The sequence below is a fragment of the Pinus tabuliformis genome, chromosome 3_1 (genome assembly GCF_031772625.1).
Source record: "Pinus tabuliformis cultivar Carrire ecotype Pingquan chromosome 3_1, CPIR1, whole genome shotgun sequence".
Lineage (NCBI taxonomy): Eukaryota > Viridiplantae > Streptophyta > Pinopsida > Pinales > Pinaceae > Pinus > Pinus tabuliformis.
Genome location: NC_142301.1, coordinates 170,394,607 through 170,682,964, shown reverse-complemented (window position 1 = coordinate 170,682,964; position 288,358 = coordinate 170,394,607). Strand labels below are relative to the sequence as shown.

The 288,358-nt window shown below is 38.8% G+C and overlaps 1 protein-coding gene across 1 annotated transcript; it reads right to left on the bottom strand.

The window, feature by feature from the left end:
* Nucleotides 1-94,118: 94,118 nt before the first annotated feature.
* PAI1 (phosphoribosylanthranilate isomerase 1) lies at nucleotides 94,119-244,625 on the bottom strand. Its single transcript, XM_089410969.1, has 4 exons — nucleotides 244,318-244,625; nucleotides 212,365-212,753; nucleotides 94,657-94,823; nucleotides 94,119-94,546 (listed from the first exon to the last, which is right to left on the bottom strand). The coding sequence occupies exons 1-4, from the start codon at nucleotides 244,517-244,519 to the stop codon at nucleotides 94,324-94,326; spliced, it is 981 nt and encodes a 326-aa protein (XP_089267095.1). The 5' UTR covers nucleotides 244,520-244,625; the 3' UTR covers nucleotides 94,119-94,323.
* Between the last annotated feature and the right edge of the window lie 43,733 nt (nucleotides 244,626-288,358).

The following is a 288,358-nucleotide window of genomic DNA, read 5'->3' as shown; positions in this document are numbered from 1 at the left end:
AGACATATAGGCCTGAAGTCTTCAAAAGAGGAAGGGTCAATATATTTTGGGATCAAAGTGATGAAATTTGTATTGAACATGGGGAGAATGTGGCCCTCTTGTCTAGATTTGTTAATCACCTACAAATATCCCCTCTGAGAAGGTCAAAGAGCTCCAAAAAAAAAAAATCAAATTTTTAGCCATCTCGGTAAGGACTCTTATCTTTCTAGAAGCTAGAGAGCGGATTTTAGTTCTTCTTCTGAAACTTTTTCCATAAGATTTTTAATTTCCTCTTCTTCTACAAACTTGGTGAAGTAGTTTGCAACTCTAAGGGTTTCTACAATTGAAGTTCCTCTCGGGGCAGAAAATAATCTTTGGAAATGTTCCCTACCCATAGTAGCCAAACCTTCAAAATCTGAGACCTCCCTTCCAAAAGGATATTTCATTCTCCAAATTGTATTCCTCATCTTCCGACTCTTGGCATAGGCTTGGAAGAATTTTGTGTTTTCATCACCTTTCTCAAGCCAAATGGCCCTACTTTTAAGTCTCCATTCAACTTCCTTAGTAGCCAGTAACTCTTTCCTCCTTGCCTAAAGCTTCCCTGGAGAGTTGATCATAGAATCCCTCATCTCTTGTTTCAGTTAATAGGGATAATTGATTTTCAATGGAAAACAACTCCTCCCCCTCCTTGATTTTATTTTGAGCAACCCAATTCTTGTTCAAAATTTTTATGAATTTGAGGTTTGTAGCAAACTGTTGTGCAACTAAGGAATTTTCATTCTCATCAAAAGGTCTCCCATCTTTTTTACTAGGGATAGGAAGGATTTATCCTTGAGTCATTCAACATTAATTTTGAAAGGGATAGCCAGCTTTGGGGAGTTCCCTTTTAGTTCAAGGAGAATAGGAGAGTGGTCAAATTATACCCCCACCCCAACCCATTACTAAAGGAGAATAAGTTGATGCACTAGGTCTTCTGCAATTAGAAATATATCAATACGCTTAGCCACCCTATCTTGTCGACCCTTTGGTTCCTCGAAGTAGGCTTCATTTTGGTGGGTTGAAAATCAATCATATTAGATGAAGCTAAATGATGTAAGAAAAAAATAAACAGAGAGTCTGGCCTAGCTCACTTTCTCCAAGATTCTGCAACACCAAGGTAGAAATTAAGATCCCCTCCCGAAATTAGATTATCTCTCTTGATTATCAATTTACTTAGCAAATCAATCCAGAACCTCACCTCCTCTTCCTGAAGGCCATATATGTTTAGGAAAGTAAAGCTCTTCCCCAGATCCACTAAAAAAACTTCCATCTCGAGTCCATAGGAGATACTCCATATGCTTTCAGCCCAAATTTTTCTTGTGTCCCACCACAGGGCCATCCCCCCTGAGCGACCCTTGACATCTGAGCCTATAAATATCCAGAATGGGAGGGATTTTTCTATAAATTCAGTAATGTGACCCCCTTCCCCTAATGTTTCCTACAAAAGGATAACCTTTGGACACTCCACCTAAACCAATCTTCTAAAAGCAAGATTTTTATGGTGGCTTGCTAACCCTCGACAGTTGAATAAGAGGATAGTCATTGGATCATATCACACTGGGACTTCAAAGCTCTAAGGGCCATATCCATGGAAGATTGTTTTCCAGAGGCTAGATCCTCCTTAGTTCTGTCCTAGGCAAGATAAATATTTGATTATTGTCCCCTTCCTTTCGTTGGGTGAGGAAGTCCATGATTAGAACCAAATCCTCTAGCAAATACTCCTGAGTGGAAACCAATTTTCTTCGACCTTAGGTTATATCGAATGAATTTAACACCGATCCCTTCTGAGGATTCATAATTTGTGGATAATATTGGAGAGGAGAAACCCCTAACGTCTTGCATAATATCACAGGAAGCTTTGTGTAGAGATAATGGAGGTATCAAGTTTTGGAGATATCTCATATTTAAATCACTGTGGACTTTGTCCAAATTCAATTCCATTATATAAAATGGACATGAATAAAAGTAGTTAGAGATATAAGGTTGAGGAATACCGTGTGATCCAACCATCTATGCCTAATGAGGAACCATGTCCACCACTACTACAAGATCAAAGTTTAATCCTGCTCTATACTCTGAGATGGGAACCAAAAAAAAGAGGCCCCTTCAGATTGATCCCTGAAAGCCAATCTTCCCCTACTCCCCTCAGATATTAGGAGTTGTTGTTGCCCTGTTACATGTATATCCTACCTTGGTACTAAAGGAGTATTTCCATGCCCTTTCATTCCCAAGGACTTCCCCTCCTCCTTTTGGATGCCCACACTGGTTTTCACCATATAAAGCAAGTGCAATAATCATCTACCGAAAATGGCAACAATCACATGAGAAATAGTTAATGCCATGCTATTACTTCAGAGAAGATTTAAAGGAATATATACAATGAATAAGAGCGTATATGTTTGTCCATGTGTTATTATCCAAATGCACCAAAATGCTTCAAGGAGAAGCCCTATAATTATCAAGAGCCCCTACTCGATCACAATGTTATGTGCCGAGAATATGGGCATATGATGTAGTGCCAACGAACCAGAAATGATGCACTTGTAATTAATGATAGTATCATATCCGCATCTTCTCAACACATAACATATAATCGCCAAAATGAAAAATTTGATCAACGAAGAGTACGCCAATGAGAGAGATGATGATATCACGGTCATTAACAAACTCACAATAATAACACACTGTCAAAGCACTCGCATAACTCGAAACACTACGAAAAAAACTCCACATTTCATTTTGCAATGCTCAAATGTAAATAAGTTTTCGTAAGTAATCTGCTTATAGAAATATACATTTTATTTACCTAAAGAAAATAAGTTTTTAAATAATTCCTATTGAAGATAGAAACTTTTTTTATTATACGAAGTCTTTCCTTGTGTGAAACCCATCTTAAAGCTTATATTTTAAGTCATAGAAGTTACAGTAATCAATTGTAAATAAGTATTTGTAAACCATTGAAAAGACATAATTACAAAATTGCATTATGCACCACCCGTTCACCCGCACAAATACATAGTAAAAATCCCGCACAATGAAAATTAACAATTTTAATCATTATGTTCTCCTGCAAATACCTTGTCCTCTACAAAGATTCATAGTTCTAAAATCAAAGCTCTACACAATTAACCACCCCCCCCCCCCTTCGTACTTTGCACAGTAAAATCTCCATACAACGAAACATAATAATATTCCCCTCTCTCCTACACATACCCCTTCATACAATATATGATCAGGAAATGTGTAAAAGTATTATATTTGTTCGTAAAATCGATAGTTTATATTGTATGTCATAAAATTTACAGTAGTCAATCATAAATGAGAATTTGTAAAGCATTACTGAGTACAGAACTAGCTAAGTGTAAGTGATATTGCATTACTACATATGGAAAAGAATCATAATTACAAAATTGTGTTATGCACAACCCATTCTATTGCACAAAACCAGAGTAAAAACACCGCACAATGAAAATTAACAAATTTAATCATTATGTTCTCCCGCAAACACCCTGTCCTCTGCAAAGATTCATAGTTCTAAAATCGAAGCTCTACGCATTTTTCTCTCATACATACTTTGTACTCCGCACAGTAAAAGCTTTGCATAACGAATGTAATAAAATTCCCCGTTCTTTCACAAATACTGCCTTTCATAAACATTCATATGATATATGATCTGAAATTTTTTGTAAAAGTATTAGATATGTTTGAGAAATCGACAAGAATACACCATATTTGCACGCTAAAATCTCCACACAGCGGAACATAATAATATTCCCCATTCTCCTGCACATAACTTCATATGATAGATAATCATAGTTCTCTTGAAAACACCCCGTCCTAATTTCATTTTTGCCATAAAAGCTCCACACAATGAAATCTCCTACACATACCCTATCCTCCACAAAGATTCAATCCTAACACTAATTCTAAAAACAATATTGAATTAATTGATTAACACTAGTCTCCACATAGCTTCCTCCACACACGCTTCTTCCATACACACCACCTCCAAACAACCACATGATTCCTTCACACATCCACCATTGTACAAGCTTGACCTATTAACTTTTAGCCAAACCGAACTAGAAAGAGGTCAACAAACATTGTCTTATGCTCATCCTATAATGTAGATCAAGGCTGCATAGCCTGGAAAAATATGAACATTTAAATTAACAATATTAATCATTCTGCAAAAATACATAACTCTAGAATCAAAAGTTCTATGCAACTTCTCTCCCGCAAAAACTTCATAATCGACACAGTAAAAGCTTTACACAACGAAACATGAGAATATTTCTCATTCTCTCGCACATAACTCGTCCTCCGTAAACATTCATACGATATATGATCTGGAAATTTGTAAACGTATCTTTGCAAAATGACTTGTGTAGCCTGCCACCACCAATGTTCAATCGACCACGACTTTTGTTCCTCGAGAAGAGAAACTTGTCTTTCTACTCCTCACAAAAAGATGACAATTGAATTGAAAGAAAGTAGTCGGCGTTATTTCCTAATCACAGTTTAATCATCTTCTGCGTTATCTAGATACATTGTTATCAATGCAATATCAACAACGTACAATGAGGAGTGACAGTGATTAATTTAACGCAATCCATATCTGAATAAGAATAAATTACCATAACTACTATAATAATAATAATAATAATAATAATAATGACAATTTAATTGAAATAAAGCATCCAACGTTATTTCCTAATCATAGTTTAATCATCCTCATCGTTAACTAGATACACACCTTCAATGCAATATTGATGACGAAAAGTCAACGAAAATGATGGTAAGAAATCTCACGAAATATGAAACAATTACCATAATTGCTATAATAATCACAATTGAATTGAAATAAAACAATCGTCATTATTCCCGAATCGATTGCTATAAATTTGAGAAATGCCACATGTAATTTATCATTTTCGAACTGAACTAAAAATATTTCACGTACTTTTCACACATAAGTGTATCAATCTCGATCTACAAGTACTAATGATAAAGCAAGTGCAATAATCGTCTACCAAAAATGGCAATTCTTGTAATCGCACTAGCAATAGATAATGCCATGTTAATAATTTGAACAAGAGCTAAAGCAATATCTAGAACGAATGAAAGCGTATATTGTTTGTCGGTATGCTATGATCCAAATACACCAAAATGCTCTGAAGAGAAGTCCTACGATTATCAAGAGCCCCTAATTGATCACAATTGTATGTGCTAAGAATAATGGCATATGATGTAGTGCCAACGAACTAGGAATGATGCACTTTTCATTAATTGTAATATCATATCCCCATATCCTCATCACATAACATTATAATTGACAAATATGCTCAGCACATATCAACACATTACATTATCCTCAGCACCATGTAATAATCGTATACCGAAAATAACAAGTCTAGTGAATCTGCTACAACTATAAAACTACAACAAATAGAATGAACCCAACAAAAGAACTGAGTAATGCAACAATCACACCAGCAATAAATAATACCATTTTATTATTTCAGAGAAGAGTTAGAGGAATATCTACAATGAACACGAGCTTATATTGTTTGTTGATGTGTTATGATCCAAATGCACCAAAACTCTTTGAAGAGAAGCCCTACAATTATCAGGAGCCCCAACTCGATCACAAAGTTATGTGATGAGAATATGGACATATGATGTAGTGTCAACGAACTAGAAATGATGTACTTGTCATTAATGCTAGTATCATATTCCTATCTTCTCAACACATAACATTATAATCAACAAAATGAAAATTTTGATCAACGAAGAGGACACCAATGACAAAGATGGTGATATCATGGCCATTGACCAGCGTTCGCAGTAATAACACACTGTCAAGGCACTTGCGTAATTCAAAACACTATGAAAAAACTCCATATTTTGTTTTGTAATTCTTAAGTGTAAACCAGTTTCCATAAGTAATTTGTTTATAGACATATACCGTTTGTTTACTTAATACAAATAAGTATTTAAATAATTCTTACTGAAGATAGAAACCTATTTTTTTATACGAAGTTTTTCCTTGTGCGAAACTGATATTAAAGCTTATTTTGTAAGTCATAGAAGTTACAATAGTGAATTGTAAATGAGTATTTGTAAATCATTGAAAAGAGACATAATTACAAAATTGTGTTTTTCACCACATGTTCACTCGCACAAACATAGTAATAACCCCGCCCAATAAAAAGTAAAAATTTTAATCATTAAGTTCTCCTTCAAATACCCTTCCCTCTGCAAAGACACATACTTTGTACTTCGCACGGTAAAATCTTCGTACAATGAAACAATATAATATTCCCCGCTCTCCTACACATACCTTGTCCTCCATAAACATTAATATGATATACAATTAGGAAATGTGTAAAAGTATTATATTTTTTCAGAAAATCGATAGCTTATATTGTAAGCCATAAAAGTTACAGCATTCAATTGTAAATGAGTATTTGTAAAACATTACTAAGTACGGGACTAGCTAAGCACAAGTGATTGTGCATTACTACATATGGAAAAGAATAATAATTACAAAATTGTGTTATGCACCACCTGTTCTCCCGCACAAACCCATAGTAGAAACACCCCACAAAGAAAATTATCAACTTTAATTATTATATTCTCCCGCAAACACCCCGTCCTCTGCAAAGATTCATAGTTCTAAAAGAAAATATCTATGTTATTTCTCCCCCACACAGACTTCATACTTAGCACAACAAAATCTTCGTACAACGAAGCATAATAATATTCCTCACTCTCCTACACATATCTCATCCTCTGTAAACATTTATACAATATACCATCGGGAAATGTGTAAACATATGAGATTTGTTCATAAAATCAACAAACATACCCCCATCTTCATTAATTTCCACATGCACCCCTAATTTTCTCGGAAATACCCAGTCCTAATAAAATCTCTGCACAATGAAATTTATCGCACAAACTGAAGGAATTATTGTTGTTTGATGGAAAAAGACTATGAAAAGCAAGGTATGCAGCAGCAGGTGCAAGGATCAAAGGAGAAGCATAGGAAAAGGAGTTGATTGATTAATGTCCATGAATGTTGTTGCAAAGGTTGAAAGTGATGTGAAGTGCAAAGGCCATCATAATAAATATGAAGGTTGAACATTTTTAAAATGGTACATTACAAAAGATGAAATATATATGTTTCATTGAACAGAAAATGTAGATAAAACAAATCTGATTTGTCTCTTGTAATCATTACTAGTTGAATTATTTTATTTCAGCTCTATTTTATATTACAAATTTTCTTTCAGAACTGAAAATGAAGAGACAAGTTTATGAGCATTTTTTGAAGTCCAAGAAACAATGCTTCATTTCATATTCCTAAAAATAACACAAACATCCCATATGGCTTGCTTATAAAACATACAATGTGGAATGGAAACAAAACTTTTTGAAGTGAAGAAGTCAGCATAAGAAGATTGATGAGTAGTAGCAGAAGAGGTACAAAGTTGTAAAGGAGAAGCAGTGTAGTAGTAGACTTGACAGCAGAATTGTATATAAGGTAACTATCATTTGTGACTTGATGTTGTGATTGAGATATTTTTGTCCCTTTCTATGTTGTAGCCTATTGAGGTAGGAGCCCCATGGGTTGTAGCCTATAGAAAATTTGTAGGAGTAGGAGCTTCCTTTGAGGTATGAGGCTCTTGTAGGTTGGAGCCTACAAAAATATGATGTAATAAGGAGTAGTAGCTTGCCTTCACATCACTTTTAGCCTAAAATTTGTAGTTTTCTCTCTTTAGGGTTTCCACTTATATCTGTTGTATTTATGTGGTTGTTCTTGAATGTTGTGTTAAAGTCCTTGAATTCTTTATAAATATATATACAAATTTATCTCTCTAACACATGGAAAATAAATTCAATAATAATAGAGCACATACATAAACCATTAGCTACAAAAGAATAAAATTTAAGTCGAATAAAAGTATAGATTTTAAATTACTATTTCACCCCTCCACCCGCCCCAGTAATTTCCAATCATAGATATAAAATTGGTATCAGAGAAAGGTTCCTTCAGTAGCAGTCTAACAACTGGAAGGAGGTCTTAAGTCAATAAAATGGATAGTGAAGAAGGATGCTCAACAAATAAAGCCCCTCTATTTACTAGTATAAACTATGCCTTCTGGAAATTGAGAATGAAGACACATTTAATGTCTCTAAAAGTATAAGTTTGGGTTGTTGTGATGGTAGGGTATGAAGAACCAAAGGAAACAACTAGTGACAAAGATGTCAAACTGAATTTTATAGCTAATGCAAAAGCTATGAATGCACTTCTGAGTGGTCTATGTGAGTTTGAATTTATCAAAGTAATGCATTGTGAGACAGCCAAAGATATATGGGTTAAATTAGAAAATATTCATGAAGGAGATAAAAAGGTAAAAATGGCCAAATTACAAGTGTATAAAATGTAGTTTGAGACCTTAAAAATGAATGAAGATGAAGATATAGATATAGATAAATTATTTTTAATATTTGATGAAGTCGTAAATATCATGATGGGGCTAGGAGAAACAATCAAAGAAAGTGTAATAGTTTAGAAAATGTCGAGGTCATTACCTTCTAAATTCAATCCTAAGGTTTCAACTATAGAAGAGACAACAAACTTTGAGACTTTGAACATGGATCAACTACTTGGCTCTTTGACAGCATATGAGATGAGAATTCCAAAAGGGAAGGCAATCACTAGAGAGGAAGCTTTCAAGGCAGACAAGTCCATAGAAGAAAAGGAATGTTCATGCTCAGGCTTTGATGAAGAAGAAGACAAATTTGTGAAAAATTTGAAGAAAGGCACAAGTAAGTACAAAGGAAAACTTCCATTTAAGTGTTTTAATTGTGGAAGAGTGGAGCATTATGCTTCAAAATGTCCTTATAATAAGGAAGAAAAAAATCCTAAAGGAAAAGAGAATAACAAGTTTAATAAAATGCAGAAAGAGAGAAAATTTAAAAGAAAAAGTTTCTATGCTCAATAAGACATCAGTGTATCTGAAAATACCAATGAATCCTCTAGTGAAGATGGAACCAGTGAATTCATGTTGATGGCCTTGGAATAACTTGAAAAATATTGAAAGAAATGTGAAGAAGAAGAGGAAAGTGAGGTAGGCCTTGAGGGGAGTTGATCAGTACCCTAGTTGAAATAGAAAGGATTAAACTAAAGAATACAAAGAAGAAAGAGATCATATTAAAATATGTAAAAGAAGAATAAAATTCAGAAGACATTATCACGTTGAAAGTTGAACTTGAATAATCAAAGAAGGTGGAAGACATTTTGATTCAGCAAATAAAAGAGAAAATTCGAGCATGTGAAAGACTAGAAGAAGAGGTGGTGAGTCTAAAGAAGAAGCTAGAGAAGGCTCAAACTGAACTAAACATGCATATTCAAAAGATAAAAGGGTCTGAAAAACTGGATGCGATATTAAATGCTCAGAGGTATCCGCTCATAAAGATTGGGTTAGGTTATGAAGGAGAATCCAGTAAATCCAAGGAAGAGGATAAAAGGACAATCACCTTTTTAAATTTTGCTATGAGGGAGAATGGAAGCTCACATCAATCTGAGAATAAAAATTTGAGCAACACTTCAACATCAAATGAACAGTTGAAAAGAAACATTGCCAGAAAAGTAAAGAAGGCAAAAGGAATGGACAGTCAAACAACAATCTATCAGAAACCATACTTCTTCAGGAGAGAGGATTATCAAATGTCAAGATGGTTATATTCTCAAAGAGCATCCACTACTAGGTACAGATATTTTTTTTATGGATATTGTTACTGCTGTGAAATTTTTGGACATAAAGCCATAGATTGTAGAGCTTCTGTCAGAAGAATTCATTTGGGAAATTCTAAGAGAAGAAAGAATCGATCCACAAACATTAAAACAAACATGAATCTAGACAAAAATGCATTTGCTCCTCTCCTTGACATCACTGAATGTTTCTATTGTCACAGCTTTGGGCACACGTCATATGAATGTTAGCTTAAATACAATAGATTAACAACTCAAAATAATTATAGAACAAATGGATGCATCCAATGGAGAAAGAAGAAGGAAGAAAAGAAACATGATAAGTGTGACTTAGCTCTGTATGCTCAAGATCAAAACAATAAATGGTACATGGAAATTAAATATGAAGGTTGAACATTGTTAAAATGGGACATTACAAAAGCTGAAATATATATGTTTCATTGAACAAAAAATGTAGATAATACAAATTTAATTTGTCTCTTGTAATCATTACTAGTTGAGCTGTTTTATTTCAGCTCTATTATATATTACAAATTTTCTTTCAAAACTAAAAAAGAAGGGACAAGTTTATGAGCAATTTTTGGAAGTCCAAGAGACAATGCTTCATTTCATATTCCTGCAAAGAATGGAAACAACCCATATGGTTTTCTTATCAAACATACAATATGGAATGGAAACAAAACTTTTTGAAGTGAAGAAGTCTGCATAAGAAGATTGATGAGCAGCAGCAAAAGAGGCACAAGGTTGTAAAGGAGAAGCAGTGCAACAATAGACTTGAGAGCAGAATTGTATATAAGGTAACCAGCATTTGTGACTTGATGTTGTGATTGAGATATTTTTGTCCCTTTCTATGTTGTATCATGATAAATAATAGGTTGTAGCTTGTTAAGGTAGGAGCCACCTATGGGTTGTAGCTTGTAGAAAATTTGTGGGAGTAGGAGCTTCCTTTGAGGTAGGAGCCTCTTGTAAGTTGGAGCCTATAAAAATTTGATGTAATAAGGAGTAGTAGCTTTCCTTCACATCACTTTCAGCCTAAAATTCATTGCTTTATCCCTTCGGGGTTTCCACTTATACCTAGTGTCTTCATGTGTTGGTTCTTGAATGTTGTGTGAATGTTCTTGAATTTTTGATAAATATATCTGCAAATTTATCTCTCTAACTCCTGCAAAAGGAATTGAATAATAATAGATCACATACATAAACCATTAGTTGCATAAGAAGAAAATTAAGTTGAGCAAAAGTAAAGATTTTAAATCATTGATTCACCCCACCCCCTCTCAGTAATTTCCAATCATAAATATCACAAAATTCATACCTCGTCCTAATTAAATATCTACGCAATTACACATACTTCTTACTCCACACAGTAAAAGCTTTGTATAACAAAACCTTATATTCCTCGTTCTCTCGAACATACTTTGTCTTTCGTATATATTCATATAGTATACAATTTGAAAATTGTAAAAGTATTAGATTTGTTCGAGAAATCAACAAGCATATGCCATCTCCACACAGTAAAATCTTCGCACGGTAGAACATAATAATATTCATCATTCTCTTGAACATACCTTCATACAATACATAATCATAGTTCTCCCGAAAATACCTCGTCCTAATTTCATCTTTGCCATAAAATCTCAACACAATAATATCTTTAAAGATATGAGCGATTAATAAACATGGTTATTAAAGATATTTAAAAAAAAATGGTTATTAAAAATTATAAACATGGTTATTAAAGATATTTAAAAGAAAATGGTTATTAAAAATTATAATTTATTAATCTATCATTGGGAGAAGTTCTGATATTAAGACATTAAGTTTGGTAAATGAGAGTGGTTATTATTAGACCAAGTTGAAAGAGAAATATAAAAAAATTATAAAAATTATTTAAATATATATTATTTGAATATTAATTATATTAGTTAATATTTATTCTTTTTATATTAAATTGGTGAAATTATGAAACTTCAGAGCAGTGAGATCACAAAATTTTAAAATGAATTTTATAAAAATAATAATAATATAGCTTCTATTCATAATCAAGTTACATAAATTAGTTATTGATATATAAAAGACGGGGTGTTATAATTGCCAAAAATTATGAGTTTTATTTTTCAATATTTTTATTATTTTATCGTTAACAATTAAGATTAATTATTTTGGGTTTTTTATAAAAATAAATTTTAATTATTAATTAAAATTAAATGTTAACATTGATCATCAAAATATTTAAATTGACTCTGTGATTACGGTATTATAAAATATTATAATTGATAATCGCGATATTATAAAATATTTTATAAACTATAAGATTTAAACTACAAATTTTATATATATTATAGTTATCTGGAATATTATATTGGAAGTAACTAAAGTAATAATAAAATAAAAATATGTAAGAGTGGGTCGTTACCATTGATCATGAAGTAAATTGTAACAATAACAATATAAAAATATGTAAGAGTGGGTTGTTAACATTGACCATGAAGCATCCGAAGCAATAACAATATATGTAATAGTGGGTCCTTAGCATTGAGCATATTACACATTGATTTCTATTGAAAATTTTATATCTAATAAACATAGATTCATAGAATTGGTAAGTTTTGTACAAAGTAGTTTTATTATTATTATTATTATTATTGTGAAATAAAATATTGAATAATATTAGATAGGGGCATGGTTGCTAAATGTGTTGAGAACTATTTGAAGAATTTTCTAAAATAATTAAGAAAGAGCTTATATTAGACCATGATTAGGAATGTCTTCCAAAGCAGCCTCACTATATTCATTCACCCACCCGATAAGTGGTGGAATCTATAGATGACATCTTTGAAAATATTCATTGTAACCGACTAGCATGGAGTGGGATAAATAAACGAATATGTTTCACTTTTCATTAGGAGCATAAGCCATGCACAAGATCCAAAATTGTTGAAATGTGAAATAGAGAACTTGTTTCCCAACCATTTCTTATATAATGTGTTACTTTTAATAGTTACAAGTAAATATGTTACTTTTAATAGTTACAAGTAAAGGTGGAATTGATGGTTTGGGTTTCCTAAACCATTTCCTCCCCCATAAAGAAGATAAAGAAGATACATATAGTGATCATTTCTATGGTAGCCTTATTTTTCCATGTAGCTACTCCATTAATTAGAAATGTTTTATGTGAAGTGAGAAATGACTAGAAATATTTTTCAATATATTCATCTTCTCGATCAACATCGATACACTTAATCTCCCCCATATTCTTTTTATTTTGATTTTCCATTAAATTTTTGAATTCATTGAACTTCCCAAACACTTTATCCTTGTATTAAATGGTGTAGACTGAAACATATTATGAAAAGTCATAAGTAAATATGAGGAAGTACTTGTCTCACCAAAGAGAATTGGTGACCATGGGTCCATAGATATCACTATGAAGCAATGCAAGATGCTAACAAGCTCGTCTCACTTAATACTAGTAGCTCAATGATAACATAGCCCAATAGAATACTAATGGTTAAGTTTGACTCCTTCAACACTCAATTAGAGTTACAATATTGACACTGCTAGAGTCTTCTTCATCATGATCACGTGGTTAACCCATTTTCCATGAATAATGGGGGATGATGTGGCATCCTCTCGAATTATGATGGTCAAAACAAGAAAATCAATTTCTCAATGGTATAATTTTGCATATGGACTCCGATTGAGATGATTCTTGCTCTTTGGAATGGTATTTGTGTGTAGAATAGCACAAAAAGGTGCCACACTTAAGAAAAAATGCACAACCCCATCCTTCCACCCAAAAAATTATATTGTTTGATGTCTAAAATTGTTCCCATGATGTTTCAGAGCTCAATTTGCCAAACTGGGTGCCACTAATAAAAATGGTCATGTGAGTTTATTCCTCCACTTTTTCCACTCTGAAAGCATCAAGATGGATGAAAAACAATATAATGATCCTATTTGAATAAATGAAGGTTCACTTGGTCAGTTTTAGCGAAGGGACTAATGGATCTATTAGCAAATTTTTCTCGGTTTAATTTTTCCATAATAAAACTCATATGTTTTGAGTGGTTGTTGATATTATTACTTTCTCTCACTTTGTCTTTATTTTTAACAACAATATCTCGGATTCTTTGGAGATGAGAAGGGAAGGACTCAAAGAGATATCCTTCCTTATGAAACAAAATTAACAACTTGACAAGATCCCTCCAATTTTCTTGTTTCTTTAGAGGTTGTATTAGTGGTTGGTTTTACTCTTATTTCAAAAAGTAGTGATATTAGCAGCACATTTGTTATTTTCTGATGTTAAAATTAAATTGTATGCCTTCACAACTAGTATTGTTGTGAACAAAATCCTTAAAATTGAACCCCAAATTGAAAAGTTGTGGTTTTAAACCTTGGGCTCGAAAACCTATACCATTGCGAACAAAATCCTTACAATTGACTCCCAAATTGAAAATTAGTGCTAGTCCCTTCTTTTCATGGTAAAAATTACAACTTACTTGAAACCACGACCTTGACAACTATCATTGTTATAGATAGAAACTTTAAAATTGATTCCCTATTTAAAAAATAATTAACTAACAATATATATATATATCTGTCTCATACCCTTTCTCATGCTTTTTATGGTGCTTCTTACAACATGTCTTATGTTCCCCCCTTTTATAAGGCTACCATCAACTTCAGGAGAAATTGTTGTTGTGATCAGATTTTCTTTGGGGACTTTGTTATCAATCTTTAACCTATTTTTGCTAATTGTCTTATCCATATTTGTGCAATCCTCGGTTTGAAGGTGAAGCTTCAATGTGACTTCAGCTGATCTGTCATGTGTGGTTCTAATGAGCTTTATCCTGAGTATATATTCGAGGACAAAATATCTCTGATCTTCGTAGAAAATGATCTCATCTTCTACCTTGTACCTATCATCATAGATGAGTTTGTCCATCAATTTACAGGAAACTTATTTTTGGAGTACTCTACTAAGAGAAAGGCTCTCCAATCTCTCAAGAATGTGCATGTGTCGTGTTCAATGTCCTTTTTGCATTCCATCTCATAATATTGTAAGCTACTACTTGACGATCTAGGGGTTGCACTCCTACAAGCTTCCATCAAATTACTTCGTCCTACTTAGGTATGACCTCCATTTTTTTGGTTGTTACAACTTGGAGGCCACCATTGGTCATGCCTCTTAGCATTTTATTGCTACCATTTAGGTCTCGAAAATCCATTTCCATCGCTTATTAGTTCATTATGAATCTTCCTTGCGAGTACAACAATTATACTCCCAACACCACATTAGTATATGCCAATTCTATGAAAAAAGCCATTAGTAAGTGTATACTTACCTAATGTGATGATCAAATGTGTAACTACCTCTATGCATGTCATATTATACCCATTACCTTACTTCAAAACCTTCAAATTCTTGGGTAGGGATTCCTCTCCTTGCCACCATGACTGCATCAATGAAGTTGTATGTTGCTTCACCTATTGAAGGAAATGTAACTAGGTTCAGTCTTCATAAATGTACTTTCAATATTTGTACTTATTCAAGAAAATAAATATTATTTTTATAATATATGTCAATGAGTTTCTTGCTCATTGAAATAGGTCTAGCACATGTTAAGTGCTATAGGTGAGTCAAGGAGTCAAAAGAAAATGATTGAAGACCTTAAGTGCATGTTACTCAATGTATATGTTTGTATAGGAGTCAAAGAAAAACCCTCCAAGCAAAGTCAAGCATCCTCTAAAGAAAAGACACCTCCAAAGCAACAATTTGAGCTATATATGTCAAGTTGGCCCAAGGACAGCAAGTCAGCCTCAAGTCGGCCTAAAGGAGGGATGATCCTCTATATATAGAGGTTGTCCACTCCCTCTCAACATCAATCTATCATCTCTGAAATTAGCGAAGGTAGGAAGCCAAGTAAGGGGTAATAAGAAGACAAGAAAAGTGTTGAAAATAACAACAAGAAATATTAAAAATAGAATCAAGAATATTCCAATTTTAATTTGTCCTTGAATTAAATTTGAATTTAGTCTCACCAGCTGCTTGAAAAATAATTAATTAATTCATCTTGAGTTAATTAATTGGATAAATTCAAGTTATAAGTCTTTCTGAAGTCATGCAATAGTTATCCCTTAAATTAAGGATATTATCCCTTAATTAAGGGGATGAGATTGAGTTATATTTGAGTTGTAATTAGTTAGCTTAGTTTACTAAGTTAAGTCCAGTTAAATTAGTTCCAAACTGTTTGAGGAACTAATTGTGAGTTCAGTCAGTTAATGCATGCATGCATCCAACTAGTGTACTCCAGATAACTGAAGGTTCTCCCATCAGTAACTCATGCATGTTTATTCTGAGAAAGACCCAGTTGAGATTAAAGACAAGTACAATGTACTATCAGTGGCATGTTTTCTACTATAAAGGAAACTCATCCATGCAAAAGGAAAAAGGTTCCTTGAGGATTGCACAGTTTTACAGGGTGTGAGATCAGTGTGAGTGATCAATGTTACACTTGGTAACAATAGGATCACCCAAGAGAAACAACGTAAGGAAATAGGAGGCTTGGAGGGAAGAGGAGAAGGTTTGTGAGAGGCCTTGTTTTCCTATGAGCATCCAGGGGGATTGTACTGAGAGATGGCTAGCTGTGAGAGCTAAGGCTTTGTGTAATTCTAATGTATTTCCACCTTCTATGATAATACAGATAGTGGGGCTTTTAGCTGAGGCTTTCCCCTGAGTATTTTCTGTGTTTCATGTGTATTGATTCTTCTTCTTTTGGTTATATGTGTTCAGCTTGATCTTGCTCAAATCTATTAAGCTTCTGCAAGTTTGATTGTAGAAGTAGACTATAGTATTTTTCTTTGGTATATTGCATTATTGGGTTAATCTATAGTCAGATTTTCTACATGATCTTAGAGGTAGATTTGTAGATAATTTGCAGAATTTCTACATGGTATCAGAGCTAGCTGATCTATAGAGAAATTTTTACATGGTATCGAAGCCAAGTTTATCATAGCTGTGAACAGTATATGGAGAAGAGAATTTGAAGGTTGAAGTTCAGGGTTGCAAGTGCAAATCGAATTCATATCATACAGTTAGAAAAAAAAAATAAAAAAAATGAGATGGGTCATTATGTGACTAATTGCCCATCGAAGAAGTCCAAGAAGGGATCCTCGGAAGGATCAGAAGGTGAGGCATTAGCCTCTCAGTTCAAAATGGACTTCACCCTCATCGCATGAATGGTGTCATCAATGATGGGTTGTGGTTGGTTTATTGACAATGGAGCCTCATTCCACATGACCGGCGATAAAATTTTATTCAGTACCATGGAGGAAAAAGACCTCAAGAGGCACTTAGAGATGGGTGACAATGGAAAGTACAGTGTTTCAGGAGTGAGCACAGTTACTTTTCAGAGGGAGCATGGAGCTCCTATCACCTTGACAGATGTGAAGTATGTGCTTGGACTGAAGAAGAACTTGGTATCGGTCATGATGTTGTTTTTAGTAAGGGAAAGGTTTTCCTTAGACACATCACCACGAGACAGGTGAAACAGATTGGTTCACGAGTCAAGAACCTGTATGCTCTTGAGGTTCAAGATGCATGTAAAGCCTTGAGGAGCAAGGAAAATGTTAGAGACTTGGTGGTTGAGAGGGAGAGTAAATTACCTCTCAACATGCAGCCCCAGAAGAAGTCTCAGACAATTGTGGAGGAGCCACAATTAGAGATGCTGAGAGGAGACCGATTGGAGGCATCCACTCATGCAGAGACCTCCAGTAGGGGGGAATTTCGAGCCAAGTGGGCAGAGGGATCACATGCAGCCATACCTCCAAGTGTGAGGTGGGGTGATGTGAAGTGATAGTCTTAAGAAGGCTGAAATTGGGTAGGGTCCATTAAGAGGTTTTATCTCATGGATCGTACCTTGCTACGGGAGCCCAAAGTACATAGTAGCGGGAGGAATCAATGGGATTGATGCAGTCAGAGATCAAATTGACATAGGCTAGAGCAGTCAGATACGGAAGAGCACAGAGAAGGATTAACAACAGTGCAAAAATGCTGAGTCAGTAGAACCACAGAGTTTTCAGTCGACAGAGGCAATAGCAGTCAGAGACTTTGATGACAGAGGCATCATTCTAATTCAGGTTGGATGTTTTTTTGTTTCTGGAGATTACTGGAGAAACAACACTAGAGAGAAGTGTTGCATGCAGAACATTCCAAAGGTTCAGGATCGGGATCGAGTTGAATTCCTTTCTTGTTGAGAGGGAGTGTTGAAAATAACAACAAGAAATGTTAAAAATAGAATCCAGAATATTCCAATTTTAATTTGTCCTTGAATTAAAATTGTGAATTAAATTCGAATTTAGTCTCACCAGCTGCTTGAAAAATAATTAATTAATTCATCTTGAGTTAATTAGTTGGAGAAATTCAAGTTAGAAGTCTTTTTGAAGTCATGCAACAGTTATCCCTTAAATTAAGGAGATTATCCCTTAATTAAGGAGATAAGATTGAGTTATATTTGAGTTGTAATTAGTTAGCTCATTTTACTGAGTTAAGTCCAGTTAAATTAGTTCCAAACTGTTTGAGGAACTAATTGTGAGTTCAGTCAGTTAATGCATGCATGCATCCAACTAGTGTACTCCAGATAACTGAAGATTCTCTCATCAGTAACTCATGCATGTATATTCTGAGAAAGACCCAGTTGAGATTAAATACAGGGATAATGTACTATCAGTTGCATGTTTTCTCCTATAAAGCAAACTCATCCATGCAGAAGGAACAAAGGTTCCTTGAGGATTGCGCAGTTTTACAAAGTGTGAGATCAGTGTGAGTGATCGGTGTTACACTTGGTAACAGTAGGATCACCCAGGAGAAACAACCCAAGGAAATAGGAGGCTTGAAGAGTAGAGGAGAAGGTTTATGAGAGGTCTTGTTTTCCTGTGAGCATCCAAGAGGATTGTACTGAGAGCTGGCTAGCTGTGAGAGCTAAAGCTTTGTGTAATTCTGATGTATTTCCACCTTGTATGATAATACAGATAGTGGGGATTTTAGCTGAGGCTTTCCACTGAGTATTTTTTGTGTTTCATGTGTATTGATTCTTCTTCTTCTGGTTATATTTGTTCAACTTGATCTTGCTCAAATCTATGAAGCTTCTGCAAGTTTGATTGTAGAAGTAGATTATAGTATTTTTCTTTGGTATATTGCATTATTGGGTTAATCTATAGCCAAATTTTCTCCATGATCTTAGAGGTAGATTTGTAGAGAATTTACAGAATATCTACAAAAGGGTCTCCAAGTCAACAAAGAAAGAAGGAAGCAAACCAAAGTTTTATAGGGCCATTTACAGCCACACGTGCGAGGAAAGAAGAGTTGTCTCTGTGCTATAAAAGTAGTAACCTACAGTCAAATTGTATCTCATTGATTAGATTTGAAACTAGGCCTACAAGTCCTCTCAATCAAGCGTGGAAGAAGGCTATACAAGCGAAGGGAGAAGGAGAATTTTGACATAGTTTTTGTGAGGATATTCCCTCATGCGTGCGAGGAACTAGGGTTGCATTATTGTTGTTCCAAGTATGCAATATTTGTAAAAGAGAAGAAGGCTCGGTTGGGAGATAACAAGTTCATCTCCTTAAGTTAGAAATGATCCATCATAAGAGAAGGAAGAAAAGGTCAAGGAACATTCTAGAGTGTACAATAGAAGATCTCTACAGTTGTAGGAAGAAGTGCCGAAGAAAGAAATAAAAAGTGATGGAATATGGAGGACGAAGTGCTGCAAGAAGAAGTAATCTTGAAAGGGCTTGACTTGTTCTTAGCGGATATTCTTGTCAAGGCTCTAGGGTTTGGAATTGATCAACAAGAAGATTCAATAATAGAAACTTACTAAAGAGTTTTCCTCTCAAGAGAAGAGAGGTTTTGACCCTGGCAGAGAGCCAACATTATGACCAACCTCGTTAGGCGATAACATTAGGCGAGACCTCGTGTAGGCTTGGATTTAGTCAATACTATCTTCCTTAATTATGAGATCTTACGCGCTTGTTTGGGTGGAGGTGGGAGAGCAAACACATAGTCTCATGAACGTAGTATGGGCCATCGCATCTACTCCGACACAGAGAGCGTTCAGGAGAAACATAGTTGGGAGTGTTTTACACTCCTTGTGCCTTTCATGTTGGGAGTGCCTTATAAATCTTTTTGATCCTAGAATTCTCAGTACGTTGCTTTTACAAAGATATAATCATCATAATTTAGAACTAATTATTTACTAACTATTATAAATATTAGTAGTAACATGGCGATTAGTATGGTTTAGAATGGTTATAGATTGATTCCACCAGAACTTTGAAACGATTACTGGCAGTATGGTGGGTGGTTTTTTCTTATGTTTTTGGTAGCAGTTTGATGAAGTACACACACGTGAATTAATAATAAGAAGAAGAAGATTAAGCTAAAAAGAAAAACACTCCACAAATTGTTATCAAGCAATGAAGAATCACACTACAACTAATTTCCCTAGATTCTTCAACATGGTTTCAGAGCTAAGGTGACACATCAAGGAAAGGGCAACTCAAGAACACTCATCAAGGAAGGACATCTACAAGGTTGAAGCATCAAGCCAAGAAGTCTCAATCAATTCAAGGACAATAAGTTCTACAATCCATCATTCATCAAGGAAGTTTACAAAGCTATAAGAATAGCCTTATATAAAGGCACCTACAAAGAAGAGCAGATTAAAGAGGAACCTACGTCAAGCCACAAATCATCAAGAAGGTCTCATCAAGCAAGACCACTTGGAGAAAACATCTTGAGGAACATCAAGATCCAAGGAAGGCAAGCCATCAAGACTTCAAGGAGAAAAATAATTCAACTACATCTCAAAATCCATCAAGTAAGTATATGTCCCCTTTTGAATATACATCAATGTATTTTTGTAAGAAAAGCAACAAATTGGTAGGTACCAATAACTTTATTACATGGAGAAGAGGACTAATCTACTTCTCAAGGAGAATGAACTTCTAGAACATGTCAATGGGAATATCACCATCCCTACTAAGGAAAAAACCCAAGCCTAATCCAAGTACAATAAGGATGAGACAAGATCTCAAAGGATTTTGATAGAATCTATCAAAGACTCTTTCATTCCTTATGCCTCCAAATTTGAGACATCAAAAGAAATTTGTGATAAGCTAGTACATCTATTCTCTGTATCCACAGTTGGATAAGTGATGTCTCTAAGAAATGAATTGTACAAAATGAATATATCAAAGGAAGGAATAGCTCCCTACTTCATGAAGATCTCTGAGATGAGGGATCAACTTCAAGAGCTTGGGGAAGTCATGTTTGACAGAGAAATTACAATTGTAGTACTCAACTCTCTACCTGAGGATTGGAGCAACTTCACATCAAGCATGAAATTTTCAATCATCACTTGCATCCTCTTTTGCATCATTTTTTAAGTCATTTTTTGCATCCATTTTTACATCATTTTTTGCATCCCCTTTGCGTCAAGATTTGCATCAGGTTTTGTGTCTCATATTGCATGTACTTTTGCATCGAATTTTGTTGCATCAACTTTTGCATCATATTTTTCATCCATTGTTACGCCCATGTTTATGTCCACTTTTCCATCCCTTTTTGAATCTTATTTTCCATCTTCATTTGCTTCTTTGTTTTCATCTATCATTACATCCACTTTTGTTATGACATTGTTTGTACCATGTTTTGTACTTACTGTTGTACCCACGTTTGCTTCCAATTTTGCATCCATCTTCGCATCCACTTTTGCATCAAAATATTGCATCTATTTTTGCATCCACTTTTGTGTTGGGTTTTGCATCTCATTTTGTGTCTTCTTTTGCATCTACTTCCATTGCATCCATATTTTTCATCCAATTTTGTTTCTGCTATTGCACCCATGTTTGCATCCACTTTTGCATCCCTTATTGCATCTTGTCTTGCATCCAAGTTTGCATCTTTTTTTGTGTTTTTATTACATCCACTTTTGTTGTGCCATATCTTGTGCCTATCATTGAAGCCCACATTTTCTTCCAATTTTGCATCCACATTTGCATCCTCTTTTGTGTCCAAGTTTGCATCAAATAATTTTGATTTTTTTGCATCTACTTTTACATCCACTTCTGATGCGTCCAATTTTTGAATCTAATTTTGTGTCCACTATTGCACCCATGTTTGTTCCATGTTTACATCCATTTTTTAATCCAATTTTGCCTCCTTTTTGCATCCAAGTTTGTGTCTTTTTTTCGTTCATTGTTGTATCCACATTTATTTCACAACAATTCATGCTAAGTTTTATGCCTACTATTACACCCATGTTTTCTTCCACTTTTTCGTCCATGTTTGCATCCTATTTTGTGTCCAAGTTTGCATCAACTATTGCATCTAATTTTTCATCCACTTTTGTGTCAATTTTTCTGTCTTGTTTTGCATCTACTTATGTTGTGTCCACTCTTCATCCAATTTTACGTCTATTGTTGCCCCCATTTTTTTTTACTTTTGCATCCATTTTCCAACACTCATATATTTTTTTCATTGATGATATTTCTTATGACCTTAACAATTATGAACAACTGATGACAATGTCAATAATTATGATGATGATGATAATGAAGATGATGACAATGACATGAATTGTGATTATTATGATAATCAGAATGATGATAAAGATGATGGGGGTTATAATGACAATGATGATGGAGATGATAATGACCTTGGACAATCTTCCCAATTTTTAAATGTTGTCATGGTCATAATCATAATCATTATCTTTAGAGTCATCTTCCAAGTCATCATCATTTGATCATCATTATCATTATTTTAATCTTGGTCATCATCAACAACAATAACAACATGAATGATGATTATGATGTTCATGACGAATTTGACAACAATGATGTTAGAAATTACATTAATTATGATGATGGGGATGATGAAAATTATAATGACGATGATAATGGTAGTGATGATGATAATAATCGATCATCTCTAAAAAATAAAGTTGTCATTTCTCTTGCATATATCAAGTGTCCTAATAACCCTTTTTGAGCACTCGTAATATTTTTTGGGTTGATGATATTTCTTACGACACCTATAATTATGAACAATTGACGACAATGCCCATAATGATGGTGATGATGATGATGATGACGACATGAATGGTGATTATGATGATAATGCAATGATGATATTGATGGTGGTGATGATGATGATAATGAAGATGATGACACTCCCTCTAAACTAGGGAGATACTCATAATGAGACAAAAAAGTACTCTCAAGTTGAAATATTCATATAAGAAGGGATCTGGATTGATAAGCATCAATGATGATTTACATCATCATAGCCAACATTGTCAAAATAGAAAGGCCTTGACTAACAAGTTATATCTCTCCATTAGATCATAGCATAATGTTGGGAGGCATAAATTTGGACACCACTCCCTCTTTAGGCACTTACTGCACTAGGATGTTCATTAGTCATGTCCTCACATGATCATTTCCTAATCCATTGTCATAATATTTGACACCAGGAAATGTCGATCCTCATGACTATTCTTATCTTGGATTAATGTACTTGACTTATGGTGGTTAGTCCTAGTCAAAGCACAAATTCTCAAAGAATATTGGTCCCAGATGTTTATCTAATCCACCATTCTCCCTACTGGTGTCTTTAGTAGGCTTACGACTGTTAGTCTCGGCCATAGTACATGACAAATGGATAATATGGTGTCAGTGCTCACTCCCTCTTAACCAAGGAGGAGACATCCACAAGCATAAGTGTTTCTCAAGAATACCCATCATTTTCATAGGGAATAACATCATTAATTTGTTTTCATCGCATGACGCCTTTATGATTAAGCATTCATAGATTTGTGGCAAAATATTTCCCCTTTTGTCATTTGTGATGAAATAAAATCAAAAAGTGAAAGCCAAAATCATTAAAGATACATTATAATGATTTATCTAAGTCTAAACTCTAAGGTTAAAGCAAAAATTTATGTAAATATTATATCTATGAGTTGTTCAAAACTTATGAAAACCTTATTCCATAAGTCCTATATATAAGAGAAATCAGAAGAAAGAAAAATGAGGCCCAATGAATGGTAACTCATGTATTGACACCCTCTTTGGAAAACATATGAATATATACACTCCTAGCCACACTTGATCACATGTTTGTGATGGTTTAATCATGAAGTCCTCTTTTCCCCTTTCATTTTCACTTCATCATTTAAGCACCTATTTGAGGATCTAGGGAATTTTTCTTGCCTAAGGGTTTCATGTCTACTCTTGGTTTACTTATGTCACACTACGGTCAATCATGTGACGGAGTGAAATACTTAAGTTTGTGGAGTTATTAGAACAGTGTATTAAGTTAGTCACCGCACATACATGTATTACATTTCATTGATCCACATGTGTGGGTTGAAGACTCATTGCTTGAGAACTTTAATGGATACTACTTTAGGGCCTTGATGGTATATCTTACAAAATCTCTTGGTAAACATTGTGATTCATCCTTTCTTTTCCTCGAGACACTTGATAATATTGAAGTCACTCCCAATAATCCACGGAGATGGGGAGTATAAATTACTTGTGCTGGAAATAGAATTGAGAAATAGAGGTTTTCCATTTGCGATATTGGAGTCATAGAAATTGGATACATGGTAGTAGTCCTCGATGTCAATTAACTAAAATTATATTGTCATAATGAGAAAAGAGGTAAACATATTCGTAACCTTGATGTCTTGATCATTCCAAATAATAACCATTCCACCCAAGTATATCTAATAAGTATATCTAATCATCAATCGCTACTACTTGGAAATTCCTCCCCCATTTTCTAATTATATGAGGTAGAACCTCACTTAATATTTTTATTTCTTATATCAACATTATTGATGGGTGCTTTGCGTACCATTTTTCTTTTAGCAGTGTTTGTTTTCCTTTACTATTAAGGTCCCTCATGTTCCATGAGACTATTTTCATGGATAATTTACACAGAAAGGAAGTATAATCTGACTAAAAAAAACATGTTCCAAGATTTAAGTTATTGGACAATGCTACTTCATGACTCCTATATTTCCTTAGCCTGGGACTGAATGGTGAACTTGATAGCTTTAAGGGAAATTAAGCAATGAAAATCTCAAAAAGAGGTGAATTTTGACTTTATCACATACAAGTTAATATACTAAAAAAATATCCATAAAAATTTCATCAATCAATGAATCTTTAAAAAAAATATCCAAAACAATTTCATCAAGCAATGAAGCATTACATTATAAATTACAATCTATAAACCTTTTGGGAACTTTTTGCTAAACCATGTTCAAAACCAACATATTTAATATTAATATTTAACAATAATATGGAAAATAACACATTTTCATAAATTAAATAACATGTTATCAATCATAAGAAATGTCACTAACATAAAACTAAAAAGCATGCAACTAATGGGAGTGACCACTCAAGGCCACCATAAGACAATTAATCTATTAAGACAAGGATTAATGGGGAAAGAAATCTACAAAGGACAAAGGCAAACCTATTTTAACTTTATTGTTTTATTAGGTGGAAGTTGAACATCTCAAGATATAATGAAGAAAAGAATTAATTTTATTGCATTAAGCACATTCTATAAGTTAGCAAGGAAGAGATGTATAATACCCATCTCAACGACACAACGCATGGCATTAAGTTACTTTTTTATATATAATTTAAACTTATATCATAAAATCACAAATTTAGCATGAATGGATGTTTAAAATCCATTTTTATAAAAAGAATATAATTTTTGTTATAAAAAAAAACCAGAAACTAAATATATTTTTTTAGAAAATAAAAAAATACTAAACTGAATATATATTAAAAAAAAACTAAACTTAAGCAAATAATTTTTATTTTTTATTTAAAATATTTTTTAGAATTTTTTTAAACACTTCCCTCCATTCTAAGAAGCAAAAATAATAATAGAAATAAGGATGGACCAAAAATATTCCTTTCCTTGGTAAGTGTTTCCCACCATTCATTCCACTCACTCGAGTTATTTCATAAAACAGAGATAAGTGTTATTTCACACTCTTTTGGCAAAGCCTATTGAGCTTCTCTTATGATATATATATTCCTTGATGGAGTCCTTGATATATTGATCAAGTTTTGATTCCTTGGAGATTAATTAGAGCAAAGAAAACATGAGTACTCTTAATTCCAAGTTCAATGCCTCTAATGGTGGACAGAAGGCAAGGGAGGGGTTGCTATCGTGGTCATAACTCCAAGTTCATTATCTCTGATGGTGGGCGAGGCAAGGGAGGGGGTTGCGGTCATGGTCATGGTCGTGGAGTTTTCTCTTTTACATTATATTTAGGGAGTTCAAAGCAATTTGAATGGAATCATTGTCGTCACTAGGTATAATGGATTAAGTGTGATAATGGATAAAATGAAGTAATTATTTGTGAGCATTTTTTCTTGAATGAACATTAGGATCCATCTTATTATAGAGAAAATTACATGAGTTAAAAATAGCTCAATATTTCATGTGACATTCATATTGTATGCGACTTATTTTTCATTAAAAACAATTTACTTTTTCATGTGACATTATTTTTTTGTTAAAATTTCTTCTATTTCTAATTTGAATTACAATTGTAATTTGAAATAAAGCTTCCAGTAAATATTAATTTACCAATTCTGCATGGAAATCATAAGAAACATTCACAATATAATATGAAGAACAAATGGGTACCTACTTCATATGGATTAAAAATGCTTCTACTACTTAATGCGAATTAAAAGTGTAATCTTAGTTGGATCTCCAATATATCTTAAGCCACATTTTCATTTTATTTTTAGTACTATTAAATGTTATTATGTCCTACCTCATTTTATTGTTAGCATTGTAATAAAAATATGCATTTTGCTATAAAAATAGTACTAACATGTAATATTGATTTTTTTTCCAGAACACTATAGGTAATGACCACGAAGATGATGATATAGACTATGTTTATATTACATCATATATATCAGAGATGATCATAATGAGGATGGTGATGGCATTGGTGATGATTATGTGGATGATATTATTAGGATGGTCGGGATGATGATCATGGAAATGATCATGAGGATGAGCTTGACTATGATTTTCGTGGTGCTGGCTAGCCATGCGTTATTTTTATATTTAGTTTGATGTCTTAATATGGTAGTCATACATTTGAATTTTAGTTTATTTGAATAATGATGATGATACTATCAGTACTATCTTGTTACCTTATGAATATGTTGAAAATTGTTTACAATTTTTTTATGAAGAATTATTGTGTATGATGAGATTCCTGTCTTTTTATGGATGTTGTGAATTTTCCTTAGCATAATGATATCTATGAAACATTTTTATTTGGTAATATTACATTGAATTTTAGTTGATTTGATTAAATATGATGATGATATTATCATTTTTATCTTGTTATTTTATGTATATATTGAAAATTATCAACATTATTTTGATGGAGAATTATTATGTATGATTATATTACTATCTTTTGATGGATGTTGTGAATTTACCTTAGAATAATGGTGTTCATGAAATATTTTGATATGATAATCACACATTTCAATCTTAGTTGATTTTATTAAAGATGATGAGGATATTATTAGTATTATCTTGTTACTCTATATATGTTTTGAAACCTGTCAATGCTTTTTTATGGAGAATGATTATGTATGATGATATTACTATTTTTGGATGTAATGTTGTGAATTTACCTTGGAATAATGATATCTACGATAAATGTTCATTTAGTAGTAATATATGTATATTGAAAATTGTCAATGTTTTTTTGATGGAGAATTGTTATATATGAGGATACTGCTATATTTTTTATGAATGTTGTCAATTACCCTTAAATTTGCTTACAAATACTAAGTTATGAATTTGAATTGTGATATATTCTTAAATGTATTATACATGAAAATACCTCCTCATCATCTTGGAGGAGAATACTATGTTGTTCGTTGAAATACCCATTTCTCCTAAACTATATAAGCCTATGATACAAGTTATGTACCATGAGGACCACGATATCCTAGTCTATAACAAGTTGTCCCCTTCATCTAACTTTTGTTACCAAAATTCTCACATTAGAGGAATTTTCAACTCAAAAAATAACCACCTAAGAAAAAATTAAGAAACTAATAAAATAATGCCATGTAGACATTTTTTTAATATATCATTTTTATTATTCTTTTACCAAAATTACCCAAATAAATGTCACATTTATCAAAATAATTGTATATGTATTTTTATATTTAAATTAATATATTAGCACAAGATTTAATAAAATTTAAATTAAAAAAGGAAATTCAAAATTTAAAGGAAATTTAAATTTAAATTTAAATTACCCAAATAAACGTCACTTTTATAAAAAATAACCGTCTACATGTATTTTATATTGAAATTAATTTATTAACACAAGACTTAAGAAAATTTAAATTTAAAATATAAATTTAAGTTACTCAAATAAATGCACTTTTATCAAAATAACCATATATTTATATTTTATATTTAAATTAATTTATCCATACAAAATTTAATAAAATTTAAATTAAAAAAGTAACTTTAAAATTTAAATTAAATTTAGAATTTAGGATTTTATATTTAAATTTATTTATTTAACACACCATGATTTACCCTTCATTAAAAATCATCTCGATATTCTAACTTTTATAGATTAAGATATTAATTTAATTTTTAATATTTAATATAGTTTTGGGTCACTTAGGCACCATTCACAGTTAAATTAGGTAAGTTATATTATTAAAAAAAATCCACTGCCTAGTCATACCTGTATGTCTTTTAAATTTTAAATGATTTTGATTGGCTTACACATTATGACATGGAAATTCAATGTTAACATTTTAAAATGAAAATTCCTCAAAAAGCTCGAGTTAACTAGAATTTGACACTCTTGTTCACTTTCGGAAACTCATATAGTAGAATGTGATCTCTTTATCCTCATCTTTAGATTTTTCCTAAAAAATAAAAGCATACAAAAATGGAAAAGAGCCATAAAGCATGGGGAAGCTTTTTCCTAAGCACAAAAGCATCTAAAAAGTGGAAAATGCCATTTTTATATGAGGAAACATTATTCACCCAAAAGATTTTGCCAAAATTGAACTAATGAGGAATTTGGGAAATCTTCATAGCCTTCACTTTCCTGTATATTGGAGGCCTGGCCATTGAGGAAATGATGGGAATTCGTGTATTGTCATGCTGCTGAGATCTATCTTGAGAGGGAGAGTTTTGGAGCTAGAAGTTGGGGGAGGTGTTGTTGCAACTGCATCTCATGGTTGTAACTTTCCTCCAACTCCTTTATTAATATAGATTAGTTGTTATTCCTTCCATATGCTACTATTCATTCTTTAATTATCCTATTTAACTAATGAATGTATGGGATTTGGGTTAATATTTATTTATTCAGTAATATTTATATGTTTATGATAGTTTCAATTATCAAGATATTATGTTGTGAAGTTTTCTATGTTCTCTCTCTTGTGTGTAGGACCAAGATTTGGATCTATCTAGGAGCGCTTCCCAGCTACACTAAGAACTCCAACAAGACCTGCATGCGAGGACTCACATGAATCCATTCTTATTTTCTTAATCTATACTCTATATCTTGATCTACTAAGAATCCTGAGCCTTAGAACAACCTTTCTCTTAATCAGTCTATCTTAGGTTTTTGGGATAAACTGAGAGGGTTTTATGTTCATCTAACTGTGCATTAAATCCTACAACAAAATGATATTTAGAAACTGTAATATATTTCACTATGTAATAAAATTAGTAAAATGGAAGTAAAAGTAAAAATCTAAACAAGAAGCCAAAAGTGGATGTAACCATCGATGCAAAATTGGGAGTAGAATTGGATGTTAAACTAGCCATCGAAACAATATGCAAACAATGAGACAAAAAGGATTTTAAAGTAGAATTAAAAAAGGGTGCAAAACTAGACACAAAGAAGGGAACAAAATAGGGCATACAAAAAGATACCAAATTGGGCGCAAATAAGGATGCAAAAATGGAGACCAAAATGAGAATGCAAAGAATGGTGTAAAATTAGGATGAAAACTTGGGTGCAGAAAGGATGTAAGAAAAGACACAAAACAAAAAGCAAAATGAGACTAAAAAAGGGTGAACTAAGGATGCCAAAAAAGATGCATAACTAGATGAAAATTCAAATTGAAATCTAGGTGCAAAATGAGATGCAAATGTGGACACAAAATGTGGCAGAAAAAAGGATGCAAATTTGGATGTCAAAAATGATGCAAAATTAGACACCAAAAAGGATGCAAAATTGGACATAAAAAATGGTGCAAAAATGGGCATAAAAATGGCTCAAATTTTGATGCAACATTGGATGCAAAATGAGGTTCAAAAAATGATTCAAAACTTTGTGCAAAAACAAATGCAAAAGTAGACCAAAAAAATGGCTCAAAATTGAACGTAACATTAGACACAAAATGGGATTCAAAGGTGGATGCAACACATGGTCCAACATAAGGTGAAAATTTAGATGCTCAAAAGGATAAAAATTTTGTTGGAAATAATACTGAGAGGGGGGGTGAATCAGTATTATCAAGTCAAATATTTTCTTTTTCAAACCCAGATCATATACGCTACTTCAGTTAGATAAAACTGCGTATATACGCAACTATAGAGAAGGAAACCTGCGTATGCAATGTAAACTTATAATTTAGTTTATCTTATTAATGTTGATCATTAATCTGTGTATTAGGATCAAATAAACAGTAACCAGAAACAGTAAAACAGATCTGAAGACAATCACACACACAAGAACACAAGATATAAGGTGGAAACCCAATGTGGGTGAAAACCACCTGTTGTAATTCGTCTCTATCTTCTTTTAATTAGAAACTTCTTTTTACAATGTACTAGTGCAGTCCTTTACCAGTACGCAGGCTGCAACCTGCGGAGAGCTACAACCCTCACTCGTTCTCCAGCTTCTCCTGGAAGGGAGCTACAACCCCCTTAGCTCTTGCACTAGCCAAGATACTTGTACATAGGTGTTGGCCTATAGAAGGCTACAACCTTCTCTTTCTTCCAGGGACCACGTTTCATAAATTTTCAGACTGGATCCACATCAATCAAATATCACCTTTTCACCAATCAAAACTGAATCAAAATAAACACTTCTTTGACAGTTGTACCCAAAACACAGTAACTATAACCACACACCAATTCTGAACCCAGACCACTACAGCAATAAACAGAAGCAGCTAGAACATAAATTAAGAGATGTACGCTACTTCATTGTTCATAAACCTGCATGTATACACTTTTGTGTCAAAGCCAACCTGCGTATACGCTTCTTTCCCTTACCAAAACAGCGTGTGTACGCGCCTTCGCTTCACTGAACCTGCGTATAGATCTATAAAGGATAATTCACTCTATCAAAAATTCAGACACTGATTAGCCCAGAGTATCAGATTTATAGATCAAGCATGCGCCACATATAACAGATCAAAATCATACAAAGGTACTATCATTCAAGCCTTAAGATTATGACCCATCAATAGAACTTATCCTTCTCTTTGCGCTAAGGTTCCTCCTTCATTCAGATCCAGATCTGCACCATAACCCCAATCAATATTTCAGATCTAGCACTTATTAGATATTCAATTAATTCAGATGATCCTTTGCCAAATGATCTCCTTCCTCTTTTATAGTCTTAGGCATTTCACAATACCACGGTCCAAAACCATAATAAAACAATACCATGGACCCAATACTTGGGATCAACACTTCTGACGAGATACCATGGTCCAAAACCATAGGTTCAAATACCAAGGACTAATTACCACAGTCCAAAAGCAAGTTCTCCAAAATATACGCGCTTTTCCTTGCGTGAAAGTGTGTGTATACGCATACGCGCCTTTGTAACGTCTAACCCGCGTGTATATGCGCCTTAGTCTAGGTGAACCTGCGTATATGTCTTTTCCTTCATTCTAAAAGCCTGAACTGAGATCTGTCACCAGAGAGAGTTGCCATCAAGGACAACACCTGTGCCATAGCTCCAAACTTGTGCCATAATGCCAACAATATCCCCCTTTGGACTTGATGGCAACCCCAAGATTCTCAAAGTCATTCTCTCCCCTTTGTCATCAAGGGCAAAGGGTTGTGCTCCCCCTAAGTACATGTTGAAATCTCTGTGCTGTTGTGCTGACCATGCTCCCCCTGATTGTAGGCAAGATCTGAAAAAAGATGTTCTTAAAGAAGAACCATGACTTATACATCATAAAAAAAAAAAAAAAAAAAAAAAAAAAAACCTTCTTATCACCAAGAGACTCAATACATACACCCATCACCCAACCAAGTGGGGATACAACAGAAATTTACATATGACAACCAAGTACATTACATCTTCATCCCAGGCATAGTGGGGAAACCAAACTAGGCCGTTACATGACCTTGACACCATAAAAGAGATACATGGCATAGAGACGAAAGAACAAGACTTATGAAATTCATCAATAGCAGCATCTGTCAATCACCATTCAGATCAACCATGTTTTCTTCTGATCTTCTGTTGCATTTGTTCCACCTGAAATCAACAACAGCTGTGAACTAGAACCAAAAGCTTCTAAGATAATGCCAACAATGCATCATTAGAAATTTATCTACTCCCTTTGAACCTGTGTTGGATGGTCTCTGTCAGACCCATATCAGAATATCTTCAACCAGAGTCTGTCCCTACTAATATCCATCAAACCTCCATATACGCGACTGTCTCTACACAAACCGACGTATGTACGCGGATCCTCCTAAGGCAACTCGCGTACACCCATTTTTCTATGAAACAAACAAGATTTAACATCAAGATGACGCATCAACTACTCCCAGCTTCTGTCTGAGGTATTCAAAAGTTTCCCTGGGCAATGGTTTAGTGAGAATATCAGCAACTTGTTCCTTAGAAGGAACATACTCCAATTTGAACTTTTGTTCCAACACTTGTTCCCGTAGAAAGTGATACTTGATCGGTATGTGCTTGGTCTTTGAATGCATGACTGGGTTCTTTGAAATGCTGATTGCACTTGTATTGTCACATAAGATGGAGATAGGTGGTGTAAAAGTGATTTGAAAGTCCTGCAAGGTCTGCATCATCCAAAGGAGTTGAGTGCAGCAAGATGCAGTAGCCACATATTCTGCTTTAGCTATAGATAAAGCAATCGAACTCTGTTTCTTGCTGAACCAAGATACTAATCTGGAACCCGTGAAGAATGCACCACCACTTGTGCTCTTCCTGTCATCCATGCTTCCGGCCCAATCTGCATCTGTATATGCATGAAGTGTGAGATCTGTATCTCTAGGATACCATAAGCCATAGTTTTGAGTTCCTTGATGTTAGCCTCTCTCATAAAACAATAATAAATCCAAAAATAAATAAATTAATGAAATATTCCAAGTTAGGAATTTGTGCCTAACTCTTGGGTTGTTCCTCTAAGATAGGAGTTAGTTTAGGTAACTCCTATATTGGTGTGTGTCTGGTGAGAAATTATCTCAACCAAAGGAGAAATTATCTCAACCAAAAGTTTCTAAGATAGCACGCACTATCTTGAGAACACTGTCTCTCATCTATTTATTTGTAACACTATATTCAATTTTTTTAATGTATGAATGAGAGATAATACATGAGGAAGCATGAAGCTTCAGCCTTTTTCCGCCCATATTTTGTGTTTGATTTTTATATGTGTTTTTATGTAATTTGTTTGAGTTAGTTTCATTTTCAAAGTTGTGGTATCGAAGCTTAGACGATTACTACCTGTGCGTGAGATTTGGTTTCAATTCACGGTGGGAGCATTGGTGTCCACTGGTGTGAGCTCATGAAGAAATTGGTTGCTACTGCGACTTGCCAAATAACCGTGTGTCAAGATCTCAGTTTTGCAGTTTCTGCAAGAGGAGCCATGGTGATATTTGTGAGCTCCACGACATTTGACTTGACTTGCTGTGTGTGGCGTTGACAACATCGACTATTTGTTCCCTTGATGGCTGCAAGCTTCCTAGGCCGGCCCAGCTTCTTCGGAGTAATCAGAGGTTCTGGAATTCTTTGTTGAATTTTGTGACAGAACGTTTTTGTTTAGAGCCCAATCTTCTATATTATTTTTAAGAAGTGTTCTAAATCATTCAATTGTGTGTGAGAATAAACTAAGTCGCCGAGTTTTCTCCATTTGAGGCTATTGGATCGTGGAGGAGGTACATAAGTAGGTCAAATTAGTTCAAAGGTATCTGAGGCTGGCAAAATTCATCGCAGATCCATATGAGCGGTGGCTTTACAAAGACATTCTTGCAGTCTTGGATGAATATGAGGGAAAACCGACACCAAACTATGTAAAATTGATCACATTTTTGCAATTTCCTGAGCTGAAAAATGTGAGGGACTATCCAAAGTAGGATTAGGGAGAAGATCCGCGTAAATAACCTCGGAGAAGAAAATCACATATAGATACCTGTATTTTATTCCAAGAAGATAACCTACGGGTGGAGTGAGCTACGTGGACAAAGCGTGGAGTTCAAAGCTCAAAAACGATCGCGCTCAATATAATTTTTGATTATTTGCTGTCTCCTCAAAAGTCAATGATAATGCTGAGAGATTCAATAAACTGGGTGATGTCCATGGCTGCAATACGATCTTGATCCTATAACTCACAAAGCTGCCAATTATTCGATTTGGAGCACTGCCTTGGGTTTCTTATTCATAGCCGCTGGCACTGGAAAGAACCAAAGACAAGGCTTAGATTGAATGAAGATACACGCAGCACAGTGGCTCATTTTCCAGCTGAAGGATTGCAATCAAATTTCGGCACATTGTTTTCTTGTTCCAAGCCACTGACTTCTTTCATATCACAAGTTGCTTCTATTGCATGGCAAACTACGAGTCCCTGAAGATCTTGAAAGGTGAAGAGTGTGGACCCTGTAAATCGCACCTCGGGACCTTGGCTTGCTACTTCGAATTCATCTCTATCTTCCCACTTTTCTTTTTCTAATAATTCAATTGCAATTTCCGATACCATCGTGAACATGAATGGCATATTAGTCGGGGTCACCATTGTAGAAAAAGAAAGAAGCACGGACCAACGTTGAGGGAGAAGCTTGCGTGGAAGGATCATTGAGGAGCTATGTTGAACGAAAACCACCCAAGGCGGATCTCCACCGAACCACCAATGATTTGCATACAACCTGTCTGCAAAATATAGATTTGGTCGCTGGAAAAGAAGGCAACATCCACCCGAAAAGGAAGAGTCGACTTTGTAAAGCGGCGGAGGAGCCAGCAAAATCGTCTTTCCACTCACTGGTCAACGAAATGATTAATTCCTTTTAATTACTTTTCAAATCGCTTAAATGAAATTTTCAGGTTACTTTTTATAAATCACTTTTGTAAAGTGATTTGAAAGTTTTATTAAATTGTTTTGTTAAGGTTTTTAAATGTGGGCATAAAGTTAATAAAAGGATAATGTATGTAGTATATACTTTTTGGGAGTGATAAGTGAGTGGGGGTAATTAGTGATTTTTTTTTTGGGGGAGAAATAAGGTATTTTTTAATTAAATCAGTAACTTTTAGGAGAGATAAGGAGTGGAATATGGTTGAGTGATATTTCAACATGTGATAAATTATTTTTTATTTTTGGGAGTAATAAGTGTGAAGTGGGGATTTTTACATTGGAAATCACATAGGTGTGATAATGAAGCTTTTGTAATGGAGGGATAAGGTAAATTTATTTTTGTATTTGGAGTGATAAGTGGATTTCTTTGAGAGAAATTCTTTTTTGTAATCCAAAGTAATATTTTACTTTGAGAGAGGATTTGAGAGTGATTGAGTGAGTGCAGGTATTTTTTTGAAGACATTTTTCTTTCAAAAAGTTCTAGAACTTTGATTCCATAAAGATGTTGTGAAGCTGAACGATTATGTACTCTAAAGTTTAATAAAGATATCATTTTTGTGGTGATTGTGTCCTAGATCCGCCCAAAATTGAATAAGGGGATCTTAGGTACACGAAGAGTGTGTTGATGATGGTGCATACTTCATGTTGTTGCTTTTTTATTTGTGTCTAGTTTTGACACATAAATGATCTCATTTAACACACATAAAGTTCAATGCAAGCAAGCACAACACTTGTAATGAAATAGCTGCAAGGAAGGATAATTAAAATCAACACATGCATTTGCGTCACTACAACAAATAATCAATGTTTTCAACATCGGCATTCTACCTCAACAAACAATTTCACTCAATACAATCAAGTTCATGAATCTGCAAACTCCAGCGTTTCAAAGCAAAGTCTACATCACTACATTCAAGTTAATGAATCTGTAAACTTGAACGTTTCAAAGCACAATCTACATCAACATTATTGAACTTGTAATCAAACTCAAATTACATTGAATTGTAAGGGTGCATTCTCGGTTGAAACCGACACCCAAGTCTTGAATTGAGTCAAATTGAATTCATTGTAGTGAGTCATTAAAATCATTAAGCGTTTTTTGGGTGCATTTTCGACAGTGTTCGACAATCTTCCTTTAAGCAGAATCTAGTGAATGCATGAATTTTAATTCTAAAGCAAACAAGAAACAAGTTCACATCTCTTGCAAGCGAGCGTGAGTATTCATTCAAGCAATTTGTGTCAAAACTGTACAAGGTTAAAACCTTCAAGTGAGCCAGAGTGAAGATCATTGCAACAACCATCAAAGCAACCAAACAAGTTGAGATTGACATCAAGCGAGCGTAGATATTCCTTCAAGTGAGCGTAAAGTCATCAAGTAAGGCAAGTGAGCATTCATGCAAATACGATCATCATCAAGCGAGCGTGTATTCCAGAGTTTAAGCAAGAAAGTTCTACAACTCTAGCAAGTGTTCACAGCAAGTGCAATAAGCAACAAATCAAGCGAGCGTGCCATACAAGTCCCATAGCAAGCGAGCCTGTCATGCAAGTAACAAAATCAAGTGAAACAATTCAAAGCAAAACATCTACGACAAGAGAGTCTGATTTCAAGTGAGCAAGTTCAGATGGCGCAACATATTCAGTGGTTACACATTCTTCACAGTTTGATCATCTCTAGTGATGAAGACATGGTGCACATCAGCAAAGAAACTCTTGCTGATCTTTCACGGCATCTACAACAAACACATGAAACCATTGAGTTTCTTCAACTAGAGTCGCAACTACAAAGAGATGAGCTGCAACAAAAGAGTGCTTCTTCCAAGTCATTCAACCATACAGATGAAGATAAAGATGTTGATTCCAAATCACTCATCCAAACAACTTCAAGTGTCGAAGTTTTTCATGGTCAAATTCAAGTTTCTTCCAAACCCATCATCAAGCCATGGGAGGAAATTCAAAATAACAAGAATCGTCGAGGCTTAGGATATGTCACTGATGACACCAACTTACATATCCCAGATTATTCCAAGCCAATTAAGTTTGTGAGTGCAGGATTTCTTGAACAACTCACCTCAGTAGGTTCTGAGAAAATTGCAGACAAACAGAATTGCACGCAACCTGAAGTTAATGTCCAACCGAAATGTTCTCATTGTCAAAGAACCGGTCATATGGAAGATCAATGTTTTGATCTCCATCCTTGTTGCCATTGTGGCAAGCACAATCATTCCTCAGAAAAATGTAGCAACCAACAAAAATCAACCAGATTGAAGATACATTATGAATGGATCGACCCTTGGGAATGGTCATCCACAGTCAAAAGATTGTCTCAGTTCTACAACCGACTACAATCACACATAGCGCAGCCAGCAGTGAACCAATGATGGTACTCTCATGCAGTTGAACGAGAGAGTACAACAGTGAAACTCTCCTACACCTGAAGGGGGGGAGTTCAAATATATTTTGGAGAAGATTATCTCTCCTTTCAGCTGACAAAGGGGGGAAAATTTCAATGAAATTGACAAGTGGTTGTCAGACTGAAAGTCTCGTCAACATCAGCGAAGTATCCAGTGGGAATCTTCATCAGCCAGTGGGCATTTGTCATCAGCAGTGAGAATCAGGAAATTCGCCAGTGGGCGATCGACAGCCAAAGCAGCAGTGAGCAGCTTTCATCATAGCAAAAGCAACATTGAGTTGTTTTTCGACATCTTCAGCCAATGGGCGATCATCATTAGCAAATACGCCAGTGGGCGTTCATCAAATTGTGTCAGTGGACACCGGATGCTGTTTTCAAGCAAAGGATAGTTGGATCCTTTTGAGGCTTGGCACATGATGGAGTTTTCAAGCGTCCTTCTGAGATGAATCAGTCATGCAACTGACTCAGTCTCTTCATATTGCAGTTTCTTCAGCATCCAGATTTGGTGGTTTTTTCCAGGCAATGTTTTTGAAGATCAACATGAGAACTTGGAAGATGGTTCCTTGTTCTTATTTTGGATTTATCATTGAAGGGGGGAATGTTAGCCTCTCTCATAAAACAATAATAAATCCAAAAATAAATAAATTAATGAAATATTCCAAGTTAGGAATTTGTGCCTAACTCTTGGGTTGTTCCTCTAAGATAGGAGTTAGTTTAGGTAACTCCTATATTGGTGTGTGTCTGGTGAGAAATTATCTCAACCAAAGGAGAAATTATCTCAACCAAAAGTTTCTAAGATAGAACGCACTATCTTGAGAACACTGTCTCTCATCTATTTATTTGTAACACTATATTCAATTTTTTTAATGTATGAATGAGAGATAATACACGAGGAAGCATGAAGCTTCAGCCTTTTTCCGCCCATATTTTGTGTTTTATTTTTATATGTGTTTTTCTGTAATTTGTTTGAGTTAGTTTCATTTTCAAAGTCTTGAAGGTACTTGAAGATTCTCTTAACTGCCTGAAGATGAGTTTCCTTAGGATTGGCTTGAAATCTTCCAACTATTCCCACTGCATGCATGATGTCTGTTCGGGTACCTGTCAAATAAAGTAGACTTCCAATCATAGATCTATAGGTTGGTTGATGCACTACTGTTGATTCATCATTTGCACTGAGGCTGCATCCTGTAACCATGGGGGTACATACTGGTTTTGCATATTCCATGCCATATTTCTTCAAGATCTGTTTGAGATACTTGGTTTGAGACAAAAAGATACCGCCTTCATTTTGTTGGATTTGTAATCCAAGAAAATATGTCAGTTCTCCAAGCAAAGACATTTCGAATTCTTTCTGCATCACCAAGGCAAAGCTTTGACTCATAGCTTCTTCATTGCTGCCAAAGATAATATCATCTACATACACAACAAGTATTAGCAATTTGTCATTTTCAATTTTTATATAAAGATTGCTATCTGCTGATCCTTTTGAAAAACCTTGTTGATGAAGATATTTGTCCAAACGGTAGTACCAAGTCCTTGGAGCTTGTTTAAGACCATAGAGAGCCTTTTTTAGTCTGCATACAAGATTTTGATCATTCCCAAGAATGAACCCATCTGGTTGCTCAATGTACACTTCTTCTTCTAAGTCTCCATTCAGAAAGGTTGATTTCACGTCCATTTGAAATACTTTGAACTTCTGAAAGCTAGATAGAGCAAGGAACATTCTGATGGCCTCAAGTCTATTCCTTCTTGTTGAGCATACCCTTTACAGACAAGTCTGGCCTTGTTTCTAATCACTTCCCCATTTTCATTCAACTTATTTTTGAAGATCCATTTTGTCCCTATGACATTCTTATCTTTTGGTCTAGGAACCAACTCCCAAGTGTTATTCTTTTCGATCTGCTCAAGTTCTTCAGCCATTGCCTTGACCCAACATTCATCCTTGCATGCTTCTTTTACATTTTGTGGTTCAGTGGAGGAGAGCAAGGCCAAATAGCTTGAGGCTTCTGCAATTGTTCTTCTTGTTTGTATACCTACCTCTTTCTGCCCCAAAATTTGAGATTCTGGATGATTCTTCTGAATGTACCTAGATGGATTCTTCTCTTCTATCCTTATCTGTTCCTCTAGTGCCTCTTGAGGTTCTTCTTCATCATCAGTCTGATTTGAAGGATGGTCTTCATCCTCTTCGATATTTTCATAATTTACTTTCCTAGGAATGTTTCCTTCTTCATCAACCACTACATCAATGTTGTCAACAATTCTTCCAAGTCTTTTATTATAACAGTTATATGCTTTGTTGTGAGGAGAATAACCAAGGAGAATGCCTTCATCTACTCTAGGTTCAAACTTGCCAAGATGTTCATCATTATTCTTAATATAGCATTTGCTTCCAAAGATTTTGAAATGTTTTACCGAAGGAGTCTCACCATACCAGAGCTCATGAGGAGTTTGAGTGTTGTTCACCCGGACATTTGTTTTGTTGAGATTAACAACCACAGCAAATGCAGCTTCACCCCAGAAGGTTGTGGGATTTCTAGACTCATCAAGCATAGCATGAGCCATTTGTTGAACCGTTCTGTTCATCCTTTCCACTACTCCATTTTGATGAGGAGTCCTAGCTGTAGAGAATTCCCTTCTTATTCCATGTTCTTCACAAAAATCGAAAAATTCATTCGAGGTAAACTCCCCACCTCTATCAGACCTGAGGTATTTAATTTTGTGATCTGATTCGTTTTCAACCAAGGCTTTGAAAGATTTGAATTTTTCAAGGGCTTCGTCTTTGTGCTTCATAAGTCCTATCCAAACCATTCTGGAGAAGTCGTCAATGAATAATATAAAGTATTCTTCTCCTCGAAGTGACCTTTTCCTAGATGGACCACATACATCTGTATGGACTAGTTCAAGAGGCCTGCTAGCTGATCCTTCCTTCTCAGGGAAGTTAGTTCTGGTTTTCTTACCAAACTGACATGATTTGCATATTGTATTGTCTGGAATTCTGATGTCTGGAAGACCACGAAATGCCTAGTACTTGCATGCTTTCCTTATCTGTGAAAAGCTTAGATGCCCCAACCTTCGGTGCCATAACCAGTGTTCATCATTTTTGCTCAAATAGCATTGTTGTTTTCCTTCTTCAAATATGTATAAATTATTTGGAGTTCTTATGCCTTTGATCACTGTTTTTCCTGTATCAAGATCACAAACACTACATCCATTTGTTCGAAATATTACCTCTGTTCCTTGATCGCACATCTGACTAACACTCAGTAGATTATGCTTCAAGCCATCAACATACAAAACATTTCCAGCTTTGAAATTTTCTTTCAACTGAACAGTTCCTTTTCCTTTTATGACTGCAGGGGTATCATTTCCAAAAGAAACTTTCTTTCCTTTTTCTAAAGCACTATATGATTGAAGTTTTTCTTTATCACCTGTCATATGCTTCGAACATCTAATGTCGATGTACCATTGATTTTCCTGTCCTTCTGCATATAAATCTATCTCACATCTTTCTGGTTGCGGTTCCTTCATTCTCCATGTTCTGGCACTTGAGGTTTGTTCCTTCTGAGTTGTCTTCTGAAATCTGCTCCTGCATTCAGAATCTTCATGACCAAAGTTATTACAAATAGAACATTCAATTTCCTTTTCAAGGGCGGAAAATTTGTTATAGGTCCTTTTTGTGATTCCAATCATACTTCTTTGTTTTTGAGCTTCTCTAGTCATGATTTTCTTATAGGCAACACATTGAGCTGCTTTGTGGCCAAAGTTATGGCAAGAGAAACATTGGCCATTGAAGAAACTCCTGCGATTATCAAATCTATCAACCAACCGATTGTAGTTTCTACTGACATCCATTCTTGAGGCAAATTGGGAAGATTTTACCTGTGGCTAGTTGTGGCTTTTGTTTGTCCTTAAAGTAGATTGCCCCTGATTTTCTTGATAGTCTTTTTTCATCCTTGAGGTAAATTGTCCCTGATTTACCTAATGATTTCTATTAGGCCTTTGCTCGCTCCTCCTTGCTGCATCAAGATAACTTTTAGAGATGCTTGAGATGCTTCTCCATTATATCCCAGACCTGTCTTGATTAGTGGAGAACACTGCACATTGATAATCTCATCCAGAGTTTCAGATCCTTTAACAAATTTAAGATTAAGAGCTTTTGTTTTCTTAATCTCTTTTCTAAGATCAACAATTTCACATTCCAATTTTTCTTGATGTTTTTCCCTTTCAGCCAGTTGACAATGTAGAGAATCAATAATCACATTTTTCTCTTCTAAACAAATTTTGAGTTTAGAAATCTTTTCATAAAGACCTTCTTCATCTATAGCATCCATGTAATCATCATCTTCAAAAGCCATTAAAAGTTTATAATTATTACCTCGTTCATCTTCATCACTATTTGAGAGTCCATCACTGTCTTCATGAGTGTAATAGCTTTTCTTATTTACATATTGTTTCTTGTTCCATCTAACAGGTTCCTTCCCCTTATCAATCTTATTCTTATGAGGACATTTGGAAGCATAGTGACCGACTCTTCCACAAGAAAAGCATTTGAAAGGTAACTTACCTCGGAAACGTCCAGCACCCCGTTGAAGGTTTTTGACAAACTTTGATTCTTCTTCTTCTTCTGACACGTGTCCTGACTCATAGTAATCTCCTTTGCCTGAAGCCTTGAAGGCAGCTTCTCTCCTGTCTGATGGTCCTCCTTTCCTCATTTCATAAGCAGTCAGAATTCCGTGCAGCTGTGACAATGTAAGGTTGCGTAGATTCTCTTTTTCTTCTATTGCAGAAACTTTAGATTCAAACCTAGGGGAAAAAGATCTTAGAACCTTTTCAACCACAACAACCTCTTTTATTTCTTCACCCAAATTTTTCACACAATTAACAATCTCATCTACACGAAGGAAATAGTTAGCCACACTTTCATCATTGTGCATTCTAAGATTTTCATACTGAATTCTGAGGGTTTGAAGTTTTGCTCGTTTTACCTGTTCATATCCTTCATAGCTTAGAACAATCTTGTCCCATATTTCTTTTGCGGATTTATACTGCATAAACTTCACGAATTCTGATTGAGATAGACATCCTAATAGAGTATTGACAGCCTTTGCATTTGTTTCATATTTCTTCTTCTCAGCCAGATCTGTAGGAGTTGCTGATGGAAAAGTGTACCCTGTATCTATGATATCCCAGAATTCTGTACCAAGAGATTGCAGATAGGCTGTGACTCTTACCTTCCAATAGACAAAGTTGGTCCCATCAAAAATTGGTGGCCTGATTGATGCTTCTCTCTCGTAGTTGCTCATGATGACGGATCTTCCTTCAAGCGATCAAGCTTCTTCAGAAGGACCTACTCTGATACCAATTGTTGGAAATAATACTGAGGGGGGGGTGAATCAGTATTATCAAGTCAAATATTTTCTTTTTCAAACCCAGATCATATATGCTACTTCAGTTAGATAAAACTGCTTATATACACAACTACAGAGAAGGAAACCCGCGTATGCAATGTAAACTTATAATTTAGTTTATCTTACTGATGTTGATCATTAATCTGTGTATTAGGATCAAATAAACAGTAACCAGAAACAGTAAAACAGATCTGAAGACAATCACACACACAAGAACACAAGATATAAGGTGGAAACCGAATGTGGGTGAAAACCACCTACTGCAATTCGTCTCTATCTTCTTTTAATTAGAAACTTCTTTTTACAATGTACTGGTGCAGTCCTTTACCAGTACGCAGGCTGCAACCTGCGGAGAGCTACAACCCTCACTCGTTCTCCAGCTTCTCCTGGAAGGGAGCTACAACCCCCTTAGCTCTTGCACTAGCTAAGATACTAGTACGTAGGTGCTGGCCTACAGAAGGCTACAACCTTCTCTTTCTTCCAGGGACCACGTTTCATAAATTTTCAGACTGGATCCACATCAATCAAATATCACCTTTTCACCAATCAAAACTGAATCAAAATAAACACTTCTTTGATAGCTGTACCCAGAACACAGTAACTGTAACCACACACCAATTCTGAACCCAGACCACTACAGCAATAAACAGAAGCAGCTAGAACATAAATTAAGAGATGTACGCTACTTCACTGTTCAGAAACCTGCATGTATACGCTTCTGTGTCAAAGCCAACCTGCGTATACGCTTCTTTCCCTTACCAAAACCGCGTGTGTACGCGCCTTCGCTTCACTGAACCTGCGTATAGATCTATAAAGGATAATTCACTCTATCAAAAATTCAGACACTGATTAGCCCAAAGTATCAGATTTATAGATCAAGCATGCGCCACATATAACAGATCAAAATCATACAAAGATACTATCATTCAAGCCTTAAGATTATGACCCATCAATAGAACTTATCCTTCTCTTTACACTAAGGTTCCTCCTTCATTCAGATCCAGATCTGCACCATAACCCCAATCAATATTTCAGATCTATCACTTATTAAATATTCAATTAATTCAGATGATCCTTTGCCAAATGATCTCCTTCCTCTTTTATATTCTTAGGCCTTTCACAATACCACGGTCCAAAACCATAATAAAACAATACCATGGACCCAATACTTGGGATCAACACTTCTGACGAGATACCATGGTCCAAAACCATAGGTTCAAATACCAAGGACTAACTACCATGGTCCAAAAGCAAGTTCTCCAAAATATACGCGCTTTTCCTTGCGTGAAAGTGCATGTATATGCATACGCGCCTTTGTAACGTCTAACCCGCGTGTATACGCGCCTTAGTCTAGGTGAACCTGCGTATATGTCTTTTCCTTCATTCTGAAAGCCTGAACTGAGATCTGTCACCAGAGTGAGTTGCCATCAAGGACAACACCTGTGCCATAATGCCAACAAAATTGGATGCACGAAATGTTGTTAAAAATGATGCTAAATTGGATGCAACAAATGATGCAAAATATTATGCAAAAAAGGGAGACAAATGAAATGAAAAAGTGGATGAAAAAAATGGTGCAAAAATGGATGAAAATTTTGGCACTAATCAGATTCAACATATGGTGTAAAATTAGATGCAAAAAATGGTGTAAATAAAGGTTGAAAAATTGGTGCAAAAATAGATGTAAAAATAAGTACAAAATTAGAAGCAAAAAATGGCATAAGACTAGATGCAAAAAATGGCACAAACTCGATGCAAAAAAAGGCACTAAATCAGATGAAAAATATGGTGTAAAACTCGATGCAAATTACGACACAAAAATAAAAGCAAAGAATGGCACAAAACAGGGAAGCAAAAAATGATGCAAAAAATGGCACAAAACTAGAAGCAAAACCTGTTGTAAAACCAAATGCAAATCTTGGTGCAAAATATGCTGCAAAAAATGATGCAAAATTTGGCGTAAAGAAAAGATGCAAAATTTGGCGCAAAAAAGACGCTTTAAAAATTGTACAATAGAGCCAGATTTAGAGCTAGGCTGCTCATCCCAATGGAGAGAAAAATACACTAAAATCTGGTGCTAAATTTGGCGTAAATTGCCTGTTTTGTTGTAGTGAATATCAAGATGAAGTCATGATGGGCTACTTGTTCGAAGCATGTAAACAAGAAAGTACAACAAAGCATCCATGAGAAGAGTATTCTGAAGCATGGACAAATGACAAATGAGTATCCAGATGACAAGAAAACCTGATGTATGGAAAGAAAATCCACTTTCCACGAAGGAAGTAATGACATGACAAACCAGGAATAAAAGTGATCAATAGATGGTACCCTACCTATAAGAAGTTCGAACAAAGACTTCATGACATCAAAGAAAGGAAAGAGATCAAGCAGTTGAAGGACCCACGAAGAACAAGTTTTTGATGAATGAAAGAGTCCCTAGTTAATAGGGAGCTTTGACAGGTCCCTGATTAAGAGGGAGTTTTTGATCACCCCTGATTAAAAAGGAGTGACAATTGTGTTTTTCCATTTCATGGGTCATTCACTAGACCAATACTAACAACCGTAAGTCTAGAAGAAGGCCATGAATGGAAATGTAGACACAAGATAGACACAACATTCTTGTATTCACTTGGGAAGAAAGAATGGGAGGATTGGGTAATCATCTGGCATTCGATACTCTTTGAGGATGTGTAGGGAATCCAAGACAAGAGTAGGAAAGAGGACCGATATTATTTGAGGGATGGGAACCCAAGACAAAAATAGTCCTAGAAGGTCATACTCAGAGAATACCCGAGTGGGTATGTACCTTGAGAGACAATGATGAAGGTGTCTATAAATCATTGGTCTCGCTAGCATTGTAGCTCATGATCTCATGAAGAGATGGAGTTGTTAGTCAAGGCCTTGTACTATGACAATGCTGATTATTATGATGCTATAACAAATGGGTTGCAAATCCGGTTTCTCTTATGTGAATTCTTCAAGATTGAAACATAGCCAAACACCTTATAATGTTGTATGAATACCTCCCTAGTTAAGAGGGAGTGTTGAAAGAAATGTAACTACGTTTGGTCTTCATAAATTTACTTTTGATATTTATACTTATTCAAGAAAAGAAATATATTTTTATAATATATATCAATGAGTTTCTTGCTCATTGAAAGAGGTCTAGCACATGTTAAGTGTTATAGGTGAGTCAAGGAGTCAAAATAAAATGATTGAAGACCTTAAGGGCATCTTACTCCATGTATATGTTTGTATAAGAGTCAAATTATAATAACCCTCCAAAAAAAGTCAAGCCTCCTCCAAATAAAAGACACCTCCAAAGAAGCAATCTGAGCTATATATATGTCAAGTCGGCCGAAGGACAGCAAGTCGGACTCAAGTCGGCCTAAAGGAGGGACAATCCTCTATATTTAGAGGTTGTCCACTCCCTCTCAACGTCAATTTATCATCTATGAAATTAGAGAAGGTAGGAAGCCAAGTAAGGGGTAATAAGAAGACAAGAAAAGGGTCTCCAAGTCAGCGAAGAAAGAAGGAAGCAAACCGAAGTGTTAAAGGGCCATTTACAGCCACACGTGTGAAGAAAGAAGAGTTGTCTTTGTGACTATAATAGCAGTAACCTATTGTCAACCGTATCTCATCGATTATGGTTGAAACTAGGCCTACAAGGCCTCCCACTCAAGTGTGGAAGAATGCTATACAAGCAAAGGGAGAAGGAGAAGTTTGACATAGTTTTTGTGAGGAGATTCCCTCACACGCGCAAGGAACTAGGGTTGCATTACTGGTGCTCCAAGTATGCAATATTTGTTAAAGAGAGGAAGGCTCGGTTGGGATACAACGAGGTCATCTCCTTAAGTTAGAAAGGTTCCATCACAAGCAAAGGAAGAAAAGGTCAAGGAACATTTTAGAGTGTACAATAGAAGATCTGTACAGTTGCTGGAAGAAGTGATGAAGCAAGAAAGACAAAGTGTTGGAAGAAGGAGGAAAAAGTGTTGCAAGAAGAAGTAATCTTGAAAAGGCTTGACTTGTGCTTGGAGGATATTATTTTCAAGTCTCTAAGGTTTGGCATTGATCAATAAGAAGCTTCAATAAGAGAAACTTACTAAAGGGTTTTCCTCTCAAGAGAAGAGAGGTTTTGGCCCTGGCAGAGAACCAACATATTGTGTTCTTCTTCTTATGTTTTTGGTATCAATTTGATGAAGTACACACACATGCATTAATAATAAGAAGAAGAATATTAAGCTAACAAGAAAAAGTAAAAATACTCCACAAATTGTTATCAAGCAACGAAGAATCACACTACAACTAATTGCCCTAGATTCTTCAACATCACCATCAATTAATGCTATGATTCGTTGTCCTCATATGACATCCTTGATTTTGACAGTGTGATATATAGGGACTCCTAAGAAGGTGTTGATAGTACCTCCTTAAATTTTGGACGTGTCTTCTTGTCTCCCTTAACCTTTTACAGGGATGGTGCTTCTTCGGAAATGCTAGGCCCCTTCCTTGGTGCCTGTGTTGTATCATTTTCATTGTCGTTATCGTATACTACTTCGATGTAGTGAATATTTCCCTTTCCCAAAAATCAATGACCATGTTCCCATGGATCTTTGCAAGTGAAACAAAGCTTATTTCTTCTAAGCTATTTTTGTGTTTCCTCATCCAAGCGATCCTTCTTGGTTTCATCCTTCTTAGATGTCTTCTTGTCCTTGTAATTTAGAGGGATTTTTGGTATGGGTGGAGTCTCAATTTTGGTGTTTCACCTCCCATATCTCGAGTCTTAGTGATGGCCTCCTATAGGGTAGTGGGCCAGAAAGCCTTGACCCGGCCATGTAGGGGTTCATCTAACCCTTTCGTGAAAAGAAAAATTAACCTTTGTTCAAATATGTCCATCACCATGATTGTTATCTGTATGAATTATGTGATGTAAGCCTTTGGTGTTATGGTTTGTTTGAGTTGTGACGACTCTCTAAAATGTATATGAGGATCCTTTTAATCAAAATGTTCTATCAACCTTTCAGTGAAATCCACATAATAGGTTATGTTGGAATGCCCCAAGGTGACTAATCCACGGTACCACCATTCATGTGTCTCCCCTTCCAATTCTAATGTGGAAAATTGAATAGTGCTTGCTTCTTGCATGGGATAAATTCGAAAATTGGTGTCCAGCTTTCGTACCCAATCCCTTGTTGAGCATTTAGATGATCCATCGAAGGAGGGAATAGACAACTTCCCCATCTTGCGTATTAGATCATGATTCCTTTTTTCCTTGGGCATGTTACCATACTTATTTTGTATTCATTGAATGTCATGTTTGCTTGAACATCTTATCCTAGTGTTGCATATTCTCATAAATATCCTATAAAACCATTTTGTTCTTCGATTCCTTGGTTTGTTGTCTCTTGATTGTCCAAAAACTAACGTAGTAAGGGCCTATGGTTCCTACTACTAGTTCCCCCATTGTTTTCTTATGCAAAAGTGTTGAAAGGGCTAGGATTATGGTTGTTGCTCCATTCAAAACCAATCCTATTACCAACATTCAAACCATTGTTACCTAGATTGTTTATGGCCTGGAAAATGACCTGCGCCATATACTGCTAACCTTACCTGTTATTTCCCTTGTATTAGCATATTGGACATTTGTTGTATTTGATGGATTAGTTCATGAAAGAGATCATTAATATCTTGTTCTCCTTGTGCTCTCTTGTCTCCCATAGTTGAACAGTGGATGATCCTCTTTATTCTTACTATAATGTTTCTTGTATCTTTTGGAAACATACAAGGCTCATTCACTCACAAGTTGGTAGGATACACAACACTAATACCATTGTAATATCATAAGGGAATATTTTTTCCCTTAGGGTTCTATTGTTCTAGGATTTTCGAACAAACCAGTAACAATAGTGCATATTCATAAACAGTAGGTTCCCTTATATGTATACACAAATATAAATATGCAACAACAATACAATTCTTCAATGAAATCACACTAACTTAGGGTTGACTTCCCAATGAAACAAAGAATGTATCCAACCAATAATTCACTAGATTGTTCAGTCAATATTCAACAGTTTGATTGTAGACCACACTATTTTCAATTTTGTGCTACCATATTAATTAACAACTATGTAATTAGCTACAAAATATCTTTGCCACTATCACTTAACTCTACTAGTATTGACCAGTCTAATCCAATATTTAAAACCTTGAGTGTGGTATGAAGAGGGTCTCTGATTGATTGTTGTGAATCCCTAACTACTGTTCCACAGATGTCTTCACTCAACCACATATCCTCATTAAGTTTCCTCTTAAACCCTTCATTAAAATATGTATGTTAACCACATAAATAGCTAAGACAATTACTGCAGGAAGCTTACATAGAAGACGTCGTCCAGCCATAAGGAACTTGATTAAACTCAGATTGTCACAAGAAACCCTTGGTTAGAGAGATATTGTCCCAACTTCGCTTTAACATATACCTTTATCCAAATTAACCTTCACCGCCAAGCTTGGCTACAGTGTTGCCACAAAAACAAGTATGAAAAAATTCAGTGCCACTACTTGAGTTAGATTCTTTCATCTAAGATATGACCATACCAACCCTAAGGGGTCTTCATTGCTAAAAATACTACCACATTATCCTAGAATCACCGTGGTTCCTTAAGATAATTCTCCACAACTCCAGTCTCTTTGAATCTCCAAGGCCAACAAACCTCAGAAGTGACCTTCATTGTACTCAAACAACACTTGTCTTGACCAAACAAATTACCATGCAACAAACCACATCCCTAGGTGCCAGATCAAACCAGAGTTGTCCAAGTATATTAAGTTGTAGAAGACAGACAAAAGAGAGTGTCCCATTAGGGTGGTATCACCTCCACCAAAATGAGAAAGAGTATTAGCTAGGGTGGGATCACCTCCTCGGAAACTAATTAAGAAGGGATCTTAAAACCCTCGTAGTCTTAGCTCAAGAAAACAGAGATATTCAATCCAAATCAATAATGACAAATGATTCCAACTTTCCTTTATTTATGGATTTCATCATGGAATTTTTTCCTCCCTAATGTAATGTGAGGGGTTCATGTGCAACTCCCAATTTGGGATTTTTTCTCTAGCTAACCCAAAATTTAGCCAATGTTGCCCCAAAACATTGAGTAATGGATTTCTTTGTTTATCAAATATTATATCCTATGAGGTTGGATAGACTACTTCATCCTCCCTTGGGAAATTAATCCACAAGGGACATTACATAGTTTGTAAAGATAAATGCAAAGCTTCTACATCTAGAAACTTATTGGTGGTTGTGGGTGGCATATTTGTTGCATGAATATAATCACCATCATGATCACCCAAAATTTTAGCCTCCAAGCACTCTAAAATTGTGGCTCCACCTCCAAATTATCCTCCTTTGGATTATTTTCCAAGTCGTGTATGTTCTATCATTCTTCATGACCTCACAATAATGGGGCAACGACCTCAAGTTGTAACGTAGATAAACCAAGTTTTTTTTTGGGTCAACATTTAGGTTATTTTTCTTCACATTGTGGATGAACTTGTAGGTACTCCAAAACCTCTACACAAAAACAATGTTAACAACCTATGAAACCACCCTAACTTCCAATTTATGCAAATGTATGATAGAGGAGCATCATTTAATATGATTAAACCTATCTCAATATTTATTTGAATGCAAGTTAGCAAAGACTCCATGTCATTGATATGCTTGTTATATTCACTTTATAATTAAACATTGTCCTCTCAATTAGGGACCAACTTGTCTAATTCAAACATATACTCATTCTATACCTCTGGATCTAACCACCCCCACATGAATATGGGCATACAAGATCATATCTCTAGTTTCAATAACGTTTTTGTTTTAACCTAGCATGTTTTCCATCTACTCATACACCTTCACAATCATTGGTTGACTTGCATCACAAAAAAATTAATATTATAAATGGGTTTGTTGAATCACATAACATACCTAACATGTGCCCAAAGCTAACCATCAGAAACAATGTCCTCAACTTATTGAAATTCATGTCTATGAGATGTGCATGCAGCCTTGCCTTTCAAATCTTACCATGAATCACTTGAGACCATACTAGCCAATGCCTCTCTTTCCTTCAAAAGAAACGTGATGCTGAGGTAACAGCTAGCAAATATGTCCTTTGCAATATTAGTAGCTACAACTTATAGTGATTTTAGAAAATTTAGTGGCCATGGCTATGATTAGTGAAAAAATGTATCATTCTCTTCTCTCTTGTACAAGTAACCAATCCATTTATAATCATGGTAATTCATCTTAATATCATGCATCAAGAGGTTCAATCTGTGTACCAAACACCATAAATGAAATACGTTACGGAACATATTCTCAATGTTTGCTCCTAGTCTTATAATTAGCAACATTATTAGTGATTACTTGAATAATATTATGTGGCCCAATATTTTGAATGGTTTTAACTAAGAGTTTTGTAATATGTATACTAGTCATGTAACAATCTAATAATCATGGGCTAAAAAGAAGGTCACTCCTCTAATAGGAACCCCAAGAATATTTATCAATGCACTGCTTTTAACACTTATATAACTATCAAATGCAATGGATAATCCATGTTCAATTTAATCATTTGTAAATTTTCCTAGAGCATCATGGATTTTCATTGTTTCCATGTCAAGTCCCATGGTTATGGCTTTCTCATTCCCAGGACTCTTGTACCCTTTAACGTCACTATTTATGGTTTGTACCCTTCCATGGCAATTGGGTGAGAAAAGAACATTGAATGGTATGCCACATGCATAGAAACCTTGAAAATGTTGATAAATGTTTGGCAATTACTGAGACCCGGGGGGGTGAATTAGTGATTGTAAATTTTCAATTATTTAGCTCAACTTAATTTCTTTTTTCAAATATCTTCTTATGCAGCTAATGGCTTATGTATACGTTCAATTATTATTAATTTTTTTTTTGCAGTTAAAAAAGAGAGACATTTGCATATGTACATATTCAAAATTCAAAAGCATTCACATAAGTGGGACATTCAACAAGAAACACATGAAGACACCAGATATAAGTGGAAACCCATAAAGGGAGAAAACCACAATTTTTTTTGGTTCAAAGTGATGTGAAGGCAAGCTCCTACTCTCTTATTACATCAAATTTTTTGTAGGCTCCAACCTACAAGAGGTTTCTACCTCAAGGAAGCTCCAACTCCCACAAATTTTCTGCAGGCTACAACCCACAAGAGGCCCTACCTCAACAGGCTACAACATATTATTTATCGAGCTACAAACTGAAATGAAACAACAATCCCCCAATCATATTACAAATTATATTTTTAGGTTACCTAGTCCGTCTTTGTTTTGAAATAGATTTATGTCCTCTTTTTTATTGCTTAACCTCTCCACTTCTCTTCTTCCAATATGCTTCTTTTATGCTACTCTTTCCCTTTTCTCCTTACCAAGTTGTTCACAAACTCTTTCGTACAAAAAATAGTCATAAAAACCTTTTTTCATTCAAAATGGCACCTTCTATTTACAAAGAGTTGTTGATTGTTTGTATTCCATGCAGGAATTCGAATTGAAGAGTTATCACTTGGTCTTCTAAGGTTGTTCACAATCTACCTCTTCATTTCCAAATTTGAAATTTAGTTCAAGAATTTTGTAATATAAAGAAAGGCTGAAATAATATAAGCCAACAACAATGATTGCAAAAGACAATTCTTGAAATTTTTTCAGATTTGTGTTAGCTACATTTTAAATCTTTTTCAGATTTGTACTAGCCACATTTTAATGGCTTCAAACATTTTTGTGTAATATCTTCAGCAAACATTTTGTACAAATGATTCTAGTTAATGCAAGCATCAAATCTTTAGTTAATGTCTCAAAATTCCATGTGCCATATTTTTATTTTGATTGTGGTCTAAAATTCAAGACAATTTAGCAGAATAAATAACAAATAGTATCTAGCAATGGTCAGTGTTTTCACATCACATCGCTTTGATCAACCTTTGCACATCAGCCTTCAACAATTAGCAATAAACAGTCATTTTCAAGTCTTAACACTCAATGATGATTTTTAATAACTCAACCTTAAAATCAACATAATATGTGTGAATAGGAATCTTTCCAATGCTTTTGAATAAGTGAACAAGAATCTTTAGACTTTAGTTGTCTGCTCCAACTATCTAGCATAACATTTGACATTAATCAACATGAATCATAACCATTTGAAATCAATGCCATCATTTCCAACAAATGTTTGCATCCATGTCATCCCTGCAAGATTCAACTAGGAAATCTAATATTTCTCTACACCTCAAATGGATGAACATGAATTCACTAACACAGGGGAGGTGGAGATCAACCATTAAACAACCTATGTGAACTTGAGATATTTGATTCAACCCTTGATTTTGTGGATTTTTTTTATGCGGTCTCCTCTTCCTTATACTTGTTTCTATTCTTTCATTGGCACTTAATCACAGGTTATAACTCCTGTAGTCTTATTTTCATCACATTGCATAATCCCACAAATATACTTTCTCACATTGGTCTATGAGCATGTGTAAATTGATTTATAGTGGGAGTAGTTAAATTTTGTGGTTCCACCCCCTTCTCCTTCCTCAATCTTTTTCACATACTTCCAAAAGGGCGTTGAACTCTCTTTGTGTTTATTTCCATAATCATTGTGAGTTTCATGGTCATTATTGATCCGAGTTGACTCAACTCCCGGATTTAACCGAGATCTTTTACTTTTGTGATGTGATTAGAATTGAATTTAAAATAGCATAATTGAACACATGTGCATGTTCTAAATAAGAAGAACATGACAAGAATCAACAACATAAAACATGAGACGTTGATAACGGAGTTTGCCCAGGAGGGACTACGTCTCTAGGCCCCAGTGTCAAGATGGTGTAGGTCGCTGCATTAAGTGTTGTCAATAGTGAGGATGTACATAAGAGGTAATGTCACTATCATACAAGGAAAATTCCCTGACGCAAGAGTGGCTCCCAGAGATGTTTCGCTACAAGAACTCTTCGTCAAAAAGGACTCCTATTAGTATGACATAAACTCATGCATGACGATAATCAACATTCCGCCAACATGGCATAAAAGGGATCTCAATGCAAACATACAATGCAACACATGAGTATCCCATCAACATAATGACAAAGGGATCTCAACAAAACACGATGAATCATGACAACAAGTACATCCCACAAATGATTCTACATCACATCAATCAGGAATCATGAGACACGTAAGAAACAATATCCCACATCAAACATCAAGCAGAGATCTGTACAACACAATGCATAGCAAAGAGAAGTACATGAACACACCACATATACCTCACATCTTGAGGCCATCTGAAGAAAAGTATGTCAAACTGTTGAAGCTGGCCATACCATCAATCTCGTAGAGTTGAATCTCATGGAATGACTGCTTGCACGTTGAATGCTAACACCTACACTCCACTTTGAAAAGTGACCAAAAAATTAAATGATCAAATGGAAAATATGAACACCCCATCAGATTTGTGGCGTCGAATAGTGCAAAATCGACTGTCAAAATTATGAATTATGAGAAAATGAAAATTTGGGGCTTAAGGAATCTTTTAGATTTCCCCTAGATTCCTTAAAGATTCCCTCCTCTGGGTCCTCTGAAAATATGTTGCTCAGATTAGGAAATTGATTGCACCGTTAGGTTCGTGTCACTGAGAGGTGTAAGATCGACATAAAATTTGTCCAATTTGGACACTGCAAAAATTTCACCCTCCTGAGAATTTCGCGTAATCATGGTTCCCCCTACCTCTTCTCTGGGCTCATGGTTCCATCTGCAATAAATTAATTAAAAAAACTATCTATATTTCTATGCCATACATTTGGCCTCCGTGCACTAAGCAAATGATGGGTTTATATAAATTTTTGGTGGGTGAATATTTCAATGAGGTTAGTTGGGTAGATTGGTAAGGATCCTGAATTATAAGGAGGAGGTCGGGTGATCAAACCCCGACCCCTCCATGTTAAAACCTTTCTTGTTTAAAAAAACCGCACACATATTTATCTGTTGGGAGTCGGGACTGCATTGGGCGGCCCACCCCATAACTTCCGCAGATACGTATTATTCATTATGGAAATGACACGTTTGAAGTTTGAATTAGCGCGGAGGTTTGAGTTAAATGGGGGGATGATTAGCGCATGTACTATTGGGTCGTTGGTACATGGAGGTGTGTTGTGTGTGACGGTGCCTGGGAGGCGGTCCGGCCACACTGGTCAGGCAGTTTGAAGCCCCGCTACCCTCGGTTCATACATGGGATATGGAGGTTGGGTGTGGGTCGGGTCCTCCGAAGGTGGCCAGCCGATAACCCTTTAACGTTTATACATAGAGTCTGGTGGATGGTTGGAGGGTCCGGCGGGGTCAGGGTCGTCAACCCATTAATATTTTGACTTTTTTTTTATGTGGGTTGGGGTCGGCAGGGGTCACGGCTTGTCGGCCCAATTTTTAAATAATTTTTGTTATGTAGTTTGGGGGTGGTGGGGGTGGTGGCCTGCCACCACATTTATAATTTTTTTTTATAAAAAATATTTTTAAAATTTGTCTAATATAGGGGATATTAGACAAATTAACGATCCAACAAATTCACCCGCTTTCAGGGGCTAGGTTTCATCCCCCGGGGTCGGTCATGTAGGACACTTAAACTTAGCCCATAGCCTAACTTTGACCAAAACTTTGACTGGCTCATTCTCCCTCATACGAGCTCGAGTTGACGAACCGTTCACACCACTTCGATTAGGACGATAAGATCTACATTTTGGTCTTGGTTCGAAAGCATTCCGATCGCTTTGATTTTCGAGCTTCCATAAGCCCTCTTTGTCCTGTGTGTGTCCCCGGAGCCACCTGGATCAATCATCCCCTTCCATTTCTTCCTCCTCTACATAAGATGTGCCACCTCCTACTTCTAGTTCTCCCCCTTGAACTAGTATTTTGGTTTGTCAACACCATCATCATAATTGAATATGTAACCAAAATGATAAACCACATACCTATCATTCTTCATGAGAATAATTTACTACCTATAATACACCGATGGAGAAGGAGAAATGGCTAAGGAGTCAAGGGAGAGGACATTCAAGTATTCAACATAAAAAATATACTAGTTTACAATGCAAAAAAAGATAAAATAAAAACAAGAATGGGTCTTAGATCCTACTTGTTCAACTCTCAAATGGTATTTAAACGTAATGATGGTAGCCTTCAATCTCCCATCTGAGCTCTCACAAATTTGCTCCTCAATAACTAGCAAGAAGCCTAATCAAAACCCAAGCAAAAATGAGGGAAATATAATGAGAGAAAATTGAGAGAATTAATGTTTTGATCCATAAAAGGAACCCTAGACATGCATTAAGAAAACTTTTTAAGCTTGCCTCAATTCTCACAAGAAAGCAAAATAACCCATTTCTCTTGGGTTGTGGGATTATTTATTGGGCTCTTTTCAGCTTTCAGGAGCATTTCGCAAGCACCACTTCCTGAGAACTCCCTAAATTCTCCCCATAGAGACAAGGAGCATGCTCCCTAAATTCTCTCCTAAAACAGAGCATGTTTTGGGAGCAAAGCATTGGCGGGGCTGGTGGGGGGGGTTGGGAGTGCTACATTATAACCTTGATGCAACAACCATCTCAACTATTCACCCTTATTACCTCCCATACATGCACTTGAAGATATTCAAGTCCTTGAAAAAGTGTAAATCTTAGAGGCACTTAGGAACATTTTTTCCCATTGTCACCACAACAACTCTTTCTTTCACTTAAGGTTAACTATCCTCGAACAAAAGGAGGGATTCCCTAGAAAGGAATGTGGATTTCCAAAACCTGTGCCTTTCCAATAGGTAATGGAGTATCAACGATCAAAGAGAGTGTAACAATGTAGAATAAGGTGCAAATAGGTTGCTACAAACATGCTCACGCTAACCACATGGATTTATTTCCATAGGGAGAAAATTAAAGGAGGGCTCTTCCAAAGATGCTCCTCATAGCAAATACAAAATTAGTGATGTAATAATGTGTACTATGAATGATTAAAGTACAACCACATATGAATGGCATAGAATGAAGAGCCAATAATACACCAATCTTCAAGTTTGGTTTCACCCAATATCGTGAAATTCTAAAAGTGACATAATTAACCTTGAAACTTAGCTAGCACAACCCTAAAAATAGAGTGGACAACTGTAAGTAAGATATAGGAATAGAAAAATCCTTCAATAAACATGATGATTACAGCAATATGAAGAGAGGATTTCACCTCAACCCTAGCATCTTATTTTGGGAAAAAATATGCTTCTACAAAAACACTTTCAATAGATTTGTACAAGTAATTTCTAGTGATCAAATTAACCCAAGAAAGAGAACAGAAATATGAAAAACCTCACATTAGAATACCCTTTAGCTTCTTCCTCTCAAAATATTTTCAACCATATCTATCAAATCATAGATTCCTTCCCTTTATAGGGCTCTACCTCCAACAAACTCAATAAAAATATATTTAGAAAATACTAGAAGCCTCAATAGTATAATGAAAACTCTAGAAGCATCTAGGAAAAAGTGCTCCTCTAGAAACTTCCACTAAGATATTACTTAGAAACCCCAAGATATTCCTACTCTCAGTATTTTCCCTTCATTTCTTAGAAGTATATAGAACCCTTCATAAAATATAATTTAAAATCCATAAGAGCCTTCTCTCACTATATTGCTCAAAATCCACTGTGAATCTTCCTTGAATCGTGCATACATGCCATTCGTCACCTCCTACACCAAGGTGCTCATCCAAGAAGCTTCTTTGTCTTAATGTAAGCCATCCTTCTAGAAGCTTCTCTCTTTTCTTCTAAGCATGTCGAAGGTCCATTAGTGAATCATGCCCCTAAATATGTAATTTTGCCTCATGGAAGGTGAAATTCCTCAAAAGGTGATCCTCAATGAAAGAATATGCAGCAAAATTTGTTGAAAGAACCATGTATATCACCATTTGCATGATATCATGGTCTTATAGCCTCCTTAGGCACTAAGAACCCTCACTCAATAATCAACTTATTTTTCCTATGTAATGTTGAAACATTCCTTAGTGAAAATTCACAAATATAATCATTAATTTAGCTTATGATTATACAATTATTATTAATTTATTAATTAATTAATATAATTCTAAATATTCCTTAATTATATTTATTACATGTTGAGTATGTTGGACACTTAATCCGATAGGGTTAGTGAGGAGGAATTCCAACAAGCATTGAAGTCCAAGAGACCTACTCGAAGATGAAAACCAAGGGTCAATAAACTTGTATTAATATGTACATTATATTACTGAAATGTATCTCACAAGTTATGTACATTTTTCCTACCAATTGTGTGTGTGTTTAACATGGTATCAGAGCAAGCGTATACTTGCCCTGCCCAATTCTAAGCCACTAGTTTTGTGGCATTAACCAAGTGTTGTCAAGTTTACAATAACCCTCTTTTGTTTTATACATAAGAAAAATGAATAAAAACAAAAGACCCTAAACAAAAATTTTGTTTATCCAAAACATTAAAAAAAAATTGAAGTTGGAAGTCGGAGGTTGGTTTCATAAAGGTTTTTGTAAATAAAATTAAAAATTCCCGACTACCTGACCACCCGACTAGCAAGTTGGTTTGACTACCAAAATTTTTGTAAATAATACATCGGTACCCCCCACCACCCGACCACCTAACTGCCCGACTACCCAACTATCCGACCTGAAGACGAAACCCGACTATGGTATAGTCAGGGTCGAGATGAAATTAATTGATGATAAAATGAAAAAACATGGCCAATACCAAGCCACCCAACTATATGACCATCTTAATAATAAAATTATTTTTCTTGATTTGCATGCAGTCCGCTTATTAATATAGATTTTCAAATTATTTCATTTTGCATTCAATTGATTGTTTGTTAAATCAATAATAAATTCTCCAATGCTTTCTTGATTCATGAAAAGAAAATAGTGGCCTTTCTTATGGGAAATTAATGAACACATTTATTCATGATTTTCTCGTATTTCTAAACAAACTTCATAATATTTTAGAGTGTTATGTCTGCATGTTTTTTTATTAAGCCTCGTTCAAAGAAAGATTGAATTAAGGGAATACAGTACCAGTTTCAAAAAAATTGTCTAAGCATGATGTTATTATACAAATTCCTAAGTTTGATTTCAAATTTTAAATAATTAAAACCTATATATGCTATGTTTTTGTCCACACGTCATAAAATGGGAAAAGAGGGAAAATCTCCAGCAACAAATGGAGCAAATTAGGGAACAAATTAAGGAGATGGGTGATCCGCTACTAGAGAAAGTACGCTTTCACTCGTTACTCATCTCAAACTCAACTTACAAAACATAAAAAGCAGGTACAATGAGCTGGGAGGAGATATTTGATTTCTTTGAGGAAAGAGAATGGTTAAAAAACACAAGAGCTTCTCAAACAAAGAACAATTAGTTTGAAGCAATCAAAGCAACAAAGTTACATAAAGTAGCAACTAGGGCCAAAATTTTTCCTTATTATGACATGGTTTCATGGATTTTCTCTCATGCTAATATTAAAACCCGAACAATATTAGACCATCAAAAAATTGTCATAGCCTCATGGAAAACTGAAGTCCTATCGACCATATACAAGCTCAGTCCCCCGGAAATCCACCTTAATGTTGAATTCCTTAATAAGTTTTGAAGTATTGTCTTGAATAAATGTGGAGAGAATTATGATATAGTAATTGAAGACTAGTTGAGGGAAGAAGAGCAAGGTTTCAAGCTCAAAGAAAAAAAGGAATATCTGATAGTTATTTTTAAGAAATCAGCTAGATTTTTTATTAAAATGTTAACCAAATTATATGGGGGACAAGTTCCCGAGCATTGCAAAATTAAATGAATCACAATAATCCATAGCATTTTAAATGAGGGGAAACGCCTAAACTGGGTTGAGATCTTGTCATAGAATATCACGGATTCATTAAAGCTATGATTATCATCTCCTCTCGTATTCAAACATATTTTCTATATGTTTTCCTATTGGATAGACGTTGTTATTACCTCAACGTCATTCTCATGCATGAAATGGAACTACCCGTCTAATCAGCAGCTACCCATTCAAAATTATGCTCCTATCCTATGGGAGTCTAATTTTAAATACCATTTTTATGATATTTTCCATTATGTTTTGATTCCTTTCCATGAAATCTTGTTTGGAATAATACCTCCCAGAATTAGTCAAAGTTTGAGAGAAGGCTTAGAATCAATCAGTCACTGGTTTTTGGAGGAATTATTTACCTACATCAGAGCTTTTGGAAGTGAGGTTGGTCCCCACATTTTTCCTTGATATATCCCAAAAAGGCTTGCGCTGAGAGAAGTGGCTAATCAATCCATTTTGAATGGCCAAGCCAAAAAGTTGAGTAAGCTGCAAAAAAAAATCTTGTCTAATTTTCCAATCAAGTTTGGTGACATAAGTATCTGAGACAGAGGGCACGAATTCAAAGAAGTTGAAGAGCTTCAAGAAGTTTGGTTATTTTCTTTGCCTCATTATGACTATGATCCTAGTGGAATTATTAGCAGTCATTATATATATATAAATATATATATATATATATATATATATATATATATATATATATATATATATATATATATATATATATATATATATATATATAATATTCATCAGAAACCCCCTTTTGATGAGATTTTTATAGACATTGATGACTTTCAGTAGGTTGTTGAAAGAGGCAAACTCTTAAATAGTGAAACAAGAGAACAATTGCAAGAGTTTAGGGAAAATTTGTTGGAAATTTTCCTAAAAGAAAAGGGTCTCCATCTCAACATTTCATTTGAACAGTTAAAGACTTCTGAATTTTTTCAGTTTAATTTCAACCAAATCACTTCATATCCTTCTGTTGTTTCTCAAAAGGAACAAGGGGTTGAAATTGAAAAAGTAGAAGATTTTGTTTTCATAGGTAAAGAAGTGAGATCACAATAATGAAAAGTCTGAAGGAGAAGCAGGAAAGTGCAGGAACAAAAAAGACTCTAGAAAAAGAAAAAACAACTGAACATGAAATTATTCTGATTAATTATCCCGAGGAAACAGAGAAAAAGAAAACCAGAAACTACAGTAGTCGAAGAAATGGAGGTAAATGAGGAGAAAGAAAAACAAGTATCTAGTGAAACCACCACCAAGGAAAATGAGGAAAAAATGGAATCACATCAAAAAATGGATACTATATCTACTACATCTCAAAATCAGTGACACCCATTTCTACCAAGATTCCTTGGGAATAATTTTTGTTTAAACCAGTTTCTGAGTTAGAGGCAGTTCCAGATACAATCCCTTCTTTGAAAAATTATTATTTTAATACTCAAACAAAATCAGTTGTCAGGAGAACAAAGAAAAGGAAACATGATGCTTTGGAGACTGTTTCTGAATTCAGTTGGCAGGCTCAGGGAGATGTAAAAGAAAAAGCTCAAGAATCCTCTCAGGCTTTAGGAGATTTTCTTAATTACAATCAATATCATTTGAATGAACTTGCAGCTTCATATGATAATGGTTTGCAAAAGATTAAATTTTTACATAAAAAAATGGAGAAAAGTGAATTGTTCAATGAATAAAATTGGTAGAAGTATTTTGCAACTCTAGTTCAAGGATTCGTTGTAGAAATGGAAAATCTACAGAAGAATTTTCAATAATAATAATAATAATAATAATAATAAATAAATAAATAAATAAATAATAATAATAATAATAATAAATGAATAAAACATAAAAAATAAAAAAATAAAAAGTAAGAATTGAAAGAGGCAAATGCAAAACATGAACAACAAATTCAAGAATTGAGAAAATTACAAGAAGAGAAAACCATCTAGAAGGAAGAAGCAGAAAACAAATCTGAGATTATGCTCATAGCCTTGAAAGATTAAATTGAATCTCTTCATAATCAACTCAATCAGAATCAAGAAGAAACACTGAGTCTAGGAGTTTTTAAGGAGAACACTTTACAAATTTGTCCAATTTTAAGGAAAAAGAAATCAACATTCTATAGAAAGATGGATATAAGCTCAAGATTTTATCAAGAAATTACAAACTTAAATGAAATGATCGATTCACTAGTAGAAGAAGACAAAACAATTAAAAGCAAATTTATGTCTATTATTGGCTGGGAAAAGGAATTGCAATCTGATGAAATTCCAAAACTTTCTAACACAGATAAAAGATTGATGCTTGCATCTTTGAGTCACAGGGAAGAAGAGACCAAATAAGTCAGAGCATGGATACAAACATCACATGGGAAATGTTTAACAATTTGGGGAAAGGAACATACTTTATAGAAGAATTTGACCTATCAGGATCCAAACCATTAAAGGAAGTTGTTTTGGGAGAATTAAAACAATCTGTAGAAGATCTTTTTGCCAAGGACCAAGTAGAAACCAAAAGGATTAAAGTTTGGAAACAACAAACTTTCCAAAAATTATTGCAACTGCCTTTTGAACAAATCAAACTTATTGCCAAATTTGAATTCAAATATCATAAAAAAAAAAAAAGGTCCAAGGATTGATTACTAGTTGCCAAATCAACGTCAATCAGTTTCCTTCCATTCATTTATCTGTAGTTTCCCTGATATATTCACAATTTGAAAATCATATCGAAGTTCATGCACCTCAACTACTACTCAATCTCAATTACGAAGATTCTAAAGAAGAGGAAAGGATGCCTACTTCTCTGCCAAATATAAATTGAACGAAGATAAAAAAATTATTTTTAGAATTAAGCATTTACTTTCAGAAAATCTGCTGATTTTCTTGTTTCAAGACTTATCTTATTATTTTTTAGTATTTATAGACCCTTATGTGTTGGTGCAAAGGGTCAAGAATCAGTGAAGACTACAGACTTGTATTTTTTAATCAGTTTTGAAGTACCAACTTTTTTTAAGACCATTTTCAGTTTTAATGTGTGATGAGCTATGATGTTTATGTCAGTACATCATTTTAATTAATTAATGGATTTCTCTGGTAATACTCTATGACTTATGTTATTTGATTATGAATGATTATTTGGTAATTTTGTTAATTTTTGTAACTAGGGTGAAATTCTGCATTGGACAACTCAGATGATCAAGATAATATGTGCATTAAATTCCTCTTTTCGAGAGGACCAAAAACGACCTAAAGAACACCTAATTCAGTTAAAAAAAATTAAGTTTTGAATTATTTTATTCATGCATACATAATTATGGAATGGATCGGCCCTAACCACATGAGTAACTGCTTAGGCCAATATAAAACCCAAGGAAAACTTATAAAAGGAAGCGACCTCAAGCTCATTTGATCACATTATCATCATCTTTCTATTCTTCTATTTTGTTTTGGCTCGCATAGGCTCATCGGTAGAAGCTCGCATTGGGTCCAAAATTATAGGAGAAAGGTTCACTTTGGGTTAGGGTTTTTTGGATCTCGGTCACTGGCACAAATCTAAAGTTTTTCATCCTCGGTCACAGCCATAGAGTAGGCCATGGAGCGACTTTGGCTCTTTGGTTGCTTGGAGATAGTTCAATGAGAGCAACTATGGGTTTAGAGTCAGATCGGAAGATCGGTCCCTAGTCACTCACATTAGGTAGACCTGAGAGCAAATTTGTCATCACAGTCGCTTGCACAGCTCAGCAATGGTGCGACTCTAGCTCTCTAGTCGCTCACACAACTCGATAAGGGAGTGAATTTGGGTCTTTGGAGTTCGGTGCCATAGTCGCATGCATAGAGACCTCATGAGTGTGACTCTGCAGTTATAGTCGCTCACACACTATATTCGTGAGAGCGACCCTATAGCATCAGTCGCTCGCAAATAGTGTAGATGAGAGTGACCTAGTTCAGATGTAAGGTTTTGACATCTTGAATTCAAATGGCTTTAGTGATATGGTAGATCTGGGTTTCTCTACTGTTATAACAGACCTGTAGATCTGGTTCATTGTTATCCATTGCAAATCAAATATATTGAGCTCATTGTACTCTTTGCTAAAATATTTTTATGACGATCTGCTAAAGAAGAAGATTTGAAATGGTTTCCCCCTAGTGGGGTTTTTCCCTGGTATTGGATTAATCTATTGTCTCTTATGGTTGTGTTGTCGTCTTCTCTATCACTACATATATTTTTCTTTCTTCAGTTAAGTTTATGATTGATTATACTACTAACAAATTGGATGCATTGTTAATGAAAAGATAAATTGGGCTAAAGTAACTGATACAACATTGAACAATCTGAAATTTAACATGGAATTAGAGTTAAGGTGAAATTCAATCCCAAGAGAAGACAAGCTCTGATAGCAGATCACCTATTCAAAGAGAAGATGTCTTCCTCTACCTTCAAGGAGCATGAAAAGTTGGGTGATGCATCAAACTTCGCTGCATGGAAAGTCATATTAGAGATCATAGCTAACGACAATGATGTGCTGGAATACATCCAAGGAAGAATGTCTGAGCCTCTAGAAAATGCTTCTGTTTCTCTCAAGAACATGTACAAGAAATGTGAGTCTAAAGAAAATAACATTACATCATTATATTTTTCATTCAAAACTAAGACTTAAGGCATTTCCTATAAAATGAAGCAGTTATCGCAATCGCATATCGGCGTTCGCAAAGGACGCAACTCGCAAACCATGTCGTAACATGCGAGATGCGATATTGCGATAGAATGAGTCAACCTTATCGCATCGCGTCAATTTACTTAAAATTCCAATCTTATGAAATGCGCAAGCTTGCGAAGTGCGATAAAATCCGGACCCCATAGAAGCAAATGTTATAAATTGTAAGTTAAGTCCGGCACGTAGTAAAAATCACTTTATGAAATAATTACTCATTTGGGAAAACTACACTCTAAACAATAAATAATATGCCACTTATCTCGCATCTCACATCCCGCAAAATATTAAAAAACTCTAGGAAAGCGCACAACCAAAATTGTGATAGTGCGATTTGCGATATTGCGATAATCTTATCGCAATCGCAAAATCGGCGTTCTCACAGTTCAAACTCGCCACCTTAAAGTTTTTCCTTCCTGTTTGCGATGTGGTAGTTTAATGAGTAATAAAGGCAATGATAAGAAGCCTTAGTGGCTATTTAATAAGTTTAATGGAATTTATGTTAAAGAGCGGCTTGACATGATACGATATCTTTTCATCTGCATTTTGAATAAAAGCTCCTATCTTGTCACCTTTTTTAGGTTAATTGTACCATTTATTCTCACTATAATTCTCGCTTATGTTTATCCGATAAGTTTTTCTCCATTTCAGGAAAACTTCACAGAGAACATCATTAGAAACAATGGGGAAGAAGGGAAAGGCAACTACATCTGAGAAATCAGAAATGGTGTCGCTTTTCTCTGATACCACATGCAGCAAGGACGGAGGAACTTCGACATGGGAGGCCATGTATAACTTGTTAGAAGAAGAGCAGCCCAGGCCACTGGTAACAAAGGCCATAGCAGATGCTCAGGAGTCATCTGACGCCTCCTATTTTGAAATAGAATGTTCATTCCTACACCGAATAGTTGCGAGACCAAAAATAATACCATACACAGATATGGTCAAATGGATAATTGACGAGGTAGACATCATAGATAGAACCTTCAAGAATCATAGGCAAGAGGTCATGGGGTCTTTCTCAGTAGATAACCTACGACTAATGTACCAGTTACCAGAGCTGCAAAAGCTCTACAACAAACAGTTCCTTGAGAAATTCGCCAAAGAAAATGAGGACCCGTCAAACGTCACGCAAACTTGGAAATCAAGTGAAGGCAAGCTCAAACGGGATAAAACTAGTATGTACTCAACGACATCCATTTCTCCCCCTCATAGTTTCGCAGCAGCAATGATATGTAGGTTATTCGGTAGACCCGATAGCACCAAGTTTTCCATGGAATGGCTCCCATTAATAGATGCAGTAGTGAATGCAACAATTATGAACTGGGCTCAAATTTTATCAGACAATTTGGCAAAGGCCATTATAGAATATAGAAGGAAAAGAAGTTCTTTAAGGATTTTTCCCCCTTTCTTCATGAGTGCTTTTGTTATGGATGCAATCTGTTTTTGTTCTCAATTTCCCAATATGGGATGGAAGTGGACTGTACAGAACCCGCTGTGGGAATCTCAATTCCACCCCCATTTTTAGAAAATATGTCAAGGGGTTATGCTACCCATTCATAGAGCAGTGTACGACGGAACCACCCCTAGGTTTTCTAAAGAGACCAAAGTAGATATCTTGCCAATAGCCAGATGGTTTGGGGAAGAGGCATTCACCTATAGCAAAGTTTTTGGGAGCATTGCTTCACCACATTTCCTCCCATATTATGTCACCGACAAGCTAATGGCTAGAGAAATAGCCTACCAAACAACAAGGGAAGGCGGATAAAGTAGAGGACTGAAAGAGCAGAAGAATGCCATTTGGCCTACATTCCCTTTACAATTGGTGATTTTGCACTACACAATTATGGACATGCAGGTCTCCCAACTACTATATTTATATGTGTCCTTAGGGTGATTGAACAACCCACCAAATGGAACCTCTAACTCCAATCCGACCTAAACTTGTTCACAAAATCACCCACTTGAACATATAAAAATTAATTTCTTGCATTGTAGACCTCTAATCTTGGTGCTTGAAGTTGCCTCTTTCTTCTCTAAGAGTCTTCTTCCATCTCCAAGAATCAAACCAATAAAAATAATCAAGGCTTTGGCCCCACACCTTTGGGGCACGAAACCCCAAGCTTGGGTTCTAAGTCCACAAAGCACATTTGTGTTGCTCGTTCCTCCAAACCTCAAACCCTAGGGCTTGGAGTACCTTACAAGATACAAATATCAACACACTCACACCCTCTCCAAATCCACACAAGTTTATATGGGTTGGCTCGATCCTTTCGCAGAAGTAGCAAGATTAGATTTGATCATGAGACAACAATGTATCATTGAAGTAGGAAAACATATACCCGACCGACTAAAGTTATTTAACCGCAAAGTTTTTTCGTGTCTCCCCTTGCTTGAAATTCCAAATGTGTTTTTTGTGTTACATCAATCGATAATTGGTAAATGGCTTGTGATTTGATAAAGCATGAGAAGAAATTTCTCCTGTAGGTTGTTTTAGCGACTCCATTGCCTACTGCTCAATGTAACTCCTATGTTGTGTGCACTCTGAGTCCTGACTCTGCAAGTCCAAAAATGTTACAATCTCTCTTGTCATGTCTAGTGTACAGAATATGCCTATTCTCTGCCTTTAATACCTGTGATATATTGGGAGTTTAATTTTTTTTTGTCAATCTCCATTCTTTGTCTCACTCATTCCTCTGACGGGCCCAAACTATTTTTATTTTGGCATCATATGGTCTTCCATTGATGCATACCCGAATTTTTGGTATGTCTATTCAATGGTAGACAATTGAGTTGATTATTCCTCTATTATATCAAACAGGAAATGAAACGTTCGACGATATGAGACTGCATCACTACAACACGCGCTTTTTTTTTGAGTTGTAGGGATTGTAGCAAGAATCATTTCTGTTCTATGTTCAAAATTTCCATATTGCTGAGAGAATCTTTGTGAAGAAATTTACCCATGTTGTTTGTGTCACAAACCCAACAAGGGAAGCTAGTCGGCCCTCACCGAGCTGCTAGTGTTGGGAACCTTGAACTTGTTGAAGCTAACAATCCATTAATATTCCCCCAAACAGACAAATGCTTGGTTGTCCATAGTGCAAATGGAAAGAATTCCCACCATAATGAAACTACTAGACATAGTGTTACATAGTATTTTGTCACATTCCCATATTTGTACCTGACATGTCATCCTTTATGCCATTGTCATCACAAATATCGTAAAGAAACAAAATTTGTGTAAACCCATTCACCATGAATTATATGCTCAATACATCCCTGAAGAGATGGAGAACTTATGTCTTGAAGCAATTCTAGAAAAATTTGTGAAAAACCCTAATTTGCAAGACCAACGCTACTTTTAGTAGGCAAATCTGTGCTCGTAACATTTTGTCTAACTAGTGACTAGTGCTAGCAACGCGACTTTTGATAGGATAATCCACGATAGTCCTCTTCAGGCAGTTTCTCCAAAAATGGAGCAGAAGCTTCTCTTACTAGAAGCCTCTAGAACAGCGAGCTGGTAGTTGTTGAATGAAGATATGGTCAAGTACTCCCATTTAGAGCCCTTGATCCTACCTTTAGAGATCTTACCTTTGGGATAAGGACCTTCTTCCCCCTTTGGTGGATCTCTAACTTCCTCTCCCTCACTATAAATCCATTCTTCACTTTCCTCAATGGGTGGTTCATTGCTAGTTTCCATTTTTCTACTCAATTGTGCTTAGATGTTTCCATTTTGGTGAGAGAGGAAATGAGAACTTGTTAAGTTTGGCTTGGAGTTAGAACCATCCTGAAGGAGGCCTTCAACATCAAGACACCAGTTGTATGCTTCCCTCTTTGATTTAATCATTAATACAAAGCATGTTTTACTTCCCATAAACTTATCTATGATAGTTTGCTTAGTACAATACTCCTTGATCTGTTGTATAACTTACATTGGAATGCATATGCTATGAGCTCCCTTGTTGTTTTCTTTTGATCTCTCTTACAGGTATTCAGATGCAAGGAATAGCGGGAGCGAGCCTGGGAGATAAGGGGTCGAGAGCATCATCAAAGGTCGAGCGCATAGGAGAGAGTTAGGCCATCTCCCTTTCTCATTTGTCATTCTGATCTAGGTTAGGGAAGTTTGTTTCTTTTGTCATGGTTGTTACTAGACCCACACATTGGGCTAGAGGGATTGCTTCTATTCATAGAAGGGATTGTTTGGTTAACAAATTGGCGACTCCACGACGGAAGCCTACACCCTTTTCAGCCTCCTTTCGTTTTTTTCCTTCTCGTTAAGTTTTTCCAACCATCAAAAGACCATGTCTTTGGATTGATTTTCAATCAGTACTCTGAATTGTTGGTGTCTTAGGGTATCAGGTCTAGAGTTTCTTCCTGAGTCTTTCTTTTTTTTCCTAAAATTTCCTCACTCAACGTGTGTTTTATCAGTGCCAATCGCACCAACAACGCCTATTTTCCTTCATACAGTCACGTTGAAAACCATATCTTCTATTGTTTACCCGCGCTGAAGACCAGCATGGGTTTTTTTATGAAAAGTAGTGCTTCCACCACAATTTTTTCTATGAAAATTAGCGTTGATGACCTTGTCAGCACAATTTTTGCCATATAAATTAGCGTTGGTCCTTGAATGTGAGAACTTTTAGGGTCTCTACTGAAAAATCTAGTGTGCCTTGGTCTCTGAGGTCTCTTCTCTGCTTTATTTGCATCAGTCTCTATCTGTATGCTTCTAATTTCTTTGTGGAATGTAAAAGATTGTCTCTTGCTTGAAGTGGTAAAAAATCAGATTTTGATTGAGTTTTTTCAAGTTTTGAGTTGATTGAGATCTTTGTTTACTACTTGTGTGCTTGAGAATTATTGATTGTTCTATTAATTAAACAGTGATTTCTCTTTTGCATTGATTAAAGGAATCGATTTTGCATTGAATTAGTTTTCATTTCGAAAAATTTACTTTTCGTTAAAATTGCATTAGATCACTTGCATGAAAAGTTATTTTTTGGAATTAATTATTGGAAATAGATCACATTTTTCAATAATTGAAAACTAAATGGTGCATTAGTTGCATTAAATCATTTAAAGCAAAAAGAAAAGCATAATTCATATAAGTGCATCTTAGGAAAAGTGAAAATCATTTTTACTTTTTGGCATTGCATTTGGAAAGTGAAAGTGAAAGATCTAGTTAGGAAAGCTTTGTTTGTTGCATTCTTCATTGTTGCATCATTGTTTGAATCTCTTCCCTTACTAGATTAGCTTTCATCAAAATGGAAAGAATCATTTTCTCATGATAGTTGCATCATAGGAGTTTAGGTGACATCATTTTGAGCCTTAAAACTGAAACTTAATTGAAGATAAACTTAAAATTTACCTCAATTAACCTAAGGAACATTTGGAACTTAATGAAAACATTTAAAGGTCTATGCTGGAGACGTGTTTCGGCATCTATAAACCTAGCAGTTGTCATTATCTTCCAATGTTGTATCCCGAGGGTGATATCCTGTTGCACATACGGAAGTATATAGGATCGTCCTCCAATATTTTTGGGTATATTGGAGGCGCTCCACGTATGGAAAGTATATGGGAACACTCTCATCGAACGGTTACGCATTAGACAGTGCTAACATAGACTTCTGCTCCCGATACCGTCGTGTATATATTTGGAGCCCCCTATAGGTTGTTATACATCCATAGGCAACTGATTTTATCGCCTTGTATATCGTGATACACCGAACACAACATTCGGGGAGATCAGTTTTCGTACGTTAAGTCCTTGGTTCGCCAAGGTGTATATTGTAGTTCACGATTGCTTGGTAAACCTTTGTGCCTAGTTACCTCTTTTTGATTTATTTTTGTTAAATTCTAAAATCAATCAATTGACCACAGAATAATATCCTTTCTGTGGAAATACTCCTTAGTAGATCTTAGGTTGAGACTAATGGCAACAGTCCCTAAGTCTACCAACCAAGGAAACCCCTCTGACGGGAATCCTAGTCCTTTTCCTTCTTTTGGAAATGTTGGTGCTCCTTATATGACAATGTTGTCCCTTCCTAGATTTACCATTGGTTTGTCAGTTTGGTTATTTTCAACCCCTATAGTTCTGAATGTCCAAACTAATCCTCAACTAGGCTCTCCTCCACCTGAACCATATCAACCTCCAATTGATCTTAAAGTTGAACCTTTGCCTTCTTTGCTCATTTGGTCTTCTTCCTCTTCTTATTCTTCGTCTGGTGAAAACATGCAAGTTAGTAACCAGGTGGATAAGAAGAAGAAGAAAAGGAATATTAATAAGAAGAAAAATAGGCAAGGGGCAACCAAGAATTCGATGCTATTGATGCAATTGACATTCAGAAACCTTCCAATCAACCTTGTAAAGTGAAATTCCCTTGTAAGCTTTGTAAGGGGGACCTCCTTCTTCAAGAATGTCCTGGTATTCCCCAGATATTAGAAGTTTGGTCCATAGGTTCACATCAACCTTTGTCATCAGCCTCTGGAGATCATGCTACTGATAAACCTTCAACTAGTGACAGTAGAGCCCATGAGAAAAAGGGAAAAGTTAAATTTCCTCGTAGTTTATGTGAAGGGCATCATCCTATTCACCTTTGTCCTTGTATGTACGAAGCCTTGAAAGTATTGGATAACCTTACCGCTTCTCAACCTCGTCTTCTAACTGGTTATCGGAAGTTTTCCCTTGGTCCTCCATTAGTTGACCAAGTGATTGATCATAACTCATCTTCAGTCAATCCCACTCTCTCTGAATGTGAATCTCATGAGTGCATTTACGACCAACCATTGTTTGAGGAAATGGTTGACCCGATTCCACCTTCAGGTAATCATGCCTATCTTGTAGAGAGTGAAGTTCATATAGCGCAAGTTCTTCTGGTTTCTTTAGATTCCAAAGAATTAAGGGGTGATCCTTATGTTCCCACGATGTTGGAAATACTAGGGGGGGTGAATCAGTATTTCTTTTCAATTGTTATTTTTACCAGTTAGATCACTTATATTTAGAACACAAAATGAACAATGAGAATAAATGCTTTTATTAATTTCTTCTTTATAATAAATCAAGTAAAATATATGTAAGGCTCCAACCCTAGATGAAGACACTAATATTCAATCTCCTAGGCTCCAACCTGTATTTGCCACGCACCTACTTGGACTTCCAAGGGTCCAACCTTGTTAATTTTGAGGCACCAACCTTAAGGGCTCCAACCCTATATCTGGTTCAGGCTCCAAACTAGTTTCTTGAGGACTCCAATCCTCTAGGGCTCCAACCCATGACTTCAATTCGTCAAGATAATTTTAATAGTTCTTCAAGGCTCCCAATATATTCTGCAACCATTCCTGACAATAATCTTCACCTTCAACAATGCCCTTGATCTCCAAAGCACTTAGCTCATCAATGACAACTTTGTCTTCTCAAAAGGTGTCTCCACAACTCTTCATGTTACCCAAACAAAACTTCTTCAAGGTCACCTCATGATGGCTTCAATGCATCATGGTCTTCAATGATCTCCACAAATCTTCAATATGCTGCTTCACAAAGTTCTCCAACTCTACCCTATGTTGTTCTCAAGAGAAGACTTCAACAAGCTCTATTTTCCCAATCCCGATCAATCAACACTTTGACCATGACAACTTCGACCACGGCAACTTCAACAACGGCAACTATGACAGCTTCAACTGCAGCAACTACGGCGGCTTCGACCACGTTAGCTTCAACCACAACAACTACAGCAGCTACGACAGCTTCGACCACGGAAACTACGACAACTTCAACCATGGTAGCTTCAACCATGGAAACTACAACGGCTTCAACTACAGCAGTTGCGACCACAAAAGCTTCAACCACGTAAACTACGGCAGTTTTTACCATGGCAACTACGGAAACTTCTCTGCTCCTAGCTCGAACCTATGGGAGACTATTTAACCCAAGAATAATTCCACAAACTTGTCTTCCTTTCTTTTCTAGGTTGCGACTGCTTCTCTACCTCTTGTCTTGTCTCAACCGAAAAATCTGAGCTTGAATGGATGAATTTAGGTTTATATTTATAATGGTTTTTCCATATTCTGAAGGGACACATCTCTTTTCCAAGGGTTATGAGCCTACTCAAGACAGCTTGGATAGTTTGAGAATTTTTGACATGTTAATTTCAAAATATGATTTCTCTTCAACAGTAAGGAATTAGGACGCAAGTGAGTACTCATTGGAAAGCTTATGACCTCCTCTATAAGATGATATAGTATTCCCTTCAAGATATGACCTCTAATGATGGAAATTTATTTTTTCTTTCATCATATGCATATTTTTTCATAACAACCCTATTAAAGAATTTCTTTTATGGAATTAGAGCATCAAGTGGATTAGAATTTTTTCACTATTTTGACATGCTAGTGCATGTGATCTTCATGCATTAGGATTTCATACAAGGACTAGGGTTTCTTTGACATATTCATACATCTAGGGTTACTAGATTAGGGCTTCATCACATGGGAATTATGAGCATCATTCAACAAGGCTAGGGTGCCTTTTCAATATGTCTTCATGGGCATCTTCAACAAGGTAACTTATTTCTTAGGGCATCTCCAACAAAGCTTGGGCAATGCATATAAGGGAAAGTTATTGGCTTGCCATCATTAATGACCGACATGGATAGCTTCAACAATGCAAACATGATATCATAATGACATCATTGCTAGTGCTTCATTATGGCAAGTGCATCTAGAATTTCATTAATATACACATGCACCTAGGGTCTAGTCAAGTAGTTAGGGTTTAGGTCTCCTAGGGTTTTCTCTAGGGTTTATTTCAACAAATCAACTATGATTCCATCAATGACAATTTTATTCAACACACAGTACAGGGGGGCAATCTTCCTATTCCCACGGTACAGGTGGGCGATCCTCATGTTCCCATAATGCAAGAGGGCAATTCTCCCATTCTTATGGCACCCTCTCCAAGTAGTTTACTCACTTTCCTTGATTGGAGTCGATTGGTAGGATATCGTCTTCCTTCTTACATGCCTTTTTAGATCACAGTACAAACTTATAATGTACCCGTACCTGGCACAATCATAGATGAAGGCGCATCTATTAGTATTTTGTCCTCAACTACTTGGCAAGCTTTAGGTTCTCTGCAGCTTGTTCCCGTTACCCAAAATCTGTTAGATTTTAACCGAGGAACCAGTCAACTGTTAGGGATCCTTCCTAAGTTGCCTATTACTTTGAGAGGAAAAATTGTCTATCTCGATGTGATGGTTGTCCAAGGCCCTTTGGATTTTAATTTACTCCTCAGTCGTGACTATGTTTATATCATGGGAGCTCTTGTCTCTTCTCTCTTTCATGTCATATGTTTCCTGCATGAAGGAAGAATTGTGGCCATTGATCAGCTTTTGTTCATTGGTCCTAATATCGCTCCCAATCAACCAACTTCCCTAAATGGTCCTTGTGTGCAAGTTGTATCACCCCCGCCATAGGTTAATTATGTGGCCACTTGTTCTAAGGAAAGATCCCATGACATGTATCCCCTCTAGGGAATTTTTCTCCCATATGATGAGAACCTCTTGGAAGCTATGACCTCTTATAGGTCATAATCAAGGTGTCCTAAGGATAGTTATTTTAACATGCCAACCTTGTTAAAAAATGAAATAGCTCCCTATGAGCAGAGTTCCTTTGCTTGTGTCAAGTTCGTTAAACAATGAAACAAAGTGTCATGAGCATGGTTCTTTTCCTGTGTCAAGCTCGTTAAAAAATGAAACAAATCCCCTTCCAATTCGAGTCTTTGATTAGATCTCGTAAAATCTTGGTCGAGACTTTCACTTGATCTCGTAAGTGAACCTTCATTCCATCTACCTGTTAGTAACTAGCAGTCCGGTTAGGTGAATGAAATGAAGCTTGGGGGGCATGTACCTCGAATTGAGTCATTATGTTGGGGGCATGCAAACTCATCTCAAGCATAGTTTATCTTTGTTTCAATCTTGTGTAAAAATGAAACCAAACCCAAGCATAGTTTGTTTCCATTTCAAGCTTGTGTAAAAATGAAACCAAATCCAAGCATAGTTTGTTTCCATTTCAAGCTTGTATAAAAATGAAACCAAATCCAAGCATAGTTTGTTTCCGTTTCAAGCTTGTGTAAAAATGAAACCAAATCCAAGCACAGTTTTTTCTCATGTTTCAAGCTTGTGAAAAAATGAAACCATCTTCAAGTATACTCAAGCATAGTTTCCCATGTTTCAAGCTTATGTAAAAATGAAACCATTCCCACTTTACCTCTCGTGATTGCCATTTTTATCAGCATGTTTTTGCCAGATGAACCTTGGTTTTTTCATTCCATCATCACCATCTCTTTGGCCGATCATACGCTTTCACTTGGTTGTTTTACCCTTGCCTGAGGAACATCTACGATGAGTGGTCTTATTATCCAACCTCTTGACCTTTACATGTTTTGAGCAGTTCCATCATGACCAGAACCAGTTGTTATCCTTTTATACCACTCGTTCTTCCAGGTGGAGTCATCTTTCAGCTCTTTTCTGACTCTCGAAATATGAAAATATTGTCGAGCACTTGTCTTTTCGAACTCGTAAAAGTAAATGAAAAGACGTCTACTTAGTATAAGTTTAACCCTTTTCTAGACTGAGATAGATTCTTGTATGAAAAAGGAATACCTTAGTCGACCATGACTAAGAGGTTCCTTTTCGGATTCAAGGGACTATCTACGAAAGGGACCTTTCGAGTTTTCTTTTTACCTATTTTTCAAACTCTCTAAACATGAAAAAGACATCGATTTTCACCTCCATCGTACTCGTAAAACTTAAACGACGCAGGACTTGTCACAATGACGAGGCTGGGTTACTCCTTCCTAGGGATCGTTAAACTTACTAGGATGGATTCATCCGAAGGATGAACTTATATGACAAGCATATGGTATCCTCTTCAAGCTTGTGATTAAAAATAAAGAGGTACTCGCTAGCAATAGCAGGGGGGGAATGGAAGTAAAGTGTGTTTTGTACCTTGTATAAAAGGCAGCATGTCGCTCTTGAACATGACACTCATTTGTATCTTGTGTCGGGTTTGGGATATCCTCTCTTTACCACTTGTCACCATGACCTCCAATCCCATTTTGAGTCAAATGCTGCCAAACTTCAGAGAAGTGTCGACAATATGTTCAAGAGAAGTATTATCTACAAAGTCAAACTTCCTATACTTATTTGACCCTCTCTACAACAATCCTGAATCACTCCTATCATTTTGAGATATCCTATGTTTCGTGTCGATGATGTGGGAAAATTTATGGCCCTCCTTCGACGGATCACTTCATGTCGACTTCAATTCATTATCTAGGAAGATGATTTAGAAACGCCCTTTCAATGCCTTAGAGCTTGCATGCCTCAATGGCAAGTTCTTCATGTTTGACGACAAGCTTACATCATTGGCCTTCGATCGCATGATTCTACAAGTGTTCAAATTCATCTCACACAACCACACTTATAGATTGTATTGGTGTACCTTGAGGGCCATTGTCATTATTGGTGGTTTCTCAGCGTTTGTTAACGGTTTACATTATTGACTGGTAATTAGGTGGTTTCTACCATGTTCGACATCAGTGCATCTATTCACATGGTTAGATTTGTACTTCAATCGGGATAGAGATGAAGACCCTGGATCTCATCTGTTAAAATCCAGGTTGCGAGGAGTTATTGAGTATTCATGATTGTATACATGATCCTTTTCATATGGATGGCTATGTCCATGTCGTGGATCCTTAGACATGATCCTTTTCATACAGATGGTTGCGTCCATGTCGTGGATCCATAGACATGATCCTTTTTAGATGGATGGTTGCATCCATACCGTGGATTCATGTATTATATTTTGATGCATATTTAGATGTATTATCAGGCATATGTATATATCAGAGATGTCATATTGTATCATGTTTGATTTCCGAGTATCCTAACGATGATCTTCCAAGTTCGTTGCCTTAACTGATAAAACACTTCAACCATCACTTCGTGTTCTGCTTTCATGCTTTAGGGGGCATCTGTTACACAATATTTTGTCACATTCCCAATTTTGTACCTGAAGTGTCGTCACAAATGTCGTAAAGCAACAAAAGTAGTGTAAACTCATTCATCATGAATTATATGCTCAATACATCCCTGAAGAGATGGAGAACTAATGTCTTGAAGCAATTCTAGAAAAACTTGTGAAAAACCCTAATTTGCAAGACCAACGCTACTTTTAGTAGGAAAATTTGTGCTAGTAACCTTTTGTCTAACTAGTGACTAGTGTTAACAGCGTGAATTTTGATAGGAAAATCTACGTCGGTCCTCTTCAGGCAGTTTCTCCAAACATGGAGCAGAAGTTTCTCTTATTAGAAGCCTCGAGAACGACGAGCTGGAAGTTGTTGGATGAAGATATGGTCGAGTACTCCCATTTAGAGCCCTTGATCCTACTTTTAAGGATCTTACCTTTGGGATAAGGACCTTCTTCCCCCATTGGTGGATATCTAACTCCCTCTCCCTCACTATAAATTTGTTCTTCACTTTCCTCAATGTGTGGGTCATTGTTGGTTTCCATTTTTTTTCTCGATTGTGCTTAGATGTTGTCATTTTGGTGAGAGAGAAAAGGAGAGCTTGTTAAGTTTGGCTTGGACTTGGAACCATCCTGAAGGAGGCCTTCAACATCAAGGCATCGGTTGTATGCTTCCCGCTTTGATTTAATCATTAATACAAAGCATGTTTTACTTCCCATAATCTTTTCTATGATAGTTTGTTTAGTACAATACTCCTTGATCTATGGTATAACTTACATTGGAATGCATATGTTATAGTTTCTCTTGTTGTTGTCTTTTGATCTCTCTTGCAGGTATTTGAACGCAAGGAATAGTGAGGAGCAAGCTTGGGAGCTAAGGGATCAAGATCATCATCAAAGGTCGAGCGCATAGGAGAGAGGCAGGCCATCTCCCTTTCTAATTTTTTATTATGATCTAGGTTAGGGAAGTTTGATTGTTTTGTCACGGTTTTTACTAGACCCACACATTGGGATAGAGGGATTGCTTCTATCCGTAGAAGGGATTGCCTGGTTTGTTGAAGAATCAAGGGAAATTATGTATAATAGGATTCTTTTAAACTTGATAACAATTTGTGAAGCACTTTAACCATTTATCTTAGCTTGATCTTCTTCTTATTATTAGTGTGTGTGTTTACTTCATAAAACTGCTACCAAAACATAAGAAATAAGAACACAAGATATTGGCTATCTGCTAGGGCCAAAATCTCTCTCTTAGAGAGGAAAACCCTTTCGTAAATTTCTCTTACTGAAGCTTCTTATTGATCAATGACAAACCCTAGACCCTTGACTATAATATCCTCCAAGCACAAGTCAATTCCTTCCTCCTTCCTACACTTTGTTGCCTGGCACTTAGTCCTCCTTCTTGCAGGACTTCATTCTCCTTCTTCCAACACTTTGCTCTTCTTACAATTGTTGGTAGTCCTTGTTGTACTTGCCCTAGAAGAGACACTTATCCTTGGTCTCTAGTGAAGCCCTTCACTAATGATGATTTCTTCCTTCTTCTTGACCAACCAAGCTCCTTCTTCAATTTGTAGGTACAGACTTGATATGACAGTTCTGTAGCCCTAAATTCTCACACGTGTGGGAGGTTTAGTAGTGTGTTTGGTTCCTTTCTCCTTCGTATGAGAGAGTCTCTTCTTTGCTCTAGTGGGAGGCCTTGTAGGCCTAAGTTTCAAGCCCAAACCAAGATGAATATATGATTGTGATTTTGTTGCTGATATAATTGCAGACTGCCCTCCTTTTTCTTGCATGTGTGACTGTATTTTTCCCTAGAAACAATCCCAAAACTTTGTTTTTCTTCTTTATTTCTTCGCTGCACTAGGAGATCCCTTAAACTTCATCCTTCTTCACTTTTCCTTGACTTCTCTTTCTCGCTGATTTTAGAAGTGATTATTGGTCATTATGAGGGAGTGGACAAGCTCTATATATAGAGGATTGTCCCTCATTTAGGCCGACTTGGTGTTTCTTCATCATTTTTGCTGCTAGGAGGATGTCGTTGCATGGAGAGGACTTGACTTTGCTTGGAGATATTTCCTTTGACTCTTATACAAGTTTATACATAGTGTAACATGCCCTTAAGGGTCTTCAATAAATAAATTGACTCTTTGACTTCCTAGAAATACTTAAATATGTGCTTGACCTACTTCAATGAGAAAGAAACTCATTGATAGATATAACAAAAATAATATTTATTTTCTTGAATAAATACAAATATCAAAAGTAAATTTATGAAGACCTAACCTAGTTACACTTTCTTCAACATGATTAACACATATACCTCGGTTCAAAGCCCTTGGCGCCATAGGACTCCTTCAATTCTTGGTTTTTTAGCCCTGGATTGGTAACACAACTAAGATTTGTTGAATTTATCAGTGCCATGTGACCATGGACATGAAGGTTTGGCTTCTCGTAGAAATCAACCATTAGGTTTGTTGAAATTATCAATGTTGCAAGTGTGGTTGTAGAGATTATAGTTTTATGGGAAAAAACACCAACAAAATTCGAACTTGGTACCAAGTACACAAGGTATAAATCTTATAGAACTCTTTTATTTTATCATGGAATTCATTCATGTGGATAGTTGTTATTATCATCTAAAGTTCGGCTTCTCCTTTGTCACGAAGGCTAAAGTATAATAGATCGTGGAGTTGAAACACAACAGATCCACTCTCCCTATTTCTTTCTTTTATATGTTTTGTATGTTTCTTTTCATGTTAAGTGTTATATCCAAAATATTTCAATGCACCTATGAAAGAATTTTTTGAGAGTGGCATGATGGGGAAAGATGAGTCAATGTTAAAATACAAGGGCGATTATGTGGCTTCTCTTCAGCCCAAACACATAGGACGAACATATACGAGCTAGCAATAGCAAAGGCTAGTATTTCAACTTGCATGGGTAATTTCTCCATCTCTTTTAAATGTGTTACCTACACTTCAAATGCACCAACTACACTAAATAGGATGCCCATTTTGAATCAAGAGAATCAAGGGTCATTTGCATTCTTTTGAGTTGCAACTATTTGACATTCAAAGCTATCTATATATTTGTAAGTTCACGTGTACTTTTTCATTTTAAACGGGTGTATTTTCGAGAGAAAATGGCTAGACTTTATGGATTATTAAAGTTATTGAGAACTCTAATCCTATATACTACTGACAACACTATGAAATAAGTAAAGCCACTCTTGTTGATATTTAAATATGTCTACAACATGCACAAAAGATTGAGTTTCTCCAACTTCAATCACAGTTATAGCAAGATGAGCTACAATAGAAGAGTCATCATTCTAAACTGGTTTTTGTTCGAAACGATTCTTTGTTTGAGTTTGAGAGCCTTTCATCAACAGCCAGAAATTGATCAGATCAGTGAGACCATCTCAAGGGTATATTTGCATAAAGATGCAAAGTTTCAAGTTGCACTTCCCAAGCCCATCATCAGACCTTGGGAAGAACTTACAACAACAAGAAAAAAACTAGTCTTTGGTATGAAAAGGATGTTTCCCTTCACATTCCAGAATATTCTAAGCCAATCCAGTTTTAGAGTGTTGGGTTCCTTCAAGACAGTCATCTTCACCTGTTCCACATCCTACTCTTCCAAAACCACATTAGATTTGTAGATGGAACATTGTGATCGGGATGGCCATGTGAAAGATCAATGTTTTGATCTTCACCCTTGTAATCATTGTGGAAAACACACTCATCATTCAAACAAATGCTCTAGACATAAGACTCATGTAAGAGCAAATATTCACCTTGGACAAATCGCTTCTTAGCAACAATATTCAACAACCAAGAAGATATTGTCAGGCCAGGCAGTAACTCTATCAGGCAGAAATAATTTGATTGTTTTATTCCATCAGGTAGGTCTTCATTATATACATGAAGGAGAGACTGTTCAGTTCGTCTCTCGATGACTGTTCATATTTCATATTTATCTATTTACAATAATTCACCCAATCACAAGGATTAGGTGTCAACATTCCCCCCCTTAATCTGAAGGGATTTTGGTGAGTCCAAGCATCATTCTGAATCGTTCAAGCTTTTCTCTTCCAAGCGCTTTGGTGAAGATGTCTGCGATTTGCTCATTTGTGGAACAATGACGGAGATGGATTGTTTTGGCCTCAACATGGTGTCGAATCAAATGATATTTAGTGTTGATGTGCTTCGTTTGATCATGGAACTTTGGGTTTGGCCAACTTTATTGCAGAGGTATTGTCAATCATGAGTGGAGTTGATTGTACTTGTTTTACCTGCAAATCTTCAAGAATTTTCCTGAGCCACACAATTTCTTTTGTTGCTTCAGTTGCTGCCACGTATTCTACCTCTGTTGTGGAATCTGCTGGAACTGATTGTTTGCGTGATCTCCAGGAGACAACTCCTGATCCAAGACTCATAGCATATCCTGAAGTTGATACCCCAGTTTCTTTGTCTCCATCGAAGTCTGAATCAGAGTATCCAATCAAACTGAAGCCGTCCACCTGTGTATACTTGATTCCAAAGTCTTGAGTTCCCTTCAAGTACCTTAGAACTCTTTTTGTAGCAGACCAATGTCCCTCACAAGGCTTTTGCATAAACCTGGAGAGGATTCCAACAGCGAACGAAATGTCTGGTCTAGTAGTAGTTAGGTAGTTGAGACTTCCTACAAGCTGTCTATACTTTGTTGCATCCTCAAATTCTTTTCCTTCAATAGATGTGAGCTTTAAGTTTTGATCCATTGGAGTAGTAAGAGGGTTGCACTCTGTCATGCCAAACCTGTTCAACAGATCTCCAATGTATTTCTTTTGATAAAGAAATATGGACTTTGGATGTTGGGTTACTTCAATGCCAAGATAGTAATGAACATAGCCCAAATCAGTCATTTCAAAACTTTTCCCCAATTCCTTCTTTATGGATGCAATGTAGCTTTCATTGTTCCCTGTCATCAAAAGATCATCTACATATACCACAAGATATACAACTGTTTTGCCAACTTTCTTGACAAATACAGTTGCATCATCAATATCAAAATGTTTGAAATTGAGTTTCAAAAGATGCTCAGTTAGTTTTTCATACCAGGCTCGCGGTGCTTGTTTGAAGCCATACAAGGACTTCCCAAGTTTGCATACTTTATGTTCATGTCCTTTCACAACAAATCCTTCAGGCTGGGACATAAAAACATTCTCTTTTAGATCTCCATTCAAGAAAGTAGTTTTTACATCCATTTGATGGACTTTCCAACCATTCTGAGCTGCTAGTGCAAAGAGTGTCCGGATGGTAGCCCATTTTGCTGTGGGGGCAAAAGTATCCTCATAGTCGACCCCTTCCTTCTGTGCAAAACCTTTTGCCACAAGCCTAGCTTTGTGCTTGTCAAGTGAGCCATCAGCGTTATACTTGTTCTTGTATACCCACTTGCAGCCAATTGGTTTGGTTCCAAATGGAGGATCTACCAGCTTCCAAGTGTCATTCTTTATGAGGGCATCATACTCCTTTTGCATCGCTTATTTCCATTCATCATGAGAAGCAGCTTCTTTGAAGGAAGTTGGTTCAAAATCTGTAGACAAGTTCAATTCACAATCATAAGAAACATCCATATCAATAGGGGAATTAGAGTCATCTACATCACCTCCATTTTGCCAGTTTGCATTTCTAGTTCTTGTCTTTCCAACTTCATCAGGATGAACACTTTCAAGTGTCTTCGTCAGCCACTTTGGGGGACCTTTCTCAGATGGTCCAAGCTGCTCCATTGATTGAGTTGGGACTGAATCAAGATTGAGTCTCCCAATTCTATCAATTACATCACTTAAGCATCATCCGTTGTTGGAGTTTCATGCGGGGGAGAGTGTTCTTCAGAAGAAGATTCCACATGTTGATCTAGTATAGGAATCCCCCCTTCAAGATGTGGAATCTGATTATCAAATTCTTGAAATGATTTTGCTTTTGCGAATCTATCCAAGCGATCAAGTTGCCGCTCAACAACATTGTCAGCTTTGGATGATTCAAGGAAAATTACATCTCTAGATACAACAAACTTCTTATTTACTTCATCATAGAGGCGGTATGTTTTGGAGGTGTTTGAATACCCCAGGAAGATACACTTACGACTTCTAGCACCAAGTTTGTTTCTATGTACCTTTGGTATCAAGGCATAACAGGTGGAACCAAGGACCCTGAGATGCTTTACCGAAGGAACATGTCCATACCACATTTCATAAGGAGTCTTGTTTCTAATAGCATTAGATGGACATCTATTCTTTATATATGTAGCACATAGAACAACATCAACCCAAAACATTATCTTTACATTCTTGAAAAAGAGCATGGATCGTACCATATTTAAGATTGTCCTATTCATTCTTTCAGCTACACCATTATGTCGGGGATTATAAGGCACAGTTGTTTGATGTTTGATCCCATGTTGGCGAAAATAGTTTTCAAATTCATTTGATGTGTATTCTTTTCCATTATCAGTGCGAATAGACCCAATATGAGATTGTGCATCATTTTCAATCCATTTATAAAAATTCTTGAATGTTTGAAAAGCATTAGATTTGTTCTTCAATAAATAAACCCAACACATTCTGGTGTAGTCATCAATAGATGTCATGATATATTTATTTCCATTTGCAGAAGGAACAGGCATTGGACCACATAAATCTGAATGAATGAGTTCAAGTTTTCTATGTGCTCTTGAATGTGAATCATGAAAAGATTGTTTGCTATGCTTTCCTAAAATGCAAGCATCACATTGCTTAAGTTTCCTAGGAATTGTAGGCAAACCAACAACACCATTTTTTTTCAACAAGCAGAGACTGTCATAGTTCAAATGTCCAAATCTAGCATGCCATAATAAACTTGATGGAAGTGTACCTTCTTCATGATGAGAATTGTATGAGAAATGCTGTGCATGAGCAGAGGTTCCTTGCAGTTTGATAAGCCTTTCTTCTTCTTTTTGCCTCATGACAAGTGAGTGGTCAGATGCTTTTCTTACCTCAAGCTTGCCATCAAATATATGAATGGAGTGACCTTGCTGGCGGATGTGGACCAAGGACAGCAAGTTTCTCTTGAGCTGTGGGAGATATAGAACATGATGCAGAAGAAAGTCTGGAAGACTAGGCCTGATTGTGCCAAGCCCTGATGGTTTGATTTTTGATTGATCTACAAAGTATACTGCTCCATCAACATTGTCAGTAAAATTTTCAAAAAAATCTTTTCTATGAGTCATGTGGCAGGTTGCTCCTGAGTCAAGCAACCAATCATTTTTCCAAGAAGTAAGTGAAGCATTAAATAAATCTTCATTTACTCCAGTGTTACATTGTGCCACAACATAGTGAGCGGATTCAGGTGCTTTACCTTTGTCTGTATCATCAGTTTTACCTTTCTGTTGGTTTCTTTTCTGCTCAATTTTTTCCCATGGTAGCTTACATGTAGAGGCATCATGTGATCCATTTCTTTTGCAGCGAATACAGTGCAAATCTACCTTTTCTTCTTGAGAATGTCTGCACCCCCTACCTCTGAAATATCTTCCTCTTCCTATTCGTCCACCTCTTCCTCTTGTAGAATCTTGAGCAGGATGATTTTCTTTATGAGCAAGGCACACAGTCTCTTCAGAAGATTCAGGGGTTGTCTTCTTTCCAAAAGCTTTCTCTCTTTCAGCAAACTTTTTCACAAGAGAGTCAAAGGTTATATCTTTGAGATTTCCATTTGCTTGCAATGACTCAAGATAATTGGAGTAAGTAGGATAAAGTGCCTTGAGAAAAGCGATAAGAGGAATATTCAATTCAACCTTAGTGGATTTGATATCATGCACTATAGACTTTACTTCAAATGCAAGAGCAAGAGGATCATTATTTTGCAGTTCAAGAGTGAAGAGTTTAATCATGAGTTGAACAACTTCAAGTGCAGAAGGTGAGTCATAGAGTTCTTTCAGCTTTTGTAAGGCTTCAAAGACAGTTGAATATGATGAAATATGGCGACTAACCTCTTCATTTATAGATGCATCCATTAATGCATAAGCTTTGATGTTCTTGTTTTCCCAAATGACGAGCTCTTTGTCTGAGGTAGGTTGTACTGGTTCATTGTCTCCTTCTCCGACACACATTCCTTTCCACAACTCATTGAAAATGAGGGTGTGTTTTATCATCTGGGACCATTCAAGATAGTTCTCCTTGCCAGTGAGAACTATTCCCACCATGGATATGATTGAATGCATACTGTAGCAAAAAAAACTTCTGCTGCAAAACTTTTACTCTTAATGGAAAAAAAAATTACTTCTGATGTGACTGGACAGCAAACTCAAATGTCAATTCATATTCATCTGCACAGCATTAAGTCCAAAAAAAATATCCTCAACAGCATAAAGCACAGCGTAGAACAGTCATATTTGCACTCTCAATTCCATTCATAATACTGTTTTGTTTCATATAAAAACAACGATGCCAATTTGCAAAATGTCAATTATCAGATATTGTGTCACAACTCAATCATTCAAAATGTATCAGCACATCTGCCATTGAGATGAAACTACCAGTAAGATGAAGACTTAATGTAAAGCATGATTGTTTTCTTGCTCGGATCCCCACGCTTCAACAGTGATGTCGTGAATCGTTTCGTACTCAACTCAACAGCCTCCAAGCAACTTTACGTCCCGTCTCGAGAATCATTCATACTGTAAAATGCCTGACTCCATGACAAAAGTGAATCTCTCCATATATCGGGTTATAAATTCATTTAAAACAAAGGCTCCCTTTCTAATTGACTTCAAAGAATGCAAACTCCGTGGCGCAGCAGATGCCTAACGACAGCTGTTAGGGTCCCACCCTAACCCCCTTATTTATGTCATGGGATCACGTCATAGTCAAGAGTCAATAAAGCCCATATTAATATTTGTAAGTGGTTAACCCGCAATTAATGACGGGACCACAGTTAGTTGCAAATGGGTCGTAGTATTAGATAGATGGTATTAATAAAACCCACGGTATTGGCCCATGGTATTGCATGTATGAGTCATATATAAATGATAGAGACTTCCTGCGAGGAGCATTGTGTCTTATTTTGTAGTCGAGCTCTACTCTATTGGAGGTTGCCCCCTCGAAGAGGCAAGTGAACATTGCTCTCTGAATAATAAAATCATTGCTATTCTGTGTTCTGGGTATCTTTTCTTCGCATATTCTGTATTTGGGTATCATTTTGCAGGTTAAGAGCATAACAAGTGGTATCAGAGCACTTTCCAGGGCCGGTGGGATCTCCAATTCTTAGCAAAAAAAAATTCGGCTAGAGACGTGTTCCGGCGTCTTTAAACCACGGGATCTGTCGTTGAGCGCATAAACCTGCGGATTTGGGGAGGCATGCACGCAGGAAATACAAGAGGTGGTCACGTCTGTTGGACTCCCTTGTAACCCCTGTGGGTACCCCTTCGAGTAGTAGCGCATTAGACAGAACCACGCACGGACTGTCTTCCACGTACCCTCTGGGTATATCGGAAGCCCCCTAGGCTCCCTTGAAACCTCGCCACAGATAAACTGTCGGCCGTCTTGTGGCTACAGTACACCGAGAACAGCACTCGGAGAGATTACTCGCCCGTACGATAGGGAAGTCAGTTTGTACGGCTAAGGGTACGGTCGATCCTCCTTAGTTAGAGCCCTGAAACATTGGGTCGAGTACTACTGCCAGACCCTTATGTATATTGCGATCTGTAGCACCTGACACTCCTCACAACCATAGTTTCTTTTTCTATCGGGGGATCACACATCATCTATTCCCGATCCGTGTGTGCAAAGAGGTGCAGCAGCAGCAGACATCAGTCCCGCAAATCCATCAGATCCGCCGCAGCAGTTGTTCCGCCATTCAGATCTCTCAGACCCACCAGATCGGAGTTGTTGTGAAGGGTTCCTATACTGGGGTATACTTTTCGCAAGACTTTTGGCAGCATTGACATTTTGAGGATTTGGCGACTGCAGTATTGCTCAAGAAGGAGTAAAACTCCGTTAGGAGTTTTCAAAAAAAAAAGTCTGAGATCTTCTGGGGCGCTTATTGGTGATCTAGCCCATCAAAATCAGGACGACGAGCTGAGCAAGGTGGTACCATTCAATTTATTAGTCAAATTTTTTCGGCGGTCCCAATTTTTCATCAGGTTGGTGTATGGTAGAGACTAGAGCTCAAGCGATGGCAAATGAAAGGATGGACAAACTGGAAGACTCCGTGCAATCCCTCAAACATGAGCTTCAAGGAATAAGTATCCAGATACAACAATTACTTCCGAAGGGCAAGGAGCAAGCCCACGAGGAGGCGTATAATGGAAATGAATACAATGAGGGTGAGTCTAGCCACTCTCCTCACGTCTGGCACACCCATCCACCACCCAGTCAGCGACCTCCCAAGTTGGATATGCATAAATTTGACGGTTCTCACCCGTCCGCATGGCTAGCACAAATGGAGCAGTATTTCAAATTGAATCATATCCCAGATGATGCGACTAAGCTTATGTTGGGGAGCATGTACTTGGACAATGAACGGTGGCAATGGTGGGAATGGCATCAGCGTTGCAATGGACCTTTTAGGACTTGGACCCAATTTACCAAAGCTCTTCGAGATCGCTTTGAACAGGAAGACTCTTTTTTGGGTCGTCTCACTAAGCTCCGACAGACTGGTACAGTGGATGAATATATTACCGCTTTTGAAGCCTTAGCCTTCCGCACTAGGGGTCTCACAGATGAGTTCTACACGGAATGTTTTATCAGTGGTCTTAAAGAAGCCATCAAAGCTCAAGTTCTACTTCACCACCCTCCCACGTGGACGGAGGCTTGCCAGGTAGCTCGTAAGGTGGAACGTGCATTAGCAGCCCAATACAGTCGCCCAAATTTCCCCGCTAAAGGTCGTCCCCCACAGGCTCACAACACGACTCAAACACTTAAGGTCCAAAAGGTGTCACCTGCGGAAATGGCCGAAAGAAGGAAGCAAGGACTATGTTACTACTGTGATGAAAAATACTCCCCAGGTCATAAATGCAAGGAGCCCAAATTTTTTCAAATAGATGCCACTGACTACAACTCAACAGAGGAAGATCCACCACTTGAGGAACATGAGGCGCTAGAAGAAGACAACCCAAAGGAGAATGTCTCTAACGAACCAGTTATTTCGCTGCATGCGTTGGCAGGGATTTCTTCCCCTCAAACTCTCAAAATCCGGGGTTTTCTTAAACATCGCCCAGTAGTAGTCTTGATTGATAGTGGAAGTACCCATAATTTCATCCATCAAAAAATCGCAGAAGCAGCGCATTGTTTTGTACGAGCAGTTTCTAACTTCCAAGTCCAAATTGCGGATGGGGGCACAATGAAATGTGAAGGCCGCTGTGAAAATGTCAAACTTCAAATGGGGGATTATCAGTTGAAAACCCACATGTTTGCCATACACATGGGGGGTTGCGACATTGTCCTCGGCGCTGAATGGCTCCGCACTCTTGGGCCAATCACAATGGATTTCCAGGAGTTATATATGAGTTTTAAGCAGAACAACTCCACACATACCCTCCGTGGACTCCAGGCGGGAGCCCCCTCTATCATCAGCTCGCATAGGATGGAAAAATTGTTAAAAAAGGGCCATCATGGAGTGGTAGCTCAATCTAATGCCATCCAGGTAGTCGAAATCATGTCTCTGCCAATTCATCCTGAGATGCAACAGATTTTAAATAACCATCGGACGGTCTTTGACAAGCCTCATGAGCTTCCACCCTCGCGAGGGGAACATGATCATAGCATCACCTTGGTTCCAGGGGCCCAACCCCCAAATGTGTGGCCATACAGATATCCGTTCACCCAAAAGAATGAAATAGAAAAAATCATCCAGGAACTGTTGGAAGCAGGTGTCATTCGTCCCAGCATTAGTCCTTATTCATCCCCAGTGGTCATGGTGCTCAAGAAAGATGGGGAGTGGCGGATGTGTCCCGACTTCAGGGCCCTCAATAAGTTGACAGTCAAAGATAAATTTCCCATCCCGGTGGTTGACGATTTGCTGGACGAACTCAATGGGGCTCAATTCTTCACTAAGTTGGATCTTCGCTCAGGCTACCACCAAATTCGCATGAAGGAAGTCGACATTCCCAAGACGGCTTTCAGAACTCATGAAGGCCATTATGAGTTCCTGGTCATGCCATTTGGTCTTTGTAATGCCCCCTCTACTTTTCAGAGCCTTATGAATCACATTCTCAAACCATATCTCAGAAAATTTGTCCTTGTCTTCTTCGATGACATCCTCATCTATAGTGGCACTTGGGCTGCACATCTTCAGCATGTAGATCTACTCTTGCAACTGCTCCGCAAGCATAAATTATTTGTCAAGATGTCCAAGTGTTCATTTGGCATGGAAGAAGTTGAGTATTTGGGCCACATTGTGGGGCGTAAAGGTGTCAAGGTGGACCCCAAAAAGATCCAGGCAATGCAAGAATGGCCTCAACCTAAGACCTTGAAGAGCTTGAGAGGATTTTTGGGTCTCACAGGCTATTATCGTAAATTTGTCCGCAACTATGGCCGCATAGCAAAGCCCCTCACTCAACTCCTAAAGAAAAATTCCTTCTTCTGGAACGAGGAAGCACAACAGGCATTTACCGCTCTCAAAAACGCCATGTGTTCCACTCCAGTCTTAGCACTACCTGACTTCACCAAATCCTTTGTCATTGAATGTGATGCTTCGGGTACAGGTATTGCGGCGGTCTTAATGCAGGAAGGGCGACCGTTGGCCTTCACAAGCCAACAACTCAGTGGGAGGAATCTGGGCCAATCTACCTACGAGAAGGAAATGATGGCCATCTTACATGCAGTCGAGACCTGGCGACCTTACTTATTGGGGTGACGTTTCCAAATCCGCACAGGTCATCACAGTCTTAAATATTTTTTGGAGCAACGCCTATCCTCCCCACAACAAAATAAATGGTTAGCCAAAATGCTGGGATATGATTATGAGATCATTTACAAGAAAGGGAAAGACAATAGTGTAGCAGATGCATTATCTCGCCAATTTGAGGAGGAAAGTACTCTGCTCGCAATTTCCCTCCCCATTCCAGACTGGATTGAAGAGGCTCGCAGGGAATGGTTTTCACACCTCGGGCTCTCCCAACTCATTTCTCAATTGCAGGTAGATCCTAATTCCACCAAGGGCTACTCATGGCAGAATGATATTCTTCGCTACAAGGACAGAGTCGTAATATCACCAACATCCACCCTCAAAAGTCGCATTTTGGCAGAATTGCACTCATCTCCCATTGCAGGACATTCGGGCTTTCAGAAGACGTATGCTCGCACCAGAAGATCATTTTTTTGGACAGGCATGAAAAAGGACATCCTTACTTTCGTAGCAGAATGTGATGTTTGTCAACGCCACAAAGGGGAAACCGTCAACACACCAGGCACATTACAACCATTGTCCATTCCGGCATCAATTTGGACGGAGGTTTCTATGGATTTCATTACAGGTCTTCCAAAGTCAGGGAACAAGTCAGTCATCATGGTGGTTGTGGACCGACTGTCGAAGTATGCTCATTTCTGCGCCCTACCCCACCCGTTTACACCAACTTTGGTTGCTCAATCTTTCATGGATCAGATCTTCAAATTGCATGGCATGCCCACTTCTATTGTGTCCGACCGCGACCCGATTTTCACCAGTAATTTTTGGCAGGAACTCTTCAGAATACAAGGCACTCAACTCAAACTTAGTACTTCATATCATCCGCAAATAGATGGTCAAACCGAAGCCGTCAACAAATGTCTAGAAACCTACCTTAGGTGTTTCACTTCAGAAAAGCAACACCTTTGGGTACAGTGGTTACCTCTGGCTGAATGGTGGTATAACACCAACTATCATGCCACCACCAAAATGACTCCCTATGAAGCAGTATATGGTCAACTTCCGCCTTCCCCTACTTATCTCAAGGGGTGCTCCAAAGTACAAGCAATGGATCAACTCCTACAACACCGCGCAACCATGCTCGCCCATCTTAGAGAGAATCTTCATCAAGCTCAGAACCGCATGAAGCAACAGGTCGACCAGCATCGCTCAGAGCACCAATTTCAAGAAGGGGATCAGGTCTTTTTGAGGCTGCAACCATATAAGCAAACATCACTCAAAGACAAGGGTTGTCAAAAGCTCTCTCAAAAATTCTACGGACCATACCAAGTACTTCAGCGCATTGGAGAAGTGGCTTACAAGTTGGCTTTGCCACCTACGGCAAAAATCCATCCAGTTTTCCATGTATCGTGCCTCAAGAAAGTGATTGGGAACAATTGCCGAGTTCAAACCAGTCTACCTGAATTGGACGAAGAAGGGTCAATCTGGCTTCAACCCGAACAGGTTCTAGACACGCGAGACAAGCACCTGCGCGGCCGCATGATTAAGGAAGTCCTCGTCAAATGGAAAGACACCTCTCCGGAAGATGCAACTTGGGAACCAGCCACTATTCTTCAGCAGTTTCCGCAGCTTCAGCCTTGAGGACAAGGCTAGTCTTAAGGGGGAGGGCATGTTAGGGTCCCACCCTAACCCCCTTATTTATGTCATGGGATCACGTCATAGTCAAGAGTCAATAAAGCCCATATTAATATTTGTAAGTGGTTAACCCGCAATTAATGACGGGACCACAGTTAGTTGCAAATGGGCCGTAGTATTAGATAGATGGTATTAATAAAACCCACGGTATTGGCCCGTGGTATTGCATGTATGAGTCATATATAAAGGATAGAGACTCCCTGCGAGGAGCATTTTGTCTTATTTTGTAGTCGAGCTCTGCTCTATTGGAGGTTGCCCCCTCGAAGAGGCAAGTGAACATTACTCTCTGAATAATAAAATCATTGCTATTCTGTGTTCTGGGTATCTTTTCTTCGCATATTCTGTATTTGGGTATCATTTTGCAGGTTAAGAGCATAACAACAGCGACCCTAACTGCCAAACCGCGCTACGAGACCCGGTTTCTGCAGCTCGAACCGCGACGGCACGCTCGACCACCACTTTTCTTTGATAAAAACGCATCTACCATCTACCAAAAGAGATGACGCCTTAATGGCCTTACTGTAATGGGATACAAACAAGAAGTTCAGTAGCAAAGGTGGGTGACGATACAGGACGGGCGTCGCCTGATTGGAAAATTCATGGCATTCGATCGCCACATGAATTTGGTGTTGGGAGACTGTGAAAAGCGCTTTGACACCAGAGAGCAATCAACGCATCCAGATGAACAGGCAGAGGAACGTTTCAGCAGATCAGAATATGTGGAACAAGCTACCAACGTTTAGCAGAGAATATGGCAGAGGAATGTTTGCATCGTTCAGGTGAATGTCAGGGGCAGGTCTGTATAAATGGAATATGGCAGACAAAGGGCGCAGCTAATTGTATGGAGGAGCAGCGCAGGTATATGAGAGCAGACAAGGGAGTTACAAGGGACAAGAGCTAAAAAGGAGTTGGCTCTGATACCATGTCAGGCCAGGTAATAACTCCATCAGGCAGAAATAATTTGACTATTTTATTCCATCAGGTAGGTCTTCATTATATAAATGAGGGAGAGATTGTTCAGTTCATCTCCCGATGACTGTTCATATTTCCTATTTATCTATTTACAATAATTCACCCAATCACAAGGATTAGGTGTCAACAGATATATCAGTCATACTTCAGAGTTCATTCTCGAGTACTGACACATCTAGCTGTGGAGATATCTTCATCTTCTCAACTTGTATCTCACAGGGGGGAATTGATTATCAGCTACTAACTTCAAAGAAATATCAAGCAAGCTTGAGCCATAGCCTAAACCAAAGTCAGTTGCAAAAGTTACTCATAGAGAGATTTAGAGTTGTAGCCAGAGACAAGTTCATGCTCCTTGAGCATGTTCTAGTTAGTGGCCTGCCTTAAACCACCACCACCAGAAGAATTCAACTTCTGCTACATCAGTGTGTGGTAATCTTCAAACCATTTACCAGGGATCACTTCCACTTCGCAGAAGACTTTAGCTTCTAGCTAGATTCAAAATTGTTCCAAGAACTATTTCGAGCCTAGTTCCAAAGTTGGTGGTCAACCTTAAACCACCACCAGTAGAAACTTCTATTTTTTTACCCCATTTGGTATGTGGTCTTCCTTAAACAACCATTTCAAAGAGCACATTCAGTGATTGGCAACCATGCATTTTTGTATTTCAACTCTCTTTTTGGACTCATAGACACCCCTTCGAATTAAGGGGGGGATGTTTGACACCTAAAAAGTTAGATTTACTGTGGAGGAATTCCAATAGTCATTGAAGTCCAAGAGACCTTTTGGAAGATTAAAACCAAGGATCAATAAACTTGTATTAATATGTGCATTATGTTAATGAAATATATCGCACGAGTTATCTAAATTATGTCTATCAATTGTGCGAGTTTAACAAAGTATTATAATGGGAAGACCCCTAAATATGATAAATATGAAAGTTGTAATTTTAATGTTGTTAGGCGTCAAGAAACTAAAGAACTAAAAGTAATGCATGAATAAATCAGGAATCTAAAGAAATACCATGATTCAATAAAGTTATTAAATATAGACACACAGGAACTTTCCAACCATAATTTTTATTAAGGTGAAAAACATGAAAAAGATTGGACCAAAGGAGCCAAAAAGGTACTGCATTGCAAAGCAGTCATTGTTGAACAAAAGAATCACACATTGATTAAAAGGGCAACAAAATTGCAAAGAAGTCATTGTTGAACAAAAGGATCACACATTGATTAAAAGGGCAACAAATGTTTTGAATGGGAAGATGATTTCTTATATAATTAAGAAAAATATTTTGTTGAAATTTAGAAATTACTTTCATCTCTGGGAAATTTTGGAAAAATAACTTGAAAAACAAATAAACAATATAATTATCATTGCCATCATAGAAATTTTATTCGAGAACCGGAGCAAATAACTGATCTTTATAATGCGAAGGATTGACACCAAGAAAATTAGTGTTTCATTATAAGTTTATGCACTGCTGTAAATACTCGGGCAAGAGCCGATAAGCATGCATTACAAAACAAACTAAAAAGCATAGTTCATTCATTTGATGTTGATTTGTTTTTCATATATTTTATTTTGGATTTTTTGGAATGGTAAATTTGAGTTTTGTAATTTACAAAATTTAAGTGCTCAAGTATACTTTATTTTGATGTTGATTTGTTTTTCATATATTTTATTTTGGATTTTTTGGAATAGTAAATTTGAATTTTGTATTTTACAGAATTTAAGTGTTCAGAAGATGCTCAATGAAACATACATTTTGAATAAAATTTACAATTTTACGAGAAAAAACTTACCACGGGAAAAAGAAAAAGAAAGAGAGCTCTACTAGCATAACACTGGACTTACTAAGCATACGAGCTTAGCTGGCTCATGAATGTAATTGTTAGCCGGTAGTAAAATCGCCTATTGAAATTGAAATTGGCACTTTGAGAATGATTACAGGGTCCAAAAGGGCATGGATTAAAAACCCTTTCATTTTTTTGGCCTAACTGCATTCATAAATGAAGCAATACGAGCAGGATCCTTCCGAATACCATCAGGTGCACAAATCCCACTAGATACATCCACCGCATCTGGTCTAAGAATTGATATCGCTTGGCTAACATTTTCTGGATTAACACCACCAGCTAGTAACCATCCACATTTGCTAACTTCAGTTGGAACTCGAAACTTCTCCCAGTCAAATTTTTTACCACTACACACAATTTAAAGTTCAATATTACAGTTATACACATCATATAACTTTGAAAGCCGAGACTAAGTAACGTTATTCTCCAAAACGTTTAAGCAAGTGAGCATACACACCTTCCACCTTGTAAGCTGTCAATCAAAAGCCAATCGACTAAATCTGAGCCTTTCCCGTTCGGGGGTTTTGTCAATAGTTCCCCATCCTTGTCTGCATGCAAAACATAAATGATGTGGCGATGTTGTATCAGATTTGAAAGGGCACCACGTGCACGTTCTCCATGAAGCTGCAATTTAGACAATTTCACATCTTCATTTCACTATGACCTTGGCTTTAAGAAATAAATGGAAACTGTCTTTTATATATTGAACCATCATAACATTTCTAGCCATGTTTCTTACAAAATATTCTTCAATATAGGATAAAATTTGCCATTAACTTCAGCAAAGAGTATTAAACCAAATTTGTTATAACTTGGTATATTCAAGCAAAATGCAAATACAAATATTTTTTAAAACTTCAAATTTGATGTAAAAGTAAGTCAATTTAAATGTCAAAACTCAAGACTAAAAACATCTGACATTTTAGGCTTTTGGGAGCATATTTTCTAGTTAATGTTATCCAAAATCTGGCAGAGGTCTGTTGGAATTGCGAGTTTGAGTTGTGTAGGGGTTTTTCAGCGCACTGAATTGATTTGTACATTCAAAAACGCAATGTAAACAATGAAAAATCACAATCTCGCCAGAAATACAATATCGTTGGACTCCAGCCAAAAAAATAACATCAAATAGTTAGGCTGCACCAAAGAAAACCAAGTCACTTGGTTAGTGTTAATGCTCAAAGTTCACAAAAAAAATATGATATAATTAGCCATTAACTTCAGCCACGAGTATTATTTTGATATAATTTCCTCTATTCAAACAAAAGCTAAATATAAATAAAGAAATACAGTACCGTTGGACTCTGGCAAAAAAAAGGTTTATAACATCAAATAGTTAGACTGCACCAAACAAAACCAAGTCACTTGGTTAGTGTTGATGCTCAAATTTGACAAAAAATGTCAAATTAAATGCCAAGACTAAAACCAGTATATATAGATAAAAAGTTTCATATATATAAACAAACAAATTTTACCATTTTTTAATGAAAATTATGAAAAAAAATCAGTTGGCCAATTATATTGATCAAAAGTTATATATATATATATATATATAAACAAACAAATTTTAACATTTTTTTATGAAACTTATGAAAAAATCAGTTGGCCAATTAAATTTGTCAACACCTCATGGGTAAACACAACGCAATTAAGTTGAATCATGTCATGAGCCATTGCTTTTCAAGTTTTCTGTTTTTTTGTGTTACTTACTTTGTCCATTGATATGACTGCATCAACCTGGCAATGACAAACTCTCTTTCCCACTGGTCGTTTATTCTTTATGGCCACAAACCCTTTTGAGAATCCATGCTGTTGTACCTTCCCATCATACATAGATGTACTCTCATTTAGATCCAATTCTGGTTTTCCATATTTTACAATCTTTTGAAATGGTATATCTTATGGAAGGCAATAAGCTTGAGAATGTTAATCCTCTAAAATCACTGCAAACATGGGAAATAAATATTCACAAAGTCCCTGTCTCCACAGCCCCCAGTCCCTCATATCTAACAAAGCACAATAAGCTGTGTTATGTCACAAGCCAGTGCTGGTTTCACTTTAGCATTACTTCATTTGGCCATTTGATATGACTGCATGCACCTGTTTGTTGTCTACTACGATGACAAGCTTTCTCTTTTCCATTGGTCATTTGCTGTTGTTGCAACAATTTCCTTTTGAGAATCCATGCCACCCTTTATGATGTTACTAAGCAGTTGCAGGCCTTGTCACTTCCCCCACCCCCATCTTCTTGTCATATTTTCTAGGAATCATATCCGGCAAGTGATTTGGGAGATGAACACCAGCATAGCAGCAGATGAGGAAGATTTGTATTCAAACATGGTATTAATTTTCTAGTTCACTATATTCCTGATCAATTTAACCATCTTGTTTGCTCAATATTCCCACCAGCATTGTCCAACCATACAATCCACCTAATCCACAAATCAGGGCCTCGGTGTTAGATTTTCAAGTTTCCAAAAGTATTCACACCATGTTTGGGGGTGCTTCACGAGATTTGGGGTACATGGTGTCTTTCATCCCTTGGATGATCTGAAATGGATTGTAGTGTGAGAGATGGTTCATGGTGTGTATGTACAATTGATATATCTTGCGCAATGACTCCAGCTGATAGCAAGCTTTGTGTTCTTCCCTTGGGCATTGGAGATCTCTTTGCAGTTTGGTCAATGTTATAGAAAAATCTTGCACTTTTTGATATAAAAGTCTTGTTGCCTCAAAATCTAGTAGGTCTTGTGAGAGGGCTCACAAGACAAAAGCTAGACCAAGGGACAACAATGAGGTGGAGACCCACTGTCACCACAGCTCACCACCTCCTGCTCTTTAGTGGACTTTCACCACAAGGGAGGCTTCCCGATATTGGTCACCTAATAGGTATTCTACGTCTATGGCTCAGAGGTGACAAAGGTATAGGCTCAATAAGGGTGCTCATCTTAAGGACAAGCCTCAATCCAACAAAGACAAGGCAAAGCATTCACCTTAAGAGGCCTATCTAGGGCACTTGTGACCTAGGATTTAATGAATAGGCAAGGACAAGGCTTACCAAGGTACATAAGACCAAGAAAAGGCTTGGTTAAAATTGATTTGATCAACAATTTGAGCAACAAGCCTTTACAGAAGCCCTAAGTTGAAGCCTATGTGACAATTCCTTGATTGCAATTACTGGATATTTATCTCCCCATTGTTTGGCAGCTTATTTGTTATTACAACAAATATTGATAAACTCACAATTGCAATCTTCACCAAAAATAAAATACGCTGCAGAAAATACATTCGAACTGAGAAAGGAGGAAGGACTTGACTTGTGCTTGGAGGATATTCTGGTCAAGGGTCTAGGGTTTGGCATTGATGAATAAGAAGCTTCAATAAGAGAAATTTACCGAAGGGTTTTCCTCTCAAGAGAAAAGAGGTTTTGGCCCTGGCAGAGAGCCAACATTTTGTGTTCTTGTTCTTATGTTTTTGGTAGCAGTTTGATGAAGTACACACACATGCATTAATAATAAGAAGAAGAAGATTAAGATAACAAGACAAATTGTAAAAAGACTCCACAAATTGTTATCAAGTCAAGAAGAATCACTCTACACATTATTGCCCTAAATTCTTCAACAAGTCGTTGATGCTCCAACGAGAGATTAGAAGAGTAAGTTGATGGGATGGAGATAGACACAAGAGGGAGAGCGAGTTTCCTAATGCAGATTGAGCTACCTAGTTGCAGTGATTCAACAAGGGAGAAGTTCGAGCTAGAGAAGGAGAGCAACAAGGGTTTGCAGCAGGGATAATTTCCAAAGAAATTCCCTAGTGGTTTTCCAATTTCCAGCAGTAGAGAAGGAATGACACCAATATTTTTGGACTTGTAAGAACCCGAAAAAACCCCGAAGGGAAAACCGGTGCAGCAAATGAGGGTTAATTTTATTATGCAGCAAAATAGAGAATTACAATTGTTGGCCTTACAAGCTCAAATCCAAAATTTATATCACAATCAGGAAAATTGATTTTCCCTCTCCAACTCAATCTGGCCCTCACTAGACAACTCACACTCCCTAGCAAAATCGCTTAGCCAAACTGGGAGTACGCATTGTTGCCACTGGATAAACCAATCTGCCTTGGAAACCCCTCCAATTGAGTTATCATGCCTATTTTTGCCTCCGGAAACAATTCATTGGGCCTCCCAGTGCTAGATCTGGGCACTAGCAGCTAAATCAAACCTCTATGGGCAACTCGCACTGTAGAACTCGGCCTCCTTTCCCTGCTGCTGGAAAATAGAAAACCACTAGAGAATTTCTCTGGAAATTCTCCCTGCTACAAACACTTGTTGCTCTACTTCTCTAGCTCGAACTTCTCCCTTGTTGAATCACTGCACCTGGGAAGCTCAATCTGCATTAGGAAACTCGCTCTCCCTCTTGTGTCTATCTCCATCCCCTCGACTTGCTCTTCTAATCTCTCGTTGGAGCATCAACGGCCTGTTGAAGAGTCTAGGTCAATAATGTGTAGAGTGATTCTTCTTGACTTGATAACAATTTGTGGAGCCTTTTTACAATTTGTCTTGTTAGCTTAATCTATTAGAATATATCTCTATATCTCTATTTAGTAATGCTCAGTCTCTTAGATGTTTCTATTCTTATTCTTTTAGCAGTTTCTTAGATGAAACTGTTTGTTCGATATTCTACATAGAAACCTGATGTTTCTATTCTTGTAAATATCTTTGTATTATCATTGAGCTGTTTGCTCCATGTGAATTTTTTCATTGAACATTCTTTTATGGTATCAGAGCAAGGTTAAGAGATTTCTTGAACAATAATTCTCTCTGCATCGTAATCTCTTGAGTCTTTTCTAAGGTCGAGCCCTCTGTAAGCCAGGCAGCCTTCACTGAGTCTTAGCCTCGGCTTTGCTCGCTGTGATAAATGCTTACAGTCGTCCATCTTGATACAGAAATAGATTCTTCCCTTGCATGATCATTTTTTTTAAGGAAATAACTCTGTGGAGGTGACTGTTGTCGTGGAAGCGGAATTTTTTTTGTGGCTGGCCAGTTTGCTTGGAATCGTGAATCCAGCTATTTTCTTCGACCACAACGTGGCATTCCTCAGCGATCGTGATCCAGGTGTTTTCTCTCATTTATAACTCATTTAAAATCAGAGTCATGGTCTGAAAATTCGATCTGCGGGCAACTGTCTATTTTTTTTTTTCAAACGCTGTCAAACAAGTGATATACGCTTGTGTCTTCAAACCCGTGGATGGTATTACCATTGAAATCCGTGGATATATATATTTCAACACCCGTGAATATATATTTGAAAATCTGTGGCGTAGATATCTGTCAAACCCGTGGATATTTGAAACCCTGTGATACGCGCGTATTTGAAACTCTGTGGCGTGTATTTGAAACTCTGTCTTGGTACGCGTGAGGAAACACTGTGATACGAGTGTAATTCCAAAAAAACCCGTGGATATACGCGTGTTTTGTATTTTAAGTGTTATCAGAATATATTTCAAAACCCGCGTATTCACAAGCTGTGATAACTCTGTGGCGTGGATATACGCGTGTTATATTTCCAGTATTTTCAGAACCGTGGATAAGCTGTGATAACTCTGTGGCGTGGATATACGCGTGTTATATTTCCAGTATTTTCAGAACCGTGGATATACGCGTGTTATATTTCAAGTATTTTCAGAACCGTGGATATATTTCAAACCTGAGTATTCACCTGTGGATCTATACCACGTAGCTGAGACGTGACGTGAAGCTTTTGATAGCTCACGTGGGCCAATTTTCAGATCTTAGTATTTGTTTTATCAGCGTTTTCAATCAGCGGTGTGTGTCGCTCAGTGTGTTCCCAAACAGCATTTTTTTCTTATTTGTTCCAAATCAGCAGTGTGTTCCCATTACAAACTCAAACTTGAAATTATCTGTTGTCACTCGGTTTATAGTGCTAGCTGTGGGATCGGATTATGGTGGAGCTCCACGGACCTGAAGCAAACCTGTGGGAAACTATATTCTCAGACCTGTGCTTATCTTAGGACAAAACTCAGATCTGGACAGAGAAAGGAACCTCAAATTTTTTTATGATTTAGATCTGTCACTGTTAAAGAAAAGGATTTTTTTTTGCAGCAGGATTAAAGGGGACAGTTTCAGCAGTATTACTATTGTTTTTTTGACTGGAGAGATATTTTTGCTGACTTCTGTATTTTCTCTGGGAAAATGGCCACGCTCACCAATTTGATGTTAGAAGGAAATCAACGCTTTAATGGCAGCAACTATAACATTTGGAAACAAAGACTGCTGACCATTTTTGAGTACAGGCGTCTTGATCAACTCATTTTGGGCAAAGAGCTTCGTCCAGGTACAGCCGGGACCGATCAAGATAAATTTGATGATAGAAATCGAGAGGCTGTTATGCTTCTCAAGCTCTCTGTCGCTGATGATCAGTTACCACAGATCCCTTCTGGCAAGACAGCTGCTGAAATCTGGCAACAGTTGAAAGAACTGCATGAGACATCTGATAAAAGCAGAGCTTTTTTTCTCAAAAATCAGTTGTTCTCCATCATGATGGATGAACATATGTCTTTACAGGAACATCTCAACAAAATTAAAGACATTCGAGATCAGCTCGACGCCATTGGTCGGACCATGGAGGAAGAAGATATGGTAGTCATTACCCTGAAGAGTCTACCAAAATCTTATGAACACTTCATTGAAACACTCAACATTACAACCACAAATGTTGATCTGAAGTTTTCAGATTTATGTACCAAACTTCTGCAGCAAGATAGGTGGAAACAGCAGTTTGGTAGTGGTACTGCATCAGTGCCCTTGGAGAATGCATTTGCTGCAAAATATCAGTCCTCTCAGTCTTTTCAGCAGAGAGGATCATCTCAGTCTTTTGATCCTAACAGGAAGAAGAGTGTACAGTGTAATTACTGTCACAAGTTCGGTCACATGAAGAAAGACTGCAGGCAGAGGATTGCTGCTGAACAAAAGAAACAGGGAGGGTCACATCAGACAGCGAATGTTGCAGAACATTCCGAGCAGACAGATTCTGCCTTTTACGCCTTTATGGCTAAAAGGTCTTCAGAACATGTTCCTTCCTCTGCATGGTACATTGATTCTGGTGCATCACGCCACTTCTCTCACAGGCGTGACTGGTTTATTGACTTTTCACCTTTCAGTGATTCAGTTGTATTTGGTGGAGGTGAAAAGTACACTGTTGCTGGCAGGGGTACAGTTCAAATTCAGTCTGGTGGACGCACGCTCATATTTCTAAATGTATACTATGTTCCTGGTATGGAGATTAATCTGCTCTCTGTCAGTCAGATTATGAGGAATTCTCCTCAGCTTGATGTTGTGTTCAGTGCACACAAGTGTTCCATCATTGACAGGGAGACCAGTCTGACAGTTGCTACTGGCCTCGAGGACCATGGTCTATACAGGCTACTTGACACCGGTGACTTTCCAGAAGTGGCACTAGCAGCTCGTGTCTCTCCCATCAGTACTCTATGGCATCAGCGATATGGGCATCTCAATATGCAGTATCTCTCTCAGCTCTCTCGGGAGGGACTTGTGTCAGGATTACCTGATATTCAGACTCAGCAGTTGGGGGTATGCAGCGCCTGTCAAGCAGGAAAGCAACATCGGTCGTCATTCAAAAATGGCGAATCTTGGCGCGCATCCCAGGTACTTCAGTTACTTCATGCTGATATTTGTGGTCCTATGAATACAGCTTCTATAACTGCTTGCAAATACTTTTTACTTATTGTAGATGACTTCAGTCGAAAGATGTGGGTGTATTTTTTAAAAAATAAATCTGATGCTGTTAGTACCTTTCAGAAGTTTAAAACTTTAGTTGAAAACGAATCTGGTTGTAATATCATGACCCTTAGGACCGACAATGGGGGGGAATTTTGTTCCTCAGCTTTTGCCAACTTCTTTGATATTCATGGCATCAAACGTCAATTCACCACACCTTACACTCCCCAGCAGAACAGTGTTGTCGAGCGTCGCAATCGCACGGTTGTTGAAATGGCTCGTTCCATGTTACAACACCGGAGTGTTCCAAACAAATTCTGGGCTGAAGTAGTATTTACTGCTGTTTACCTTCTTAACCGATCCCCTACTCAGGCTGTTAAAGGGAAGACTCCTGAAGAAGTGTGGTCTGGTCGTAAGCCTAAAATCAGTCATCTCAAAGTTTTTGGCTCAGTTGCATATGTTTGGATTCCATCTGCTAAGCGATCTAAGTTGGATTCCAAAAGTCAGAAACTCATGATGACAGGTTACAGTGATCATCACAAGGCTTATAGGCTGATAGATATAGCCACTGGTCGACTTAGCTTCAGTCGAGATGTAGTATTTGATGAAGACAGAGGATTCTTTCAGTCTTCTTCTTCTGAGCAGCGTTCTGAGGATCCGCCTCACAGTGTTCTTCTTCCAGTCAGTCCATCTGATGGGAGGGATGATGTAGCATCAAGATTTGATACTACTCTATCTGAGCTTCCTCCAGAAGCTAATCCCCCTCTTGCTGTCCCTATTGCTCTTGAGCCTGCCTCTCTTCCTCCTGACATTGGTCCCTCTAATCCTGATATTGGTTCTTCTTCTCTTCGGCCAAAATGGTGGGCTAAAACCATAGGTGATCTCCGGGATGATGAGCTCCTTGAAGGTAGAACTTCTAGGCATAAGAACAGACAACAGTCTACAGTCAATTTTGCTCTTATGGCTAACCTTCACAGTACTTTTGAGCCTCAAACATATTCAGAAGCTAAGGGTATATCTGAGTGGGAACAGGCTATGGAAGCAGAATTTCAGAGTCTTCAGAAGAATCACACATGGACTCTTTCTGATCTTCCTGCAGACAAAAAACCCATCGGCTGCAAATGGGTGTATAAAGTCAAATACAAAGCTGATGGAACCTTAGACAAGTATAAAGCTCGGCTTGTGGCTCGAGGATTTTCACAGCAGGAAGGCATCGACTATGAGGAGACTTTTGCTCCTACAGCCAAGATGAGTACTATCAGGCTTGTGCTTGCCCTAGCAGCTCAGTTCAATTGGAAAGTTCATCAGATGGATGTAAAAAGTGCTTTCCTAAATGGTGATCTCCAAGAAGAAGTCTACATGACGCAGCCTCCAGGATTCAAGGTTGCTGGTCAAGAACAGAAAGTGTGTCGGTTAGTTAAAGCAATCTATGGATTGAAACAAGCTCCTCGGGCTTGGTACATAAAAATTGATCAGTATCTGACAGATCAGGGTTTTCAGCGGAGTCCATCTGATGCAAACCTGTATATCAAGCATACTGATGATGATATCTTGTTTGTAGTTGTCTATGTGGATGATCTTATCATTACTGGCAGCTCTGCACATTTGATCCATGGGATCAAACAAGATCTATGCAGAACTTTTGAGATGACAGACTTGGGACTTCTTCATTACTGTCTGGGGGTTGAAGTGTGGCAGACTGAAAATCAGATCTTTCTTTCTCAGTCCAAGTATGCCAAAAATCTTGTGGAAAGGTTCAGAATGCAGGATTGCAAACCGGCCACGACTCCTATGGAACCAGGGCTCAAACTTTCAGCACAGTCATCCTCTCCTCTTGTGGATGAAACTTTATTCAGGCAATTAGTGGGCAGTCTCATCTATCTTACTGCTACCAGACCTGACATCAGTTTTGCAGTAAGCTACATTTCTCGCTTTATGTCAGCTCCTAAAGCTGATCATTGGATAGCAGCAAAGCGGGTGCTACGATATGTGCGTGGTACTTCTGATTATGGCCTCTTATATACTCATAGCTCCACTCCTATTCTCAGTGGCTACACTGACTCTGACTGGGCCGGTTCGGTTGATGACCGTAAATCTACAGCTGGGTATGTGTTTAGTCTAGGATCTGGAGCTGTTACTTGGACTAGTAAGAAGCAACAGGTAGTGGCTCTCTCCTCAACAGAAGCAGAGTATCGGGGAGCAGTTAAGGCCGCCTGTGAGGCAGTTTGGCTTCGTCGTATGCTTGCAGATATGCATGTTTTTCAGACAGGGCCTACTTCTTTGTTTTGTGATAATCAGGGAGTGCTCAAACTTGCCAAGAATCCTGTCTTTCATGAACGAACAAAGCATGTGGAAACTCACTGCCACTACATTCGACAGCTGGTTGAAGACGGCTCAGTTCAGTTGCACTATGTTCCCACCACAGAGCAGCCCGCCGATATTTTTACCAAGCCTCTTGGTCCTGATAAATTTGTAAAATTTCGCGGGTCTATTGGTGTTGTAAATAGATTGAGCATTAAGGGAGGGTATTAGAATATATCTCTATATCTCTATTTAGTAATGCTCAGTCTCTTAGATGTTTCTATTCTTATTCTTTTAGCAGTTTCTTAGATGAAACTGTTTGTTCGATATTCTACATAGAAACCTGATGTTTCTATTCTTGTAAATATCTTTGTATTATCATTGAGTTGTTTGCTCCATGTGAATTTTTTCATTGAACATTCTTTTATAATCTTCTTCTTATTATTATTAATGCATGTGTGTACTTCATCAAACTGCTACTAAAAACATAAGAACAAGAACACAAGATGTTGGCTCTCTGCCAGGGCAAAAACCTCTCTTCTCTTGAGAGGAAAACCCTTCGGTAAATTTCTCTTATTGAAGCTTCTTATTGATCAATGCCAAACCCTAGACCCTTGACAAGAATATCCTCCAAGCACAAGTCAAGTCCTTCCTCCTTTCTACACTTTGTTTTCCCGGCACTTCATCCTCCTTCTTCCAGCACTTCATTCTTCTTTCAACTGTTGATAGACCTTGTTGCACTTGCTCTAGAAGAGGCACTTTTTAATGAGATCCTTTCTTTGTGATGATCCCTTCCTTCTTCTTGATCAAATGAGCTTCTTCCTTGAGGTGTAGGTACAGACTTGGTATGATTGTCCTGCATCCCTAATTTCTCGCATGTGTGAGAGGTTTACTTGATGTTATAGGCTCTTTCTCCTTTGCTTGAGGTTCCTTCTTCTTCGCTTGAGTAGGAGGCCTTGTAGGCCTAGTTTTAAGCCCAAACGATGAGAGATGTTTGACCGTGAGTTGCTGCTATCATAACCGCAGAGACAACCCTCCCTTTGTCGCACTTGTGACTGCAATTATCCCTAGAGAAGTCCTCTTAGGATCGGTTATGTACCTTTCTTCTTCGTTGTACTTGGAAACCTGTTTTCTCCACCTTTTCGTATCCCTTCTTCGTCCTCTTTCTCGCTGATTTTAGAGATGAGCGTGTCATGTTGGAGGAGTGGACAGCCTCTATATATAGAGGATTTTCCCTCCTTTAGGCCGACTTGCTGACTGTGGGTCGACTTGTCTTATTTGCTTCGGATGGGTTCTTTTGATGGTGCCTTTGCTTGGAGGAGACTTGACTTTGCTTGGAGGTGTCTTCTCTAACTCTAATACATAAGTATACCTAGTCTAACATGCCATTAAGGTCTTCAACATAATTCTTTTGACTCTTTGACTCACCTATAGCACTTTAACATGTGCTAGACCTATTTCAATGAGCAAGAAACTCGTTGACAAATATAATAAAAATAATATTTCTTTTCTTGAATAAATACAAATATCAAAAGTACATTTATGAAGATTGAACCTAGTTACATTTCCTTCAACCTTCCCTCTTAACAAGGTAGGTATTCATACAACATTACAAGGTGTTTGGCTATGTTTCAATCTTGAAGAATTCACATAAGAGAACCCGAATTGGCAATCCATCTGTTATGGCATCATAGTAACCAACATTGTTTCCACAGCAAGGCCTTGACTGACAGCTCTATCTCTCAATAGATCAGAGCACAATTTTGGCAAGACCAATGACTTATAGACACCTTAGTCATTGTCTCTCAAGGTACATACCCACCCAGGTGTTCACTGAGTATGACCTTCTAGGACTATTCTTATCTTGGGTTCCCAGCCCTCAAAGAATATCGGTCCTCTTGCCTACTCTTGTCTTGGATGCCCTACACATCCTCAAAGAGTATCGGATGCCAGATAATTACCCAATCCTCCCATTCTTTCTTCCCAAGTGAAGACAAGAATGTTGTGTCTATCTCTTCCTCTCAATTGAGGAAGACATGCCCAAGTTTCCTCTAACAGGTAACTTGCCCAAGTTCCTTTGTACTTGGGAACTTGTCAAAACTCCCTCTTAGCTAGGGACTTGTCCATTCATTAGCAACTTCTTCTTCGTGGGTCCTCCAGTTCTTGATCTCCTTCCTTCCTTCGATGTCATGAAGTATTTGTTCCAATCTTCTTCTTGGTAGGGCACCATCCATTGATCACTTTCCTTCCTTCATAGAAAGTGGCCTTCTTGACATATATCAGGGTCTCTTGTCATTTGGCTACTCCTTCGTCATCTGTCCATGCTTCAAAATACTCTTCCATGGATGCTTTGTTGTACTTTCTTGTTTACATGCTTCGATCTAGTAGCCCTTCATGACTTCATCCTGATATTGCTTCAACATTAAATGGTGATTTTGCTAGATGGCTTCTTCATCATGACATCTTCGTAGAGTAGAATCAGTTATCTGCACCTTTCATATCTCCAAGGCCTTCATAGGTGTCAAGGGTCCTTTGATCTTTTTCCTTCCTTTATCAGAGTTGTCCTGCCTTCTTTCGGGAGATGTCTTCAATGAATCTTGTCAGATAGTGATTCTTTGTGATCATGGTGTTCTTCACATGCTTGATCTCTTTCTTCATTTGCTTCTTCTTGGATAGATTAGTCAACCACCTTATGCTCCTTGTGGGAGCACTTCTTCATTGCTTGCTTCTAGGACTAGTCAGCATTCCTTCTTCACTTGCTTCTTAGTCAGCAATCTTATACTCCTTATGTGAGTATTTCTTTTTGTTGACCTTCATTGCATTGTAGTACATGCCTTCGAGCATGTCATTGGTGAAAGAGATTCTTTCATACTTGATCATGTCATAGAACTATTCCCATGACTCAATAACATACATGACTTAACTTTGATGCATACATACCTCATCTTGATTCTCCTTTGATCATCTTAGCTTCATTTGGTTGTCCTTGGTGTGGCCCTTCTTGCTTCATCTTAGCTTCCCTGCATATCATCCTTTTCTTGAATCCCATGAATGGGACTCCCAATGAGACATCTGCTTTTGTTTATGAATCTTCTTTTGGATATTCCATCAGAGGATCTTGAAGACCCTTACCCTGCAAATGTTTCTTTCTTTTTGATGATGGAGGTCTTCTAAGATTCTTAATCATGATCAATTTTCTTTCATTGTGGATGAGGTCCTATACTAGGTATGCTCCTTCTACATGAATATCTTGAGCTATATCTACCATGCTCCTATATTCTATAAGATATTCCTACCCTGCATTTTGTTCTATTTATAAATGCTCCTTCTACATCAGTATTTTGAACTCGATGTACATCATGCTTCTAGATTCCAGAAGATGTTTCTAGCCATGCAATTCTATTCTATTCCTACATGCTCCTATACTACTCAAAACTTTGAAAGAAGACTTTAAGTAAAGAAGTAGACTTAGTCATAGTAGAGATCTGGAGGATCTTCCTTCTTTTGCTTCTTTTCTTCTTCTTTCACCTCTTGAGTCATGTGAGCTTCTTCCCTTTTTCTTTTGTTGTTGTTGTCCTTCTTAAGTTTTGGACAATTCCTTTTGTAGTGTCCATATTCTTGGCATCCAAAGCATTGGATTTTGGACATATCTCTATTGTTTGTTCTTCGTGGACCAAATTTTCCAAATTTTCCCTTTTTCTTGGCCATGGTTGCAAATGCTTGCTCCTTTGATCCCACATCCTCTTTTGCTTTGAGTCTAGTTTCCTCTATCTTGCATAGAGACCATAATTCACTTAGTGGGGTGGCTTCCTTCTTGGCATATATGCTTGATGTGAAGTTGCCCCAATCCTCAGGTAGAGCATTGAGTACTACAGTTGTCATTTCTCTGTCAGACATGACTTCCCCTAGCTCTTGAAGTTGATCCCTCATCTCAGAGATCTTCATGAAGTAGGGAGTTATTCCTTCCTTTGATATCTTCATCTTGTATAATTCATTTCATAGAGATTACTGTGCTTACCGAGAATAGCTCTATTAGTTTGTCATAGATTTCTTTTGATGTTTCAAGTTTGGAGACATAAGGAATGAGAGAGTCTTTGATGGATTCTATTAGAATCCTTTGAGCTCTTGTCTCATCCTTATTGTACTTGGCTAAGGCTTGAGTTTGTTCCTTAGCAGGGATAGTGATATTCCCTTTGATGTGTTATAGAAGTTCATTCTCCTTGAGAAGTAAATCAGTCCTCTTTTTCCATGCAAGAAAGTTATTGGTACCTACCAATTTGTTGTTTTCCTTGCAAAAAGACATTAATGTCTAGTCAGAAGGGGACATATACTTGATAGATTTTGAGATGTAGTGGACTTGCTTTCTCCTTGAAGACTTGATGGCTTGCCTTCCTTAGATCTTGATGTTCTTCAAGTTGCTTTCTCCAAGTGGACTTGCTTGATGATGAGATTTGCTTGATGACTTGTAGCTTGATGTAGGTCCTTATTTGATTTGCTCTTCTTGTAGGTGCCTTTATGTAAGGCTCTTCTTCTTGCTTTGTAGTCTTCCTTGATGAATGATAGATGGTATACCTTCTTGTCCTTGAAGTGATTGAGACTTCTTGGCTTGATGCTTCAAACTTGTAGATGTTCTTGAGATTTTCTTCCTTGATGAGTCACCTTATGAGTGTTCTTGAGATGCCCTTTCCTTGATGTGTCACCTTAGCTCTAATACCATGTTGAAGAATCTAGGGCAATAATGTGTAGAGTGATTCTTCTTGACTTGATAACAATTTGTAGAGTCTTTTTACAATTTGTTTTGTTAGCTTAATCTTATTCTTATTATTATTAATGCATGTGTGTGTACTTCATCAAATTGCTACCAAAAACATAAGAACAAGAACACAAGATGTTGGCTCTCTGCTAGGGCCAAAACTTCTCTTCTCTTGAGAGGAAAACCCTTCGGTAAATTTCTCTTATTGAAGCTTCTTATTGATCAATGCTAAACCCTAGACCCTTGAAAAGAATATCCTCCAAGCACAAGTCAAGTCCTTCCTCCTTTCTGCACTTTGTTTTCCCAGCACTTCGTCCTCCTTCTCCCAACACTTTGTGCTTCATTCAGCTGTTCATAGACCTTATTGCACTTGCTCTAGAAGAGGCACTTTTTGATGAGATCCTTTCCTTGTGATGATCCCTTCCTTCTTCTTGATCAAATGAGCTTCTTCCATGAGGTGTAGGTACAGACTTGGTATGACTGTCCTGCAGCCCTAATTTCTCGCACGTGTGAGAGGTTTACTTGATGTTATAGGCTCTTCTCCTTCGCTTGAGTTTCCTTCTTTTTCGCTTGAGTAGGAGACCTTGTAGGCCTTGTTTTAAGCCCAAACAATGAGAGATGTTGACGGTGGGTTGTTGTTGTCATAAAGGCAGAGACAACCCTCCTTTTCTCACATGTGTGACTGCAATTAGCCCTATAAAAGTGCTCTTAGGCTCAGTTATGTACCCTTCTTCTTCGCTGCACTTGGAGACCTCTTTTCTTCACCTTTTCGTATCCCTTCTTCATCCTCTTTCTCGCTGATTTCAGAGATGAGTGTGTGTCATGTTGGAGGAGTGGACAACCTCTATATATAGAGGATTGTCCCTCCTTTAGGCCGACTTGCTGACTGTGGGCTGACTTGTCTTCTTTGCTTCAGATGGGTTCTTTTGATGGTGCCTTTGCTTGGAGGAGACTTGACTTTGCTTGGCGGGGTCTTCTTTGACTCTAATACATAAGTATACCTAGTGTAACATGCCCTTAAGGTCTTCAACATAATTCTTTTGACTTTTTGACTCACCTATAGCACTTTAACAAGTGCTAGACCTATTTCACTCAGCAAGAAACTCATTGACATATATAATAAAAATAATATATCTTTTCTTGAATAAATACAAATATCAAAAGTACATTTATGAAGACCGAACCTAGTTACATTTCCTTCATCACAGCCACGATTATATCCTTATTAGCGGCTAAGATCACATTAGACTTGATCCGAGTCATTTTCTGGAAGTCATTAAAGCATAAGTTGATCTCCTTAATTAACTCCCTTTCATTGACTACTTTTCCTAAGTTAGGAAATATTTAAATGATGGCTAATGAATTTAAAGGCTTTTCACAAGCTTATCTCACGAAACCTTTTCTGAGTTTTGGAGATCACATGTTCCTTAGCCTCTTAGACACAAATCGCGACTAGAACACATGTCTGATACTACCATATCATCCAAAAACTAACACTCCCTCTTAGCGAGGAAGGTGTTCTCCACCATACCCATCTGTTTTATGAAGTAGATGAACTTAGCTCTCCCTAGAGCTTTCGTGAGTATATCTGCAACCTAGTGCTCTGTGGGAACATGTTGTAGGCGGACTGACCTATGTTGGACACAATATCTAATGAAATGGTATCATATGTCTATATGCTTCAATCAATCATGAAACGCTGGTTTTCAGAGAGCCTTATGCAACTCTGATCATCACAGTAGATATTGGTCGCCTCCATCTTCTGACTTAATAGACTCACCAGCAACTTCCGAAGCCAAATAGCTTTGCATGTAGCCATGCTAGTTGCTTCCTGTTGCACCAAGATACAACCCCTGATCCAACACTGAAGCAACAACCTAATGTGCTCTTCTGATCCAATGAACTGCCTACCCAATTTGTATCTGTATATCCACATAACCTGACACCATCACCTTGAGTATATCTCAACCCATAATCGACCGTGCCGCACAAATACCTTGAAACATGCCTCACTATTGTCCAGTGCACTCTCTTAGGTTCCACCATAAACTGACTAAGAGTGTTGACCGCGAAGCAGATATTCGCTCTAGTGTTGACCAGATGACATGAGGGAACTGATGAGTTGTCTACACAAGGTTGGGTTAATGTCTGTGTCCTCTAATGCATCGATTTTCCTCCAGTTCGTAATCTTAGGTGTGGACATAAGCCTATAGTCCTGCATCCTGAACCTCTTCAAAATTTCTGTAGTGTATCTCCCTTGAACAAGGAAGATCTCCCTGTCCCTCTGCCATACTTCTAGACCTAGGAAGTAATGCATCAGTCCCAAATCCTTCATGTCAAACTTTGTTGCCAGGTTACTGTTATAGTCTTCTATGAGGCCTAATGACACTATCAGAAAGAGATCATCCACATATAATACTAAGATGAGTGGCTCACCCTCTACCATCAGATAGTAAAGGTTGGGATCTACATCACTCTTGACGAATCCCATCTTCTGCAAGTAGTTGTCAATCCAACCATACCATGCCGTAGGAGCCTATTTGAGCCCGTATAAAGCTCTCTTTAGTCTGCACACATGTTTGCCCCTCTCAACCTCTGGATGTTCAATGTATACCTCCTCCTCTATCACCCTGTTCAAGAATGTTGTCTTGATGTCCATTTGGTGAATTTGCCACTCCATTTGGGTTGTTAGGGACATAACTGACCGGATAGAGGTGTATCTAGCAACTAGGGTGAAGGTCTCCTCATAATCTATGCCTTCCTTCTGTGCATACCCCTTTGCCACGAACCTAGCCTTGTACTTCCCTACGCTGCCATTTATTGCGTACTTGATCTTATAAATCCACTGGGAGCCCATAACTGACCTATCCACAGGTCTTAACACTACCTCCCAAACATCATTTCTCATGATAAAGCTATATTCTTCTACCATGGCATCCACCCACACTTGATGTTGTGCAGCCTCCTGATAGCTGAAAGGTTCAAAAACTTGTGCCACCAATGCTCGGTACCTATCTGGTTGTCTGCATTCTCTCTTGTTCATCCTAGGAGCTCATATGAACTCCTTCCCGTCCCTCATCGTCTAGCGAATTTCTCTGTTGATTCAACCACTAGCAGTGGGAGGGTCGACCAACTCCTCATCCTGCCTCTGCTGCTTTGTCTATTGCGAATTCACAAGATCTCTCGCACGTAAGGTCGTGATGGTATTGGTAATTGTACTAGATCCTTACGGTTGTCCTTGATGTTATCCCTGTGGTATCCCCTATTGCTGACGCTGCTGCTGGACCAATGGAGCTTCTACTAGCTCACTCTGATCACTTGTTGGCATCTCGCAAGATCTCTTGAAGGCTTTGTCCTCCATGAACTTCACATCCTGTCTCATGATAATCTTCCTACTATTAGGAATATAGATCTTGTATGCCTTTGAGGTTTCGTTATACCCAACAAAGAACCCCTTCTCTGCATTCTAATCCAACTTCGTGCATTTCTTATCCGGTGTATGGCAATAAGCTACACTGTTAAAGATCCGGATGTGGCTAATTACTAGCTTCTTCCCTAAGAAGACTTCTTTTGGTGTTATCTTCCCCAACACCCTGTGAGGAACCCTATTTTGTATATACATTGTTGTGTTGCATGCCTCCGCCCATAGAAACTTGGGCATATCCTGGTCATACAACATAGCCTTTGTCGCCCCAACTATAGACCTTTTCTTCTAATCCACTCCTCCAAAGTCCATTCTGTTATGGATTGTATGGAGTTGTCCATTCCCTCCTGATGCCCTCTTTCACACAGTAACTTGTGAAGTCACTATCTGTGTACTCTCCACCATTGTCTATTGAACATTGGATAAACCAACGCTCCCCGTGTGTTTCGCAACATGGACTAACCGCCTCTCATGGATCCTTATCTCTGGCGATGCGATCGTTGACTAACACCTGCAGGTTTTGGTCTAACGACAATCGTGATTCCCAACAATTGGTATAAGAGCCAGTGCCTTCACCCAAAGCCTAACAACTTGAATGTAGATCCTTAGAACACAAATGGCAAAGTCAAGGAAGAAGACTTGCAAACCCGTCGAAGATGTCACCTCCTCAATGGAGAATCAAATTGGGAAAGCTCCATTGTTCAATGGAAACTTTGATATATGGAAGGTGAGAATGAGGAATTTCTTAATGGCTCAAGGTTTTGAAGTCTAGGAACCAGTGATTACTGAAAGCACGATGGAAGAAGAATCCAAAGAATATAATGCAAAAGCGATAAAGGCAATCTTGAGTGGGCTACCAAATTCTATAAAGACCAAAGTGGAAAAATGTTCTTCGGCAAAAGATATGTAGGACAAACTTCGAGATCTTCACTCAAAAGGAGCATTGACCATGACCTCTAATCCAGAAGATGATGGAGGGCAAGAAGGAAATCTAGAACCCATAAAGGAAGCTGAAAACATGAGTGAAGAAATCAAGGCCAAGGAAGACGTAGAAGATGAAGAAAATAAAGAAGACCTCACAAAAGATCTCAAGGCAAAAATTGTAGTTGCCCTAGAAGAGATAAGCAGTTTGAAAAAGGAAAATGAGGAGCTCAAGAAGCAAGCACAAGATGGTGACCATGACCTTGACAAGACAAGGAAGGAAGTTGACATTTTCAAGCTTCAAGTACAAGAAAGAGATGAGGAGCTCACCAAGCTAAAGGAGGAATTGCATCAAAACAAGAAAAAACATCATGAAGAAGTCATATCCATGACAAATCAGTTAGATAAAGAAAAGAAAAGGGAAGAAACTTTGTCAAGCCATCTTGAACAAAGACATGAAGACTTGAACAAACTTGAAAGAAAAATTGGTCAATACAAGGAAGATGTCTCCTCCCTTAAATCTCAGCTAGAAGAAGCAAAGAAACAAGCACAAGGAGTTGAAAAGGTGATGGAAGTTTTGGCATCCTAGAAGGACAAGTCGATGAAGCAAAAAAAGAAAGAAATGACATGACATGCCAATTAGAGAAAAAGGATGAAGATATCTCCAAATTAAAATCAGATGTCACCTCACTTAAGGCCCAATCATGTGAAGCAACAAGGATGAAGGAAGAAATGGAGAACCATCTAGCAAGAAAGGATGAAGAATGCAAGATGATGAAAGAAGAAATTGATCTCCTAAGGAAAGAAATTGATCATCTAAACAAGAGTCTAAAGAGCTCTCAAACCCTTGATGACATCTTAAGTCATCAAAGATCTCCTCTTGATAAATCAAGTCTTGGTTATGCAGGTGAACCCTCAAATAGAAATTATGCAAACCCTAATGCTTCAAACAACAAGGATGTGGAGAAGCTTGGAAGAAATGTCGATGCCCCCAGTTCTAGCAAAAGCAAGAAGAGTCAAGATAACACTAGAAGAAACCCTACTCCAAGAAGATATGCATACATTGTCAAGAATGCAAGAGGCAATAAATTTGATCAAAGGATCCCAAGGTAGAATGAATTTAGAAGTACATCAAGGCAATCTCTGTCCTCCAGGTACCAAAGTATATTTTTTGGTTATTGCTATTCTTGTACAAAATTTCGGCACATGGCAAAGAATTATAAACATACCACAATGACAAATATAATGGTCTCCATTAGTCTCCTAGAAGCATCTTTGCAAGAAGAAATCATGATTCCTCATTCATTAACAAGATGGAATGCTTCAATTGCCATAAAATTGGACATATGGCTCGTGATTGTAACTTGATTCGGGTCCCTAAACAAGCTAAAAACATGACTACCAAGCAAGAAAAGAAAGTTACATAAGTATGGAGAAGGAAGTAAATTGGATCAGAAAGCCTCTTGAACACTCAAGGCATCAACTCATATTGTTGATTTAATGAGTATATCTTTGGCAGATGTGATATTCCAAGTTTTTGATGATAAAATTCTGCCAAAAAGGAGACCATGCATACTGCTAGGGGGAGCTTGTGATTCTTGACTACTCTTGCAGAAGCTATTGATCCGAATTGGATCCATAAAAATTCTCAAAGTGCCATGACTATATCAAATTAGGACAGACTTCGAATTTATGGATAAAGAGCTATCAGGAAGACCTCTGGACAGTGGCAGTTTGCAGCCAGCAAGGAATGACGAGGACCTCGGTCAAAGCGCGCTGACCGAGGCCCATGGAGACCGCGCAGGACGCAAAACTGGCAGTTAGGAAGCCCAGATCGGGAAACGGAGGCCATTTCTGATGCGTGATTAGCGCTTCGCTGGGCAAAACCCCTCGAGAAGGAGAAGCCCCGAGCGCTTGGTCGCATGGGAAGCCGGGAAACCGTAGGGAAAGCACTAACGCGAAAGGCAGGTCCCACGCTCCAAAATCGGCGGTATATCGGAGGCACTTTGGGGCGGTAAGTGGATTTGGCAGAAAACGAGCGATTCCATACATTGTGCGACGCGTGTCCAGCAGATGAGAGAGAAAACCGCCTCTCATCGCACGCTAACGGTCGAGCAAGTCAACTGCGCGAAATGAGCGAACACCGTAGGATCTGGGGGCTCCAGATCTGCAGCGGAGATTGCACCCGATGGAGGAACCGGATTTAACAGGGGAATTAAGTCACGGCATATAAAAGTCTGAAATCCGATTTGACCGCTGAGTTGGCGGATGAATCATTCCACAGTGTAACTAAAATACCGAACCGTCAAGGAAGAGCTGGCGCAGTTCGTGAGAGGACAAGTGGCCACCTCCCTGTGAGACGTTGGCGATGACGCAGAGGCAGGGAACTCCAAGCGAACAGCAGCAGGCGAACCAAAGGGGCAGAAGAGGAAACGAACAGTCGAGGACAGATTGGCTTTAAGCCATGAATAGACAGAGAACAAAAGAGAAGGAAGAGAGAAGAGAGAAAAGAGAAGGAGGAGAAGAGACAAGCGAGAAAGAGACAGTGAAGCAAGAAGCAGAAAAACAAAGAGCCGAGCTGACCTAAGGCAGCATCAAGCAGACAAAAGGCTTGAGAGGTTCAAGCCATCCCTGTGAGGATATCTGTCGGGAATTGAGCACCATTGGACTCATCCCATTGAAGACCAGAGAGGTCGAGACTTGGTAAGGAAAGAGTCTGTGCACTCTAGTGGCTTGGGGAATCCAAGAACCACCCTACTAAGCATCCTCTATTTCAGGAGACTCAAGTTGAGCTCCTCATTGTAAATCTCTACTTTAAAGACACAATAAAAGAAGGCCACCACTGAAAGCTGGACCGGAGACGTAGCCCTGGAGAATAGGGTGAACTCCTTATTAATCTGTTGTGTTCTTGTATTTGCTTACTGTGTTTCTCTTACTGTTTTCCATTTTCCAGTGTCTATGTATTTTGCAATCTGATCGATCTGTTGCCTAAGATAACATAGACACACACCAGCACATGAGTCTGTAATACCTTCATTCATTAATTATTTAACTGAGATCACTCACGAGTGAATTTCAGATCAGCTATTCGAGAAGAGCCCTATGAAACCCTTGATGAATCACACATGGACAATCATCTCTTGATAGATCATCTCTCGGGAATAGTTCCATTGAAGACAATTATGATATTGTGTCTTCACTACACATCCATTGTTGAAGATGTCTTCCACTTGATCACAAGGTAGAAATCTTTATTAAGCAAAAAAGAAAAGCATAATGACAGAAGGAGTTGCAAGGAGCACCATGACAGGGAGAGCAACATATCTATCATGGAGAACTATCATTGATGAAGAAAATATGATGGAGTAGCATGTCAAGAAGCAGCTTGATAGGGAGGGTACTTGGACACCCCATTTGCCATTGATGTCGAAGGGGAAGAGAATGTTGAAAAAGGCAAGAATATTGCCATCAATGACAAAAGGGGAGACTGTTGGTCAAAGTTGTCATTGATGTCAATATGGCATTGTTGGAGATGGCAAATATTCTTGTGATACATGAATAACCCTAACCTCATGCAAACCCTAGGAGAAAACCCTAAGCATGAAAATGATGCATATTCCCTAGCTACATGATAAAACCCTAAAGCCCTAGTTTCATGATGCCCTAGCCTAGCTAAAATTCCCATGAAACCCTAGATTGTTTATGATGAATGAAGGAGCCTTTTCCATGAAACCCTCCTAGGCACATGTATGCATAAAACCCTAGCCTTTGACCTTATGACATAATGATGCATGGATGATTGTTGGTTGGCAAATAAGATGAAGACCTAGCCTTCTTGACTGATGCTCATGATGCCCTAGTCTTTGTTCCTTACTTAATGAAGAGGCCTTAACCCCAATAAATAAAGAAGGAACCCTAATCCTTGCATTCCCTAGACAACTTTGAAGATGCCCTAATCCTAATGAAGAACACAAGTGAAGACCCTAAACATTGTCCAAAACATAAAATACTAAAGGTTGCCATGAACAAAATAATGATGACAGTTCACTAATATAATTTTCTTGATGGTAAAATGACCTTATTTAAAGATGAAATTTGCATAAGCTCGTAGAGGACATTTTCCCCTTTCCAATGAGCTATTACTCGCCTTCTAACTCTTCTTAGATTGGGAGAAAATGATTTTTCAAGTTAAAATATAATAATTCTTTAATGCTGGCCGACATGAGCCTATGCACAAGTCAGCTCCATGGCCAACTGACATGTCTATTTGGACCATACACAAAATCTAGTATAAATTGACCTTAAAACTCATCATTCTCCCATCAACTCGGTGATCAACATAGTTAAGAAGATAGAAGGAGAAATAAGGCCGAGGAGGAGATAGAAATTTATTGTTTGGGTTGATTCTTTGTGTTGAGTTATCATTCAAGCCTGAAACAAGGAGCTTGGACTGTAGTTCAGTGACCTATATATCTCGGACAAGGGACAATCATTTGCCTCGGATTGACAGCTCAAATTCTGTGGGAGATTTGCACTTATACACTCAGTGCCTTGGACTTGTGTTACTACATACCTCGGACCTGTTTTGTGAAAGCATCCTATTGCAGATTCCAGAGTGGACAGTCATCAAACTTTGGAGATAGCTCATAGCTCGGAATTACCTGTGATCATTGTTGTAGACTTAATTAAATTACATTCACCTGTAGTTGCTTCAAGCTCAGACTTGGTGCTACTTGGAACAGTCACCTAGGAACAGAATTGTGGCTCAGATTTGTTGGAGGGCTCAGTCCTTGAGGCACAGTTTTAAGCTTGGACCCATGTTCACAAATATTGGGTGCTAAAGTGATGTAATAAGAAGCAGACTCAGAGATAGCTCAGAACTGTAAGGTTTTAGACCTGTCGAGTCTTGTGAAACTCAGGTCACAGAGCCTTGGAACTTGGACTATATTGCAGACCTTGGACTAGAAGCTCGGATTAGTGTTAAGCCTCGGTGCTTGAATTTGTGAAGGAACAGTGAAGACTTGATCTGGAAAAACAACCTAGAGACAGTCTTGAAGATCTCCTTAAAGTGAAATTTGAAGATTGATCTTGGACTGGGCATTGGAGCAACACCCTGAAAGCAGTCCTATAGCAGCATCTTGAAGCAACATACTAGGCATAGTTTGGAGAAGTTTTTGAGACAACATTTTGAGCATTCTATAGACACCTTGGAGCTGCCTCTTGAGTATTTTTGGAGCACACTTGATTATCTTTGGAGCAGACTTGAGTTGGATAGATCTTGTTGTTGGAGAGAAACCTTGAAGACTATTTTGAGCCTTGGAACCTTGTAGATCTTGGAGAGTGCTTTGGTGCTGACATTGAAGACCTATTGAAGGATATTGGAAACATCTAGAAGTTGATCCTAGAGACCATGATGCATTGTTTAAGACCTCATGATGTAACCTTGAAAATTTCGTTTGGGTATCTTGAAGAGTTGTGGAGACACGTTCTGAGAAGACAAAGTTGTCATTGATGAACTAAGTGCTTTGGATATTGATTGACGGCATTGTTGAGGGTGAAGATATTGTCAGGGCTGAATGAAGAAGATATTGGGAGCCTTGAAGAACCACTAAACTTATTTTGAAGAGTTGAAGCGTATGGTTGGAGCACTAGAGGATAAGAGTCCTCAAGAAGACCAGGTTGGACCCTGTACCAATGAGTGGGTTGGAGCCGTAAAGGTTGGAGCCTCATAGAGACAATGTTGGTGCCTTGGGAAGATAGGGTTGGAGCCCTAATTATTATTGTACTTGATTTATTGTAAAGAAGAGGATTGGAGTCCTCGTTATTTCTGATTAATAAAAGTATTTATTCTTATTGTTCATTTTGTGTCTATCTAAGTGATCTTAACTGGTAAAAATAACAATTGAAAAGAAATATTGATTCAACCCCCCCTAGCATTTCCAACAAGTGGTATCAGAGCGTAGATCACGAGTTCGATGGACACCTATCTAACGTTGGGGGGGAGATTGTTGGACATTGGATAAGCCAACACCCCCCGTGTGTTTCGAGACATGGACTAACCACCTCTCATGGATCCTTATCTCTGGCAATGCGATCGTTGACTAACACCTATGGGTTTTGGTCTAATGGTAATCGTGATTCCCAACATTGTATGAGCAAAGCACCTTGATCTTTTTCCCTATCGCATTCTCCACTAGAGCCTTAAACTCTTGGAAGTGATTGAACACCTCATCTTTGGTCTTCAAGAAATAGATCTAGGTTTTCCTGGAATAGTCATCGATGAAGGTGACAAATACTCATACCCTTTGAAAGATCTAGTGGACATAGGACCACAAATATCTGAGTGTATAAGTTGCAACACACGGTCTGATCTACTATCACTTCTTGGGAATGTTTCCTTAGTATATTTCCCAAGTACGCACCCCTTGCACACATCATCGTGTTTTGTGCTTAATTCTGAAACATTTGTTACTATCTCCCTTAGCATCCTAAGTGCTCCATGGTGTAAATGTTCCATTCTCTTATACCATAGCTCATTTAGGTCTCTCCCACTACTACTGTTATCATTGCTACTAACTAGTGCCTTTGAGGAGTCAAGCTGCAACTTGTACAATCTGTCGCTACAAACTCCAATCTGCTTCACCTTCTTCCAATTTAGGTGTTTGATGAACATCATATCCCTACAAAGTGGACATCATATCCCTTATCCTGTAAGTAGAATACTGAAATTAGGTTCATACCCAAGCCAGGCACATGTAGCACATCTGTAACACTAGCAATTTCCATAGACTCCCTCTGAATTTCGATAATACCTGCTCCAACTGGAGTACATTTAGTTTTTTTTCCCATCTGAATCTGGAAGTCCATTTGATCCTCCTTATATCTGGAGAAGTATTGCCAAACTCCTGTCATAAGAGTTGACGTTGTCTATATACCAGACACCCTGTGAAGTTGAGCTAGAGAGGAAAGCTATCTAAGCGAATTCATCCTCGAACCTGGAAGATAAATTCGTAGCCTCCTGAATGTGGAATCTATTTGTGGCCATATTGGAGAAATCTAAAAAATTTACTGAAGAAGCCCCAAGTATAATTTGTGTGTTTTTTTCTCTTTCTACCCAGCTCTGATCTGCAATTGCAAAACCATTGCTGCACATCTTCTGCGCTCAGATCTGCTCAACGAATCAACTGATCTGCTTACCAAAACCCTCTATCCAACAAAACCACTGCCAGCTAGAATTATGCTCTAGAAAAATCAAACTTTTCCTGGACTCTGCCTCTCGAAATCGATTTTTGCCCAGCAATTCGCACTACCTGACTACCCTGTGTAGATCTGGAGAAAGTGCTTCAAATCTCCCTCTGAAACTGCACGATCTCTCTTTCTTTCGCCTTTGAGCCTCCAAGTTGATCTTCAATGCTATGATACCATATCAAAATTCCTTGATTGCAATTACTGGATATTTATCTCCTAATTGTTTCGCAATTTATTTGTTATTACAACAAATATCGATAAACTCACAATTGCAATCTTCACCAAAAATAAAATACGCTACGGAAAATAAACTAAACTGAGAAATAGATGCACACACACAATAAAATGACACCAATATTTTTGGACTTAAAAGTCCCCAAAAAAACCCCAAAGGGAAAACTGGTGCAGCAAATGAGGGTTTATTTTATTATGCGGCAAAATAGAGAATTACAACTAGTAGCCTCCCTGACTCAACTCCAAAATTTATATCTCAACTGGGAAAATTATTTTTCCCTCTCCCCAACTCAATCTCGCCCTCACTGGACAACTCGCACTCCCTAGAAGATTCGCTCGGACAGACTGGGAGTATGCATTGTTGCCACTGGATAAATTGATATGCCCTAGAAACCCCTCCAATTGAGTCATCTTGTTTGTTTCTGCCTCTAGAAACAATTCACTAGGCCTCCCGCTACTAAATCCGGGCATTAGCAGCTAAATCGAACCTCTCTGGGAAACTCGCACTGGCAACTGGGAAACTCACACTACAGAACTTGACCTCTCTACTGGAAATTTCAACCTTGGTTCCCTGTTGTTAGATATTGGAAAACCACTAAGAAATTATCCTTGTTGCAAACCCTTGTTTCTCTCCTTATCTGGCTCGAACTTCTCCCTTACTAAATCACTGCAACTAGGTAGCTCGATCTTCCTTAGGAAACTCACTCTCCCTGTTATGCCTATCTCCATCCCATCGACTTGCTCTTATAATCTCTCACGGCAATGATTTGATCCTTATCAATGGCTAAGATCATCTTAGAATTGATCCAAGTCATTTTCTAGAAGTCTCTAGAGCATAAGTCGATCTCCTTAATTAATTCCCTTTAACTAACCACTTTTCCTAAGTTAGACTTAAGAAATATTTAAATGATGGCTAATTAATTTAATTAAAGCGTTTTGCAAGCTTATCTCGTGAAACCTCTTCTGGGTTTTGGAGATCTCATGTTCCTTAGCCTCTTAGACACAAATCAAGACTAGAACACATGTCTGATGCTACCATATCATCCAAAAACTAGCAATCTAGGGTTAGGTTAAGGTTTACCCTAGGGCAAAATTACCTAAGGTTTGTGAAGCCAGCCCTAAAATGGCAGAATTCATTGTAGAAAAGGATGTATTTTGATGCAACGAGGCTTAAACCACGTATATAGCCTCACCATAGGCCAACGCACTCCTCCTACTTGAATTTAGCCCTATGCCCTAGCTTAATGGCTGGCCTTGAAGGGTTGAAAATGTAAGAGAAAGGGAGAAAATAGGTTTTGAAAAGTTTTTTATGATGTGACCATCTATGTGGAAGCTAGTGCTTGATCCTTGGGTGGAGTCTAAGGGAAACCTACTAATGGAAATATAAAACCCTAGTATGGAGTAAGGGTAAGAAAAACCCTAACTATCACTTTATGAGGGGATAATGTCATGAAGAGAGCTTAACATGAAGATCATTCAAGGGATTTTCATACATTCCTTAACTAAGACAAGCAATACTTTACCAAGATTCCATAGAAAATATTCAATTAAACTAGCACATAGAAACCCTAACAACAACCATTCCATGCAATAACCATTCAAAAGATAATCAACAATAAAAGTACTTACAAGAAATGCATGAAAAATTCCTTTATTATCCCAAAATGACAACACCACAACAAGAGCTAGTCTCCAAAAGCAAAATCTTCCACAATAGATCCCCACAAGAATACAAGTCACTTAAGTTTAGCCATGCTAAAATCCTCTAAGGAGGCTGAAATACTCCACATTTGATGATGAGATATAACAATGAGGTGACCTCTATTTATATGAGGTCTACCTCAATCAATTTTAGCTAATGAAGCCCCTAAGTTTGACATGAAATATTTAATAAACCTTAGGTTACAAGCCAACCCACTAGCTCAATGCTAAAACAAGCCATAAATGCCCACACATGTGAGTTGTAGCCTCATAAATGTCGATGTCATGCCCTTTTTGGGCTCCAAATGTCATGTCATGGTGTGATGAAGACTGAAATTGTCTTTGTGCCATGATCATCCAATATTTGAGGAGTGTCCCTCAAATCATCCTCTGAGGTTCCAAATCCAGTTAAGGTGCCACCATGTCATCTCCATAGGTCTCCAACAATCAAAATAGGGCCTTCTCTCTCCAGCATTAAGGCTCCATCAAGTGCAACAAGCCCTCACTAGTCCTCTCATGGAAGACCATCCTCATTTGGGCTCTGAATCATGGCCCGCCCATCAAGTAGTGTCAAGGCCCGCCTATGAGCATGTTGGTTCCAGTGATGCAATCATCAAGAATCCTCTGTGTTGGGTCAAGGAAGATCAATGTCTTGGGTCCTAAGGGTGCTCTAGGACATGTATCAAGTTATCATGAGCCCCAATGATCTCAATGTTGCATTTGTTAAGTCATCCATCTCTCTGAAAGGCCCAATTACGTGTGGAGTGGGTGACCTCAATGCTTGGGATGTTGTGGACTACCTAACAAAACCAACATGAACTCAAGTGAAAGCAACCATCCATTAGAGACTAAGATCATATGAGCATCTAAGTGGACCAAACTTGGATGTTAAGGGCATATTAATACTTCAAACTTGGATCACCTTCCGATATCTAACTAGACCAAGTCCCATAAAGGTGTTCCCTACCTTGATAGAGGTGGCTAATGGTCAACCTTATTAGGTACTTCTAGCCTTCAAGGGGAAGTGGCATTTTCGAGGTCAACCCCTCAATCAATAGGTGTTAGTGTAAATGTATTGCAATGAAGGGGATAAGGCTTCATGGTCAAGTGTCATGGTCAAGGGGGCCAGCTAATGGGGTGTATGTTAGTTTCTGTAGCATCAGATGTGTTCTAGCCACGAAATTTGGTGGAGAGGCTAGAATACATGAGATCTCCAAAAACCATAAATCGTTTTTGGAAATTCCTCCTAGAAATGACTTAATTAGATTATTAACCAGCTTTTAAATATTTCCTAAGTCTAAACTTAGGGAATATGATTAATTAATCATTATTAAGTAAGTCAAGGCAAGAATCATCTAGAAAATCACACAAATTGATCCAGAGATGATCCTAGCCATTGATTATGTTTTAATCTTGGTCATTGGTGCTCTAACAGAGGATTATAAGAGGATGTCGATGAGGTGATGGAGAAGACATTTGAGAGGTTCAATTTCTGAGCAGCTCGATTTCCAGAGTAGCAACACTCAGTTCCTGGAGAGAGAGCTAGAGATCGAAGCAGTGCGAGAGGGGCGGAGACAGTAAAGTTGGAGGAAGATTTCCAGATCCGGTGAGTGCATTTGCAGAAAGCCCAAAGATCCACAGAGAGGCTAACGCTAGGGCAGCACAGTAGCCTCTAGAGGCAGTTTTGATGCTATTGGGGAAAGCCGAGTTTCAATGCCAGAAGTTGGACAGAGGTTTCAGGGGCCAAGAGAGACATTTTCCCAGACAACAGCAAACTAGACAGCTTGAGGAGAGGTCGATTCTAACTGAGCGTAAAAGGGATTGTGCTAGGGTGATGCAGAGCCATCGCAGAGGTAGTTTGGACAGCTCACTTGGAGCTACAGTCAGAGGCCGAATCCCACAGGGAAATTCCTCACTAGATTTTTGCCAATATTTTCTCTGTAGGATTGTCAGTATTTGGCATCCAGATTGTACTTAGATTATTTCGTTGTTGCATAATATTAAAACCCTCATCTGCTGCACCGGTTTTCCCAAGTTGGGTTTTTCTGGGGACTTTTATCCAAAAATAACTGTGTTATTTTTATGTGTGCTAGCATTTCTTCCAACATTTATTCTTCCGCAGTTTTATTTGTGTAGATTGCAGTGTGATTTATTCAGACTTTGTTGTAGCAAACAGCGAATAAATTGTTAAATTAAATTAACAATTAGGAGAATAATTTCCAGTTGCTGCAATAGGATTTCAGTTTGGAATTTTCACATGGTATCAGAGTGCAATTGATCAGCCAGAGAGCTCAAAGGCGAAGAGAGAAGGAATTTCGCTGCTCGTTATGGACAGTGGGCTAAAATTCCCAGGGCAACGCAGTTGTTTTACCAAGAGGCTGAATTACTTGTGAAGGTTCAATTTTTCTGAATGAGGGGCAAAAAAATTCAATCTTTCCAGATTGAGTGATTCCAGAGGCAGAGGGAGCAATTCAGATTTTTCGTTGATCAGATCTATAGCTGGACGCAGAAGTTTTGCAGCGGTACGCTAGAGCAGAGCTAGCGTCGAGTGGAAGGAAGAGCACACAGTGAGGGAAAATTTTCCTCAAGGAACTTCTAGTCTCAAGAAGTTCGATTTTTTCCTTGCAAATCAGCAGTCGTTGTGAGCAGATCTTCTCACTCCAGAAGGGAGTGCGAATAGCAGAGCAGCAGCTGAGCAAAAGGAAAGAGGAGAATTTTGACACTTTGTTGAGATGGCCACTATTGGGCTTCATGATCAAGACAGGTGGGATGGGGCTTCCAACTACGTCATCTAGAAGGCAAGGATGTCCTTCCTTCTAGATGAGTTTAGCCTGAAAACATATATTGATGCAGTGGTAACAGTTCCCCAGGATGCAGATCAGCGGGTGGAGTACAAAAAGGAGATGGCACGAGTGAAACGATTGATCCTAAATGGAGTCCCAAATCATGTTGTTTCATATATAGCTGGCAAAGATGCTGCCAAACAGATGTGGGATGCTCTCGCCACATTGTATCAGGGTACTTCCGAGTAGCATAAGACGTACCTCAAGGAGAAGCTGAGGCTCATCCAGATGTAGAAAGGGGAAGACATAGACCCCTTCCTCACTATGATTCAAGAGGTTCGGGACCAGTTGTCAGCTGTTGGGGCAGCGTCTCAACCCCCAGAGCTTGTGAGATTGGCACTCAACATTGTCTCCGAGGACTGGCAGGTCTTTGTCCAAAACATATTGGGCAGAGACAAGCTTTCAAATTGGGACAGGATGTGGACTAACTTGCAACAGGAGGAATTGAGGCGAGCTCTTCTAAAGAGCTCCATTAGTGGCAGCAGCAACGAATAGAAGCAGGTCAAGGAGAAGGAGAATGTGGCCCTCACATCTAAGAGTCCCAGTTAGGGACAAGGGGATTAGAGGAAGAAGAAGAAGGACATGTCGAAGGTCAAGTGCTTCAAGTGTGGTGAACTTGATCACTACAGTACCCACTGTCCTCTCAAAAAGAAGGACAAAGAGGAGAAGCGAGATCAGGGTGCAACACATGCTGAGATCGATAGATAATCCTCTAGGTTGGAGGAAGACTTCGGTATGATCGTCAACATACCTACAGGAGTAAGGTGGGGTGATTTGGAGTTGTAGCCCCAGAGCGCTACAGATGGGCAAGATCCTTGAGGAGTCCACCACATGGATCAATACCTTGCTACGAGGGCCCACAGTATTCAGTAGCAAGATGGATCAGTGACAGTTGACGTAGTCATATGCTAGAGTGACAGTTGCAGAGACTAGTAGCAGTGAGATGCCGGTGAGCGCAGTGCAGAGTTGGCAGCAATGCAGCTGTCACAGCGCAAAGTCAGCAGCAGCGTAGATTCTCCAGTGATAGTGCAGATACTAGCAGCAGTGAGAGACTCAAGAAATAGATGCATCATACAAATCACAATTGATTCAATAATTTGGATGCTTTTCAGTTGCAGATGTTGCAGTTGCAGATGTTGCAGTTGCAGCAGCAACAGATGAGAGGGAGTTGTTGTGCAAATGCAGTGTTGGCAGTAGTTCAGGAGGGTCAGCAGCAGCACAGATGTAGCGTATATCAGAGTTGCGCAATGATTGGTGGGCAGTATGGCCAGACATCAATAGAGTGACAGGAGATGATGCAGAGACAAGGTGTTACTACAGGGTGTGCAGTAGCACTAGAACACATTCCTCGCTAAGAGGGAGTGTTAGTTTTTGTAGCATCGAATGTGTTCTAGCCACGAAATTTGGTGGAGAGGCTAGAATACATGAAATCTCCAAAACCCAGAAATCGTTTCTGGAAATTCCGCCTAGAAATGACTTAATTAGATTATTAACCAGTTTTTAAATATTGCCTAAGTCTAAACTTAGGGACTATGGCTAATTAATCAGTATTAATTAATTCAAGGTGAGAATCATCTAGAAACTCACACGGATCGATTCAGAGATGATCCTAGCCATCGGTTATGTTTTAATCTTGGTCGTTGGTGCTCCAACAGAAAATTATTAAAGGAGGTCGATATGGTGATGGAGAAGACACTTGAAAGGTTCGATTTCTAAACAAATCGATTTCCATAGTAGCAACAGTCAGTTGCCGAAGAAAGAGCTAGAGATCGAAGCAGTGTGAGAGGGGCAGAGACAGTGAAGCAGAGGAAGATTTCTAGATTCGGTAAGTGCATTTGCAGAGAGGCAGAAGAGCCACATAGAGGTTGACGCTAGGGAAGCATAGCAGCCTCTAGAGGTAGTTTCAATTCTGCTGGGAAAAGTTGAGCTTCAGTGCTAGAAGCTAGACAGAGGTTTCGGGGGCCAGAAGAGACATTTTCCCAGACAGCAGCAGACTAGACGGCTTGACGAGAGGCTGAATTCATGCTGAGCGCAGAAGAGACTGTGCTAGGGTGACACGAAGCTAGCACAGAGGTAGTTTGGACAGCTCACTTGGAGCAGTAGTCAAAGGCCAAATTTCCCTGTGGGGTGAGGAAAATTCCTCACTATATTTTTGCTAGTGTTTTCTCTGCAGGATTACCAATATTTGGAATCCAAATTGTACTCGGATTATTTCACTGATGCATAATATTAAAACTCTCATATGTTGCACCAGTTTTCCCAAGTTGGGTTTTTCCGGGGACTTTTGTCCAAAAATAACTATGTTATTTTTATGTGTGTGCTAGCATTTCTTCCAACATTTGCAGTGTGATATATTCAGTATTTACCGTAGCAAACAACAAATAAATTGTTAAATTAAATTAATAATTAGGAGAATAATTTCCAATTGCTACAATAGGATTCCAGTCTCAAATTTTCACAATGTCCACATCCTGAAGGTATAAATGTAAAGGAGGGAGCAACCATGGAGGCATGAGTTACACTGCTCGGTCTATTTTTTCCACCCCTCTAGTGTGCCTTTTACTCTTTCATGATAATGCCTTGTATTATGGTGCATAGTGCAAGGGTTAGAACTTGCTCTTTATGATGTAGCATTTATATAAGCCATTAAGATGAGGCAATTCATCGTTGATTGGGGTTGGGGCATGTAAGGGTTCCTTTTGATGTAATAGAGCATCATGTACTCAAGAACCGGGTAATGGCCAAGCGAGGAGGGTAGAGCTCATGCTAGGTTTTTTCCCATGTGTTATTTTATGTCGCAACCATCTTTTGCATTTTGATTTTTTTTCCTTTTGTTGTGGCCATGGTATGCTTTTTCATTCTTTTAGTTGCATCAACCTCCAGGGCAATCTTTGATGGCCCTACTCAAGGAGTGTGGACATGAGAGTGCCAAATCCTCATGAACCAATGACAAGTTAAACCCGAAGAATTAAGGTGGTATATGGGACTTGTAATGTGGCGTGGAAAGTGTCAAGTATGGTGTAGGGGATAATGAACATGCTATCTCAATTTGGGTTTTCCAAGTAGTGCCCCTCTTATAACCATAAGGCCTCAAGGGAGGTCCCACTGGACTAGGGCTAAAGATTAACCCCCCTGGTAAGGTGAGAGAACAGATTTATAGTCAAGATTGATCAATCTTCCAGATCACCCCTTTATCCATACTAAATGCCCAAAACAAACAAGTATAAGCACCCAATTGCAAAATGATCAAAGTACCTTTTGAATAGCAACCCACCTTCATCCAAGTGGAAGTGTTGAGTGGTGACAGGTGTGTGGCTAATGCAGATGGAGGCACATGGTATATCATTATCAAATAGTGAGTAGCAGGGTTCGTTGGCTATCTGGTTGGCTGTCAAACGTAGGAGAAAAATTTTATCATGTGTTGTTACCCATTTTGGTGGGTAACAAGTCCAAAAGCTCAGGTGCGAGACCCATTTCACCTTAGAGGGGGGCACTATCACTTCACCAACCCTCTTCTCACTTTTGGCTAGCTCTCCCCCAGCTAAAGGGGGTTTCTCCCCTTTAGATCTTACGGATCAAATGGACTAGACAAGCCAAGTCAAGAACCTCCTAAGGTTTCTTCTTGTACTTCCACCAACCAACAAATAGAATAACTAGAGTTTAGACTGTATAGGATTGCTAGCGCCTTAGGATAAATTCTGTTAAATTTGGACAACTAGGTCCAAACTCCATGTTCTGATGCTCAAATTAAGAGGCTAATATTTTTGTTGGATTCCTCTTTCTGAGAGGTGTAAAATCCATATAAAAATAGTCTTAATCCGATGAGCAGAACTTATATTGTGAATTTATTATTCTTAATAAATTATATGTGCAAGGTCAGCCAGTTTTGTAATGTAGGCTCACATGCCCAACAGATGTGTCACACACCCTCATTGATGGATATATATACAGGAAAAGTTGGAGAGAATTTTATCACAACTCAACTCACATCTTCCTCTCTCATCTTAGAGAGTACGCTACCTGGAGGACGAATTTCAGCCACACGTGGGAAGGACGAAGAGGACAGACCGTATGGATTTTCTGCTGCTAGGTTTTCTGCTGCTAGGGTTTATGCTGCTAGGGTTTCGCAGAAAGTTTGACCAGCGTTGACTTTGGTCAACGCTTGGTCCAATCAAGCAGAAAATTGGTGGAAAGTTCGATTTTTGAAGGCCGTACTATCTGGCACAAAAATCGAGGTCAAAGGGTTGACCGTTTTGCTGCTGCGTTGACTTTAGCTTGCTGCCCCTGCGTTGACTTTTCAGGACAGCGTTGACTTTTTGTAGAATTGACTTGGGTTGACTCATCTACTAGTTGGAGGGATCTTGTGACACATCTGGGCTGGCTGACCAAAGGAGACTTTGCTGGTTGAAGCATCCTGTTGACCGCCGAAACGAACACACATTTTTCTTGTTTCTGATTTGTCTTCTGTAAGATCTGCTTATATGTTCTATCTGCATTTTGCTTAACTACTTGTATGATTGCTGTGAGAAAAGTGAAATTGCTCTTAGCATAGAACATCTACAAAACTTTACATGGTATCGGAGCTGAGGTGAAGACAAACTCTATCTATAGCAATCATCATCGAAATAATCATGCCCTAATCGAAGCCAATGGATGCCTTTGTGTCGCTGTACATAGAGGATTATATACGCTATCAATGATATACGTTGTAACGGAAAGATATACAGCGCAGCTGTAGAGGATATGTTTAGGCAGTAAAGGAAGCCGCAGTCATAAGGACATGAGGCTGCAGTCATGAAGAGTCAAGTCGTAGTGATGAAGAGGTATCTGCAGGCTTAAGGCTCTGGCCAAAGTGCGAAGAGGAGTATTTCTGTGTCTTTTGTTTATGATCTGATTGGCCAAGTAAGGAAGGAGGCTAGCTGAGCTTGTAAAGAGGAGTTCTGAGCATAAATGCAAGGGTTATTCTCTATGCACAGGCCGTTGAGTGATTTTGAGTTTTACAATGGGACAAAAGTCTGTTTTGAGAGGGCCGAGAGGCCCAGCAAGGAGCAGGAAGAAGGCTGCAGTACCCTTGACCATCAACGTAGGAATTAAAGAGGTTTGAAGGCTGTATAGTGGGTTGTCGTAGAAGCCACAGAAAGCCCTAACCAGGGCCGAAATTTCAGGGTCTTGTGCATTGGTCAAAATGTAGTTGTGGACAGAAATATGACGTCTATCACAGGTATGTGCTTGTCTTTTATAATGATGAATTTGCCAGATACTATGGTCCAGATTAGACAGTTTGCAATTCTGGTATAATGGGCTGTAAGAAGATGCTTGGTAAAGCTCCAAGTATAGTCCCTTGAGAAGGACAGCAAGGGCTGTTAAAAGGTAGATGATTTGGAGTCTTAAAAATGGATATATGGAAGAACTTAAGGGTAGTCAAGTGGGCTTATTATCAGACCCCATCTCCTGTACGTATGACAGTGAAATATGACAATATGACAGAGTTTTTGACAGTGATCTTCTGCACTCATTGTAGTGTCACTTACTCTTATAACAGTTATGCATAGCAGTGATATTGTTCTCTTGACAAATGGAGATGATATATGGAAGAGATATTTGTTCCTATGACAATAATGTTTGGGCAGCGACTTTAGTGATATTTGGACAATGTTTCTTGATGTATGGAAGTGATTCTTGTATGACAGTGATTTATATGGCTGTGATGTGACAATGATATATAGGACAGCATGATGATGATGCATAAGCAGCATTATAAGATCATGAACATGAAGGGCTGCCTGATTTTGGAAATAATCATAAAGGTGTATGTAAGGGCTGAAGGAAAACATACAAGGGGACCTTTCCCCTCAAGTGTCACAAAGACATCTGAGATATTGCAACTGGTCCATTCTGATCTTTCTGGTATGTTGCCTGTAACATCCCTGGGGGGATGTTCTTACTATATGACATTTACTGATGACTTCTCTCACAAAACCTGGATATACTTCTTGAAAAAGAAGGATGAGGCTTTCATGTGGTTCTGTACCTTCAAAGCCTTGGTGGAAAATATGACCGGAAAATCAAGATTTTGAGGACTGACAATGGCACTGAATATGAGTCAAATGAGTTCAAAGACTTCTGCAGAGAAGCTGGCATTAAGAGGGAGACTACCACTGCACTCTCTCCACGTGTTTGGGTTTTGTGGACAGAGAGATCTAGAGGAGAATCCGCAGTTCTAAAGAGCCCTCATACGCTGTCCCAAGAGGCCCTTACACGCTAAGAATAGGAGCCCTAAATCTGCAGTATATTGGGCCCTAAATCTCTGTTTTATTGGGTGCAGGTAAGGGCATTTCCAGTGAAGGAAGAGGAGACGTTTAGGTCACTCCTATGACTGTTTTGGAGTGAAAATTAACCAGCAGAAAGGCCTCAATAAAGGAGACAAAATTCTGGGTTGATTTGAATATTATGTGCGGGCTGGAAACTCTGTTTCAGCAGGCCGTGGGTACAGGAAGTCACCTGTGGTAGGCCGCAGGCCCTTACCCCACTGAAAAGGCATTGCGTGGGACTGTTTTGGGGCTAGATTGAGCCCTAATCAACAGCGTGGATGCAAAGGACTTATACAAGGGTAGCACGTAGTTTTTGAAGGCTGTTTGGTGACTTGGTTAAGGGCTGTTGCAGCATATGGATGCCCTAACCAGTCACAATTAGGAGCAGCGGCGAAAACAGATTGGAACAACAATTTATGCCTTGTGTTGGGTCAAGGAATTTGATCAGTTTTGGATCAGATGGTTGGGCAACCTGTGGGAGCAAATTTGGAGGCTTGATTGGGTGATCATAAGCCTCAATTAGTGCAGATCTGACTGTGTTGTAGTGTTGCAACGTGATGATGCAAAGGCAGCATGGGTAGCATGCAGCGTGATGATGCATAGACAGCAAAGAAGATATGAATCTCCACTAGGAGTATATTACAATGAAAAGACCAGATCTGTCATTCTTGTTGATTTGGGGTAGCAATGTGATGTTGTATAATGAGAGCAACATTACAGTCATTGAGGTGCAGATCCATGATGATTGAGAATTGACTATAACGATATATTTGCACCTGTGGCTCGATATACCACCATCCGATCCATCATAACCCTTGCTGCTACGCAAGGATGGAGTCTTCATCAGATGGATGTCAAGACCGCTTTTCTGCATGGTGCAATAAAGGAAGAGGTGTATGTAGAACAACCTCTGGGATTTGAAGTTCAAGATCGAGACACTTATGTCTGCAGGTTGAAGAAAGCCCTCTATGGGTTAAAGCAAGCACCCAGAGCTTGGTATGAGAGGATGGATAGTTACTTGATGAAGCTGGGCTTCACTCGAAGCAATGCTGATCCAAACCTTTACTTTAAGGTTGTGGAAGGAAAGCCTCTCATTCTAGTGCTGTATGTGGACGACCTCTTCCTGACAGGTGGTGACCCTCTCATTCATCAATGTAAGAGGGAGCTTGCTGCTGAGTTCGAGATGAAAGACCTAGGACTGATGCACTATTTCCTAGGCCTAGAGGTCTGGCAGAGACCTGGAGAGATTTTCCTTTCTCAAGGAAAGTATATTGTGAAGCTTCTAGAAAGATTTGGGATGGTGGACTGTAAGTCCGTGTCGACACCAATGGAACTCAACTTTAAGAAGTTGAGTGGCAGCGCTGCAGGGCCTATCTTGGCCAATTCTACTGAGTATCGTCAACTCATAGGAGCTTTGATGTTCTTAGTGAACACCCGTCCGGACATATGTTTTGCAGTGAATACTTTGAGCCAACAGATGGTTGAGCCTCATCATTTTCACTGGGTTGGTGCCAAGAATCTTTTGAGATATCTTCGGGGCACGATAAACCATGGGCTGAGATACACTGCCTGGAGTATGATACTCCGAGATATACTGATGCCGATTGGGCTGGCAGTGTGGTGGATCGTAAGAGCACATCTGGATGCTGTTTCAATCTTGGTTCTGCTTCGATCTCATGGATGAGCAGGAAGCAGAAGCCGGTGGCTCTGAGCACCGCGGAGGCCGAATACATTGCTGCTAGTATGGCCTGTTGTGAAGCAGTTTGGTTGAGGAAGCTCTTTAGTGAGCTGTTCCAACATGTGCTAGATACCACTGTAATACTCTGTGATAATCAGAGTGGGATTCGTATGACTGAGAATCTTGTGTTCCACGACCGATCCAAGCATATTGATATCAGGTACCACTTTATCCGGGATATGGTACAGCGAGGCGCCGTAAGGCTCGATCATATAGGAACTGATGAGCAGGTCGCGGATATTCTCACTAAGCCCCTGGGGAAGGTCAAGTTCCTAACCTTCCGTGAGAGTCTTGGTGTCGTGGAAAGACCCTATGATGTGGGTCCTGTTGGACGATGAGCTCTGGGAGCTCTGGGGGGCTTTGGGGATAGCTTCTCGAAGCTATAAGCACTCATAATGCTTCTGCCCCACCCTTGTGATTATTGAGCTGGTTCGCCACTCATTTAATCTGTGCCCTGTATGCATCCTACCCATTGAGTTCAGGGCTCATGGGAAGTACCTCTCATTTGGCCAATGAGGTGTGGAAAAGCTAGAGACTATTAGCAAAGACTGATGGACGCATCAGAGATTGTCGTACTCTCTATCTAGGATGGCATGGTCCAACCTCTTGATCTGGGATCAAGATTTGTGAGGTCTGGGACCTCTGGACTGATTATGTCAGTCGGGGAATGATGTCTTTGTGACTGACCCACTTCTGTTCTGAAATAAAGAAGCCAGCAAAGCAAGTTTCGGCGGGATGACTCACGATGTTGATTGCACTAATAAATGGAGTTCTCCCTAGTTGAGAGGGAGTGTTAAATTTGGACAACTAGGTCCAAACTCCATGTTCTGATGCTCAAATTAAGAGGCTAATATTTTTGTTGGATTCCTCTTTCTGAGAGGTGTAAAATCCATATAAAAATAGTCTTAATCCGATGAGCAGAACTTATATTGTGAATTTATTATTCTTAATAAATTATATGTGCAAGGTCAGCCAGTTTTGTAATGTAGGCTCACATGCCCAACAGATGTGTCACACACCCTCATTGATGGATATATATACAGGAAAAGTTGGAGAGAATTTTATCACAACTCAACTCACATCTTCCTCTCTCATCTTAGAGAGTACGCTACCTGGAGGACGAATTTCAGCCACACGTGGGAAGGACGAAGAGGACAGACCGTATGGATTCTCTGCTGCTAGGTTTTCTGCTGCTAGGGTTTATGCTGCTAGGGTTTCGCAGAAAGTTTGACCAGCGTTGACTTTGGTCAACGCTTGGTCCAATCAAGCTGAAAATTGGTGGAAAGTTCGATTTTTGAAGGCCGTACTATCTGGCACAAAAATCGAGGTCAAAGGGTTGACCGTTTTGCTGCTGCGTTGACTTTTGTAGAATTGACTTGGGTTGACTCATCTACTAGTTGGAGGGATCTTGTGACACATCTGGGCTGGCTGACCAATGGAGACTTTGCTGGTTAAAGCATCCTGTTGACCGCCGAAACGAACACACATGTTTCTTGTTTCTGATTTGTCTTCTAGATCTGCTTATATGTTCTATCTGCATTTTGCTTAACTACTTGTATGATTGCTGTGAGAAAAGTGAAATTGCTCTTAGCATAGAACATCTACAAAACTTTACAAATTCTAAGTTTGAGTTCAAAGGAAAAAAGTCCCCAACCACAGACAACATAGGAATCACGAAGAGAGTAAACACCCCAATGGGTGATGGAGCATAGAAGATCAATGCTTTAGCATGCCAATAAATTTTTGGGGGCATATGGAGTCAAGGAGCAAGACATTTGGAGAGAAATGGAGACGGCTGTGAGTGCAAGGAATCAAGGGAGACAACCCAATGTCCCTAAGACCTCCAAACCTAGCATCCTTCAATCTTCAAGGATGGGATAAGGGAGCGAGCTTAGTTTAGATCATCTCAAAAGAATTTGACAAGAGGTTCAAGAGGCTTGGAGCAGACTTAGCATCAAGGACCAGGGAAAACTAACTTGTGTACCCTAGAGGATTGGGCTAGGCGCCTTACAATTTTCAAAGATAAATAAGGAGGGGCACTTAACCAAGGTCACCTCAAGAGAAATTAATGAACTTCATTCCTGAAGAATAAAGAGATAAAAATACCAACATAACCATGGTGAATATCCAATAACCTGTATTCATTGGAAGAAGTTAACTCACATTGAATAGCACATAACATCAATGTTCACCAATAATCATCCACGAAAAGAATTCTATCCACATCAACAAGGCCTTCTCATCAAAATCTACCAATATCCACTCAAGAAAAAAGAACCATCCACACCAACAAAATCCTCTAGGACATCACTCTACTTATTCCTCCATAACCAAACTTAAGAAAAGAGAGAATTTCAGAAATTTTGGACTTGCCAAGGGATTTCTCCCCAAATCCATCCATGAGAAAATGAGAGGAAGTGCACCTATATTTATAGAGGAGGTGCTCAAGTTCCCTCACATTAAAAAAATAATTTTCTATTGTAAAATCCCCTAAATTAGCCTATGGAGGGGCAAAAGGCCCTTTCAACAATTAATTAGACTAAATTATATAATTTGTGGGGCATCCATGCCACATACACAAAAATAAAGGTGCAAAAACCCTCAAATGTGACCCATCTCTAATAGAGGAGGGGCAAAAGGGATTTTGTTTGGTGCAACTTCCAGCGTCCAAAGGCCCTTCAGTTGCTTCAATACACCAAGAACAATCTTCAAGGCTCCTTCAAATGTAGGTGCACAAGCCCCCAAAGCATTCAATGCACCATCCCAAAAGGACTTCTTTAGTATGGAAGTGACCTTCTCCACGCTAGGAACTTATAATAGTAGGGTCTTCTCTAGATAACCTTCCCTCAAAGTGCAGATGAGTCCTTCAAGTGGACTATCCAACATCCAAGACTCATATCTTCCATCGATTGTGAAACCAACCCAAGCCTCCTTTCAATGGTGAAGGCAGAGATCGGCCCTGAATGTTAGCCCAGTCCAGCCCTCCTTATTCATATTCATTCAACATTTCACTCAAACAGAGGTCGGCTCTGTTTACCATGTGTTTGAATTCACCCAAGATAAGTCGGCCCTAACCTTTAACATAGGTCAGCCTCAACTTCATACAGGCATTGATCATGTGTATATATAACAAGTATTAATTCTGATCTGATTTTCCGAAATTGATAGCACTCCTACCACAGGTTTGAGGTCAGCAACCCTCGACCTTTACAATCTACTGGAATAGTCTTTTCTTTTCTTTATATAACTATGTACTGAGCAGAAGTAAACATTGCAGCTATATGTCTTCTTTTCAAGAGGTGATGGCATATATGTACATTATAGGATATTCAAAACTGAGCACTTCCTTGCACCAAATTAGTGGCTGGCCTGCGTCTTATGCAATCTTCACAGTTGCAGATCTGTAATAATTCTACACCGAGCTACCTTCGTTCATGTTTTGATACTCCAGGCCTGACATTTTGAGAAATATTCTCCTTGAAGATGTCATTTGAAACCCACAAGGACTGTCAGTAGTTCTGCTGTGATGCATGTTGATACTGTATTATTTCATCATTTTCTGAAACTGTCCACTTAAACTCTGAACTTATATCTAATCATCAAATTCATTATGCTGATGCCTAGCACTGATTGACGCAAACTGTGTATGGTTTACTTCATCAAATCTTCCACGAACTGTCCCTTCTGCTTTAGGAAAAACATTTATTAATGCAGTCTTCATATAAGAGTCTTCAGTTAAAGACCTTCGGGAAATAGACCAACACTTGCGACCTGAATGAAGGTGTTCAGGTACACATGCACCAGAAGGCCTATCATTATCACTGAGCATTTCCAAAACATCATTATCAATTTTAGAACTAGGATAATCATTATACATCTCTTCCTCAGCAGCACCCACAAACGTCACAACAGGTTGTCATTCTGGCGCAAGAGCTTGTATTTTCTACATCACTCATGGCTGCAATATTTGTCACACCTTGATTTGATAAATCAACCCTCTGTCACCATCTCGCTTGCAACACTCATTGCAGTGCCAGCATCTATGATTTCAGCCTCTAAAAGTCCCAGACCTGAGTACACTGTGCTCCACATGCTGCTGTCATACCTGTTAGACAACACCTGAAATAGGAGTGTGACTGCTCCTGTAATGTGCCCATACTGTTGGCAATGAATCATTGGAAAAGCAATGCCCTTAGGAATCCACCCAAGCCTTAGATGAGGTAATGGGTAACAGTGAACACCCTTCATTGGGCCCTCATGGAGGATCCACTTGTTTGGAGAGCACCCTACAAGGGATATGGAGCATTGTGCATGGAGGAGGGCTTCAACCCCAGTTGACATGTGGCAACTTGGTTTCTTGTTCAGAGGATTGGAGATGACACAAGGATGCTTATGGCTTCAACAGTGTCCTTGCAGTGGCAAGCTCACCCTATGAAGTACATTGCTTTGGAGGACAGATGGACTTCATGGAGGCTCATGGAGTGGTGGGGACTTGCCTTGTGTAGTTACATCACCATGGGGTTATTATTGTGCACAACATCACCGCACCTGTACTCTAGAGTGGACATCTCACTTGTGTGGCCTCCAATGAGTCATGTAAGTTGCTTTTAAGGGCTTATGCCCACATGGTATTGTTGGCCTCCTTTACCCTCTCATATAAGTAGGGGAAGAAGAGAGTCTTTCCAAAACATATTTGTTCACTAACTTGTATTCACTCTTGCGATGAGATGTGACTAAGAAAAGCGAGTGTGCACTTCCACTCTCTCTCTCTCTGAAGTCTTCAATTGTACTTTTATTCCCTCTGTTGAGGCACTAGGTTTTGTTGGTCTTCTTGGAGTTCTAGGGTTAGTATTTAACCTTTGGAGATTAGAGATTTGGGTTTTGAAAGAAGAACCTGGGGTGAATTGGTAAAAAGAAAGAGAAGAGAACATCATGCCTTGGAGGTTGTGTTGGAGATATTATTGCACTTGGATCTTCATGATTGAGCTAGGACTTGATAATTTGCCCTAGCTAGGGCTTTTTGGATAGTTGGAGTTTTTGTATTAGCCTTCAGAGAAGGGTATGGTATGTACTTGTACTTCATCTTGAGCTTATATATGAAATTTCCAGCTGTCCACATCTTGTGTCATTTTCAAATTTGAATTTCAGCTATATATGTTTTTTATGCTTTACTATTTAGTATTTACAACCATTTATGCCTTGTTGATTGGACATAAGTAAAAGAGCAAATTGTTAAGTGATTTAACATCTAAGGAAGAATATAAGGGGCTGATTTTCCTGTAGTTATACTACTCTAATTACCACTGTAAAAGTGTACTTTCAGATGTGATTATTGGTTAATAAGTTGCCCTAGAAAGGGATGAAAATTATCTTTCTGTTTGTCATCTTTTCTCCTTGAACTGCCAAAATGTTTGGCATTGTTTGAAGTGAATTATTGTGATCTTTCTGTCATTGTTTTACACTCTAATTCACAGTAGTCCTGAAAGCTAAAAAATTTAGTGTGAAGATCTAGGAAACTGTTGCAGAACACAAACACAACCGTAGAGAATATATATAAATATTTTATTATTGATGAATAGAAATTGGATGATTACATTCTCTCTTGATGGTGAGCCTAAATAGGCATTGACTAGTCATGAGAGTCTTGAATAGACATGACTCTTGACTTTTGATGATTAATTATTTATTGATGTTTTTTGTTATTTTTTTATCATTTAATTATTTATTATATTCATAACATTGCCACTCCCTTAGAGATGCTTTGTCCTTAAAGCAGAGGTAATGATGGGTATTATTGTCACAACTTTTTTGTTTCCCATGAAGAATCTTCTTCTGGAAGTTTTTTCCATTTAATGAGATATTCTTTAATGGTTTTAGAACATAATATTTTTTCTCCGGTAGCAAGAATGCCTTTTGGTTCTAAAATGATTCTTCCTTCATCATCAACTTTGGGTATTTTTGTTTGAGCTGATTGATTCCATCCTAGCATTTTTTTAAGACACGATACATGGAACACATTATGGATCCGACAGTTATCTGGTAATTTCAACCCATAAGCCACTTCACTGATTTTTTTGATTATTTGAAAAGGTCCATAGAATTTCAGAGCCAACTTGTTCTTTCCTTGTTGTTTCAGAGATAACTGTTTTGTAGGGTTGAAGTCTTACAAATACCCAATCACCTTCTTTGAATTCCCTCTATGATCTGTGTTGATTTGGTTGTTGTTTCATTCGATTAGTAGCTGTTGTCAAATTTTCTTTTAATATTTTAATGATTTTTTTATTCTCTTCCAATCGATGTTTCATTGCTTGAACCTTAGAGTCATGCAATGTGAATTCCTTCCATTTGTGTGGCTCATAACCATATAAAGCTTGAAAAGAAGTCATTTTAGCTGATGTATGATAGGTGGAGTTGTACCACCATTCGGCTAGGTATAACCATTGAAAACATTTATTTTGCTTATATGTTACAAACTTGCAAAACAATGAAGATACATTTCTAAACATTTGTTCACTATTTATGCTTGTTTGTCGGTTTTTGGATGATAAGTCGAACTCATGTTAAGGGATATTCCATCCTAGTTACAAAAATCCTTCCAGAAATTCCCTTTAAATTTTATGTCCCTATTGTTGACGATGACCTTTGGGAGGCCATGTAATTTATAGATGTTTTTGCAGAAAACTTCTACAATTTGTTTTGTTGAATCTGTCTTCTTAACTGCCATGAAATATGTGTATTTGGTTAGTCTATCCACCACAACGAATATTTTGTCCTTTCCATCAAACATAGGCAACCCTTTGATGAAATCCATCGAGATTTCCTCCCACTTCTGATTTGGGATATGTAAAGGGTGAAGTAATCCTAGGGTTAGAACATTCTCATTTTTATTTCTTTGACAGATATCACATTCGACGATGAATTTTTGGATCTCTTTACTCATCCCCTTCCAATAGAATGATTGATGAGCATTATAGTATGTTTTGAAGAATCCAACATGTCCTGTTGTTGGCGAACTATGTGTTTCCTTTAAAACCTTCATTTTAAATTTGGAGGATGGGATTAGATAGATTCTACCTTTATACCATAAGATATCATTTTTCCATTCAAAGTTTGGATTTTGATCCAAATTTTTTATTATAGAACAAGATTCTGGATCTTTGGCATATTCAATTCGAATCTCATCTAACCAACCAGGAACTACTACTAATGTTGTGCATGTTATTATATCTTCATCTCTTTGTGAGAGTGTATCAACAACTACGTTATACTCCCCCCTTCTATGTAATATTTTCATGTCAAAAGTGGAGAGATTCTTATCAATTTCTGTTTTTCTGTAGATTATGTCTTTTGTTGTAACAAGAATTGAAGATTGTGGTTATCTGTATGAATCAAAAGTGCTTCCCAAGAGGTATTGATGCCATTTACTCAGTGCATGTATAATGGCAAACATTTCCTTATCATAAGTAGACTTTAGGATTTCCCTTTTGTTGAGATCTCGACTTTCAAAAGCTATTGGGAGGTTGTTATACATTAATACTGCCCCAATTCCAAACCCTGAAACATCACAGTCTACCACAAAAGGCTTGGAAAAATCCTGGGTTGTTATCACTGGTGTAGATTGTTGCAAATATTATAGCCATGGGCACTATTTTCATTTTGAAATAAATTGGAAAATTTTGAAATTAATATGCTCAAGTCGGCCTCATCTTGTTTAAGTCGGCTAGGCCCCTTTGAGTCACCTATTTGACCCCCTATTTAAGGCTATATATATTCAAGTCCTCCTCATTTGGGCATTGAACTCTCTCATACATAGCTTTGTTCTGCAAAGATTACAAAAGCAAAGGAGGCCGAACTCTGTGGAAGAAAAGGAGGGCTTGGTATTGTTGGAAAATGTAACTAGTTTCAGTCTTCATAATTGTCATTGTACTCATGTCATTATGTATATCTTATGTAACAAACAAAATAAAAAAGAAAAACTACTATTTTCAAGCATGGCTTTCATACTTCTTTTGATTGGTCATCTAGGTTAAGCATGTTCTTCATGCTTCTAGGATTTGTCATGTCATAAGATCTATTGTCATGAGTCAATACAGTCAATATCATTTGTATAAGACCCTATTGGGCAAGTTGTAACTTGTAAACGAATTTATTTTGAGTCTAGAAGGTCAAAATAAGCCTCCAAGCACAAGTCGGCCCTACCAGTTACAAGTCGGCCTAGAAGAGGCTATTTGACCCCCATAGAGGTGTATATATAGAAGCAGTTTCAACCTGACACAAATTAAATTTGCACAAGAAAGAAGTTCAATCCAAAGCAAGAAACAAGAAGGAAGCAAGAGCGAAGTTCAAGGAAGCAAGGAGAAGTCAAGGAGAGGAAGAAAGATCTGATTTTTTAGCTTTATTCTCTCACATGTGCGAATGAATTAGGGTTTTTGCAGCTATTGCAGGGCCAAAAGTTGCAGGTCGAAATTGCAGATCTGAAGCTAGGGGCTGAAGCTAAGACTGGAAGTAGATTGAAGGAGGACTGACCCTTGTTGACCTGGTTGATCTTTGACCTATTTGGAATAGATGCTTAGAGGGTTAGCTTGGTGCTTGGAGGAGGTCTTGGACTAGAGGTTTGGGTCTTGGTTTTCTCATCTAAAGCAAATTCTATAAGTAAAAAAGAGATTATTTTTGGGTTTTCCCCTTGGAGGGGTTTTGCCCTGGCTTAAAGCCTACTTCTTGTGTTTATTGTCTTTATTGTTTTTGCTCTTGATAATTGTTTGATGAAAAAATCTAATAAAGAAACAAAATAAGATACCTAAAGTTCACAAGCAATTATTAAGGTTAAGGAGAATTGGTTTACCCTACTAGATTCTCCAACAAGTACTTATCTTATGTTCTGATTAGATGCTATTTTGATATTTTGTTTCTGGATATGTTGATGGACATTGAAATCTCTCTCTCATAAGGAAATATTTCTGGGTTTTCCCCTTGTGAGTTTTTCCCTATCCTCGGGCCTAATTTTTGGGTCTCTTATGTCATGGTTTCATGGTTATCTTCTTTTGCTCTTTAATGTTTAATGGTTTAATTTTCTTCTGTATAACTGCTAAATGATATTAGATGTATGATATGTGAAATTGATGTTAACTGATCATTGGAAATAGTTATCTATGGAACAAAATGTATTTCCAGCTTGTGCCCTAGAAAACTCAACATGGTATCAGAGCTATGGAAGATCGAAGAGCAGTTTGAAGGCAAGCGAAAATCTGGACAGGTCCTAGTTATCTCTGAGATTTAGGCCGAACTGTCTCTGTGTAAAAATGAGGACAGAATTCCTCAAATTGATATGTTGGTGTTTGAGGTGGTAGGCCGAATTAAGGCCATAGTTTTCTTCAAAAACAGTGAAGGATTTCAGGTAAAGTCAAGTCTGAATTAATCTTTGTGTTGAAGCTACTAGATTTAAGGCATCCGAAATTTTGTGGAATTGTTCTAGCCTGAGCTTTTGTGCTCTCTCATCCTTTTGATATGAGACACCATTCTCTGTAGCATTTATACTTTGTCATGCAAGCATCCTTGTGGTATTTATACTTTCTTATATGAACATTTATACTATTCTATATGGCATTTCATGTGAGTTATGTGGTTCTATATGTGTGAATCTTGTGGCTCCAAAGGCACTTATCTCCTAAGAAAAACTGTGAACTCTGAGGCATAAGTAATGCGAAGTCTATATCTTGACATTGGTGATGATTTGCTCACTGATCGAGTGCGCTTGGAAAGATTGATCAAGAAATTGTCATATGCTTCGGTGGAAGAACTTTGTCAACATATTGACTCACAAGATTACGGCTCTGATGCTCATGTTGCACGATCGCATCTTGTAAGTTGAGTATACACCAAGTAATGGTTTGTTCATCATTCTGGTTTGAAGTTTATCTGATTACATTCTAGTCACGTCTAGTGGCGTTATTCCAAGTTAGATACCAATATCAAGTTATGCGATTCATTGTTCCACGACTAGTTTGGTTATAATACTTAGAGCCGACACATCACAACACCAAATGGGAGCACGACCTTGGGTCCAAGCTATACTAATCCAATGTGATGCAGAATTCGGTATAATATTTGTTGCATTGATTGGTCAATGTATTATGGTTGACGTGGTGCAGATATCCAGAGTATTGCGGAGGTCCCCAAGCTTCACGCTTTGCAATTGGTTTTAATCCATGTAACATAAGGTGTGGCTACGTCATCAAGTGGGCCATCATTGGACGATGACTGACCAGTTCGAGATTTCATATTACAATTGGTGAAATTGGTTCTCGAATATGGATGAACTCACTTATACAGTTATTGTCAAGCCAGGAGTAACTCCTCAAAATGAAATTTGTTTATTCACTTAGATTGCTTATAGTTATATACATGAAGAAGTGACTTTTGGGTTTCATCTCCCGATGACTCTTCATTTTCCATTATTTATTATTTACACTATTTACAATTGTTCACCCAATCCCCATGATTAGGTGTCAACATTCCCCCCCAATCTGAAAGGATGTTGGTGAGTCCAAGCATCGTTCTGAATCTCTCAATCTTTTCTCTTCCAAGTGCTTTGGTGAAGATGTCTGCAATTTGCTCATTAGTGGAACAATGGCGTAGATGGATTGTCTTGGCCTCAACATGATGTCGAATCAGATGGTATTTTGTATTGATGTGGTTCGTTCGATCATGGAACTTTGGGTTCTTGGCCAACTTTATTGCAGAGGTGTTGTCAATCATGAGTGGAGTCGAATGTACTTGTTTTACCTGCAAATCTTCCAAGATTTTCCTGAGCCACACAATTTCTTTTGTTGCCTTAGATGCTACCACATATTTTTCCTCTGTTGTGGAATCTGCTGGCATTGATTGTTCGCATGATCTCCAAGAGACAGCTCCTTATCCAAGACTCATAGCATAACCAGAAGTAGATACCCCAGTTTCTTTATCTCCATCAAAGTCTGAATCAGAGTATCCAATCAATCTGACGTCGCCCACCTGTGTATACTTGAGTCCAAAGTCTTGAGTTCCCTTCAAGTACTTTAGAACTCTTTTTGTAGCAGACCAATGTCCCTCACAAGGCTTTTGCATAAACTTGGAGAGGATTCCAACAGCAAACGAAATGTCTAGTCTGGTAGTAGTCAGGTAGTTGAGACTTCCTACAAGCTGTCTATACTTCGTGCATCCTCAAATTCTTTTCCTTCAATGGATGTGAGCTTTAAGTTTTGTTCCATTGGAGTAGTTAGAGGATTGCATTCAGTCATGCCAAACCTGTTCAACAAATCTCCAATGTACTTCCTTTGAGAAAGGAATATAGACTTCGGATGTTGAGTTACTTCAATACCAAGATAGTAATGAATGTAGCCCAAATCAGTCATTTCAAAACCTTTCCTCAATTCCTTCTTTATGGATGCAACGTAGCTCTCGTTGTTCCCTGTCATCAAAAGATCATCAACATATACCACAAGATATACAATTGTTTTGCCAACTTTCTTGACAAACAAAGTTGCATCATCAAGATCATAATGTTTGAAATTGAGTTTTAGAAGATGCTTAGTTAATTTTTCACACCAGGCTCGTGGTGCTTGCTTGAGGCCATACAAGGATTTCACAAGTTTGCATACTTTATGTTCATGTCCTTTCACAGCAAATCCTTCAGGCTGGGACATAGAAACATTCTCTTTTAGATCTCCATTCAAGAAAGCAATGTTTACATCCATTGATGGACTTTCCAACCGTTCTACGCTGCTAGGGCAAAGAGTGTCCGGATGGTAGCCGATTTTGCTATGGAGGCAAAAGTCTCCTCATAATCGACCCCTTCCTTCTATGCAAAACCTTTTGCCACAAGCCTGGCTTTGTGCTTGTCAAGTGAGCCATCAACTTTATACTTGTTCTTGTAGACCCACTTGCAGCCAATTGGTTTTGTTCCCAATCGAAGATCAACCAACTTCCAAGTGCCATTCTTTATCAAGGCATCATACTCCTTTTGCATCGCTTCTTTCCATTCATCATGAGAAGCGGCTTCTTTGAAGGAAGTTGGTTCAAAATCTGCAGACAAATTCAATTCACAATCATAAGAAACATCCATATCAACAGGTGAATCAAAGTCATCTACATCACCTCCATTTTGCTTGGTTGAATTTCTTGTTCTTATCTTTCCAACATCATCAGGATGAACACTTTCAAGTGTCTTTGTCAGCGACTGGGGGACCTTTCTGAGATGGTCCAGGCTGCTCATTTGATTGAGTTGAGACTGAATCAAGATTAAGTCTTCCAATTCTGGCAATCACATCACTCAAAGTATCATCAGTGGTTGGAGTTTCATGTGGGGGAGAGAGTGCTTCAGAAGAAGATTCCACGGATTGATCCAGTATAGGAATCCCCCCTTCAAGATGTGGAATCTGATTATCAAATTCTTGAAATAGTTTTGCATTTGCGAATCTATCCAAGCGATCAAGTTGTCGCTCAACAACATTGTCAGCTTTGGAAGATTCAAGAAAGATTACATCTCTAGATACAACAAACTTTTTATTGACTTCATCATATAGACTATATGCTTTGGAGGTGTTTGAATACCCCAAGAAGATACATTTACGACTCCTTGCACCAAATTTGTTTCTATGTACCTTTGGTATCAAGGCATAACAGGTGGAACGAAAGACCCTGAGATGCTTTACCGAAGGAATGTGCCCATACCACATTTCATAAGGACATTTCTAATAGCATTAGATGGACATCTATTCTTTACATATACAGCACATAGCAGTGCATCAGCCCACAACATCAATTTTACATTCTTGAAAAACATCATGGAGCGCACCATATTTAAGGTTGTCCTATTCATTCTTTTAGCTACTCCATTCTGTTGGGGATTATAAGGCACAGTTGTTTGATGTTTGATCCCATGTTGGCAAAGATAGTTTTCAAATTCATTTGAAGTGTATTCTTTTCCATTGTCAATGCGAATAGAGCCAATATGAGATTGTGCATCATTTTCAATCCATGTACAAAAGTTCTTGAATGTTTGAAAAGCATCAGAGTTGTTCTTCAATAAATAAACCCAACACATTTTGGTGTAGTCATCAATAAATGTCATCATATATTTATTTCCATTTGCAGAAGGAACAGAGATTGGACCACATAAATCTGAATGAATGAGTTCAAGTTTTCTATGTGCTCTGGAAAGTGAATCATGAAAAAACTGTTTGTGATGATTTCCTAGAATGCAAGCATCACATTGCTTAAGTTTCCTAGGAATTGTAGGCAAACCAGTAACACCATTTTTCTTCAACAAGCGGAGGTTATCATAGTTCAAGTGTCCAAATCTAGCATGCCATAATAAACATGATGGAAATGTACCTTCATCATTACGAGAATTGTATGAGAAATTTTGTGCACGAGCAGAGGTACCTTGCAGCTTGAGAAGCCTTTCTTCTTTTATCCCCATCATGACAAGTGAGTGATCTGATGCTTTTCTCACCTCAACCATGCCATCAAACATATGAATGGAGTGTCCTTGGTGGCAGATGTGGAGCAAAGACAGCAAGTTTCTCCTCAATTGTGGGAGATATAAAACATCATGCAGAAGAAAGTCTGGAAGACCGGGCAATTTGAGCCTAATTGTGCCAAGCCCTAATGGCTTGAGTTTTGATTTGTCTGCAAAGTAAATTGCTCCATCAACATTGTCAGTAAATTCTTCAAAAATGTCTCTTCTAAAAGTCATGTGGCAAGTTGCTCCTGAGTCAAGCAACCAGTCATTTTTCCAAGAAGCAAGTGAAGCCTTAAACAAGTCTTCATTTACTCCAATATTACAATGTGCCACAACATAGTGAGCAGATTCAGGTGCTTTACCTTTTTCTTTGTCATTAGTTTTACCTTTGGGTTGATTTCTTTCCTACTCAATTTTGTCCCAGGGCAACTTGCATGTGGATGCATCATGTGATCCATCTCTATTGCAACGTATGCAATGTAAATCTGACTTTTCTCCTTGAGAGTGTCTGCCCCCCCTACTTCTGAAATTTCTTCTTCCTCTTCCTCTGGAAGAATCTTGAGCAAGATTCTTTTCTCTATGTGCAAGACACACAGCCTCTTCAAAAGACTGAGGAGCTGACTTCTTCCCAAAAGCTTTCTCTCTCTCAACAAATTTATTCACAAGGGAGTCAAAGGTAATTTCTTTGAGGTTTCCATTTGCTTGCAATGACTCGAGATAATTTGAGTAAGTGGGATAAAGTGCCTTGACAAAAGCTATCAGAGGAATGTCCAGTTCAACATTAGTGACTTTGATATTATGCATAATAGATTTTATTTATGATGCAAGAGCAAGAGGATCATCATTTTGTAATTCAAGGCTGAACAATTTAATCATGAGTTGAACAACTTCAAGTGCAGAGTGTGAGTCATAGAGTTCCTTCAGTTTTTGTAAGGCTTCGAAAGCATTTGAAAATGGCGAAATATGGTGACTCACCTCTTCATTTACTGATGCTGCAATCAAGGCATAAGCCTTGTTGTTCTTATTTTCCCAAATGGAAAATTCCTTGTCTAAGGTAGGCTTTTCTAGTTCTTTGTCTCCTTCACCAACACACACTCATTTCCACAGCTCATTAAAAATGAGAGTGTGTTTGATTTTCTGCGACCATTCTGGATAGTTCTCCTTCCCGTTGAGAACCACTCCCACAATAGATATCAATGAATGCATTATAAAATTTGTACTGTGGGAAAAAAAATACTTCTGCTGCAAAATTTTACTCCTAATGGTAAAAAAAAATTGATTCTGATATATGAAAACAGAGGTATTATGTGAGGGAGGTTTATATGGGGGGAGGGTTAAATGGGGGAGGGATTATATGAGGGAGGCCCCACGGTTATGACTGTCGGGAGACTTTATATATTGAAAACAATGATATATATGGAGTTCAAATACCACAGCAAATTCAAAATATCAATACATTGGTTCAAATATCAATACACTGGTTTTAACTTGTTTTGAATGGAATAAGATATGAGGAGTATGGAATATGCATACACAAAACCGGCATATGAAATAAGGTATGGAATATATGCATACACAAAACCGGACAGCGTTAAATGTATGGCATTAAACAGCGTATGGGGGGAGGATATACCAAAATCAACGTTAAAATCATAGCCATGACACACATAAACAGCCACGACACACATAAAATAACCAAATCGAGTGGTGTGGAGTTAACTCAGAGCCACGATTCCGCTGCACCGATACCAAACAATGGCACCACGCTTCCATTGGGCCACGATTCCGCTCTGGTGCGGTAATACCTCTGTTAATGCAGCCCACCTGCCTTCCCCACCGACGAAGACGTACAGGCCGAGGTCGTGGATAGCGTGATAATGCAGATTTAAAAAAAAAACAGTAGTGGAGAGGGGGGTCATGTATTGCAGCATACCATGGGAGTTGATGACGCTAAACCGGGGAGTGTTGTATGAAGAAACGACTTCGTTGAACCAGAGCATAGTGTGTAGGATGGGTTGAGAGGCGGCGTGGTGTGGGAATGTTGAATGTAGTGTTAAACACACTGTAGAGGGCAGCATTCAATGGGTATAACGTATACCACAGTGGACCAGAGCCAACAGTGTAAGCGAAGACCAATGATGCAGGTATAATGTATAGAAAGGCACAGTATGAGAAACCATCAGGACAGCGCAGGTGTATAGAATGCAGAGAAGGTGACAGAACAGGAGGGAGTTACAAGGGCAGAAAAGCTAAAAATGGAGCTAGCTCTGATAACATGTCAGGCCAGGAGTAACTCCTCAAAATGAAATTTGTTTATTCACTTAGATTGCTCATAGTTATATACATGAGGGAGTGACTCTTGGGTTTCATCTCCCGATGACTCTTCATTTTCCATTATTTATTATTTACACTATTTACAATTATTCACCCAATCCCCATGATTAGGTGTCAACAGTTATACATGAGTTGATGCTTTCGCATAGATTTTGCGACTAGAATTGTAAAGCCTATTTACGCTCATGGCCTCAGTTTTGTGAACAAATACAGTTTTTCATGTGACCAGATGTGCTTACTGTTGAAATTTCTAAGTCTAACCCGTTAGAAATTCCTCCTGCACTATCTGGTTTATTTCACCTACTTGTTTAATTTCTTAACAAGTTATTTAACCATATAAACACTGAAAATAAACACAAATGCAGTCTCAACCATTTACAGATCATCAACTGAAAGAATAGACAAACACACAAGGGATACTGTTATTTTTGGACAATCGTCCCCGAAAAAACCCAACTTGGGAAAACCAGTGCAGCGGTTCTGAGGGTTTCATTATTAAGCAGCGTTCTTGAGTACAACTGGGTGCCAAACTAGCTCACCCGACAGAGAAATCAATCTGACAGTAATACCTCTCTTCGGAAGAAAATATTCGGCAAGTTTGCTCCACGAAAAACTCTCCAACACCTCTTTGAGGCTCTGCGTCAGCCCTCCTGGCCTCTGCGTCAGCCTTCTGATGCTCTGTGCAGGCTCTCTGGCCCTCTACGTCACTCACGCAGGCCCTGGTAGCCTCTGCGCAATCCCTCTGGCCCTCTGTGTGGCTCTTGCTAGCTCTGTGTAGCCTCCTTTGCCTCAGCGCCAATCCTTCGGCACTATCTCTGCCTCTCTGCTATGCACTCACTCCCCCTCACTGCAACTCTAATCACTGGTTCAATTTCTCTCAACAAACCCCGCTCCAGAAAAATCAAACCGACTGATCAACTTGGTGTATCTCCAACTGACCCTCAAGCCTCCTCTTATACTTTTTTTATCGAGTCTTCAACGACCGAGATTAAATCTCTAATCATCTAAGATTAGATTTGTTTAATCCATGTCATTTAGAACCTTCTCACCCAGTTTTATATTAATACCCATTAATATTTTTATTTTCCTAAGTTTAGACTTAGGAACCCATTAAAAATATTAATTATTTTAATATCTCTCTAACCGAGTGGAATTTCCCCAAACCATTTATGGGTCTTGGAGATCTCATGTGCTTTAGCCTCTCCACCAATTTTCATGGCTAGAGCACATCCGATGGTACCCCAAATCAACACTCCCTCTTAGCGAGGAATGTGCTCTAGTAATGCTCCACCACTGAACATTACCTTGATCAGTCGGCACCGGTACCTGCGTTGATGCTTGGCCTGTTGCCCAACATCCTCTACATTGCTGCCTCTTGTACTGTTGCCCATGGCTCTGCCACTACTACATTTGTACTGCAACTCCCTCTGCATCTGTGTTGTTGTTGGTCCTTCCTCCCAACACTGCATCTGCACTGCAGCTCTCTCTCATCATGTTGCATCGTGTTGCCCATAGCACTACCACTGCTACTGCTGCACTGCAACTCAGTTACTGAAAAGTAAGTAACTGATCTACCCAAATACTGACATCCTTGTCAGGCTAGAAGCCATCCTGATGTTGAACCTCCCTCTGCTGCTATCTTGTGCTCCCTTTTGCCTCTGTGCTGCTACAACAACTCTGTGCCTCTCGCACTGCTGCAAACACCTTTGTGCCTTTTTGCATTGTTGTAACCTCTTTTGTGCCTCTCGCACTACTACAACCCTCATTGCGCTGCTACAGATCCCTGCACTCTAGCACTCTTCTGTCGCTCCATTCGCATCTTGCATCTACCGACATTCGTCATCCTGCTACTGTCTCTCGGAGCTCTTATAGCCGGATATGATCCAAGAGTTTGGGTACCTCAAGGATCTTACCCCACATCTTTTGTAGTCCTCCTGACTACAACTCAATGTCTCCCCACCTCTTCTCTAGAGGTGCATGAGCACTCATGGCACAGTCGTCATCAATGTCTACTTCCTTCTCCGCCTTAGCCAGCGTTGCCTTGGAGTCAGAAGCTTCTCCCTTATTCTTCTTCCTGGGACACTGGGTTGCATAATGACCCAACTACCCACAATGGAAGAACTTTATCTTGGACATGTCCTTCTTCTTCCTCCTCCCTTGTTGTCCCGCAGATGCCAAAGCCGCATCCTCTTCCTCCTCTTTCTTGATTCGACCTCCTTTGCTGCTACTAATCGTCTTGGTCAGCCGTCTAATCTCTTCTTGGCGAAGAGCTACATACATCTCTTCCCAACCTGGAAGATTCGCTCTGCCCAAAATGCTTTGGACGAATGTCTCCCACTCCTTGGAGACTTCGTTTAGGGCGGTCCTCACCATGAACCCCTGATCCGGCGTGGCCCCTATGGAAGTAAGTTGGTCTCGAATCTCCTGCAATCTGCTGAGCAATAGATCTATCTGCTCCCCCTTCTGCATCTGATACGACCGCAACTGATGTAATATCCCTTATTAGGGATATCCCTCAAACACAAGCAAACTCCAACTAGAGATGGACTGGGAGGGCGTTTACCATATATGTCGCCTCTGAAAAGAGGACGAGATCTGGAGGCTACCTAGCCCTTTCCAGACTCTGTCTAACAGTATAAGAGAAAAACACACAAGTGGTATAGTAGCCGGGAAGCTCAAAGAGATAGACATAACAGTAGTGCAACATACAATAATGCATGCATGGAATATAAGCAGATACTCGAGAAATGCAGAGAGAAATGCTAAGCCATTTTATTATACTGAGTAATGGAAAGAGTACAAGAGGTGATCAGAAAGATAGCACCTCAACTTGCACAAGGCAAGTGAAGAAGTACACTCAGAATGGTAAGGAAATGGCCTCTCTGTGAACTGCGTCCAAGCTGCCGGAGAACTGCTGTGTTGTTGCTACTGCTGAAATCAAGTGAGGAATTGGGGTTGTTCCCCTCCTCAGAAAATGTCAAAACTCTGGAATCAGCCTCTACTCAATAAACCCAGAAAAGCCCAGAAAGCTTTTCTAAACTAGCTGACCCCGAAAATCACCCCCTTGGGGATCTGCGCAATCCCTCAAGGCTCTGCGCTGCACCTGAAGAGAATCCTCCAAAACTCTATCCGAAACTCTGCCAAAATCCTCCAATATGCAAGGGTTGATCCCTAGCTCAATCTCCCAGCTCAAATCCTCCACAAAACCCCAGTCCTGAGCTCCTACCCAAAGAAACTGCGTCCTCCCCTCTCAAGACTGCGCAGTCATCAAATGCTCAGCTCCTCCTCAACTCCAAAGATCGCTCCTCCTGCAAAAGACTGATGAAACTACCTTGCCCGAGCAGGCACTCGAAGTCCCCCGGGGCTAAGGGTGAGATCTCCGAATGGAGACACTCGATGCACTAAACAGTGCTGCAGACAGGCTAAATAGCCAGCGTGCTCTAAGTCGAAATGACTAGCTCAAATGCAACATAATCGAATGATCAAAATGAGGAGGCTCCTCTCTCCTTTATAGCGTTGGCCTCTCTCAAAACCCTAAGGCCACCTCCTCCAACGTAGCCTCTCTCTTGCCACGTGTTCCTTCTCATCTACGCAGTCCCTCCAAGTGTCTACATGGGCCCCTTCTTTACGTGGTCCTTGGGCCCCCTTGGCTCCCCTTTTAAATTAAAACGTTGTGCTACTAGGGAGTGACTTTATTCATTGAGTGAATTATGTCCCCCTTTCCTCACTTTTTTATTTATTAATAACTATAGAAGGCAAAATTGAGCAAAATCTAATATTCCAATTAGCCATTGCTAATTAGGAATATTACAGTCTCCCCCGGCAAAATGTTGCTTGTCCTCAAGCAGCTGAAGTGATGGATGCTGCAAAATTTTCTCACTCTCCCAAGTGGCATCCTCATCCGGTAGATTCTTCCACCTCACCAAGAATTCCCGGACCGTCATGCTCCGTAGATGCCTCTCCCTGGTGTCAATAATAGCCTCTGGCTGCAACACCAAATGCCCCTCGTCATCCGTGGGTGGTAGCTCATCTGTCACTGTCACCTGCTGTCCCAATGCCTTCTTCAAGCATGATACATGAAAAACGTTATGAATCTTGTTGCCTTGGGACAACTCCAATTCATATACAACCTGTCCAATCCTGCGTATCACCCTATATGGCCCATAAAAGCGAGGCTTGAGCCTATCAGCTCCCTTCTGCTTCAGTGACGACTGTCGGTATCGCTGTAATCATAGGTAGACCAAGTCCCCTACCTCAAACTGTCTCTCCACCCGACCCCTGTCAGCATACAGCTTCTGTTGATTCTGCGTTGTAGCCATATTATCCTTGAGAGCTCGGAGGATATCCTGATTCTCTTGGATCCAAATCTTGGCTCTCGGAGCCTTGCTAGCACCAAACATCACGTCAGCAAAAGATAAAGGATGATATCCATACAAAGCATAGAATGGTGACATACCAATGGACATGTGATGTGTAGTGTTGTAGCAGTACTCCCCCAGATGCAACCACTTTAGCCATGCTCGCTGCTGCCCGCTGACATAGTTACAAAAGAAGCCCTCCAGCCACTTGTTAACTATCTCTGTCTATCCGTCCGTCTGTGGGTGATAACTGGTACTCAGTGTCAACTCCGTCCCCACCAACCGGAAAAGCTCCTGCCAAAACCCGCCCATGAAACAGCTGTCCCTGTCACTGATGATGGTCTTAGGAAGACCATGTAGCCTGAAGACCTCTCTGAAGAATAGCTCGGCCACCTATGCTGCTGTGTAGTGTGCGGATATGGCGAAAAAATGTGCGTACTTTGTCGATCGATCAATGACAACAAAGATACAATCCTTGCCCTGCACCATGGGCAACCCTAAGATGAAGTCCATTGAAATACTCTCCCATTTCCCCTCCAGAATGGAAAGTGGTTGTAATAATCCTGCGGGATGGCTCATCTCCCCCTTGTTCCTCTGGCAAACATCGCACTCCCGGATATGCTGGAGTACGTCCTCCTTGAGGCCCTTCCGTGAGAACTTCTCTTTAATGGCCATGTAAGTTTTGGTAAACCCCTGATGGCCGACCAATGGTGAATCATGTGATGCCTGAAGTATCTTCTTCTTGAGCTGAGATCCCTCAGTCAAGAAGATCCAGTCCCTACGTGTCTCGGCCTTGGAAATACTAGTTGGCAAAGAATCTACTATTTAATTGAAGTAGAGGAGCCTGAGGAAGTATCAGAAGAAGCTACTGCAGACTCAATTAATAAATCGGAAGCTTCCCTCAAAGATTTAGCCGATTCATATTTGCACAGGATAGCAGAGTGTGAGAAAATTCTTCCATACACTGATTTAGTGAGATGGGTAGTAGAAGAAATTCTAGTTTCAAATAGAACGTTTTGCACAGTTGACGAAAGGATCTTTGGCTCATTTCAGCCTGATGACTTAAGGAAGATGTATCACTTACCCAAATCTGAAAAAAATACAACAAAGCCTTTCTTGAAAAGTTCATAGATGAGAACGAGACTGAATTGGCCCCAATTAAGCAGTGGAGACAGAATCTCGCAAAGCACAAACATGAATCATCAGGTAAGTACTCTGTGGAATCATTGTCTTCTCCTTACTGTTATGCTGGGGCAATGATGTGTAGAATGTGGGGAATGCATGACTCTGCAAAGTTCACTATTGAAATGGTTCCTTTAATGGAAGCAGCGGTCAATAGTTATGTGATGGATTGGGCAAACATATTGTCCGACAAATTAGCCACTGCAATTCTTGAATTTAGATCAAATTCACGCAAAACTACCAGGACCATTCCCCCTTTTTATTACAGTGCTTATATTATGGATATTCTTTGCTTTAATTCTGAATATCCGGTACTTGGATGGAGATGGACTCCCCAGGACCCTAAGCCAATCCACATTTATCATCAGATGTTATGGAAGGCTCACTATAAAGACCATTTGTACCAAATCTGTAATGGTTTCATGTTGCCTATCTACTATGCTATTTTTGATAAGCCCACCCCAAGGATTTCCGAGGAAGCAGGAATCAATTTGATTGTTTCAGGTAAAAACATTAGCCAAAATGAGATATAAAGATGAAGGGCTGGTAGAATTCAATAGGCTCAAAGAACAGAAATAGTAAACTCTACCTCTGGACTTATTAGCTACTACCCCAACAACCCAGTCAAGCGAGCCTAAACAGCAAATTGTTGACAAACCTCCTGCTATGGAGAAGATTCCCGAGAAAAGAAAAGAGCCAGAACAGGAGAAAGAACAGGAACATGACAGTGAACATATCGATATAGATACTCAGATTGATCCCAAACTCCTTAAAGAATGGCAACAATTTGATTCCATTATAAGCAATCCTGAAAGTTCACAAGGTTTCAGCACACCTCAAGTAACAGTTGGTCAGGAGACAGCAACAACTACGGTTCCAATTGAAGGAACCAACGGCCTACCCACCAACAAAGATGTAGAAATAATTCCTAAGGATCCATCCGATCAAATTGTTTTGCAGATAGAAGACATACCACCATTAGATGTCTTTTACAGTCCCAAACATAGGGCTGTAGTAAAAATACAAAGGAAAAAGAGAAGACTTGATCAATCTTCCCTTTTACCAGCACAAACAGAGATGGCTAATGTGGTATGGAAAGAAGAATTCAATCCTTCCGAAGACCTCACAAAACTTTCTCAGTATGCTGGAGCCTACTCGGCAGCTACTATGGATAAAGCATCGGAAGTAAGCAATTTACTTAAGGAAAAAGACCAAACAATTGTTTCATTACAGTCACAGGTATCCGAAAGACAACAAAAAATAGAACAATTAGAACAGAAACTATCAACACAGCAGCAGGTAAACAACCAATTAAATGAGCAATTGCTCAAGGAGAAGCAGAGGATAGACCAAAGTGCAGTACAGAAACAAAAAGAATTATCCGACGCATTGGCCAAGCTGAAGACAATGAATGAACAAATGAGTAAGACAAAAGATGAGCAAATTACTCAACTGTCACACCAAGTAGAAAAGTTCAAGAGTCTTCCTCAACCAGTAGACTTCAGGTCCGAAGCTCTCCAGATCAATAAAGCATTGGTTAAACAGCTAAAATTGCTATGTCATAATATTTCCCTGGTGGAGCCCCTCTGTGAGATTACTTCATCAATAATTGACAAATCAATCGACACCAGGCAGGATTTGGAACAGGCCGATGAGACTTTAACCAACTTTCTTGCTTGGCAAGAAACCAGTGAAGGGCAAGCCGCAAATCTGCCTAAAATTCTAGAGTCACACAAAGAAATCCTTTTCCTAGAATGGCAGTCACAATTGATGAAAGCAGAAAGAGAAACCTCAAGATGCAGATTAGCAACCAGTAATTTAATTGAGTTAATCAATGATACTCTTTATCTATCTAACTTGATTTCACAGTGCACTCCAGGTAAATTGCCGTCAGCCAAAGTATTGGAACAAACATGCAATCAAGAATTGGAGAAGAACGGAAGATTAATCGCCGGCATCCAAAGTTTAACTTGGGATACCTTTTGGTTTTTCCTAGTTAAACCATACAATCAAAGGGCAGCACTCAAATGTTTAACCGATGCAATCGGTTATATGATTCCCGAAATCCATGATGCCACATATTCAGCCCAACTGCATTCTCGTCTGAGTCACCCTCCAGAATTGCAACCAATGCTTGCTATCTGCCAGCTCAAGCCAAAGGAAGATCGTCCGAAACAGTGAATCATGCTGCCGACTGCAAACAGGCCTATTTCGAGGAGATTCTCGTGATTTAGTTATACCACCTAATAGCATTTTTATTTCATAATTAGTTAGCTTAGATAGTATTTATACACCCTTTCATTGTTTTTAGAAAGGGTCCTCAATTTTTGTATAAACTCAAATCAGAAAGTCACACTATTGTGCTTCTGATATATTTTTATGAAGACTAGGCCAATATTCTGAATTTTAACGAAGAAAGCTTTGATGAGATGTGCACTATTGCTTTGTTGTGGAAGCGCTTCTAAGTTAGAAGGACTCTGAATGTGATTGATATCAGGAGTGATCCAAATAACATATGGTACTATTATCTATGATTTTGCTTCATTCTTTCATGTGAATCAGCATTTATTTAATCTTGCTATCATTGGATATATGTATGTGTTTTAACAGTAGTCCTTATACTTATCACTATTGAATGTCTAAGGAGTGTTATTCTTTCAACCATATTTATGTCAATGATATATGAAGAATAGTGTAATAATGTTTTCATGATTTCATGATTTCTTTGTTCAACTACTTGAACAAAGTAATTATCATATAAATAAATGTCTTTGTTTACCAATAGAGTCATCTATATGTCTGTTTGTAGATAAAGATCATCAAGCGTTACACTAAAGCAGAAATTTCCCGGGATAGGATAGTTGTTTATAATTTTACTTTTTAGATTAAATCATTCATCCATTATCATTATATATTAGAGAATCAACCACTCATCCATCCTATCTACAAATTATTGGGAAACTGGTCCCATTATTTCCAGTCGGAGCCACCACACCAAACGGAAAAGGAGTTGCCTTTAAGGTCCGGACCGGGTGGTTTTCCCCGATGTTGTTGCAGCGATTTTCGAGGCATCAACATTTTTGGCGCTAGAAGGAGGGCCTGAACTGTGAATGGCGAGCAAACCCAAACCTATAACCCATTCTGAGAGTAAATCTCCCTCCACCTCACCTCAGACCTCCCGTTTGCATGTTGGAACACCAATATTCAAACGAAGAAGAGGAGTCAACTACCACTGCTCAAACCCATCATACCTCAGAACGATTAAGTCTTGAGTCCCCTGAAGTTCAGTCTCTCATCCATAAACTTCAAGGCTTTTCAATATCACCACAGAAATCTGAGGTATCTCAAGGCAGTGAGACTTCGCAATTCAATCCACCTCACCCTCTCACCAGACTTCAAAGCGGAAAGCTCGGTATTGAACCTACTAAGTTGCCTTTACCCAAAAGGAAAAGGGCAAAAAGACTACTGAAGGATCTGACAGTTAGACTTTCTCATCATCATCCTCCATTTCATATTCTCCAGTGCGAAGTCAACCATCCACTCCTCCATTACACATTGTTGTTCAACAGGGATCAGGAACTTCAACATCGCAACCACCTCAAACCTCAATATCAACTCCTTCCCAAACATCTGGAATTTCATCGGCAATATCATCTACTATTAATTTTACAATGGCTCAGAATCCATGGAGCAATCCTGGTGCGGTCACTATGCCTGCACCATTACATCCATTGCCAGCACATCCTGAAAAATGGTTGCCGAAATTTAATCCAGATGCAGGAATACAAGCCGACGAACATATTAACAATTTCATGTTATCAGTTAATTTAAAAGGAGTGACAGAGGAAGATGTTGTTGTTAGGCTTTTCCCTTATACCTTACAAGGATCAGCTGGGTCTTGGTATTTTTCCCTGCCCTCTGGATCCATTACCAGTTGGAACATTTTTCAAGAACAGTTTCTGACTAAGTATGGCGATGACAGATCTTTAGCAACGTTAATTAATGATCTCTCGAATCTTAGGATAGAATCTAAAGAACCTATAAAGGAGTTCAACTCACGATTTAATAAACTCTTGAATAAGATTCCAACCACCTCTAAACCAAGTGAGCAAATCAGAAGCGAATGGTATATAACAACCCTACCTTCAAATATAGCTATTTTTGTAGATAGAGCTGCAAAACCAACTTTAGCTGAAAACATGAAAGAGGCGCTTGCTGTAGAGAAACGCATTATTGCTTTAGAAAAGAAAGTTGCTCTTGAAGATAGAAAATCCAAAAAAGTTTCTTTTAAAGACGATTCAAAGAAGAAAACCCCTAAAGATCCATATGATATGGAGGGTCTCCAAAAAGTTCTCAAGACTATGTCAAATGAAATGGTAGAAATTAAGAAGCAAGTAGCTGAGACTTCAACAAAAAGGCCATTTAGAAATTTTAAGAAATTTGAATCAAAACCACCAAATGCTATATCCAATGCAGACTCAGATCCTGAAGAAGAAGAAGAGGATGAAACAGTCTTGTCATCCGAGGAACCCGAAGAAGAGGAAACTGTTAAATGCCATGGAATGTGGGACTTTATTTTACCTAATTCCGATACAGAAAATGAACAAAAGCTTTCCCTGTGACTACCAGGAGTAAAGGTACTTCTAAACCTGAGCAGGCAACTTCGAAGAAAAGGTTCCCACAAAGAAAGCTGCAGCGATACCATTCCAAAATCAACCATCATCTTCAAATCTACCTTCAACATCTAAGACATTAGTAGTTACAGATTCTATGGACTACAATATTATCGAAGACATGAAGAAGACAAAGGCAAATATTACTATGTTCGAGCTTAGTAAACTCAAACATCAACAGAAATTACTTCTTAAAGAGTTAAATGTTGTACCTTCTTCTCCTCTTCCTAATGTTGTATTGTCCAAAGCTGCTAATGACTCAGGCCAACCACCCTTGGTAGAGTAGAAGCTACTGACGCTGTTTTAATTGGGGATAGATCGAATTCTCATATTCCTCCTTTCCTCTTAACCTATGAGATCTATAATAGAAATCTACACCACTATTTGATTGACTCAGGGGCTTCCTCTAATATAATGCCAGCTTCAGTTTGTTCAAAACTAAACATTGAACCCCAAAAATCTGCAATTCATATTGTATAGTTGGATAGAACTAAGGTCCAGGTTTTAGGGGAAATCAACTCAGTGACTATCAGGTTATCAGCTGATCCAAGAGTGGTTCAGAGAATTGATATTTTAATCGCTGATATACCTGAATTCTATGGTTTGATTTTGAGTAGAGACTGGTCTGAGAAACTCCATGGTTATATTTCCACCGATTGGTCCCATATGTGGCTACCTTATAAAGGAAAGCCAAATCAGATCAAGATCGATTGGGAGAAACACATGACCCATACTGTTACTGAATTTGAACAAGAAAATCAACCAATAGCATTCAATAACAATATTTTGGGGAATTACTCATCTGAATCATTCTTTGGCAATTTCACTGCCCAACCATCTCCTTTCTCAGTTAATAATTTCACATCTCAAATCGAAAATTTTCACAAACAGATAGATCAAGATGTGTTAATATTACTGAGGAAACTGTAAATAAAATTGTTGATAATTCTTTATTTTGGTCACTATACTTTGATGGGTCTAAATCTAGTGAAGGTGCAGGAGCAGGATGTATTTTAGTTAGTCCTGAGGGAGAAAAAACCATGTTATCATGCAGATTGGAATTTGAATGCACAAACAATACAGTCGAATATGAGGCCTTAGTTCAAGGACTCTACAAAGAAATTGGTCTTAAAGTTCAATATTTGAAAGTGTTCGGTGATTCAGAAATTATTATAAAACAAGTTAGAAATACAATTCATTGCCTTTCTAGTCATCTCAAACACTATCAGTCTTTGGTGCAGGAACTCATATCTCAATTTTTAGCATTCAATATTTTTCCCATCCCTAGGTCCCAAAATGCAACAGCAGACCTACTAGCTAATGTTGCTTCCAAACTCCTTCCATCCGAAGATTACAGCCCAGACAGATTTTCAGTAGAGTTAATTTTTAGACCATCAATTCCCGATAATGTCACCAATTGGCGAGTGTTCAATCATGATGAAGACATTTTAAATTTCTTGACTTCTGACAAGTCCTACGATGATCAAATCATTGATGAAAGTGATCATGACCTTCAAATGAAAGAAAAGCAAGAAGAAAACTCAATACCTAAACCAGTGGTCAAGCTTGAAGATCTTTATGATATTAAAGACAGGTTTAAACAGGTGACCAATTCAAAGCTCCAGAGTTCGACTTTACGATTTGAATTGATAAACCTAGGTACTGAGGAAAATCCTCAAAACATCAATTTGGGATTAGGACTTTCTTCAGAAGAAAGAATTGCATTCATTAGATTATTGCGGAAAAATAAATATGTCTTCGCTTGGAAATATGATGATTTGAAAACATACGATGCATCGATCATTCAGCATACTATTCCAATGCTTTCCGAACAAAAGCCAGTGCAACAGAAGTTAAGGAAGATTCATCCTAACCTAGAGAGTCAAATAAAGGCTGAATTAAATAAACTCTTGAAGGCTAAGATAATTTTTCCTGTCAGACATTCAAACTGGGTGTCCAATATGGTGCCAGTAAGAAAGAAAAATGGCGACATTAGGATTTGTATCGATTTCAGAAATCTTAACAAGGCAAGCCAAAAAGATAACTTCCCTTTACCTACCATGGAGCAGACACTCCATTCAGTAGCTGGTTCTGAGTTAATGTCCTTTTTAGATAGTTTTTCAAGATATAACCAAATTTTGGTCCATCCTGATGACAGGCTTAAAACTACCTTCAGAACTAAGTGGGGAACTTATGCTTACCAAAAAATGCCTTTTGGACTTATCAATGCTGGAGCTACATTCCAGAGAGCAATGGACATAGCATTCAAAGGATTGATCAATAAATCAGTAGTTGTCTATTTAGATGATATTACTGTATTTTCCAAGAAAAGATCTAATCATTTACATGATTTGAAACAAATCTTTGAACGCTGCAGAAGATATGGTATCTCGCTTAATCCAAAAAAGTCATTTTTTGCTCTTAATCAAGGAAAGCTTTTGGGCTTCATTGTTTCAAAGGATGGTATTTATATTGATCCAGTTAGAATCAAAGAGCTTTCTGATATTCCATTCCCTCATAATAAAAAAATCCATGCAGTCATTTTTGGGTCAAATTAACTTCGTGAAAAGATTTGTTCCAGATTTTTCCCAGATTATTTTACCATTGCAAACGATGATTAAGAAAAATTCAGTGTTTAAATGGGGACCTGCAGAGAAATAGGCATTTGATTCCATCAAACAATCAATCATTAATGCCCCTGCTTTAAGCACTCCCAATTTTTCAAGTCATTTCATGCTATATACCCTCGCATTCGCTTTGTCTTATGCAGCAGTGCTGACTCGGATTAATGATCAAAACTTGGAAGCACCAATCTCATTTTACAGCTCAAATCTTCAAGGTGCTGAACTTAATTACTCGGAAGTTGAAAAACAAGCCTTTGTTGTGTACAAAGCCATTAAACACTACAGACCCTTTCTCTTAAAAGCTCACACAAAAGTTATAGTTCCTTTTTCAGCAGTAAGACAATTACTAGTTCAAAGGGAATTAGGAGAAAAGAGAGCAAATTGGGTCACAGCATTACAAGAATATGACTTAGAAATCAAGCCAGCAAAGATTGTCAAAGGCCAAGGTTTTTGCAGGTTGTTAGCAGGAGCATCCAATATTCAAGAACCTGAAGGTACAGAAGATACTGAAGAAATCAATCAGATAAGTATCACAGATCCTGAATCGCAATATGCAGATCTGATTTTCTATTTAAAAAATGGATACGCTCCTTCTAATCTTTCCTATAAAAACAAACGTGCCATTAGATTGAAAGCGAAAAACTTCATAATTGTAAATGATGTATTGTTTAGGCGAAATTATGATTCAATTTTATTAAGATGTTTAGAAAAACCTGAAGCGCAAAAGGTTTTGCAGGAGCTACATGACGGACCAGCAGGAGGACATTTTGGAGCTGATACAACAGCTCACAAAATCATTCATGCTGGATATTATTGGCCCACCCTGTTCAGAGATACTCATGAATACGTAAGGAAATGCCAAAGTTGTCAAACCACTAGTGGAAGACAAAGGAAGCCAGCTTTCCCTTTGCAACCAGTTAACATTGAACAACCTTTTGAGCAATGGGGATTGGACATCATTGGGGAAATCACTCCACATTCATCCAAACAGCATAGGTATATTCTTATCGCCACTGATTACTTCACTAAGTGGGTTGAAGCAATTCCGTTGAAGACAGCAAACTCTGAGGCAATCATGGAATTCATAGATCAATTCATTATTACCAGGTTTGGTGTCCCAAACGCTCTTGTTTTTTATAATGCATCTTATTTCTCTGGAAATTCTATATTTGAGTTTGCTATTAAAAGGGGATTTAAATTGAAGTATTCTGCAAATTACTACCCTCAGGGTAATGGTTTAGCAGAATCCACCAATAAAAATCTTATCAAAATCATTAAGAGGACTATTGAGCAGAATCATAAAAACTGGCATAAATCTTTGATATTTGCACTATGGGCTGACAGAATAACACAGAAGCCCTCCATAGGAACTTCTCCATTTAATCTAGTATATGGAAAGGAAGCTGTCATACCAGCAAATTTACTACTTCCATCTCTAGCTTTAGTGCAGTTTATTGAAGAAAGTCCCTCATCTTCTATTCAACTAAGATATGATCAAATCTTGAAATTAGAAGAAGAAAGGGAAAAAGCCAGAATCATACATGCAAAACATCAGCAAATTATCAAGTCATCGTTCGATACAACTTCGACCAGTTCAAAACAATTACAAGTCGGTGATCTAGTTTTGAAATGGGACAAAGCCCATGAAGATAAAGGGAAACACACTAAGTTCCAGAAAATGTGGCTTGGACCATTTCAAATTAGCGAGAAGATAGGCCCTTCCACATTCATATTGCAAGATCTATCAGGAAAGAGAGATTCTCTTCCTGTTAACGGCCTTATCTTGAAAAAATTCTTCAATTAAGGAGGTAACCCCTTCTCCCTTTGTAAATATTCAATTTTTGTGTACATAACTTATTTTTAGGATCTTAGGAAAATAAAGTTGTAAGAAGCCTCCCATTGGTCTTTGCTATATTGAAAAGTTACTCAAAAGAAATAGTTCTGATATTTACTTTTGAGAAATGGAAGCCTTAAACGAAAGGAAAATTTCTATGGAATTAGGTATATTTAGATTCTGAAAACCCCATTTTATTTTTGTGAAATCTTCTCAAGATTTAGAAGTACTGTAAATCATTTTAATGTTTTCAAGCAGCCTGAAAACGGTTATCAATACAAAACAGAAACTAATTCAATCTTAGCATCTTCAACTCTTACCCTGTCATCCATGTTCTCTTAAGGAGAAAATTGTTCATCCCATTCATCAAAGTTTATAATTACTCAAAGTGTAATTCTAAAATATATATGATATAAAATATAAGAGGTCTTATTACAAGCCTGCTTACCATGATCATAAGGGGAATAGTTCAACTGACATTACCAATACTGCATACCAAAACAGGGTAATGGCTTATAATTATAAGACAAGGGGTCTCATCACGAGCCAGCTTGTTCAGTTAAATTACAACCAGTGAATGGCATTGTCTAAACAGCTGGCCACCAAACCAGGACAATGGCTTTTTATCTTATAAAATAAGAAAAAATGAAAAGTGATACAAAAATATGGAGACATATTTGCGGATTCATTCTTTTTTATTATACTCTGAAATGGATGGAATAATGAATGATCAAATGGTTAAAAGGTATCCCTGTCGAGACTATAGACATTTGTTGGCAGCAGAGGCTCTACCTATGACAAAGGAGTCATTATAAAGCTAAGTTGGAAAAGTCTTTTGTTTTATCATTATCATCCAATTAAGGTTAATTTAAAACTTAGATTGTATTTAATTTTAACCAGAGAAGAAAATAACAAAAATAGTTATTATTATATTCAGGATTTATGATTACCTAGTTATATTAGAAGTCTTCTATTATATGAGATTTCCAGATTAAGAAAGTTTAAGTATTTTAATTAATTTCTCAGAGATAACTGTTTCTCTCAGTGAATCGCCAATTGTTGTGCAGTACAACAACCCCCCATTTCATAAAATTTTTACTTAAAAAAACATAATATGAAATGGGTCCCTTCTAAACTTAGATGTGTGAATAAATTGGTATTAACCCATCATTAGAAAAAACCCTCACCAAAAGGTTCAATGGAAATGATACATTTTAAAATAAACCTTTTTTAGTCGGTCTTTTAAATAAATATAAAGTTCTTTGTTATTGCGATAAAGCGATCGCAAGATCGCATATCGCAATGATAAGGAAAACATATATAAAGACCCATTGACTCACTCCGATCCGAAAAGCAAATAACTATCGGATATCGGGAAAGGCAAATCACAAGTATAATGAAAGAGCCTCCCTCATTTCTCCGATGCGATATCGCTATCGGCAATCGGCAGTAACAACCCAACACATGTTTAATGGCACATTCAAATCCTCCTGATGCGATAAGGCATATCGCAATCGGCGATCGGCGAAGTTACAATAGCATAAGTAATAAGACCCGAATCCATCTCCGATTGCGATGCGTTAAATCAAGGCGCGTGTTTCGAAAACGTAATTAAAAGGCTTGCATGCATTGTATCACCTTTCGGTGATCGAAAGATATTTTGACAAATATTGAAGCCTTTTTATTCACATTACCAATCGCTGATTGTGATTTACTTCTGATTATCCGCCAAAGAATCTAAGCCACGCTTGAATGGATCATTCATCATATAAACGATATAATGGGCATTTAAAAACTCCTTTACCATGATTGACAGGTTAAACGGCTAATTAATGAAGCAGTTATGGCGAGATTTTCCTTTAGATTGTATCTGCAGCAGTTTCACTATAATCAATTATTATCCGCTAATCGACATAATTCTTTCATATTGGTTCATACTAGCTATTCTTTGTATCACGTTGGTTTCATTGCTTGTGCAGAACTCCGCCGAAATAAAGAATTTGAAACAAATGGGAAAGAAATCAAAGAAATTCGTAGCAGCAGCGGCTCCTACAACAACAGTGCAGCCAACCAATGATCCAGGACCAAGCAAAAAAGGGTTAATCTCAGACACTACATGTCTCAGCCTTGGAAATACTAATTGGCAAAGCATCTACAATTTAATTGAAGCAGAGGAGGCTGAGGAAGTATCGGAAGAAGCTACTGCAGACTCAATTAATAAATCGGAAGCTTCCCTCAAAGATTTAGCCGATTCATATTTGCACAGGATAGCAGCACGTGAGAAAATTCTTCCATACACTGATGTAGTGAGATGGGTGGTAGAAGAAATTCCAGTTTCAAATAGAACGTTTTGCACAGTTGACGGAAGGATCTTTGGCTCATTTCAACCTGATGACTTAAGGAAGATGTATCACTTACCCGAACCTGAAAAGAAATACAACAAAGCCTTCCTTGAAAAGTTCGCAGATGAGAACGAGACTGAATCGGCCCCAATTAAGCAGTGGAGACAAAATCCCGCAAAGCACAAACATGAATCATCAGGTAAGTACTCTGTGGAATCATTGTCTTCTCCTTACTGTTATGTTGGGGCAATGATGTGTAGAATGTGGGGAATGCATGACTCTGCAAAGTTCACTATTGAAATGGTTCCTTTAATGGAAGCAGCGGTCAATAGTTATGTGATGGATTGGGCAAACATATTGTCCGACAAATTAGCCACTGCAATTCTTGAATTTAGATCAAATTCACACAAAACTACCAGGACCATTCCCCCTTTTTATTACAGTGCTTATATTATGGATATTATTTGCTTTAATTCTGAATATCGGTAATTGGATGGAGATGGACTCCCCATGACCCTAAGCCAATCCACATTTATCATCAGATGTTATGGAAGGCTCACTATAAAAACCATTTGTACCAAATCTGTAAAGGTTTTATGTTGCCTATCTACTATGCTATTTTTGATAAGCCCGCCCCAAGAATTTCCAAGGAAGCAGGGATCGATTTGACTGCTGTAGGAAATTGGTTCGGGGAAGACAAGTTCACATATATAAGGCTTTTTGGCAGCCTTGCAAGACCCCATGTCCTTCCTCTATATGTCCCTGATAAGCTGTTAGCTCGAGAATTGGCCTACCAGATTACAACAGCAAGAACATCCAAAACTCTTAGGAATTCTAAAAAGCAGGCGTGGCCTACATTTCCTTTTAGATGCGGTGTTTACACTCTACATGATTACAAACATGCAAAAAATGAGGCAGGAAAAATAAACATGCTCAATCTTGCAACCATTCCTAACAGGCGATATGATCCAAGGAATGTTGCCTATAATGTTCCTGAACAAGCCAAACTCACAAAGTTTGATCATGAAAAAGATGAATTTGATGACCTGTTTTCCTCAGCATAATCATTATTACAGGTAAAAACATTAGCCAAAATGAGATATAAAAATGAAAGGCTAGTAGAATTCAATAGGCTCAGAGAACAGAGGTTGCAAACTCTGCCTCTGGACTTATTAGCTACTACCCCAACAACCCAGTCAAGCGAGCCTGAACAGCAAATTGTTGACAAACATCCTGCTATGGAGAAGATTCCCAAGAAAAGAAAAGAGCCAGAACAAGAGAAAGAACAAGAACATGACAACAATTTGATTCCATTATAAGCAATCCTGAAAGTTCACAAGGTTTCAGCACACCTCAAGTAACAGTTGGTCAGGAGACAACAACAACTACGGTTCCAATTGAAGGAACCAGCGGCCTACCCACCAGCAAAGATGTAGAAATAATTCCTAAGGATCCATCCAATCAAATTGTTTTGCAGATAGAAGACATACCACCATTAGATGTCTTTTACAGTGCCAAACATAGGGCTGTAGTAAAAAGACAAAGGAAAAGGAGAAGACTTGATGAATCCTCCCTTTTACCAACACAAACAGAGATGGCTAATGTGGTATGGAAAGAAGAATTCAATCCTTCTGAAGACCTCACAAAACTTTCTCAGTATGTCGGAGCCTATTCGGCAGCTACTATGGATAAAGCATCGGAAGTAAGCAATTTACTTAAGGAAAAAGACCAAACAATTGTTTCATTACAGTCACAGGTATCCGAAAGACAGCAAAAAATAGAACAGTTAGAACAGCAACTATCAACACAGCAGCAGATAAAAAACCAATTAAATGAGCAATTGCTCAAGGAGAAGCAGAGGATAGACCAAAGCGCAGTACAGAAACAAAAAGAATTATCCGAAGCATTGGCCAAGCTAAAAACAATGAATGAACAAATGAGTAAGACAAAAGATGAGCAAAACGGTCAACTGTCACACGAGGTAAAAAAGTTCAAGAGTCTTCCTCAACCAGCAGACTTCAAGTCCGAAGCTCTCCAGATCAATAAAGCATTGGTTAAACAGCTAAAATTGCTATGTCATAATATTTCCCTGGTGGAGCCCCTCTGTGAGATTACTTCATCAATAATTGACAAATCAGTCGACGCCAGGTAGGATTTGGAACAGGCCGATGAGACTTTAACCAACTTTCTTGCTTGGCAAGAAACCAGTGAAGGGCAAGCCGCAAATCTGCCTAAAATTCTAGAGTCACACAAAGAAATCCTTTTCCTAGAATGGCAGTCACAATTGATGAAAGCAGAAAGAGAAACCTCAAGATGCAGATTAGCAACCAGTAATTTAATTGAGTTAATCAATGATACTCTTTATCTATCTAACTTGATTTCACAGTGCACTCCAGGTAAATTGTCGTCAGCCAAAGTATTGGAACAAACATGCAATCAAGAATTGGAGAAGAATGGAAGATTAATCACCGGCATCCAAAGTTTAACTTGGGATACCTTTTGGTTTTTCCTAGTTAAACCATACAGTCAAAGGGCAGCACTCAAATGTTTAACCGATGCAATCGGTTACATGATTCCCGAAATCCATGATGCCACATATTCAGCCCAACTGCATTCTCGTCTGAGTCACCCTCCAGAATTGCAACCAATGCTTGCTATCTTCCAGCTCAAGCCAAAGGAAGATCGTCCGAAACAGTGAATCATGCTGCCGACTGCAAACAGGCCTATTTCGAGGAGATTCTCATGATTTAGTTATACCACCTAATAGCATTTTTATTTCATAATTAGTTAGCTTAGATAGTATTTATACACCCTTTCATTGTTTTTAGAAAGGGTCCTCAGTTTTTGTATAAACTCAAATCAGGAAGTCACACTATTGTGCTTCTGATATATTTTTATGAAGACTGGGCCAATATTCTGAATTTTAACGAAGAAAGCTTTGATGAGATGTGCACTATTGCTTTGTTGTGGAAGCGCTTCTAAGTTAGAAGAAGGAATCTGAACGTGATTGATATTAGGAGTGATCCAAATAACATATGGTACTATTATCTATGCTTTTGCTTCATTCTTTCATGTGAATCAGCGTTTATTTAATCTTGCTATCATTGGATATATGTATGTGTTTTAACAGCAGTCCTTATACTTATCACTACTGAATGTCTAAGGAGTGTTATTCTTTCAACCATATTTATGTCAATGATATATGAAGAATAGTGTAATAATGTATTCATGATTACTTTGTTCAACTACTTGAACAAAGTAATTATCATATGAATAAATGTATTTGTTTACCAATATAATCATCTATATGCCTGTTTGTAGATAAAGATCATCAAACGTTACACTAAAGCAGAAATTTCCCATGATAGGATAGTTGTTTATAATTTTACTTTTTAGATTAAATCATTCATCCATTATCATTATATATTAGAGAATCAACCACTCATCCATCCTATCTACAAATTATTGGGAAACTGGTCCCATTATTTCTAGTTGGAGCCACCACACCAAACAGAAAAGACGCTACCTTTAAGGTCCAGACCGGGTGGTTTTCCCTGATGTTGTTGCAGCGATTTTCGAGGCATCAACAGGTACCCAGATCTCAAATCAATCTTTGAGAAGAATTGTGCTCCTCTCAACTCATCCATCAACTCATCGATCCTGGGTATGGGGTACCTGTTCTTCAGGGTCTTCTTGTTCAGGGCCTTGTAGTCAATGCACATCCTCAATGTGTCGTCCTTCTTCTTCACCAACACCACGGAAGAAGCAAAAGGACTCGTGCTCGGCCAAATGTGCCCAAGAGCCAGCAACCCCTGAATGGCCTGCTCAATCTCATCCTGATAGGCCTTGGGATGCTTATAAGGCGTAGTAATCACTACATGTATGCCCTGCTCAAGCTCAATGGTGTGCTCAAACCCCCGGTCCGGTGGCTATCCCAGCAGAATCTCCCTAAACACTGTGGCATACTGGTCAAGGATGCACTGTATCTCTGGGTGCACCGTCTGCCCTGTAGTCCCTGCCTCTGATGCACGCAACTCCACTGCCCACTCTACGTCTCACTTTCGAAAGACTGCCTCCATTCGATGAGCCGAAACAGTCTGAGGCGGATATGTGTGTTGTCCCCGTATCTTCTCATGCCTCCTTGTCTTCTCATCATCCCACTCCATCTCTAGGGCCTTCCAATCTATCGTGACCTTCCCTAGAGTGATAAGCCACTGAACACCCAGTACCATGTTGGTGTCTGGAATATCGACCACGAAAAAGTGGTCAGTCAGTGTGTAGGTGCCCATTGTCACTGATAACTCTGGAACATAACGAGCACACACCATGGTCTGATCTCCTGGGACCAAAACTGAAAAGCCAACGAAGCTCTCTGTCTGTATACCTTGCCGCTCAACCATCTGTGCATCGATGAAGTTGTGGGTTGGCCCACTGTCAACCAAACTGATACTCGTTGGCCACGTATTGTCCCCCGTACGCGCAGCGTCAGATACTTGGGAACTCCTCGCAATGCTACAAGGGCCCCTTTGGTAGGTGCAAAGGCTGCACCACCTGCTGCTGCTGGTGGAGGTGGCAAAGGATCCTACGCGGCATGACTATCTCCTACCTCCACATCATCCTCCTCATCTTCTTCCTCACTGCTCTCGGAGAAGACCTCAATAAAATGTGCTTTGCCAGCAGCACATCTATGTCCCGGTGCCCATGGCTCCTGACAGGTAAAGCACAACCACTTCTTCTTCAACTCCCTCCTGGCATCATCATCAATCTGTGCTCGTCCTGGATTCCCCTTTGGAGGCGGAATCCTCAAGTCCTTCCCCTTAGGCTAGAAAGGCTGTCTCTGGGGGTAAGGTGTCCGGGTCCTGGGTAAGGCATCCTGTAAGTCCCGGGTCTTGCTAATAGCATCCTGGAGTGTGGCTGGTCTAGTGGATCTGACTAGACCTCAAAGTGGCTCTGCTAACCCCTCAACAAACATGTAGATCCTCCGTGCCGCGAATAGATCTGGCACCATCACTAAAATCCTCAAGAAGTCTGTAATGTAAGTCTCTGGGTTCCCGGTCTGTTTGAGCCTCGTCAGCTCAAAAAAGTGTTGTTCTGGATACCTCCGGTCAAATCTCTCCATCAGTGTCCTGGTGAACTCCGCATATGTCGTCACTGTGGAGTGTCTGAGTGTAACCAACCCATCGAACCACTAGTCCTGGGCCTCACCATCCAAATGTAATGTCGCCACCTTGATGGCCTCTGTCTCCGACATCTGGTTAAGCTGGAAATAGATGTCCAGCTTCTCCACCCAAGACTTTGTCGAACTGTTTGATGAGCCATCAAACGTAGGCAAGTGAAATCTACTAGCTGTGCGGTGGGTATCTCCATCATCATAATGCCGCTATCCTCTGTGATGGTCGCAGGGTCTACTATCCCGCTAGCGCTGAACAAAGTCTCTGAATGAGAGGGCATCCCTGAACTCCTGCCCATAGGCCTGGTATTCTACAAAATAATCGCCCATATGACCAGGCTCTGCCTCCGACTATGCTCTGGCCCCCGTGTCTGCTCCTAGAAAAGTGGGCACGGTAGAGCGTATAGGGGTATGTGAGGCCGCCTGCTGAGTAGTATCCCGCTGAGTGGCACCCTGCTCTGGCAAATGGTGAGATGCACACGATCCCTCTCCAACCTGGAAAACCCGTGGGCTCTCACGCTATCTAGCCTCCACCGCCGTGAATCTCTGCCCCATCACCTCGATCTGCCTCAACAGATCCTGCACTGATTTGAGGAGCATGTCCGCAAATTTCTTCCCGTCATCATCTGCCATCGAATCCTCCTGCTCTGCATCCACCACAGGCTCCTCTTGTTCTGTGTCCACCACTCGAACACAGTCTCCCTCTCTGTAGGTGTTCTCCAACCTACGCTCAATATCTTTGTATTTCCTACCTCTGTAACAGATGTAGGGCTTCTCCCTCGATGTCATAGACTGCTAACTCCACAAGCTGAGCCAGATCTATGCTCTGATACCACTGTAATATCCCTTATTAGGGATATCCCTCAAACACAAGCAAACTCCAACCAGAGATGGACTGGGAGGGCATTTACCTCTGAAAAGAGGACGAGATCTGGAGGCTACCTAGCCCTTTCCAGACTTTGTCTAAGAGTATAAGAGAAAAACACACAAGTGGTATAGTAGCCGGGAAGCTCAAAGAGATAGAAATAACAGTAGTGCAACATACAATAATGCATACATGGAATATAAGCAGATACTCGAGAAATGCAGAGAGAAATGCTAAGCCATTTTATTATACTGAGTAATGGAAAGAGTACAAGAAGTGATCAGAAAGATAGCACCTCGACTTGCACAAGGCAAGTGAAGAAGTACACTCAGAATGGTAAGGTAATGGCCTCTCTGAACTGTGTCCAAGCTGCCAGAGAACTGTTGTGTTGCTGCTACAGCTGGAATCAAGTGAGAATTTGGGGTTGTTCCCCTCCTCAAAAAATGCCGAAACTCTGGAATCGGCCTCTACTCAATAAACCCAGAAAAGCCCAGAAAGTTGTTCTAAACTAGCTGACCCCCAAAAATCACCCCCTTGGGGATCTGCGCAATACCTCAAGGCTCTACGCTGCACCTGAAGAGAATCCTTCAAAACTCTATCTGAAACTCTGCCAAAATCCTCCAGTATGCAAGGGCTGATCCCTAGCTCAATCTCCTAGCTCAATCTCCCAGCTCAAATCCTCCACAAAACCTCTGTTCTGAGCTCCTACCCAAAGAAACTGCGTCCTCCCCTCTCAAGACTGCGTAGTCATCAAATGCTCAGCTCCTCCTCAACTCCAAAGATCGCTCCTCCTACAAAAGACTGGTGAAACTACCTTGCCCGAGCAGGCACTCAAAGTCCCCCAAGGCTAAGAGTGAGATCTCTGAACGGAGACACTCAATGCACTAAATAGTGCTGCAGACAGGCTAAACAGCCAGCGTGCTCTAAGTCGAAATGACTAGCTCAAATGAAACATAATCGAATGATCAAGATGAGGAAGCTCCTCTCTCCTTTATAGCGTTGGCCTCTCTCAAAACCCTAAGGCCACCTCCTCCAACATAGCCTCTCACTTGCCACGTGTTCCTCATCTGCGCAGTCCCTCCAAGTGTCTACGTGGGCCCCTTCTCTACGTGGTCCTTGGACCCCCTTGGCTCCCCTTTTAAGTTTCAACGTTGTGCTACTAGGGAGTGACTTTATTCATTAAGTGAGTTATGTCCCCTTTTCCTCACTTTTTTATTTATTAATAACTATAGAAGGCAAAATTGAGCAAAATCGAATATTCCAGTTAACCATTGCTAATTTGAAATATTACAACTGATTCTCCAGTAGCATCCTCCTCTGCACGGAAGTGCCTTGATACAATGTCATCAAGGTATCCCACATGTCCTTTGCCATATTATTCTCGGCAATATGCTGAACTACATGATCCTTGACCCCATCAAGGATTATGCACTTTGCCTTGGCCATTGCATCCTCATACCTTTCGTTATCAGCTGGGTCAACTGGGATAGCCACAATTCTCAGGGCAAAGGCCTTGATGTGATGTCTATCCAGAACAGACAGGATCTTGGCCTTCCAGATAACAATGTTGGATGCTCGGTCCAACCTGTCCTGATCCTCAGTCTGTTCATTGCCATCTCTGCTCTTCTCTTCAACTCCCTCCGAGTCTTTACTTCTTTCTTGGAAGTTCTCTCTTAGACCCCTCTGACTCTCGATCCTCTCCTCGACTCCCTCTGAGTCTCGATTTCCCTCTGGAAATCCTCCTGCCAACTATTGAACCGCTCCTCTCCGATCCCCTTTGCTCCTGCAACACTAATCTGGATTTCTTGGCTAGAAATCCACCTAGGTAGCGACTCCCTCTACCTTGGTTTTGTCCCGTTAGGTACTGTTCTGCTTCGACAACAACAACACCCCACCAGCTTCACAATCCACAATCTGCCCATAGCTCCTAGGCCCTAGCAGCTGAAGAAACTGAGCCACTTAGCTCTACGCAATCCCGACAAGGCTGAATCGCTCCTCTGGCCAACTGCGTCACTCCTACCTGGCTGAGCAGGATGATGTGGCTCTTCATGAGCCTCTTTTGCCTCTCACTGCTTCTGTGCTAGCCCTTTCTCTGGCTCAAACTGATGACGCAAGCCCTCTGTGTCACTCCTTTGCTACTTTCTGCTTAGCAACAACTTTTGTCTCTCAAGACAGTTGTTTCTACTGCAAATTTCCTGATTTAGTTGGTGTCTTCAGCTCTCCTGTGATCTGCAACGCTCCAATACCATGTTGAAATTTCTAAGTCTAACCCGTTAGAAATTATTTTATTTCACCTACTTGTTTAATTTCTTAAAAATTTATTTAACCATATAAATACCGAAAATAAACACAAATGCAGTCTCAACCATCTACAGATCATCAACTAAAAGAATAGACAAACAAACAAGGGACATCGTTATCTTTGGACAATCGTCCCTGGAAAAACCGAACTTGGGAAAACTGGTGCAGCAGTTCTGAGGGTTTTATTATTAAGTAGCGTTCTTGAGTACAACTGGGTGTCAAACTAGCTCACTCGACAGAGAAATCAATCTAGCAGTAATACCTCTCTTAGGAAGCAGATATTCGACACGTCTACTCCACGAAAAACTCTCCAACGCCTCTCTGAGGCTCTACGTCAGCCCTCCTAGTCTCTACGTCGGCCTTCTAATGCTCTGCGCAGGCTCTCTAGCCCTCTGCCTCACTCACGCAAGCCCTGGTAGCCTCTGCGCAATCCCTCTGGCCCTCTGTGTGGCTCTTGCTGGCTCTGCGTAGCCGCCTCCGCCTCAATGCTGATCCTTCGGCACTATCTCTGCCTCTCTGCTATCACTCACTGCCCCTCACTGCAACTCTGATCACTGGTTCGATTTCTCTCAACAAACCCTGCTCCAGAAAATCAAACTGACTGATCAACTTCGTGTATCTCCAACTAACCCTCAAGCCTCCTCTTATACTTTTCTGTTGAGTCTTCAACGGCCGAGATTAAATCTCTAATCAACGGCTAAGATTAGATTTGGTTTGATCCATGTCATTTAGAACCTTCTCACCCAGTTTTATATTAATACCCATTAATATTTTTATTTTCCTAAGTTTAGACTTAGGAACCCATTAAAAATATTAATTATTTTAATATCTCTCTAACGGGGGGAATTTCCCCAAACCATTTCTGGGTCTTGGAGATCTCATGTGCATTAGCCTCTCCATCAATTTTCATGGCTAGAGCACATCCGATGGAAACCCAAATCAGCACGTACCTGTAAACATTGTGCATGTAGAAATTAAATTTCAGTGTTGATGTGTTGACAGAGACAAAGTTTATTTATAAAGCTTATAATTGGGTTTAATGCATTAATTGTAGAAGGTTGTAGCTTATATTAGTTATAACTGTAATTGAAGGCAAAGTCTTGACTTATGAATATTGATGTTAGTGGTTGTGAAAAGGATTGGAGTTAAATTTACATTGTCGAAAGTCTTTATTATGGTTAGAGAATATAGCAAAAAGCCTCATTCCAAGGAAAGTTGCATGGTTTGTCCTTGGCACTGCTTGAAGGTACAAGAAAGACACTGGGGGAATGTTAACTATGTAACATAAGTGAAATGCAAATAGTTATCTTGTAGAATTGTGCCCCTTGACAAATGAGCTAGTTTGAACAGAAGATCATGGTTTGAGTTTGTTGTTGAAGCTGATTAACTTGGTTTAGTTTTGATTTATATCAAATCATTGGCCTATGTTGATAGGGTTTGATGTATTTTTAAAGCATGCTTGATATGTTGTTGAGCACTGGAGCAGAGGAGAGATATATTGTGAGCTAGAGTGGGTTTCCGAGTTATTTTGTTGAACAAATTGGAGGATTGACCTAGTTACTAAGCTCTATCTTATACATAAAAGAAGGATAACATCACTCTGAATAAGGCCGACCTAGAAGCCGACACTTATATGTCTCAGGATCCAAGACCATTATATATTTGTGAAAGACATACTCCTTTATTGTTGCAATGATTATTGAAGTTTTACTAATGATCTCCCTTTGAGTTTTGTTCAACCTTTTGAGCAGTCAATAATGATGGTTGGCTCAATGTCTCAAGCTAAGTTGCCGGAAACAGCTACCTTCAACAACAAAAACATCGAATCCCGTTTCGGATCTAGATCCTCATATGAAATGCAGTAAAAACGGGCCGAAAACATTTTTTTGGCGTTTTGCAATTTTGAAAACGGCGGGTATGAACTTTAGTCGTTTTTAAAGCATTTTTCACAAAAAACGGCCTGGATCCAGTAAATTCCAAAACATTTTTCAAACTCACTAATCCGTATGCCCATAAAGTAAAATATTTCCCGATTTTTGCTAGCCGGGAACGATTTTTAGTTTGATTTTCTAAGTTCTTATTTCAGCAGAACCTATCCTAATCATTTCCCTTTTGTGAGTGCTTTTAAGTTTTCATTGGTGGAGTGAGTGTGTTTGTCGTTGAGTCGTCGAGTAACTGTGAGACTGAGTGATTGAGTGAGCTGTTGAGGCCGAGTGAGTGCCTTGACTCTTGAGCCACGGAGTGTTGTGACCGCCGACTTTGTAGACTCGTTGTGACTGCCAAGTGTGCCCGATGTCGCCAATCGTGTAGAGACTAGAGTGTGTCGCTGACTGTGTAGAGTGTGCTACTGTGCCGCCGCCGAGTCCCGACTATGCAAACTCTAGAGTCCAAGGTAAGCCTCGTGTCCGTGTTAGAGGTGGTTGGAAGTTTAAACTTTACTTCCTTGGACCTTCTTTGGTAACTTTGTTTCATCACTGTTTTGTTGATTGTTTGTCTGAACCCTGAAATGATGTCGCCAGAGGCAACACATCTTAATAGTATTTTACTACTACAGTGGTTAATATAGTGTCCACTAACAATATTATAAAACCTGACGAAAGCTGAGCTCTACAAACCGTACAAAAACAAAAACTGAACCCTGAAATGATGCCAGAGGCAATGCATCTTCTTTGTATCTTGCTAGTGTTGTGGTTAATATGGTGTCTATTAGCACTATTATAAATCTTGAGGAAATATGAATCCTGTTGGTATGATAACTTATGTCAGATTCTACATGATTTCCATGTGTTCATAAGTTTAAAGTTTAAGGACATATCAAATATTGATTCTAATAATTCTAAAAATTCAAGCATGGAAATCTGAATAGAATAATGTTCAACCTATGACTGTACAGTGTAAATATCACATACTCTAAGACTTGTAGAAGATGTGCTCACTACTGCAATGGATCCGCTACTGTCTATAGATTTCAATTTTCAACCCTAAAGAGGATATCCTCAAAACAATATCATTATAGGTTTGTCTCCCACACTTACCACAAACATTCTAGGGTGACCTGACCTCCCACTATATTACTTATTGTGCATGCATCTTAAGAGAGTGATAACCTCCATTGCATTCTAAAGAAACCATGATTACTCTTTCATCATCTTTTGAAAGATTACATGTCCAAGACTCCAACCACTGGTTTTAATAATGATTGTTCTTTTTTAAGGCTTGTAAGTTTGTAAACTGTAACTTGTTTTGAAATACATATTTGTCAATTTTATTTTGCAGTTTCATTTACATCATCATCATCATTCATGGCAACTTCTAGTTCAGCCATTTGTGAGGCAGAGGAAGTGGAACATGAAATTGAATTAGCCCCTAAAGTTGATCCAAAGTCACGACTTTGGAAATATGTAACTACTGTTGGGAAGATCCAAGGAGGGGGATCATTGGCATGGGTTTGCAGTGAGTGTAAAAAGGAGTATAAGGGATCATACACACGGGTCAAAGTACATTTACTTGGGTTAAAAGGCAATGGGGTTCGAATATGCAGTGGCCCGCCTAAAGAGAATGGAACAAATGGAAATTATTTAAGCAAGGCAAAACTTGCAAAATATCATAAAGAACAAGACGAGGCGGATGCTAAAGAAAATGAGGCAAATCCTACCTCTCAATTAAAACACCCAACAAGGTTGGGAGCATCTTCATCAAAGCCTCCACTTCATTCTCATGCAATTGTTGGTTCAAAGCAGTCTAATTTGGGACTGCTTGAAAGGAGTTTTAATAATGATGCTTGAGAGACGGCAAATGCAACGATAGGTCAATGCATTTATGAAAATGGCCTTCCTTTTAACCTTGTGTCATCTCCTTCCTAGGCAAAGATGATAAAAGCAATGAATGAAGCCCCACAAGGGTTTAAGAGCCTTGGATATGAGAAAGTCCGCACCACAATGTTGAATGCTGAAAAGTTAGATTTGGAGGCTAAATTAAGCCCCATTCATAATTCATGGTGCATTTCAAGGGTGTCCATCATTTCTGAATGATGAAAAGATCAAAGGAATAGGCCTTTGATCAATGTGATTTTTCAGAGCCCAAAGGGAAGGGGGCAATTTTTTTAAGGCAGTGGATTGTGAGGGCAGATGAAAGATTCTCAAGTCATTGCTCACACCTTGATTGAAGTAATTGAATTGGTGGGGCCAGAAAATGTTGTCCAGGTAATAACTAGCAATGCAATGATGTGTAGAGCAGCAGACCTCATTATTGAAGGCAAATATCAACACATCTTTTGGACCCTTGTGCTATACATTCATTGAACCTCATGTTGAGCAAAATAGGGAAGCAAATTGAGTGGATTCGTGCTATTTTTGAAGAGGCAAAAGAAATTCAAACATTCATCACAAACCACCACATGTCCCAAGGCATCTACAGGGAACTTGCGAAGTTGGAGCTTCTTAAGGTACCTAAACTTTAAAGTTTATTACATAAATTCTAATTTCTATGACTCTAAATTCAAATATGTAGACTGGATTCTCAAATGTCATGATTCGTGAATCATAATAGTTACTCAATCAAATTATGATTTTTAGTTTATTGAAACATTGGCAATTTGGCACCTGCAGGTTGCTAAGATTCAATTTGCTTCTCACATTATAGTCTTAAGCTCTTAACAAGGCTTATGCAAGTGAAAGATGCATTACAATCAATGGTATGCAGTTCTCTTTGGAATCAAAGGAAGCAATCCCAATCTGATAAGAGCACAAGCAGTGAAAAAGTTGGTTGTTGATGATGAATGGTAGGATAAGGTGTAGTACCTCTTGGTATTTACTAAGCCAATTGCGGATTTGCTCTGTATGTTTGACAGAGATATGCCTAATTTGGGAGAAGTGTATGAGGGCATTGATTCCATGATAGAGAAGATAAGGGTGGTTATAAATGCCAAGGAGAATGACCCAAATGAATTCTTTTACAAAGAAGTAAAAGATATATTGACCAAAGGGTGGAACAAGATGCCCACCCCATTGCACCTTTTGGCCTATGCAGTGAATCGAAAATATCATGCTGCAGATTTGCTAAGTGATCCAGAAAGAATGCACCAAGCAAAGACCCAGAAGTCTCACAAGGATTTAAAAAGGCTTTTAGAAAGCTTTTTTTAGATCCTGAAATTGGGCTTCAGATTCGTTAGAATTTGTTCATTTTGTGGGGTCAGAGGGTTGGGGTTCTGACATTGATTGTATGTTGGACAAGAGGAAATGAGTCCAATTGAATGGTAGAACTACTATGGTGGGGAACTTCCACATATCTGAAAATTGGCCATTGGGATCTTGTCACAGGTTGCTAGTACCTCTTCAGCAGAAAGGAACTGGAGTACATATGGCTTCATCCATTCGATGAAGCAAAACAGATTGGGCTCTAAGAAGAGTGAGGAACTAGTGTATGTTCATTCAAACCTTCACCTTTTGCCACACAAGAGAGACGAATATAAATTTGGGGCCGCCAAATTATGGGATGTGGAACCAAAGTTGCCTGACTTGGATATGACGTTGAATACCAAGTTTTGTATGACTTCGTTTGATGCAGAGTCACCAATAGGTGGATCTTCAAGTGGACATGGCAGCAATGTTCCCACTTCTAGAAAGGATGTGGAACTTCTTAGTGATAGGATTGAACTGGAAGACATATTTGATGATATGTAAATGTAATTTATGATGGTGTTTTAACTTTTAAATTTTTGAACAACAATATGAATTATTAATAATGATAGTAGACTGACAGTGATAGTTCATTTTGTACTTTGTACTATGTAGTGTGCATTATTAATTTTGGTGATGATGTTGTATTTGTAACTTGTAACTTGTTATGTCGATGATTGAAATTTGAAACAGATACTTGATGATATGTTGAATCATGAATGTCATTCTAATCATTTGACATTAACGATGATGACAATGTTTATGCTGAATTGATGATGATGATAGATGATAATTGATTATGTACTTTTAGATATAATCTAAATTCTAACAGATGAATAATAATATGAAATTCTTATTTTGTTTTATATGTGTGTGTGTGTGTGTGTCGTTTCCTGCCATATCGTATCCAGATTTTTTGACAATTTGTCATATCTGTTTCAAACCCCATATCCATTTCAGTACAACTTACGTCTCAAGTTCCAAGTCTGCAAAATAGCATCAAGACAACTGCTTTGAAATTTTCAGTACTAAGCAAAAAGGATGGATGCTAGAAGGCTAAATATTAAGAGGGAGTTGCCACGATCTCAAAAGATAAGTATTTTGTATTTCTCTTATTGTTTTAATCATTACAAGCATTGGTTTGTTTATGGTTTGTAAACCTTAGGTAGGGTTTGGGGAAGAAAATATATGGCTTATGGACTAAATCCTAGAATTGATTATAGAAATCCTAACCCCTTGATGATGTGGATGATGTGGACTCCTTTCTAATGATGTGGACAAGCAATTTCTTGATGATGATATGGACTCTTTGATGATGTGGACTTCTTGATGATATGGATTCCTTGATAATGTGGACTCCTTGATGATGATTTGTACAAGGTCAACTTCTTGATGATTATATGGACTCCTTGATGATATAGATTTCTTGATGATAATATGGACTCCTTGATGATATAGATTGCCTGATGATGTGGATGACGATGATATGGACGAGGTTAACTCCTTGATAAATTAAACGAGGTTGACTAGACCTAGGAAAACTAAGATCAAGAGGGAGATAACACATTCTCAAGAGATAAGTACTTTCTTGATTGTTTCTATTAGTGTTTCATTATGAGTCTCTTGTCTTTGTTGTTGAAAAGTGTAGCTAGGTTTGGTCTTCATAATACGTAATTATGATTTTATGTAATAGATGAAAAGAAGAAAAATAAAATTATTGTAATGCTAGCATCATGGGTTTCATGAGCAAGAGACTTTATTTTTAGTTGAGGCATCCATTGAAAGCTCTTAGGGATATTGTCATCTAAGTCTAAAGAGTTATTGTCATGCAATGAAGGCATGTTACACATTGTAAAGAGTCATACTTGTCTTTGTAAGTAACCCTCCAAGACCTTGTCACTAGCCCTCCCTCAAGTCGGCCTACAATCAAGGGATAATTCTAGAAAGGTGAAGTCGGCCTACTCCAAAGATCATGTCAGCCTAAAAAGTCATGAACTAATGAATATATACCCATGCTCAGCCTCATTTGGAAGCAAGCAATTTGGTGAAGCAAGTCTAGGAATAAGTGCGAAAACCATACTAAGAAAGAACCTCTAGATCAACGAAGGAGGAAGAGAAGATAGAGAAGGAGAGAGCCATCATTGGAGGACTGTTTTTGGGCAAGATTACCCTCACACGTGCGAGAATTGCATGTCCGAAGTAGACAAGGGATGATCGAAGGTTGCAGTCACATACAAGTGACCTTGTTTGGGTGAAGAGCTTCGCTGAAGGAAGCCGAGTAAGAGAGGAAAGAATCTCCTTCAAGAAGGAGACTATTCAAGGGACAAATATGATCTAGGGTTTCTGTTGTCAAGAGAGAGGTTGCAGACCTACAAGAAGAGGCTGAGAATATGAAGGAAGCTGAGAAGAGGAAGAGGAAGAGCAGCGTTGAAGAGGAGGCTAGTGACTTGGTCTTGGGAGGACTCTAGTGTCAAGGGTCTTTGTCATGGTCTTGGTATTCGTCAATTGAAGGTTCTATAAGAATAATTTCGTTTGGGTTTTCCTCTCAAAGAGTGAGAGGTTTTGGCCCTAGCTGACAAGCCTATATACTATGTCTCTTGTCTCTTTATTATTCATGATTTGGTAATTGTCTTGATGAAAAGAACACATTAATAACTCAACAAGAGAAGATCATAATCAAGAAGCAAAAAGTCTATCACAAGCAATTATCATAAGTAGAGAAATCACCAAACTATTGATGCCCTAGATTTCTCAACATGGTATCAAAGCTAAAGTGCTAAAGTCAAGGAAGGGCATCTAATCAAGGAGACACACAAGAATCAAGTTTTAAGAAAGGGATCAAAGCGAGAAAAAGAATACGAAAGTGAATTACCAAGATCTACATCATATTGAAACCCTAGATCGAAGAAACCTACTTAACCAAGAGTCTTGGAATCATCATCAAGGAGGAAGCAAAAAGAAAGACCAAAATTTTTAAAGCATTTCTAAGATCATCATTCATCCATCATCTAAGCAGTGGAAGCTATTCCAAAGACTAAGGAAGGCTAGATCGAAGAACATTATCACCATCTTTAAAAGGGTTTGTGAAGCAAGCTCTCCATCAAAGTGATCTCTCTCTCAAAAGGGATCAAGGATTACTCTTGTAGAAAATAATCTATCAAGAAGTAGTCTTCTACTATCTAAATCTCTATCAAGATTAAGGAAGAAGCAAGTGGAGAAAGTAGCATCTACTCAAGTAAGTATATGACTTCATCTAAATCTATCAAAATGACTTTTTGCAAGGAAAGCAACAAATTAGTTGGGGCTTCAAATTTTCTTGCGTGGAAGAATAGAACAGACCTAAACCTTATTGAGACTGAAGTCATGGATCACATCAAGGGGTCAATAACTCAACCTCCCAAAGAAGATACTCAAGCACTTGCTCAATACATGAAAGGGGAAGTGAGGACCCAGAGGATTCTCATAGAATCCATCAAGGACTCTATCATCCCATATGTATCAAAATTAGACACTTCAAAAGATATATATGACAAATTGGTAGAGTTGTTTTCCATCAGTACTAGAGGAGAAGTTATCTCTCTAAGGCAAGAACTCTACAAATTGAAGATCTCAAAGGAAGAGGGAATAGCCTAATATTTCATGAGTATTTCAAAAATAAGATATCAACTTCAAGATCTGGGTGAAATAATGTCTAACAAAGAAATGACCACTGTAGTATTAAATGCACTACCCAAGGAATTGGGCAACTCCACTTCAAGTATTTATGGGAAGAAAGAAGCCACCCCTTTCCAGGATCTATGGTCATTGTGCAAGATCGAAGAAACCAGACTAAAGGCAAAAATTGATGTAGGATCAAATGAGCAAAATCAAGCATATGTTGCTATGACAAAAAGAAAAGGAAAGTTTGGTAAATTTGGTCCTCAGAAGAAAAAGAAGAACATGGCTAAAGTTCAATGCTATGGATGTCAAGAATATGGGCACTATAGAAGAAATTGTCCCAAACTTAAAAGGGACAATAACAAAAGAAATAAGGAAGAAGATATACCAATAGAGATCAAAGTGCTCAAATGCAAAATGAGTTCTTAGAATATTAATTAAGAGTATCACTTCACTTATAATGTGTTTTTAAGAGTTTTCAATGACTAATAGAGCAAATGCTAATTATTCAAAGAAGCACAAATAGAAAATTGAAATGATGGCAAATGAGATTGCTAATTAGATCTACACGTTAGAAAGATGCTACTTCAACTAGAATGTAAATGAGACAAGACAAGAGCTACTCTGTTAAGTTATGGTATGTTCTATGCTTATAACAGTTTACTTCTTTTTCTTATTATATTTCACATATTAGCAATCACATGTACATAAAGTAAAGTGCAGATAGAACATTAAATGATCGACAGAAAACAAGCCAAGATAAGAGACACAAGATGTGACGGCTAGCCAAGGACAAACCCCACAATGTGTGGGGAAACCCTTTGATCAAATCTTCTTTTATCTTCAATAATTCAACAGAGAGAAATAGTACAATAAATCTGATTCATATCAACAGTAGCAAACCCTAGATCAGCAGTATTAGCATTAGCGGCTTCATCATCAAACTAGGGCAGACGATATCTCACAAACCGACCGTCGGATCGGCTTGATTCCACCACCAAAAGTTCCGGCTTCCAAAGGAGGTTTAGACAAACCTACAACGTAGTTCAGATGAGGAGATCTTCTAGTCCACGCGGGTCAATCTTTACTTCTGCAGTTGCAACTTCAGTTTCGGCCTATGTTGCAGGAAACATAGGGCAAGGGGGCGTTTCCATATGGAAACGGGTACGAAGCACTGAAACGCGTATGGTATGGCCCTGAAACACGTTTCAAGCCGTACTGCCACGTTTCACGAAATTGAAACGTGGCCAGTACGGCCTGAAACGCGTTTCAGGGCTGTACGACTCACGTTTCAGCTTTTTACTTGTGTTTTTTTAATTTTTTTTTTTAATTTGTTTTCTAATTTATTTTTAGGTTATCCTAGTGACTTTTAGTTGTTTCTAGATGTCTGTCTAAAGTTATAAAGTTAACTTTTTCCCTAGTGTTGATATGCAGTTCATGGTAATGTTAAATTCTTAAAGTAAAAGTGATATTCTCTTTTATTTTTCATTTTCATCCTTTTACTTAAATTTTTAACATTACCATGAAATGACTCAAGATGTTTGAGAGTGGTTTCGCCCTCATTGGATTTCATATGGAGAAAGTAGAATTTTAGATCTCACTCAAAATCCAGCAGACTTATCTGTTTTTCAGAATTTTAGGATTGGGGGGATTGCAATGTTTCCATTGGATTTTATCATGTACTAGGGTATGGAACTTGTATTTAATCAAGAGAACCAAGCCCTCCATGCAAGGGAGACTCCCAATAATGAAGAGCATGTAGGGTACTAGGGTAAGAAACTTGTATTTAATAAAGAGCACTAAGGTCGTTCGACTATGTAGGAGGAGACTCCCAATCAAGCACGAGACAAGAAATTATAAACTTCTTGTGGCCGATTTTGGATATTTCTATTTTCATTATGTGATCATTCATGAGTAAATGTGATGTAAATTTAGAGACTTATAGTTTATGCATTGACAATTGACAATTTTATCATAATGTAATAAATTAGAATGTATCATATATGCTTTATGATTGCACATATTTCTTAAATGTCCTAATATATATATATATATATATATATATAGATATATATATATATATATAGATATATATATATATAGATATATATATATATAGATATATATATATTCGCGTTTCCCCGTTTCCAAAATTTGGGAAGGTCGCGTTTCGTATCGCTTCCCGTTTCGGAAACTCGTACCCGTTTCCCTGTTTCGTGCAACTTAGGTTTCTGCAGTTTCCGGCTTCAAACTAGGGCAGTCGATATCTTGCAAACTATCCGTCAAATTAACTTCATTCCACCACCAAAAGTCGCAGCTTTTAGAGGAGATCCAGATGGACCTACAACGCAGTTCTAAGGAGGAGATCTGATGGTCAACGCTAGTCAAACTTTGGATCTGCAATTGCAGCTTCAGGTTCAACAGCTTCCAGCTTCACATGTGTGAGAGAGAGACCCTTTTCTGCGCAGTAGAGAAGAGACTCATTTCTGCGCAATAGAGAGAGAGATGTGATGAGATGAGTGAGTCCAAATGAGGAAAAGTCCTCTTATATTTATACACAACGTTGGTGTTTGAAAAGATGCGACTGTTGGGCTTCTGAGCCTACATGAGTTCTAGGTCGACTTGATAATAATTCCATAATCAAAATAAATTCATATCTCCATGAATACTTATCAGAATCGGATGATCTTTATATCAATCCTACACCTCTCGACGAGTGGAATCTAATAAAAATATTATCAGCGATGAATAAGATGACCCACATGAAGTTTTGCCCTAGTTTCCAATTTTAACAATCCCTCTCAACTAGGGAGAAATTCATCTGCAATCTGCCTATCGGTCGTTACTATTCATCCATCAAATGCATTGCCCTATACAGCCTGTCCCTTGCCCTACTTTGCTCTATTCTGCTTATTCTGCTTTGTCTTGTTCTGCCCTGTAATGATCTGTATTGTTTTGCTCTGTTCTACTCTGTTCTTGCATTGTTCTGTTCTGCTCTGCTTTTGTCTGAATTATGAAGAAGAAGAAATGATCGAGGATGTATCATACTGACTCAAAGTCAGTCTCAGAGTATGTACCACTGGTCCCAGACCAGTCTCAACCAACTCGAAGTCAGCGTCATAGTCAGTATAACTCCACTGGTCCTAGACCAGTATCATCCTCCACTGACTCAAAGTTAATCCCAGAGTGCGTACCACTAATCCCAGACCAGTCTCAACCGACCCGAAGCCAGCTTCATAGTAAGTACCACTCCTACCACTGGTCCCAGACCGGTATCGCAGTCTCAGAGAGTGTACCACTGGTCCCAGACCAGTCTCAAACGACCCGAAGTCAGCATCATAGTATGAACCACTCTCACTGGTCCTCGACTAGTATTGCACTGACACGAAGTCAGTCTCAGAGTATGTACCACTAGTCCCAGACCAGTCTCAACCGACCCGAAGTCAGTGTCATAGTATGGTACAACTCCTACCGCTGGTCCGAGACCAGTATCATTGATCCCAGATCAATGGACGTCATCCTAGTGTAGGGAGTACGGTAGATACAACAATGCGTCTATTGGCACTACTATGGTCCCTAACTTCATTTCCCTGCTCATTGATCAGATGAGAGGTACTTCCCATGAGTCCCAAACTCCATGGGTAGGATGCCTCGACAAGAGAACTAACCAATCCTATCCTCACAGGAGAATACATCAACCCTGCTACAATCGCCATGGAGAACACATCAATCCAGGCCGCCATGGAGAACACATCAATCCTGCTACAATTTCCATGGAGAACACATCAATCTTGCTACAATGTCGCCACGGGGTGTACATGTATACAACCAGGGGATAGTGAATCATCCTGTGGTCATATGCTGCTCCAAGAAGCACTCCGCACCCCCCTGGAGCTCCCAGAGCTCAATGCATCATACATGACCCTCATCGAAGGGTCTTTGAACAACTCCAAGTTGTTCTCGGAAAGTCAGAAATTTTACTTTCCCAAGGGGTTTTGTCAGAATGTCGGCGACCTGTTCATCTGTACCGATATGTTGGAGCCTTATAGCTCCCCGCTGCACCATATCTCGAATATAGTGGTATCTGATATCAATATGCTTGGAGCGATCATGAAATACAGGATTCTCTGACAAACGAATCCCACTCTGGTTGTCACAAAGGATCACGGTGGTATCCAATGTAAATCCAAACAAAGCACTGAAGAGCTTTCGCAACCAAACTGCCTCACAGGAAGCCATGCTGGCAGCAATATAATCTGCTTCGGCGGTGCTCAAGGCCACCAACTTCTACTTCCTGCTCATCCAGGATATCGAAGCAAATCCCAAGGAGAAACAACACCCGAAAGTGCCCTTACGGTCCTCCACATTGCCTGCCCAATCAACATCTGTGTATCAAAATAGTCTCACATCTCCGACAGTGTATCTTAACCCATAAGTGATAGTGCCAAAAAGATATCTCAGCAGATTCTTGGCACCAATCCAATGTACGTGGTGGGGTTCAACCACATGTTGACTCAGCATGTTGACTGCGAAGCATATATCTGGACGAGAGTTCACTAAGAACATTAATGCTCCGACGAGTTGTCAATACTCGGTAGCATTTCGTAAAAAATGTCCAACAGCACTACCGCTTAACTTCTTGAAGTCAAGCTCCATCGAGGTAGTTACAAGCTTGCAGTCCACCATACCGAATCTTTCCAATATCTTCACCACATATTTTCCTTGAGATAGGAAAGTTTCTCCTGGCTTCTGCCACACTTAAAGTCCTAGGAAATAGTGCATCAGTCCCAGGTCCTTCATTTCAAATTCAGAAGCCAACTCCCTCTTACATTTGAGAATGAGAGGATCTGCACCTGTTAGAAATAGGTCATCCACATACAACACCAGTATGAGAGGTTTATCATCTTCAACCTTAAAGTAAAGGTTAGGATCGGCTTCACTCCTAGTGAATCCGAACTTCATCAAGTAGCTGTCGATCCTCTCATACCATGCTCGGGGAGCTTGCTTCAGCCCATAGAGAGATTTCTTCAACCTGCATACATGAGATTTCCGATCATACATTGCAAATCCTTCGGGTTGCTCCACGTAGACCTCTTCTTTGATCGAGCCATGCAAGAATGCAGTCTTGACATCCATCTGATGTAGGTTCCATCCTTGTGAAGCGGCAAGGGCTATGATCGAGCGGATGGTCGTATATCTGGCAACAGGTGCAAATATCTCATCATAGTCTATACCTTCCTTCTCGGAGAAACCACGAGCAACAAAACGAGCCTTATACTTTTCCGTACTTCCATCTGCTGCATGCTTTATCTTGTAAAGCCATTTCGAAGTAACAACTGTCTTGTCCTGGGGTCTGGGAACTACTTCCCAGACATCATTCTTCATGATAGACTCATATTCTTCGGCCATAGCATCCTTCCACACTTGATGCTTGACGGCATCTGAGAATGATGAAAGCTCATTTTTTATGATCGTGCTCATGATGATCAGGGATCCCTGATACCTATTAGGTTTCTTACTTTCATGAAAGGTTCCTCGGGGTGCAAAGTGTCCTTCAGCATCATCAAGTAGCCCCCTAAGCCATGAAGGCCTCTTCCTAGAAGAGGAAGGCTCATGTGGAGGAGGATCAATTGGATCCATGGGTTCTTCTACATCAGGCATTGATTCATCATCCTTTTCTTTCGGTTCCCTGGTGTCGGCTTCTTGAGAGCTCCTCAAAGTTGGAAGATTGTTCACCTTGCTGAGAGCCATATCTTCGTCAAAGGTGACATCATGACTAATTACGACTTTCCTTTGACCGCCTACATAGATTCTATAGCCTTTAGTATTTTCACATAGGCCACGAAAATTCCCTTCTTTCCAGAGGCACCCAATTTATTTCTTTTCTCTTTCGGCACATGAAAATATACAGGGCTTCCAAAAATTCTAAAATGAGATACATCAGGTTTCTTACCGGTGAACTTTTCTTCAGGAGTCTTGGAACCCAATGCTTGATGAGGGCATCGATTTTGTACATATACGACAGTGTTTGCAGCTTCAGCCCATAGAAACTTCGGAAGTCTTTGATCATGTAGCATGGCCCGGACAGCTTCCATAATTGTGCGGTTCTTCCTTTCTACCACACCATTCCGTTCAGGAGTATATGGTGTAGTAGTCTCCCTCTTGATGCCAGCCTCTTTACAAAAATCATGGAACTCATTAGATTCATATTCAGTCCCATTATCAGTTCTTAAGATCTTGATCTTCTTTTCAGTTTGATTCTCGATTAGGGCTTTGAAGTGTCGAAACCAAGAGAACACTTCATCCTTCTTTTTCAAAAAGTATATCCAGGTCTTTCGAGAATAGTATGTTAGCGCTTGAAATTTCACCTCAGGCTGAGAAAGGCAAACCTCAAGGCTACATCAAACCATTTAGCCTCGTAGCTAGCCCTACGGGGCAGGAGAAGGCTCTCTCCGGTCTATCTCGTGAAATTTTCAATGGGATGAGATGACCAACAAGGTAACACTGATATTAGGCTAGTAAACTGATTAGAAAGGTTGATTTGGGGGTTTTTTGGGTTTTTGGTGGCAATTTGAGGAATTGCAATTTTGGGTGCGGGGATTGGACACAGTTTCTGCAGGGGGGTCTTTGGGGCGAGATAGGAGCCTGTATTGATGCCTTTAACTGAAATGAATGGTGAGGAATGAAAGATGAGGAGCTAAAGAGAGCAAACAATCACTTTGAATTCTCTTTAGACAGAAGAAAACATTGAAATTAAACAAATTTAAAAGCAGAGCATGGCTAGCATGAATTCATACTTTAACACTTCATTTGTTTAATGTGCAGCAGTAAAGAAAGGAAATGAATCACATAAAAAAGCTTACAAGAACATGAAGAACACACCATCAACACATGAGTCCACAAAAATCCCAAAGATGACTGCAAAACCCTGGTCTTCCTTAGCCAAAAATTGCAGAGATACAGTGAAAATATACAATGATAGCTTCTCCCTCAAGAGTTCAACCATGAAAATGAGCAAGAAAGTGCATAATATAGATGATCTAACCTCTTTCCTTGCCTCCATGGGTCGAGCTCACTATCCTAGGAGCTGTTTGAACCACTTCTAAACTAAGCACTAGAAAATAGGCAGTCAAAACAACTTGCCTCTATAAACTTGGAAACCAGTTCATACATTCAATTTTTACCCTTTACATGCAAGAAACTTCTAGAAGAGATAAACTAGAGTAAAAGTATCCAAAAAGTGTCATAATTACATCCATCAAGATCATCATTAACCTCAGAAAGTCGAAAAAGGTCAAAACTGCAATTTCTGGGCTGAACTGGTCAAATCTGGCAACTTTTCCTCAACGGGTCGCGCACATCTTCCTCAACGGGTCGCGCACTTTGGAGCCCTGTTTGGAGGCCTTCCCGGTGTCAGAATGAGGTGCAGGATAGCTCGTTGGAAAGGTCTCTGAGTCTACTTTCCAACCCAACTAGAATTTTTGGATTTGGAGGTCATTTGCCCAGTCAAAAGTCAATTCTCCCAAGACTGATTATGCAACTCAAAAAAGGGGCAGAAAGTCAAATTTTGCCTGTATTTTGACCTTCTAGAGGCCCAAATCCCCATAAAAACTCAAGTCCATCCATAGACATGTGTAACTTTGGATGACAAATCTAGAAATGTTGAGTTTTTGCAAAACGGAGCTACGATGACAAAGGGTCTCACCGGGGGTGAGACCCGTTGAGAAGCCAAAACCTGTAAATTTCCAAAAAATACCAAAATTACCCAAAATTCTCAAAAAATTTTGGGATTTGTGCTGTAGCTGATGCTAGTGAGTGCCATAATCTTTGAGGGATGCCTCAGCCAAGATACGGAGGGGATTTGGCTTCTTTCTCTGTTTTTGAGCTTCGGTCAACCTCCTTTGAAAAACTTTCATTTTGGCTTTGCATACATGCATCCTTGCCCAATAATGATTTTTCATATTCCTCAGCAGCTTTTTCTCTTGGTTGGCCTTAGCCAACAGCCTCTCTAAGTATGCATTCACCTGAATGGGCATTGACTCTCGGTCAGCAGGCAATGGATCACCGGGTCTTCTTCGGTTCAAGACTCAGTCACTACGAATCCTCCATAACTCATCAAGTGCTTTCTCCTCCTCTAACTGTTTGTTCCGCTGCTCCAAGTAAGTGATAGTCCATTGGGCACCCTCAAGTCTCTTCTGCAAAACATCATTTTCAGCCCTGAGATGCTGAATGATCTCCTTCGCCTCTTGGCTAGGAGAACTGGCCTCAAGATCAATCACCGAACCCTCATGAATCATGGGCTCTTTGCCCCTCTGTAGTACCTGTGCTGGTGAAGAAAGCGAGGCCCCTTCCACCTGATGTGGAGATAACACTCGCTGAGCTGAAGATGAAGGCGAGACCCCTTCCACCTGCTGTGGAGATAGTACTCGCCTGGCTGCTGCTGAGATGGTCCTCCCTCCTCCTGAATGACCTCTGGATGTGACTGGGGTGGTGCTGTGAAAAACTCACGGGAAATGAACTCCTCCCATGAGATGCCCTGCTGAGTCAACTGATGCAAGACTATGAGTTGAATCAAACCATAATGACATAAGCTCCTGTACTGCTGGGCCGGGGTCTTCCTCTGCAACATGGGCACCATCCTTTGATGCTTTGGGAAAGGGGTAGGGTTTGCATTTTAGTGATTAGGGAGAAGGAAGGGTTTGTATTTCATTTACAAAATGGGATGGTAAAAAAGATATACATATAAGTGTGAGTGAAAGGGGAAGGAGGGAAACAAACCAAAGGGAAAAACACCTTGAAACAACACAAACCCTAGCAAATTTTGCTCATTAACATTGCAGCCATATAATGTCTTTTCACTTGCATGATTTGATCATTCAAACATTTTCAAGACATCCACCATTCATAACCAACAAGCTTTTTTAAGATTAGACCACTTACCTCGAACAAATTTGTGGCTCGGAGAAAGATTGGGTAATTTTGTTTGAAGTTTGCAGCAAAACAGTTCAACGGGTCGCGCAGGCCGCCCAACGGGTCGCGCCCCTCCCAACGGGTCGCGCACGTTGCTTTTCTGAACTGCGGAAGAGCTCTCAACGGGTCGCGCACCACCCAACGGGTCGCGCACCTGGCCTGACGGGTCGCGTTTTGCAGGAGGCTTTTGGAGGCCTTCCCGATGTCAGAATCGGGTGCAAGATAGCTCGTTGGAAAGGTCTTTGAGTCTACTTTCCAACCCAATTGGAATTTTTCAATTTGGAGTTCATTTGACCTGTCAAAAATCAAATCTCCCAAGACTGGTCAAAAAGTGCCAAATGAGGCTGCCTCAAGGAAGAGTGCTGTTGCAGTCAGCTTTTGAATGCCTTCCTCAACCCCAAATTGAGCTCATGATAGCTCATTGGAAAGCTCTTTATGTCTAGTTATCATTTTACCCATCAAGAAAGTTATTTGACCAACCAGGCTAGGAGAAAACTTGAATTTCCCAAGGTCACTTCAGAGGTGCCTTTGATTCTCCTAAGGCAACGGTATTTTTGACATTTCTCTCAAACCATGACACCTGTGTAAAAAGTGAAGAAGGTTTTTCTTCCTTGGCATGTTGTGGACAAAAACCTCTCTCAGTTTCCCAAAATTCATCTTTGACTGCTTTGGAACATCATTTGAGTGAAACTTGTCCCGATGTGTGAAACAAGGAATTTTGTCGAAATGAAGCGAAATGAAGGGGATAAGGGGCTTCTAAATTCTTGGGGAAACTTTTGGAAGTAGGGAGGGATGTTAGGAAGCAGGGGAAAGTGGAATCGTGGAGATCGAGTGAGGGAAGGGGTCCAAAAAGGCAAAACACAGGCCCAACCTAGAAAATTGCCAAGTTGTAGCTAGAAACTAGGGTTTGTGCAAAAATGAGGAATTTGGGGGATCTGAGTGTTGGGAAGTGTTTGTTAGGGTATTTTAAGGATAGGGGAAGGTGTATGAACATCAGGAAACAAGTTTTGCTGGTGATTTAACCATCCAAGAGAAATTGCCTTCAAAACCCTAGGAGAGGGAAATGAGCTTGCCTAGGCACAACTGAAGCATGAATAAGGTGTAAAATGACTCATTAGACACTGACATGATAATGAAAACCCTCTGAATGATGTTAGGCTCAGCTGAATGATGACATGGACTGACATTTGGGCAAACCCTAGGCCTAATGCCTAGTGACCAAATTTTTCTTGAAGACTCACTGAAATGACAAAATTTGACCTTGACACTCTGAGACCACTGTGTAAGAGCATATTTGATCATTGTAGGAAGGCTGGAAAGACTGACACTAACATAGTCATCAGTAAAAGTGAGATAATCTGAATATCCTCCCGAGGAGTTCACAGGCATCATACCAGATATGTCTGAGTGAACTAGTTATAATATATCGGAGGTCTTGCTTTGACTTGAAGGGAATGTTCCCCTTTTGAGCTTTCCTTTGACACATCCCGGACATACACCTTTTTTCTCTACTTGGAATTCGGGCATCCCTGTTACCATCTGTCTTACATCCGGTAGAGCTTTGTAATGAAGGTGGGAAAACCTCCGATGCCAAAGTTCGGACTAAAGAGTTGTGTCACATGACATGACACCTAGTGGACTTCCACCGACCTGATATAAAGAATAAACTCGAAACCCAAGAGTGAAAGCATCTTTAACATTATTTTTCCATATACGTACCTTGCCATCGCTGAAGGTTACCTTGTAGCCTTTGTCTTCCATTGCCGAGATGGATACCAGGTTCTTTTTGAGATCAAGTACATATAATACATCTTGTAACTAAATCGTATTACCTTGATTCAATTTGAGAGAAACATTGCCTACACCTTTCATGGGGTATTTCATGTCATCTCCAAGGACAATTTCCAGGTTAGTTTCTTTCTCTACCAGATTATGGAGTACTTCTTTGTAACCAGTGAAGTGTCTTGAGGCACCACTATCAATGAGCCAAATTCCCATTGAGTCCGAAGGAGCAGAGGTAGATAGAGCAGCTGGTAGATAATATTCAGCCTGCTTATTGTCAACAGTGTTAGATTCATACCTGGAATTTCTAGCCTTCTTGAATGGTTGCCCTCTTCCTTGATTTCCAGCATTCCTTTTACCTTTGTTGTTGAATTTTCCATTCCTTCGATTACCATGAGAGGGATTTTGATCATCGTCACGGTTAGAGTCCTTTCTATCAGGGCATTCACTTGCATAGTGACCTGCTTTATTGCAAATGAAACATCGTCCTTTTCTTCCACCCTTAGATCCAGCCTTTCTTTTTGATTTAGACCTAGAATTATTTCTTTTCTTAGCATGAGAAGAAAAAGCAGTAGGAGGACCTTTAGGCAAGGGAATTTCTTGCTCTTCTACCCTTGTTTCTTCTTGAATGCATCTAGCCATTAATTCCTCGAAACCAGAAATTACATTATTATTCAAAAGAGTAGTCCTGAACACGTACCATTCTGATGGTAATCCTCCAAGAGTTGTGAGTGCCATTTCTCTGTCAGTAATAGTCTTCCCAATAGATAGGAGAGGGTTCTTGATCTCGGTGATTCTTAAGAAGTATGCTTGCATACTCTCATTTTTACCCTTCTTGATTTCCCTCAGCGTATTTCTAAGAAACAAAACTTGATTTGCATCATTAACTTTAAATAAACTCACGAGTCTATCGTAGATTTCCTTGGAGGTGTCTAGATCAGAGATGTAGGCCACCAAGCACTTGTCGATAGAGTCTCGGATGACCTTCTTCGCTTTAATTTCTCTGTTCTTCCATTTGTTCCTGGCAGCAGGATGTGCATTTGATGGAGGCACAACAATATTGCCTCTCACATGATCCAACACTTCTTGATCCTCAAGGGTTAGATCGATAGACATCTTCCATCCATGATAGTCAGCTTTCTCACGGAGCTTGTCTTCGGCAGGAAAGAGTGTTGACGACCCCATCGTTCTTTTAGGATAGCTTTGCCAATCTTCTCTTCGGTGATTGCTCTTACTCTTGCTTGGGCTTTGTCTTCACATCCACTGTGATACCATGTTAAGTTATGGTATGTTCTATGCTTATAACAATGTACTTCTTTTTCTTATTATATTTCACAGATTAACAATCACATGTACATAAAGTAAAGTGCAGATAGAACATTAAACGATCGACAGAAAACAAGCCAAGACAAGAGACACAAGATGTGGCGGCTAGCCAGGGACAAACCCCACAATGTTTGGGGAAACCCTTTGATCAAATCTTCTTTTATCTTCAATAATTCAGCAGAGAGAAATAGTACAATAAATCTTATTCATATCAGCAGTAGCAAGCCCTAGAGCAACAGCATCAGCATTAGCGGCTTCATCATCAAACTAGGGCAGACGATATCTCACAAACCGACCATCGGATCAACTTGATTCCACCACCAAAAGTTGCGGCTTCCAGAGGAGGTTCAGATGAACCTACAGCATAGTTCAGATGAGGAGATCTTCTAGTCCACGCAGGTCAATCTTTACTTCTGCAGTTGCAGCTTCAATTTCGGCAGTTTTTGGGTTCAAACTAGGGTAGTCGATATCTTGCAAACCGTCTGTCGGATTGACTTCATTCCACCACCAAAAGTTGCGGCTTTCAGAGGAGATCCAGATGGACCTACAGCGCAGTTCTAAGGAGGAGATCTGATGGTCAATGCTGGTCAAACTTTGGATCTGCAGTTGCAGCTTCAGGTTCAACAGCTTCCGGCTTCACATGTGTGAGAGAGAGACCCTTTTCTGCGCAGTAGAGAAGAGACTCATTTCTGCGCAGTAGAGAGAGAGATGTGATGAGATGAGTGAGTCCAAATGAGGAAAAGTCCTCTTATATTTATACACAACGTTGGTGTTTGAATAGATGCGACTGTTGGGCTTCTGAGCCTACATGAGTTGTAGGTCAACTTGATAATAATTCCATAATCAAAATAAATTCATATCTCCATGAATACTTATCGGAATCGGATGATCTTTATATCAATCCTACACCTCTCGACGAGAGGAATCTAATAAAAATATTATCAGCCATGAATAAGATGACCCACATGAAGTTTTGCCCTAGTTTCCAATTTTAACACTCCCTCTCAACTAGGGAGAACTTCATCTGCAATCTGTCTATCGATCGTTACTATTCATCCATCAAATGCACTACCCTGTATAGCCTGTCCCTTGCCTTACTCTGCTCTATTCTGCCTGTTCTGCTTTGTCTTGTTCTGCCCTATACTAATCTGTATTGTTTTTCTCTGTTCTACTCTGCTCTTGCATTGTTTTGTTCTGCTCTGGTTTTGTCTGAATTATGAAGAAGAAGAAATGATCGAGGATGTATCATACTGACTCAAAGTCAGTCTCAGAGTATGTACCACTGGTCCCAGACTAGTCTCAACAAACCCGAAGTCAGCGTCATAGTGAGTACAACCCCACTGGTCCCAGACCAGTCTCAACCGACCCGAAGTCAGCTTCATAGTAAGTACCACTCCTACCACTAGTCCCAAACCAGTATCGCAGTCTCAGAGAGTGTACCACTGGTCCCAGACCATTCTCAACCGACCCGAAGTCAGCGTCATAGTATGTACCACTCTCACTGGTCCCAGACTAGTACTGCACTGGCACGAAGTCAGTCTCAGAGTATGTACCACTAGTCCCAAACCAGTCTCAACCGACCCGAAGTCAGTGTCATAGTATGGTACAACTCCTACCATTAGTCCCAGATCAATGGAGGTCATCCTAGCGTAGGGAGTACGGTAGATACAACGATGCACCCATCGGTACTACTATCATCCCTAACTTCATTTCCCTGCTCATTGATCAGATGAGAGGTACTTCCCATGAATCCCAAACTGCATGGGTAGGATGCCTCGACAGGAGAACTAATCAATCATGTCCTCACAAGAGAATACATCAATCCTGCTACAATCGCCATGGAGAACACATCAATCCAGGCCGCCATGGAGAACACATCAATCCAGGCCTCACAGGAGAACACATCAATCTTGCTACAATTGCCATGGAGAACACATCAATCCATGGCCTCACAGGAGAACACATCAATCCTGCTACAATGTCGCCACAGGGTGTACATGTATACCACCAGGGGATAGTGAATCATCCTATGGTCATATGCTGCTCCAAGAAGCACCCCGCACTCCCTAGAGCTTCTAGAGCTCAATGCATCATTGGAGGGTCTTTGAACAACTCCAAGTTTTTCTCGGAAATCAGAAATTTTACTTTCCCAAGGGGTTTTGTCAGAATGTCAGCGACCTGTTCATCTATACCGATATGTTGGAGCCTTATAGCTCCCCGCTGCACCATATCACGAATATAGTGGTATCTGATATCGATATGCTTGGAGCGATCATGAAATATAGGATTCTCTGACAAACGAATCCCACTCTGGTTGTTACAAAGGATCACGATGGCATCCAATGTAAATACAAACAGCTCACTGAAGAACTTTCACAACCAAACTGCCTCACAGGAAACCATGCTGGCAGTAATATACTCTGCTTTGGCAGTGCTCAAGGCCACCGACTTCTGCTTCCTACTCATCCAAGATATCGAAGCAGATCCCAAGGAGAAACAACACCCGAAAGTGCTCTTACGGTCCTCCACATTGCCTGCCCAGTCAGCATCTGTGTATCCAAATAGTCTCACACCTCCGGCAGTGTATCTTAACCCATAAGTGATAGTGCCACGAAGATATCTCAGCAGATTCTTGGCACCAATCGAATGTATGTGGTGGGGTTCAACCATATGTTGACTGCGAAGCATATATCTGGACGGGAGTTCACTAAGAACATTAATGCTCCGACGAGTTGCCAATACTCAGTAGCATTTCGTAAAACAAGTCCAGCAGCACTACCGCTTAACTTCTTGAAGTCAAGCTCCATCGGGGTAGTTACAGGCTTGCAGTCCACCATACCGAATCTTTCCAATATCTTCACCACATATTTTCCTTGAGATATGAAAGTTTCTCCTGGCTTCTGCCACACTTCAAGTCCTAGGAAATAGTGCATCAGTCCTAGGTCCTTCATTTACAATTCAGAAGCCAAATCCCTCTTACATTTGAGAATCAGAGGATCTGCACCTGTTAGACAGAGATCATCCACATACAACACTAGTATGAGAGGTTTATCATCTTCAACCTTAAAGTAAACGTTAGGATCGACTTCACTCATAGTGAATCCCAGCTTCATCAAGTAGCTGTCGATCCTCTCATACCATGCTCGAGGTGCTTGCTTCAGCCCATAGAGAGCCTTCTTCAACCTGCATACATGAGATTTTCGATCATAAATTTCAAATCCTTTAGGTTGCTCCACGTAGACCTCTTCTTTGATTGAGCCATGCAAGAACACAGTCTTGACATCCATCTGATGTAGGTTCCATCCTTGTGAAGCGACAAGGGCTATGATCGAGCAGATGGTCGTATATCTGGCAGCAGGTGCAAATATCTCATCATAGTCTATACCTTCCTTCTCGGAGAAACCACGAGCAACAAAACGAGCCTTATACTTTTCCATACTTCCATCTACTGCATGCTTTATCTTGTAAAGCCATTTGGAAGTAACAACTGTCTTCTCCTGGGGTCTGGGAACTACTTCCCAGACATCATTCTTCATGATAGACTCATATTCTTCGGTCATAGCATCCTTCCATACTTCATGCTTGACGGCATCTGAGAATGATGAAGGCTCATTTTGTATGATCGTGCTCATGATGGTCAGGTATCCCTGATACCTATTAGGTTTCTTACTTTCACGAAAGGTTCCTCGGGGTGCAGCATGTCCTTCAGCATCATCAAGTAGCCCCATAAGCCATGAAGGCCTCTTACTAGAAGAGGAAGGCTCATGTGGAGGAGGATCAATCGGATCCATGGGTTCTTCTACATCAAGCATTGATTCATCGTCCTTTTCTTTCGGTTCCCTGGTGTCGGCTTCTTGAGAGCTCCTCAAAGTCGGAAGATTGTTCACCTTGTTGAGAGCCATATCTTCGTCAAATGTGACATCATGACTAATTACGACTTCCCTTTGACCGGCTACATAGATTCTATAGCCTTTGGTATTTTCACCATAGCCCGCGAAAATTCCCTTCTTTCCAGATGCACCCAATTTATTTCTTTTCCCTTTTGGCACATGAAAATATACAGGGCTTCCAAAAATTCTAAAATGAGAAACATCAAGTTTCTTACCGATGAACTTTTCTTCAGGAATCTTGGAACCCAATGCTTGACGAAGGCATCAATTTTGTACATATACGGTAGTGTTTGCAGCTTCAGCCCATCGAAACTTCAAAAGTCTTTGATCATGTAGCATGGCCCAGACAGCTTCCATAATTGTGCGGTTCTTCCTTTCTGTCACACCATTCTGTTCAGGGGTATATGGTGTAGTAGTCTCCCTCTTGATGCCAGCCTCTTCACAAAAATCATGGAACTCATCAGATTCATATTCAGTCCTATTATCAATTCATAAGATCTTGATCTTCTTTTCGGTTTGATTCTCGATTAGGGATTTGAAGTGTCGAAACCAAGAGAACACTTCATCCTTCTTTTTCAAAAAGTATATCCAAGTCTTTCGAGAATAGTCATCAGTAAATGTGAGATAATATGAATATCCTCCTAAGGAGTTCACAGGCATCATACCAGATATGTCTGAGTGAACTAGTTGTAATATATCGGAGGTCTTGCTTTGACTTGAAGGGAATGGTCCCCTTTTGAGCTTTCCTTTGGCACATCCCGGACATACAACTTCTTTCTCTACTTGGAATTCGGGCATCCCTGTTACCTTATGTCTTACATCGGGTAGAGCTTTGTAATGAAGGTGGGAAAACCTCTGATGCCAAAGTTCGGACTAAAGAGTTGTGTCACAAGACATGACACCTAGCGGACTTCCACCGACCTGATATAAAGAATCAACTCGAAACCCAAGAGTGAAAGCATCTTTAACATTATTTTTCCATATACGTACCTTGCCATCGCTGAAGGTTACCTTGTAGCCTTTGTCTTCCATTGTCGAGATGGATACCAAGTTCTTTTTGAGATCAGGTACATATAATACATCTTGTAACTAAATCGTATTACCTTGATTCAATTTGAGAGAAACATTGCCTACGCCTTTCACGGGGTATTTCATGTCATCTCCAAGGACAATTTCCAGGTTAGTTTCTTTCTCTACCAGATTATGGAGTACTTCTTTGTAACCAATGAAGTGTCTTGAGGCACCACTATCAATGAGCCAAATTCCCATTGAGTCCGAAGGAGCGGAGGTAGATAGAGCAGCTGGTAGATAATATTCAGCCTGCTTATTGTCAACAGTGTTAGATTCATACCTAGAATTTCTAGCCTTCTTGAATGGTTGCCCTCTTCCTTGATTTCCAGCATTCCTTTTACCTTTGCTGTTGAATTTTCCATTCCTTCGATTACCATGAGAGGGATTTTGATCATCGTCACGGTGAGAGTCCTTTCTATCAGGGCATTCCCTTGCATAGTGACCTGCTTTATTGCAAATGAAACATTGTCCTTTTCTTCCACCCTTAGATCCAGCCTTTCTTTTCGATTTAGACCCAGAATTATTTCTTTTCTTAGCATGAGAAGAAAAAGCAGCAGGAGGACCTTTAGGCAAGGGAATTTCTTGCTCTTCTACCCTTGTTTCTTCTTGAATGCATCTAGCCATTAATTCCTCGAAACCAGGAATTACATTATTGTTCAGAAGAGTAGTCCTGAACACATACCATTCGGATGGTAATCCTCCAAGAGTTGTGAGTGCCATTTCTCTGTCAGTAATAGTCTCCCCAATAGATAGGAGATCGTTCTTGATCTCGGTGATTCTTAAGAAGTATGCTTGCATACTCTCATCTTTACCCTTCTTGATTTCCCTCAGCGTATTTCTAAGAAACAAAACTTGATTTGCATCATCAACTTTAAATAAACTCACTAGTCTATCATAGATTTCCTTAGAGGTGTCTAGATCAGAGATGTAGGCCACCAAGCGCTTGTCGATAGAGTCTCGGACGATCTTCTTCGCTTTAATTTCTCCGTTCTTCCATTTGTTCCTGGCAGCAGGAGGTGCATTTGATGGAAGCACAACAATATTGCCTCTCACATGATCTAACACTCCTTGATCCTCAAGGGTTAGATCGATAGACATCTTCCATCCGTGATAGTCAGCTTTCTCACAGAGCTTGTCTTCGGCAGGAAAGAGTGTTGACGACCCCATCGTTCTTTTAGGATAGCTTTGCCAATCTTCTCTTCGGTGATTGCTCTTGCTCTTGCTTGGGCTTTGTCTTCACCTCAGCTCTAATACCATGTTAAGTTATGGTATGTTCTATGCTTATAGCAGTTTACTTCTTTTTCTTATTATATTTCACAGATTAGCAATCACATGTACATAAAGTGCAAATAGAACATTAAACGATCGACAGAAAACAAGCCAAGACAAGAGACACAAGATGTGGCGGCTAGCCAGGGACAAACCCCACAATGTGTGGGGAAACCCTTTGATCAAATCTTCTTTTATCTTCAATAATTCAGCAGAGAGAAATAGTACAATAAATCTTATTCATATCAGCAGTAGCAAACCCTAGATCAACAGCATCAGCATTAGCGGCTTCATCATCAAACTAGGGCAGACTATATCTCACAAACCGACCATCGGATCGGCTTGATTCCACCACCAAAAGTTGCGGCTTTCAGAGGAGGTTCAGATGAACCTATAGCGCAGTTCAGATGAGGAGATATTCTAGTCCACGCAGGTCAATCTTTACTTCTGAAGTTGCAGCTTAAGTTTCGGCAGTTTCCGGCTTCAAACTAGGGCAGTCGATATCTTGCAAACCGTCTGTCGGATTGACTTCATTCCACCACCAAAAGTTGCGGCTTTCAGAGGAGATCCAGATGGACCTACAGCAAAGTTCTAAGGAGGAGATCTGATGGTCAACGTTGGTCAAACTTTGGATCTGCAGTTGCAGCGTCAAGTTCAACAGCTTCTGGCTTCACATGTGTGAGAGAGAGACCCTTTTCTGCGCAGTAGAGAGAGAGAGTTGTGATGAGATGAGTGAGTCCAAATGAGGAAAAGTCCTCTTATATTTATACACAACGTTGGTGTTTGAATAGATGTGACTGTTGGGCTTCTGAGCCTACATGAGTTGTAGGTCGGCTTGATAATAATTCCATAATGAAAATAAATTCATATTTCCATGAATACTTATCGAAATCGGATGATCTTTATATCAATCCTACACCTCTCGACGAGAAGAATTTAATAAAAATATTATCAGCCATGAATAAGATGACCCACATGAAGTTTTGCACTAGTTGCCAATTTTAACACTCCCTCTCAACTAGGGAGAACTTTATCTGCAATCTGTCTATCGGTCGTTACTATTCATCCATCAAATGCACTGCCCTGTACAGCCTATCCCTTGCCCTGCTCTGCTCTATTCTGCCTATTTTGCTTTGTCTTGTTCTGCCCTATACTTATCTGTATTGTTTTGCTCTGTTCTACTTTGTTCTTGCATTGTTCTGTTCTGCTCTGCTTTTGTCTGAATTACGAAGAAGAAGAAATGATCGAGGATGTATCATACTGACTCAAAGTCAGTCTCAGAGTATGCACCACTGGTCCCAGACCAATCTCAACCAACCCGAAGTTAGCGTCATAGTGAGTACAACTCCACTGGTTCCAGACCAGTGTCATCCTCCACTGACTCAAAGTCAGTCTTAGAGTGCGTACCATTGGTCCCAGACCAGTCTCAACCGACCCGAAGTCAGCTTCATAGTAAGTACCACTCCTACCACTAGTCCCAGACCAGTATTGCAGTCTCAGAGAGTGTACCACTGGTCCCAGACCATTCTCAACCGACCCGAAGTCAGCGTCATAGTATGTACCACTCTCACTGGTCCCAGACTAGTACTGCACTGACACGAAGTCAGTCTCAGAGTATGTACCACTGGTCCCAGACCAGTCTCGACTCTCAACCGACTCGAAATCAGTGTAATAGTATGGTACAACTCCTACCACTGGTTTGAGACCAGTATCATTGATCCCAGATCAATGGACGTCAACCTAGCGTAGGGAGTACGGTAGATACAACGATGCTTCCATCGGTACTACTATGGTCCCTAACTTCATTTCCCTGCTCATTGATCAGATGAGAGGTACTTCCCATGAGTCCTAGACTGCATGGGTAGGATGCCTCGACAGGAGAACTAATCAATCCTGTCCTCACAGGAGAATACATCAATCCTGCTACAATCGCCATGGAGAACACATCAATCCAGGCCGCCATGGAGAACACATCAATCCAGGCCTCACAGGAGAACACATCAATCTTGCTACAATTGCCATGGAGAACACATCAATCCAGGCCTCACAGGAGAACACATCAATCCTGCTACAATGTCGCCACAGGGTGTACATGTATACCACCAGGGGATAGTGAATCATCCTGTGGTCATATGCTACTCCAAGAAGCACCCCGCACCCCCCTGGAGCTCCCAGAGCTCAATGCATCATACATGACCCTCATCGAAGGGTCTTTGAACAACTCCAAGTTGTTCTCGGAAAGTCAGAAATTTTACTTTCCCAAGGGGTTTTCTCAGAATGTCAGCGACCTGTTCATCTGTACCGATATGTTGGAGCCTTATAGCTCCCCGCTACACCATATCACGAATATAGTGGTATCTGATATCGATATGCTTGGAGCGATCATGAAATACAGGATTCTCTGACAAACGAATCCCACTCTGGTTGTCACAAAGGATCACGATGGTACCCAATGTAAATCCAAACATCTCACTAAAGAGCTTCGCAACCAAACTGCCTCACAGGAAGCCATGCTGGCAGCAATATACTCTGCTTTGGTGGTGCTCAAGGCCACCGACTTCTGCTTCCTGCTCATCCAGGATATCGAAGCAGATCCCAAGGAGAAACAACGCCCAAAAGTGCTCTTACAGTCCTCCACATTGCCTGCCCAGTCAGCATCTGTGTATCCAAATAGTCTCACATCTCCGGTAGTGTATCTTAACTCATAAGTGATAGTGCCACGAAGATATCTCAGTAGATTCTTGGCACCAATCGAATGTATGTGGTGGGGTTCAACCATATGTTGACTCAGCATGTTAACTGCGAAGCATATATCTGCATGGGAGTTCACTAAGAACATTAATGCTCCGACGAGTCGCCGATACTCGGTAGCATTTCGTAAAACAGGTCCAGCAGCACTACCGCTTAACTTCTTGAAGTCAAGCTCCATCGAGGTAGTTACAGGCTTGCAGTCCACCATACCGAATCTTTCCAATATCTTCACCACATATTTTCCTTGAGATATGAAAGTTTCTCCTAGATTTTGCCACACCTCAAGTCCTAGGAAATAGTGCATCAGTCCTAGGTCCTTCATTTCAAATTCAGAAGCCAACTCCCTCTTACATTTGAGAATGAGAGGATCTGCACCTGTTAGAAAGTGGTCATTCACATACAACACCAGTATGACAGGTTTATCATCTTCAACCTTAAAGTAAAGGTTAGGATCGGCTTCACTCCTAGTGAATCCCAGCTTCATCAAGTAGCTGTCGATCCTCTCATACCATGCTCGAGGTGCTTTCTTCAGCCGATAGAGAGCCTTCTTCAACCTACATACATGAGATTTCCGATCATAGATTTCAAATCCTTCGGGTTGCTCCACGTAGACCTCTTCTTTGATCGAGCCATGCAAGAACGCAGTCTTGACATCCATCTGATGTAGGTTCCATCCTTGTGAAGCGGCAAGGGCTATGATCGAGCGGATGGTCGTATATCTGGCAACAGGTGCAAATATCTCATCATAGTCTATACCTTCCTTCTCGGAGAAACCACGAGCAACCAAACAAGCCTTATACTTTTCCGTACTTCCATCCGCTGCATGCTTTATCTTGTAAAGCCATTTGGAAGTAACAACTGTCTTGTCCTGGGGTCTGGGAACTACTTCCCAGACATCATTCTTCATGATAGACTCATATTCTTCGGTCATAGCATCCTTCCATACTTCATGCTTGACGGCATCTGAGAATGATGAAGGCTCATTTTGTATGATTGTGCTCATGATGGTCAGGTATCCCTGATACCTATTAGGTTTCTTACTTTCACGAAAGGTTCCTCGAGGTGCAACATGTCCTTCAGCGTCATCAAGTAGCCCCCTCAGCCATGAAGGCCTCTTCCTAGAAGAGGAAGGCTCATGTGGAGGAGGATCAATCGGATCCATGGGTTCTTCTACATCAGGCATTGATTCATCATCCTTTTCTTTCTGTTCCCTGGTGTCGGCTTCTTGAGAGCTCCTCAAAGTCGAAAGATTGCTCACCTTGCTGAGAGCCATATCTTCGTCAAAGGTGGCATCATGACTAATTACAACTTCCCTTCGGCCGACTACATAGATTCTATAGCCTTTAGTATTTTCACCATAGCCCCCGAAAAATTCCCTTCTTTCCAGATGCACCCAATTTATTTCTTTTCTCTTTCGGCACATGAAAATATACAGGGCTTCCAAAAATTCTAAAATGAGAAACATCAAGTTTCTTACCGGTGAACTTTTCTTCAGGAGTCTTGGAACCCAATGCTTGATGAGGGCATCGATTTTGTACATATACGGCAGTGTTTGCAGCTTCAGCCCATAGAAACTTCGGAAGTCTTTGATCATGTAGCATGGCCCGAACAGCTTCCATAATTGTGCGGTTCTTCCTTTCTGTCACACCATTCTGTTCAGGGGTATATGGTGTAGTAGTCTCCCTCTTGATGCCAGCCTCTTTACAAAAATCATGGAACTCATTAGATTCATATTCAGTCCCATTATCAGTTCTTAAGATCTTGATCTTCTTTTCGGTTTGATTCTCGATTAGGGCTTTGAAGTGTCGAAACCAAGAGAACACTTCATCCTTCTTTTTCAAGAAGTATATCCAGGTCTTTCGAGAATAGTCATCAGTAAAAGTGAGATAATATGAATATCCTCCCAAGGAGTTCACAGGCATCATACCAGATATGTCTGAGTGAACTAGTTGTAATATATCGGAGGTCTTGCTTTGACTTGAAGGGAATGGTCCCCTTTTGAGCTTTCCTTTGACACATCCCGGACATACACCTTCTTTCTCTACTTGGAATTCGGGCATCCCTGTTACCATCTATCTTACATCGGATAGAGCTTTGTAATGAAGGTGGGCAAACCTCTGATGCCAAAGTTCGGACTAAAGAGTTGTGTCACAAGACATGACACCTAGCGGACTTCCACCGACCTGATATAAAGAATCAACTCGAAACCCAAGAGTGAAAGCATCTTTAACATTATTTTTCCATATATGTACCTTGCCATCGCTGAAGGTTACCTTGTAGCCTTTGTCTTCCATTGCCGAGATGGATACCAGGTTCTTTTTGAGATCAGGTACATATAATACATCTTGTAACTAAATCGTATTACCTTGATTCAATTTGAGAGAAACATTGCCTACACCTTTCACGGGGTATTTCATGTCATCTCCAAGGACAATTTCCAGGTTAGTTTCTTTCTCTACCAGATTATGGAGTACTTCTTTGTAACCAGTGAAGTGTCTTGAGGCACCACTATCAATGAGCCAAATTCCCATTGAGTCCGAAGGAGCAGAGGTAGATAGAGCAGCTGGTAGATAATATTCAGCCTACTTATTTACAACAGTGTTAGATTCATACCTAGAATTTCTAGCCTTCTTGAATGGTTGCCCTCTTCCTTGATTTCCAGCATTCCTTTTACCTTTGCTGTTGAATTTTCCATTCCTTCGATTACCATGAGAGGGATTTTGATCATCGTCACGGTGAGAGTCCTTTCTATCAAGGCATTCCCTTGCATAGTGACCTACTTTATTGCAAATGAAACATCGTCATTTTCTCCCACCCTTAGTTCCAGCCTTTCTTTTCGATTTAGAACCAGAATTTCTTTTCTTAGCATGAGAAGAAAAAGCAGCAGGAGGACCTTTAGGCAAGGGAATTTCTTGCTCTTCTACCCTTGTTTCTTCTTGAATGCATCTAGCCATTAATTCCTCGAAACCAGAAATTACATTATTATTCAGAAGAGTAGTCTTGAACACCTACCATTCGGATGGTAATCCTCCAAGAGTTGTGACTGCCATTTCTCTGTCAGTAATAGTCTCCCCAATAGATAGGAGATCGTTCTTGATCTCGGTGATTCTTAAGAAGTATGCTTGCATACTCTCATCCTTACCCTTCTTGACTTCCCTCAGCGTATTTCTAAGAAACAAAACTTGATTTGCATCATTAACTTTAAATAAACTCACCAGTCTATCGTAGATTTCCTTGGAGGTGTCTAGATCAGAGATGTAGGCCACCAAGCGCTTGTCGATAGAGTCCTGGATGATCTTCTTCGCTTTAATTTCTCCGTTCTTCCATTTGTTCCTGGCAGCAGGAGGTACATTTGATGGAGGCACAACAATATTGCCTCACATGATCCAACACTCCTTGATCCTCAAGGGTTAGATCGATAGACATCTTCCACCCGTGATAGTCAGCTTTCTCACGGAGCTTGTCTTCGGCAGGAAAGAGTGTTGACGACCCCATCATTCTTTTAGGATAGCTTTGTCAATCTTCTCTTCGGTGATTGCTCTTGCTCTTGCTCTTGCTTGGGCTTTGTCTTCACCTCAGCTCTGATACCATGTTAAGTTATGGTATGTTCTATGCTTATAACAGTTTACTTCTTTTTCTTATTATATTTCACAGATTAGCAATCACATGTACATAAAGTAAAGTGCAGATAGAACATTAAACGATCGACAGAAAACAAGCCAAGACAAGAGACACAAGATGTGGCGGCTAGCCAGAGACAAACCCCACAATGTGTGGGGAAACCCTTTGATCAAATCTTCTTTTATCTTCAATAATTCAGCAGAGAGAAATAGTACAATAAATCTGATTCATATCAACAGTAGCAAACCCTAGATCAGCAGCATCAGCATTAGCGGCTTCATCATCAAACTATGGCAGACAATATCTCACAAACCGACCGTCGGATCGGCTTGATTCCACCACCAAAAGTTGCGGCTTCTAGAGGAGTTTCAGATGAACCTACAGCGTAGTTCAGATGAGATCTTATAGTCGACGCAGGTCAATCTTTACTTCTGCAGTTGCAGCTTCAGTTTCGGCAGTTTCCGGCTTCAAACTAGGGCAGTCGATATCTTGCAAACCGTCCGTCGGATTGACTTCATTCCACCACCAAAAGTTGCGGCTTTCAGAGGAGATCCAGATGGACCTACAGCGCAGTTCTAAGGAGGAGATCTGATGGTCAACGTTGGTCAAAATTTGGATCTGCAGTTGCAACTTCAGGTTCAACAGCTTCCGGCTTCACATGTGTGAGGGAGAGACCCTTTTCTGCGCAGTAGAGAGAGAGATGTGATGAGATGAGTGAGTCCAAATGAAGAAAAGTCCTCTTATATTTATACACAACGTTGGTGTTTGAATAGATGCGACTATTGGGCTTCTAAGCCTACATGAGTTGTAGGTCGGCTTGATAATAATTCCATAATCAAAATAAATTCATATCTTCGTGAATACTTATCGGAATCGATGATATTTATATTAATCCTACACCTCTCGCCGAGAGGAATCTAATAAAAATATTATCAGCCATGAATAAGATGACCCACATGAAATTTTGCCCTAGTTGCCAATTTTAACATACTCAAATTGCAAATCTAACTAAGCTAATTAAACAATGAGCAACTAGAAAATTAGATTAGAGAAACTAGATCTAAATTCAAAAACAAAACTAATCTAGCGAGTTAAGAATCAATCAATCATGAAGCTCTCCTACTCAATGATGAGAAGGGATACCACGGGGCAAAACCCCACGCTCCCTCAAGAAAATTTTCTCCTTTTATTATTAGATTTACAAAGAGAAACCCTAGACGTCTAGGAGAGAAGAGGGTTTGGCCTCAAAAATTTTGATTTTCCTTTGATCCTCAAGCCTTTCACCAGCAAAACAATATTTTCAAGAAATCCCAATCCAAACCCTTATTCTTGTCTTCAGATTTGCAAGGAAAGAAAGAGAAAATCCAAAAAATATATATAGGATATACACGAGAAAAAATTATACAATAGGGTTAGAAAATATAGACAAAATTTGTTGATCTACAAGCCAAAAGAGTGTGAGTACAATTCCGCTCTTGGGTATTAAAATACAAGCTCTAAATAGCTAGATCTATTTAGTAAAAGCACAATAGTTGAGAAAAATAAATTAGAAATAGATTATATCACAAGCTAAGGCCAAGAAACCCCTGCAAAAATTTCAAATGATAAGCATCTGAAAGAGATCAATGTGGGTTCTTCCACTCCTATGCTTGAGAGTTGGTTGGTTCAACCGAAAATGTCCCCGAACGCTCAAGATCTGATTCACAAAATGATTTCTACAGAATTCCAAAATAGATTGTTAGATCCATAAGGGGTTAGATAGTACAATGAAAAGTAAGTTCTAGGGGTTCAACCAAAAACCCACTAGGACATCCAGATCTAGAGTATTCCTCTGACCCAAATACCAGTGCAAGATAACTATACACCAATAAATCTACAATAGCAAATGGAAATAACAAATAACTTATTACCAGTAGAATATTAAGCACAAAATCAGAAAATTATTACCATATTCATGGAAGAATAACACCACTAAAATTTTACCCCCAAAGACTTCCTTTATTATGCATACAATACTTAGTACAAGTCCAACAGAGCTTCCAGAGCCAAGAGTTTGATTACAATGTGTTTACAAAGGAGCTAGAGCTCAATTTATAGAAAAAATGAGAGGAAGAGCCTCTCCAAGTGGAAAATTCTAGATCCAAGGAAAAGGATGATTGATCTGTGTCAAATCGATCTCAACCCTTGATGAGCCTATGCAGATCCTTAGGAGAACTAGCCAGTTTACTTGATGGAGTGGACAGATGGACTTAAAATTGATTGTCATAATGGTTTGGACCACCAAAAAATACTTTCCAATTTTTTCTCCTCAAAAAATTAAAATTCTCATTCAAATTACCAAGCTTGGACCATCTTCCTTGAGAAAATTGATTTTCTGGACCATTAGCCATTATGAAGGACCAACAAATTTTCCTTGGGACTTTTCCTGCTTGATTTGTGGAGATTCCTCAACTTTTTGACTCGACTTCTTTCTTGGGAAAGTCCACTTCAATTTTAAATCATTTTTCCACTTGGAGAGAATTTAATTTTCTTTCATTTTAATTTATGGGTAATTTCTGGCTAATTAATTGTCAGGTTTTGAAAAGAAAAAAAAAATAGGAAATGAGTTAAAACTTAAAACACATTTGTTTACCCTCAAATTATGTCAAGATAGAAAGTTGAGGAGCTGAGGTCTAATTTTGAGTACTCATACCACCTACAACTTCTATAGACAACACTTTTTACATTTTACATCAAATAATTATTAAAAATCCCGACCAGTGGAAATTTTTAATAATTAAAAACTAATACTTTGACATAACCAGATTCTACAAGACTATAGACATGATCTAGTATGGTAATATACATTGCTTTTATACACTGGGACTCACCTAAGACTTTACCATCAAGCCTCACTCCAACTTTGGAGGATATTTGGGAGAAAAACTTAACCAATTATTTGTGTTGAAAAACACAAATAATGAGCTAAGGAAAAAAAACCGCTAGAGTAAAAACTCTAGCAAAAATCTTAAGCTACCTAGGTGTGTTACATGGCTTTCATTTCATCATACTATAATCATTTTTACATCATCCCCGCAGGGTTGCAGAATTTGGAATACAATTGATGACCAGAAGCTGAATGATGATGATGATGAATTCTGAAAATTCTTACTTTCTAACCATGATGGATTGCTCTGCGGTGTGCTCTGCTCATGCGGTAGTTGACTAATCCTCAAATGTACATTTGAGTGGCCAACACCTATCAATGCTGAGCATCTGTATATTCACTAAATCCTTAACCTGTAGGTTTCGATTTGTCCATAAAGGGGAATAAATCCGCTTCTATCAGCTGCTTGTGGCTCTGCTTTCATACTGCAAAACGGGCATAAATATACAAGGGTGTCGTTTAACTTATTCATCTTGATTACTGTAACAAGACTTATGCATTTTTCTTGACTTGCCTGCCGAAAAAATCTTGTACTATAAATGTGTATTCTATGCAATATGAATTAAGAGAGTTTTGTGTGAAATTTTATCCAGTGCCTTTTTGTACATGTATGCTCTGAAAAACCAACAACGTGCATGCTTCCTCTGTGTTACCTAAGCCGTATGCTTCTCTGCCATCAAGGAGCACCAGCAAACAATACTAGACTAAATATATTGCACTGTGCAACTCCCCAAAATTAATTTAGTAGAAAATATGGGTAACGCACTGCATAAATATGCCTTAATGTGGTCCAAAAAAAGAATGGATATGCTGGTTTAGTTATACATATATGACTCCTCTCTTGGAGCAGAATGTCTGGAGGCGTTTTGGAACACCATGAACATGAAATCGAACTGCATTCAGCATGAAACAATGTAGAAAAAATATTTTAAAACTGCTATATTGAAGAAGGATAACAAAATGATGGTTTATATATGACTGCTATCATGTAGCATGTAAGTAAGTGGGTTTTGCTACATCTTTTAGTCACTTCTGCATACAGAAGCACATAGATTCAGTTTTATCATGATTCATCCAGCGCATAGGAGCAAGTTGTAAGGTTTGCAGGCCCTGTTTGCTAGATTTTTCATGCCCAGGAATCTGTACTTACAGGTGCTAGATACATTATTTTGCTATAAAATTGTACTTTGTGACACTTGTAAATAAGCAATATATTCAAATCATCCAAAAAAGGATTTTATTACAGCAAAATCCTGTCAAGAACTGCATTTTCAAAAAGCAATACTATTACTGTCATGTTATTATTATTGTTACCTGTACAAAAGCAATGTTAGTTGCATCACATGCTTGTTCAATCTCATTGGCATCCTCTTCAACAAAAACTCCCACAGGCTCCGCTCCATGCTCCCTTGCAGCCTTCGAAATTTCTTTTGCAACATTTAGTGACACTGATCTCTTTGACTTGGGCCATAAAATCATCCCTATGAACTTGGCACCTGCTTCGGCGGCAAGAACTGCATCATGGACAGTGGTAATCCCACACATCTTTACCAGAGGAACAGATTCATCAGAATCTACAGCCGAGTCTAGTGAAGAAAACATGCCTACTGAAGAATCTCTACCAGCATGTAAATGCATACATATTGTCTTATCATTGACACTGGAAATCTTCTTTGATGTTTTTGACTTCTTCCAGCCAAAACCTGAATATTTCAAATCATCACTCTGTTATGCAATTAGAATAGATTTATAAATCACCCTAAACTCTAACTATATGCATGATTTATTTTTAAACTAAGGGGAGTAAGAATGTGAGAAAAAAATATGTTTGCTTCTATCTGATTTCCTGCAGTCTATTTATATTTGCTAAGAGTGGATACTCAATATTTTTAATTTCTTTCTGATAAATTGCATTTATTTCAATTTCTATCACACATAAAAGCAAAGATTACATTTTCCAAATGCATAACTAGGCTCAGGTACTAAGAGTCTCAGCCCTTTCAACAATAAAAAATGCGTTGAATCATGCTCATACAAAATCTATTCCATGTATACATCCCTGGAGTATTTGCATGCTATCCCAAGCATCACATTCTCTACAATAGAATCTAGCAAATAACAATGGTAGAGTATTTTGGTCATTTGTTGGACATTAATAAATTATATTATCTTATCTTTATCTTATAAAACATATATCTCTAAGCATTAGAGAGAAATGGAAGCCCAAGTTGCAATTAGATGTAAGATAGCTTCAAATTTTAAGAGAGGTTGCCTACTGAATTTGGGGCTTTATTGTGATAAGGCCATGTTGCATCTATCAACTTTCAACCTTTTTCCAAAAGCATTCTTCCCCTTGCTTTTCATTATACCCCCTTAGTTTTTAAGTGTTAGATATTACATATATACTGAAGGCCTACTGATAGAGCAGTAAGAGTGAATTGTCCTTTGAGGCCCAACAAACACTATCCCAAAGCCCATTTAAGGTGAGGCATCGATTTTGACAAAATGTGACCAATAGTCCTCTGGGAAGAAGAAAATATAAATTAATAACAGAGAAAGGATGACTTATTTAGGATTTTCATAAATATTTTAATATTGAGTTAACCTATAAATGCCAACTACCATCTTCCGTTTCCCCAACAACCACTCATTCTCTTCTTTTAATTAAAAGCTAGATTTTGATTTATCAAAAAAATCAATGTGGCCTTAAACGTACAGCTTGCACTACAATGTGACAGTCATCTTTAGCAGTTCTCAAAAGGAAATTTAGATCTGACACAACAACCATCCCGCATCTCTTAATTAACCAAGATTTATTGCTACAAAACTTGCAGGTATAGAGTTTTATATACAGCCCTAAAAGAAATAAACACTTAAAAAACATTCAGACATCGAATTAAAACCCTAGACAAAAGCTTGCAACCAAATCCACCTCTGTAACAGAGCCAATCTCATTCCAAGAGTTAACAGCAGTGTCCTGAGGGCATTGGGAACTATTCCAGAATAAGATTCTGAGATCGATGAAACTAGTTACACTGACGAGCAGGTCCTGAATGGTTGAAATTGAAGCTTCCAGCTTAAGCTACTTCATTTGCAATACGATTACTTCAGACCAAGGTTCCTGTTCCCATTCATGCAAGTCCAAAATGGGCTTCACCAACTCAACATTGAATTTATCCTGTGCCCTATTTGTTTTTTCCACATCTGGGATATGCACTGGTTTTCCAATCCTGAGTGGCCAATGCCTCCCTAGACAAGTTGCCATGAACTCCAGCCAGCTCCTCTCTACATTTCTACGTAGATATACCATGACAAGCTTACAAATGTTAACATAGTTGAATATCATTATTTTCCTTTATTTTTAACGAATTAGTGAGGCTTTTGATTGGCTTTACTAATGAAGGTTTTGTCTAACTCTGTTCCTATATCTCTTATGCAGTTCCTGTAACCAGCCTCTGAGGTTGGCATATCTCCGCAGCTCTAGGAGAAATTTCGCAACAAGGGTTTTGTTCCTAGTGATGATAACATGGATCCATGTTGCCTAATTCACGCCCAACTCGACTCCACATGGCTCCAGCTCATGATCAAGAATTCAAACAACTGGTGTCAAACAGAATCAAGTGACTAAATTTAGGCACGATTTACAAGGAAACAAAGAAAAATCTGAGAAAACGACAACATGGGTTTTTGTGCAAAACATCGCCAATTAGCTGACTTGAGAGCAGTTTCCCCAGAAAGTACGTGATTTGGGAGCTATGTGCAGTTCTTCCAAGAGGCGTTCACGGTTTACTGTTACATCTGTCCCCAAACTGAGCACCCAATTAGCAAAGAAACTGAATCAAGCCACTTTCAAAAGGTTATATGTTAGGAAGATCAGGTTTAATCATATTGTGAGCTTCTTCTTCAACCAAGGTCCACCCAAAACAAGTAAAGATAATATTTTGTAAATCTGTCCATAATTGACAGTCTAGATTTGGTGGGATCGGTTTCAATTCACCCCCTTTGCCTTTTGTATCAATTGTATGGGCAGAATAGAGGGGAGAGGATAGTTGTAGATCTGTAGTAGAGTATATTGCAGAGAGGAGGCTATCAAATCTTTGTAGTTTGAAGTCTGACCATTTGGAAAATTGCTTATGACAAATATGTAACTCTGAAATCTTTGTTGGGTTAATGCAAATGCTAATTTCTGGAGTTGAGATCATTGGTGGTCTAAATTAACTTTGCTTCTGCAGCTTCATAGGTAGTGTGGCACCAGTTGGGAGGGCCCACCAACTCGGCCCATGCTGCCCTAATCCTTTCCTTTCTGTAATGTAGTATAGCCTAGTTGCTTTTCTTTCATTTTGATAGATAGATTGTAGCTTGGTTGACTGTACCATTTACTTATCGCTCTGATCATTGGACGTTTTGTTGCTTACATTTGTGTTGTTTGCAGGAATAAGGTCAATCATTGAAGGGTGATGCCAAGCATTGTAACCCTCCTGGTTGTCTAACCATTTGGTTCAGCCAGTGTGACATGCCTATGTCATGTCAAATAGGGGATCTGTAGGCAACCCCAATGATCACCATATCTCATTGTTTCTCCCTTTCCTTGATTACATTTAAATTGTTGTTTGGTAGAAGTGGGATTCCTTTCTGAAGGGCAATAATACGCATTGTAATCCTTCCTTGGCTACATGAACACTCTGATAGGTCAATGTGGAAGATTGCAACCTGTGGTGAAGGGACCCTGGGGCCAACACTAAAGCCCCACATAGCAGACATCTCCTAGATTTACTTTCTATATGAATATCTTTCTATTTCCATCCTCTAGCCTAGGTTAGCCTATTGATACCCTAAACTCTGCACATATAGTGTAGCATCTCAAAGTCTACAAACTCTTGGTTGATAATTTATGTTGGATTACTAGGCAATTAAGTGACCAACAGAAGGGTCACCATCAAATTTTGGAATATCAATTAAACAATTTGTACTATAACAAATTTCTAACTTTGGCTTTGGAATATTCCCATCAGCATATATTGAAGCATTGACTTTGGAACACAAGGAGGTGAACTCAACTCCTCCCCAACAACTGTTGTAAATGCTGGGGGTGCGGGGGGTTGGGGGGGGTGAATTTCAAACAATTTAAAGATCACAGAGAATTAAGCACACATCACATCAAAGATACACAAGATTTATATTAACAATTTATTTATATGTTGAAGGAAATTACAGCTTCTGGTTTTATCAGCCACTACTGGAAGGAGCTACAACCCCTGGTTTACCAACTCCCCCTAGAAGGAGGTGACAACCTCCTGAAGGAAGCTACAACTTCCTTGCCTAGCACCACCCTGCCACCCTTAATAATAAAAGATAGAATAAGAACTTTAGGGTTCTTATACCAGGGATAGTGACCAATTACAAAAACACTGAAAAAATTCAACAATTTTACAATCTTTTCATTGTCCTCTTACTTAGCCACTGCTTCTCATCAATTATTGTTTCACTGCATCATCATCACAGAACTTGTACTCATGCAAATTCACGTCCTCAAGCTGCTTTCTCAAACACAATTCAATGTGCCTTTGGTCTGCCCTATGACCAGCTTCTAACTACCTCAAACTTAGTCCTTTAACAGCCCTTATCACGCACAACAAATGCTACCCAAAACAGGCCTAAAACTTGGCCCACACTATGTCCTTAAACAGGCCTAATTACTCTTCCTCTACGGTCTAAAAAGGATGCTTGACTTAGCCCTCAGTCTACTTTAAATTTTCTTTAGATCAGGTCACAGAATTTCCTCAAAACAAGCCCCGGATCTGCCTCAGAATTGCCTCAGATTGGGCCTAAGTTGTGCCTCAGAAATGGCTGAAATTTGCCTCAAAGATGGACCGAAATTTGCCTCAGACATGGGCGTCAAACTAGGCCAAAATCTAACTCAGGTAGGGCCAAAATTTACCTCAGAAATGAGCCTCAAACCTCACAACCTATCCAGCAAATCGCCATAAAATAAAAGATAAAAAATAAGCCCAAGAACCCTTGGTCTCTGCTCATCAAATTATCTTCTATTAGACTTGGTCTGCTCCAATGAGTTTTGAACTTGTCACAGATTGAATGGATGCCTCAGAAATGGCTGAAATTTGCCTCAAAGATGGACCGAAATTTGCCTCAGATATGGGCCTCAAACTAGACCAAAATCTAACTCAGGTGTGAAAATTCCTAAGCAGGAATCCCTACTGCAGCAAACTGATGTTACTTCTCCTACTTGTTAATTCATGCAAGTTATTTACTGTGTTCTACGGTAAATATCGAAGCAAATACATCTGCAGCCTTCACTTAATTAACATATATGCGGAAACAAAATACTGAGCAAGAAAGAAAAATACAACACATAGGACAAAGTTATTTTTGGACAAAACGTCCCCGGAAAAACCCAATGCGGGAAAATCGGTGCAGCAACTCTAAGGGTTTATTATTATTAAGCAGTAGTTTTGAATACAACTCTGGATGCCCTTCCGGCAATCCAGTTACAGAGAAAAAGACACTGGCAGAAAACTTAGTGAGATTACCTCACTTCACCCGGCAAATCCCTCTGATCCGGCAACTGAACTGACTATCCCCAGCTACAACTGTGCTGCCCCTTTGCAGTAACTACGTGGGCCTGCGTGGAGCTCTCTAAGGCTTTGCGTCAGCTCTGCGCTGGGTCTCACTACCTCCTGGAGCTCTGACGTCAACCTTCCTGGCTGATTTGGCTACTCCCCGGCAAGTTCCAGTTTTCTGCAGGAGGATAGCTCTTCCTCTGCGCTAGCCCTTCTGGCACTGCGTCAAGCACTGCGTGGGCCTTCCTAGCCCAGCGTTAGTCCTCCCTTGGTCTACATTGCCTCCACTGGTGTATCTCTGCCTCACTATTGAGTGTTCGGGGTTCTAGAGAAGATCCTCCAACCCAACTATCCCTGCCCCTCGGCTGCAAGGGATCTCCTCAATCGATTTTTCCTCCTGAGAACTTCTCACTTCAGACAATTGATTTCTTGATCTCTCTCCGTGTGTTTTTCAAATGACCCTCAAGCCCCTTCTTATATCTTCCTGTTGGACAACCAACAGCCTAGATTAAATCATAATCAAAGGCTCAGATCGTTTTGGCTTGATCCGTGGCTTTTTCTAGAATTTTCTCCCCTGATTAGATTAATACCCATTAATATTTTAATTTTTCTAAGTTTAGACTTAGAAACCCCATTAAAAATATTAATTATTTTAATAAAAACACTTTTGGGTGGAATTGCCCAAAACGCTTTCTGAGTTCTTTGGAATACATGTGCCCAAGCCTCTCTGCAAAATTTGAGGCTTAGAGCACATCCAATGCTACCCCAAATCAACATCAAGTAGGGCCAAAATTTACCTCTAAATGTGCCTCAGAAATGGCTGAAATTTGCCTCAAACTAGGCCAAAATCTAACTTAGGTAGGGCCAAAATTAACTCATAAATGAGCCTCAAACCTCTCAACCTATCCAGCAAATCACCATAAAATAAAAGATAAAAAATAAGCCCAAAAACCTTTGGTCTCTGCTCATCAAATTATCTTCTATTAGACTTGGTCTGCTCCAATGAATTTTGAACTTGTCACAGATTAAACGAATGCTTAAATTGTGCCACGGCTAGGATTTATACGATTTGGGAGGAGACTTTATCTTAGGGCCGACCTAAACATAAAATTTTCCTTGGAGCTAACTTGAGGTTGATTGAATATAATCAATTATTTTGACTTTAAAAAATGAGGAGAATTGTCTTGTAATGGAGGCCGACTTCTCAACTATTTAATGGATCATCTTGATAGGGATTTTAACCATATAGAATCTTTTTTTGACATGCATTATATGTGAGTTTCTTCCAACTAATCAATGGCATATTTACCCTTTGACATCAATGACAATTTCTTCCAACAATCTCCCCCTTTGTCATTGATGTCAATACTCATGCTCCCCCTGACATCATGCTCCCCCCTGTCCCCATGCTTCACTTTCTTTCTCTCCCCCTTTGACACCAATGGCAAAGGGTGACTTGTTTCTTTGGGGTTGCTCTGTTAGAAAAATATTATATATGACAGAAAAATGCAAGACATATAATATGCGAAAAACACAAACACATAAAACCAAAGAGACACAGATATACGTAGTTCACCCAGTTTGGGCTACGTCCACCCCGAACAGCCAGTCCTTCCTTTCTATTATCCAGCAAAATGAAGAGACACAACCTACAGCAGATCCGTTGTAATATCCTTTGTTTTTTCTCACAGTCTCGCCTCTCTGTTTCTCGCTCTGAGAATACACCTCCATTACACAGCCTCAATACAATACCCTCATACAAGAGAGGGGTTGCCTTCTAGGGCAAAAAACCCTAAACTAAACATAAGTTCTACCGTCAGATCATCCGCCTAATGAATGGCCTAGACTAACTAGAAATTACTATACTTTTACAAGGCAATTTTACATCTGCTTTTAGCTTCGGGGGCGCTACCCCCGAAACCCCCGCTAGCCCCCGAACCCCCCAGCCGGGGGGGATCGACCCCCCCGAACCCCCGCGGGGGGACAAGTCCCCCCCGCACCCCCCTGCGTGGAGGGGTGTACAATCTTCCTAGGGTATACATCCAGCTAAAACAAAGACCTCTAAATAATCATGCTCCACGCCCAACATGCTCCCACTTGGAGAATGACTGTAGCAACTCTACTGCTGCTTCATTCGCTGGACAATGACTCCTCTTTGGATCTGGTTGTTTCTCATCTTCATCGTCATCCTTGAAGACCAATTGAAACTGAGCATATTCTCAGTTTCTCCCTAGTTACAACTTTTGTTAGCATATCTGCAGGATTCTGGCTAGTGTGTATCTTTTCCAGCTTCAACTCTCCATCTTCCAACACTGATTGTATGAAATGGTACTTGAGCTGTATGTGTTTAGTCCTAGAATGAAATGCTGAGTTCTTTGCAAGATGAATAGCACTTTGGCTATCACTGTATAACGTGCCCATATCATGTTTCTTACCCAATTCACCCATAAACCTTTGTAACCAAATCATTTCTTTACTAGCCTCTGTAGCAGCAACATACTCTGCTTCTGTTGTTGAAAGTGCAACAACACTTTGGATTTTTGAAACCCAACTGACTGTTGTTCCACCTACAGTAAATACATATCCTGTAGTGCTCCTCCTGTTATCTCTGTCACCTGCCATATCTGCATCAACATATCCCTGTAGAGAAATGTTTGAACCAACAAAGCATAATGTTTGATTTGTGGTACCTTTTAGATATATGAGAATCCATTTCACTGCCATCCAATGTTCTTTTCCTGGATTGTTCATGTCCCTGCTTACAACTCCCACTGTATGTGCAATATCAGGCCTTGTGCAGACCATTACATACATTAAGCTTCCAACTACTGATGCATACGGAACTGTAGACATATAATCCATGTTTTCTTGGGTCTTTGGGCACATTTCCTTACTAAGTTTGAAATGGCTAGCAAAAGGTGTACTAACTGGTTTTGCATTGTGCATATTAAATCTTTTCAACACCTTTTGTATGTACTCATTCTAAGACAATGTTAATTTGCGATTTTTCCTATCTCTAGTTATTCTTATACCAAGGATTTGTTTTGCAGCTCCCAAATCCTTTATTGCAAATAAATTTGCCAATTTTCTTTTGAGCACATTTATTTCCTGCATGTTAGACCCTGCAACAAGCATATCATCTGCATACAATAACAATATAATATAGCTGCCATCATTTTGCTTTTTTAGATAAACAAAATGATCAGAGTGACATCTAGTATAACCTTGTTCAGACATAAACTTATCAAATTTTAGACACCACTGCATTGAAGCCTATTTTAAGCCATACAAGCTCTTCTTCAACCTGCACACTAGTTTCTCCTTCCCTTTCACCTCATATCCTTGTGGCTGCTGCATATATATCTCTTCCTCCAAATCTCCATGGAGAAAGGTTGTCTTTACATCTAACTGCTCAAAATGCAAATCTTCAACTGCTACTAGACTTAAAATAGTTCTGATTGAAGTCATTTTAACAACAGGAGAAAATATTTCATCAAAATCAATACCTTTCTTCTGTGCAAACCCCTTCACCACAAGTCTAGCTTTGTACCTCTGTTTTCCTCCATCTTCTTCCTTCAGCCTGTAAACCCATTTATTCTGCAATGTAGTTTTTCCTGCAGGCAACTTGACTAAGTCCCAAGTCTGGTTATGCATTAAGGAGTCCATCTCTTTTTCCATGGCTAGCTCCCACTTCTTCCTGCTTTCAACCTGCATTGCTTCTTCATAACATTCGAATTCACCAGAATCAGTCAACAATAAATAATATAATGAAGGAGAGTATCGTTCGGGAGGTATACTTATCCTGGTAGATCTTCTAACACCACTTTCAGGTGTTTGGGGTGCCTGTTACTATTGTGGTGCTTGCTGTTGTTGTGGTTGTTGCTGTTGTGATTGTTGATTATTTTTATTTTCAGGCACCTTGACTTTTTCAGTGATCCCATCAAGAACTGTGTATTCCTTGTTTTCTTTTTCCTGTTTCTTTTCCTACAACTGATTCTTATATAAGACCTTTTCATTGAATATTACATCTCTGCTCCTAATGATTTTGTGATTTTCATAATCATATAAGCGATAACCAAAATCATTAACACCATATCCAATAAAGGTACATTTCTTTGATTTTGCCTCAAGTTTTGTTCTATTTTCTTTATTAATATGGACAAAAACCTCACAACCAAAAGGCTTTAAAAAAGAGTAGTTTACCTTTTTACCTATCCATGCTTCCTCTAGAACACCACCATCCAAGGAACTTGAAGGCCCTCTGTTTATTAGATAAACAACAGTATCTACAGCATCTGCCCAAAATTGTAAAGGCAATCCTGCATGCAATCTCATGCACCTTGCACGCTCCATGATTGTTCTGTTCATCCTTTCTGACACACCATTTTCTTGTGGTGTTCTTGGAACTGTCTTCTCTCTGCGAATTCCATGCTCTGAACAGTACCTATCAAACTCTTTGCTACAATATTCACCTCCATTGTCTAATCTGAGACACTTCAATTTCTTTCATGTCTCAATCTCAACCGAAGCTTTCCATTTCTTGAAAGTATCAAATACATCAAATTTATTCTAAATACAATAAATCCAAGTTTTTCTAGTTGCATCATCAATTAAAGTAACATAATAACGAGAGCCACCGAGAGATGATACCTGAGCAGGTCCCCATACATCTGTATGCACAAGCTCTAATTTTTCGCTCTTCTTTTCTTTCCCAACTCTGAGAAATCTAACTCTCTTATGTTTTCCATAAATGCAATTCTCATAGAAGTCCAAATCAACATCCTTCAAACCCAACAACAAATTTCTTGAGTGAAGAATCTTCATCCCCTTCTCACTCATGTGTCCAAGGCTATGACGCCATAATGTTGCATCTGCTCCTTTGTAAGTTAAAGCATTAACAAAGTTAGAAATACCATTGCATAAATACAATGTACCAACCTTTTCGCCTTTTGCTATTACTAGGGCTCCTTTGGTGACCTTTCAAGCTTTATCTGTGAAAGTTGTCACACAACCTTCACCGCCTAATTGCCCTGTTGAAATCAGATTTTTCTTCGGATCTAGAACATGCCTTACCTCCTTTAGTAGCCATTGGTTTCTATTCTGTTGTTTTAAAAGAACCTTACCCATTCCAACAATTTTACAGGGTTTATCATCACCCAAACAGACTTGTCCAAAATCTCCTTGAACATAGTCATGAAAATATTTCTTATCAGGTGTGGCATGGAATGAGGCCCCTGAATCTACCACCGAGGAATTAGTAATATTTTCGAAAGAAAGAATCAAAGCATCTTATAACACCTCACCTGTCACATTTGCTTCATGATTGTTTTCTTGCTATGCATCTCCTTCTTTTCCCTTTCAAGATCTACAGTCTTTCTTTAGGTGTCCTTTCTTTCCGCATTTCCAACACACTATCCCCGATTTGGACTTGGATCTGCCTTTCCTTGATTTACTGCGATATCATGAGCTCTTTCCTCTTTCCATTTTTCTTTCCCTATGTTAGAGTCGGTCTAGTAGCCCTCCATCAGCGATCAAAGCTCTTTGCATGTGCATAAGTAGGTGTCTCATCAGTGTCATCTTATTGCATTCCATTAGGCATGCCATAACCCTGATGGAGGAGCTGGTGTCTTTATTCCCCTCTTGGCACTGCTGGATCAAGTTGTTTCAGTCATTAAACTTTTTCAAGGTTACTTGTCTTGTCTTGAGGTCAAAATTCTAGGTCTAGGGTTTAGGTCCAATTTGTCTTCAAGGTCATGTCTCTAAAAGTCAATAAATGCCCAGCAGGCCAGAGGGATGATTATCAAAGTGTTTCTTTAAAAGATTTCATCTTGTACAGCTAATTTTTTACCTTGGATTTAAAAACCCTGTTTTTAAAGCCAAGGTCATTTCTCAAAATTTTGTAAAAATTGTAAAAATTCAAATTTTTCGAAAGACAGCATGCAGCCCTGGTCCCCTTTGCCAAGACTCCTCAGAAGCTATCCCTGCAAAAGTTTTCAAGGAAAAACATCAATTCAACCAATTTCAGGACAAAAAGAAACTATAAAGTCAATAGCATTCAAATTTTGAAAAGGTGTCATGATAAACATTAGAAAGAGGGTTTTGAAATGAAATCAATTTAAAACAAGAATATAAAACCTCTCTCTCCCTCCATTAGTCTTCATTGTGCCTCAAAGCAATAGAGAGAATTGTGTTGGAGCGAATTTGGGCGAAATTGTGAAGTCTGAGTGCGCGCGACCCGTCGAGACTGGCGCGCGACCTGTCAGGCGAGCGCGACCCGTCAGAGTGCCTTTGCCAGTGCAAAAATTACACGGGCGCGACCCATTGAGTGCGCGCGACCCGTTGGGCAGTGCACGCGACCCGTTGGGGTTTTCTCCACAGAAATTTGCCAGTGAACTGCCAAACGACCCCGGAATTTTTCAAGCTTGCAGGTAGGCCTTCCATCATCAAGATTGTTATTTGCTAAAGCTTGTAAATAGCATGAGAATATTCTTAAAAAGCCATCATTTGCAAAATAAGGACTCCATGTGCATTTGTTTAAAAATGTCAAAGTGCTAGTGTTTGTTTTGTTGTTTTAAGGTCATCCTTTTCATTCCTATTTTTCCCTACATTTTCCTACGTCCCATTTCTTACTCCCTTCTCATTTTTCTTTAATTTCCCTACCAAAAATACTAAAAGCCCTGAAACCCTACCCCTATTCCTAAAAAAAAAATCAAGAATCAAACCCTGAACTCTACCTCCCATAACATCCTTGCAAATGAAATTGTATGATGATGTATATGTCATGATTCTTCCCCTTAACCCCCTATTTCACATATTTTTCCCAATTTCCCTTCAAAGTCTCCCTTCCCTAACATTTCCCTTGTGCTATTTGTCCCCTTGAAACAGCATCTCAAACAGTTAAAACAACAGATTTTAAAGCAGAAGCAGCAGTACATTTCAGCCACTTTGCTCCTGAAACCATGTCAGAAACCGAAACCGATTATGAGCAAAGTGATGACCATGAGTCAGCTTCAGAGTTTGAGGTACATAGGAGGCCTCACAGGGGTGGTAAGAGTGGTCACCATAAGAGAGAGGAGCCCACCTCTTTGACCGATTTGCAGGCTTTTCCAATTGCAGTCACATGTTTCTGTTACCTGTCATGTTATGAGTTTTGCGAGAGGATCTCTCAGATTCAGCATCACAGGGAGTTGGCTCGCTTGTTTGTTTTGCATTTGCATGATGGGCATGTGAACCTTGCAGGGGTGAATTTTACATTGTCACCTGAGATGATTGCTCAAGCAACAGGGATACCAAATGTTGGAGAAGTGTGGAACAAGCGCAAAATATTGGACAGTTTTCAGTACGAGCCTTACATTAAACCTGCATTTATGAGACTCTTGACGGGTGTATTTCCTTTCAGATTTTTGAGGAATGAGTATGCTCCTTTGATGAGGCTTATCATGCGCTATTTCACCTGTGAGGGCAAATTTTCACGTGTGTATTCATACCATATTCGCTTGTTGATGCATTTCACACGGGTACGGATGATGAACATCCCGGTTTTCTTGTGCCAGAATATTGAGAGGATGGTGCCCTTGATGCAGAGGAAAAGCCCAGCACAACAATATAGGAGCCTTTATCATTATGGCTTGATCCAGCTTGTGGTCATACATCAGTTGGCTCAGCATGGCATCCCATGGGAGGAGTTTATCTCTCGTGAGTTTTTCACAGTACCACCACCACATCCTGAGATTGTTCATGAGGAGGGAGGACCATCACAGCAGCATGATATCCCTGAGACTAGACATGTCAGCTCTCCTCCATTGGTCACTTATCAGAGAGGCCACAGGGCCTTATTTGCAGCAGCTCGGCGAGTATTTTCTCCACACTAGGTGGAAGGGGTCTCGCCTTCTTCATCAGCACCACGAGTGTTATCTCCACATCAGGTGGAAGGGGCCTCGTCTCCGACAGCAGCACAGGTATCAGAGAGGGACAAACAGCCCAGGATTGATGAGGGGCCATCAGGTGTTCCGGACATAGAGGTTGTTGACCTTGATATTAGTTCTCCTAGCCTAGAGTCAAAGGAGATCATTCAGCACCTAAGAGCTGAAAATGATTCATTGCAGCGAAGATTGGAAGGGACACAATGGACGATCACATATTTAGAGCAGCACAACAAGCAGTTGGAGGATGAGCACATTCTTAATGAGTTGCGGAGGATTCATGAGGACCGCAACTTGGCTCGAAAGAGACCCAGCGATTTGGTACCCGTTGAGCGAGAGGCTATGCTTCTCCAGGTCAATGCTCATTTGGAGAGGTTGCTGGCCAAGGCCAACCAAGATAAGGACTTGCTCAGGAACATGAAAAATCATTATTGGGCACGGATGCACGTATGCAAGGCAAGAATGAAAGTGCTCCAAAGACGGTTGGCCAAAGCACAAAAACGAAGGAAAAGGCCCGACCCCCTCCATATCTTGGCTGAGGCTTCTTTGAAGGAGCATGATACTAAATAACTCAACTCCAACACAAATTTCAAAAAAATTTGAGCATTTTGGGTCATTTGTGATTTTTCTGGCAAAAAACAGGTTTTCTTCACCGATGGGTCGCGCGCGACCCTTTCGTTTGGCAACTCCATTTTGGAAAAACTCAGCATTTCTGGATTTTTCATGGAAAGTTACACTTGCTCAGCCATTACCAAGAAATTTCACCAAGTTTTGGGCCTCCAGAAAGTCAAAAAACAAGCAAAAAATGACTTTCTGCCACATTTTTGACACACAGGAAGCAGTCTTGGGAGATTGCAATTTTGGAGGGGCAAATGACAACCAAATTCAGAAATTCCACTTGGGTTGGAAAGTAGACATCCAGACCTTTCCAACAAGCCCACTTTTGCCTCATTTGGACACCTGGAAGTGCCTCAAAAGTGCCTCCAAAGGCGCGCGACCCATCCAGGAATTGCGCGCGACCCATCAGGCAGTTTGCACAGGAATTCAACCTACAGCTCAGCAAAACGCAATTTTGATTGGATTTGACTTTTTGGAGTTGATTTTCATCCTCCTTGTTGTAAATGATGTAATTTTATGATGTTTAGACACTTATTTATCTCTTCTAGAAGATTCATTCATAAGATAGGTAAAATTTAATGAATGAATTGGTTTCCTAGCTTATAGAGGCAAGTTGTTTTGATTGCCTAGTTTTCAGTGCTTAGTTTAGAATTGGTTGAAACAGCTCCTAGGATAGTGAGCTCGACCCCTAGAGGCAGGGAAAGATGTTAGATGGCCTATATTATGTACTTTCTTGCTCATTTTCATGGTTGGACTCTTGAGGGAGAAGCTCTTATTGTATTACTTACTGTATCTCTGCAATTTTTGGCAAAGGAAGACCAGGGGTTTGCAGTCCTTTTTGGGATTCTTGTGGTCACATGTATTGATGGTGTGTTTCTCTTTGTACTTGTAAGTGTGTTATGTGAATCATTTCCTTACTTTTCCTTCTGCAAATTAGGCAAATGAAGTGTTAAAGTAGAATTCATGACTGTCATGCTCTGCTTTTAAGTTTGCTTAATATCAATGTTTTCAACTGTTTAAGGGGAATTCAAGGTTATTGCTTGCTCTCCTTAACTCCTCACCGGTCATTCTCATCCATCCACCTCTATCAAAGGCATCAATACTGTCTCCTACCTTGCCCCAAAGAACCCCCTGCGGAAACTGTGTCCAATCCCCGCACCCGAAATTGCCATTCCCCAATTTTCCACCAAAAACCTAAAAATCCCAAATCAAACCTCTTGATCAGTTTACTAGCCTAAAATCAGTGTTTCCCTATTGGTTATCTCGCCCATTGAAGATCTTTACCGAGATAAACCGGAGAGAGCCCTCTCCTGCCCCGTAGGACTAGCTACGAGGCTAAGTGGTTTGATGTTGCCTTGGAGTTTACCTTTTTCAGCCTGAGGTGAAATTCCAAGCGCTAACACCCTAGACTCTGCACTTAAAGCATTACCCAATGTCTCACCGGAGCTTTTCCATCGCATTTCCTCACTAAGGATAGCACCGACAACATCATCAAAATTTAAAGTACTAGATCCAGAGACAGAGTTACTAATGGCCATTACTAAACCATTCCAACTTTCTGGCAATGAGCACAAGAATAACAGAGCTCTAACTTCATCATCAAAGTTTACCCCTACAGAACTTAACTGACTTGTAAATGTATTAAAATCATTTAAATGGTTTGCAACAGATCCACCTTTCGACATCTTCATATTAAATAATCGTTTCATAAAAAATACCTTTTTGAGGTCGAGGGTTTTTCATATAGTTTCGCCAAACGCCTGCATCAAACCCTCTGTCGTTGTTTCCTTCAAAATGTTGAAGGCGACCGATGCTGCGAGACACAACCGTATTGTTCCGAGTGCCTTTCTATCGAGAAGGTTCCATTCTTCATCTGTCATACTCGTCGGCATCTTTGTTTTTCCGCTCAATGGTAGGTACAGATCTTTCTGATATAGATAATCTTCCATCTACATCTTCCAAAGCGAGAAATTTTCGCTGTTAAATTTCTCGGCCCTAAACTTACCATCTTCCACCATTGCTCCCACTCAAACGAGAAACCCTTCTTTCTTGTGAGTTTTTCAGCCAAATAGACCTCCGGCTCTAATACCAGTTGTTAGAAAAATATTATATATGATAGAGAAATGCAAGACATACAATATGCGGAAAAACACAAACACATAAAACCAGAGACACAGATATACGTGGTTCACCCAGTTTGGGCTACATCCACCCCGAACAGCCAATCCTTCCTTTCTATTATCCAGCAAAATGAAGAGACACAACCTACAGCAGACCCGTTGTAATATCCTCTGTTTTTTCTCACAGTGTCACCTCTTTGTTTCTCGCTCTGAGAATACACCTCTATTACACAGCCTCAATACAATACCCTCATACAAAGAGAGGAGTTGCCTTCTAGGGCAAAAAACCCTAAACTAAACATAAGTTCTACCGTCAGATCATCCGCCTAATGAACGGCCTAGATTGACTAGAAATTACTATACTTTAAGAAGGCAATTTTACATCTGTTTTTAGCTCCGGGGGCGCTGCCCTCGAAACCCCCGTCGGGGGACCGCTGGCCCCCGGAGCCCCCAGCCGAGGGGGGGGATCGGCCCCCTCGAACCCCCGCGGGGGGGACAAGTCCCCCTCGCGTGGAGGGGTGTACAATCTTCCTGGGGTATACATCCGGCTGAAACAAAGACCTCTAAATAATCATGCTCCCCCTAAACATATGGCACTCAACAAGACTTTTGTGTTCTTATCTTTCTCTTCTTTGTTGTCCCTAAGACAATTTTGCTTGGCTAAAATTTTCTTTTGCTCTGCTTGATCTAGGGTGTATATGTTGTTTGGTCTTCTTGTAGCTATTGCAACCTGTTAGCTCTGCTACAAGCTTCAGCAGTTGAAGGTCAAATTCAGGACTGATGATTGGTTTGTACCGAGAAAGGTGCTCGCAGCTGTTGGTTTCCTTTTCTCCCTCGTTCTCATTGTAACTCCATAGCCCCTGCTTTCCCTGTTCTCCTTTAAAACTCTGTTTGATCCCGTGTTTTCTTTGAACCCCGCTCTCTCTGTTTTGTTTCCAAAATCTCTTCTTTCCCCGTTTTCTCTGTTTTCGTTCGAAACTCAGCATGAGTCCTTTTTCCCCTTAAACCCGTTTTTCTTCTCCCTGGGTGCTTAACTCATGAGACCGCGCCCATATTAGCCCTCTGTCGCTTTTGCAATTACAGTCGTTGATCACGCCGATCTAACGGTCTCCACGTTCTTCGCTCGCACATTAAATATCGTGCATCTTCCCCTCCATCTGACCGTCCATCGCCAAATCAACGGTGGACGCTTCCCCCGATCGCGCGACTTGCGTGCACGTTAACCCGCGGGGGCGGCGGTTTTCGCCTGCGCGCAATCTGACTGGATCGCTCCTCCATATACGGAAACCGCCCGGCGCCGATAGGTGGTACGGGGAATATCGCCCGTCCCCGACCGTTAAATCCCTTGCACCTTCAGCGCCCGATCGCCATCGGATCTGCCCGACTGCGATCCGACGGCCCATATTCATTCACCCGCAATTACTCCCGATAGCTTCTTCCGATTGATCTCCACCGTTGATCTCTGCAATCCAACAGCTGTTATTGATCCCTGTAATGCCTCTGTGTCCTCCATCGCCTCCCGCTAGTTTTCAATGCAATTTTCATGTTTGTAGCTGTCCTGTGCGCACGAAGGAGAAAGCAACGAAGCCAACAGCTACCTGTACACTGCAGATTAATGCTTAAACTACCTGCATTCAACACAGAATGGGCGAAGGACAAAAAGGACTGCCTCGAGCAGTTAAAAGCATTGAAAGGTTATGGGTTTCATTCATATTTTACTCTATTTGCTCAGAGAAGGACTGCAGAACATCAGAGGAAGGCCGATTCTGTCCATTAAAACACTCAGAATTACAGCAGAGCCCATATCTGAGAATTAATATGTTAGGTGGTCCATTATGACCCCTTCTCGTGTAACACAGCAGAGCAATTTTGTAACCAACCTCTATATATATTCAGAAGACAGAATGTAATAGGTTGATGAATGTTTTTTTGTTGTAAGCTTCAACTTCTGGAGACTGTAACTGTTATGATACCTGCAGCATCTGGTCTTCATTTCCAGCTAATGCAAGCTTCTTTTGTTGTTAATTGTTCATTGTCCACTTCTTCTTCTTTGTTCCACGCTGTGCCTGTTATGCATTTGTTCATGTGCTGCTGATGTTTAGCATTAGAGTGGCTGTCATCCCATCTCTGTGTTAGAATCTAGTTAGTTTCATTGAATTTGTATGCAAGTTTCTGTTGTTTTAATGCCAGAGAGTTGTCATCCTGTCTGTGTATTAGGGAACAGATTTACAGACCTTTTAACTGGTTACAGCCAGCCATCACAGGGTCCTGTACATCTGCTGATGTGGTCAGTGTTCTCCATCATCACATTTTATTTAAAGCTGTGAGTAATTGGTGGTCTAAAGCCTTGTAGTATGGGGGTGTTCACCCATGTCTGGGGTTAAGCATAGTAGAAGTGGTTATCTGGCTTGAATATGCAGCATTTCTTTCATTCATCCACCATTTATCCAACATTTTGTTGAGTTTGTAATGTTCCCAAGCATCTCTGATATACAACCTAGGAGAGTTTCTTGGGCTGATAACATTAATTGGCGCCGTTGCCGGGGAGAGGAGATTGAAGCTCAGCTTCCCTGGGAGAACGACACAGTTTCAAGCTTTGATGATAGACAAGGTTTGAACACAGTTTTTGGTTGTAATCATCTATCTGGCGACTCCATTGGAGGAAGACCATCATTTGGCAACTCCACATTGCAGTTCTGGCACAGTTGGTGAGGCATGCTCGCAAAAATCCTTAGAAACCATCAGCTGAACCAGTGCCTGATCTTGAGAAGATCATTAAGCAAAAGAAAATATCGCAGTAAGGAGCATCAGGATCAAGTAAGCCTTGGAATTTTTATGTATCTCTGCTAGCGTAGAAATACCTTCAGAGATTCATTTTTAGCTCCTTAGTCATTCATTTCCCTTTCGGACCTCAGTTGAAAGAAACATTCCTTGTTGTCCATCATATTCCTCTGTTTCTGCTATTCCATTCATTGATTCATTCCACTCAGTCCACCAGTATCCTTTTACCCTACCTCAGTCATGGCAGGCCAGCAAGCTCTCACAAAGATAGAACGAATAGTTGCTGCTAGGTATGGGCCATTAGTCTTGCCTACCCCTTTGAATGCCATGCCTGCAAGAGATTATCAAGAATTTATGCCAAAGTTTACTGGTGTAGAAGGAGTAACGGCTGAAGAGAATTTAGAGTCCTTTTATAGCTATGCTGATAACCTGGATATCAATGAAGAGGATGTCTAGATGAGGGTTTTTGTTCAAAGCCTAGATGGGGAGGCTAGAAAACCCCCTAGGTCTATTGTAAACATTGAGGCCTTAGATGATATATTTTTAAAGCACAGGGGGAATAATGAAGATCTGCTCTTTTATCATACTAAATTCGGGAATTTGCAGAGAGAAGATGGTGAACTGTTGTCTGATTTCAACATCAGATTCAATCTTATGTACAGCAGAATGCCAGCTGAAGTAAGACCCACCCCTACTTCTGCCATGATTATTTATTCTAATGCCTTCGATTCTCAGTTCTGCCTGCTGTTAAGAGAAAGGAGATGTGCTTCTCTAGCTGATATGCAAGATGCAGCTTTTGAAGTTGAATCAAACATTCTGGCTGCAGAGAGACTTGAAGGAGATGCTGAAAGCAGAAGACAGGGAGAAGAGTCCTCATCATCCTCAGAACCTGAGATTGATGAATTAGCCAAGATGATTGAGTTTTTGGCCTCTGAAGTTTCCAAGTTAAAAGTTGAGCAGTATTTTAAGGAAGCAGGAGCTCCTTGTTCCATTTCTCTTCCAGCTCCAATTCCATATAAAGGAGCACAGGAGCAATTGCAGATTTTGCAAAGAAACAGAGATGCAAATGAAGATAAAGGGGTAAAGACCCTTTTACAGAATATAGTCATGGAAGAGGTGCAGCATGAGGAGGAGGTCCATGTTTTGGAAGGTGCTCCTTTCCTAACAAGGGCTGCTTATGAAGAAGCATTATCAAGAGGCACTGCTTGTCAGTTTGTTGTACCTGTAGAACAACAAGCTTATCAGCAACAGCAATCAGCAGAAGGCACCTTCATCCTCCAAGAATTTGTGCTCGATGCTAGCTCACCTTCACATGGCTATGCAAATCTGCAAATTAGCCAGCCTGCTATTATCCCCGGCCCAGTAATCAAGAAGGGAGAAGAAAGCTCCCCATCATCTTTTGTCCCTCTGTCTGCTCAAGTAAAAATCCCTCAAAGTTGCCCCTTGAACACTGAGGCAGAACAAAATTTAATGATTAAGGCTGAAACTGATCATCTCAGTCTTGATATTCTGAAACCTGCTCAGGTGGCCTCCACACAGATTGAAAAGGCAGCTTATCAGATGACAGAGGAAAAGGATGTGCAGTCTTGGAATTCCTCTTTGGATGTGAACTGTTATGAGCAAGATGAACGAGCAGAAAATGTCTTTGTGTCCCCTGCACAAGAATAGAATGGTGCATCTTTCATATTAGTTGTGCAGACTACAAAAGACACAGACAAGTACACAGCAAACATGGTTATTCAGCAGGTGTACAAAGGCTCCCATGAAGAACGTCCAAGGAGGAAAATACACAGAAGGGAGATGAAGGTTGATCCATTTCTACCTATTAAACTCAAATGTCCTAAACTGTTTGAGGTAGAGGATCAAATAAATCTTGTTTTGCAGCTCTATGATGAAGGGACGGAGAGCAGGAGAAACAATTTTGATGGCCCATCAGTTGGCCTCTTTTTGAATATTTATGCTGTCTAAGGCTCTCAAGCCTTAGTGATTGTAATCATGTTCTTTTACAATTTTCTATTGTAGGATTATTTGACTCCATGCCCAATGGATACTAGGCAAATGTTTTTAAGTTGGTTTTGTATGAAGGCATTGGTCTGCAGGTTCTTGAGACCTCACAGGGAGGATCTCATCCCCAGAAGGAGCCAGTGTTAGCTCTGCTACAAGCTTCAGCAGTTGAAGGTCAAATTCAGGACTGATGATTGGTTTGTGCCGAGAAAGGTGCTCGCAGCTGTTGGTTTCATTTTCTCCCTCGTTCTCATTGTAACTCCATAACCCCTGCTTTCCATGTTCTCCTTTAAAACTCTATTTAATCCCATGTTTTCTTTGAACCCCGCTCTCTTTGTTTTGTTTCCAAAATCTCTTCTTTCCCCGTTTTCTCTGTTTTCGTTCGAAACTTAGCATGAGTCCTTTTTCTGCTTAAACCCGTTTTTCTTCTCCCCAGGCGCTTAACTCACGAGACCGGGCCCATATTAGCCCTCTGTCGCTTTTGCATTTACAGCCGTTGATCACCCCAATCTAACGATCTCCACGTTCTCCGCCTGCACATTAAATATCATGCATCTTCCCCTCCATCTGACCGTCCATCGCCAAATCAACGGTGGACGCTTCCCCCGATCACGCGACTTGCGCGCGCGTTAACCCACGGGGGCGGCAGTTTTCGCCTGCCACGCAACGCAATCTGACTGGATCACTCCTCCATATACGGAAACCACCCGGCGCCGATAGGCGGTGCAGGGAATACCGCCCGTCCCCGACCGTTAAATCCCTTACAGCTTCAGAGCCCGATCGCCGTCGGATCTGCCCGACTGCGATCCGACGGCCCATATTCATTCACCCACGATTACTCCCGATAGCTTCTTCTGATTGATCTCCGCCGTTGATCTCTGCGATCCAACGACTGTTATTGATCCCTGTAATGCCTCTGTGTCCTCCATCGCCTCCCGCCAATTTTCAATGCAATTTTCATGTTTATAGTTGTCCTGTGCGCACGAAGGAGAAAGCAACGAAGCCAACAGCTACCTGTACACTGCGGATTAATGCTTAAACTACCTGCATTCAACAAAGAATGGGCGAAGGGCAAAAAACACTGCCTCGAGCAGTTAAAAGCATTGAAACGTTATGGGTTTCATTCATATTTTACTCTATTTGCTCAGAGAGGACTGCAGAACATTAGAGGAAGGCCGATTCTGTCCATTAAAACACTCAAAATTACAGCAGAGCCTATATCTGAGAATTAATATGTTAGGTGGTCCATTATGACCCCTTCTCGTGTAACACAGCAGAGCAATTTTGTAACCAACCTCTATATATATTCAGAAGACAGAATGTAATAGGTTGATGAATGTTATTTTGTTGTAAGCTTCAACTTCTGGAGACTGTAACTGTTATGATACCTGCAGCGTCTGGTCTTCATTTCCAGCTAATGCAAGCTTCTTTTGCTGTTAATTGCTCACTGTCCACTTCTTCTTCTTTGTTCCACGCTGTGCCTGTTATGCATTTGTTCATGCGTTGCTGATGTTTAGCATTAGAGGGGCTGTCATACCACCTCTGTGTTAGAATCTAGTTAGTTTCATTGAATTTGTATGCAGGTTTCTGTTGTTTTAATGCCAGAGAGCTGTCATCCTATCTGTGTATTAGGGAACAGATTTACAGACCTTTTAACTGGTTGCATTCGGCCATCACAAGGTCCTGTGCATCTGCTGGTGTGGTCAATCTTCTCCATCATCACATATTATTTAAAACTGTGAGTAATTGGTGGTCTAAAGCCTTGTAGTCTGGGGGTGTTCGCCCATGTCTGGAGTTAAGCATAGTAGAAGTGGTTATCTGGCTTGAATATGCAGCATTTCTTTCATTCATCCACCATTTATCCAACATTTTGTTGAGTTTGTAATGTTCTCGAGCATCTCTGATATACAACCTAGGAGAGTTTCTTAGGGTGATAACACAACCAATCTTCCCGAGTCTTCTTTGACTTCACATTTTCAGGAATCAAGCAAGAGATTATACCCTTGATCACATATTTTGCCTACACTAAGAGGATTGTATTTCAAAACCTCAACCAATAAAACATTTGTTGTTTTTCCATGTTCACTTCCAAGATTTACTATACCATTTCCAAGTATCTGGACAGAGGAGTTATCTCCAAACACAACACTACCGCTTTTTCATTTTAGGTTGACAAATTTGTTTTGATCTCCTGTTATATGTGTCGAGCACCCACTATCTATGTACCATTCTATTGAATTTTCCTTGGGCCCTAGATTTGGTTTGAGGCTAATCACACACACAGACACACTAGAAACCCTCAACTACCTAGCACTTTGCACAGTGGAAATCTTTAGCAATGAAAGTAATTACATTGAGATTTGAGTCCAAAGCTCGATTATTTTATTAATCCATCAATAAAAGAATCATGGGGCTCTCGTACCATGGATCATGGCCCTCAATCACCAGCATAGCTAGTATACATAGTATACAATTAGGGCTTGTAGTCTGCAACATCAGATATGCAATCTAACCAATGAGGAATAGACAAGAACAAACATATAGCTTATGTGTTGAAGTAGCCCATCTAGATCAACCCTTTCTACATTTTTTGTCCTTAACACCTGGCAGGTCCTTTGCCTCATTTGCCATCAGTTGCTCACTGAGTATTTGTTGCTCCAAAATACACAATATACTCAACCCTAACCAGATCTACTTCCCACAGTGGATTTAACCACCAAATCATTGTACAATCAGCATCAAATTAGATCATCAACTCACAATGGTTTGGCCCTTCCAAGACACTAAATACTAGTTGTCCAAAACCCTTATTGTCCAACCTCCTCACAGCAAATTTGCCTCGTCAAATTCATTGTATAACAACTCTAACAGTAGTGGAAACTCATAGTAAATTTGCTTACTAAATCACTATATGATAGCCCTTAAACACCACTGTCATATCCCACATTCAAGGACAGACTTCCAGAGAAAATTCAACAACTATACTTTCAACAATCAACATCCATTGTAGGCTTCAACCCTCCATAGAACCTAATCTTTGCCTGCAATTTCCTGAGGCTATACTCGACCTCACCTACACTTGACCTGAGGCCCTCTCAACCCCCTTTTCCTTACTATTCTCGGCCTTTTGTGACTGTTGAGGCTTGTAGCCTCCCCTTTCTAGATTAGCGTAGGGTCTCGGCCCTCATCTAACTCAAAACGAGGGCTACAACCCTCCCAGAACTTTGGCCTTCACACAAGTAGACTTGGCCTTCTTTAATAGAACAGCAGACAAATAACCCTTTTCAGACCTCTCCAACTTGCCCAGAAGTGACTCGGAATTGTCTCTGCAGTTTCTCAGATGCTTCTTCTCTTAAGGATGAGTTACTATTGGTATAGAATTCGCCCTCGACCCTTCTATATATCTGATCACTTGGCATCCTTCAGCAATCTTGGACGAATCTGCCACTAAGCTTAGATCAAGCCCTCAGATCTGAGCTTCTCCAAACCCTCGTTCATCTTGTTGATCTAGGAGTTGTTGCCTTCTCCAAAGATAAACTTGACCTCATGAACAGAACTCGGCCCTCCTAGGGTACTCTTAACACAAGAGGGCTACATCTCTCTTGCACACCATGCGTTATGAACCTCACCTCGGGCTCTTTAAATACTTTTTCTTGGGTCACTTAGGAAACCTTCTAGATCTAGCCTCTTTAACCCTTAGAATAATTAATTATTTCTCCTTTTGGTCCTAAACCCATTATTTGGGTCCAAAACCCCACTTTTGGGTAAACCTCCCAATAAACTCCTTTCTGGTGGATTGTGCTCTCTCAAAAATACCTTCCGAGCTACCTGAAATCTAACACATTCATCTTCTTCATCTTCAACAATCAAAGCTAGATTGCAATCTTCCATCTTTTTCTTTTTCCATATCGTAGTTGATTTCTCTGCCTTTGTGATTGGAGCATCTTCTTTTATAATCCTGCAGTCTTGTGCCTTGTGACCAAGATTATTGCATTATAACATGCAATGTTCTGATTCATTAGAGGTTCAAACGGATTGTAGTTTATGTCGGTGGATCCATGAACATTTCCTAATCTATGATCATTCCTTGTATATTCATAACCATTCATGCTTCTGGCATAATTGCATCTTGTATTGATTTTGCAATGAATTGTCTCATGCCCGAAATTTCCACAAAAGTAACAATGACCAAGAAAAATATTTTCATACATAGGAAAGTAGGATGATCTTCTGAAGTTGTTCTACCTTGGAGGTGGTTCAATCCATTGTTGATCCTTGCGATGGGTGTTCTTGGAATCATTAACATAATTTCTTGACTCCCTTTTGATTTCTTCCTTTGGAGACTTGGAGCTTGTGTCCTCTTTGCTTAAAGATGCACCTGTATAGCCAAGACCTGTTTTATCACATTGTAATCTTTGATAGCAAAGAATGTTACCCAATACTTACGAGCTCTTCAAGTTCTTATTGAGCTTATCAACTTCAATCCTAAATGACACAACTTCCTGTTCAAGCATCTTACAGTGTTCTTTCTTCTTCATTTGGATCCTCATTACTTCCTCAACTCTTTTTGCTTCTTCAAGTAGAACCTTTAAAGAGATATTTTCTTCACCACGTTTTTCAAGTAAGCTATTCAATTCTTTATTTTTACTTATGAGCTTGCCATTTTCCTTCAATTGTTCTTTAAGATCTTCATCCTCCTGTTATGTTTCTGAATCATTTCTGAGTCCCAAAAAAGAATCTATTTTCATGTTTGATTATTTTGTTTCTTCATCTGAATCAATGACCTCTTTACCATGACCATTATTTTGGGTTTCTTGGATTATGACGACAACTTTTCTTGCATCCCCTTCTTCTGTATCACTTTCATCTAAAGAACTGATGTCTTCTTTAGAATAAAGGTTTTTCTTGTGTAAGATTTTATTTTCCCCAAAAAGACATCTCTTAGGATAATGACCTATTTTGCAACAACTTAAACATTTAAAGGGTAACTTACCTTTGTGTTTTCCAGTTCCCCTATTGAGCCTCTTGACGAAATTAACTTCTTGTTGATTTGGGTAGCATCGGATGTGCTCTAGCCATGAAAATTTGTGGAGAGGCTAAAGCACATGAGATCTCCAAGACCCATAAATGGTTTGGGGAAATTCCACCCGGTTAAAGAGATATTAAAATAATTAATATTTTTAATGGGTTCCTAAGTCTAAACTTAGGAAAATAAAAATATTAATGGGTATTAATATAAAACTAGGTGAGAAGGTTTTAAATGACATGGATCAAGGCAAATCTAATCTTAGCCGTTGATTAGAGATTTAATCTCAGTCGTTGAAGACTCAACAGAAAAAGTATAAGAGGAGGCTTGAGGGTCAATTGGAAATACACCAAGATTGATCAGTCAGTTCGATTTTCTGGAGCAGGGTTTGCTGAGAGAAATCGAACAAGTGACCTGAGTTGCAGCGAGGGGCAGTGAGTGCATAGTAGAGAGGTAGAGATAGTGCCGAAGGACAAGCGCAAAGGCAAAGAAGGTTATACAAAGCCAGCAGGAGCCACGTAGAAAGCTAGAGTGACTGTGCAGAGGCTAGCAGGGCCTGCGTGGGTGACGCAAAAGGCCAGAGAGCCAGTACAGAGCAGCAGAAGGCTGACACAAGGGACTTCTAAGTGACGCAAAGCCTCAAAGAAGCGTTGGAGAGATTTTCGTGGAGCAAACTTGTTGAATATCTGCTTCTGAAGAGAGGTATTACTGCCAGATTGATATTTCTATTGGGTGAGTTAGTTTGGCACCCTAGTTGTACTCAAGAAAGTTGCTTAATAATAAAACCCTCAGAACTGCTACACCGGTTTTCCCAAGTTGGGTTTTTTCGGGGACGATTGTCCAAAAATAACGGTGTCCCTTGTGTGTTTGTCTGTTATTTTCAGTTGATGATTTGTAGATGGTTGAGACTGCATTTGTGTTTATTTTCAGTATTTATATGGTTAAATAACTTGTTAAGAAATAGACAAGTAGGTGAAATAAATCAGATAATGCAGGAAGGATTTCTAACGTGTTAGACTTAGAAATTTCAACATGGTATTAGAGGGTTTCAGATCACAGGAGAACTGAAGGCACCATCTTAATCAGAAGATTTGCAAAAGAAACAGTTGTCCCAAGCGACAGAGTTGTTCCTAAGCAAAAGGCAGCAGAGAGGGAGTGACGCAGAGGGCCCGCGTCATCATTATGAGCCAGAGAAAGGGTCAGCACAGAAGCAGTGAGAGGTAGAAGAGGCTCACGAAGAGCCACGTCATCCTGCTCAGCCAGATAAGAATGACGCAATTGGCCAGAGGAGCAATTCAGCCACTACTGGGATTGCGAAGAGCCAAGAGGCTCAGTTTCTTCAGCTGCTGGGGCCAAGGGAGTTGTGGGCAGATTGTGGATTGTGAAGCTGGTGGGGTGTTGTTGTTGTCGAAGCAGAACAGTACCTAACAGCACAGAAACAAGGTAGAGGGAGTCACCACCTAGGCAGATTTCTAGCCAAGAAATCCAGATCATAATTGTAGGAGCAAATGGATTAGAAAGGAGCGTTCGACAATTGACAGGAGGATTCCCAGAGGGAAATCGAGACTCAGAGGGAGTCGAGGAGAGGATTTCCAGGAGGGAAATCGAGACTCAGAGGGAGTCTAAGAGAGAACTTCCAGGAGGGAAGTAGAGACTCAGAGGGAGTCGAAGAGAAGAGCGAAGATGGCAATGAACGGACTGAGGGATCAGGACAGGTTGGACGGAACATCCAACTTTGTCATCTGGTAGGCCAGGATCCTATCTATTCTAGATAGACATCACATCAAGGCCTTCGCCTTGAGAACCGTGGTTATCCCAGTCGACCCAGCTGATAACGAAAGATATGAGGATGCAATGGCCAAGGCAAAAGTGCATAATCCTTGATGCGGTCAAGGATCATGTAGTTCAACATATTGCCGAGAAGAATACGGCAAAGGAGATGTGGGATACCTTGACGAAATTGTATCAAGGCACTTTTGTGCAGAGGAAGATGCTACTGGAGAGTCAGTTGTGGTCGTATCAGATGCAGAAAGGGGAGCAAATAGATCTATTCCTCAGCAGGTTGCAGGAGATTCGAGACCAACTTACTTCCATAGGGGCCACGCCGGATCAGGAGTTAATGGTGAGGACCGCCCTGAACGCAGTCTCTAAGGAGTGGGAGACATTCGTCCAAAGCATTTTGGGCAGAGCGACTCTTCCAGGTTGGGAAGAGATGTGGGCAGCTCTTCGCCAAGAAGAGATCAGACGGCTGACCAAGACGGGAAGTAGCAGCAAAGGAGGTCGAATCAAGAAAGAGGAGGAAGAGGATGCGGCTCTGGCATCTACGGGACAGCAAGGGAAGAGGAAGAAGAAGGACATCTCCAAGATAAAGTGCTTCCATTGTGGGGAGTTGGGCCATTATGCAACCCAGTGTCCCAGGAAGAAGAATAAGGGAGAGGCTTCTGACTCCAAGGCAGCACTGGCTAAGGCGGAGAAGGAAGTGGAGACTAATGACAACTGTGCCATGAGTGCTCATACACCTCTAGAGAAGAGGTGGGGAGACATCGAGCTGTAGTCATGAGGACTACAGGAGATGAGGTGCAGGATCCTTGGAGACCCAATCTCTTGGATCATATCTAGCTATGGGAGCCCCAAGTGACAGTAGCAGGATGACAGATGTCGGTAGAAGCAAGATGCGGATGGAGCGGCAGAACAGTGCTAGAGTGCAGGGATTTGTAGCAGCGCAGTGAGGGTTGCAACAGTGCGAGAGGCACAAAGGAGGTTGCAGCAATGCAGGAAGGCACAGAGGTGTTTGCAGCAGTGCGAGAGGCACAGAGTTGTTGTAGCAGCGCAGAGGGAGCACAGGATAGCAACAGAGAGAGCTTCAGCATCAGGAGGGCTTCTAGCCTGACAAGGATGTCAGTAGTTGGGTAGATCAATTACCAACGTCTCAGTAACTGAGTTGCAGTGCAGCAGTAACAATGGTAATGCTATGGACAGCATGATGAGAGAGGGTTGCAATGCAAATGCAGTGTTGGGAGAAAGGACCAGCAGCAGCACAAATGCAGAGGGAGCTGCAGTACAGATGTAGCAGTGGCAGTGGCAGAGCCATGGGCAGCAGTACAGGAGGCAGCAGTGCAGAGGATGTTGGGCAGCAGGCCAAGCATCAGCACAGGTACCGGTGCCAGATGATCAAAGTGATGTTCAGTGGTGGAGCATTACTAGAGCACATTCCTCGCTAAGAGGGAGTGTTGATTTGGGGTAGCATCGGATGTGCTCTAGCCATGAAAATTGGTGGAGAGGCTAAAGCTCATGATCAGAAATGGTTTGGGGAAATTCCACCCGGTTAGAAAGATATTAAAATAATTAATATTTTTAATGGGTTCCTACGTCTAAACTTATGAAAATAAAATTATTAATGGGTATTAATATAAAACTGGGTGAGAAGGTTCTAAATGACATGGATCAAGCCAAATCTAATCTTAGCCGTTGATTATAGATTTAATCTCGGCCGTTGAAAACTCAACAGAAAAAGTATAAGAGGAGGCTTGAACGTCAGTTGGAGATACACCAAGATTGATCAGTCAATTCGATTTTCTAGAGCGGGGTTTGTTGAGAGAAATCGAACAAGTGATCTGAGTTGCAACGAGGGGCAGTGAGTGCATAGCAGAGAGGCAGAGATAGTGCCGAAGGACCAGCGCAGAGGCAAAGAAGGCTACGCAGAGCCAGCAAGAGCCACGCAGAGGGCCAAAGTGACTACGCAGAGGCTAGCAAGGCCTGCATGGGTGACGCAAAAGGCTAGAGAGCCAGCGCAGAGCAACAGAAGGCTGACGCAGGGGGCTTCTAAGTGACGCAGAGGCCAGGAGGGCTGACGCAGAGCTTCAGAGAAGCGTTGGAGAGATTTTCGTGGAGCAAACTTGCTGAATATCTGCTTCCGAAGAGAGGTATTACTGCCAGATAGATATCTTTGTTGGGTGAGCCAGTTTGGCACCCTAGTTGTACTCAAGAAAGTTGTTTAATAATAAAACCCTCAGAACTGCTGCACCAGTTTTCCCAAGTTGGGTTTTTCCGGGGACGATTGTCCAAAAATAATGGTGTCCCTTGTGTGTTTGTCTGTTATTTTCAGTTGATGATCTGTAGATGGTTGAGACTGCATTTGTGTTTATTTTCAGTATTTATATGGTTAAATAACTTGTTAAGAAATAAACAAGTGAAATAAACCAGATAATGCAAGAAGAATTTCTGACGTGTTAGACTTAGAAATTTCAACACTTCTTCATCTGAGTCATCACCTGATGTTCCTTCTATCTTGAGTTCTTTGTTTCTTGTCTTTTTCATGGCTTTAAAAGTTGTTTCTCTGTTTCACTGTCCAGTTTCTGTATCTGTTCTCATTTCATATGCTGCAAGGGTGCCATGTAATTCATCCATTGTCATATTGTTCAAATCCTTGGTTTCTTTAATGGCAGATACCTTGGCATCGTATCTCAAAGGAAGCGATCTTAGCACCTTCTTTACAATCAATGATTCTTTAACGACTTCTCCTAATCCTCTGATGGCATTGACAACTTTGTCTACTCTGAGTAAGTAGGTTGAAATGGTTTTTGTTTCATCCATTTTCAGATTCTCAAACTATGCTCTATATCTTTGAATTTTGACCTATTTGACTTTACCATCACCTTCATACACACTTTTAGGTTTATCCCAAACCTCTTTAGCTATGGTGTGTGTCATCACCGTGGTCTTAATGGTTCTTGACAATCCATTTATGATGGCATGACGAGCCTCTGAATTACAGCTAAACAAATTCTTCTCAACATGATCAATAGGAGGAATTTTTGGGGCTTTGTATCCATTAACAATGGAGCACCAAACATCCACTCCTAAAGCCTTTAAGTAAGTTTTCATGGTGTTGCTCCATAACATATAATCATTTCCATCAAATACCGGAATTGATCTTGAAGAGATGCCTTCCATTTGATCCATATTTATTCACAATCTTGCCTCCAGTGATTAGATTGTTTGAGGGTAACCTGCTCTGATACCAATTGCTGGAAATACTGAGAGGGGTGTGAATCAGTATTTCATAAATTTCAAACAATTTAAAGATCACAAAACATTAACCCATCACATCACAGCAAAGATACACAAGATTTATATTAACAATTTATTTATATCTTGAAAGAAGCTACAGCTTTTGGTTTTAACAGCCACTACTGGAAAGAGCTATGACCCCTAATCATTTACCAGCCACTACTGGAAGGAGCTGCAACCCCTAGTTTACCAGCTCCCACTAGAAGGAGGTGACGACCTTCTGAAGGAAGCTACAACTTCCTTGCCTAGCATCTCCCTGCCACCCTTAATAATAAAAGATAGAATAAGAACTTTGGGCTCCCACAACAAGGATAGTGACCTAATTACGAAAACATTGAAAAAATTCAACAATTTTACAATCTTGTCACTGTCCTCGTATTTGACCATGCGGGTGGTAGTGATTCATCAATTCTTCGTGTAATGGTGCAATGAATCTAGATGGTGCAATGGGTGCATTTGATATACGCACCAGGATAGACACATATAAACCTGATTTTGATATTCGCCCATAGGTTGCAGAGTTTGAGGAGGCATATTACCAGTTCACATAATGGCCAACATGCAAATATTAGAAGTCCAAATATATAATCTGGAGCTTCTCATTCTTGAGATGCATACTAAACCATGATGTATAAGGATCTTTAGTAGACAAAAGTTTATCCCAACCTTGGCCAGGGCGCCATTGCCCTTATGAATAAAGAAATTATTGTGTGTTAGAGGTGACAAAGAAGTGAAATTGAGGCAAAATTAGAACAAGACAGGCATCCTTTTAGATTTTAGAGATCAAAACACCTGAAACAGCATATGGAATGCCCTGTGAGGCTAATGTCTACATCGCGAGGCATATTTTCACTAGTAGGAACAGTGTGCCATGCACGCCATTTAAATCAATGTGTATCATCCTTCTTATTTTTATCAATTCCGTTGCCCTCATCTAATAGTAAGTTTCAAATTTTATGAAAGTCGGTTTAGAAGAAGAAACGCTTCCAAAGTAGATCTGCTACAACCAAGAATTGAAGATATTGGAGTAGCTTTTAGGGAACTTACATTAACTACTATATTCAGGTTTTGTAAAGAATAAAAGCAAAAGAAGGGCAAAATGTTGCTCAGGCTCTTGCAAAATAAAATAAACAGAACAGAAGACTCGCCGGAGTGAAAGAAGCCATTGTCATTCGAGGAGACCACGTGCAGCTGGAGTTTCTGAACATGATTGAGCTTCTTGTTGAAATTTGTGTGTGAGCTCAGCAGTTTTATGTGTAAATGAGCAGCACGTGGGAGATTGTGTGTGTTGTCGGGCAACATCTTTCGAGCTGCTCCTGTTTGATTCGATGCATTCTGCACCATCGTCATAATCCCAGGTCTGCTTTCCGTTCTGCCTCAGATTTACAAAGTCGAAAAACATGTGAACGAAGTTTAAAAAAAAATCATTTCCCTTCCGACTATTACAAATCTATGTAAAATGGGTCAGCCTCCCCGTCCAAGATTAAAATTAAATTAGAGAGAAGTATTTATGTTATAGAAATCAAATGTAAAAATATTAAACACATTTTAAGAGAGTGTCCGGGTCATGCATATTATGTACAAATTATACCGGAAGTTAGAATATGTAAGATGTATTATTATGTGAAAAAAATATATATATACATATATATAATAATAAGTATTAATTAATTTTTGGCCAATGTTGTTGATTACATTATTTGTTCACAAAGATTAATAGAAAGGATAGATGAAGTTAAGATTGAAGAGTATATGTGAGACTTAAAATCAAACTATAACTCGATTTATATAAAGCTATCTTGGTTAGAAGAAGGGCACCATAGGAGGAAAACTCAATGTTCTCGACAATCGATATCAAGGGGCAAAATTCTTCTAATACAAGAAAATTGCTATCTTCGAAACAATGTTGGAGAGATCAATTCAGAAGAGGAAGAATGGTTCTCAAAGCCTCAATAGTCATGAGTTAACAAATATAATTCATACTGCACTTGAGAAGTGCAAAAAGAGCAAAAAATAGGAAATCTGAATCAAATTGTTTTCCTATAAATGCTTGGTTTGATGAGGAATGCAAAATGGCAAGGAAACCCTTTACCTTGAAAAAGGCAAGCGAGGAGAAGTTGAATGTAAAGTTATATAAGCATATTTTAAAAAGGAAAAAAGATGAGTTCATACAAACAAGGTGAGACGAGTTAATATATCTAGGCTAGAATAACCCAAAGCTTTTCTGGCAGGAATTTCAACCAAGGAATAAGCAAATTAAAGATAATATTACAGTTAATCAATGGTTTGACTATGCAAGACAACTCTATGAGAAAGAATCAGAGGATGAACCTCCTCCCAGGATCAACAAAACTACAACGCTTTTCACATTATAGGAAGTGGAGATAGGAATTAATAATTTGAAAACAAGAAAGGCAAAGGACTTGGTTGAACTTCAAGCAGAATATTTAAAGTGGGGAATGAACATCCTTGCACCTCACATCATGGATATATTCAACAACGTCATTCGACAAGGATTCCCAAGAGATTTGACAACTAGTCTAGCAATACCCCTTTTTAAAAGTGGAGACATTAACAATCCTTCCAACTACAAAACCATTATGATCAATCCTTTGTTTGCAAAGCTCTTCGACAGCATGGTAGAAAATAGAATCTGTAAGTGGCCGGAAGTAAAAGAAAAAAGGGTAAAAGGGCAAGCAGGTTTTAGGCTGAAACATTCTACAGTAGATCATGGTATCACGTCGAGACACATTATTGAAAAGGTTTGGGGGGTCAAAGAAGAAGTATTTTGTTGCTTTGTTGACTTCAAAAGGGCATTTGACACAGTCCCTAGAGATAAGTTGTGGAGAAATTGAAATTCCTTTGAATTATTGAGATGATGTCCATAGGATTTATGAAGAGGTGAAAGTCAAAATTAGAACTTCAGCAAGCATTTCAAAAAGCTTTAGAAGTGACATCGGAGTCAAGCAAGGTTGCCCTTTATCCCCTACTCTTTTTGGTTTATATATTGATAAATTGGAAGAGTGGCTAAATCTGCAAGGTGGGAATGGCATTCGATTGGAGGAGTTTGTGATAAAGCTTCTTTTATATGCTAATGACCTTGTATTGATTGCTAAATCGGCCCAGGGATTGCAAATGCACCTATATGCCCTTGAGCATTTTTTGTAAAGTAGTGAGGATGCAAGTCAATACCAGCAAGACCAAAATAATGATTTTCTCAAATAAAAAGAAGCAGAGCTAGCATACATTCTTCTTTGAAGGCAACATTCTTGAAGAAGTAAATGAATACAAGTACCTCTGGATTGATTTCAACAACAAGCTTAATTTGGAGGAATGCAGAAAGAAGAGAATTTTAAGAGGGTGGAAAGCATTATATGCTTTTCAAAACAAATGTAGAGAGGTAGAGTTATGGGATTGGAAAATGATTGAAGTGTTTTTGGGGCTCCTATTTGTCCAGTGATATTATATGGGTGTGAATTGTGGACTAGTAGCATCCCTGTCTCAAAATTGAAGCAAATTGAGAAAATCCAAAAACGCTTGATCATGAGCAAGTTTAAAATAAAAAAGTTCAGTTCCTTATGAGATTATGTTGAGTGAAAAAGGAGAAACTCCCATCGAAGCAATTGCTATGGTGTGTCTCATAAGGTACCTAAAAAGAATTGAGCAAATGGGAGAAGGTAGATGGCCTAAAGTTATCTTCAATGAAGGAATGAGTGAAAGAAAGAAATCATGGATGAGACAAAACAACAAATGGATGCAAAAATAGAATATTTACCTCAATGTTTGTCCCACAAATAGCAAGGAGTTAAAGAATTTTGTTATGGAGAAGTTTTGTAAGCGTATATGGGGAAAAGAGTTGGGTAGAAAGAAGAAGTACTATGTTCAGGAATTCAACCCCACTTGTGATCTCCAACAAAAAGAATACATTGGAGCTAGCATTCCATGGAGAGCAAAGATTCTTATTGCTCAATTAAGAACTAACTCGCATCAACTTCGGTGCGAAACAGGTCGGTGGAAAAGACCTAAAGAAGCTTGGGAAGAACGGTTGTGTACTTTTTGCAATTCTGGGGCAGTGAAATCGGAAAAATATTTCATTTTGGAATGTGATGCTTTTAGAGACATCATAGACAATTATAGCAGTATGTTAACATCAGTTCCTTGGCATTATCTTTTCTGTGAGGGGACTATTAGAAGGTTGGGTTAGCTCATTACTAATTTGAGTAATAGAAGGATTGAATTGCAAAACGCAAAAAGTAGGGAGGCTGGTGGTCCCATATACTATTTCTACTCTCGTGGACATTAAAATTTCTTTCATTTCATTTAATTTAGTAAATTTAAATGAATTATAATGAAAGTTTATGTAAAGTTTTGTTTATTTATTTGTATGTAATTTAGGTAGTTGGAAAAAATTTAGGTTCAATTTTTACGAGTAATATGTTGAGCTCATGATGAATATATCTTTATAATAGCTTTGATTGTGTAAAATTCTTTACACTACCCAAACATGTATATTCCTCATATAAAATATAAAGATATTTTTTCAACAACAACAAAAAATTGTTTATTTTATTTTATAAAATAGGTTAAATGGCAATTAAACTTTCTATCTTGACTTCATGTATGCAATGTGTTGAAAAATGTATCTTATGTTGGTACTTTCGTTAGTAGGTTATTGGAGACAAAATTATTTTTTTTATGGTCAAGTCAACTTCAAAAGGATCAAATCATCTCCATGATCAAAAGGTGTCTTTTCAAGGGTCATGACCCTCCACATTGACCACTATAAATAGAGACATGTTGGAGGTCATTCAAACACACAACAACACATCTAAAACGCATCTGATCTACTACAATTGCTTCACACGTGCAAAGAAAGAAGAAGGAAGATCATTGTCCAATGTTACTGCTTTTGCTCCTGCGTTGACCACAGTGAACTTACGTTGAACGAGTTGCTACAATTTCGCACTTTAACTAGACTTTGGTTGAACTCTAACTGGTATTCTTACAGTGACAAAATCAGTGATATTATCTCTCTTTGTTGACGAAATTTGACTTGATTTTGTATGGTCAAAAGTTAATCTTTGATTGGTTATTATTGGACAAATTTAATTAAATAACAGGTACCTATTGTCTTATTCTCTATTGTGAACTCTTCTGCTCATTGCTTATGGTTATGATTTTTTCAAGTGTAACTACTTGATGAATAATATGCTCTAAAGAAGACTATAATATCATTGGAAGTAGTTACCAGATTTGAAAAAATATTCTCTAATTCTACATTCACTAGAAAAACAACATTGTATTAGAGCTAAAGTGAAAATATCTAGAGCATTGAGATCACTTAGAAAAAAAAATTGAAGAGTATTTGAAGAGCATCATTCTTTTGATTAGACATATTCACCATGAATACCTTCATGAAGTCTGAGCACAAATTGGAAGGTGCCTCCAATTTTAGAGCATGGAAGACTAGGGTGGATCTCATTCTTGCTAGAAACAAAGTTTTGGGTATTGTGGCAGGAAAAGTGGCTAAACCAGGGAATCAAGCCTTCGCAACAAAATTTGAGAAGTATCAAGAAGAGGACATCTTAGCAAGTAGTGTCATTGTTGAATAAGTAAGAGACCATCTTATCCCTTACATTGTTGATCATCAGTCTTCTAAGGTTATGCATGATGCTCTCGTTGTTCTTTATACTATCAATAATATGAATCAATCAGTTAGCCTCAAAAATCAGCTTAGAGATGCAAGATGACAAACTATGATATTGTGGCATCTTACTTTATGAAGTTATCTCAAATTAGGGATCAACTAAAGGCAATTGATGAACAAATTATTGACAAGGAATTAGTTGTAGAAATTGTAAGAAATTTGCTACTACTAATGAAATCGAACTGAAATTAAGAGACACAAATTTCTTCTACTATTATGTGAAAAGGAAAACACACGTTAGAAATACATGCAATAGCATGCAACCATCAAAACACAAGGAACACAATGATTTTACAGGGGAACCCAATTGGGAAAAACCCCTTCGTTGCTTTACATTAATTCAAATGAGAAAGAGAAACAATTACAATGTATTGCTTCAACTCTGAAGCACACCTTGCACTGCAAAATTGTTCTCCTACTTCCTAGCCTGCTTTGGCCAACACTTAGCCAATTCAAGCCTCAACCAACCTCTTATTTCCTTGTGCAATCCTAGAGGAATTAAGCTCCTAAAAAATAGGGAAATTCCATATTTCCTTGTGCAAATCCAAGGGGAATTGATCACCTGCTCAGTGCAAAAGCATTGTACACTCAATAATATACAATTATAAATACAAATGTGCCTTTTCCTCCACTCCAGATAGGCAATTCGAATTCCATGCATGTTTGGGCTATGTTTAGCTAATTGACTAGTTTAACTTAGAGATCATTGAGTTAACAATAGTTCTATTATTCAACTGGCCTTCAACTGACTCAATTAATGACTAGAACTCAGTTAGTTGAGTTCAACTAACAATAACTCGACTAGATTTCTAGATCTTAGCAATCAACTCATGCACAACTCTACTTCTAGATTACAAACTCGAATTTACTTACTTAACTAGTAGACAAGGCTAGTCACTCTAGCTAATTGCAATCCAAGTCATCCTGTTGATGTGGAAAATCAATTTTTTTTCCATTTGACTAAGGCACTAGTGAAATGAAGCATTTTCTTGCTACAATTTCAACACTCCCTCTTAGCAAGAAAAAGGTTTTGTACAACACCAATCCTACTCATGTAGGAATCTATTATAACAATTCTACCTCTCACTATTGTTGTTGCTACTACAACAACTACAACTAATAAGTATCTGAAAACTGAATCAATTGTGTCTCTGAGCTGCAACTTTCTCCTAAGCATCTAACTACTACTAGTCTCTACACTATTTACTAGTAAAACTGCACTGTGCCTCCTGCACTACTATCAATATTTCTTTGTGCTCCTTAGCATCTAATTGCAACTAGTCTATAACCGTCACTCAAGATCTAACCACATAAACTGACACTAGTCCTTGTGCTACTGAATACTGTAGGCCCCTATAACAAGGTTAATGGTCCATGTGAAGAGTATATTGCAACTACTACTGCCCTCCTATGGACCCTACCCAAATCTCTGCAACTTTGGGACTAAGGCTCTACATCACCCCACAATGTATTGCTTCAACTCTGAATCACACCTTGCACTGCAAAATTGTTCTCCTACTTCCTAGCCTGCTTTGGCCAACACTTAGCCAATTCAAGCCTCAACCAACCTCTTATTTCCTTGTGCAATCCTAGAGGAATTAAGCTCCTAAAAAATAGGGAAATTCTATATTTCCTTGCGCAAATCCAGGGGGAATTGATCCCCTGCTCAGTGCAAAAGCATTGTACACTCAATAATAGACAATTATAAATACAAATGTGCCTTTTCCTCCACTCCAGATAGGCAATTCGAATTCCATGCATGTTTGGGCTATGTTTAGCTAATTGACTAGTTTAACTTAGAGATCATTGAGTTAACAATAGTTCTATTATTCAACTGGCCTTCAACTGACTCAATTAATGACTAGAACTCAGTTAGTTGAGTTCAACTAACAATAACTCGACTAGATTTCTAGATCTTAGCAATCAACTCATGCACAACTCTACTTCTAGATTACAAACTCGAATTTACTTACTTAACTAGTAGACAAGGCTAGTCACTCTAGCTAATTGCAATCCAAGTCATCCTGTTGATGTGGAAAATCAATTTTTTTCCATTTGACTAAGGCACTAGTGAAATGAAGCATTTTCTTGCTACAATTTCAACACTCCCTCTTAGCAAGAAAAAGGTTTTGTACAACACCAATCCTACTCATGTAGGAATCTATTATAACAATTCTACCTCTCACTATTGTTGTTGCTACTACAACAACTACAACTGATAAGTATCTGAAAACTGAATCAACTGTGTCTCTGAGCTGCAACTTTCTCCTAAGCATCTAACTACTACTAGTCTCTACACTGTTTACTAGTAAAATTGCACTGTGCCTCCTGCACTACTATCAATATTTCTTTGTGCTCCTCAGCATCTAATTGCAACTAGTCTGTAACCGTCACTCAAGATATAACCACATAAACTGACACTAATCCTTGTGCTACTGAATACTGTAGGCCCCTATAACAAGGGTAATGGTCCATGTGAAGAGTATATTGCAACTACTACTGCCCTCCTATGGACCCTACCTAAATCTCTGCAACTTTGGGTCCCTATAATACTAGTGATTACCCCATTACTTTTGTAGTTATACCCCTTATTTATATTGTTGTGCCCCTATTACCCCCATATTGTTATTTCTGTGCCCCATAGAATCCCTCTATTGTTATTTTTGTGGCTTTATATTATTATTGTTAGGTCGGCTGGATTATATTGTGACTCCTTAGACTCCTATATATAGAAAGGAGGTTTTGTCATTTGTATCATCCAAGAATTGTTCATTTATGTAATGTAAAGAGGTTGCCCCCTCGAAGAGGCTGAATTCTAAGGCGTTGATCTATCTTTTCTATCTTTTCTTGAGCTGGTTTCATAACATTTGGTATCAGAGCTTTGGATTCTAGGGTTTCGCTGCTCCAAACAGGTCATCGTGGCATTTTCGCTATAATTTTTTTCTGTGACGTTTCAGAAGTCACAAAAAAACCCATTTGAGAAGAATTGGTGCTGAACCTTGGGTCCAAATTTCAGAGCTTTTCGCGCAATATTTTCGGAGATATGATCTGAGGAAGTTGGTCTTTTTGCAGACTCCTGAATTACATTCAAAACAGGTGACCTGGGGAAAATCGTCATAACTTTCTCTCTGAGGATCGGATTGAAATTTCGTAAGAAGGTACAGAAAGAGGACGGACTGTAGTTTCTTTTGTGTGTGTTTCAGATTCAAAGGTTGAAACAGTGACTCGTGGCACGTCGTACAAGTTCGCTCTACTGAACTAGTCTAAAAGCAAGTCACTGTGGGAGATTTCACATAACTCTTCCTTGGAGAATCCAATTTGGCTCAGACTTGTGGCATTGGAAAGAGGACGCAGAAGGCTACTACAGGTAGCAATTTCAGAACTGGATGATCCGAAATTACAGAGATACATCAGATTCAATATCAGGCTTCTATAAAGTGAAAAAAGGTGTGTAGTTTTTTTTTTTAATTTTTGTGTAAGCTTGGTTTAACGGAATTCAAAGGGCATAGTAAAGCATTATTATCGGTAACTGATGCCCCGAGGAAAGAAAATGCAAACACCTAGTAAGGAACCTGAAAGCTCTAGCATGACTCATGAAGAAGAGGAAGAAATGCTACATGATATATCAAAATTACAAGAACAAGTGCAACAAATGTCACGCTCACAAAAGCTAACAGAAGCTAAGATAAGTGGCGTGGAATCTAAGATAAATGGTGTGGAATCTAAGATAAAGGGCATGGAAGCTAAGATGGATGATTTGAAGATAGATTTGAAGACAGACATGGAAGAATTGAAGAAGTTGCTACAAGAAAGGGTCACTAATGGTGAAAAGGTAGTAAAGGAAACTCATGATGAGAACAAAAGAAATGTTAATCATGATTCCATAGATGCTAATGTTGGATCGAAGAATCACCATATTCCAAAAATCGATATGAGGAAGTTTGATGGCAAGGATCCCGCCACATGGATATTACAGATGGAGCAATTCTTCGATCTCAATAATGTGCAAAACACACAAAAGGTACGTATGGCAACTGTATATTTGGAACCAAATCAGTTTGTATGGTATCAATGGCTTTGCTCTCGTAAACAATTTATCACTTGGGCAATTTTTACGGAAGAATTGATAGCACATTATGAGGATACAAAAAGCAACACTTTTTTTAGCCAATTGATAAGTCTCAAACAAAAGGGTTCAATAATGGAGCACATTGAGGAGTTCCAAAAATTGAACATAAGGGTAAAAGATATTCCAGAGGAGCATAGGATTGATGTGTTCATAGGGTCTTTAAAGGATAATATCCAACATGATGTTCGCCTTTGGGAACCTGATTCATTAGAGAAGGCATTCAGGTTAGCAAGAAAAATGGAAAGCAAAATTATGGCAACCAGGAAGCATACCACTCACAACTATAAAGACGGAAGTGTTGTTGCCCCTAGTCTTCCACAACCTATAAGGTTGACACCACAACAATTGGAAGAAAAAAGAGCAAAAGGGCTTTGTTACAGTTGTGATAGCAAATACACTAAAGGTCATAAGTGTGCTGAGAAGAAATTATTCTACATAGATTGTGAAGAGGAAGAAGAAAAGGAGCAAGAAAGGTCAAAAGAAGAAGATATACTCCAGGAACAAAGCCTAGATGAAGAACAAATAAATCCGACCATATCTTGTAATGCATTGGCGGGAATTACCACTCCTCAAACCATCAAGATAGAAGGACAAATCAAGAAGAAAAAGGTAATAGTGTTGATTGATTCAGGAAGCACCCACAATTTTATTCATTGTAGGGTAGCAAAAGAATTGAATTGCTTCCTATATCCAGCACCAGAGTGTCAAGTGATGATTGCAAATGGAGGAACAATAAATTGCTCTGGAAAGTGCCATAATATCAAGCTATCCATGGGAGAATATGTATTGACTAGCCCAATGCTTTCCATTCCAATGGGAGGTGCTGATGTTGTACTAGGAGTCCAATGGCTACAATCCTTGGGTACAATAGCTTTTAATTTTCAAGAACTTTTCATCAAATTTTCTACGGAAGGAAAGGAAGTTGAATTAAGGGGTATTGCAGGGAAACCAGGAAAGATAATCAGCTCTAATGGCATGACAAAGCTTCTAAAAAAGGAGCAAAGAGGTGTAATTGCACAATTATGTTCGCTAGATGTTTCCACATTGGAATCATCTATTTCTCCAGATCTCCAAAAAGTCCTGGACAATCATTCCAAGGTATTTGAGACTCCCAAAGGTCTCCCACCTATGCGTGATCATGATCATGCTATTCATCTGATTCCAGGAAGTGTTCCTCCAAACATCAGGCCGTACAGATATCCCTATGTCCAAAAAAGTGAAATTGAACGTATGGTTGCAGAAATGCTAGAGGCTGGTATAATTCAACCGAGTCAAAGTTCTTTCTCAGCTCCAGTAGTATTGGTGCACAAGAAGGATGGATCATGGCGCATGTGTCCGGATTATAGGGAGCTCAACAAGCTCACTATTAAAGATAAGTTCCCCATTCCTGTATTGATGAATTACTGGATGAATTGCATGGATCAATTTACTTCACCAAGTTGGATCTTCGTTCGGGATATCATCAAATCAGAATGAAGATTGAAGACATTCCGAAAACGGCATTTAGAACTCATGAGGGTCATTATGAATTTTTGGTCATGCCTTTTGGCCTTACCAATGCACCTTCAACATTTCAAGGTTTGATGAATTCAATTTTCAAACCATTCCTTAGAAAATTTGTGTTAGTATTTTTTGATGATATACTAATCTACAGCAAGTCTTGGAAGGATCATGTTGAACATGTTGACAGGGTGCTACAACTATTGGAGGAGAAACAATTATATGCAAAAAGATCCAAATGTTTCTTTGGAGTCCAGGAGGTGGAATATTTGGGTCATATTGTATCTCATGAAGGAGTTAAGGTAGACCCTAGCAAAATTAAAGCCATTAAGGAATGGAAAATCCCCACATCCATAAAGCATCTGCGAGGATTTCTTGGGTTGACAGGGTATTATCGCAAGTTTGTTAAGAATTATGGGAGAATAGCAGCACCTCTAACAACATTATTGAAGAAAGATTCATTTTCATGGACTCCGGAAGCAACAAAGGCCTTTGAACATCTTAAAGAGGCAATGTGCCAAGCACCGGTCTTAGCTACACCGGACTTCACAAAAACCTTTATTGTGGAATGTGATGCTTCAGGAAATGGAATTGGTGCTGTTCTAATGCAAGATGAAAGACCCATTGCTTTTGAAAGTCGTCCAATCAAGGGAAAGTTTTTAAGCAAAGCTATTTATGAGAAGGAAATGTTGGCAATACTCCATGCACTTAAGAAATGGCGACCCTACCTAATGGGAAGACACTTCAAGGTAAAAACGGATCATGATAGCCTTAAATACTTTTTAGAACAAAGATTATCCTCTGAAGAGCAACAAAAGTGGGTCACAAAGATGTTGGGTTATGACTTTGAAATCATCTACAAAAAAGGGAAGCAAAATGTGGTGGCAGATGCACTCTCAAGAAAGGATGAGGATGTGGAATCATTGTTGTGTGCCATTTCTTTTATCCAACCAGATTGGATAAACGAAGCAAGGGAGGAATGGAAGAATGACGAAGAAGTGTGGGCACTTATTAGAAAGCTACAACAAGATTCCAGTACTTCTGATGCATTTAGCTGGCAAAATGATTCGTTATGGTACAAATATCGCTTATACCTCTGTAAGAATTCCCAGCTAAAACAAAGATTCTTATGGAATTGCACACTTCTCCCTTAGGAGGGCACTCGGGATTTTTAAAAACTTACCACAGGGTTAAGAAGGAATTTTTTTGGGATGGCCTTAAATCAGATATTCAAACAATTAAGACACCCGGTCTATTACAACCTTTATCCATTCCAAGCCAACGTTGGGAGGAGGTTTCAATGGATTTTATCACAGGTTTACCCAAGTCTGAGGGAAAGAGTGTCATCATGGTGGTAGTTGACAGACTTACCAAGTATGCACACTTTTGTGCATTATCATATCCATTTAAAGCCAGTACAGTTTCTACTGCATTTATGGAAACAGTTCAAAAGCTACATGGAAACCCAAAGATTATTGTAAGTGACAGAGATCCCATTTTCACTGGAAATTTTTGGACATAATTATTTTCTTGTCTTGGTACTCAGTTAGCTCATAGCTCATCTTATCATCCTCAATCTGATGGGCAAACTGAGATAGTAAACAAATGTTTGGAAGGATATCTTCGTTGCTTTGTATCTGATAAACAGACACAATGGGTCAAATGGTTGCCTCTGGCTGAATGGTGGTATAACACTTCCTTCCATACAGCAACAAAAATGACCCCATTTATGGCACTTTATGGGTATCAACCACCATCCATCACATCATATTTAAGAGAAAATTCTAAGGTTCAGGCAGTGGAACATCACATCGAACATCAACAACAAGTCCTCCAACTCTTAAAGGATAACCTCGTGTTGGCACAAAATAGAATGAAACAACAGGCAGATCAACATCGCAGTGAAAGAAGTTTTGATGTAGGTGATTGGGTATTCCTACGGCTACAACCATATAAGCAAATGTCCCTAAAGCAAGCTAAGAAGGATAATAAATTATCACCAAAGTATTATGGTCCGTACAAGGTGTTGCAAAAGATTGGTACTATGGCATACAAATTGGAGCTTCCTGCAGCTTCTCGATTGCACCCAGTTTTCCATGTTTCATGTTTAAAGAAGGTTATAGGTGACAAGCTCCCAATTCAAACAATATTGCCAGAACTTGACGAGGAAGGAAAAATTATATTGGAACCGGAAGCAGTCACAGAAACAAGAACTCGACAGCTACGAAATCGATCAATTTCAGAGTATCTTATCAAGTGGAAGAACTTATCCGCTGAAGATTCCACATGGGAGGATGAGAATTTTATGCAGAAGTATCCAGAACTACTCAAGCGTTGAGGACAACACTTTTTTGAAGGAGAGGGGCATGTTGGGTCCCTATAATACTAGTGATTACCCCATTACTATTGTAGTTATACCCCTTATTTATATTGTTGTGCCCCTATTACCCCCATATTGTTATTTCTGTGCCCCATAGAATCCCTCTATTGTTATTTTTGTGGCTTTATATTATTATTGTTAGGTCGGCTGGATTATATTGTGAATCCTTAGACTCCTATATATAGAAAGGAGGTTTTGTCATTTGTATCATCCAAGAATTGTTCATTTATGTAATGTAAAGGAGGTTGCCCCCTCGAAGAGGCTGAATTCTAAGGCGTTTATCTATCTTTTCTATCTTTTCTTGAGCTGGTTTCATAACAGCAATCCTAGAGGAATTAAGATCCTAAAAAATAGGGAAATTCTATATTTCCTTGCGCAAATCCAAGGGGAATTGATCCCCTGCTCAGTGCAAAAGCATTGTACACTCAATAATAGACAATTATAAATACAAATGTGCCTTTTCCTCCACTCCAGATAGGCAATTCGAATTCCATGCATGTTTGGGCTATGTTTAGCTAATTGACTAGTTTAACTTAGAGATCATTGAGTTAACAATAGTTCTATTATTCAACTGGCCTTCAATTAACTCAATTAATGACTAGAACTCAGTTAGTTGAGTTCAACTAACAATAACTCGACTAGATTTCTAGATCTTAGCAACCAACTCATGCACAACTCTACTTCTAGATTACAAACTCGAATTTACTTACTTAACTAGTAGACAAGGCTAGTCACTCTAGCTAATTGCAATCCAAGTCATCATGTTGATGTGGAAAATCAATTTTTTTTCCATTTGACTAAGGCACTAGTGAAATGAAGCATTTTCTTGCTACAATTTCAACACTCCCTCTTAGCAAGAAAAAGGTTTTGTACAACACCAATCCTACTCATGTAGGAATCTATTATAACAATTCTACCTCTCACTATTGTTGTTTCTACTACAACAACTACAACTGATAAGTATCTGAAAACTGAATCAACTGTGTCTCTGAGCTGCAACTTTCTCCTAAGCATCTAACTACTACTAGTCTCTACACTGTTTACTAGTAAAATTGCACTGTGCCTCCTGCACTACTATCAATATTTCTTTGTGCTCCTCAGCATCTAATTGCAACTAGTCTGTAACCGTCACTCAAGATCTAACCACATAAACTGACACTAATCCTTGTGCTACTGAGTACTGTAGGCCCCTATAACAAGGGTAATGGTCCATGTGAAGAGTATATTGCAACTACTACTGCCCTCCTATGGACCCTACCCAAATCTCTGCAACTTTGGGACTAAGGCTCTACATCGCCCCACCTCACTCCTGTAGGTATAGCTGCATGCATGGCGAAATATACCTCTAGCTTGTAGAGATTTTTTACTCTAACTCCAACATGTTTCACTTGTCTAGTAGCAACATGCTTGAGGAAAAAAAAACAAACAAACAAAAACTTTTCCCTTACTGAACACCACACCATAACCTCTATCCTCCAATACAACTACAAAGATCAGGTTCTTCTTCAACCCAGGTACATACATAACATCTTTCACATGAAGATGGGAGCCTAACTCCCTCTTAAAGGTTATAGTTCCAATTCCTTTGGTATTGTACCTTCCATCATCCCCAAGTTCTATGTGCATATGGAGATCCTTTTCCTCTAGGCTACTAAAGAATTCTTTACATCCTATCATATGGAACCAAACACCTAAATCTAGGTACGACACACTCCCCATTACATGCATGCAATTAGGGTGAAATCTAATTTGAATTGTGAGGGAAGTGCATCACCTCCTACTCCTCCTGAAGGTTTCTTATTAGACTTCTTGTGTGGACACTTTGTTGCGTAGTGCCCATAATCATGGCAATGATTTTTATTTTATTTTTTATCTTGCTTAGGTCTTTCTTCTTGCCATTGTTTTGGCTAGACTGGCTTGCTTTAAGACTTCTTTCCCTTAGCTTGATTTCTCTTCCAAACCAAGGCAACATTCTCTTCCTCCTCAGCTTTGGATGTTACTCCATCTCTAATGTTCCTTTAGATTTCTTCCTACACCGAATCAGACCAAAGTCTCTCCCAATTTGGCAATTTTTCCCTTCCATTTACAGAGTCCTAGTAGTTGTGTTGGGATTTTGGAAGGCCTAGGAGAGTTAGGCTCACTAGCTCCAAACATGGTATATTTTCTCCAACTCCTCCAAGCTAATCTCGACACTAAGTGAATCTGGACAGGTAATGTGGAATGGTTTCATTTTTCTACATTTGAATTCTCTTGAGTTTATCTCTCAAGCCAATTTCGTAGCATCAATGCTACTCTAGGAAACATCTGTGAGAGTTTTCCACATTGCAAAAGGAGTCTTCTTTCCATGCAAGTTCAAAACCACATGATCTCTGACACCCTCTAGAATAATCCTCCTAAATCTTGTTGTCTCTTTCTTCCATTGAGCAAGTGCTTGTGCATCTAATGTTGTTAGTTTTGGAATATAAATTTGTGTATATTCTGATATTCCATTATCATCCAGGAAAATTTCCATTATGTCTTTCCAAACACAAAAATTCGAGGTTCCCTCCAATGCATACTCTAGCCTCAATCTGTTGAAAGACATTTTTCCTACACTAAAGAGAATCTGCACCAAAACTTTGCAAATCGAAATTTCTCTAAGAGAAGATTTGGAACAAGGTTTCTATGTAGTATTCTGATGCTCTGATACCATGTAGAAATTGCAAGAAATTTTCTATTGCTAATGAAATCAAACTCAAATCAAGAGACACGAATTTCTTCTATTGTTCTACGGAATGGAAAACACACAATAGAAACACGTGCAATAACATGCAACCATCAAAACACAAGAAACACAATGATTTTATAGGGGAACCCAACTAGGAAAAATCCCTCTATTGCTTTGCATTAATTCAGATGAGAAAGAGAAACAATTACAATGTCTTGCTTCAACTCTGAAGCACACCCTACACTGTAAAATTGTTCTCCTTCTTCTTGACCTGCTTTGGCCAAAACTTAGCCAATTCAAGCCTCAACCAACCTCCTATTTCCTTGCACAATCCTGGAGGAATTAAACTCCTAAAAAGTAGGGAAATTCTCTATTTCCTTGCGCAAATCCAAGGGGAATTGATCATCTGCTCAATGCAAAAGTATTGTACACTCAACAATATACAATTATAAATAAAAATGTGCCTTTTTCTCCACTCCAACTAGGCAATTCACATTCAATGCATGTTTCGGATATTTTAGCTGATTCACTAGTTAAACTAAGAGATCACTGAGTTAGCAACAGTTCTACTATTCAACTGACCTTCAATTGACTCAATTAAAGTCTAGAGCTTAGTTAATTGAGTTCAACTAACAATAACTCAACTAGATTGCTAAAGCTTAGCAATTAACTCAAGCATAACTCTACTTCTAACCTACAAACTCGAATCTATTGACTTAACTAGTAGACAAGACCATTTCACTCTAGCTAACTACAATCCACGTCATCATGCTGATGTGGAAAATCGTTTTTTTCCATTTGACTAAGGCATTAGTCAAATGAAGCCTTTTTCTTGCTACAATTTGAACGTTAGTGACTACTTCTCTCAATGGTTTGCCTACCTCTTGGAGTCCTTTTGTATCTAGAATTAATGCTAGAGAGACTCCTCCTACCTTTAAAAAATTGTGGATAGCCTACACTCAAGAGGAATCTAGCCTCGTGAATAGAGGTATGATTTCAAATGAATATTCAAAATCTTTCGTTGCTTATTCAAAAGGCCGCAATTGGTAAGTTTCAAAGGAACAAAAGTCAAAATCTTGCCCCAATTCAAAATCAAAGTAGTAGATCTGCTCCTCAAGAAAGAAGACCTCCTCCCTCTAGAAAAATTGAATGTTATCGTTGTCATGCATTTGGTCATTATCAAAGGGATTGTCCTTAAGGAAAAAAGAGAAAGGGAAGGCATCATGCTTCAACAACTAAAGTTAGGGAACTATCATCCAAAAGGAAGCTAATATATCACTATTCTAGTGATGAAGAATACTCTTTATTTTTGCTCTTACAGGTTCCCTTGTAGAACATGATGAATTTTGTTTGATTGGCAATGGTGCTCTAGGCACATGATTGGCAACCATGACAATCTTACAACATTGATGGAAAAGAAGATACCTCAAAATGTGGAACTAGGAGATAATGGAAAATATGAAGTCAAAGGCATTGGGTCATCCTCATTTCAAATGGAATCAGGTACAAATGTTTCTATTAACAATATTATTTATGTTCCTGGTTTAAGGAATAATCTTTTGTCTATTCCATCTCTTGAAGATAAGGGATATAGAGTTGCATGCGTTGATGGTCAAGTTCTTTCTTGGAAGAAAGATTCTTCATTTGAATTTGCTAAAGTAATTGGTGTACAAATAGGAGGACTATATCGTCTCCTTGGAAGATTCGTTCAAACTCTGTTGCAAAATACAATCGATCTATGTGAGCTTTGGCATCGAAGGCATGCCCATGTCCACTATAAAGCTTTATCTAGAATGAAGGGTTGTGTGATGGTGTCCCAGAAATAAAAATTGAACATGATGAAATTTGTAAAGATCGTGCCCTTGGAAAGAATGTAAGAAGAAGATTCTATAAAAGTGATACCAAATCTAAAGAAATCCTTTATCCCATTCATTTTGATGTTTGTGGACCCATGCCTGTCATGTCTTTGGGTGGCCATCTATATTATTTCATATTCGTTGATGATTATTCTCGCCAAACGTGAATTTACTTTCTCAAATCCAAGGATGAATTATATATCAAATTTCATGAATTCAAAACTCAAATTGAAAATGCTACAAGAAAGAAAAACAAGACCTTAATAATTGATAATCGAGGAGAGTATAATTCTAATGAACTCATTGATTTATGCAAAGATGTTGGGATTAAGAGGGGGTTTATTGTTCCCTACAATCATGAACAAAATGGAGTTGTTGAAAGGAAGAATAGAACAATTATGGAAGTTGGCAGAGTCATGATCCATGATCAAGATTTACCAAGTTTCCTTTGGGGAGAAGCTGCAAGAATTGTTGTCTATGTTCAAAATCATTGTCCTCATCGAATCTTGGATCATAAGACTCTTAAAGAAGTATTTTCAGGTGAGAAACCAAATGTTGAACATTTAAGAATCTTTGTTTGTCCTGTATTTGTTCATGTGCCCAAAGAGAAAAAAATAAAATTAGAACCATATAGGAAAAAGGGAATCTTTGTTGGATATAGTGAAACCTCTTAAGGTTTCAGGGTATATATTTTGAGACATCGCTCAATTGAAACCTTCACAGATGTTATCTTTGATGAAGATGTTGCCTTATAAAAATCTAAGGAATCTCACTTGGAGATTGATAATGAAGCTCAAGAAGCTCCTAAGAATACATAACCAAAGGGACATGTCTTTATGGAAGAAGATGCTCAAGAAGAAGAATATCACGAAGTTAATAATTCTCCAAAAATTAATGTACCTAAAATCAAAAGAGACATGCGTGGCTAAAGAATACATCAAAAGATGCTAAAGGACATACTACACCTAATGGGACATTTAGGGAAAGCAAAAGACCAATGAAATAGTCAGGTTATGCAATCTTGATAACCAACCTCATTGAAGTCAAGCCATTCTCTTTTGAAGAAGTTGTCGATCATCAAGTTTGGAAAGATTCCATGATAGAAGAATATCAGTCCATACTAAAGAATGATATTCGAGACGTTATACCCAAACCTAAAGGAAATACTATTGTAACTTCAAAATGGATTTACAAAATTAAACATGAAATTGATGGAAGTGTGGAAAAGTACAAAGCAATATTTGTGCACGCTCATGGATTCTCCTAGAAAGAGGGAGAAGATTACGATGACACTTTCGCTCCAGCTACCACGTATGCATCTGTTAGATCTATCATTGCACTTACGCCACTTATTGGTTGGAAATTGCATTAATAAGATGTCAAAACTGCCTTTTTGAATGGGGTCGTTAAATAAGAAATATATGTTGAACAACCTCAAGGGTTTGAAGTCCATAATAGAGAGACTCATGTATGTAAATTAAAGAATGCTTTGTATGGACCAAAACAAGCCCCTCATGAACAGTATGGCTGCATTGATAATTACTTGATGAGTCTTGGTTTTACCAAGAGTTTTGTTGATGTCAATCAATATTTAAAGATCGTGGAAGGAAAACCTGTTAGCATCACGTTTGCACCTTTCCCTCAAGGTCCAAAGGCTATATTTACATGTTCATTATGCAAAGTCATGGTTATGTAAGGGCCTATTTTTTTTATTTTATTTTTTATTTTGTGTGTGTGTGTGTGTGTGTAAATTGCTATATAAGCCTAGGGACATGTCAAAACCAGTCATTTCACCTAACCCTAAGCTTTCCCTAAGTTTTTTTGCAGCGAAATCAGCTTATCGCAAGCCTACAACTGGTGCTACAAAATATTTTTGTAGTGTTGCGCTACGAAATATTTTTGTAGCGCTCACCAAAAAAATTAAAAGTTAGGTTTTCAAGCCACCAACCCTATCATTTTAAGTGCATAAGTGTTTTTTTACAAAGTCATGTCCCTTTTCATCCTTGATGTGACATCTAGCTGCATTTTGAAGCCCAATAAAGAAGTTTAAACTTAAACCCTAAAAATTCCCAGTTTACCCTAAAAGGTAATTTCCAACAAACCCAAAAAAATGTTTATAGAGTGCAGAAAGGTTCTAGAAGGGTTTGCATCGTCTAACCAGGAGGAGTCAAGGTTGTGGAAGTATTTGCACTGTCAGCAACATTTGCAAGATGGGAAGATCAGGGCATGTGAAATGTTTTGAGCCGGGTGGAATGTATTTTGAGGTTTATCCAAAAATGTTGTCTTTGTTCTGAAATGCAAGCTCAGAATCAATACTCCAATACTTCAATGGATACAACCTGAGTTGGTTTCATGAATTTATACACTCTTTTGATGGTAGTACAACACGAATGAGAATCCTACAATTTCTAGTCACTGAGGAATCCATTGCAGAGGCCACAGGTTTACCTACTGATCCAAAATGGATCCAGAAACCCTCTAAGTCTTCAAAAATCAAAACAATTGCAAAAGGATGAATTCTTAGAAAAGTCGGATTACACTATCGAGAGGCAAAAACATGAAGAAATAGTGGAAAAACAGAGTATCGGTGGTTTAACACTACTTTGCATGAGAGCCATCGGATCTGGCCGATCAACGGTCCAGATCTGATCGGCATATCGCAAATCGGCGGAGGCCATCGGGAGGCTATCGGAGACTGCCACTTAAAACAATGCGACAATGATTAGCATGGTCAATAGGGACCGTCGATCAAGCACACAGATCGACGGCCCGGGTTGACTCACGATATCGCGTCGAAGAAACACATGGGAGTGCTTACCAATGACCCGGGGCTCATGCGATATGCGATTGCGACAAGTCGCATCGGAGCTACACAGAGGAGCGGGGCCATATACATATATGCGATGCGATAAGCCGGACCCGACAAGGCTACAGGCGATATTGGATATATTTTGAGATCCGTAAAAAAGGGCTTTTTCTATGTAAAGTTGTGTTTTCGTTAAATAAACAAAAACCAAGGGAAACGCGATTTGGGCGATGTTGCCAGACCCGAAAGGGTTTATTAATGTTATTACATATGATTTCAACTCTGAGATGAGCGGGATTTTCAAGTTTTAATGTATTTTTAAATACAAGGGGAAATCACGATACAAGTGGGATTTCGAGAGGACCAAAGGCGGTAAATTTTTTTGGCCGGGCTCGGCCCAAGCCCATACACTGGCTGCCATGTGTCTAGGCTAAGGAGAGAGAAAACCACCCTTATCAGGCGGTTAACCCCCGTACGAAAGGGCCACCCGAAATGAACCACAGCCATTGGATATGGATCTCCTAGATCAACGGTGGAGATGCGATGTCGATACAGGCGAACCCGATAGGAGTTATAAGGCGGATTCATAATGTTTCAAGTCCGATAAATGGCAATTTGGCGGAATTTCACAGTTTTGAATGTATTTCTCTGTGTAAATAGAGAATGGTTATTTCAAGGATTTCAAAGGCCTGATGACCCATTCCATTACAGAATAGGTGGCCACCATCCCTGAAAGCGTTTAGCAATGATTGCTAACGCTTAGAGGGGGATCTGAGCGGACAGAGGTCGAGAAGCTAGAGAGCTCGAGAAGGTGAAACGAACAGACAACGTCGATTGGCTTTAAAGCCACAGATTGACAAAAAACAGGGCAGGCAGTGCTGAGACAGAGCAAAGACAGAGACAGAGAGTGATAGAGAGAGTCTGTGTACTCAGAGAGGCTTGAGGGGTTCAAGCAAAACTCTTGCTGTTGTATCTGTTGTGTGTTGAGACTCAAATTGAGCTCATACTTTTGTAAAAATATGCTTCTGAAGACATAATAGAGAGGCCACCATTGAAGGCTGGACCAGGAGATGTAGCCCAAGAGTTTTGGGTGAACTCCATATTAAACTTGTTGTGTTTATGTGTGTTGTCTATTATGTTTCTTTAACTGCTTCATTGTCTATGTATTTCGCAATCTTATCGATCCATTGCACAAAGTAACATAGGAATATCCATGCACATGAGTCTATAATACCTTAATAATTGTCTAAGATCTCATTATTAGATCACCCACTAAGGGCAAAAGATGGTTTAAAAAGTAGAGATGACAAAATGCGGACCTAAACTTTTTCTTAAAGGAGGACTGTCAGAACCAAGGCTAGAATGTGGGAGTCCCCCAGAATGTGTTGAATCCTGAATGGTCTAACGCTTTCAGGACTGTGCATCCCTTCTTCACCTGTGAAAGCAGGTACTCTAAAGTTTATTTGTATCACATGAGATTTTTGTGTCATCTAGTAGATAAAAGAAATCTACCTTATTTCCTTCACCAAAGTCTGCCGAAAATGTCTATCAAAGCTAGAACCAAACCTGAGCTTTCACCTCATGACATTTGTCACCATGGCACAACAAATATATTATATACTCATGAGTTGAACAAGTATGTTGAACAATTGAGACAAAGAAATATGAGAAGCCCTGCACCCAGAAGGCAAAGGAGAGGTCAAACTAAAGTTTATGTCAAAACCCTAGCTTCAGAAACAAAGGGAGAGCCTAGCCATATCTTTGTTGAAGAACATATTGAGAACATTGTAAAGGAACCAGAGGTTAGGGTATATGAGAAGAGAACAAGAAGACAATAGAAGCTAATGCTAGAAGAAGAGGAGGCAAAGCTTACAACAACACAAAATGAAAAATGGAAACAAGGGATGAAGAAATAGAAACAGAGGCTAGGGTTTACTGCAGAAAACCCCACACTCGCCCTACAAACAAAATAAAATTGAGTTTAAAGGAAAAAATCAACCCTAAGTTAAAGGAAATAGTGATTGTTGGTGAAGATGAAGAAACTGTGAAAGTTTCAAAAGCAGAAAGAAGGCCACCAAACAGAGGAAAATAGAGTATGTAGACAAAAAAAGGGAAAGAAACTCTAAAAGCTAACAAAATCATACAGAAAGCTACCAGAAGGATGAAAAGAATCCAAGACAAGTTAAACCTCCTTGCTCATGTTGTAGAAGCTATGGAAGAATAATGAGGTTACCTCATTGGCAGAGAAATATACAAAACCCTAATTTTGTTGAAAAACCCTAATTTTACCTCAACATTTTGGCCTGCTCCATTTTAATCTTTTTGATAGTTAATTTATTTTCGATATGTTATGGTAATATGTTAAAGGGTTTTGTGGCTAAGGGAGTGCAAAGAATATGAGTCAACACAAGGAAAAGAGCCTTAAAAGAAGTGAGCAGTTACACAGGGGAGTTGCATAGTTTCAGCAAATTTCACAGGTTCATGTATCAGTTTTGCTACCAAGAAGGAATACGAGTTGTAGTTCCAAATATGAATCCTACAAGTGTGTAAACAATTTTAGGCCTACACTTCATCTATGACTCATCCTTTTCCTAGAAGAATAGCAGAGAAGGATGCATACAACAGTTGTTAGATGCTTTGACCAATGTTTAGATTGCAAATAGAGATCCAAATAGCTAGAAAGATAAGATTTTGATTATGATTTGTTAATTAAGCTCTTAGATATTGTAATATTTTACAATTATTGCTACCATACTTTGTGGATCTTATCTTTTATGTATTTTCTCTATATAATACATTAGAAAGGAGGAAAAAAGGTTGGATTTTCAAGTTTTGGAGAAGAAACTATTGCTTTGTTTTGTAATCTTTTCTAATTATTAATTATATCAAGTGTAGAAATAAAGAGTGCTTTCATACTAGAGATTCATGAGGACGATGTTTTGAAGTTTGTACCATTTCTTATGTGTATGTGATTCCTTTCTCAGTTGTTCATTTATGTGTAAATCTTCTAAGTATTCAAGCTGAAAGTAAATGTTGTATAACTCATCCATTGTTAGATGCTACATTACATAAAGTTAAATACTCACGTTTCCATATGAAGCTACATTTGATATTCATCCTTTGTTAGACGCTTCAAATGTGATGGATTGTTAATCCTTTTTTCCACTTTCATACTGCAATGATTATATTCATAGATACACATCATTTACCTTGCCTCTGTTTACTTAAGCATTTTATCAGTCACTTATAATCTTTATAGACACTTAAATTTGAGTCCATTTCCAAATAGTTGAGGTTTCTTCAACCTTACCCAACCACCACACTCAAAACCCACAAACCCTACTGAAGATCTATCCATTGTGTGAATACATTGTCAGTTGTTAATCCACTGATTAGGCTGTCAGAGAGAGCCCTCTTTGGATTGAAGGGGCTAACCTTCAATTTGTAAGATTGGTTTGAAAAGGTTACCTTAGGGAGTTTTTTGTTACAAACCAAGATAAACTTTTTGAGTGCTAACAGAACCCTTGATATTACTGTTATATGTAGATGACTTGTTTTTTATAGGAGTTGACACTCTAATTGTTCAGTGCAAGAAAGAGTTAATTTTTTACTTTAAGATGAAGGATCTAGACCTTATTCACTACTATCTAGGATTAAAATTTTGGCAAAGACCCGATGGAATATTTGTTGGTTAAGGGAATCATACTATAAAGATCCTTTAGATATTTGGCATGATGGATTATAAGCCCATGGATACCCCGATGATAACAAATTTGAAGAAGATTTGAGATGATGGATCTCATTTGGTTGACCCCACAATGTATTGAAATACGATTGGCTCCTTAAACTTCTTGAGTAACACTAGGCCTGATATATGTTATGATGTTAACACTTTGAACCAATTTATAGTTGAGCCTCATCACATACATTGGATTGTTGCTAAGCACATTCTAAGATATCTTCATGGCACTATTAAATATGGTTTGATATATGTCTCTAATGGATATTGGGATTTGCATGGTTTTACTAATGTTGATTGGGCAGGATGCTCCAAGGATAGGAAAGAACATCCAAGTTCTGTTTTAGTTTAGGGCCTACAATGGTTTCATGGTTAAGTAAGAAGCAAACATATGTTGCTCTTAGTACAACCGAGGTTGAATATATTGCAGCTAGTTCCACCTATCAAGAATATATTTGGTTTCAAAAGATGTTCTCAAAATTGCTTGGATATGAGCTAGAGCCAACTATTGTATATTGCGATAATCAAAGCTATGCAAGGCTATCAAAGAACCATATGTGTCATGATAGATCAAAACATATTGAGATCAAGTACCATTACATTCATAATGTTGTCCAAAAAGGAGTTATAAAACTTGAGTATGTTCCTTCTGACAAACAAGTTGTTGATGTGTTAACTAAACCATTATCACAAATGAAGTTTGCATATTTCAAAGAAAATATTGGTGTGGCTAAGAATCCCTCTCTAAGGGAGAGGGAACACTAACTATATTGCATCATGAGAATGACAATATTCCTTGTCATGGGTCATGTGGTATGGTTGGGAATATTGTCATGCTTTCTCCCTTTAGGGAGCTTGGTTTTGAGGAATGCTATGATCCCTTCAGTTTTTTTTCGTGTGTACAAATTTCATCTCTCCCTGAGAGGAGATTGATGGTGTAAAAATGTCATCTCTCCTTGTGAGGAGATTAATGGTCTATTGTCTTTCATCTCTCCATGAGAGGAGATTGATGATATATTGTTTTCATCTCTCCATGAGAGGAGATTGATGGTATATTGTTTTCATATCTCCATGAGAGGAGGTTGACGGTAAATTATTTTTCATCTCTCCATGAGAGGAGATTGATGGTTTAATGTTTTCATCTCTCCAAGAGAGGATATTTATGGTTTATTGTTTCCATCTCTCCATAAGAGGAGATTGGGTATATTGGTTTTTATCTCTCCATGAGAGGAGATTGATGGTGTATTGTTTTCATCTCTCCATGAGAGGATATTGATGGCATGATCCCTTCCTTGATTGATGAGGGATGAGTTATCTTTGTGAGAAATATTGGACTGTATGCCTTTCATTACGATGAGTTTAATTTCTCCCTTTTGATATTTTATGAGACCTATGACTTGGTCGGGGAGATGGATTGTGTGAGAGAGAATGAGGAGTACCTCCCTAGCTAAGAGGGAGTGTTGAAAAATGTAGCTTCAGTCAGTACTTTCATTAGAAGAATATTGGAGACAAAATTAATTTTTGTGATGGTCAATTCGGCTTTAAAAGGATCAGGTCGACTCCATGATCAAAATGTGTATTTTCAAGGATCGTGACCCTCCACATTTACCACTATAAATAGATCCATGTTGGAGTTCATTTGAATACACAACAACACATCTAAAACTTGTATGATCTACTACAGTTTCCTCACATGTGCGAAGAAAGAAGAAGTAATATCTTTGTCCAACATTGACTATTTTTGCTCCTGTGTTGACTATTGTGAACTTTTGTTTAATGAGCTACTATAGTTCTCACTTTCACTAGACTTTGGCTAAACTTTGACTGGTATTCTTATAGTGACAAAATCAGTGATATTATCTCTCTATGTCGACGAAGTTTGACTTGATTTTGTATGATTAAAATTTGACCTTTGACTCGTTATTATTGGACAAATTTAATTAAATTACTCATGTTTATTGTCTTATTCTCTACTGTGATCTCTTTTGTTCATTGTTTATGGTTGTGATTTTTTCAAGTGTAACTGCTTGATGATTAATATGCTCTAAATGTTATATTGAATTCTCTGAAGAACACTGTAATATCATTGGAAGTAGTTACCAGATTTGAATTTTTTTTCTCTAGTTCTACATTCACTAGAAAAACAACATAATTATAGTGGGATGCTTTGAAAAAGCACATAACCCATTTATGAGAGACTTGAGCTTTGGGTTGAAACTATCATTATGCCCTAAAGTATGAAATAAAACTACTTTTGAATAGCCAAGAGCTTGTTTTCCTCAAATGGAAGGAAATAGGTTAACGACCCAATGTGAAAATTCCCAAACCGGAATCCCTATTGCAACAACTGATGATATTCCTCCTATTTGTTAAATTCTTTCAAACAAATTACTTGCAGTTTCCTATGAAAAATATCGAAATACATACACTGCAGCCTTCACTTAATTAATTTATATGCGGAAACAAGAGACTGAGCAAGAAAGAAAATACAACACAATAACATCGTTATTTTTGGACAAATGTCCCTAGAAAAACCCAAAGCGGGAAAACCGATGCAGAAGATCTAAGGGTTTATTATTATTAAGCAGTAGCAAATTCTGAATACATCTCTGAATACTTCACAGGTTATTCAGTTACAAAGAGAGAAATACTCGCAGAAATATTTGTGAGATTACCTCACACAATCACTGAGAAAAATCTCGGTTGATCCGATCACTGGATGAGGTGCCTCTGGCAGGCCCTGCGTTGCCTCTACGTAGTCTTCACGCAATCCCTATGTCAACCCCTCTAGGCATTGCGTCACCTAGCCAGATGATCAATTTGCTACCTAGAGTCACTGCTCTCAGCCTCCCGATCTCACACCTCAACTCCCAGCTTCTGAAACTAACTTTGCTGCAAATTTTCAGACTCTCTCTCACCCTTTGTGTTGCCTCTGCGTGGCCCTGCATCAGCCTTTGCGTGAGAGTTGTTGGATCACTCTCTACCTTTCTCTGCTGATGATTCTCTAGTTGAGAAAACCTCTCTCTCTTTGGATGTTATCCCAACCCCTCAACTGCAAGAAATCTACTCGATCAAAATTTCCTCCTGAGAACTGTTCACTTTAGAAATTCAATCTCTTGATCTCTCGGTGTGTTTTCCAAATGACCCTCAAGCTTACTTAAATAATATTCTCGTTGACATTCAACGACCCATATTAAAAGCTAATTAATGGTTAAGATCATTTTAGCTTGATCCTCATCTTCTTCTAAAAGTTATACCCACAATTAGATTAATACCCATTAATATTTTTAATTTCCTAAGTTTAGACTTAGGGACACATTAAAAAATTATTAATTATTTTAATAAAATTGTTTCTGGGTGGAATTTCCCAAAGCTTTCTGGGTTCTTTGGAATACAAGTGCCCAAGCCTCCCTACAACATTTTAGGCCTAGAGCACATCCGATGCTACCCCAAATCAACACTCCCTCTTAGCGAGGAATGTGCTCTAGCAATATACGCTGCTCCATACTGCTTTGACTCTGAGGCATCATCCTTTGTGTTGTTGATGTTTGACATGCTATCCAACAATTACTGCATTGCTGCTGCAACTATACTGTTGCTGACACTGCCACTGTCAACATTGCATCTGTACTATAACTCACTCTCAAGTGTTGCATATGTGTTGTTGCTAGCATTACCACTACCAACTACCACTGCACTCCAAACTATTGTTGCTACTCTATCAACAATGGAAAAACATCCAAAATTACTAAACTAATTGTGTTCAGTATGATACCACATGAATGTTGGAGCCTGACTGCTTATAGTCTCTGTACTGACCCTCTGAATATACTGCGTTGTTGTTGACCTTTGCTCTGTGCCATCTGCGTGCTGTTAACTCTGCTCTGCATTGCTCAGACTTTGGCTCTCCTAGCCACTAACTGTCTCTCTGATACTCCTCGGCACCATCCGACACTAGTTCATCCTGCTACCACAAAACTAGGCTCCCATAGCAAGGTATTGATCCAAAAGGTGGACTCCTCAAGGATCCCACCCATCTGTAGCTATTTCGAACTACAATTATAAATTAGCCCACCTCCCTCCTGGAGGTATCTCGGCTGTCATGGCGAACTCCTCATCTTCGATCTTCGTGGGTGCACCCTTTGGATCGTGTTTCTCATCCTTTTCCTTCTTCTTAAGAGGACACTAAGTAGCGTAGTGACCCATCTCACCACACCTGGAACACTTGATCTTCGAGAAATCCTTCTTATGTCTTCGTTACTCCTATTATCCCTTTGATGCAAGGGTTGCATTATCTGCCTCCTCCTTGGGATTCAACCCATTTTTGTTGCTTCCATCAAGTGTCACCATGACTAAGTCTCTCCTAAGCTCTTCTTGTTTTAGAGCTGCCCAAATCTCATCCCCATTCGGCAAGGTTGCTCTGCCCATGATACTCTGGACAAAGACTTACCAGGCATTTGAGATAAAATTGAGGGTCAGTCTAACCAACTATGAATCTTGAGGTGTATGCCCCGCAACAAACAATTCATCATGGGTCTCCTTAAGCTTCGTGAGGAATGGATCCCCATGCTCTCCCTTCTGCATCTGAGCAGATCTCAGCTTCTACTCAAGGTACATCTTCCCCTGCTCACAAGATCCCTCATATAACGTAGACAAAGCGTCCCACATCTCCTTAGCAGTTCCTCTGTTAGCGATGTGACAGACGACATGATCCTTCACTTCGTCAAGGATCATTCATTTCGTCTTCGCCATCTCAGCCTTATATTTCTTCAATGGATCTGCATCTGTAGGCAAAGCCACCATGCTGTCGACATATGTTTTGAGGGCATGCTCATCTAGAAGGAATGACATTCTATCCTTCCAGATGACATAGTTGGATACTCCGTCCAACCTGTCCTGATCCCTCAAGCCATTGGTTGCCATTTCTGCAACAAATAGAAAGTCAAATGACCTCCTCGCTCATTTATGTTGTTGTTGGGCTAACCTACGAACTCTCAACTAGAGCTAGTAAAATTGCTACCCCTTGTTGCTGCTTAGCTCTAGATAATCAAATTCCTTGGCTAGGAATTCTCTAAGGAATAAATTCCCTCAACCGTGCTTCTCCTCTCTCTTCTGACGATTTTTTGCCCAACAAATTGCCTGCAGAAAAATTTGCGTCCCACCAACTCTCCTCATGTTAAGGCTTCTACATTGTCCCCTCTGCCCCGGTAAAAAATCGATCTAGAAGTCCTTCTCTCTGTTGACTCACTCAGAGAGAGACTGCCTCGAAATTTTAGCCCTCCGGCTAGAACTGCGCAAACCCTCTGGGATTTCGAACTGCTGCCTCCTGCAGCTTTTTTTAACTCCCTCTTCTACTCAGTGTTGGGTCTTTTGGCGCTGCTATTCTTGTTCCACTTACAGCTCTAATACCATGTGAAAATTCCTAAATCGGAATCCCTACTGTAGCAATATATGATATTTCTCCTATTTGTTAAATTCCTTCAAACAAATTACTTACAGTTTCCTATGGTAATTATCGAAATACATACACTACATCATTCACTTAATTAATTTATATGTGGAAACAAGAGACTAAACAAGAAATAAAATACAACATAATAACATCGTTATTTTTAGACAAATGTCCCCGTAAAAACCCAATGCAGGAAAACCAGTGCAATAGATCTTAGGGTTTATTATTATTAAGTAGTGGCAAATTCTGAATACATATCTGAATACCTCACGGGTTATTCATTTACAGAGAGAGAAATATTGGCAGAAAGATTTGTGATATTACCTCACACAATCACTGAGAAAAATTCTGGATGATCCAGTCACTGGATGAGGTGCAACTGGCAGGCCCTGTGTTGCTTCTACGCAGTCCTCACATAGTCCCTGTGTCAACCCCTCTAGGCATTGCATCACCCAGCCAGCTGATCGATTTGCTATCCGAATTCAATGCTCTCAGCCTCTCAGTCTCACACCCCGACTCCCGACTTTTGAAACTGACTCTGCTGCAAATTTTTAGACTCTCTCTCACCCTCTGTGTTACCTCTGCATGGCCTGGCGTTAGCCTCTATGTGAGAGTTTTTGGATCACTCTCTGCCTCTCTCGGTTAATGATTCTCCGGCTAAGAAAACCTCTCTCTCTCCAGATTCTATCCCTTCCCCTCAACTGCAATAAATCTACTCGATGAGAATTTCCTCCAAAGAACTTCTCACTTCAGAAATTTGATCTCTTGATCTCTTGGTGTGTTTTCCAAATGACCCTTAAGCTTCCTTAAATAATCTTCTCATTGACATTCAACGGCCCATATTAAAAGCTAATCAATAGTTAAGATAATTTTAGCTTGATCCTCGTTTTCTTCTAGAAGTTGCACCCAGAATTTGATTAATACCCATTAGTATTTTTAATTTATCAAGTTTGGACTTAGGGACCCATTAAAAAAAAATTAATTATTTTAATAAAATTGTTTATGGTTGGAATTTCCCAAAACGCTTTCTGGGTTCTTTGGAATACATGTGCCTAAGCCTCCTTGCAAAAATAGAGGCCTAGAGCACATCCGATGCTACCCCAAATCAACACCCAAGACCCAAAGGCATTTGGCAAGAGTGAAACTATGTCACCTAATGAACCACCAATGAGTTATTTCAAGGAGCTAGATTTCTTCCATCCAAATTAGTTTAGTTTCACATCTTAGTCTTAAAATAGAGGCAGTAGCCTTGATTATCATAGGTTTTTTCTATTTTTGCGAATTAAATATAAGTTCTTTTTATATTAATTATTGTCTTTCACTTTAAGCTTCATCTTCCTACTTTTTGTTAAAAGCTTTGAATAAAGTTGGTAATTTATTCAATAAGGTTAATGCCTTTTTTTTCCTTCTTCTTCTTCTTCTTCTTCTTCTTTTTTAATTTTGTATGTTTGTTGGAATTATGCTCATCCTTGTGGCTAAGACTTGAATTAATAAACTGTTAAATACAGTTTCTTGAATGTAATAAGAATATGTTGTTGAGTATGTGAATCTCTCTTAAATGAGGTTATATGGCACCATTGTTGCAACAGAATATCTAAACCACTCTCTCAAGTCAAAGAAGACTTATTTTTGAGCTATTGTTGAAAATTTTGCACTCCTATTCCTAAGCTTGTCATGTTGTCACAATTAGACGAATTAAAGCATGTGAGGGAATTTAAAGTTATATTGGAACAACCCATGGTCACCAAGTTACAAGCCTCTCTCTCTCTTTAATGTGAAATGATGATGTGTGAGGGTGGTGAGATCACTCATTCAAATCATTATGCAAGATGTCCTCAAGGTGATCAATTTTGAAATGAAGCATCTCATTAATGATCATTAAGGCATATCCCCTCAATCATCAGAAGAAATGGGATAGGGAGACCTAAGTGCCTAGGCAATAAATCTTTCTAAGCCTTTTTTCCACTTGGGGGCACCCAACACAACCATAAGTGACTAATAATCATATCCACTAGCCTAGATCAATCTTAACTCCATATCTACCAAGCTCCGAGAGGGATCAAATCTCTTTTCAAATCTAAAATAGGTTTACATCTCAAGAGATTTGATCCCTCTCAATGCTCTGTAGATCCATGAGTTAAGATGGATCTAGGTTGGTTTAATTTCCCCCTTTAAAAATGTTATATTCCACATGAATACCATGGGTAAATATCATGGGTGAATTTTATTCTTATTCTTGTTTTATTTTTATATGGTTATTTTTACTTTTATTTATTTATTTAATTTGACTAAATTAAAATATCTATATACATTGATCTTTTAATTTAAATTTTATTTTATTTTATTTTAGTTATATATTTTTATTTAATTTTTATTCACGTGACACTACATTGGATTACATTACATTACAACATCTCTACCACACTGCACTAGAGAGTGCCTCTCGGCACAACAACCTAGTCTACTACTTGATTGATCTTTTAGCATGTATAAATGGGTAAAACTTGGATCACTCTTTTACTTTCTACAATGTTATTCATTGATTACCTCTAAGTTAGAGGTTTTAAATTTGTCATTTAAGACATCTATTACCAACTTAAATCTAATTTAAAAATAGCTCTCTTTACATAATTTAAAAACAGAATATCACAGTTAAAAAAATAATTTAAGTTTACTTAATTATTTGTATGTTTCCAATGTTAATAATAAATTCTTAATATTTATGCATTATTGTCTCTACCAAACCTTTTAGACCAAAATTCAACTTAAAATACATCTCATAATTTATTTTGAACCAACCTTCTAAGGACATCCACATTTGTTTAGAAAGTATAACTATTGACCATTTTTTTAATGAAAATTTTAATGGGGAACTAGAAACCTCCTCATATATATGTAACAACCTGTAAGCCACATATATCAAAAACTCATAGTTCAGCCTAGGTTTGAGACATCCAGAGACCACCAAACATTGGAGCCAGGATCCCAAACTCTAATGGGATGCCTAGCCTTCCAACCTTACTGTGATGGGTTATGGGTATCATTTTAGGGAGTTCGAACCCGAGTGGAGAGGGGGTTAACAACGCATCTTAACCACTCGATCTACCCTTACTTGACAAGTTTGAATATTAACCTTTATAAAAAGGCAATGAATCCCATTTAGACTAAGGTTGCTTAAAGCAAAACAAAAACAAAAACCAAAACAAAAAACAAAACAAAAAAACAAAATGTTTGAACCTACCATTTTAGAGGTCCACAACTATTTTCCTTTCTTGAAGGGCAAAAAGCCACATCTAAATACTACTTGGTGACATTAACTATGGGATCAATCAATTGTAATTGATAGCAATTCATTTTGCACTCCACCATGTATTTCAATTAATCTGGCCTTTTTCCACTCCACTGTGTATTTGAATTAATATGACCTTGATACAAGTCAATTGAATCCAGCCTTTGCTCTAAACCTAATATCCTTTTTTTTCACGAAGGAAAATCAACTGGTTTTTGTATTAAAGAAAAATTGGTTACATATGATTGATATTTCAGCATCACATCGTTAGATCCATGTCAAAATTCAAAATAATACAACATTACCAGAATTTTGAATATGTCCCAAAATATTGCCAAACAAAAATAGTCTCCATATACTAACCACTCTTAAAAACATAAGTTAATGATATAATCCATACATGGAAGAAAACTAACAACAACATAAATAAGGAACTTAAGTAAATGGGATCTTACCAATCCTTTGAAGTCCGCCTAAACATAATGCAGAGAAATTAATCTCCCCCAATCGATATGTATGTCCCTGCTTCGAGAGTGCATCAGCGGTATTGTTTTGTTCCCTGTAAATATGGGAAAATATCACCTTATTGAAAATTCATGTCAACAATCTGATGCTATGCATCCTATTAATAAGCACAGGAGGTTCGAATGAGGATTTTGCATTAACCTAATCAATAGCAACTTTGGAATCCCCAAAAGCATTCAATGTCTAAACAGATAGCCACCTGGCACAAAATAATAGCCCCAATAGAGCAATGATCTCAACCTTGGCGTTTGTCCATGTACTGCTATTCCAATTAAAAAGATAATAAAGCTTTGAATTTATGACAATATATGCCCCATGACCACATATATTTAGATGTGTTGCCCCATCTAAATATCCAACAGGGTAATTTCCCCAACAAGTTTTTGGATGAATGCATTGTTGAAAAATGTTTTGTACTAGAGGTCCATAATCCTTGAAGTATGCACATACACTGATGCAATTTTTGTTTATGTCATAAGGAATATTTTCAAAAATGTAGGCATTCCTCCATCTTCAAATGCCCCAAAATATATAGAAAGGAAGTGTTCTAACTTCCTTATATTATATCTTCCATACTAGTAGGCATTCTTCAATATCTTTATAATCCCAAACCGCATTGATGTTTAATATTTGTAATACATGTATCCAAATGGCCATGACATAAGGGAACTTAAGATATAAATGTATGGAATTTGCATTATCACCCTGATGCATAATACATCTACCAAGACTAATGAAACCTCACCTGCACAAATTCTCCCATGTTAGAATCTTATTTTTTCAAACCAACCATCTAAAACGTTTGAGTTTCAAGGGCATATTCCATCACCACATCTTTATGTACCACCATCTATCCATCACACCCCATTGAGCAAGAGAAATGTACCTATAAATCTCCTCAATAAAGATCGCATTTTTTTTTGCCATCTCAAAATTAAATGAATCAACCTTGTCCATCAATGTCATGCTCACCAGGTATAAATTAACCACATACTTGTCCTAGATCTCCACTAATTCTCCAATTAATCCCAAATCCTGTGAGGTTATCCAAGTTGGATATAGATAAATAGGATCATAAGCAATCTAAATTTGATTTAGTAAATATATACTCTTGTTGTGGAGGTACTTGATAATAGCAAAAGGCAGAGTATGGTTGTGCTAGACACCCCTGAGCAGGTCCAAGCCAATTTGCATCGCAACTCCTGATCCAATCTCCCAACGCAAATTACCAAAAAGCCAGTGTTTCAATTTCATGAAGCAATTCCAAATATGCGAGACATTACTAGGAGCCCTAGCTCAAGAATTGATCCATTCTTGGAGTGGTTGATTTTTAAGATATTTCTCCTTGTTAATCTATTGCCAAAGTCCAAATCCAAAAATATCATGTCAAAAACTCTTTACAACCAAAGTCCAAATCCAAAAATATCATGTCAAAAACTCTTTACAACCAAAGCCCACCCAAATTTCTCAATACCCTTTAATCCCCATCCACCCTCCACTTTCCTTAAGGAGATATATTCTAATCATATAAGATGAATCTTGTTAGCACCTTTAGATCCAGACCACATAAAACTGGATATAATGGAGTTGATCTTCTTAATGATATGTTTGGGAAGCAAGTATAAATTCATCCAATAAATAGATATATTTTGCAAGACTGATTGAGCTCAAAGCAATCTACACCCTAGATACAACCATTTGAGTGCCCAAGAAGTCAATATACATTCAAATTTATTAATCAACCATTTCCAGTCTCGAATACCATATTTGTTTGGTTTTAGATTGAAACTGAGGTATTTGAAACCACTATTCCTATGCACCTGTCTTCCATCCTTGGGCGTTGCTATCATCCTTTTGCCCAACGTCCATCTCTGTTGCGCTCTACTTACTGCACCAGCCCTATGTTGCACTCTACCTCAACCCTCTATGCTCCTTATCCATGTTGTGTAGTCCTACACTTACAAAAAATTGTAAAAACATTTTGGGCTCTAATAACAAGGGAGACATAGCATGGGATGTGAAGTTACAAATATCAAAGATAGGAGCAGGGCCTTGTGCACAACAACACCAACCAAATATTCAGCAGTCTTACAAAGACATCAAGTAGTTTTTAGGGAGATTCCTCCAAGCCATCACCTAGACAAAGGGTTTGAGCACACTTTGAGCTGGAGGAGGGGTGTAGGTGATCATCACAACTCCCTACAAACATTAAATAACATGTACCCCATCCCACGCATAAATGAGCTAATGGAGCTAAGAGGAACCAAGTGCTTCCCCAAGATAGATTTACTTTCAAGTTACCATTATATTCGAGGGAGAGAGGAGGATATCCTAAAGACAACATTCAGATGCCACTATGGACATTTTGAGTTCTTGATTATGCCCTTTTGACTAACCAACGCTCCAACTACTTTCTAGCTTGCATGAACCTTGTGTTCTACAAGAAGTTGTGCATATAGGTGTTGGTGTTTTTTGGTGACATACTGATTTACAACCAAACTTGGGAGGGGCACTTGCAACACTTGGAGGAGGTGTTAAATATTTTGGAGGAGCAATAGTTGCATGCTAAGATAACCAAGTGCGAGTTTGGCCTGATAGAGATTTTGTAGTTGGGAAACATGATCATGGAGGATGGAGTGTGAGTTCACCAAGAGAATATTTAGGCCCTTTTGGATTAGCCTACTCTCAAGAGTATGACAGAGCTGAGAGAATTCCTGGGTATATGCACATATTACAAGTGATTTATGAAGGGGTTTTCACAGTTGGCAACACCCCTCATAGATATTAGAAAGAAGGAGGTGTTTTAGTGGACAGATGCAACATAAGAGGCTTTTGAGTGAATCAAGATACTGATGAGTTCTTACACAATCTTGGCACTACCATATTTTTCTCAACCCTTCATATTGGAGTGTGATGCATCAAGTGAGGGTAATGGGGCAGTATTGATGCCGAGTGGTCACCCTATCGAGTTTGAAAGTCGAAAGATTCAGGACTATGATAGGTTGTACTCCATATATGACAAAGAGATGTTGGGAATCATGCATGAAATGGCCAAGTTCAGGTAGTACTTAGTGGGGAACCAGTTCAGGGTGAAAACTTATCACAATAGTTTATGGTTCTTCTTGGAGCAAAAGGAGCTTAATGACAGAAAACAGAAGTGAGTCAGCAAGATCCAAGCCTATGATTTTTATATAGAGTATGTCAAGGGGAAGCACAATGTGGTAGTTGATGCGCTTTCAAGGAGGCCCCTGACACACCTTCTTATGGATATCGCCCAGGATTGGAGGGCACAACTTCTGTTATATTATTCCAAGAACCAATAACCGTGTGAGATTTTGGATGGGACCCATGGGGATGACATATACAACTTCATCAATGGGGTGATATACTACAATAACCAAATTTATTTTCTTCCAAGATCTCAACTTCGGGAGAAGATCGTGAGGGAAGCACGTGATTCACCTATTGTCGGGCATCCTAGTTTCTTAAAGACCTACAGGGCTGTCAGGGAATGCTTCACATGAATGGGTCTCGAGGGGGGTGTCTTGAGATACGTGCAAGAGTGTTGTTGAAGTCTTGAAGTGTCTTCTTTTTTATAATCCTTTTACTTTCCTCTCCATCCTTTTCATGATAATTTAGCTACATTTTCAAGTTGAAAGGTCACTTTAGATATGCTCAAACATCATAAAAGGTATCATTCAATCATGGTTTATAATTTATTGTTTATTTGTGAAATTTAACAAAGCATTCCTATAGTTTCTGAATCACACTCATTCTGCAACTAACCAAAGATTTTGTAGCTACATCCATGGTTAGATAGGTTCCAAGACACTTGAGGAGGAATAAAAGATATAGGTAGATGGCAAATTGTTCAACATATGGACATCCACCTATCACATTGATCTGGAAACTCACCCGGTTTAAGAGATATAAAGGTCAAACCAGAAGTTAACTCTGGTTATAATACTCCAACCATGCACAAAATTTGAAGGAGGATCATGGCATCATCAAGCGAGTGTGGAATTGGATGAGAAGAATTTGGAATCAAAGTTATAATATGTCAAATCAAAATCTTTTCATGATATGCTCTTCCAGTATCAAATCATGGATAGAAGGTGTTATCTCAAAATCAGATCCTGATAGGCTGCTGGTCAGGTTGACTCTAAGTAACTATTTCAACCTACTTTAGGCTGAGGCTCAGCCTCCTCAACCTGAGAGGGCTCTCTCTTGATGGATTAATGATTTTGATTAAAGATAAGATGAACAACTGTGAAAAATATGAATGGTGGAAACACATTAAACAAAACTATCCATTGGGCTTATGGAGTCAACAACACCTCAATATAACAATGAACTCAACCCTACATGGAAGTCGGGGCATTCAGCATTTAAACATTCAGAACATAAACTCATATGGGACCACACAGTTTATAAATGTACACAGGAAGTCAGAGCACATTCAGTGAATTCTGAGTGATTATACATCCATACCACTGTAAGAATTAAGAAAAGGACAACATCACATATTCTGAATATAAAAAATCCTTCATGAATCCTGAGAAGTAAAGTCAAGCATGTATTACTGAAAATGAGTCTTACATAGGCCAAATACAAGCTTTTCCATAAAATTTTCCAACCCTGATTACATTGCTGTTTCGGCTATATATAGAGCTCTTATTCTAACTGATCGAGATTCCTCCTCAAGCATGAGGGGAATTCGAAAACTACTTCTATTACTGACAACTCTTAAACTCTAACTACTTAATAAATACAACAAAGTGTTGACTGGAGTTTTTTAGAGATCTAAATCAACTATGATTCTAACTCCATATTACATGCATGATGGCTTTAATTAAGATGATTCCTTTCTATGACATCTGGTTCTCTTTCAGTTTGGCTGAGATGGGTGTTTAATGCTCCATGTTAACCTTGGATGTTGTATCTTCTTCACTGTCCAGAAAAATTAGGAGACTATCCTTGCTTCTCGGCTGTATGATCTTCGAATCTTCATAAGTCGGTTTTTTATTTGTTGTCCCTCAAAATATGACAGTGGCCACGTTTTGATGTGCTGTCCGCTGTTATGAAACCCGATTTGATGATGTGTCATCCACTGTTTCGAAAACAAAAAGGAAAACGTATTCAAGCTGTCTAATACGTGCTTCAATTTCCTTATGATATGACAAAATGCCACTTTTTGATTCAAACTATTTATTTCCACTTGTGCTAGTCTGATTGGCTGTTGTAACTTCAGGTGTTCTCGTTGTATACAACTGTCCTTCAAAATTTTCCCACTTCAACTTCAAAACTGCTTGATTTATGTTGAAATCATCACTTTCAGCAGTTTCGTAGCGCGCTACGAAATTGCTAAGTTATTTAAAACAACTTGTTTTTAACCTGAGACCTTTATTAACCGAGTGCTTGATTGCCAAAAACTTCTTTAGACTTTCCAAAGGCCGAATAGGGATTTAGATTTCTTCAGAAAGATAAGATCAAGCAAACTTATCAAAATTTTGAAATAGAATCTTACTTGAAATGAAAACTCATTTAGCAGGTCCTTTAAGCTAGCTTAGTTGTGCCTTCAGATCTTCAATTTGTTTCTTCATAACCTTATTCCCAGCTCTCAGTTGCATATTGATCCTTCTGATGTACTTGGCTTCTTTGATTGCTGGTACTGTCCAGGTGTGAAATTGTGAATGGCCATCAACCACTGAATTCATCTGGGCTTCTACAGTTGCATTCCCTTCCCATAGATTTTTATAATAGTTTGCTTGTATGACTGCATGTCTTCTAGCAGCTTTCTTCAATTTGGCAATCTCATGCTTAGCTGATTCTAATTGGCTCTTCAGGTCTGCTATATTATCTTCTTTAGATGTGATGACTGTTTTGCCTGTGTTTTTCTTTAGCCAACATTGTGTCCCTTCCCCTGTTTCCTCTGTTCTTGACAGTGCTTCCTGTACTTGCTGGAATCTCCTTGTCACAGTAGATATCACTTCTGGCGAAACCTGCAATTCTATCATGGCTACTTTTGAATTCAAGCCTGTGAAGTTAAGTGCAAATTCTTTAGTTACATGTGCGTGCCCTCCTTGTAACTTTTTGCAAAAATTCCAGCACCCGGCCTTTTTAAATGCTTTCTCCACCTCTTTGTTTCTCAGCGTTATATCTAAGCCTTCAGGCTCAGTCCTTAGACATTTGTCGGATCTGTGCTCCTTTTTCTCCATTGATTCTTCCAAATCTTCGCAAACAATGACTACCAGCTCCAGTTGGAATTGTGATTCAGCTTCTATTTGAATTCAGCCTCGCTTGATTATCTTTGCAGTTGAATTTTAAATTTTGCCGTTTAAAATATTTCAGGTTGTAATCTTGCAGATTTGTCATTTCATGCAAGACTTATGACCATCATTAAGTTTTATGCACGGTGGTCTTCCTTGGAAATGATGATTCATGTGTATCAATAGATCTAGTGGTGGTGATAGTGGCAATGAGTGGTGAAATGTGATAAGAGGGGTACATGAGTTGACATGAGAAGACACGGCCTATGACTCACCTAACGGATTTGACATTTCGGGAAAGATTCGCTGCGAAATGTACGAATCCATGATTTTGCAGCGCTGTCAGTTTTAAATTTGAATGATGCGCTGCGAAACTGCCTAATCAGGATTGCGCTGCGAAATTTGACTGACATAAGATAACAGGTGGCTATAAAACAATGGTAGATGGAGGGGAACCAATGGGAGCTGAGAATAACTTGACTCAAAAACTCTTCAAAACTTCAGATTCTAAGGGAAGAAAATTAAAACAAAAATAAACTAGCACTGACCTTTGTCATCGGGCTAGGATGAAAAGTTACATATATCAATTTTAGTTCTAAGTGATAACAGAAGGATTTCAATTTCAATTTAATCTCTTAGTTGTCAAGCGAAAACTTGCTTCTTGGCTTAAAACTTTTAAGGTTGTTATTTAACATAGGATTATAAAAAGCCCTTGAGCAAAGCAATAGACATCGTTACTCTTTTTAAGTTTGTAATAATTTGCTATTGAAGAATTCAATATTTAATACAGGTTACTATATTCCTTTGGTGATCGATGCGTGTGTGAATAGTTTGATAATCGGTCTCATGCTTACGCTCAATAGGAGGAATCCCTGAATAGGTGTAAGGTAGTTTATTATTTGGTTTTGTTAGTTTTCAACTTATTTCATGAATAGTCTCTTTCTCATTGCAATTAGTTAATGTTTTTCGATTGGTATTTTGTTAATTGATCTCTGGTTTAACATTCAGTAGTTTGAACAGGTCGAGCGCTCATAAAAGACAAAAATATTTCCCTTTTATAGTTTGCTTCATTCAGTTGTTTTGTTTTGATTTCATGAGTAATGGACAGATCGATTCTAATCACAACTACGCACATCTATAATCCTTCAGAGTTATATTTTGGATTGTCATTTTTATGAAGAAATTAGATTAAGTTTTTCTCTTTTGTTGAATAAAATATATATTTTGATTTTCAAGAGAATTTAGGATAATATTTCATTTTTTTGCAGTTGTAATTAAATTTCAATTCTGCTCAATAGAATAGATCTTTCAATTCAGTTCAAGTAGAGTAATTTTTAATTCTTGTTATAGTAGATTAAGTTTCATTTCAGTTTGATAGTTAAAATTTCCAATTGATTTTGCCTTGAATTTTAGTTTTCACTTGAAAGAGTAATTTTGATGGAAATAACATGTGTGTAAGAACGATATGAGTTAATCTAGTTACATTACATTTCATCTTTTAAAAATAAAAAATAGAACTCCTAGCACATATTGTCCACATGCACTTCACAAGTACACGTATCTTGGTTGACAATTAATGAAGTAATTTAACCATCAATTAAATTACCCAACATTTTGGCATCATTGTTAGGGAAGTGTACATAGGACTTTAGTTTTGGTTTGCATGTCATGTTAGATGCATAGTTCAACCATATTAAAAATAATTTAGAACGCATGTATAGAGAATGAGATTCTAGTGGTAGAGTTGTAAGTAGAGGTAGGGGATAAAGTTCAATACCAACATCACCACTCACCTCCACTAGAACATGTAATTCCACACCATCCACTAAAACTCACATTCCATCCATAGCAGGTATATATAGACTTCCTGAGGTGCATAGGTATGAAATTTAACCTAGGGACTCACCAACTTCTTCCACTGAAGCTGGAGTTGAAGAACCTACATCCCCTATTGAAGGAGTTATATTTCTCTCTTCAATGGGAGAACAACTCTTAGGACAGGAGTTAGATATTCCCAATGAGCAACAGGAAGAAATCTTTTCTGAGATGCCATTAGTAGAAGAACCAAAGGTAGAAGTAGACAATCCTATTGTTGAACCTTATATTAGCTCTGAAGAGTCTACAATGGAAAGAGAAGAGGAAGGAGAAGTACACAATGTAAATGGTGAACTTAGGATTAGTGGTGGAAGAGGCAGAGGAGGAAATAGAGGAGGTGGTGGAGGACGAGGTGGTAGAAAATGTGTGGGAGAACCAGATTCTTATGGAATTCCTATCTTTGATGAAGATACCATCCAAAATGAAAAATATCTCACCTTCTATTCTTCCCAATTTCATGGCTTACAAACTGAGGATCCAAAGACATTTATTTTTGAGTTTGTAGAATTATGTCTAATCCTATGAGTATTTACTTGATACATAAAGATTGAAATTATATCCAACTACTCTAAAATATGGAGCCCTTAAATAGTTTATGGGTCTAGGAACACATATTATTAGAACATGGGCTGAAATGAAGAGGGTGTTCCTAGAAAAATACAAAGACTATTGTATACCCCATAACCTTAAGGATGAAGTATTTAAGACGATGTAAAAGGAGGATGAAAGCCTTGAAGACCTAGTGGAAAGATTTTCCTATAATATTAAAAAGGCTAGGATGCACGATTTAGATGAGGAAACATTAAAAGATCTTTTGTAAAAAGCTATAAGAGATGAATGTATTGACCTCCTCAATTTAATGGGCAAAGGAGAAGTTTCCCAATTATCATTTGGTGAAATTTGTTAGTTGTGAAAACACATTTCAAGAGGTAAGTGTTGGGTCCCTATAATACTAGTGATTACCCCATTACTATTGTAGTTGTACCCCTTATTAATATTGTTGTGCCCCTATTGTCCCCATATTGTTATTACTGTGGCCCATTAAATCCCTCTATTGTTATTTTTGTGGCTTTATATTATTATTGTTAGGTCGGCTGGGTTATATTGTGACTCCTTAGACTCCTATATATAGAAAGGAGGTTTTGTCATTTGAATCATCGAAGAATTGTTCATTTATGTAATGTAAAGGAGGTTGCCTCCTCGAAGAGGCTGAATTCTAAGGCGCTGATATATCTTTTCTATCTTTTTCTTGAGCTAGTTTCATAATATTTGGTATTAGAGCTTTGGATTCTAGGGTCTCGCTGCTCCAAACAAGTCATTGTGAAATTTTCGTTATAACATTTTTTTTTGTGATGTTTCAGAAGCTAAAAAAAAAACCCATTTGAGAAGACATCGCGTTGAATCTTGGGTCATAATTTTAGAGCTTTTTGCACTATATTTGCGGAGATATGATCTAAGGAAGTTGGTCTTTTTGCAGACTCCTGAATTACATTCCAAACAGGTGACCTGGGGAAAATTGTCATAACTTTCTCTCTGGGCATCGGATTGAAATTTCGCAAGAAGGTACAGAAAGAGGACGGATTGTAGTTTCTTGTATATATTTTTCAGTGCCAAATGTTGAAATAGTGACTCATGGCACATCGTACAAGTTCGCTCTACTGAACTAGTCTATAATCAGGTCACTGTGGAAGATTTCGCATAACTCTTCCTTGGAGAATCCAATTTGGATCACACTGGTGGCATTAGAAAGAGGACACAGAGGGCTACTGCAGATCACAATTTCAGAACTGGATGATTCGAAAGTACAGAGATACATTGGAGGCAATATCGAGCTCCTACCAAGTGAAAAAAGGTGTGTAGATTTTTTTAAATTTTTGCTTAAGCTTGGTTTGAAAATTTATTTTGAAGGAATTCAAAGGGCTTAGTAGAGCATTATTATCGGTAACTGATGCCCTAAGGAAAGAAAATGCAAACACCTAGTAAGCAACCTGAAAGCTCTAGCATGACTCATGAAGAAGAGGAAGAAATGCTACAAGATATATCAAAATTACAAGACCAATGCAACAAATGTCACTCTCACAAAAGCTAATAGAAACTAAGATAAAGGGCGTGGAAGCTAAGATGGACGATTTGAAGATAGATTTGAAGACAGATTTGAAGAGAGACATGGCAGATTTGAAGACAAATTTGACAAAATCTCTACAAGAAATACTTACTAATGGTGAAAAGGTAGTAAAGGAAACTCATGATGCAAACAAAAGAAATGTTAATCATGATTTCATAGACTCTAATGTGGGATCAAAGACCCACCATATTCCAAAAATCGATATGAGGAAGTTTGATGGCAAGGATCCCACAACATGGATATTACAGATGGAGCAATTTTTCGATCTCAATAATGTGCAAAACACACAAAAGGTATGTATTGCAACTTTATATTTGGAACCAAATCAGTTTGTATGGTATCAATGGCTTTGCTCTCGTAAACAAATTATCACTTGGGCAATTTTTACGGAAGAATTGACAGCACATTATGAGGATACAAAAAGCAACACTTTTTTTAGCCAATTGATAAGTCTCAAACAAAAGGGTTCAATAATGGAGCACATTGAGGAGTTCCAAAAATTGAACATAAGGGTAAAAAATATTCCAGAGGAGCATAGGATTGATGTGTTCATAGGGACTTTAAAGGATAATATCCAACATGATGTTCGCCTTTGGGAACCTGATTCATTAGAGAAGGCATTCAGGTTAGCAAGAAAAATGGAAAGCAAAATTATGGCAACCAGGAAGCATACCACTCACAACTATAAAGTTGGAAGTGTTGTTGCCCTTAGTCTTCCACAACCTATAAGGTTGACACCACAACAATTGGAAGAAAAAAGAGCAAAAGGGCTTTGTTACAGTTGTGATAGCAAATACACTAAAGGTCATAAGTGTGCTGAGAAGAAATTA

What these genes read in the sequence shown, in the direction of transcription:
- PAI1 (XM_089410969.1), bottom strand. Translation starts at nt 244,519, where the DNA reads ATGACGATGGTGCAGAATGCATCGAATCAAACAGGAGCAGCTCGAAAG. An exon ending in CTAACATTGCTTTTGTACAG is followed by an intron (nt 94,824 to 212,364) that starts GTAACAATAATA and finishes TCTAAATTGCAG; the next exon opens with CTTCATGGAGAACGTGCACG. An exon ending in GACAGCTTACAAGGTGGAAG is followed by an intron (nt 94,547 to 94,656) that starts GTGTGTATGCTC and finishes AATTGTGTGTAG; the next exon opens with TGGTAAAAAATTTGACTGGG.